Genomic DNA, 288,358 nt, shown 5'->3' with positions numbered 1-288,358 from the left:
TTAAGATCTGTTAACGCAAACCACCAATAGTTATTTAACTGACGTTGTTAAACAAATCAATTTCAGGATACTGTGCGTGTGAATGTTGTAACTTTTCTAAATAGGCTGAGACTAACTAATTGTCATGAGAATTCTGTTTTCTTTCAAATATGATTTAATTCCAATATTTGAATTAAAAATGTTAACTTTTATTATTTGTTTTATAATATAAAATTATTTAAATGCAATATCCTTCTATGGAGCAAGCTTATCCGCCTTCATATTATGTTACCATTTATATTTGAATGTTTAAATGTAAAAATACATTTTTGCTAAAACATTAAGAAAATACGCCTGTATAATTGTTTTTTCGTTAAGGTTTATTAAGTATTATAATGCATGTAAATTAACAGGCGTGACCATTTTTTCACTATTGTTATTAACTGCTAGCATTATTCTATTCAGAGAATGGTAGAAGCAGGCCATTCTCGCATTCTAGTTCCTCCATGGGTTTTCTTGGAGATCTTGACGAAAATGAATTGGAGTGTGACGACAATGAAATATTTCCGTTCATAGGCGTTTTGCCGAAAGAGTTAGAAGAAAACTGGAGGGTTAATATTTCGCCATTAGATGGCGAAATTTTTTATTTTAAATCGAAATAATAATAAGTTTGTTTGTTTTTGGAATTTCGCACAAAGCTACTCGAGGGCTATCTGTGCTAGCCGTCCCTAATTTAGCAGTGTAAGACCAGAGGGAAGGCAGCTAGTCATCACCACCCACCGCCAACACTTGGGCTACTCTTTTACCAACGAATAGTGGGATTGACCGTAATATTATAACGCCCCCACGGCTGGGAGGGCGAGCATGTTTGGCGCGACTCGGGCGCGAACCCGCGACCCTCAGATTACGAAGTGCACGACTTAACGCGCTAGGCCATGCCAGGCCGACAATAATAAGAAAGTTTCAAGCACTGTAGTTGTAGCATTCCCTACTGCTCTGAAAAAAAAGAAAAAGAATTTATATATTGAAATAGAAAAAATATTACAACCACCGGTTGCTGCTATAATTACGAGTTTCTTCTCATTCTACGCTTTTTCCCCGTAAAGTCGAGGTTAAATTCCCGTTTAAAAATTAAAGTTAATGATTCACAAAGAAAGAGAAGGTTCTTGGAACTAATTTCCAGCTAATTCGTAACCAGAGGTACATTTACCAGCATGTGATTACAGTATATACGTTTTACTGATAATGCCAATACGAATAAAGTACACTGTTTACGATAGTGTTAAGCTTTGATCACGTGCTCATCTATTATAATCATAGCAGGTGGCAGAGGCAAAAGTTTCCTTCTAGTGGACAGTAATATTACGTTTGGTCTTTCTGAAGCTGGTTTATACTCTCTTCAAAATTTAACAAGCATAATTCGTAAATCGTATATTTAAAATATATGATTGGCATATTTTAGGTAAGTGTTTAAGCTTTATTGTTTTAGGTAAGTAATTTTAGGAAATCGTAAAGGGGAAAGTATTTAGAAAACTTACATTTCCGATGTCATCGGGGTATTCGAATATGCGTCTCATTATTACAAAAGTTGAGTCGATTAACTTGAAAAATTAGGAAAATTTTAATTTTTTAGATTATAACTAAGGATATGCAGTTTGTTACTTATTATATTTTGGACGACTCTCCGATTTATTATTTTACGCATGTTAACGTATTATTATTTCAAATAACCGGAAATTTGAATTTGGAAGCTAATAAAATGTTAATATGTATCAAATTTATGTTATTTGTCAACAAGATTGACACACACAATAACCTTTTTAAACACAAATATATTTTAATATTCGAACATAAAAATAATATAATTTATAATAACAGTTATTAATAATAGCTATTAAAAATGATGGTTTATATACAATAATTTTAAAATATTACAGACAATACTGATCCTATATCTGGTATAGAACTAAATATGTTATCGATGATCCAAGTTCACGACAAGCAAAATTCTGAGTTGATATTGTTACGCCCCGCTTATGCTAGCTAGTTCGGTTGGCCTCACACTGGTTAAAGGTCGCTTCTGATCGTGGGAGAAATTTAATGCCCTTGTAACAATATTACTGTTCGAAGTTATTCACTGAAGTTGAATGTTTTTAGGATTTGAAATCTATAATTGTTCCTGGTTAAATTCTTTTGTTTTGTGATTAACAGGCGCCATCACAATTATAGCTTCCTAGGTCTATAGCGTACTGACTGAGACTGTCCAATAATCTTTTCTTGGTGCGTTATTTTTATACAAATCACGCCAGTTTCTAGAACCTTCGAGAATATCCTCGCGCACTTTCGTCAAACAAGTATTATTGATTTTCATTTTCAAGAATTATGTACAAATTTCGAGAACAGGTTAGTCTTGTGCAACACACAGTCAATAATATACGTCACATGCAAAAACGAAAACTATATAAAATCAGGTGTAGGTGATAATGTATACGTACAACGGTAAATATGTTACAAGTTCCAATATTCGAATCCCGTTATCGCAAAGAAGAAAACCACTTGGCCGCGTCTGGCAAAGTGTGTCTATTTGTGTTAAAATTTTGGTGAAAGTTAGGTAGCTGCCTTTTGTAAACTCATTGACCCATTAAAGGTATATTTTAGTGTAAAACGAATAACTATATGCCTTCCAGTAACATAGTGGCATGTCTCCAGACCTGAAACGCTAGGCAGGGCATTGTGTTGCTTTGTACTTATACTACAAACAAACAATCCACACTGGATAATATTAAAAAATCATATTTAATTGCTTCTAATCAGGAGTGTCTACTGATAAATCTGCTTTAGTTTGTAACAGTAGATGGACTAATAACGCAGAGACAAACTTGCAGTGGAGATGGGCAATGATCTTAATTTTCAGAGTAGATTGTAATGATGCACCTATTGAACGGTCAGTCATAGTCGTATGCCATTACAAAACTATTCTATTACATGATATAATGTCAGTATCACAAAACATTTTACAACAATTTTAATATTGTGTTTATCCAATTGTATTTCAATAGTTTTATGACAAACTTCTATTGTGTATTCTACAATAGTTTAGACAATAACTGGTTTACATTTACAAAAATATTCGGAGAGCCTATGGGGTCCCCTTTTCTCTAGATTATTTTAAAGCTCTGCACGTGAGGGTGGGAATAATCTCAAATGTTCTCCATGAAATACAGCTTCTGATACAGTAACTTTTGAACAACACAGATTCAGTAAGGGGCTCTTTTAACTAAGCAAGTTCTGAATATTTGATAATGGTCGTTTTTTAGTTTCTAACCAATGAAAAACGTTGTTGCTCCATGTTTTTGCCTTGCGGCTTTCTACGGTATTTCTATTTTTGACTTTCTATAAGATTGATGATCGTTAACCGACTGCATTATAACTGTTAAACTGACTTACAAGACGCTAGTAAAATTGACAAAACAGTACATTTTTTAACTCATTAAAATTTCTTCTTTTTTACATGAAATATGTACAACACAATGTTTATGTATAAATCTTTTTTTCCACTTAAAATTAATAATTTTTGTAACTTTTAAAAATACAGCAATATTTGCCATAAACAAAACTATGTATAAATTGAAATGCGAGTATTAATGTTAATCTACAATTTTGTTCAAGCACACAAAAATGTAATGTCAAATGTGAGCATATAACGGTGAAATATGGAATATAGAGGTGTTATTAACCTTATTATATTCGGAAGTGAGTTGTACAGAAGTTAGAGGTTTTTCGTTATCGCAATATATTAAAAAGTATATAAGAGCACTAATATTGTCCGTTAGTTAAAACTGAGCGTTACAACTTTAAAAAGTATCATTGTTGTGCTCTATGATTCACCTTGTGCAGAGAAATCTTCATTTGAAAATTATTTTTCACAAACTTTAACGCCAAGGTTTTGTTTAAAGTCCATTAGCCTTTTACAAAGCAATCTGCCTACAGAAGTTAGTGCATATGTAAGATTGGAAGGTGCGATATTTGCAATCACTTACGGTGGTATTTCTGTTGAAGTGATCAGAAAGAGATCATCCAAAAACTTTAGATTACACTTAAGAGAGTACATGAATTAAAGGAATAATAAGAACAAAACTGTTCAGTGAATGACACACTTTAACACTATTGATCAGACATCAACCAACGAAAGACGCTAGAAATAGTTGAAGAACAGTTATTGTTGTTTCTACCAAGTTCATGCACAATGTGTCCTAGATGTTATGAACATTTTGAAAACCATTCCTACAGTGCAAATCAAGACCAAAATGGAATGGTTTGGAAAATATTTTTTGATTAACACATAAACAAAACTTTGGTAATTTCATTGTGTTTTCTAAAGCAAGAGATAAAATTCTAAACTTGTGCAAAGTTTTATATGAGAAATCTAAATTACTACCAAAATACATCAGTTCTGTACAATCTACTCAAATTTATAGGGTTAAAATAAAATTAGGTTGAATTGTTAGTTGTTTCAGTGATTAAATACTTTGTTTAATATTTTGATAACATAATAAATACAGTGAATTCCTTTTAGTTATTCAGGAAACCCAACAGGTAATTAGTGCAATAGGTTTGCATTATTTCTTTATAATGCTAAGTAATAAGTTCAAATAATTAAATGTAATCATTTTGAAAATATTACTTTTCTTGGCTTATGAATAATACAGTTAGTTTATATTGTCATTACATGAAATAAAAGTTTCTCAATACATTTTTACAATGATTATTTTTATAAAGCTAATGAAATATAAATTACAGAGTGAAAATATGTGGGGTAGGTTGTAAGATATGAAAAAGTACTAAGTTAATAATTTATCCTGCAGCAAGGATAATGTGTTATATAATTGTTTAAACGTACATTCAACACTTTCAGACTTATATGGCATGCCAAACAGTTAAATATGATCAAGATATGGTTGAGAAGATTAAAAAAGATCTTAAAGAAAAAGCAGAAGAACTGAAGAGAAAATCAGAAACAATCACTGAATTAACAACTAAAGTAAGAAATTGAATATTATTTTGAGGATTGTTACATTACACTTAGTTGGTCAACTCAACAATTTAGCCTTATTTCCACTCAGTTTGAAGATGTCTAATGTACCAGTTGTCTTAATCAATAAAGTATCCGTTATCACTTTAATTATCAACCCTCTTCATACTAGATAGTGATATTTGTGTATTTGGCAAGCCCATCTAAAATTGTTTTCTTGATATGAATTTAGAACTTTTTGTTTCATCAAAATAAGAGACAAAATTCAACATAATTAGAATAATAAATGTAGAATAATAAATGGTAATTTTGAACAGTAACAGCCCTCATGAAATAAAAAAAGTCATTAATAATAGTCTGGATACTAATTTAAGAATGTGTAATATATTAACTGTTTGTTTTAAAAGATAACTGTTCAGGAAGCTGAGCTAGCTGCTTTGAAAGAAGAAAGAAACCAGCTCCTAGATGATGTTGGGAACACCAAAATAGCCAAAGATGAAGTAGTGAAAAAGGCATGGGAAGTTCGAGACAAAGCTATAGCCAGGTACAATTCTGTTAGGTTGGCATTTCTAAGGTTACTATTTCTCAATATAATGAGTAGGCAGGTTTTCTTGGAAGTTATATTTTTAGTTAAGTGTGTCAACAACTTGTATTACATGTCACAGTTAAATATTATTGTAAAATGTGTGTTAATGATAGTGAATGTCATTTCATTCTTTCTTTCCCTCTGCTGAACTACTTGGCAACACATATAGGGTTATTAAACAAGTACTAAACTTGTGCATAATCTTTATTTAGTTACTGACTGATAAGTTTTCTGGAAATGGATAAAATTATGTAATTCTGTATAGTGTCTGTCAAGATCTCTTTGAAACTCATCATGACAACAAATAAGAACTGTTCAAAGTTTTTGGTATTGTTAAGTGAGTTTTCTCATTTTTATATTCAGTTCTTATTAAGTTGAAAATAAAATTTATATTATTATGTAAAGATTTAAGCATGCCTTTTGTTTATGCTTAATTAAATAATGATTTTCCAGGAAAAAATTTGTAGAAATAGAGCTGGCTAAGACTAGAATAGACTTGATGCACATTAACAGCCAGTTAATAGAAGCAATCCAGCAGAAAGTTGAGCTGTCTCAGCAGCTTGATCAATGGCAGGTAAGGTCATTGAATTCACTTTAATGTTGTTGTGACTTAAACTGAACTATTTAAGTTCTGACACAGTGTAGTCCACAAGACATGATTAATGTGTATAACAAAGTTGGTTAAAATGCATAAACCATTGAACATTGTGACATTGGATGTGAGCTACTGCAAATGTGTGAATGACAAGTGGTGTGGATTTTGACAAAAATTATTCATGTGTTTACATGCTGTGTAAACAATTACTTATTCCATTAAATTTTAATACTTATAATGTTTGAAATAATTTGTGCCTAATGTTATGATTACACTTTTACCTACATGTCTTAAACTGACCAAACCTTGTGATATTTTAGTATTATTAGTGAGGATTGTTTTTTTGAAATTCACGCAAAGCTACACGAGGGTTATCTGTACGAGCTATCCCTAATTTAGCAGTGTAAGGCTAGAGGGAAAGCAGCTAGTCATCACTGCCCACCACCAATTCTTGAACTACTCTTTTACCAACGAATAGTGGGATTGACCATAATATTATAATGCCCCACGGCTGAAAGGGTGGGCATATTGGGTGTAACGGGGATTCGAACCAACGACTCTCAGATTATGAGTCAAACACCTTTACCCACCTGGCCTTATCAGTAAGGATTTTCAAATCATGATTCAATTCTGTCTGAAACTTTTATGGTTTCCAGTGTATTGGTTAATAATACAAAGTATTTGTAGACAGTATAGTGTATAGGAATCCTCTTCATTAGTGTATGCATTTATCTGTGTAGTTAGCTTACTTTTGATCAAATGTTCTTGATGGTATCCATTTTTCTTTTACCAGGTTGACATGCAAGCTTTACTCAATGAACAATTAAAATCCAAGCTTCATAATCAAGAACAAGAAGAGAATGAAAAACAACACATTCAGTCAAAAGTTTTAGGACAGCAAAAAAACAAGTTGTTTAGGCTGTGGAGGTGACACCTTGTTTTTATAAGGCAAAATATGTAATCATTTGGGTTTCCAGGTTAGCTGGAATGTAAATGTGTGTATATATTTTTAAGTCTATAGCCAGAAAATGTTAAGCAGAATAGCATCAATTTACAGAACTGAAGAAACATAACAGCAAACTGAAGTTTAATCATTTCATGGTTAGTTAGTTATTTGGAGATTTTTTAAATAACTCAATTATCCATGCTTAGATAAAGGCCTACACTACAGCACATCAGTTAGTTATTAGCAATGCAATTAATTATCTGGTTCATTTAATATCTATATACAGCTGTTCTTTAAATAAGCCTAAACTATGACAAAACTTCATGCTAAGGCTTGAACAAGTTAAATGTTTCACCAATGCAAGTATTTTGTGTACCATAAAATGTCTCGTATTGCATAAATATAACACTTTTCAGTTGCCATACATCCAGCCAAGGTTATGTGTTCTGGTACTGAATGAAGGGCCTCTCATGTACTGATACATTACTAAGTAGGAAGTATCAAGAATGTTAATTTCATACATACCTGATTACCAACAGACCCAGAAGCTTTTTTATTCTCATGTGGTTTTATACCTTGACATCAAATGAATGATGTGAATTAATGATATCTACAGTTAATTTATTTTTATATATACCTACTTATTAGAACTTTGTTAACAAAACAACTTATTTGATAGATCGTTTAGGCAGAGTATTCATGATGAAACTTTATAGAATGGACGGCAACTGCCTGTTATGGAGACACAAGTGTAGAGGATGTTTCGAAAGTCTTCTGCCTTTCTTCTTCGAGTAGAGGAAGACTTTCAAAATGTCGTCTTCTACACTTGTGTCTCCATAACAGGCAGTTGCTGTCCATTCTACAAAGTTTCATCAAGTACAGCTTCTAACCTGTTATATCTAAAATTGCAGACTTAAAGTGAGCATTAAACAGTATTTTGTGTTAAACTGCTGGTGTTATCTGTGAGGAATATGGCTGTTGTATAAAAGAAACACTGAAATAGTTTTAATTAATATTTAAGAATTGGTTTTATGTACAGTAATGATTCCAGGTTCAGCGTGCAATTATACTTATTATGTTAATGTAACCCAAACACTTTGTTATTGGAATAAATACATTGTGGTAGTCAACATGCTTAATAAGATGTTTCTTGTGTTGAGTTAAAAAACATGAATCAATAGCTTAACTTTTTGGCAGAAATGTTTTACACATTTAAGAAAAGTCACAACATGTTTTGATGGCTTACTTCGTGAAAAACATAATTTTCAAATATCAATTTTAGTACCTATAATATAAAACATACCTATATTTATAGAAGTAATGTTTGCAGAAGTTTCCAGTTACTTTGTGAAAAAGCTCACATTCTATTTACTATGAAGTAAAACATATCAAATTACAGTGATCATCCTAGCAAATAACCACTTAAAAATACAGCAATATGAATGAAAATTACACCAAAAATGCTTTAAAACACTCATTAAAATAACAAAACAAATATTTTCAGCAGTTTAATTGCAATTTAAATATTAGCATAAAATATTCATGCTTCCTTAAGGGGTTAAATGACACCATCATGATATACAGAAAGACCAGTGTACTGATCAAGTTTCTCCATTATCTACAATTACTTCAGTAGCTACCTCGAGGAAAGATCTGTATCCAGAAACAAAATGATTTTGTACTTTGTTCAGACATGTGAATAGAAATTTGCATTATTACCTTTCTACTTCCATGAAAAGGTGATTCAACAGTTTAGATCTGGCAAATTGAAATGAATGAAGGCTACTTTTAGCATTTGAATTGAACTGATGCATTGTCTATGTCTTGGTATTTAGCTGTACATTTTGAGTCAGCTGCTAGAAACCGGAGCATGGTTCTTCGGCAGGCATGAAGTTGAAACAAAGGAGATATATGCATGCAAGTGGACTTTCTCAGTCATACTGAGTGTGTAAATGGAGTCAATACTGACCCTATAAAAACTGTCCTCAACCTGTAAACACACAAAAAGTTTGCAGTTTCCTTTGTAGCCAACTTCTACAAGATTAACACAACATTATCTGTTCTCACTAAAGCTATTGTGCATCTTAGGTGGAACAAGGAAGTTATACCATGCAATGGTGTTATAAACATTGCACAGTTTATACTATCCACAGGAACAGCTGGCCTAGATATGAAAAACTGTAGTTGGTTTTCCTTTACAGAGAATAGTTTCCGATATCGCTAGTCCTTTCCCAGATAATTAATGAAGTATTCAATATATGCTGGTTGTTACTAACAGCTTCAATAAGTTGGTTGAACCATAACAATTGATGTGTGGGCAGAGTACTGGAGAGCCTAAAAAAATTCACTTGGGTTAAGGAGCTTATTTCAACAGCCAGTTATGAGTTGTGCCAAGTTTTTTTTGTATGGTGAAAGCATGCACTTTGTCTTATCATCCCAGTTTGATGGTTTAGCTTGAAAGAATTGACTGGTAGTTTTCTGACCATACTACTTATGTTTGATTAGGAAATACTGCTCTCTGTGGGTGATTTATGGTCCATCCTTAAGAGCAGATGTGTTATAGTGCCTGCAAAAATATGTAGAGCACTTAAGGTGTGTGTTGGTTTATGTGCACCAACAGAAAGAAAAGACCACTAAACAGCAGAAAAGATATTGTGATAACACAGTTGCAGAATAAATGTTACAGTGTCAAGATTGGGTGTGACTTTGGTACATTCCAGTGACATGGAAGTAGTTCAGATCTGGCTAAACAGGTCCTTACCTTATACTTCAAGAAATTGGTCCTTTAACAAGTGCATGAAAAGAAATCTTTTCTACACTAGTCATTCCAGGAATAAGAGACTGAGAGTGCTGTTTTGTTTCACCTTAATTCAGGTGATGAGGGTCTTCAGAAACTTTCTGAGCTATCAGGCAATTTTCTATGGGAAATATCACTCAACATTCTGCAAAAATCACTGAACCTCTTTAGCCAAGTAGTTTCAGAAGTTTTTTTTTTCACTGTTCTGCTATTTACAAAACTTTTATTATTATAAACAACATTATTCAAGACAGGTGATGTATTACTGTACTGTTTATAAATTAATATAAGTGTTTGTAATGTTGTCAAAAGAAGCTAAGAAATATTCTTGAAATTATTATTTTCGTTAACTTTCTACATCATTTATTATACAACAGAGGAAAGTCCAGTGTTCTTCTTTTCCACATAATCAACTGTAAAATAAAAGAAAAATTTGAAATTATCTTTGACAACAAAATCTTCAAAAAGTCCTTTGGTACAGACAGTATTATCTTTCATATACGTACTTATTTGTACACAAGTCATAATAACATATTCATTAGTATATTTCAACCTTTTATCTGTAATAATAAAGTAAAATGAATGAACTTCATTAATGAAATCAAGACATGGCATGAAGCTAAACACAGCTGTTCCATGATGTCAAAACATTCTTATTATGTTTTATTTTGCTATGCAGGAATTAGATAGTTAGGAACAGGTAGCAAAAGATGAATTATTGTTTCTCTTAACTGAGAACTGCTCCTAATATCTGCTTTATCTCATCACCATCTAGTGCTATGAAGACAAGGAACAAACAATGAAGCATTCCTAAAACACTGGTGCCCAAATATTAAAGAACAAACCATTTGTTAAGCACTAAAAATTTGTTCCTTAACTTTTAGACAACATTGTAAATGATCTTTTTAATATTATAAACTTTGTACAGATTCTCAAGGAGGCCACTATTACTTCAAAAATAAATAAATAAATTTAATTATTCTTGACTAGTCATCTGTGAGTCATACTAATTATTCTTGACTTTAGTCATATGAGTCATAAGTGTTACTCTTGAACCAAATATTATGGAACTGTTCATCCTGTCCATCTGATTATATTCTGGTTAACTTGTAGCAATCATTAGAAATCACAAGTACAAAACAGGAATGAGGAGTTAATATAAAAAGCTTGCTTGTATAAGCAAAGTGAATAGTATCAGCAGTATCAAGCTGATCCTGATAATTCAGGACAACAGATGGCATAAATCAATGACAGTGAAGCAAAATGTTTAAAGTGATTGCAAATTTCCTCTTATCAGTAATTAATGAATCCTGGAAGGTAACAGATATTTTAACCACCAGTTAATAAGTTCATGCACATGCATCTAAGGAATAAACAAATTCAACAGCAAACTGAAAAGTATGAATGTTTCACTCTATGAATAAGATCTTTTTTTTTTATTCATTCAACAAAACTGAACAAGAACATTACATGATGTAGGTAAAAACATTCACTTTTAATACATTGCACATGACTATAATATTTGTATTTTCTACAACAAACTTCTAAATACAGTTTTATTTACACTTCGAGAAGACGAGATAAAATGATTAATTGTATAGAGAAACCCAAAGTTTGATCTCAGGGTTAGTACTATAAATATCACACAAAAATGATACAAACAACTTGAATTATTAATTTTTTCAGTGCAAAAATCTAAGTTTTATCTTAAAATCTGTAGTTTTAGGAAAATAAACCTACTTAATGCTGTTGTTTGGATCCTCTTTTGTGTACTAATACTTTAATTCCTGTTTCCTCAACCATAATATATCATATGTATAAGAAATGCTACAAAAATAAGCTTTACTTGCTAAGAAAATCATGAAAATGTTTTTAAACATGTTTAAGGATGATTATTACAATTAAAGGTGTCAAGAGATCTGCCTCCTGTCATTAAACTTAGTACCTTACCAATAAGCTGCAATAATATATTACCCATAATTCTTTGAAAGACACTGATACCAATTTAAACTGCCAGGAAATAGTAGTTTATAGTGGTTATTAGTCATTGACTGAGTTTTATACAGTTCACGAGTCTTCTTGATCATTTAGAACTGGAAAATACTACAGTATGAAAAAGAATGCTCTCATACAATATCCATTTATTGTATGAAGCAGCCATTAAACTAATTACTTTCTGTTCAAAAACAAATTAGAAGTTTCAGAAAAAAAGAAATATGAACTTTAAAAGAAATGGATATTGTATGAGAGCATTATTTGGTTCCATGTCTGCAATCAGCATTTTTTCTCCAATAAATGTATCACTTTCTAAATGGTTTTAGATAGGATCTTTGTGAACTCAACAGCAATATGCAGTTTGAGCATGCTGTATAAGTAGGCTATGTTTGTAGAAAAGGTGATTGCAGGCATGGAACCAAATAATTTAATGTTAATGTTGTGGCTTTTCTCACTGTTACAACCTATATTTAAAACCAAGAGTAATAGATTTCTCAGTGGTTGTTAAGATATTTTTCTATAACACAGTGAAAAATGATCTTTTATTAATGACACATATCTTTTGTGCTAGGCAGGTTGTTTTTTGTCATTATTTCAATATTTTCTCAAATTTCAGCCGCACACAACTACTATTATTATATATTCTTCCAACAGTTAACAGCTAAGCACCTACATATTAAAATGTACCATTGGCAAAAACAAATTGCTTCTAAACAACTAAAACATCCAAATCTATACATACATAATGTTAATTTTTTTACATTCATTATAGAAATGATTTCATATAATTTACAACATTTTGTTAAATTTGCATAGTTTGTAATGATTGATAGTAAAAATAACATGTATACCACCAAATGAAACAAAAAATCAATCACATATAGACAAGCTAATCATCAACTAACTAGCCGAGTGCTTGAACTCCAGTGTTGTCTAACAAAGAACAGTAACCTTAATGTATCTACAATATTACAACTAATGAAGTTTTAAGATTTTACAAAATGAAACAAAATTCTCCTGATCTTCTATACTGAAACTTGAGAATGATATGGTTTAAAGAAAAAAAATCTATAACATAACTTAAGTAGTATATTATTAACCATATAAATGGTCTTATTGCACAGTACCATAATTTCAACTTAAAACAGAAATCCGATATTCTTAGTTGTACTAGTTAATTTACTTTTGAAGTTTACTGTGTCAAAAATTCATTGTAATACACTTATTTCACTAATTTTTATGTGCATTTTTTTCTCATAGAATTTTTCACATAAAGATAGTTCATAACATTGTATTCCTCACTTCTTTCATGACACACAAGTTCAGTTGAAGCTTTTAACACAAAATAGTTCAGACTTCATCGAATGAAAATCTCCCACGTTTCAGAAAATACCCTTTAGTGAAATTGAAGGTTATGAAATATGAGTTGTGTAATATGTATAACCATAACTTTAAAAATCAACAACTTAATTACATCTAAAAATTTAACTTATATTGACTGGTAATACACACATTTCACAACTGATGTTGAACTGAATAATCAGGTTGGTGAATGAGTGACAAGATGGATTTCTTGCATTTTCAAGTGTTTGCTATTTGTTAACTATACACTCTCATTTTTAGACAAATACATACACCTTACAAAACATACAGTTTGTGGATGTAACAAGAAACTTCTCACATAACTAACATTGGATTATGCATTTCATATACAATACTGCATTAGCAGTAATAAAACCAAAAGGTGATTTTAAAAGGTGTCATTGTATCCAAACAATGTTTCCAGCCTCAAAATAAATATATACTGTCACTTATTAAAAAGTGTAAATAACAAACAAATATGAAAGTAGTTAAAGTAATGCTACTATGAGCTGAGGAATAAAATTTACATTTAACATTTGAAGCTCCTACAACATCTTTTTTTGTTTGACAATTTTTTTAGCACAGCTAGAAATTATAAACAATTGCTTTTTCCTATGTAATATTTATGGTGCATCTTCTAACAAGAAGGTGCTAAATACAAAGATATTACATAATAGATTTAAAGTTTTAAATTTAATTATTTTATAAATAAAAATTCAATCAGTGCTAAAGGTTCTCACAAAAAACTTCAGTTTTATGTAAAATATTAAACTTTTCTCACCCTTATGTCAGTTTGTCTTAAATACTGTTCTCCCTGGGCTTTTCACTGCTATTTAACTACAAACATATAAAAAATTATTCTTCTATATTTGTGACTACACACCCACTGAAAACAATGCACTGGGAAGTCTGATTAGATTCTACTAGATTATTTTTGAAAACAATATCTAAAGCAACAAAATACACTGTTTATTGTCCATTGAAAGTGTGAAACAACTGGTTGTTGTGATGATACATTAACAATAAAAAATTACAACACAAGTTCAAATTCTGTGACTTGATCTCCAATGTAAAATTATGGCACTATTACACACCACTATCAATAATAAAAACATTCAACTAGAATCTATCAAACTAGGTAAATGTGAAGAAAAAAATTCTATGTGACTAGAGGTAATTCTGTGTGATTGAAATGTCAAATAAACACTACCTTAAAAATATGTATTTGATCCAGCTACTTGCCTTAAGTTCAAAATACTGTTTACACAAGGACAGTTGAAGGGCCAAGGTGGCTATGGTTGCTTAAAGACTCGAGCATTAAAGTGGCAAAACTGAAAAACGTCTTTATAACTTGAGTAAAACATTAATTAGGTATTGATTATTTATGCTACTAATGTAAAAACCCTTCTATGGATCAATCCAAATTCTAAAACACTACTTTTACCACATTTCACACACCTGATAACTACACATTCCATACTTATTTATAACAAAATTTACAAATGTCCTCATGGTCAACATGTATATCTTGTTTTCCTTCTAAACGAAAGCAGTTAATTAGATGTGGTATGTCACTACCAGTCATCAACAGTTTGTCACCACCAAAGTTCACAAGTACTGCAATGATAGCTAATGATTTTATCAAAAGTCACAACTTCAGAATGGTGGACTCAAAATATTGCCATATATCAAAGAATCATCATCATTGTTCAGGCAACTCTCCACAAACTCATCAGGAACTTGATGTCCATCACCTCCAACAGCACCTAAACAGTTCAACTGTTGTTAATACTGTTTAAACTAATCCAGTAATTTTATTTTAAAGACAATTAATTAATTTATAACTTTGCTTTGCCTATTCTGAAATCTCATTTAAGATAAACATTTACAATTCTAGCTTTGAGAATAAGTAAATAAATCTTGCAGATAGTGTATTCCCACCATCTTCAGTTTGTCCCTATGCAAAATATTATAAAATAAGGAAAGGCACAATAGATAAATGGTATCAAAAGTCACACAATTTACTTTTCAGCATATTAAAGTGTAAGATAAAGATTATTTTTTAAAAATACTTTCTTTTTATTATCAGATGAAAGGTTGTCTGCCTTTTTTTTATAGTAGTTGTTGTTCTCTAATCGTACTAAATATAAGATCATTGCATTAATGCATTGGATTAACATACAAGTTAGTTTGAAGTCAACACAAACTTATTTTATTATCTAAGAGCAGTGATTACATCAACTAATTAATTAAGTGTTATGAAAGTAACAAAATAACTGAAATTATTTTTTCCACTTATTACAACAACTGATAAACTGTCACAAAAATAAAATATCAAAATATTACTGTGTTTGTTATTACACAATAATAATGGGTGAATGGAGAGATCCTTGGTGACTTAAGAGTTTAGGGTTTGATTCCCATTGCTACTAAATTTATTCATCCTGCTTTTGTTACTGCAAAATTACTAAAAAACTGCTGTCTTGAGAAAAGGGAACTGGTTGTTAGCACCCATTACCAACCCTTTGGCTACTTAATTATCAAATAAAATGTAAATTTACTGGGGTTTTGCACAGTATTCTATTTCTAAGTTATAATAATGTAACTACATTATTTATCATTGTAAAAGGAGGCACAGATCTGAGGGAGGGGTTCAAGAAGTCCAGGTACCCATCCCTTTTTGTTCCAGAAATTATCAAGTGTTTTCTTTAATGTTGTATAAATAAGTAGATGCATATCTTGTGAAGGGGCCTAGGGGGCAAGCCAACACATAATTTTTCTTTCAGAAATTAATAACTATTATTATTTGATGTTGAAAAAGTGGACATGAATTTAGGAGGGGTCAAAGAAGGTTGAAACCTTACCTCAAACCATTCCACTTTTTTTTTGTACATTAATAATTGTATTATTTAATGTATAAGTAGGTTTTATCTCTGGTAGTTCAAAACCCCCTTCAGTTTCTTTATCACAAATTAATAATGAATTAGTCATATAGTGTTAAAAAGAAATGTTAGATGTTGATATTTTTGAATGGTATATTTATCATCATAAATTTTACAATTTTTCTGAAGTCAACAAAACTGGAATCTGCAGTAATCTGACGACAGCTTTAGTCAATAACAAATACGAACATAAATTGAACATTGCCATGGCAAATATATACTTCAGAACTTTTGCAGAACAATTAACTTTATCATAATAAGCATTCTTTACTGTGCATGCCACAGTTTTAATGACTTACATTCAAAATTTTGTTAATCTACTTTTAGTTTATTATTTCAATTAGTATAACATAAAATCTTAGCTAATAAACCATATTTTAATAGTATAGAAGTTTTAAGTCCTTAAATTTATAAGGCAATATTTAAAAAAATCCTAAATTTCTCCTAGTGAGACATTTTCTCTGTGCACCTTTTCTTCATATTTTATCACCCCCCCCCAAAATAAGTATGAAATTAAGCATAAGTTATTCAATATAAAATTATCATTGCTCAGACGAATCATAATGTTTATAACTTTCAATTCTATTTGGTCAGACAGCTGTTAAATAGAAAACCAGACCCCTCTTGCCACATCCTCTCTTTCAGGATTTGTTAATAGTTCTCTTTAAGCTTAATTCTGTATTACTTATAACAAATAAAAAGCCAAGGTTTTCATTTTTAAATGACATACTGTATAATGTTATTTTCTGAATGTATAATTGTAAATTTCACTGTCATTATAAGTATGACCATGACTTATGTTACCATGGGAAAGATAACGATTAGTTCTGATGAATTTGTAAAGGCTCTTGTTACACTGCAAGAAAGCCAGAAAAATTGTGAGAGTTAGAGAAATTTGTCTACTTTTTGTATGTTATTAGTCAATGTTTTTTGGTACAATATTTAATTAAATAAAGAATTATTTAGTGCACTGCTACAATTAGTATTAAAAAAGTAGAGTTAAGTGTATTCTTTGTTTATTATTATATAGGTAACTAACTTATAAAAATAAGAAGCTCTTTAGGTTTATTAAGATGAGATTAGATAATAGAAAAAAAATAAAATCAGAATTTTTCCAAAGGCATTTACACAAGCATCTCAGAGCAGTACATGGTTAATGTAATTCTTTAGCTTACATGTTGTACAGTTAGGGTAGAGAAAATAACAGATATAAAGGTTTAGTGAAAACAATAATTTGAAATGTTTAGGAGGTTTTAGAGAATACATAAACCAAATCTGAGATTTTTGAGATATTTAATCTGAACATGGAAATCACTGCACACAGACTATTCAAATCAAATATATATATATATATATATTAGGTTGAGGAATAATTCATGAGCGTTTTTAAATAATTTCATTCAAGCATTACATGCAAGACTATACAATACTTCAATGCATGAACACATTACACCCAAAACATTTATTATGATACTTTATTTCATGTAATACCTAGGTATATAGTATGCATTGTTTTAAACGAAATTGCAAGAAATTAAATGCGAAAAGCACATGATGTCGAAAATGCTCGATTTTATCCACTTTACATTCCATTTAATGAGCTGAAAATGAAAGCAAAAATTAAAGACATATGAAAATCAAACACACCATCTATTAGAGCAAAAAATTATCTACCAAATGACATGAAATATTTTGCGAAAGCGTTTCATTTATGAATATATTTTTTGAACTTAAAAAAATGCTCACGAATTATTCCTCAACCCAATATATATATTCATGAAAAAAATCTTTAGTGAATATTACTCAATTAATAAAACGATTTTTTTTTATGTGTACAAAATACATGTAATGTGTACTAAAAGTCTGACAAATCTGGTAAAGATACACACTGTATTAAAGGTTCTGGTATTAAAACTATATACAAGTAAAAATCAGTCCCTGGAACTAACCCCCATAAAGAGAGAGTTAAGAATGTAACTGATTAAGCAATTAACAACTACCACTAATCACCCAGCTTTACAATATTTATTATGGAAATGGACAGGAATAAGAAACTGAGTTTTTTTTACTTTTTGCTAAAAATACTCTAACTTTGAAATTGACCAATAGTACTAGGAATTTATAATATGTTACAGTTCCCATACTAAAACTGTAATATAGTACACATTTCTTCATAAAGTTTAGCACTGTCAGTAAATAATAAGGCTTTTGTACACAAATAATAATTTTTAGTAAATTTCTTTTAATGCAGATTTGACTGTGAATATACCAAGTAGTTTTGTATACAGGATTAAGTGCAAAGTGATTTTCATATTAAGATAAAAGATAATTTTCTTTATCTGAAAAATTTCACATTTCACTTGTGTAATTTCTAAAACCTCTTTTTTAATTATAAAACATTATTTTCAGTAAAACTTTATATTTTATCTGTTATTTTCTCTACCCTAACTCTATGTATGAAATTGGTCAGTTTGACCAACCTCAACTTACTATAAAAAAATATGGAATAAATATAAATTATGCTTTTTTATTTCTAGTATTGATTATAAATTGTAACATGAAACTATTTTTGTTTATAAATTTTATTGTTTTATTGACCTTTTAACCATGTATGAATTAATATTATTAGAATAAAATTTGTAAATCAATTGGCATATGTGGAGCTCATGTTACTCTACCCACTTGCATAATGTACAGGTCAGTCATGAACAACTAGTGATAACTTTTCTGTTATTATTATTATACCTTATCTAACCTAAAAGGTTTCTGATTTGTACATATGAGTTACTTTTATAATAATAAATAAGGAATCCAAGAGAAAACCAAGATGTATAGTATCTACTTGGATCTTTTTTTTTTTTTGCTGTTGATGAGACTTAACCTGACTTTTTTTTCTACATAATAATGGTACTACTGCACTAAATAATTTCATCATAAATTAGATAATGCACCAAAGAACACGGAATAATAATATGCACAAAGCAAATAATGTTCCCTAACTATGACAATTTTTCTGGCTTTGTAACTCCCTGACAACAGCTATTAAACATTCAGCTAAGCTCATCAATGCGATTCCTCTGAGGATAAGTTTTAAACTGAATAAAGAAACAGACAATGCCCTGTATATATATATCATTTATAGATTAAAGCTTTGGCTGCCCATTGATTATAAACAATAGTGTGTAAAGTATCTGAGAAAACTATTGAAAAATTGTGAAAAAGAGAATGTGACAGTAATATTCTTTGAAGTTTTTTGTTTGTTTTTTTAGAAAATTTACAAAGACACACAAGAATTACCCACATAAGTCACCTCTGCTTTTGAGCTGATAGACGACTATTACAGAAGGCAAGTAGTAAAAGCACCCATTGCCAATTCTTGGGCTACTCTAAATCCTATAATAGCAGTTGACTATAATTTTTATAGTGTATTATTGGCCCAGAGTTTGAAGCTAATTCTTACAGTAAAAAGTCACAAAACTACACAATCTCCCATTCAGTTTTGGTAAGTTAACCACTAGGCCAAACCTTGCTGCTTTCTTAAAAATTTCACAGTCAAATAAGTGATCTGTTGGAGCAGAAATTTAAGTGTTGACTGTTGAAACAAAAGTAATGTTCCAATTTTGTAAATTAAGTATTCAAAGGCTTCACAATATTTAAATTCTAAAAACAAATAATCAACTTACAAATCCAGTTAAACAAGTTAATAAGTAATTTAACAATCCACTTAAACTTTATACAGTACTGTACAAACGTGTTAGAATAAAGTCAAAAATTATATTAAAGGCTACTTTCTAAGAACAATGGAAGGTAAATCACAGGTGAAACAAACTTTTATTAATCTGGAAGTGCTTAAGTTCAGCAAAAGGTTAATATGTGCATCCCCCTTATTCTTTAATAACTGTAGATAGTCTTTCAGGTATTGTTGCAACATACTTAATCAAACTGTTCTTTGAGATTTTACTCCATATGTCTCTAATACTCTCCAATAAAACTTCCTTCAAAGTAACTTTTGAGTCGTAGAGTTTTTGATCTATCAAACCCCAGATCTGCTCAATTTGGTTGTGGTGGGAGCTCTGTTTGGGCCATTTAAATGACTCCAACAGCTTCTTTGTTAGCTAAGTAATTTCTACACAGGTTGGATAAATGTTTGAGGTCATTATCTTCTTGGCAGTAGAATCCTTTGCCAATAATATGCAAACCACTGGGTACACCATTGTAGATCAATATCTGATGATGCACTGATCCATTATTCCATTTCACCTTTCTTCCACTGGATGTACAACATATGCTTTATTCAGATATTTCAAACATTGCCTTATCTGTCCATAACACCCTTTTCCAATCAATAGTCCAGTTTTGTACTTTTTAGTGAATTTTAGTCTCTTTACAATATTTAGAGATCAAAGTAAAGGCTTTTTTAACTGCTACATGACCAGATATTTGATTCTAGCTGAGTGTTCTTGATACTGTAGATCTGGACACTTTTCTGTCATGTGGTACATGGTCATTTATTTCCTGCTTGAAATTAGTGGTAATCTTCTCTATGTCACAAAGGTTGCATAAACAAACATTCTTAATATCGGTAACATTGAGTTTAGGTGTTCTGTCTCTTCCTTTTCTAATTTCAAATTTACCTGTCTAGGTCTCACAGTCTTGAGTGTACTTAACAGTGTTTAGGAAGCATTTCAAGTCTGCAACAATTTCTCGGAAAGTAAAAACAACATCACAAAGTTTTTTGTGAACTCTCTGCTCTATTGATAATTCTCTACACTTTTTGGGCCATGGTATGACAAACAGAACTCAATATATAGTGCTAAATACTGTTTTTATCAATCATGGTTTGTTTGTGGAGTGCTCTTAACTTGGTTTCTTCCAGCATATGACAGTACAATATGAAGTGAAGACACTACATGGGGTACCATGACAGTTATTTCAGACCCTAAATCTGATCAATATGTTTATTCAAAAAGAACCCTTATGACATGCTCTGGATACAAGTATATGGGAATTCTAAAGAATGATAAGTATTCTCACCCTGGCTCATTCAACTGTCATAAGGAATCAGCAAAGTATTACCACAGTGTTGAAATTTACATTGTTATACTGTGTATGGATTAGCTCTATAAAATAGAAAGAATGACAAAATATTATCTCTTCCGAACACTTTTGCACAGTACTGTATAAAATATTGTTTTACAGGATGTGCCAAACTATGGGGAAAAAAACCAACAAAACCAAACCTTGTATCAAACATTGTATTTTAAGAAAAGTGGAAAATTAAAAGCAAAAATATTTGTAATAAGATTAAAAACTGGGTCAAGAGAAAGGTTTATTGTTAATAGTAACAAAAAAAAAACATGACCTAAAGCCATTCAAGTTTAATAAAGCTCTCTATTTATGCCAATATTTCCTTTACAAAATAAATATTTATAAAGAATTTCATCATATTCAGTATCAAGAAATTCCTCAACATGGCTTTGATCTAAAAAAGAGACAGTTTTTCCATTTAGAACAAACACTTGTACAATTAGGACAAAATAACTTTCATTAAAGCTGATAAAATAGTATGTCGAAAGACTACTCGAAATAATAACCATTAAAAGATCTATCAGAATAAAAACATTCTTAAACAAAAAAAGAGTATATTATCCATTAAAATAAAAAATTAAAATGAGTCAAAATCTAAGACATTGAACATTACAGATAAAACATAATTAGTAGCTTCCTTTTGCTTGTATTAAAGAAAAAAAATTATTGATGGATTCTATATACACTTATAACCATAACATTTTGCATCAATGTTAAATTACCAATATAAGGAACTGACTAACTAAGACTTATAGAAATAAGTCAGATATTCCTAGTTTTACATTAGTAACAATTAACTGAGATTTTTACACAAACTTCTTATTCCCAGTGTTACTTTACCAACAATATAAAGGGCTTCAATGATTAACCAAGACTTTCACAAACAAACCCAGTGCTACTTTATCAATAATAAATATAAAATATTTCACTGACTAAATAAGACTTTCACAAATGAGCTATCACCTCTGCCAACAATATAATGGAGAGTAAAGATTGACTAAGACTTTCACAGATGAACCCAGCCATTCCTCGTGTTTTATTACAAACAATATAAGACTTCAGATTCATTACAGATCAGTTTTAAAAGTAGTCAACTATAAATCTCCAGCATTACTTTATCAACAATATAAAGGATTGTAACGATCAACTATGACTTTCACAAATGAACCCAGTCATTATAAATGTTACTTTTTTGATATGTTTAGACACTTACCAAACCAATCAGCATGATTTGGTCGTAAATGGTCAGCACAGAGATTCAACCTAGATACTTCTAATATAGGGTTATCCAAATTTAACTTTTCAGGGACAACACTTGTACCTAGTGTAAAAATCAGAAGGCTCACAATGTAATAATATTATATATATTTCATTAATTAACAATTTTTTCTTTATAGCCTACATTAACAGTAAGTAAAGCATGAAAGTAGCAAGCTCTCATAGAATGTATTTTAAGAATTCTTATAAATAAATCATAACTATTCAGATGAGTCAGATACCCCTAATTTAGAACTGAATGAAAGTCTAGAGGGAAGACAGCTGGTCAACAGACCCAACAAATCTTGTGCTAGTCTAAGTGAAAAAAAGAGGGATTTTTCCAGCATTCTTATGAAATACCCAAAGCCCCCAAAACAGAGACAAACATAACCACAACATTGCACTGTTCAGGTGGCTACAATATGAAGTTATGCAAGTTGAGGTATTTTAAAAACTTTCTTTAGTACAGTTATTGTATAGTTCATAGTACCACTATTGTGTGTCATATTATTGATATATTTATTGCTATTTTACAGCTTATTGTGACAAAACCACACTTGATATTGTCAATACAGCTACTGCTTTACTATAACTGATAGTATCCAAACTGTACTTCATATAAACCTTTTAGCATGATAGTAAATAACCAAATTAAATTACTGGAAAATAAACCAGAAATTGTAAAACCAACACTTTAAAACTTACCTCCAACAGTAATAACCAGTTTTGAGCCCAACATTTTATCCTTAACAGCATCCAAGCCAGCCTGTACAGTATCATTTGATACAAGAATGCAACCACTTACATCCAAGCATTGAAGGCCAGGACACAATAAGATAAGACTTATAAATCCTGGAAATAAAATAACCAGTAATCTTCTCAAACATTTGTATATTTAGACATAATAGAACACTTACTCACACAATTACATGACTTTCACAAAACAACATACATTTTAATTATGTGTTTTAATCATTTCCACCCAAGACAAACAAAAACTTCTATTACTTAAAACCCACTTTAAATTTGATTATGAATTAGAAAATTCATTTTACCACTTTGATTACTCAGCAAATCATAATCACTTGTAGAATTTACAAAGAACCAGTTGTTGAAAGACCAAATTTAAGAATTTTTAATTAAATTTATTTCTAATAACTCTTATTATTTAACAAGATAAAGATGTTCCAATAAATCAGTGATTTAGTAAGCTGAATGACAATGAATTTCCACAGTTTTATGTTAAATTGCTACAGCTTCCCCCCTCTTCCTCCCATGGCTGTTTCAGGGAACGTTTTCTCTTTTTGCAGCTCCAATTACAAGTTTAACAATTAACTGAATGCTAAGCCTAAAATCTTAGATTAGAATCATTTGTTTTGATACATTCACCTCAGCATATTCCAAAGTTCAAGCCACAGTCAGTTTAAAATAGTATTTCAAAACTATACCTCTTATATGAGATCAGGAATGGATTAATGTAACAATCACAATTATTATAATTTTCACTGTTCATTCAGCTTCTACATTTTCTACTTTAATACTTACAAAACAATGGTTTACATTATTTGAAGCACATGAGAAACTAATATTATTATACAATTCTTATCTCATTGTGATAATGTACATGTAGTTTCTATTTTTATAAAAGCAGGTTTCTGAAAATTAATCAGCAATGGAAGTGGTTAAGCAACTAGTGCCAGCAATCATCCACATTTCCCACATGTTATAGCTTCCCTAATCTATTGTGAATCTTTTGATGACATTTAACTCATAACTATCACAATTTTTATGGCTTTCTATGTGATCAGAGCTGTTACAAATTCATCCAAGCAAGTGAATATTTTTCCCATGGAAATGAAGCTTATACTAAATAGAAACTGACAATTCTCAGTTCAGAAAACAACAATATATAATAATTCATGTGATAGATGAAAACCTGGGCTTTCTGTTGGTCATAAGTAATATAGTATTATATATAAGAGAGAACTATCAACAAATCCTGAAAGAGAGGATGTAGAAAGAGAAGTCTGGCTATCTATTTTATAGCTCTATAAACAAATAATGAGGGCTATAACAACTATGCTTTATGTGAGCAATGACAAACTCATAACAAGTAATTTATATTAATATTTGTTCTTATTGGAGGGGAATAGAGAATGCATACAGAAAAAAATTTTACATTTTTCACGCTAGGAGAAATTCAGGATTTTCAAAAAAATATTGTCTTAAAACTTATATAGTATGAAAGTATAAATTATTAGCTATGATTTTATGCTATACTAATTGGTATAACATAAACAAAAAGTACCTTAATTAAATTTTGAATTTAAGCCACTAAAAACTTTGTGGCATCTGTAATAAAGGAAGTCTGTGCAGAGAGGGATAAAGCTGGTGGTTAATGATGACTATCTAGCCACTTCTCAAGAGAATAGCACTGAGAACAGATTAAGAATCCCAGGTAGTGACATAAAAGGGTCAGGTGAGAATTCTAACCCTCTGTAACTCCCAGGAAACTCCAAGGCTACCTGCCAATTTGGTTGAGATTGGTCAAAAACAGTGAACATGAAAAAGAAAAACAAATGACACACCTGCTTTGTTTTAAGTATGTGTACACACACACACACACACACACACACACACACACATATATATAATTATAAACTGGTATGTCATTAATAAAGAGAGAGGTCTAAACTGATATATCATTAACAGAGAGATAGAGAAAATTACAAACTGATATATCATTAACTCTTTTGACCCTGATATCTTTTCCTGCATGACACAAAGTTTTAGTGCCTTAGAATCAAAATTTTACTAAACTGTTATTGTTTGAGTTGTACCAATTACTATGGCATAAGCGCCTAGTTAATAATCAATATTTTAATGGCATACAAGTTTTATTTTATGTTTATCAGGAAATATTTTTAAAATCATTAACTTCTTTCTAGTGGTAAACAGTAATGCATTTTCTCCAAGCATCTTCTCTTCTTTACCTTATCCACTACCTCTTCAAAATGTATGAAATTAAACATAAGTTGCTCAGACAAACTGTAACTTGAAAATCTTCAATTTTATATGGTTACAGAGCTATAAATAAAACGTCACATCCTTCCTGCCAAACCTACCAATCACACCCTCTCTTTAAGACTTCGTTAAAAGTTCTCTTTTGCATGTAACTATATAGTATCAATAACCAACAGAAAGTCAAGGTTTTCATCTATCAAATGGCATATTATATTACACTGTATTATGAACAGATAAATGTCAATTTCAATTGTAATACAACTTTAGTTCAAACAGGAATCAGAATGGTTAGCTCGAATGAATTTGTATCAGTTCTTGTTGCATAGTTAAAAATCCTGAAAAATTTTGAATGAGAATTAGGGGTATTTGTCTGCTTTTTGCATGTTATTAAGTCTATATTCCTTGGTACATTATTTAATTAAATAAAAATTATCTAATACACTACTACTATTAGCATATAATATGTAGGCTTAAATGTTCTTAACAATTGAAAGCAAGACAAAAATAAGATTAGGCAAGTAATTTATTTCTTGTTTTTCATGTTTATTCTTTACTTATTATAAAAGTAACCCAAATGTAAAAGTATGGATTTTTTTTAGATTAGTTGAGATTAGATTAGGTAAAACAAATAATACCAGTAACAATATAGTAAAAATGGTTCAGGTGGCATGCATGTGAGCAGCACATAGGTAATGAAATTTGACAGCATAACTTGAGTTGCACATGCCATGAGTGATTTAACTTGTGGTGCATATAGACATGATTTAAAGAGTAATGAAATAACAAAAGTTAATTATTAATACATGTATACTGTTATATGAGCTTAAAGCTACATAAGATAAACTAATGTAGTTTCATGTAACAATCTGAAGTAATTCTTAAATGAAAAAAAAGGGTATTTTAGATTAATTTCAATTTTTATTTTGGTGGTTATGAGGTTGATCAAATTAACCAATCCTTTTTTGATTTAGGGTAGATAAGTATAAAGTTTTACTAGAGAGAAAATGTTTGAAGCGTATTTTTGAGTTTATGCAGATAACAAAGAAAATTTGAGATTTTTGAGATAAGGAAAAGTATTTTTAATCTTAACAAGAAAATTACTTTTTAGAGACTACTCAAAATAAATAATCCATATATTCATTTAAGTTCATTAAAAATACTTCACTAAAATGAGTTTTTGTATGTTAAAGACCTATAATCCTAACTGAAAGACTGCCAAAGTTTGTGATGATATATACAACATACTGAAAGTTAGAAGCATTACATCTATAGACTTTAACTCTTTCAACACAGGCTTAGTCAATTTGACTCACCATGTGACCTATTTGTGCTTGTGACCATAAAAAAATCAAAATTACCATTTTTTCTTTCTAGAATGACTTCAAATTATAATTAGAAACTAAACTTATTTATCCTAATTAGCTCTAAGTTTGTAACAATATATATACATGTCTATATGTGTGTGTGTGTATATATATATATATATAGAGGCACACACACATACATCTATTTATAATTAAATGTTATTGTTTTATTGCCCTTGGGACTGTGTTTAACTACAATACACACAATTATAAGTTTTATATAGTATTCTAAATAATAAAATTATATATTATTATAAAAGCAACTGAAATGTAAAAATCAGAAACTTATTAGGCATTATTAGGTACGATAATGAAAAAATATGTATAAAAATCCTTCATTAGATATTACACAACTCATTACAGTAATCTGAACTACAAACTTGCCAAATGACTTACAACTTGTGTGTTAGAATAATTAATTAGATATGATTCAAAGAGCATTAAAACAATAAAATTAAGTATAAACAGATAAAACCATATATGTAAAAACAGCTGGTATGGGTAGAGAAAGCTCTATGTAGAGGAGCAAAAAACATTTTGGCCTTCTTTGGTCAATGTCAGGTTCACAAAGAAAGAAAGAGGTAACTGACCAATAGCTGACCACATGTTTGAAGGCAGTTGTGTAATTGAGTGTAGGAATTGTAGAGGGCATGCTTAAATGTTGTATTGTACTCATTAATATAGGTATAAAGGTGTTCCTTTGTATTGGTTTATTTTAGGCTTGAGTTGTGGTATAAGTAAGGTTTTTTTAATTTTGCGTTTGTTTATGTTTGTTTCTTTATTTAGTATTTGTTATATATACTGTTACAAATTATTTAGGATAAACAATTTGGGTTTCTTGTTACAAGTTACAATTATTCTAGAATGAAAAAGTAGTTTTGATATATTCTTAATTTTTTATGTTGATTAAAAGGTCAGTCAAATTGAGCAAATGGGTATAGACTTATGATGAAGAAAATAAGAGCTAAAATATAAAGCTTTTCTGAAATATAAAATGTGATACTTATTTAGGAAGTTTCAAAGATTGTGCAAATGAAATTTGAAAACTTTCAGATAAAGAAGAGTATTTTTAATACGAAAATCACTTTTTACTCAAAACAGTCAGCACTGATTCCATATTTTTATAGGAATATTTTTTAGTAAAAATACTTAAAAGTCTGATTTTTTAAACCTACAAAAGACTAATGTTTACTGAAACCTTATCAAATTTCATTAACACATAATTAAGTATTTTTTGAATTATAACATGTATATTTCATGGTTACAAGTTACTTAGATGATGGTTACAAATTTGTGTAAAATACACAAGCCCATTGCAAAAAAAGTTAATACAGCTTCAGAAATAACTATACCTGGTAATACAGCTACAAAGAAATTATAAAAAACTGGTATCTCATTAATAGAGAATTCTAAACTCATTTGTTATTAAGCACAGCTATATCCATATTATACTTTCCAATAATTTTATTAATGAAAGAAATCTTTTCAAAATTAGATATATCAATTGACAGAATGTATCAAACTATGATGTTATTTGAAGAGTACCATTTGAAAATTTCAGACTTTTTATAGTTATTAAATTTATTGCAATATCTTGGAATAAATTTTAATGGCTAGGACATTATTCAACCCTAGGGAAAAATAATGGAAATGCCAACTGTGTAGAAATCTATTAAATATACTTTGAACAAAGTATTTAACAGTTTTTAATAATCTATACAAACATAGACCCAAAATGTACCTGTATCTCCAAGCTGGGGACAACCTCGTGCTTGAACGTTTTCAAGACATTCCTGAGTAGCCAAGGCTGACAATCCAGAGTCAGTTATCTACACAGTAAAGAGTCCACCAATGTACACATAGCCAATCCCTCATGCATTAACAATAAAATTTGTCAATATACAACTCTCTACATATTAACAATAAAAATATGTCAATATATGACCTACTATCCATGTATTAACATTTTTAAAACTGTCAATATAAATCCAACTACTTTGGTTTAAAAAAAATTAATGTTCTACTAATCCTTTTGGTAGTTAAAAAAAAAAAAGTTGGCCATTACAGAACTGGTCACCATCAGTGATGTGAAAAATACACATTTTATACAGAACCAGTTTTTCTGTGTGTGTAAAAAGAAATACATTAGTCTAGAACCAAGCAATAAGGTATGGGAATAAAATATGTAATACAGAACAAGAGCCAATAAATTTCGGATTAACCCAATAGTTTGTAGTGTTGTTAACATAGAACCAGAACAAATAAATTAGGTTTAACATAATACTTTTATTTCAATTGTTAATACAAAACCAGACATGTGAAAAATACACATTTTGTACAGAACCAGTTTTTCTGTGTGTGTAAAAAGAAATATGTTAGTCTAGAACCGAGCAATAAGGTATGGGAATAAAATATGTAATACAGAACAAGAGCCAACAAATTTAGGATTAACCCATTAGTTTGTAGTGTTGTTGACATAGAACCAGAATAAATAAATTAGGTTTAACAAAATACTTTTATTTCAATTGTTAATACGAAACCAGACAAAAAAGTTAGGATTAATATAACAGTTTAAATTCTCTCACTTAATCTCTTTCAAGTCACACATAAAAACTGAAAGATTTGTACCTTTCCACAGTAGCTAATGTACAATGTCCTCAGCTGTGGGCTTGTAGAAAGAGACTCCAAAGATAAATCTGTTACTCCCTCATTACAACCAGAAATGTCCAAATATCTTCAGACATGAAGAAAATTATTCTATCTATGTAGTTGTAATATTTTAAAGTTAAATAAGATATTTTAATTAAATATGAATACTTGTGATAAGTACAGAAATAGTTCTAAAAGTGTAACAGATTACAGCTTATTACTGTTCTTTCAAAATACCTCACTATATTAAATGCTGTTCAACAGGTCATATTTGCATTATTCAAGTGTTTCAGTGCTACATGATAAAATTAAAAAAAATTAGCTGATTTAAATATGTTCTATACAAGTTTGTAGTAAATTATTATACACAATATTACATCATATTCCATTCGATGATCCTGATATTATAAAATTAACTTAAAACCATTAATTATGGTGACATGTGTGTTACAAGTCATTACACACCTATACTTACCTTAGCTTTTCACAACCATGGCAGACAGCATCAATAACATCATCATTTACAACAGCATTGTGGGATAGAAAGAGCTCCTCCTGAATAGTAAAGAAAAAAGAAAAACTAATGATTGCAAAAAGTTTATACATAACCTTAAAAACAATACACTTTTCTATATGAAAAGGTATCATGTATCGTTATACATTTTATAAAATGAACTTTGTGCTTTACATATTTTTTGTTAATTTAACAAAAATATTAATATTGCAAGATTTGTTTGTTTTAATTTAAGCACAGAGCTATACAATTGGCTACCTGTGCTCTTCCCACCATGGGTCTCTAGTTTCTAGTATTATAAGCCTGCAGTCATTCCTGTATGCCACTGGGGAGTGGTGGAGGGAGACAAGTTTGTAAGAAAAAAATACTACTCATTTTAAATGAGTACAGGATTACCTTTGTATTAGAGAAATTAATCTTTACTACAATTCCAGATGTATTTAGTGTATCTTCATGAAACTTGGCAAGTTTTCAGTAAACATTACAACTGTGTTGTGCAAATAAGAACTTTTAATAAGTATTTCTACTAAAGACTTTTCTCTAATTTTACTTAAGCCAGGTTAGTATGAATGCAAGATGATTTTCACATTAAGAATAAAGATACTTTATTTAATTATACAGTTTTCAAATTTCATTTGTATAACCCTTAAAGCCTTCTAAATGAATATCAAAATTTTTTTCGGTAAAACTTCATAATTCATTATTTTCTCTACTATAACACTACATGGATATAGTTTATTGTACTGACCTTGTAAACCACCACACAAAAATATGAAATAAATCCAAGCTACATATTTTTTCCTTTTGACATGACAACATTTTGTAACAGAAAATTACAATTATTTACTTTAAATAAAATAGCCTTAGATTTGAAATATGTACAGCTATTTTTATTTAATGTTATTGTTTTATTGCTCTTTTAACTGTGTAATTATCACAAATAAAAAAAAATTACTTAGCAAGAGCGCAGAGAGTCTAGGCCAAACAAAATTTCAGGATACACTACAAGACTAAATGTTTGTTTCTTGTGTATTTCTTGAAGGAAAAGTTTTTATTTATATTTAATTGTTTTAACCAACCTAATATATTGAATTTTTACATTTTAGTTGCTTTTATTATAAAATACATACATATATCAATAAAAAATACATGTAAGAAATAAGAAATTTAGTACTTCATAAGTGAGGCCTTTGGTTCTCAGAAGCTGATCTTCATTAACCTTCCATTTAAATTGACTGTTAAAAAAATTAATTCATGTAGCTTTCAAATATATATTTTAAAACATAAACAGTAATACAAATAGTAAAACAGAATTTCCTAAAATTACTATAATTTACTTGGCTTTCTAACTCCCTATAAACACAGTAAAAAAAATTATTTCAGATTTCAGTATCCAATACAATCTGTTTGGGAAATGATACCTTTTACTAAGTTAAATTAACATCATACTCATGTAGTTCAAAATATGACCTTTCTATTTGTTACAAACATGTACCACTAAAAAGTTAAAATGAGTAACTTCAAAAGCATGCCAATCTGAGAAGAGTTTTTTGTAGAAAATGTAAAATGAGGTTCTTATCTTAAATTCTGATCTGTCAATAGCTATAGTTTATATATTGAATTGGTGGAGATTCTGAAGCCTATACTAATAGAAGAAACAATAACTGAAACAGAGAATTTAGAGCAGAGACACAACATATGACACACACAAGTGAAAACTGAGTATTTCTTTAATTAGTTCCTTTTTAAATTAAAAATTAAAACTTAAATAATATTAAAATTGGCATTATAAACTATGTTTTAATGCCAAGTTTACTGGGATACATTTATAATCAAGCAGTTCAATTAAAGTTTACATGTACTTTTGTAAAGTTGTGACATTTGTACTTTGATCCTCACACATGCAAACAAGATTAAACAAAATAGACAGAATTTTGAAAATGCACCAATATTCAGAAAAAGTTAATATAATGCAGAGTATCTAAAAACCATAAAAATTATCCTAATATGGTCAAAAATGTTTAAATTAAGAAAATAAACTCACCAACTTTTGAAGCCTTCCAATATGACACAAACCAGAAGCTGACACTGTCAAAAAATGTATCAAATTTTTAATCTAATATTTTATTATCAGGATTTAAGTTTAACAAGTCCTATACAATACTTACATCTTAAAACGTCCGTAGAATCTAAGAATGTCAAGTTTTATAAATTTAGGTAACTTTTACCAGTTTCAGTCATCCACCTCTAGAAGTCTGTAATTACTATGTTTTTGTCATATCTAAACCTTTGTACAATGAATCTGTATTGACAACTTTTACTAGTTTAAAATGAATTATTATTTAACAAAACTGGTTTTAAATAATATATTTTCATTACTTGCAGAACATCACATCTAAACTTTAATTATGCAATGGAATGACATTTACTACTATTAGCATTTTCTGTTTTAATATTAAGAATTAGTATTATGGCCTCTATAATATGTGGTCATACTGTTATTTCGAAAAAGATTATTACTCACTATGGTATCACATTTATTCTTATACTAAATAGTTCATATTAACTATAATATATCAAATTCTGTAATAACAAGTTTTACCAACTCTCACAACATTTCCTCATTAAACATGCTTCTTATGATGCTAAACTTCATGGTCAACATGAAAGTATTCAAAAGTCATGGTTCACTTACATTGTCAAAACTTGTGTTACAAATTGTCACCAACCTATAAATAAAAACTATAAAACCCAAAATCATCTTTCTCAGCATAAAAAAGAAGTGGTTTAAAACAGGGGCTGATGTGATAAACTCACCACTTTCACCATGTGAATACAAGTAAAATCAACCAGGACTGATAATAAATAAAATGTCTAGTGTAGCATGTGATACAAGTAATCATCAAGCTCTAGCTCATAGTAAACAAGCTTTTCAGTGAAACACATTATTAACAACTTGGAACTGATATTAAACAAAATCTCCATTGCAGCACTTGTTACAAGTCATTATCAAGCTGGTGCTGATAGTATACAAAATCTCCACTGTAGTATGTGATACAAGTACCATAGTCCTGTATGTTGAATCCAAAAATGATATTCATTTTTTGCCATCATGTACAGACTTTTCACAAAACATACATGATACATAAATAATTTTCATTGAGGTTGGGTTACACCTTGTTATGCTTTAAATGTTGTCAACTACTGGCAACAGATTTCTCTAGATCAATCATGATATGAGAGTCTTATCGATCATTCTAAAACACTTAAGAAGCACACTGCTAGTATATAAATGGTTGATAGGCTGCATAATATGTCATTTCTGGATAGTATTTATTTGTGAGTGCATATTTTCTTTTCAATATTAACAAATAACATATTCTGTTATATTTGTTGTAAAGAAACAAAGGCAAAACATTAAAGAATTTGTTAAAAAACTGTATTATGCATATTTTGGAATAAAACCTGGGCACCAAGACAAATCACAGGCTCTGCACAAAGTTTGCACCATTTTTGTCTAATAGTTGAGATAATGGACTAAAGGTAAGAAAAAGTCTTTGACTTTTGGAATTCCAATTGTCTAGCATGAGCCTAGAAACCATGGAGATGACTGCTATTTCCCTTGTGTAATATGTAAGGCTAGAAAGAAAATTTCTTATGTGAACCTTCAATCTGCTATAAGGCCTATTTCTAATGAATCTAATGTATCTATACCCACTCCAATGGAGATTTCTGATAAAGTTTCATCTGATTCAAAGACTGATGTTAATAAAAATTATGATAAGGATTGTTTTCAACCTGAAATGTCTGATGAACCACAAGTTTTCATACATGGTGAACTTAAAGATTTTGGGCCTTCCAAAAGATTTTTTAGAGAATTTGGGCCCAGACTTCAGGCTAAAAACTTACTTTCTCCAGGAACATCATTTCAATGAAACAGAAATTATAAGAAAGAGTTTATATGCTACCTTTTTTTTTGAAGAATTTTCACTGGTTTATTACAACAGCATACCAATGCTAGGATCTGCAGTAAATGAACCAAATTGGTGTTAATTGTTCATTGATTCCTCCACAAGAAATCTAAAAGGTTGTCAGAAGTAATAGACTGTATAGTGTAATTAGCATTATTAAATGATTTACTCTGTGTTTGTAAATCACTCATGTTAAGGCTATCAAACTCTTAGTGCAATCCACTGGCATCGAGGTTACAGAGATATCTAAATGGTCTAAGTGATAGATATACCAATAACTGTGACCAGATGAGTGGAAACAGAGATTAAAAAAGTCATGAGAAAGAGAAAATCAATCAGGGAAGAATTAAACGTAAAGTTAACCAATCCATGACGATGAGAAAACCCACTTGTAGAGAAAAATATATATACATAAAAACAGCTGGTATGGATAGAGAAAACTCTATGTAGAGGAGTGGACAACGTTTCAACCTTCTTCTCTCCTCTACATAGAGTTTTTTCTACCCATACCACCTGTTTTTACATATATAAAGTTAACCAATGTGGGAGTGAAAGGCCTAATGTCTGATATGTGTTAAAGTGAGATTAACAATTTTGAAAGAGATAAAAATAAGTTGTCTCATCAATGGGTGTTCTAAAGTAGTCGGACCTACATAAGTGGACTATGACAAAAAAGCAGATGATTATTCAAAATACAGAGTACAACTGCAGTATCTCACATGACAGCATAAGTGAATTATATATGGATACTATTGTGACATATATATAAATATATATAAAACAAAAAATAGTTTGACTTGTCAACTAAATTCTAAAGCAACTGAATACATGCATGCTGTTTATTATTGAATTTATTGCTAACAATTCAGAGGTACTGACTGTAGAAGAATCCTCAGCTCAAAACATCCATATATTTAATATACACTGCTTAAGAAGTAAGTTTCTGACAAAAGTGTTCTCCTTTACAATGGAAACATGTATATACCTGTTCCTGTTGCTCATTCAGTTCACTTGAAGGTAACTTCCAAAAATTTCAAACTTCTTCTTAATAAGGTTAAATACAAAGAATGTTGCTCGTTACTTTGTGCAGACTTAATAGTTCTTTGCATAGTGTGGGGTGAACAATCCAGTTATATGTAGTTTCTATGTTTTTTGGATGAATGAGACAGCAGAGAACAAAATCAACACTGGATAAAGAAGCAATAACCATGCACATTCAGCCTGATACCAAGATTGAAAAACATTCACTGTGAAAATTCAGTTGACTCAAAGAAAGTTATACTACCTCCACTTCATATAAAACTGGGCTTGAAGAAGCCTTAGACAAAGGTGGCAACTGTTTCAAGTACCAATGTAGGGAATTCCCAACTCTTATAGAAGCAGAACTTAAAGAAAAGATTTTTGTTGGGCTGCAGATGAAGAGTTTAAAAGGACAATGAGCAAAGTTGAAAAAGAAGCATCTATTGTCTTTCAGGATGTTACTGAAAATTATTTAGGAAACAACAAATTATGAAAGTATTGTCATTAACATGCTTAATATCATCAAAGGGCTAGGTTGTAATATGAACTTGACAGTACATTTCTTACACTCATACTGACTATTTCCTTGAAAATCCCAGTGCTGTCAGCAAAGAACAAGGGAAAAGGTTTCATCAAGACATCACAATAACTGATTACTGCTGTTTATTGAAACAAGATGTTCCAGGTGCAATATAGAAAAGAAAGACCATAAAATGTAGTTTTGAAACTAAACAACGTACATTTCACACAAAAAAAATCAGGGTGAATGAAGATGCATGTTTATTTATCATCAATGTTTCCATTTTCTTCAGTTTCTTTGTATTTTTGTGAACAAATAATGATACTGTGGCAAACAAAATAATAATTTGTGAACCTGACAATGACTGAAGAAGGTCGAAATGCTGTTCGCTCCTCTACATAAAAAAAAAATCTCAACCCAAACCAGCCGAATTTATATATACATTTCTCTACAAGTGGGTTTTCTCGTCATCACTGAAAATAATAATTTGATCTAAGTAAGTTCTTTATTCTCAAATTTTAAAAAAATCCTTGTGATAGAAAAAATGAATATTATTTTCAAAATTTGCATAGCTAAATTATAGAAAATCCATTGTAAAAAAAACAAACAATTTTTATGAAGTTTAAATTCACAGGCTGATATAATTATCAACCTGCAACTGATAATAAACAAAATCTACAGTGTAGCATATGATAAATAGTTAATCTGAAGCTGACAGTAAAAAAAACCTTTAGTGTAGCATGTGACACAAGAAATTATCAATCCGGATCTGAAATTAAACAAAACCTCCATTGTAGCATGTGATACGTGTAATTTCGAAGTTTGAGCCAATATTAAACAAAATTTCCACCGTAGCATGTGACACAAGTAATTACCAGCCTGAAGCTATATTTTTTATATCTATGAAAATACAGTATTGTATTTTTTCAGCTAGCTTTAAAAAATAACTATAAAAACATATGCAACACCACAAGGAACCAATCCACAGCTAGTTTAAAACAAATCCTACTTACTTTAACAATCATAGAAAACAGCTTATAATATTAATAAAAATAAATTATTTGACCTTTTTCTTATATCTTAACACTGAAACAAGAATAAGTTATTGTTTTTCAATGATGAATAACTGATATTACAATACTAAAGTTACTTTGCCACTGAAACAAAAACTTTTCCCAATCTACGATGAGCTAATTTGAATTATATTCTTAAAAAAAATTGCTTACACTGTATAAGCACACCACCAAGATGTAAAATCTGTAGTTCTTGGAGATTCTACAGGAAAAATAAACAATCATAAATTTTTAACAAAGAGAATGATTTAGGCATAGAATTCCAACAGAAACAGCAAAAAAATTGTAAAATTTCTCTTTAATTAAAAAATGATCATTGGCAGAAATATATTCAGAAAAAATACTCAAGTTTAAACATGTATATATAAAAATGGCTGGTATGGATTAAGAAAATTCTATGTAAAGGAGCAAACAACATTTCGACCTTCTTCGGTCATCGCCAGGTTCACAAAGAAAGAAAGAGGTAACTGACTGATAGCTGACCACATGTTTGAAGGCAGTTGTGTAATTGAGTGTAGGAATGTAGAGGGCATGCTTAGATGTTTGATTATATTTATTAATAAGAGTGTAAAGGTGTTCCTTTGTATTGGTTTATTTTGGGCTTGAGTTGTTGTATAAGTGAGGCTTCTTTAATTTTGTGTTTGTTTATGTTTGTTTCTTTATTTAGTATTTGGGTGTATTTTATGGTTATGTTGTGCTTATTTGATTTGCAGTGTTCGGAAATGTGTGAAGGTGACTTTTTGTGTTCTTTGAATATGGTTTCCATTTTTCTACTTGTTTCTCCAATATGGAAGCTATGGCAGTTATCATATTGTATTTTATAAATAATGTTGGTATGGAGTTTGTCAGTGTAGTTTTTACATAGTATGGACCTCAATTTTGTGCCTGGTTTTTGAATAAATTTGGTATTAACTGGAATGTCATATTTTGTTACTAGATTTTGCCAAATGTTGGTTATTTTACTGCTGGTGTTGAGAATATATGGTACGAAGCAGTATATGGTTACGTGATTTTTTAATTCGTGGGGTATATTTACTTTTGTTACTTGATTTAACTTTTTGTCTGGGTGTGTGTGTATGTTTTCTATGATTTGTGGAGGAAATTTATTGATCTGGGACTCAGCACATGAAACAAAACAAAAATTCAACATACCAAGAAACCAAATAAACACAGCCATAAAACTATGCTCACCAGATAAAATTAACGACGAATTAGACAAAATAAAACAATACTTCATCAACATCAATAAGTTTCCTCCACAAACTGCAGAAAACATTATACACACACACCTAAACAAAAAGTTAAATCAACTAATAAAACTAAATATACCCCATGAATTAAAAAATCACGTAACCATATACTGCTTCGTACCATATATTCCCGACATCAGCAGAAAAATAACCAACATTTGGCAAAAACTAGTAACAAAATATGGCATTCCAGTTAATACCTAATTTATTTAAAAACCAGGCACAAAACTAAGATCTATACTACGTAAAAACTACACTGACAAACATCACACCAACATTATTTATAAAATACAATGTGATAACTGCCACAACTTCTATATTGGAGAAAAAAGTAGAAAAATAGAAACTGGATTCAAAGAACACAAAAAGTCACTTTCACATGTTTTCGAACACTGCAAACCAAATAAACACAACATAACCATAAAAAACACCCAAATACTAAATAAAGAAACAAATGTAAACAAATGCAAAATTAAAGAAGCCTTAATTATACAACAACTCAAGCCCAAAATAAACCAATAAAAAAGGAACACCTTTATATCAACATTAATAAATATAATCAAACATCTTCTTTCTTTCTTTGTGATCCTGACGATGACTGAAGAAGGTCGAAACGTTGTTCACTCATTTACATAGAATTTTCTCAACCTATATCAGCTGTTTTTACATATATATTTTTCTTTACAAGTGGGTTTTCTCTTCATCACAAGTTTAGACACACTTAGAGTAAAAACTTACTTTTGTTTTTATGTGATGAATAAAAAAACAGAAAGTAGCCTACATTTATTCTCTTTATTTCACTTTAATCAGTTAGACGACATGCAGCATAAACACAAAAAATACATTATTTACAAATAAAAAAGTATTATTTTGATCTGAGTCAGTTTTCATTCAAATGCATTTCCATATCCAAGCCACAAATTGACACAGAAAACAAATCCTAATGAACAAGAACAGCAGAAGCAAAGATTTAGTGCTAAAGGAAATGTGTTTTTACCTACAAGTTTATATTATTCTGACACACTTATGTATTCATTTATTATTTACTGACATTTCTTATTCTACGTACAGTGATCCAATTATAATAACACAGGAAGAAGCAGAGAAGACTATTCAGGCTTAATATAAAGGTAGAAATAAGAAACAATGATAAATTCTTAACACCAGCAGTAAAATCTCTTGTACCTTTATCTTATCTTACATACTATTTCAAATCCCTGGTCAGTGACTTGATACTCTATTGGTGTTGATATTTTCTTACATTACAACTGACTGATCACTAACTTTATACTCTCTTGGTGCAAATCGTACCTTATATTACAACTGATTTGTCAATGAACTGATACTCTCTTGATGTTAAAATTACATTAAATAAATGCCTGGTCAGTGAATTGATACACTCTTGATATTAATTGTACCTTAAATTATAACTTGCCCAGTCACTTACTTGATACTCTCCCTCCCTCTGTTAATCTTTCTTTACATTATAACTACCTAGTCACTGACTTGGTTGATACTCCCCTCTGTGTTCATCTTAACTACATTATAACTACCTAGTCATAACTTGATACACCCTCTCTGTTATTCTTACCTGACATTACTACTACTTACACACTGACTTGATACTCCTTATCTGTTCATCTTACAACTACTTACACACTGACTTGATACTCCTTATCTGTTCATCTTACCTTACAACTACTTACACACTGACTTGATACTCCTCATCTGTTCATCTTACCTTACAACTACTTACACACTAACGTGATAGTCCCTCTGTTCATCTTACCTTACAACTACTTACACACTGACTTGATAGTCCCTCTGTTCATCCTACCTTACAACTACTTACACACTAATGTGATAGTCCCTCTGTTCATCCTACCTTACAACTACTTACACACTAATGTGATAGTCCCTCTGTTCATCCTACCTTACAACTACTTACACACTAACGTGATAGTCCCTCTGTTCATCTTACCTTACAACTACTTACACACTAACATGATAGTCCCTCTGTTCATCCTACCTTACAACTACTTACACACTAATGTGATAGTCCCTCTGTTCATCCTACCTTACAACTACTTACACACTAATGTGATAGTCCCTCTGTTCATCTTACCTTACAACTACTTAGACAATGACTTCATACTCCCTCTCTATAAATATTACCTTCCATTATAACTACTTTGTCACAAACTTGATACTCCCTCTCTGTTAATCTTAACTCACATTATAATTACCTTGTTATTGACTTAATACTCCCTCTCTGTTAATCTTAACTAACATTATAACTGCCTAGTCACTGAATTGATACTCCCTCTGTTAATCTTACCTCATATTATAATCACCTAGACACTGACTTGACACTCCCTTTTTGTTAATCTTTCCTCACATTACAAGTCCCTAGTTACGGACTTGATACTTCTCTTTTTTAATATTATCTCACATTATAACTACCTAGACACTGACTTGATACCTTAAATTATAACTATCCAGTCACTGACTTGATACTCCCCTCTGTGTTCATCTTAACTTACATTATAACTACCTAGTCACTGATTTCATACTCCATCTCTGTTAATCTTACCATACATCATAAGTACCTTATCACTCATGTGATACACCCTCTCTGTTATTCTTACATGACTTAATACTCCTTATCTGTTCATTTTACCATACAACTACTTAGATAATGACTTCATACTCCCCCTCTCTAAATATTACCTTACATTACATCTACTGAGTCACTGACTTGACACTCCCCTCTCTGTTAATCTTACCTCACATTATAACTACCTAGTCATGGATTTGATACTCCCTCTGTTAATGTTAGTTACAGTATAACTACCTAGTCATGTACTTGATACTCCCTCTCTGTTAATTATATTTTAACTACCTAGATACTAGTTTCATACTCCCTCTGCTAATCTTACCTTATATCATAACTACTTAGACACTGACTTGATACTCCCTCTCTGTTAATATTACATTACATTATAACTATCCAGTCATGGACTTTATACTCCCTCTCTGTTAATCTTAACTTACAACTACTTAGACACTGACTTGATACTCCCTCTCTGTAAATACTACCATACACTATAACTATCTAGACACTGATTTCATACTCCTTTGTTAATCTTACTTTCCATTATAACTACCTTGTCACTGACTTGGTACTCCCTCTTCATTAATCTTACCTTACTTTATAACTACTTTGTGACTGACTTAATAATATCTCTCTGTTAACTCTTTCTGGATGTCACAAGGTTTTGTTGACTTATATTCAAAACTTAAATAAACTACTTCACAATCAGAAAATATGAAAAAATTTGACAATAAAACATAGTAATTAGTCAAATTTTACTAATATATTAGTTTTAGGTTTTTATTTTTAGAAGGTGATGTTTAAAAAAAAATCTAGAATTTCTCCTACTGTGAAAATTGTGACATTTGTTCTCAAGGCATCATTTTTTCTCTAATTAATTTACCACCCCTACAAAAAGTACAACATTTAATGTAAATTACTTATTATATCTTTATCATTATCAGGCAATGAATAATTTTTTATGGACTTCAATCTTATTTGGTTATAGAACCATGAAATAGACAACAACATACCTCTTGCCACACCAACCTGTCTCACTCTATATAGTCATTCAGTACTATATTATTTGTCACATATTTAGAAAGCCAGAAAAATGGCAACAGCTAAGGGACATTGTATTCTTTTTCACATTATTATTCTGCATTCTTTGCTGCATTATACAACTAAATAAAAAAGTATGTAATACAGTATTACCATAAATACAAGAAAGAAGGATTAAGTGTCATCAATAGCAAAAAATACAGGCAAGTACTTTTTTTTTTGTTTTTCATGCATATTCTTTATTTATTGTTATGAAAGCAACTAAAATGTAAAAATAGGAAACTTATGTTAGTTAAGGTTATAAAAGGTGAAGTAAATAATATTAATATAAAAAATTGTTTTATGCAATATGCTCACCTGTAATGTAATTTGATATCCTAATGGGAGCTACACATTCACACCACTATATGGTGTGAATATTATTTAGATAGGGTTAAAAAACAATAAAATTTAGGTAAATAGACGTACACTATTATGAATGTAAAATTATTTAGGATAAACAAATGCAAACAATTTGAAGTTCCAGAAAGCAAAAAGAGGCAATTTAAATTAACTTCAATTCTTTTGGTTGTTACAAGGTCAGTCAAAGTGACAGATAGAATACAAAGTTTTACTGGATAAAAACGTTTGAAATTTATATAAAAGGTTTTAAAAATTATACAAATAAAATTTGAGATTTTTTTAGAAGAAGAAAAGTATTTTCAAACTAAACACAAAAGTCACTTCCTACTCATATTGGTATATAAAAGTATTATCTATATTCATAGACACATCTCATGTAAAAATATTTAGTGAAAAAAAATCTTAATTTTTGTGTACAAAAACCTTGTAATGTTTACTAAAAGTCTACCAACGTTTGTGAAGATACACAGAATGCATTATAAATTATAGTATGAAAACTATAGCAAGAACAAAATGGTATGAGGTTGGTAAATTCAAACAACTTTGTAGCAAATAGTAACTAACTTTCTGTTACAATTTGAAATTATTCTACCAGTGGTGGCACCAAGGGGGCTCAAGCCCACCCCAAATGAGCCAAGCCCCCTCAGCTCCCCCAATATTGTTACCTACATATATTCATAAAATATGGAAAACACAATCGTCGTTGTTGCTTAACAATTAACATCAAAGAGAGACAGATCTGTAGAACTCAACTTCTTCATTAAGACGGAAGTATGTGTCATGTGTCCCATAGCAACGTACTGAATGCACTGAAACTTGTGCGTTGTATTGCTGCTCCCTGTGTAATGCCATTCTATCTTAAGCTTTGATGAAGATTAGACAACCATATTGTTTTTATTGTTTTGAAGTAATATTGACTATAAACACAACATGATGAAAGATAGTTAGCCTGATAGTGACCTTATATTTCCTCAGAGTGTATAAACTTCACATGGGATAATTTGTTTCTGCTATGTAAACTATGTCTTTATGTTATATTTCTTTTGATTTGTAGCTTTACTCTTAATGGTATATTAGAAGTTCAATCTAAGCTAATCTTGATTTTCTTTACTATTATGTATTACCTTGGGTGGAATTTAGGTGAGCTTCCTCTTTTACATATATGCATATTTTCATAAACAGATTATTTCTAATTTGTAATAATAAATTATTAATCAGAGTATGAGTTTCCAATGAAAACTGCATTTTCAATGCAGTTCAAAATAGCACACCTTTCTAAAATGTACCTTGGTATTTATATTATTATAATTTACCATCTATACTTCATATTGATGGCATTTTGAGAAGCCCCTCCACAGTTTACCTCAGCCCTCCCCCCCAATGAAAATATCCTGACACTGCCACTGTATTCTACGTAAAAAAAAAAAAGAAAGTAATATAGATTTATTTAATTTTTTTTTTGGTGTAGTTGAATTAGAGAAAATAACAGATGAAATACAAAATATTACTTTACAAAACATTTGCAATTAATTTATGCAGTTTTAGAGGTTATGCAATTGAAATTTAATAATTTTAAGGTGAAGAAAAATATTCTTGATGTTAACATGAAAACTTTTGTACACAGAAGACAACACTGACTTCATGTATTCATGGATAAAGTCTTAATAAAAATACTTCATTACATTTTCTGAACTTTTGTCTATAAAAGCCTTATAAATGTCATGAAGATACAAAAAACTTATTATAATTTAATATATGGTAACTTTAAAAGACAATTTAGGTGATAAATTTGATTGAATTGACTGAGTTCATATGGAGAAATTTAATCTTACCTTACACTGAAACCACCTGATTACCAACATTGTACTCTCTTGATGACAATCTTACCTTACATTGAGTGTTTTGTCAGTGACTTGATATTCTCTTGGTACTAATCTTACCTTACATAATGTTGTAACTGCCTGGTCAGTAATTTGAGAGCAGTCATTGAGGTATAAAGCTATTAAATTGGGACATTTGATAGCAATCTTTTCAACTCCTGCAGGACTTAACTGAAAGTATTCAAACCATAGAATCAGCTATTAAATTCTAATGCACAAAAACTGATAAAACAGACAAGACTACAAAACCTATACAAATATGTAAAAAAGAACATAGATGTATAGCATGAAAATAAAAAGGCAATTATTCATATGGAAGCAAAGAAAATTTTGAGAAATAGATGAATAAATACAGATATATAAATAAACACACAACAACAGAAAGAAAACAGAAAAAATACAAAAAGTAGGCATAATAAAGAAAACTCGAGTGGGTAAACACACAAAGTAACAGACAGGCAAACAGCTAAACACAGATCTATACAAACAATCAGAAACAACCAATTTCAAAACCATGAACATTTGCTCTTTCTAATAGGTTAGGTCCCAAAGCTACAAGACAAAACCTCACCTGTGAACAAGCATTTAGTACAACCCTCCTGAAGTGTGGGCCAGCAATATGGAAACACTGAAATGCAGAGCAAATCTAAATTTACATAAATAAACAATAAACATAAAAATCAATGAACGGGTTTCTTGTCAGCTCATATAGAAAACACTATTTCAAATCAAAATGCACTGAATATAAATTACTTCTATAAACTATCACAAATTCTGTTTTAATTACTTCACATGCTTAACACTTTCACAATGGTCTTGGTATAATATACATGAGTTTGTCTATACATTTGCGTATGTTAAGTATCTGCACTGTAACTTTTGATACATCATTTGTACAGAGTGTTTGGAAAGTCACTGTGCACTTATATATTTATTAACAGACAAAACTGCACAGTGACTTTCCAAACACCCTGTATCTTCAAAAAAATTGGATGACTTTTAGTAAAGATTACAAGTATTTTATATATAAAAAATCAGATTTTTTAATGAAATCTTTTACTAAAGATGTGTTTGTAAAATAGTCTGTTTCATTACTAGTCTGAGTGCAAAATTTCATGTTGTGATTTAAAAAACTATTCTTCATCCCAAATATCTCAAATAATATTTACATAATCTCTAAAACCTCTTAAATACAATTTGTTTTCAGTAAGACTTTATATTTCAAGTTATTTTCTATACTCTAACTATGTAGGGTCTGTCACTTAACCAACCTTGTAACCATCATAAAAAATTAGGAAATAAATATAAATTATGTTTTTTTCATGCTAGAATAACTACATATTATAACATAAAAATACAAATGTTTAATCTAAGTAGCTTATGTCTCATAACACTATACATGAACATTTACATTTATTATTTTTTTTATTATATTGAATTTCCAGTCATGTCTCCCTAACATTACATAACTTGCATTGACACAATGCACATGTACTCAGGTCACTTATGCAGTATAATTTCTATTTCTATATCTATTGCTACTCCTTTATTTTATTTTTTTTATGCAAGACTGGTTAATGGAGGTTAAGACTAACAGATGACGTATCTCCACCACAGTGTGGATCCTACTTCCACAGTCACCTCCTAAACCTAAGGTACATTTTATATCCCAAATTATAGCTTGTACCCTGGGATCTTTTCAACTAGTACTGCATTTTTTATTATTTTGGAATTTATTTTTGTTTCAGCTTGTTTTTAGGCTATAACAAACTAATATAATTAGTCAAAGGTTTGGATTTGCTGTTTTTAACAGTCCTTCCTTTTAATTTTGTTTACTTAACCTTATCAGTATTAAGTTTCTCTAACATATATTCAATGTATGTGATTTGTTGCTGACTATGTTGCACTTTTCCATTTCATTATTCAATCTTTGAAACTATAACTTAGCCTTGTGAGCTGATTATAGTAATTATATTGTTGCAAATGTTATAAAATGTAAAAGCAAAAAAAGTCTCACATGTCCTGTTTTAAATATTTTTCATCCTATTACTTACACGCAAATTCATTTTGTACAATAAAAATGTAATTTATTTATTAACATTTACTAAATGTAATATGGAATATGCAAGTCAAATTTCAAACTCATTGCATATACATACAAATTTGCAAAGGTCTCAAGTTAAAAACAATTTAATGCATTTTATAGAATTAAAACATTTCAAGATTCACCCTTTTACCTCTGTTAAGATAACTATATTAGAAATTGTCAATGAAGAAACCAACAGACTTCAACAAGAGAACTTCTACATTGTAAAACTAAGAACATTTTATCCTTATGGGTTAAATGAAGAGTTTAATAATTTTACTGCTCTGAATTTGAGTAATGATTAACTGTATTATTTGTTTGTTTTTTTTACAGACAACTTTTTTCATAAAAACAGGAAAACCAGAGGTAAAGAAAAACAATAAATTGAGTTGATTTTTCAGAATTTTGTAGTCATTTAGACAATACTTTGTATTCTAGTAACAGTGTATGAAAACTATTTTTCAAAAAAATTTATCAACTTACTCTTCCCCAAATAAGATGATTAATTAATGTAATAAAAAATTTTGATTTTTGTCACAATCATGCAAATGACTTACCTGTAGATATTATAAAAATTCAAGTAAAAGTCAATGATTTATCAAGTTTTGAAAAAGAGAAACTGCAAATCAAACCTTCATAATTCGTAGTTAATTTTAGACATAAAATATTCAATGATTTGAAGATTTCTAAAATTATTCATTAATCTGTAAAAAATTAAAGCCTACTGTCAATTATAAATACAAAGTTTCAATTGGTCCATTCCTATATAATTATAAATTTTTTTTAATTAATCTAAATGTAGATGAAGTTAATAACTTACCTTGTGAGTGTGAAAATAGTTTATATATTGACTATTTTCATAAAGATATTGTTACTGGTAACTTAAAAATTAAAAGATAAAATATTACATTAAATACTCAAAAAAGGATCTAAATAAAGAATAGCCATAAAATGTAATAAGAATAATATTCTAATCTATTGAAAATAATACTGATGAATATATTTTAAAACTCAACTATATTACATCTTATCAACCTAGATGGTTTCTGGAATGGAAGTTGTATGTACTTAAAAGAAGTAAAAATTAAATTATCCTGTATAAAATTAAAGCAATACCATACAAATTTATCATTTCATCAGTTAAAAAATAAGATTCAAGATTTTTAATAAGTGCAGCATTTTGTTTGTTATTTTTTAAATTTATTTTTGTTTCAGCTGGTTTTCAGGCTATAACAAACTAATATAATTAGCCAAAGGTTTGTTTTGCTGTTTTTAATGCTCTTCTCCCTTTTGATTTTGCTTACTTAACTTTATCAGTATTAATTTTCTCTAATACACATATATGTATTTAGATTATTACTATTCAGAAATAAGTTAATTAAACTTACTTTTCTTAAAATATAGAACAGTAAATCAAAAAGTAAAGCAAACAGTTATGTCTTCTCGCAACTATCTTTGATCTTGATACCTGTTGGACATAGGTTGCTAGGTCTTTTAAAATTTTGCATGTGGAGGATATTGAACAAAGCTTTTTTGGTTTAATATACATAGTTGACTAACCCCAAAAAAATCATAAATAACTACACTGATACCATAGAATTCTACTATATTTTATTAAGCTCAGTATCTAAGGTTTATTTAGATTTTAAATAATAAGAAACTTGGGGAGACTAAAAGCATCACTTACCTCACTGAAATCTTGGATTGAAAGAGCATTGTAATGTTTTCAAAGATCAAAATGGTGGGGAAAACTACTCATATCCTAAGCTGTTGAATGGTTATTCAGGTGTCATATATTGAAAAAAGTGTATATAAAAGACTGTTTCAAAAAAATGGAAAGAACTGAAAAGGACCACTGTGTATGATTCAGTATATAAGCCATATTTCAGAAAACTAAAAAGACACAATGTTCCAATTTTATATCCCAGCTTGATAACATTAGTAATTTGAGTTCTTAACTTGTATAAAACTTAGACTTAGTATTTTGGCATCACAAATATCTTATTTTAAACAGCTCTGCATCCAATATACCACATGACTCACTAAAATCTGTATTTAAATGTGTTCTTTTAATAGTTATTTTTAAATTGAGAAATTAACTCAAATATTAAAGTTGGAATTATAATCTACAATTTGGTTCAAAACTTACTGACAGAAATTCATAAAATAGTAGTTCAATACAATTTTGAATGCAAGTCAACAAATGTGATGACATGGCCTATGAAACCTGACCCACTGCAAAAAGGTTAAACAAACTGAAGAAAATATAATTATTAGATTTACCTCCATTAGTTTAAGTATAATTTGCCCAATGATAGTACACAGAATATGTTTTTGTTTATTCATATTCAAGGATACTGTTAAATTGTAACTATTTAAAATTCTATTTCACAATTCATTTAATGACAGATTACATTTTATCAAAACATCGTTACCTCATGTTTTGTCATAGAATGATATTCCTACAGCTTTCAAACAGATGTAATGTTACACAAAACACTATCAGGAATGAAAAAGTGCATCAGAAACTATATCTAGAAAAAAAAATATCTAAAGCCTCTAAGTAATTGGGAAGTATTCAAAAATATTGTTTTGTGGTTGCTTTGTTACTTTCACCAATTTCATATGTACATAAATGGTATGTAGCACTACTGGAATTGCCATTAACAGCACTAAGTAATAGCATTTGATGGTTATTACCTTTAGGTTCTACTCCTTTTGCAAAGCTAGAGCCAAAGTTTTTGTGAAACCTCTAAGCAGTGCAGTAAAAGTGAGTTAAACAAATAAATTTACAGTTGTTAAAACAAAAAGTATATCCAAATGAATTTTTTTTTAATTTATTGAGAAATAAAAATGAGCATAAAAATGAGCAAAGACTTCAGAAAACCAATAAGTATAATGTTTATGACTCGTACATGTAACGATACAATGGAAATAGACATTTGAGTCTTGGAATATTTACTTATGAAATAAGCTATACATTTATTATATAATGCTAAGATATTGATTCTGAAATATTTTTAATTACAAAACTGTTCAAACAGGATTCTGATTTTTTAAATTTAAATTTGATAGTTGATTTAAGTAGGTATATTTGGAATGACATGACAATCCACTGGCCATAAAATCATTAACAAGTGAATAATGTAATGTTCTAGATCATAAAGGCATTCATCTAATCAATTACAAAATATAATCTTGTATTTGTGACCCTCTAAACAATCGAAGAACATGACATTAGACACAACTCACCTGACCTGTTATTTTCTTACATCCTGAAAGATCCACATATTCCAGGTTTTTACAGAGGTTAAAAAGCCACCACACACTGACGAGGTCAACAATAAAAAAAAATTAAATTTAAAATACTTTGTCAAGGAAGTTTTTTTTTCTTACTGAATCAGCAAATTTGGTTTAAAATATCTTCTTCCTGTAGTTCAATAGTTCAATTAATTTATTTTTATAAGATAATGTATGTACAGTAAAACCTGTCTAAGACAAAAGCACACGGGACGGAGTAAAATTTCCAGCTCAAGCAGGTTTTCTGACTTAGACAGTGAACGTACACTTCCTTAATTATACATAATTTTTGAGCAGAAAGTTATACTTTCTTGAGTCAAGGGAAGTAAGAGGTTTGTGAATAAAGTTATTATACTGTTTATGCTATATTTATTAGAATAAGTACAAAAACAGACATTCAAAATACACAAGTACACAAAATCTTAAATTTATTTGAAGAAAGCATCCAATTTCAACTGTTTAATTTTTTTAATGGGCTTTCTCATAAGGTTAAAAGAAAACATCAATTTTATGACCTTTTCATGAAGTTAATTTTCCCCCCTCATTTTTGCATACAATTTGATAGTGTTGATATAACTAAATGCTTGTGATGAAGAAGGAATTTCTATTTCCTACTTTTTCCATTTTGTTCATCTTCCGAATCTCTCACACTGTTATCATCTTGTGATTCTATTATAGATTTTAAATCAATTTCATCAGTTTCTGTTAAACATTCTTGTCAACATTCACAGAATTATCTGCATCAATCTTCTTAGAGTTTAGATTTCACTAGAATCACCATGACAAACAACTTCTCCAGTCTCCGCCATTATCAAGAATAAATCCACAGTTTCAAAAGCACTTTATTATGTATTCATCTTTTATGCATTTGATTGAATGACTTAAAAATGCAATTGCATCTAACACGTCAATTTTCATGGTCATTTCAGATGCTCTCTTATAATCATTAATGTTTGCAATAATATGCTGAAGCATCAATTTTTCTGTATTTCAAATTTATACACTGTATAATTCCATTATATAGTGGCTGTAGAACTGATTTTGTACATGGAGGTAGAAAGACTAAATGAACATTTGAAAGTTGAATTTTTGGGTGAAAAGTTGCATTATCTAGGAAAAGTAGAATATTCCTATTTTCTTGTCCCATTCTTTTGTTTAATTTAACTGCAAAAATAATGATAGCAGGAAAAAAAAAAAAGAATATATTTAACCAATACTTACTGTAACAAAATGTCTGAGAATTTATTAATATTTAAAGAAATTATTAATTAAACAAGAACTTATTAATATTTAAAGAAATTATTTATTAAATAAAAATTAATATTCATTTTTTCCACCTTACTCAGGTTCTAATCCTACTTGTTGATAGATGAGATAGGTGAAAGATAGTTTTCTGTCCACATTACACAGGTTCTGCCATATAGAGGGCCTTTTATAAAAGAAGTCTTAAAATAATGTTGCAAAATTTTGATATTTCTGGCTTGTACAGATTTACGCTTTATACACTTTCTGGCTTATACAGGTTTTACTGTATGAAGTTTCTCAAAGTTTATAGTATCAGAAGAATCAGTCAATTATTTTAGTGTATGTTTCTGCTATCAGATGTTCGTAACATTGAATTGTCAAGAATAATACAACTACACTTACTACAGAGGCTGAGTACATTATATTAAAATGATATTGGACCCTCACCATATCATTACTTTGTTATCACATCCAGTCATACTCTATATGATAACCATTTACAACAGCTCTGGCATGTAGCTTCCATTGCAACAGGTTGCATCTTGAGGCTGAAATGTCTAAAAAAACCACTTATCTACACTACTTTCCTGAATACATTTTGTATATGAGAACAACAGTTTCCAGTATCAATTTCAATAATTTGGTCATACAAGTCCTCAGATGGTGAACTTGATAACTTTATTAGTTTGTTTTTTTTTTGCACTGAGCAGCATGAATACCCTTTTCCTTTTCCAGTTGATTGAGATATGCAATGGTTAAAAAGTTACTTTATGGAAGCAGTTGGGTATATGCAACTTGTGTTAGTTTTTCCAGATGGAGATCCTTCTTAATTATGTTTCATATTGTTTTCTGGGGCATGTGAACAGGTTTTGCTATTGAATTATGTGTTTGTGGTTCTTTTACCTATTACATGATGTTGCATGTTGTTTACCATGACATGGTTAAGAATCAATGCATGGACCTTATTTTTAGTGGTATCAAACTATCTACAAACAATGTCAAAATGTAGTCCTCATACATTTCATTCCATCATGACCTTATACTGACTATGGTTTTCAGATAGCTTGATGATTTGCCTATTAAAAAGTTTTATAATATAATGTACTCAACACTCTGTATTTAATCACTATACTCTCATAAAAGTTCTCATCTATGCTTTTCAAGCCTGATATGTTAGAAATACTATACCAAATGTAACATGCAAACAATAGTTAACAAAGAATAGTGAGCATACACAGCTTGTACTTAAAAAGACTGCCCTTGCTTAAATTTTAGTTAATACAAATAACACTAATATGCAAATAGAAAATACTAAATATGAACAGGTATTAGTTTAAAAAAATCAATGATCATACACAAATATTAGTTTTAAAACAAACTGATTATACACAAACAGCTGTTAAAAACACTGATCATGTAAAAAATAGCACCAATCAGTAGTCATAATAATTAGTCTTAACAAATGAAAAATGTCTTTCCACTTTAATACAAAGAATAAGGCAAAATATCTAATTTGTCATAAGAGAATATTTTTGTCTTAAATATTAATATTAAAATATTTTATACAATTGTTTAATTGTGAAATTTGTTTTTCTTGTAAATTTTACTATATACTATTTTATAAAGCAAGATATTCTGGTCTTTTTTTTAACAGATTAAAACAAAACATTTCTTGTATATGTTTGGATAAACATTCATATATCTTAATCATCTTTTAAAATCTTTAAACTAATTTAAACAGAGCACAATTACCCCTTTTCTCCAATGTTCAAGCATCTTTGTAGCACCACTGTCTAAGAAACAAAACAAAAAATTACTGATGTACTGAACCAATATTTTTTTATATTTGAGTTGCAGGATTTTATTTACATTTCTTGAACAATTATAGGTAAGTAAAAAAAATAAAAAAACAAGTTTTTAAAATACTACAACCTTTGATGATAAAATAAAGAATAATATAAGGAATATCCTAAGGATAAAAGTTGTAAATTTATTCAACTTGTCATATGATGGAAAAAACTAACACTCCAAAGAATAATGCCACATGCTATTGATACTACTATAAAAAGATTGGTCCATTCGTTTCAGCAATATGGCATATTTTGTAACAGGGGAGAAAATTATTTATTTCACATATCAGCTTTCAAAAACTCTTCATTCCATCCCATAAGTTCTTTTCCCATAATCATTTGAAGCACAATATATTTTGTGTTTTCAGATTTAATATTTATAGTATTTCTGAGATTTCAACTAACATGTTAACAGCTTCAAAATTCTACTTTCAGTTTAGAATAATTCTGAGATTTAAATTAACATGTCAACACTACAAAGCTTTATTTTGGTTTATAATAGCTCTCAGAGTTTAAATGGTAACTTCACCACTTCAAATATTTACTTTAAGAAAGAAACACAAAACTGATAAGTATGCCAAATGTTTTATTATCTAAGAGAGAGAGAGAGAGAACAGCATCATCTATGTTAGATCTACAATACCATAAAAATCATTCTTAAAACAACTAAACACTTTTACCTTGAGATTATGACATTTCTGGGACATATGTTGCAAGGACACACTGGTAAGATCAATACCTGTTAGATTTATTGATTCCAAATTTGGAGATAACTGGCCTATATCAAGATAAAAATATAAGCTTTAATAATGCCCTATTTTTAGAAGATAATTAGGAGTACTTAATGATTATGGTACTTACCATCACTATGAGGATATTTTATCAGCCTGATTGAGTTGTTACCTCAATGTACAGTTGTTTTTATACACACACACACACACACATACATAACACATAAAGACAAAAATGTCCTTCTCAACATTGTATGACACAAACCTCCTACCTACTTATGAGGACAAGGTACAACAGATAACTAAAAAAAACAAAACAGGAGTCTTCTGAATATTAATAAAATCATCATCATTCATAAATACATGTTCAGTTAACATGACTGAGATGTTGCAGTACTTTTACTAACTTTAAATAATAAAAGTTGACAATTTTTAAACATTTTATATATAAATTTACAAATATCAGTTTCTTTTAATATTTATGATATAATACACACCTTTGAACTGATAGTAATGAGACATTATTGAGCATGTTTTCATATTCAAACCTTGTAACTCATTCTGGTGTTACCACTAGACTTACATAAAGCTAAATAAGTAAAAATTACATGCAATGCCTACATATGAAGCTAAATAAAAATGTGCTGTCTATATTGGGCACTACAAGCTAAAGCAATACTTATATAATATTGTCAATTTGAAATCAGGTAAATGATAAAAAGTGGAAACAAAAATAAAATAAATATATATTACAAATCAAATACCAGTTAAAGCATTTCAGTTTAAAAAATCAAAATAGATTTAGATGTAACTCTAAAAAATGTGACCAATGATCACTAAAGTATTAAGAGTACAAGTACAGTAAATATGGTATTGGCAATTTCAAAAACAAACTGAAAACTTCCCATGTAATTTTTCTTTGTAAGAACTAAGTGGTGCAGACTGCTAATCAATGCTATTAAACTTTATATGAAGAAGAAATTACTAAAAAATCTAATTATTGGTGAGGTTTTAAAATAATATTTGTCAATTTCTCTTTTTGTGCATAAGATAATGGCAAATAACAGGTGTTAAGTTCAAGTGAAATGTCATTTTACTGACAGAAGAATTGTCTTTCTATTATACAAAATTACAAAAAACCATCAAAAACTAATCGTATCATTAATGGGATAATGTAAAAGAACTCGGGCCACACTAGCTTAACCCTGTGATTGCCAGCTAAGATCAATGCCCATAAGCTACATTGCTCATTACATTTTGTTCCAAAAACAAAAGTGGTTGAAAAAAATTATGTGAAAGTTTTGACAAAAGCTGTCCAAAAAGTATGTAGTTTTTAAAAGATAAAACATTTAATTTTGATTTTTTCTACTATTTCTCATAAAAATTCATTAATTATTGTACATATATTAACTTTCAAGTTGAATAGTTCACCCACAATGTAATTTTAATATTAAGTGTAAAATTATCATTTATTATCATAAAATTTTAACATTTCATTAACATAATCTCTAGAACCTCCAAAATGATTACCAAAAGTTTTGTTTCAGGTAAATGTATATACTTTATTTTCCATTTTCTCCACAAAATCATTAAACTTAGCTATTACTATGTACAGTGCAATGAAATATTTAAAATTAAAAAACTAAAATACATACATACCTTTTAACGTTTAGCTGAATAACTAGAAAATTTTATTTGGTCATATGCAATAGTTTATATAGGGTTAAAAGGTTACATTAAACTTTTTTCAGTAAAACTTTATAGCTTATCTGTTATTTTCTCTACCCTAACTCTAGGCAAATTCTGTTGATTTGAATGACTTTTTAACTACCACAAAATGCAAAATAAGTCTAAATTACCCTTCTTTCTTTCAGAGTAATTTCAAATTTTAAGAGGAAACTACATTGTTTATCCTAATTACCTTAAAACTCCTAACTCTTTATACTTGTTTAAGGTTAATTTTATTGTTTAATTAGTCATTGATGTATCTAAATAATAATCCCACCAAACAAGTTGTAAATTACTTGAACATATCATTCCCATGCATACCTCATGAAAATTTATTATTTTTCAGTTTCTTAACTAATCTAACTCTCCAAGTTTCTAATTTTTAAAATTTACCAACTTTCATAATATACAAATAATACACATGAAAAATGAGAAATATAGGACTTATCTGGGCCTTATTTTTTTTATGCTGTTGATAGTCCAAGAAACTTAACCCTACTTCTTTATACTGATGGCACAACTAAAGATTATTTAATTACATAATGCACTTAAGAACACAGAATAATAACATGTAAAAAGTAAACAATGTCCTATAACCATTATACGTTTTCTAGTTTTCTAACTATGAGATAAGATGTATTAGAAATTCAGCTAAGGTAGTCAATGTGATTTCCATAAGAAATCTGAAACTAAACCCAGAAACAGACAATTATCTGTAGAGAAAAAAAAAGTAATATAACAGATTTTTTGATAGGTTAAAACTTTAGTTTCTACTGATTATAAATGATATAGTATAAAATATCAGAGAGAACTATTATCACTTTGTAAAACTGAGGATGTGATAGGTGGTTATGGAAAGTAAAGTCTGATTTTCCAGTTTATGGCTCCATAAAATAATAAGCTTGAAGACTAAGAAAATTATGCTTTGCTTGAGTAATAACTATATAATAACAAGCAATTTATGTTAAATTCTGTACTTCTCAAAAGGGTGATAAATACGTTATAAAAGAGGGAAGTCCTAAAGAACGAATGTCAACAATTCTCATACTAGAGACAAAGGATTTTAAAAAAATATTTCCTTATATTATAAAAAAACTTAAAACTTGTATAATATTAAAATTTGATTTATTAAGTGTGCTTTGATGCCAAGTTTATTCATAAACAGTGATAACAAAATAGTTTAACTACATTTTGAATGTGACTTTTAGAAAAAGTCCTGACATGCACTCTTTGACCTACCTGTAACAAGAAATTTAACTGATAATAACTAACACATTTATGGATGATAAAATGAGTGAAGTATTTTTAATGTGAATTTACTATTGTAGAGCTCTACTTGCCAAATAACTGCTAAGCACAAATGTTTAGTACATCTACCATAAAAACTCACCAAGAATCCCTGTGACTTGAAAATCTAACTCATGGACAACAGTACTGAGGTCTAACGTTTTCAGCCATGAACCACAGCGTCTCAAAAGTGACTTCAAGATCTGAGTTGTTAGAGCTGTTACAGGAAAAACACATAGAAAATGTAATACTGAACTAATGATTACTTAGTAAGCCTAACATGAGTTAACTCATCAAGTTATCTACTAGATGCAGGCTCTGATTTAGAGCATTAAAAAGGATCATCAGCTTTAAACAGGTTTCAACTTGGTATTTTGCTATGTATTCATTAAGATGCAGTCATGTATGATGGACTTCAATTTCTATACTGGAAATTTTGCAACTCATCCAGGATTGTTACCTTACAGAGTACTACTGTTTGAAAGACAGTCAGCAGGTAGTGGAGTTGAAAGTTGTTAAAATGGATAGTTTGGTGAAGAGATGAAATTCTGACCCATTCCTATCATTGTACCAGAGAGGAGTCAAAACATCCCATAATCACCAGTTCATCAACAAGGTTGTTAATTTTAGTAACCTTGTAAAGTTGTAAAACCTTGATCAAAATTAAACTAGTCATAAAAATAATTTTTAAATTATGAATAAAATGAGAAACTAAACTACACCAGTATTTTACAACAATTTGCATATACAATATTTCTTGCAAATAACTAGCTGATATATGAATTAAAGATAAGTGAAAACGAAATTCATAATGTCAAATAACAAACATGTTTTACAACTTTGTGCACTGCAAACACCAAATAAGCATTTTTCACAGTTCCATTTTAGAAGCACATATTTAAAACTTTGTAAAAATAGCTGACAAATATAATGTTTACAAATTTTAAGAAAATTAAGACTTTCTATCACCAAGATGGAATTTAAATCAATTATAAACATGATTCACACACATTTGGGTTGCAGTGTTTCTGTACTTTACAAGACCACTAAGCAATTGTTCACACCCTTTTAAGCTTATCAGAAACTAAATTAAACACTTCATGTTTAACTATCACTTCTTTTTTGTCAGTCTTTTGTTAAATTACTAAACAGAAAAATGACTACAGCATGCAGTTCATGTTTATATTTGAATTTGTAAACAGCTATTTCATTTAAATAATTCCACACTTTCTCAAAACAATCTTCTGTTCTGTCCTTCAGTGACACCATTATAAATTAAAGTGAATTAGCCACCATAACCATAAATAACAAATAAAGTGAGTCCATTCTCTTCCTCAGTTTATAAAATCAATAAAATACAAAACAACTGTTTAAAAAAAAATTGAAAAAATGATATTACCAGGTGATGATATACTAGTGGTTCACAGCACCTTTTAAATTTTTTGCTCTGGGCCCAGTCATTTCAGGTTAGTTTCAAGCCCCAAACTGACTTTTAGTTTCCATACTTTTACTTCTAATATGTTTTGTGTACCTTCATTAAATTTTGCAACTTTCAGTAAACTTTATAAGTCTTTTGTAGGCAAATATAATATTTAATGAAGTATTTTGATTAAGAAGTTTTCCCTGGATACAAAAAGTTAAAATGTTGGTTGCTCCAAGTGCAAAATGATTTTCACTGTTAAAATTTAAAATACTTTTCTTCACCTGGAAACTGTCAAATTTCATTTACATAATTTTTAAAACCTTCTAACTAAATTTCAAACTTTTTTCTTAGTAAAACATTTATATTTTATGGTATTTTCTCAGCCCTAACTCTATACAGGATTAATAGATTTGACCAACCTCATAATCTACATGATAAAATGATATATATGTAAATTGCCTTTTTTTCTTTCTAGAACAACTTTCAACTGCACTAGGTAATTGTTTATATAATTTAATAATGCATTTAAAAACACAAAACAATGACATATGAAAAACAGAAAACATGCTGTAGCTATCATCATTTTTCTGGCTTTCTAAATGTATAATAAAAGCAGTTAGAAATTCAGCTAATCACATCAATATTTTTACTGTTGAAAAAAAGTTTGAATTAGAAACAAAATAGACAATACTCTGTAAAGACAGCAATGTAATATAGCATGTCATCTCTGACAAATTAAAATTTTGATTCTCTGTTGGTTACAAATGATATAGCATAATCATAAGAGAGGACTATTGCCTAAGTGTGGGAGAAAGGATGTAAGAGATGGGAGAAGCAAGAGATGTCTAATTTTCAAGTCTATAGGCTCTGTTAACCAAACAAGATTAAACGCTACAAAAATTATATTTTGCCCAAGTAACACCTATATTATAATGAGTAATTTCCTATAAATTCCATACTTCTCAGTAAATAAATTTGGAAAGAGCAAATGTCACTAAGTTTAAACTTTGATTTGTTGTTGTTTTGGATTAAGCACAAAGATACACAATGGGCTATCTGTGCTCTGCCCACCACGCATATTGAAACCCGGTTTTTAGTGTTGTAAGTCTGCAGACATACCGCTGAGCCACTGGGGGGCTTATACTTTGAAAGACTGGGGATTTAAAAAAAAAATTAAAACTTGTATGATATTAACATTTGATTTATTAACTACATTTTAATGCTAAGTTTATTCTTATACCATAATAGTAAAGCAACTTAATTAAATTTTGAATATAACTCAGTAAAACCTTGTGACATGCATAAAAGAGTACTTACTTGGAAAGAGTTAAAAACTAAATAAATAATTGCACTTTTCCGATAGCTCCAAAAAGATCAAGTAATAATGAGAATGTTCAGTAATGAAGGTTAACTATTGATGAAAAGTTCAAACCTATCAGAAACAGCAATAACTGAACAATGTCACAGAAAGGGTCTTTATTATAATAAAGCAAAGGCTCACAAAATCTCGCCTGGTTGTAGATAATAGCATTAATAAAGAAAAGTATCAATTATTAGTTACAAAACTTTCACCAGAACTCTATCCAGCAAATTCTAGAAACAAGCTGCTAGCACTTAATACATATACTTTTTTTTATTTGATCTTGTAAAAAGTAAGAGAATAAAGCCTACAAAAGCATTTTACATAAATCTCAATAAAATACAGACAAAGAAAAGGATAAACATTCAATGAAAATGATATTGATTACTAGTAGCAAAAATCATATTATATGCATTATAACATACACTGAATAATCCATTCAAATCACAGAAGTTACAAAAGCATTGAATCTGACCAGAATTTGAAAAAAAAAGATGTTAAAATAACTAATTTTATGCTAAGCACTAAAAAAAAAGTCTTTCCCTAAAAATGAACCAATTTTCTAGGTATTTATTAATTCAATCAGAACTAAAAAAGGAGCTTCACCAGGGAAGATGAAATTACAACAGATATTTAAAACATAGTTTCTCATTCATCCATTATCAATTACAAGGTACCACAATGTTTTAAGTTTGTTTTCTGGTTTCACAGCAAAATTACATATTCACAGACCTGTGAGAACCATGTACACATCTTTCTTTGCAAGCTATTTGTCATACTTAACATTATAAATATTGTAGACTCGTCAAAAAACAGATTGACAATTGTAAACAAAAAACAACTAATATTCAATTGGGAGAGAACACTTTTTCCTATGTCATTTCATGATACAAATTTTTCACACTTCATTCTTTCATACCATCAAAACTTCCTTGACCCAGCAATGCTGCTTTAATATTGAAGCATATGAAAGTAATTAGGGTTGTAAAAAGTATGTAATTACACTAAGGTCCAGCCTAATGGGGTGATGCTCCCATCTCAAAAAATTAAAAATTTAAAGACCTATTACAGGCCTTGCAATAGGACTTTGCATGGGGTTACAAGTTGACCAAAATTATGTGGAATAAATTTCTGTTTCACCGATTTTCAAAGAAAAAACTTTCATGTTACTACATACAGTGTATTTTAGTATAACAATGAATATGTTGATAATGCTGCACTTTTAGTTATAAAATAGTTTACTGATCATGTTTACCAAATTTATTATTTTTAATGTAAACCTACAAAAAATATCAAAAACAAATTATATAGCTTTAATGATAAAAAGACATAGGCCTTACCTGTAAGAACAGTTACATGGTTTAAAAAAAAGAAAAAAAAGAGTGAAATTGTACATGCATAGTGCTGTGCAAAAATGTTAGGACAAGAAATATTTTGTCATTCTTTCCATTTTCTAAGGCTAATTCCTTCATGCCATTACAAAAAGTAAATTTCAACACTATGTTAATAATTCACCAATTCCTGTTGAGAGTTGAATGAACCAGGGTGAGAATACTTATTTTTTAGAATTCCCATATACTTGTACCAAGAGCATGTAATAAGGATTGTGCTTGAATGAACATACTGATCAAATTTAGGGTCATAATACCCCATGCAGTGCCTTGACTATGTAGAAAGAAGTTAGCAAGGAGCTAGCATATGATATTGGTATATACTAGAATAAATCAATTTAATAGCATTCCACAAATAAACCTTGATAAAAGAGTGTTTAACACTATATATAAAATTTTGTTGTCACGCCATAGCCCAAAAAGTGTACAGAATTGTAAGTAGAGGAGAGAGTTCATATAAAAGTTTTATGTGATGCTGGTTGGACTGTCTGACAAGTTGCTGTAGACTTGAAATGCTCCCCAAACACTGTCAAGTACACCCTAGAATATTACATCAAGACAGATAAATCTGATATTAGGAAAGGAAGAGCCAGAACATCTAAACTCAATAATACTAATAATAAATTTGTTTGTTTATGCAGCCTTCAGGACAAAAGGAAGACTGCCACTGTTCTTAAGCATGAGACAAACAAATATGCAAACATGTACCAAATGGTAGAAAAGAGTTCAGAAGAATGAACAAGAATGGAATATTTGGTTAAGTAGCAGTTAAGAGCCTTTACTTCAATCTCAATACATTGTGAAAACTGAAATTTGCTGAGAAGTACAGAAAATGGATTGTTGATGATTGGAAAAGGATGTTATGGATGTATGAGTCCAAGTTTGAGATATCTGGTTCAAAGCGTAGGTTGTACACCTGATGGAAAAAGTGTGAAAGATAACTTAACACTCCTACGAAAAGTGGGGCCTAATAGGCCCCAGAGCAACTTGAAAGGTTATTAATATTAGGCTAATAAATTTGTATTTAAATGAAATTGCCATTTCATTTGATTTCATTTCATTAAATATCATTTAAATTTCATTTAAATACAAAATTATTAGCCTAATATTAATAACTTTTCAAGTTGCTCTGGGGCCTATTAGGCCCCACTTTTCGTAGGAGTGTTAATGCATAGCATATACCATGAAGAATGTATCTGCAAAATGCAGAGAAATTTAATGAACCAGCATAAATACCATCAGATACTAATCCTTCACAGGACAGTGGCTTGTGTATTATTGATAAAAGATTCTATGGCCAGGAAGATAATGACTCCAAACATTCTTCCAACCTATGCAGAAATTACTTAGCTATGGAAGAAGCTGTTGAAGTCAATCAAATGATGTAATGGCCTCCACAGAGCCTCCACCTCAACCCAATTGAACAGGACTGGGATTTGATAGATCAAATGATTGATTGATTGATTTCGTGTTTTATGGCACAAAGCAGATGAGGCTATCTGCGCCAGACATTCGGTAAAAATGTAAAAAAAAATAAATACATGTAGTAATAGACATAAATGGAAATGAAGGTAAAACAAAAAAGTATAAAACCAATGTTGACACCTAGTCTACAATGTTAAGATAGAAGGCAGAGTATAAGAAGTTGTAAGGTATTTACTCTAGCAAAAAGGTAATGACCATAACCCGCCAGGAAGACTAACAGGTAAGTTCAAGAACCACCGTCAGTCACCTGAAGTTGGTCTTTCCAGTCCTGGTTCCGGGTTATGTGTCATAGCAACCAGTATCAAAATGTAAAACAATAGAAGTTTTAAAAGATACATAGCAAAATTGTAATAATGAGTAGCCAAATGTCCAGTAAAAAGATAAAGTCAAGTAAATGGAGTAAAATTTGTAAAAGTAAATGAAGGTAAAAACAAAACAGCAATTAAAACAGAAAATGGTGTAAAAACCAATGGTGACATCCAGTCTTCAAAGTTGTAAAATATTTACTCTAGCAAAATGGTAATGATCATAACCCGCCAGGAAGACTAACAGGTAAGTTCAAGAACCACCGTCAATCACCTGAAGTTGGCCTTTCCAGTCCTGGTTCGGGTTATGTGTCATAGCAGCTATTATCAAAATGTAAAAGAAAAAAGTTTTAAAAGACTCTCCGCAAAATCGTAATAATGAGTAGCCAAATGTCCAGTAAAAATATAAAAGTCAAGTAAATGGAGTAAAATTTGTAAAAGTAATTGAAGATAAAAGCAAAACGGCAATTAAAACAGAAAATGGCATAAAAACCAATGTTGACATCCAGTCAACAAAGTTGTAAAGAACTACCTGTAGCAGAATGGTTATGATCATAACCCGCCAGGAAGACTAACAGGTAAGTATAAAAACCACCATCAGTCACCTGAAGTTGGTCTTTCCAGTCCTGGTTCCGGGTTATGAGTCAATATGGCCAGTATTAAAAAGTTAAGTAGTAAAAGTGTGAAATGATATGCAGCAAAAGTATAATAACAACTCGCCAGGACAACTAACGAGTAGTTCAAACGGATAGTTCAAACAGCAGTGTTAGTCATCTGAAGTTGGTCTTTCCAGTCCTGGTGTCGAGTTAGTTAATGTTCTGGCCATTGTCCAATGTCAAATTGAAGGAGAGAGATTAAAACTGTAAAAAAGGAACCACAATTAAAAAGATGTAATGAATATATATGCAACACTTAAATGAGATTAAAAAGATTAATGGCCATTAAAAAACTAAAAACATTATCAAGGTGGACAGAGTCACCATCACCAATAACTCTGTCCAATGTTACAGACTGATCCTGGGAAAAAATATGTTTTAAAATATTGCCGTCGTTGAGAATTGTAACGATGGCAAGAAAGTGAAACGTGGCTGATAGTGATTTGAGTGTTACACAAATTACACATTGCTGCATCAGTTACAGATAAAAGAAAATGATGAGTTAAAAAACTGTGACCAATGCGTAGCCTAGTGAGAACAACTTCCTCCTTCCAAACTTTACGGAAGCCAGATGGCCAATTTTGGGTTTGATTTGAAAAAGTTTGTTGTCATGTTGCTCACTCCAAGTGGACTGCCAACTGGCACGGAGCCGAGCCTTGAAGACAACACCATAGTCCATGTACGGAATAGGCATAGGAGTGATGGTGCTGAAGCAGACATATTTAGCTGCCATGTCTGCAAGCTCGTTCCCGCGAATACCAACATGGCCTGGTATCCAGAAAAACTGGATTGAAGTAGCTGCTAATGAGAAATGGGCCAGTCAGTTTTGAATATCAGCGAGAATAGGATGTGAGCTAACGTGTAGCGATTCCAAGGCAGGTATAGAACTAAGCGAATCAGTATAAATAGTGCAGTTGGAGTACTACTCAGCTGCAATATGATCCAGGGCAAGAGATATGGCATACAGTTCAGCAGTGAACACAGAAGCTGTAGAAGGGATTCTGCACGCAACTACTGACCCATAGCAAACCATAGCAGAGCCCACTGAATTACCTGATTTGGAACCCTCTGTATAAATGGGAACTGAATGATTGTTTGAAAGATATTCATTGAATAAAAGACGGAACTTCCAATCTGGAGTGTCTGCCTTTTTTAGGTGACTGAAAGAAAGGTCACATTTGGGGGCTGTAATAAGCCATGGTGGGATGGGCTGACCTGTGGAATCTGCAATGTTATCCAAAGATAGACCCAATTCATCCAATTGCGCCTGGATGCAAAGGCTAAACGGAGCAATGACAGATCGTCTGTTCTGAAAAAGTACTGCCCACCGAGGAAGGAAAACACATTTCCAGGTGGGATGCTTTGGTAAGGAATGAAGTTTCGAAGTATATTGTAAAGATAGTTGCAAACGGCAAAGGTGTAGAGAAGGTTCATGAGATTCAATGTATACACTTTGAACTGGAGAGGTACGGAAAGCCCCAGTGCAGAGTCGAAGTCCTTGTTGATGAATGGGGTCCAGCATCTTTAAGGCCGAGGGTCTGGCAGAGCCATAGACCATTGATCCATAATCGAGTTTCGATCTAATAAGAGCACAATATACCTTTAACATTGAACAGCGATCTGCCCCCCAACTGGTAGAAGAGAGAACACGAAGGATTTTCAGTGCTCTTGTGCATTTGACCCGAAGCTGCTTTAAGTGTGGTATAAAGGACAGTTTACGATCAAAGATAAGCCCCAAGAACTTGGTCTCCGGGACCACTGGCAGCAAAACTTCACCGATATGAAGTTCAGGATCAGGGTGAATACCCCGTCGACGGCAAAAGTGCATGCATACAGTTTTGGAGAGAAAGAAATTAAAGCCGTTCGCCAGAGTCCACTTCCGTACACAAATGATGGCGGTTTGTAGTTGCCGCTCAATATATCTCATGTTTGACGACTGACACGAGATGTGAAAGTCGTCAACATACAGCCCATTCGCAACAGTGAGAGGGAGTTGTTCAGTGATGGCATTAATTTTTATACTGAAGAGTGCAACACTCAATACACAGCCTTGAGGGACTCCAAGTTCCTGTACAAAAGAACGGAAAGTGTCGAACCCACACGAACTTGGAATCTCCTGTCCATTAAAAATTTTTAATAAACATGGATAGATGGCCACGTAACCCATATGTATGGAGGTCTCAAAAGCGCCATACCTCCATGTTGTGTCGTAAGCCTTCTCTATGTCAAAGAATATTGATACAGGATGTTGGCGGTTGAGAAAGGCTTCTCTGATAGATGTTTCAAGGCTAATTAGGTGGTCTGTGGTGGAGTGCTGTCGACGGAACCCACACTGGGTGGGCGAGAGGAGGTTGTTTGATTCAAGGAACCAAACAAGATGAGCATTAACCATCCTTTCTAATGTCTTACAGAGACAGCTCGTCAAAGCAATTGGACGGTAGTTTGAAGGAATCTTGGGATCTTTCCCTGGCTTAGAGAAAGGTAAAATAATAGCCTCGTGCCAGGCATCAGGAAAAACATTCTCCTGCCAGATCAGGTTGAAAACAATCAGAAGGACATCAAGAGAAGCAGGAGATAGATGGTGCAGCATGTCATAATGAATATCATCAGGTCCAACAGACGTACTGGCAGACCGATGAAGGGCCATTTTTAGTTCCACCAGGGTAAAGGGACAATTATAGTCAAAGAAACAGTCAGTTCGAAAGGAAAGAGGTGATCGCTCTGCCCGAGTCTTGATGGCCAGGAAGGTGGAGAAACAAGCAGAAGTGCTAGATACCCGGCAAAAGCTTTCACCTAGAGTGTTAGCGATGTTCGAACATCAGTCACCTCCTGACCATCAGAGAGTAGATCGAGAGGGGACAGAATTGTAGTGCCCATTAACCTTTCGAATCCTGTCCCATATGTTCTTGGAACTGGTGGTGGAAGATATGCTGGTTGTGAACTTAATCCAAGATTCCTTCTGGCTTTGACGTCTTACCCACCTAGCATGTGCACGGGCCCGTTGGAAAGCAACCCGGTTTGAAAGTGTGGGATATCTACGAAAAGTATCCTAGGCCCACTTTTAAGCCTTCTGTGCTAAGTGGCAAGCAGGATTCCACCACGGACGAGAATATCGTGGAAAACGTGTCGAGGTTTTAGGAATACACTGAGCAGCTGCATGTGTAATACAGTCAGTTACCGCTGCTACACAGTCGTCTATTGATGGCTGATTTATGATGGCAGGATCAAGTTCTGCGAGAGCAGTGAAAGTGGACCAGTCTGCCTGATCCAGCTTCCACGGGCACGCTGGTAGGGTGGCATCGACCACGCCAGTCTCTCTCAAAAGGCGGAAAATGATCACTGCCTAGTGGATTACTGTCAACCCTCCATGAAAAATGGGAGAATAATGAAGGGGAGCAAACTGAGAGATCAATAGCGGTAAAGGACTGACTAGGTGCATGAAAGTAAGTGGAAGAACCAGTATTGAAAAGAGAAAGATTTTGATCAGAGAGCATCCGCTCTACAGATCGGCCCCTCCCATCAATAATAGCACTTCCCCAGAGGGGATGTTCATTAAAATCCCCTAGAATTAGAAATGGAGATGGCAATTGTTCAACGAGAGCATCAAGATCTGATTTATCATATGTCTCTCCAGGGGACAGGTACAGAGAACAAACAGTGATGGTATGACCCAAGGAAACACGGATGGCTACAGCCTCCAAGGGTGTGTTGAGTGACAAAGACAGGGTGGGCACGTGTTGATCAACCAACAGTGCTACCCCTCCATGTACTCGACCATCACATAACCTGTCATTTCTGTACAGAAAAAATGCCGAATGGAGACAGTATCAACAGTTTTGAGAAATGTTTCTTGTAAAGAAAGACAAACAGGATGGTAGGAAGCAATCAGCGTTTTGATATCATCCAGATTAGAACGTAAACCTCAACAGTTCCATTGTATCAAGGTGGCCATTTTTAAGAACGGGTAGGTGAAGTGGCTGGAGAATCCTTCGGTTTACGACCACGTCTTTTTTCTTTACTGTTTTTAGTCGGAGGAGGTCTATCAACCTCCATGGATCCTGCTCTGGGTTGGGTGGGCAGGTTTTGTTATTGGAAGGGGAATCCAGTGACTGAGGACGCAAAACGAATAATTGTTTTGTCTCTTGTGGTGGGAGAAAAAGATGTATCAGAAGAAATGCCTGTATTTGAAACTGAAGGACGTGGATCTTGAGGTTTGTTGGAAGGTATGGGAGGAACAGAGATGGGTGTGGAAGTCGATTCATCAACCTTTTTAACCACGGAGGTCAAAAGGCTTTTCATTTGTTTTGAAAATGATTCACTTGGAGGCACAGAGAGATCTGTCTGCACTCCCACTGTAGTTGTGGAATGAAGTGCAGCAGCATATGTCCGAGATGGAGTTGTGGACAGCAATTTCCGAGCCTCAGGATAACTAATGTTATGTGTCGTTTTCAAATGCTGCACCTCTTTTTCCTCCAACCATTTTGGGCAAGAATGAAAGTAAGAGGGGTGAGAACCATTGCAGTTTACGCAATGTGGGTTCATGTCACAGTCATAGGCATCGTGGTCCTTGCCTCCACAACGAGCACATGTCAGGGAACCACGACAAGATGTCTTTGAGTGGCCGAATCTCTGACATTGGAAACATCGAAGAGGGTTTGGTATGTATGGCCGAACCCTGAAATGAGATAACCTGCCTTGATGGTGGCAGGTGCACGTGGTGAAGTAAATGTTAAAACGAGGGTATTTGTTGGCAGTGTAACTCCATCTTTTGCAGTGGAGATGCGCCTCACTGCAGAAACTCCTTGAGTGGAGAGACCAGCGAGAATCTCTGACTGGGGAACGTTCTTCAAATCCTTTCAACAATAACTCCTTGTGAAGAATTCAAGGTAGCATGGGATGTAACCTCAATAGGTATATCCCCAATTGCCTTTGAATTCAAGAGGAGTTCACTGTGTTGGGATGTGGATGTTTCAACCAATACGTCACCAGATCGAAGTTTCTTTACTGACTTTGGAGAACCAGCAAGTCCTTCTAGTCCCTTTTGAATAAAAAAAGGGGACATTTGCCCTAAAGGTTTTCCGAAGAGAATGTAATATAAGAAAATGAGGTGCGTGTGTTACTGATGTTGAAGATTGCTGTTCTGAGTATTCAAGACGTGGTCGCTACCCATTGACTGTTTTTTTACAATTTTATTTAAATTTTTTAGAGGATCCATAGGAAAAAGAAAAAATTTCGGTACCCACTGACCCCACCCACCATGGAGCCCTACAAGGGGACACACTACAAAGTCACGGAAGGACAATGCAGCAACGCCAGGGTTTCGTGAGCACTATACCCAAACATCAGCATCAGGCACAATGTCCACAACACCCGTTGAGAACTTCCAACACTGGTACTTGGTTGACTCTAGCCCAAGTGGACCAGCCGATTGACCCAAGGGGGGCCTCCCAAAGGCCGCCCGTCTACAGGAATTCGAGGCCAAAGTGGTGTGTTAGGGTTGGACCCCTCAACCACCAGGATCCTCTCCTCCCCTTCACAGGTCGCCACGCACAGCAAACACGTGGGTGGATGTTTAGATCCCAGAGAAGGTAACCAGATAGAACAGAACCTTCCCTGGGAGGTCCCCTCACCACATACAGGAATCCACACCGAGGGGTTGATAGATCAAAAACTTAAGAAATAAAGAGTTACTTCAAAAGAAACTTTACATTGTGTATTAGAGATATTTGGAGCTACATCCAAAAGGATACCTTGATTAAATATATTGCAACAACATCTGAAAGACTATTTGCAGTTATTAAAGCAAAAAGTGGACACAAAAATATTAATTGTTTGCTGAACTCAAGCACTTCTAATGAGTTTCTATTCTACTAAATATGAAAATTAATAAAATTTTGATGTTTAGCTATAATTTACCTTCCATTGTTCTTTAAAAGTAGCCTGAAATCTAATTTTTGATTTTGTTTTGACACCTTTGCACAGTACTGTTTATGCAGTAAGAGAGATTACATAACTTACGTGATCCTCTGAAGACTGAAAACATGTTATAAAAATTAAGTGTTTCTTGGGTGTGCCACACTTTGGAGAGCAGTATTTTCCATTTCTTACATACTGAAAATCAAAAATCACATTTTGAAATATATGAAATAATGTATACTGTATAGTAACTTGGATTATACAAAAATAAAATTTACCATGTTCGAACTTTATTGCAAAATCAGAGAAAAGCCATTATTCAAATTTAACTGTTGTTTTTAAAGTGGTTATATATATATTTTTTTTTACATAGATAGAATTCTAAATATCCAGAGTAAATTTTACAACTTTCACAACTCAGATAGTTAAAAGAGTAAAGATAAAACTAAACTTACAATCATACCATACAGGAATTGTATTATACCATAATGTTCAGTTCTTCACACAAAAATATTTGCACATATCACAAAATAACATCTACTTACAAAGGAAATTAAATTGAGAAAAAAGATTACATGAACAAACAATAACAATATATACATATGTACGTTTCTTGTCACCTTTATTATAACAGCATACTTTGTTTGTTGGATTTCTCACAAAGCTAATGAAGGCTACCTGCACTAGCTGTCTCTAATTTTGCTGTGATAGACTAACAGGAATGTAGGCAGTTATTTTTTTCACACCAAATAGTGAAATTTTGCCATCACTCTTATAATGTACTCAGAGTAAAGCTTGATTTCTTTTGTGGCAAAGGGATACAAATTCCACAGCTTTCAAACCACTGGTCTACCTTGACTATATTGTATGTTATATAACAAAACAGAAATACATTTTGTCTATTTGGTCTCAGCCAATGTAATATTTTTCCTACTTTTTTCATACTTCCTCACCCTGAATTTCAACACAAGGCAAATGCTCTATCAACTTGTCTGAAAGGTTAGCCCCCTTGCTCTTGCTAATACTATTCAAAATACACTTCCCCTTCACAAACAAGACCTATAGCTGAGTGTCAACATATTTTTTTAACAACATACTTCCTGGCCTTGGATTTGAACTGAACACCTCTCACACACTAAGTAAGAGTGAGCTTAAAAGCAATCCTTTTTAATATTGCTATCTAGTATCCTAGTAAATCATATTTTAACAATACGAGCTACTACACCAATTTCCATGCAAACACCCTTTACTATTTTTCTTGGTACATATATATATTTCAATTAAAGGTATTCTAATTGAAGAATTTATATTGTTCACCTATTTCGAATCTTATTCTGTCCTGAATCTCCAAGTAAGAGAAGATCATTAAGAGGATATCATCATTAAGATCATTGATGTTCTCACACAAGACAGGTACAGTTTTAGGGAAAGATTCTTTTATAGGCAGGCTGTCTTCATGTTCTTCAGAACTCTGTGTAATTTAGATATATGAAAATAATCAAAAACTTTGTATAAGATGGATTTAATGTTAAATCTGTATGATGCTACATATTCTAAGCTTAACATTTAAAATCAAAACAACTTTTTTTCCATTCTGGTAAAAATGATATTAAAATTGTATATATACATATATTTAATCAAAATTCTCAATCACAGCTGATTTTGAAATGATAATCTTTTACTCACACAAAAACGTTTTATCCTCAGTGTGAAAATCTACAATATCATCATGATTTTCACCTAAAAATGTCATGAAATTAGCAGGATTATTAACTGCGGATGTTTTGCTCAACAAAAAATGAAAAAGCATAAGATAAAGAATGACGTTAATTCTGGCAAAAAGAAAGTTAAACACTCTGTTTTGAAACTTAAAGCTGGTTTCAGCATTCACTTAGTAATTATTAGCAATGTCTACAATTAAGTTCTATATCTTGATCTTATTAAACAATACCTGAAAGGTATTAGTGTTCAACAATCATGTAAATTTCTATCCCATTCCACTCAAAACTTTGGAATAAACCTACTAAAGAGAAAATTTAGCAAAGAATTTTGATTCTTATCTATACAACAAACTTTCATATATTATATTTGTTGGAGATTAATGCAACCTCCTCTTTAACCATAAGCTCACAAGCTATTAACTAATAACATTTTTTTTTCATATGTAATTTCAGACTATGACACTTTTATTACACTGACAAAGGTTTTGTCATTATTGTTTGTTTGTTTTCAAATTTTTAATGCACAATACAAAATTATACATCAAGCTGTCTTTTACATTTCAATGCATATCAATATTGTATTTATCAAAACTTTAACTGGCTTCTTTTCATGTTTCTGATAAAACCCCACTTGAAAAATTCATGTCTGACATTTTCCATCTTATTTAAAGTAGGATATTAAACTTCTTTAAAGGAGTAGATTGGCTGGTTGGCTGGTGTTTAACAGTGCAAAGAAACAGAACAATCTGCATCAAAGAGTTGGTAAAAGAGTAAACCACCTTTATATAAAAAAAAGGAATTGTTTAATTTCATTTTGGAAGTAAAACAATTCTCTTAAAACATTAAAATGGTAAAGAAAACAATAAAAGCATGGCAACAAATATATAAAGTAAACAAAATAATAATAGGATTTGCTAAAATATTGGATTTCTGTTTTGTTTTACTGCATTTTTTAGTGTTGTTGTTGAAATCCCCCCCCAAAAAAGTAAAACCTAAATAGAATTAAAAAGGCCAATGGTCTGTAAAAAGCTAAATAGAAAGTGTCAACATCACTAATGACACCATCTAAAGTCAATGGTAAATTCTGAGTGTAAGCATGTCTAAAATGGTGCTGCAGCCCCTGGTCATAACAACAGCATAATAATAAAATATGGGCTACTGTGTCACGAGTGTTACAAAGGAAACACAACTGCGCATCAGCATCAGATTAAAAAAAAAACAGTAGGTTAAAAGGCTGTGACCAATATACAGCCTCATCAGGACAACTTCTCATTATGATCCCTGATGAAACTAGATGGCCAAAGAGCATTAAGTTTGATCTAGAAAAGTTTGTTGGAATGTTCTTCACCCAAGCTGACTGCCAACTGGCACAAAGCCAAGCCTCGATCATAGGATTGTAGTCCATATATGGAACAGACCTGGCCATAATGGTATTGGAGCAAAAACTGATACAAAGAGACGGCAAAGAAATTGTTCTGGGTGGTTAAAATGTCAAGTAGAACAATGTGACAAATTATGTGTTGTGATTCCAGGGCCTGTAGACAGCTAAGAAAGTCTGTGTAAACAGTATAGTCAAAGTACTGGTTAGCCACTGCATGATCCAAGACAAGACATATTGCATACAATTCAGCACTGAACACAGAAAGTGTAACGAGGCAGTCTGTACATAAACTCCAAGCATTGACAAACCATGGCATAGCCCACAGAGGCACTTGGCTTTGAGCCATCCATATAAATGGCTATGAAGGGATGGTTCAAGAGATGTTCAGCAAAGAGAAGGTGGTGTTTCCAGTCTGGAGTATCCTCCTTCTTCAGGTTAATCAGAGATAAGATCACGCTTGAGAAAAGTAACACACTATGGAGGAACAAGCTAGCAAGACTAGACTCAGAAATCTCACCCAATGCCAAACCCAAGTTGGTTGTACATCCACATATGGAGTCCAAAAGGTGAAATAATGAACCACCTTATATATGTAAAAACAGCTTGTTTGGGTTGAAAATTTTTTTGTAGAAGAACGAATAACGTTTCGACCTTCTTTGGTCATCGTCAGGTTTTTTTGTGAACCTGACGATGACCGCAAAAGGTCAAAATGTTGTTCGCTCCTCTACATAAAAAATTTTCTCAATCCAAACGAGCCGTTTTTATGTATATATTTTTTTCTACAAGTAGGTTTTCTCATCATCACTGATTAATGAACCACCTTTTACTGAATAAAACAGTCCACTGAGGGTGGGAAACACAATCTCAGGTTGGGTGCTGTGGCAAAGAAAGTAGTTTAACAGTATACTTCAAAGATATTGAGTTGGTTTATGGGACTCAGTGTACAAACTCTGGACCAGCAAAGTGTGGAATGCCCACCTGCAGAGCTGCAGCCCCTGATTGTGAAAAGAGTCCAGCATTATAAGTGCCAAATGCCTGGCTGAACCTTCTAGTCGAGTTTTTGATCTTATGAGGGTACAATTAACCTGTAGCATAGAACATCAATTGGTTCCCCAAGAGTTGAAAGAGAGGATATAGAGAATGTTTGATATCACGGTACACCTGAAATGAAGCTGCTTGATGTGTAGAATAAACATCAGTTTGCAATCAGAAACAAGTCCCAAGAACTTCATTTCTGGCACCAAGGGAAGAATATCACCATTGAACCAAAGTACGGGATAAGGACACAATCCCCACTTGTGATAAAACTGCATGCAAACAGTTTTTGAAGAAAAACCAAAACCATGTGTAACTGTCCAAATCACAAGATATTGAAGGTAGTCTGAAGCTGTAATTCATTGAATCTCATGTGTAACAACTGACAAAATGTGGAAGTCATCAACTTATAGACCATTAGCAACAGTCAGAGGAAGCTGATGAGTGATAACATCAATCTTAATACTGAAAAGTGTGACACTCAATACATGGCCCTAAGGGACTCCAAATTCCTGAGGAAACAAATGAAAAAGTGAACAACCCACATGGACCTCTGATTAACTACTGAATAAACAATTTTGAATAAAAATTGGCAAATGGTCACACGACCTGCAGGAGTAGAAATCACGTAAAATTCTATGCTTCTATGTCATGTCCTTCTGAATGGCTTCCCCAATTGATGTTTCAAGCCACATCATGTGGCCTATTTTAGAGTGTTGTCATCCAAACTCACACCGAGAAGCTTGTTTGACTCTAAGAACCAAAAGAGATGAGCATTGACCATCCTCTCCATGACTTTACACAGACAGCTCATCAAAGCAATAGGCTGATAGTTTTTTGGAATCTTGGGATTCTTCCCAGGCTTAGAAAAGGGTAGTACAATAGCTTAGAGCCAAACATCAGGAAAGACATTCTCCTGTTAAATCTAGTTGAAAATAACCAGAATGATAGATAGTGAGGCAGGATATAAATGACACAGCATCTCATAATGAATTTTGTCAGGTCAGACTGATATACCACCAGACAAATGAAAAGATATCTACAATTTCATCATGGTGAATTGCCAGTTGCAGTCAGAGAGACTCACCTCCTGAAAGTGGTGATCTCTCTGCTCAAATCTTGGTGGTCAAGAAGGCTGAGGCAGAGGCAGAAGAGCTGGACAGGTAAGAAAAACTCTTATCAAGGGGGGATAGTAATGTGGAAAATCTGTCAACTTTCTGGCCATCAGAGAGCAAGACTGAAAGGAGCTGGGAGATGTACAACCCACTGACCTTCTGAATCTTGTCCTACACAACTTTGGAGTAGGAGGAACTAGAGATGCTGGAGGTGAACTTAATCCAAGATTCCTTCTAGCTTTGATGCCTGACCTACCAAGCATGAGCACAGGCCTGCAGATAAATGACATGGTTAAAAAGAGAGGGATATTGTAGGAAGGGTTTTAAAATATCTGAATTCTGAGAAAATACTTAAACATATGCACTTGTCTTACATACAGCTTAAAAACGTAAGAAATAATTTAACAGATACTCAAAATTTTTGAAAGGGCATACAGACTACATGTTATTATCTGATCTTTTACTATTAAAATTAATAATTTTAGTGTCCCAGGCTTGACTTATTATTAAACAGATTTATTTTTCTCAAGAATTATTAACTTCTACAGTATTTCGTCTGATAATAAAATATGTTGATTATTTTGAAACTTACGAGTTTTTATTGGTTTATACAAAAGTGATGTGTTTCTACTGAGTTAGCTGATGTCTTTCAGTTCTTACTAAATATTTAAAATGGCCTTGATGGACCAAAAAGCCTTATGTTACATCAGTAGTTCTAATTTTTTAAACCTTTTATTTAATTTTATGAATGACTGTTTATGCAAATTTTCTATAAACTTTTAACTCCATGTGCATAGGTTGAGATCAAAGTGCATGTCATAACTTCGTGACTTTTGACAAAATAGCATTCAAAGTGGTATCTTGTATTTGTATCTTTCATCAACTACATGATTTACCCTACATTGCTAATTTAGCAATAGTTTATGGAAAAGGAGAGTAAACACCAAATACAATATAAGGGGATATTGAAATAATTGTAAATGTGCATTTCAGGGGTTTCAGAAGTTATGCAAGTGCAATAAATATGCAAACTGTGCAATGTACAAAGCATTTTTATTCTTTTTGTGAACATCACCTTGCACTCCAACTTGGCAGAATTTAAATAAGGCACTGTCAGTTTACAGACATATCTTGAGTACAGATACTTTTGTAACACAGTGTACTGTACATTTTACTAAATGCTTGCCACATTTCATGTAGATACAGTTAGTACATGCAACATTATTGCCAATATTCCTCCTATAATACTAGGTTGGTATAATGGCCCAACTCTGTGCATATCCAGTTAAGCTTTAAAAGACTTCGTTAATAGAATCAGGAAAGAAAAAAAATATTGATAACTTCAATATAATTGTAAATGTTTCATTTTTAAAATAACATGAAATATTTTATATTTTTAGTTGAAACACTGAATCCTCACAACTCAATTCACAACTAAATTTATTCCATTTTCCTGATTCCTTAGTGTCCAATGAATTCATGTGATAGTTTAAGAATTACTTCTTGTGACAGGTTTTTTCTTGCTTCCTTGTATAATTTTGCAGTCCTTTTTTCTTCAGCAGGAAACACACGAAGATCTCTGAAATAAAAATCATTAGCATGAAAAATAAAATAAAACTGAATACAGGAACAGAATACTTTATATACATTTTATTTTATTGGAACAGATTTTTAATCCATGACAGTTTTTGAAACAGTCTCAAACTAGGTATTAAACATGTGTAACAACGAGACCTGAATCATGATTAACCCTTTTGCAAAGGCTCAGTATGTATATACTTTGGCAAATTAAGTATTTATACTAAAGAGTTGTTTGTGAATATATCCACTCTGATTTGTTACTAGTCCAAGTTTATGATTAATTTAACTATTCTCTGTCCCATAAATATCAAATATCATTTGTGTAATCTCTAAATTCTCCTAAATACATTTAAAATATTTGTTTCAGTGAAATTTTATTTTATGTGCTATTTTCTTTACCCTAACTCTATACAGGGTCAGTAAATTACCATAAAAAATTAGGAAATAAATATAAATTATGCATTTTACATTCCAGAATGACAACAAATAATAGCATAAAAATGCAAATGTTTTGTCTGCAGAGCTTAAATCTCATAACATTATAGATTTACATATATTTATTATATTGAGCTTCCATCCATGCCTGGCTAACATTACAGAAGTAGCAATGACACAATACATGTGCACTCATGTTACCATATACAATGTGACCTGTCTTATCTGTGCATCAGTGGACTGGTATTTTGTAAAACTCAGTCAGAATTCAGTTATAATACATTATTACTATTCGCAAACAAGTTTTAAACTTAGTTTTATTAATATATAGAACAGTTAATCAAGAAATATGTTAATCAATTATCTCTTCTGGGCTTTGTACTCATTTGTTGCTTGCAGCAGGTTGTAAAGCCACATCAAATTTTTGATATGGAAGATGTGAAACAAAATAACATCTGTTAGGTTTTTTTTATACATATACATTTTTGAAATAACAAACATTCATGAGTTACTACTATATCAATTCCATATAATTCCATTACAATTTATCAAGCTTTGTAAGTAAGCTGTACTTGAGTCTAAAAAAATATGAAATTTCAAGCTCACTATGATCTTACAATACTGGTAGGTATCTAGTAAAAAATGTAGTTTATCACCTGAATACTTCAAAAGAGACTGAGAAAGCCGCCAAGAGGATATTATAAGCTTTTGACAAAATATTCACTCAAAGACAGATGTAGGTGTACATAAGCAAGTGTTTCTATAAATGGAAAATAGTGGGCAGGGCCACTGTGTTTGATTCAGTATAAGTAGCAAGATCTCAGCACAAAGAAAAGAGAGGAAGTTCTTATTTTGTATTCTTATTAATGCACTGATAAATATGAGATCATAATTCACAAGGAAGTATGAACTTTGTATGATATTTGACATCATACACATCTAATACAAACCAATGCTGTATTCAACATAACATGTGACACAAAAATAAATAGTTACAATTTTTTAATATTTAATTTTAAAAACTTAAATTAAATAATGTATAACACTAAACTTGAATTATCTACAATTTGATATCAAACTTACTGAAAACATTCATATAATAGGAATTCAATAAAATTTTGAATGAAGTCAACAAATGGAATGACATGGCATTTGACTTGTGGCCTGTGTAGATAGGGTTAACAAAAAAAAGTATCTACAGTAAAGGCAAGCATCTATGTTTTTAAGTTTTATTACTTTTTTTTGATATACAAGTAACTTTCAAATTACAAGTAAAGAAGAAAGTACAGTAAAACCTGTCTAAGGTGCAATTGCATGGGACCAAGTAAAATTTCTGGCTTAGACATAGTGAACATGCATTTCCTTAATTACATATAATCATTGAGCAGAACATTATACTTGCTTGACTCAAGGGAAGTAAAACATTTGTGAATAAAATTATTATACTGTTTACGCTATATTTATTAGAATAAGAACAAAAACAGGCATTCAAAATATACACAAGTACACAAAACCTTAATCAAATTTATTTGAAGAAAGTGTCCAATTTCAACTGTTTCGTTTTTTAATGGGCTTTCTCATGCAGTTAAAAGAGAACACCAGTTCTACAGCCTTTTTATGAAGTTCATTTTCCCCCTTCATTTTTGCATACAATTTTATAGCATTAATATAACTTAACACTTGTGATGAAGTAGGAATTTCTATTTCCTCACTATCTTTTCCATTTTGTTCATCTTCTGAATCTCTCACACTGTTACCATCTTGTGATTCTATTATAAATTTTAAATCAAATTCATCAGTTTCTGTTAAAACATACTTGTCAATGTTCACAAAACTTTCCAAGTTCACAGAATCATCTGCATCAATCTTCTCAATCACAGTTTGGATTTCACTAGAATAGTCATAACAAACAACTTCTCCACAATTTCTGCCATTATCAAGAATAAATCCACAATTTCAAAAGCACTTTATTACGCATTCATCTTTTATGCATTTGATTGAATGACTTAAAAATGCAACTGCATCTAACACGTAAGTTTTCATATTTATTTCAGATGCTCTCTTACAGTGTCCATATTTGCAATAATATGCTGAAACATCAATTTTCTGGATTTCACTTTTATACAATGTATAATTCCATTATCTAGTGGCTGTAGAACTGATGTTGTACATGGAGATAGAAAGACTAAATGAACATTTGAATGTTGAACTTTTGGGTGACAAGTTACATCATCTAGGAAAAGTAGGATATTCCTATTTTCTTGTTCCATTCTTTTGTTTAATTTGTTCAAAAATTCCTCGAATATAGCACTTGTCATCCACACTTTATTATTCGCTTTTCATTCCACAGGAAGTTGATTCTTCCTTAAATTTTTGAAACAGCACAGATTTTCACTTTTACCTATTACCCATGATAAAGTTTAAAATTAGGGAAGATAGGAATTTATTTTTTTCATGAGAATTATCTAAAGAGTAGAATTTTGTACTTAAAAGATAAATATATTTCTCCAAATCATGAATCTAATTTAACTGCAAAAATAATGATGGCAGAAAAAAGAACAAATATATTTAACCAATACTTACTGTAACAAAATGCCTGAGAATTTATTAGTATTTAAACAAATTATTAATTGAACAAGTATTAATATTTAAAGAAATTATTAATTCAATAAAAAATTAATATTTAATCAAAAACATTTTTTATGCCTTACTCAGGTTCTAACCTAACTTGTTGATAGATGAGGTCAGTGAAAGAAAGTTATCTGTCCATTTTACACAGGTTCCACCATTTAGATGGCTCTTTGTAAGAGAAATATTAAGACCATGCTGCAAAATTTTGATATTTCTGGCTTGTACAGATTTTTGCCCTATGCAGTTTCCAGCTTAGACAGGTTTTATTGTATATGCCACAAAATATTCAAAAATGGAAATAAAAGTATACACCTGGGGAAGATATCTGAATGAATAAAAAAAACTGTTTTGTTTATCCTGTTAATAAACCCAATGAATATGGAACACCTACCTACAGTCAAGATGCAATTGTTCTAGTGAAGCATTTTTTGCCCTTACTGCTTCTTCTGGTTTTGAAAATGTGATGAAACCATAACTAAAGAAGAGTACATAATGTTGGATATCACCTGATTTTTTACAACTTTTATAAATATCTAGTTTTTTGGGTTTTTTTATTACAGAGATTGTTTTGCATTTTCAGCTCAGTATACAAATTTAGAACTAACCTTTATCTCCTAATCTGGCAGGACCTATGGGTTTTTACTGGGTTTACATGTAAAAATATCAATAATATTGAAGATACCCAACTTATGAAATGATACATTCTAAACTTTATAACTGAGCATGCAAGATAAATGAATACACTCATAATTCACATAACTGGGTAGATTTTTAGTTTTGACTGATGTAGCTACTTGCTCTGAGTAAAACTTATAAATAAGCAAATTATTATCTAATTGTTTACAAATCAATCACCATAGTTCTACCACTGAAAGACAATAATCAGACTTAAAGAGTAAAATAATTTGACTGAATGATTGTTTGGAATTAAGCACAAAGCTACACAATGGGGTATCTTTGCTCTTCCCACCAGGGGTATAGAAACCCAGTTTCTAGCTATATAAGTCTGCAGATACACTGCTGTGCCACTGAAGGGTAAAATAATTTGAAACAACCACCGCAAACATCTAAATATATGATTTTTAGTGTAGCTATTTTCTGTACAAATTCAATTATCTTGCACTAAAATATTTTCACTTTAGTACTACTTACACTGTAATAAATAACCAGTTGTCATTATGTAACAAAATATTTATGAGGAACTTAAGATTGCAGACTTCGTTTATATTTTTATAAAACATTTTGCTGTTTAAAAACATTTTCCTTAAGAAATATTTACATTTAAAATTTCTATTACTTTACCTCACCTAAATGAGAAATTCTCTTTTAGGCATTAAAACCCAAACTGAAATACCAAATTTAAAATGCATCTAAGATAAATAACCTAGTTTCACACTTTTATAAATTTCTCATTTATGCACAAAAAAAAAAAATCATGAAAACAACATTATAGGAAAAATGATTAACAATAACATCAAATCAAGAGTAAGTTGTACAAAACATTTCCATAAATTTTCAATAAAATAAATGATTTAATAATAAACTAAATTTTTAAAATATTGTTGTATACAAGTTCCAAAACATATACAAATATACTGTAACTGAATAATTTTAACAACAATATGTAAAAAGAAAACTTGCACAGAAATTTTTTAACACAGGCATCTCCTCTGTTCAGAGTCATTATAAAGAGTGATGTCTATCACATACTAAAAAAAAAAATCAATATTTATCTGCCTTAGGTAAAACTTGTACAAAATGTATCATGCAATGACATGTAATGATTACAATTTACTGCTTCCACATCTGACAAAAACTGACCCAATTATGACTGACTGACCACATCAGCAGCAGAAACTCCACAGTTAATAACAATACTTGTTGTCTAACTGATGAATCTACTAGTTAAGCCTTCTTTTTCTTCATCCATCATTTCATCTACTTTTGAGACAATAGCCTAATAGATTTTTAAAAGATAATTCAAAGCCTTGCTGACTTGAACTCTGCTACTCTTCTGCCTGTCATTATCAATCACCATCATTTTCCTCGATTACCTCCGAGACGTTCAACTTGCAAATCTGAGTATCCACTGTGGATACTGTCAAAATTGTACCTTTCCAACAGCTCTTGTTGTCTATCATGGCCAAAGGTACTGTGAAGACACTCAAAAATAGGTTTGGTGTTGATAAATAATGATAGTAGCAGTACTAGCCTTCTCCTTGATCAGAAGATCAAAAACAAGGTCTCCAATCTCATACAGACAATAATTTGGTTTAAAAAAAAAAAAGAAAAAAAAGAGAGAGAATCAATTACTCTATGTGACCACTGCTGGTAAGGTGGTGTGGCTAACCTAAAACTTTGTTTCTTTGACTGTTCATTACTCATGACAGAAATAAACTATCATTATATGGATTACATTGTTAGCAAATTATAAAGACTTTTCAACAGTGCATGTAACATCTTAAAAAAACAATTACAATAATTTATTCTTTTTTAGTCTGCCATCCAGAATTGCTATTTTACTTCTGGGTAAGGGAGAGATGCTGTGCTAAACATAATTCATGAATTTTTGTTAGCCATTAAAGATATCTGTTATGCCAAAATAAAAAACTTTTATTAAACCAGTTATTTACAGAACAGAATGTCATCTCAATAACATCCTTTTCAAACTACCTTGCCCATAAATACTTAAAATTATTACAGTTTTTCTCCACAAGGAAAAAAAAAAAGCACCTACCCTTTTGGTCTTTTCTTGATATGATCTTGTACAATAACACACTGTACTACTGTTCCAAACTGACTGAAGTGATCTGTTAGTTCTTTCTTTGTTACCTATAAAATAGAACAAACTTTCAACTTCCTTCAATATGGAATCAAAAATCTATTATTAATAAAAACAAGGGGATACCTTGAAAATTTGAAGAGTAATATGCAAACATTACTGAGTAATAAGGAAAGCAAAATAAACCAGATCAGATTTAGCACACTTTGTATTTGTTAACTGTTCTATTCAAGATATGTCAGTAAATTTGCATCCATTTGTTTCACACTTTCAAAAAGTCAAAATGCAAGTTGATGTTCAGAGTAAGAAAATACATACTTTGCCCATCATACAGTTTGCATAATGAACTTGCATTTCCTCTAAAAGAGGGGTGGGCAACTCCATGGCCAGTTTATAGCACTATTTTGGAGAGCTCAAGATTGGGAATCAACTTCTTACATCATTTATTTTTTTTATCACAAATTTGATAATCAGCAACTGTACTGCCTCATGTCATTGCTAATGTCATGCATTTCATCACTGCCACAGACTCCACCCATTTTGTAATGTCAGTCTGGTTTAGATGTTTGTTATCAATTATGCATTGTTTTGCATGCACTTACAAACATATTCTTATTGTGCAACTTTCAAGTGTTTAAATATATTTTATTTTTAATCCCATAATATGGATAAGTGGACAATTCAAAAACTAAAGAATCTAGATGTTGGTGAACATTCAGAAAATAAAGAGAATTTAATTAATTCTGGCATTACTGCCAAAAAGATAATGGCATATAATGGAAAAAACATGAAACAAGAATTTAATGAAAGTTGGGAGCTGAAATTTGCAGTGATTGAAGCAAATAATAAGCCAATGTGTCTTTTGTGTAACAAAGGTTTTAGGAATAATAAAGTATACAACCTTAAGCAGCACATTAATAATTTTCAAAATAAATTTGATGTAAAATTTCCAGTTGATAGCAAAAATTGTATGAATGAAAGTAGCCATCTGAAAGCACAACTGCATGTACAAAAGGGAGGCCTAAAAAGATTTTTATCATCGATAGGACTAGTTACATTAGCTGGCTATAAAGTAGCTTGGATTCTAGTTCAAAAAAAGAAATCATGCTGAACTAATAAAAGAAATATTCATTGTGATCATTTAAACTCTGTTTGACAATTATAATTTCAAAAATAAAAGATGATATTCTTCAAAAGGTAAATAATTTGCAATTAAGTTGAAGATCTGTCCACAGAATGCTAGAGTTAGCAAAAGACAAAAATCAGTTGCTTGAACAACTAAAAGACTATGTACTTTCCTTTAGCACTAGATAAGTCAACAGATGTTAGTGACACTGCACAGTTGATATTTTGGGTTCGATATGTAACTTCAGATCTTGAAGTGAGGGACGAAATGCTTGGCCTTTGTGGATTATAAGATCAAACATGTGGAAACCAAAACATCTTTGAAAAATTTCTTGAAATGTCAAAAACATTCAATCTGAATTTTAAAAAACTGGTTTATGTCACAACAGACAGTGTTCCCGCCATGATTGGAGCGAAATTAGGATTGGTTTCTCTTTTGAAGCAGCATTTAATTGAAAATAATGTAAAGTCCACGATGCCATCTTTCCATTGCTTTTTGCGACAGGAACATTTATAAGCTTAGATATCTAAAATTGATGTATTGAAAAATTTGATGGTCATTGTTGCAAAAATTGTGAATTATATTAGAAGTGGAAGCTCTCTCATCCATTGACAGTTTGTTGAGTCTTTGAAGAAAAGCAGTGACTGTACTTTTGATGTTACTGATTTTGCAAATGTAAGCTGGTTAAAGTAGAGATTGGAATGATTTACTTCCTTATTTCTTCAATTAAAAAAAGTATCTTGCTGAAAAAGGTAAGATTGAAAACTTCCCTGAAACTGAAACTTTGTCATGGCAATGTGATTTACAATTTCCATGTGATGTGATGGCTCACTTGAATAATTTGAATACGAAGCTTCAGGGAAGAGGTAAAATAATAAGCAAGCAATCACAGTATATTCATGAATTCCAATTAAAGCTAATCCTCCTTGTGGATCAATTACAAAAGAATGATTTGACACATTTTGCTAAGTTAATTTTTATAGAAAATAATAATGACTATGATTTCTTTGATACTAAAGATAATCTCTATGTAAACTGGATCAAAAAATCTATCTCAAAAATTTGAATCAGGTTTCTCCGAATTTAAAAATTGGAAATTGATATTTGAATTGCATGATCCATTTCAATTTGACTTAGTTGAAGATGAGATGCTTATTCTGCAAAGTGTAGAACACATAATAGGTAAACAAAAATGTTCCATCAGAGAGATGTGGCTCACCACTCTGATAAATTAGAGTCTTCCAAGTTTAAAGATAGCAATTTCAAAATTATTTTCCATGTTTGGATCCACATGTGTGTGTAAGTCGACATTTTCTATGCAAGATTTTCTCAAGTCTAAATACAGATCTTAGCTTACTGACATAAATTTAGAGGCAGAGATAAGATACTCATTGAGCATAGATATTAAGCCAAATTTCACAAAACTTGTTGATGAAAATCCCCATCAATTTTCATAATGAAGGTTAGTTGAAATGCAATTATTTTGATTAAACTAACATCTACTAAAACTGACAACCATCCACCTGGGAATAAGTATCCATAGGAAATGGAAGAAGAAAAAACAACTTTACTCCCTTCTCAGTGAGTGGAAAATTGGTAAGTTAAAATTTTGCAATGCACTCAGGAGGAAGCCTCCATGGTCCACCTACCAACTGACTAGGAAGTGGTAAGGAATCTTTTTGTTTTGCTCCACTCTGAGAAAAAAAGAAAAGTAAATGCAATGGAGAGTCCAGAGGAATGTCACACTTGAGAAAGTGCAATGGGAGTTCATGAATTCCTATATTTTTAAAAGAAGACCATCCCTAATTTATTCAACCAAGGAGTTGGAAATAAATCTGAAAAGGGAAACGGTATAAGGAATATGTTCAAAAAGGTTCAAAGGGAGAACAAAAAAGGGCATAAAGGACCATCACTAAGATCTTAATCAAGCAAAATGAAGAAAAATGAAGGGCAAATGGCCTGAAATGAATGAAAAAAGGAAATAACAAGGGAAGACAAAACCTTACAAAATTTGGAGAAATGGAAGATGTTCGACAAGGACACCTGATAGCTACACACAGTCAAAATGGACAAACCTTTATCAGACAACTGTGTCGAATTGGGAAAGATAAGGAGCAAAAGACTGGGAAGGATGGAAACCACAATGAAGAGAACAAAGGTGGAAGGTAGACCACTGGCAAATGGACATGAAAGAAAGTATTATGGATCTGGAAAGAAAAGATGCAACACATAGAGTCAGTCCTGAAGCTGAGGTAATGGATCTAATGAAAGCTATGCATAATAGTAGAGTGGAGACACATGGACAAGCAATGTCCAACCAAGGTTAACAGAGTAGAAACTGAGACAGAGATAAGGGTAGAAGAGGCTATACAAGTACAGGTCAGAGCAATGAGAACAATAGTTGTGCTGGTCAATACAAAGTAACCAGGGGAACTAGACATGTAATGGTTTGGATTAGGGATAGAATTCTGGGGGAGATTCACCCTTTCACTACGAGCTCGTATAATATACACGAGCTCATCTACACACTTGGACACATTAAGTATTTATACATTAACTTTTGACACAGCATGTGTATCTTCATAAAATTTGGTAGACTTTTTGTAAAAATTACAAGTATTTTGTTCACAAAAAGTCAAATTTTTTAATGAAATATGTTTACTAAAGATTTATTTGTGAAAACAGAGTCTGTTTCATTACTAGTCTGAATGCAAAGTGATCTCATGTTATGATTGAAAAACTATCCTTCATCCCAAAAATCTCAAATATTTGTATAAACTCTAAAACCTTCTAAATACATTTCAGATGATGTTTTCAGTAAGACTATATTTTATATTATATTCTATACTCTAACTATGTGGAGTCTGTCACTAGCCTCATGACCATCATAAAAAAATTAGAATATAAATTATACTTTTTTCATGCTACTATGACTACATATTATAACAGGAAAATACAAAAGTTTAGCCTAAGTAGCTTAAGTCTCATAACACAATATATTTACATATATATTTATTATATTTTTCATACTGACCTTCCAGTCATGCCCACCTAACATTACACAGCTTGGATGTAGATTTACCAAGTCTTTTGAAATTTTGAATTTGGAGGATATCAAATTTTTTTTTGAGGGGATTTGTTGGAACGTATGGAAGAGACAGAGATGGGTGTTGAAGTTGATTCAACCTTTTTAACCATGGAGGTCAAAAGACTTTTCATTTGTTTGGAGAACGATTCTTTTGGAGGCACAGAGAGATCCACTGCACTCACACTGTGGTAGTGGAACGAAGTGCAGCAGCATATGTCCGAAATGAAGTGGTGGACAGCAACTTGGGAGCCTCAGGATAAGTAATGTTATGAATCGTTTTCAAACATTGCATCTCTTTTTCTTCCAACCATTAAGAGCATGAACAAAAGTAGGACGGGTGAGAACCATTGCAATTGATGCAATGAAGGTCCGTTTCACACTTGTAGGCAACATGGTCCTTGCCACTGCAACAAGCTCACATTAAGGAACCACGACATGACATCTTCGAGTGACCAAACCACTGACAATGGAAACATCAGAGAGGGTTTAGAATGTATGGCTGTACTCTGCAATTAAGATAACTGGCCTTGATGGAGGCAGGTGGATGTGGTGATGTAAATGTCAGAATGAGGACATTGGTCGGCATCATAATTCCATCTTTGCAGTGGATATACTCCTCACTGCAGAAACTCCTTGGGTGGAGAAACCAGTGAGAATGTTCTTCAAATCCCTCTAAACAATAACTCCTCCTGATGAATTCAAAGTAGCATGAGGTATAACTTCAATAGGTATATCCCCAATTGCCCTTGAATACAGGAGGAGTTCACTGTGTCGAGATGTAGATGTTTCCACCAATATGTCACCACATCGAAGCTTCTCTATTGACTTTGGAGAGCCAGCAAGTCCCTCTAGTCTCTTCTGAATGAAAAAGGGAGATATTTGGTCTAAAGGTTTGTCTGAAAGAGAATGTAGGATAAGAAAATGAGGTACAACAGGTGGTACAGATGTTGAACATTGCTGCTCAGAATCTTCAAAATGTGGTCGTATACCTATGGACTGTTTTTTTACTATTTTATTAAGATTTTTATTAGGAGGATCCATAGGAGAAAAAGAAAATTTAGGTGCCCACTGACCCCACCCACCATGGAGCCCTATGAGGGGATGCACTACAATGTCAAACAAGGACACTGCAGCAACATCAGGGTTTCATGAGCACTATACCCAAACACCAGCATCACATACAATGTCCACAACACCTGTTGAGAACATCCAACACTGAAACTTGGTTGACCCTAGCCAAAGTGGACCAGCCCACTGACCCAAGCGAGTCACCTCAAGGCTGCCTATCTACAGGAATTCAAGGCCAAAGAGGTGTGTTAGGGTTGGACCCCTCAAACACCAGGATCCTCTCCTCCCCTTCACGGGATGTTACTCATGGCAAACATGTGGGTGGATGTTTAGATCAAAGAGGAGGTAAACAGAAAAACAGAACATTCTCTTGGAGGTCCCTCACCACATACAAGAATCCACACTGAGGGGAAACTAGACATCTAAATAAAGCTGTGCCAATAAAGAAAGTGAGAATTGAGCAGAAACAGCAGAGGGTGCTAGCTACACTAAATATATGTGGCACAATAAGTTTATAAACCAGTGCAATGTGCTTATAAATATTTTAAGAAAGACAAAGAGGGCAGTAAGAAGATCAAATAGCTTTGTGTAAGTGAGGTAAAACAGTATCACAAATGAAAAAGTATTCCAAATACAGACTAACTACTAAACTGCACAAAGATATTATAGCCTCTTTAAAGTTGCATTCACTATTTCTATAGATACAAATCTAAAATCCTACTTGCTCTGGCACAAGCAATGGCTCATAGCTTAGAGATTTAAGAAACTGATAAATGAAAACAAGATATTTTCTTCCTTAACATTTCAATTCTTTTGGAATAGGCTCGGCCCAAGGAACATATTTATAACAATTTTGTTCTTCTTTTTGTTTTCATGCTATAACTTTTAAATTTGTAAGCTTATATTCACAGGTTATCAGCAAACATTACAAGATTTTTTTAAAGTAAGTTTTTCTCATGCCTTTTTTTTTTAATGTTGACTATCCAACACGTAAAGTATTTTTTATTTTAAGATTAAAAATAATTTCATGCATCAGAAAACTCAAATTTCACATGTGGAATATTTATAACCTCCAGAAAATTATCATTTTTTTTAAGAAAAGAAATTTGTATTTTATATCTTAGTTTTACTCTCAAATCTCTGTACAGGTTCAGTTAACTTGACCAATCTTATAATGAACAAAAGGAGTAGGAAATAAATAAAAATATGCTTTTTTGTTCTACAATGACTATAGGTTATAATATGAAAACATAAATGTTTAGTCTGAACAGCTTAAATCTCATAAAATTACACACTTATATATATTTATTATTTTTGTTATACTGACATTTTCAGCCAGACCTGGCTAACAGTACAAATGATGCAATGATGCAGTGCACATGCACTTATGTGTCCATATATTCACAAATATAAAACTGGCCTTTTACAAAATAGAAAGAGGCAGGTGTGGTCACTGTGTTTGAATCAGTAAATGAAGCAATATCTCAGCAAATATAGATAAAAGAGGTCTGTTTATAATCTGCAATATGATACCAAACTTACTAAGATATGTTCATAAAATAGCAGTGAAATAAAATTTTGAATGAAAGTCAACAAATGCAATGACATGGCCTTTGAACCATGACCTGTGTCAATAAGATTAAGGTTATTCCCATCAAAATTATACTCATATTTTAAATCATGGTAACCTACATGCATTACCTTGCATTTGCTACAATTAGAAACCATTTAATTCCTAAACTCACCAAGTAATCCAAATCCTTTTGCAAAACAGCAGCATCTTCCTTGCAGCAAATAATAACCAAAACTTCAATATTATCAGCATATTAAAATAATTTATTGACCATTCTTTCATCTACACCATTGATGCAAATAAAAAAGAACAAAGGTCTTAACATTTTTTCCAAGGTACCAATTTGCGACATTAATCCAACTTGATTGAACACCATTTAAAACAACCCCTTGCTTTAAATCATCCATTTAGAAAAAAAAAATCTTGCTTTTTATATCCAGTCAGTTTTCTATTCATTGAGTCAGCCTATCCTACACACACCTACAGAAATACTTTTTCTGACAACTCTTTTATGTGGCACCTAGTCAAATATTTTTTGAAAACTCATATATATACCAAATCCTCACTTGTACCTTCATCTACATAAGTGGTAACCTCTTCAAAATTCAAGTGACAAAACATTAGTTAGGCACGATTTTCCCCTAGCAAAACCATGATAACTGTTCAATAAAACCCTGTGCTTTGTTAAATGATTTGGCAAAGCATCTTTTATCAGGTTTTCAAAAACAGTTCCCACCACTTATGTAAAACCAGAAGGCTTATAATTACAGAGGCAATTTCTGTCACTTACAGTTATGACAGAAAGTGTTTGTATCCCTGCGTCCCGAGTAGTTTTTTGGTCATAACTTAAAAAAGTATCGTGATTAGGCTAATAGATGTATAATATATTATAAATATTGTACTAACACAAATCTACATAAATTTTTATGTAAATTAAATGACAAATAAACTGTTTATAAACAAATAACCAAAAATAGGAGGAGCAGAAAGAGTTCGTACATTTCAGAATGTGTGAAAAAACTGATATTCCCATAAAAATTGTGTTTTGTTTGGCAAATAAACTACATTATACCATTCCATTTCTGAAGGGCAGAGGGTGGATTTAAATTGTTATATTTCTCACTCAAACATGGGGAGCAAAGACAGCTTTGAAGTACAAAGTGGTCTTCAGGAATGAACCTTTATCATTGATATTAGGTCTGCTAATGCAAATAAAAAGTCCCAATTTATTTTACTTCTTAAGACTTGCTGAGTACCATTTCATAACAAGGCAAATTACCTTAAACCTATAAATCTAGTCCATACAAAATATTTTAATAAATATAGTAATAAGTTTCATATTGAAATTTCTATACATTAAAAGGCAAACATTTCCAGTGGCATAAGACTTTGTTATTTTTTATGGTGCTCATAAATAAAGTATTTCTTCTTTTTCTGAAATATGTAAATTATGACATTTTGCTGAACTAGAAGCAAATAAACCAAATATTATGTTCTATAAAATTGTTAAGATAAAAAAAAACAAAAAAACTATAACGCATTAAAGATTCACAAAAATTAGATTTTTTATATAAATGTTTTTGTATGGGGAACTATTAAAATAAATCAAATTTGCTCTTTCCTACTTTACTCAAGAACTAAAGTATTAGCATCAATTATCTATTCAACTGTTTATTATTTATAACACAATTATGGTAAAATATATTTGTATTATACAGGGTGTTTGGAAAGTCATTGTGCAGTTTTGTAATCATATTTTATTCAGTCTATTTCAAGCCAGCAACTGATAGCAGTGTTTAAAACAAAATAAGAAGGATCCAGGCCTGTATTGGTGATAACGGGGTCACTTTCAACATTGCTTATAATTGTTATTCATATTTATCTCCTGTATTCTATCTTGAAACATGTCTGTTAATAAATATATAAGTGCACAGTGACTTTCCAAACACTCTGTATAAACACAACATATACAAAACTCTTAAAAATTAGTAAAACAAAGATATGAAGAAATCTCTATCATACATACCCTGTAGCTTATATTTCCAACAAACACTCGTTTAGTTAAGCTCAAAGTAGTTGGTTGGTTCTCTTTAGTAGATTCTTGCCAAGTGCTTCGTTCATTGAACTCTTCACTATCAGAAAAATGGCCTGAACTATCAGTTATTTTATGTTTACTTTTATTTCTTGGATAAGCTTCTAATTTCTTCTGATGAATGGGACTAGTAACATGATCAACATGATCTCTTTTCAATGTCAAGTCTTGCCATTTGCTTTCAAGGTCATTTAACCCCACATCTGAATGACGAGGATTAAAAAATCTACATTTTCGTGGAGAAGGAGTCTTGCATAAACGTTCTCTTAGGGCTTCTTCAGAAAACTGAGGTCCATCATACAGAGGTGTAGACAAGGGTGTTGCAGGTAGACTTGATCGATACACAACACCAATAGGATTGGCATCAGGTAGGCATATTGCATTTAACCCTGAGAAAGATTCTAAGTGCTTCTTCTGAAGATGGCGGAAAACGATGGGCATACATGGTACCAGGTATAAAAGCCGAAAGCTTCCTGGAGCCATTTTGCATTGTCTTGGATACATTGTGTAGTTTCTTAAACTTGCCAAGGAAACTAAGGTGTATAATGATTAAGCATATTCCTAAACACAAATGTGAGGAATTGTAAAGGTAATAATACATATAAACCTATGACTTCTGTTTCTTAAATCACCTGTAACTTGTACACTTCTGCTGACACGAATTGTTACTGAAAAAATATAACGTTTTTTACCTATAGAACTTACGAAAAAGGGTAAATTCAAGCAAAATAATAAACTTAGCATGCCTAGAAATAGGACTTAAATCATCAGTAAATAATACAAGATTAATTAGCAATAACTGTAATGGTTTATGGCTAAGAGTAAAAATAAGACTCAAAATCGAATTAACTATATGTTATAGTTTTTTGAACCACTAATTAGTACTGCTAGTACCTAAAGTAAAACTAAAAATTGTAAAAAACGCTCCTTATTGAGCCTCGAAGTTAGAAAGAAGGTTTCGACGTATCCTTACAAAATTTAACTTCAATTAAAGTACAGTAAAACTAAGACTCAAGGATGTTACCAAATTAATTATAAACGACGCCAAATTTGGGTTAATCAAAATAATATATATACATATATGTATACATGCATACAAATACCAGAACAAGTGAATAAGAATATGATATACGTTTCCAGTTAAATAGAAAAAGTGCCAGTAATATCACTATTATATATACATACATCCATATTGCATGGCACTTCTGAAAATTATGATTAAACAATACCTTTCACCCCAGCGAAACCCTTACGCCGCCTAATGCAATATAGATTTTATTTTAATAGACCTAAAAAATTAAAAGTTTTACAAACACTAAAAAAAAATCGAACTACAAAAATGCTCTTTCCAAACTGTTACGAGGTTATAAGAGCACAAATAACAGAGAAGGACAATTTTCTTCAACACTTGTATCTCTTAATAAAGAGTAAAGTAGAAACACTTTTCAAAGCTATTATTTTTATATTGACAAAAACCTGTTTCAAATTAACTGGTTTGTAATTGTGAAAATACTATCCACAGTATGGTAATTGTTAAGCTCTTCAGTGGCTCACCAGTAAATCTGCAGTCTTAACAACGCTATACTTCAAGTTTTAACTCGTGTTGAGTTTGTTTGTTTTTTGTTTTTTGGAATTTCGCACAAAGCTACTCGAGGGCTATCTGTGCTAGCCGTCCCTAATTTAGCAGTGTAAGACTAGAAGGAAGGCAGCTAGTCATCACCACCCACCGCCAACTCTTGGGCTACTTTTTTACCAACGAATAGTGGGATTGACCGAAGCATTATAACGCCCTCACGGCTGAAAGGGCAATCATGTTTGGTGTAACAGAGATTCGAACCCGCGAATGCAGTTTGTGAATTTTTTTTATTCTGCTAACTATCTCAAGCGCTTTGGTGGCTTCTTAATTTGCAGTTGGCTTATTCACTACTTAACAGTGTGTGTAAAGTGCTTATAAAGTCTTGTTTACATTGTTGCATTGTGATTGATATTTTAATTTGCATTGCACGTGTTGCACGTCTGACCCATTCCTACTATAAGTAGTATCGTATTTATGATTCTCTTCGTAAATAACATTCCATTTTTGAAATTAACGTTTACATAGGTGAACGATATAGCTATGTGGAATATGTTGCCGCATCAATAACACAAAGTCCTTAATTCAGGTAACTTCATCATGCAATAAATGATGAGTATTATCCAATTCAAACAAAAACAAAAGTAATCATATTTCATAAAAATGATAAAAAGAAAAGGAACAATTCCTGGAGGTTAATCTTAAAATGCACGACATTTTTATATAGCCAAACGTTTTTGAATAACTTTAAAAGCCTCTTCCAGTGGTACAGCGATATGTTTGCGGACTAACACCGCTAGAAATTGGGTTTCGATACCCGTGGTGGGCAGAGCACAGGTAGCCCATTGTGTAGCTTTGTGCTTAATTCCAAATAATTAATCAATTAATCAATCCATATCACGTAGGCGTCGAGGATCAATCAGTTCCAGAAGAAGGCAATTCCTAAAAGAAATGGTCTAATGAAGGAAACATCTTTTATGCCCAAAAACTATCATCTTTCAGTATTTTTTCCACGTATATGCATAAGATATCCATATAACAAAGTCACAAAATTAACGTAACTGATCTAATTATTGTGAATTTTTTGAGTTGAATATCTTACCTAAAGTGTCAAGTATCAAACAAAGTTGTTCCAAGTTTTCATCACTTTCAAGTGGAGTGTAATGTTCAACTGTTTTGGGACACTTCACTTCTAGTACTTCATTATTTCTTACTAGTTCATTTGACAATGCATCAAGAAACACAGTGCTGAGATCAACAGATAAACCGCATTTGAACTAGTACTCCTGTTTTTTGTTCACAAACTTTTGTAGCAAGGTCTTTGTGGTTTTTACCTTACTAAGTCGTCTCTTTTATGAAACCAGGAAAGTAGAGGAAGAGTTTTACTGTGTTTTTACAGGAACTTCTTTCCCTCAATTTGCAAATTCTGATGCCATAAGTCATTTGTTTCTTTCCAAAATCTATAATTCACTGCCAGTATCATTATATATATATATATATATTCTGTTCTACCTCATTTCGTATTTCATTCGGTTTATTACAGTTTTATCAAAAACTAGTGACTAACGCTTTAAACTCCTCAGTATTTAAATCTGGTTGTCACCATAATATTAATCTCCTATAGACTTCGACCTTTCTTCAGTTTATCACTTCCTGGTGCCACTCTTGTCCATACCATTGCGATAATCCAGCTCCTTTACATCGGTGATGATAAGAGTCAAAAACGTAACAACTAAAGGCATGTAGTGTTTAACACAGTTTGTATTGTTGTCAGTAACTAGCTTATCTGCTTTTCTGAGTAGGTAATTTGAAGCATCCATAACTGGATGAGACCTTGTTACTAAAAATGTACACGAGGGTTTGATTATATCTTTGTTGATATAATTTGTAAATATAGCACTAAAACTTTTAAAACTTATTTTTTCAATAAAAAGTATTACTTTTAATATATGGCCCGGCATGGCCAAGTGTGTTAAGGCGTTCGACTCGTAATCCGAGGGTCGCGGGTTCAAATCCCAGTCGCACCAAACATGCTCGCCCTTTCAGCCGTGGGGGCGTTATAATGTTACGGTCAATCCCACTATTCGTTGGTAAAAGAGTAGCCCAAGAGTTGGTGGTGGGTGGTGATGACTATCTGCCTTCCATCTAGTCTTACACTGCTAAATTAGGGATGGCTAGCACAGATAGCCTTCGAGTAGCTTTGCGCGAAGTTCAAAACAAACAAACACTTTTAATGTATAAAAACATTACAGTTTATATCATCACAATTTGAACACATTTCCCGTGCAATGCTCCCAGAAAAATTCTTCTTTAGAAAAAGAGGTATGAATACTAGGTTTAGTAATTAATATCACAAAAAGCCGTCCCTAAGGCGGCGTTTCTGCTGGTTCAAACAATTTATATGATTTTTGATACTTCATCATCTCTAAAAAAATAATATATACATACGAACATATATGTAAATAAGTATACGAACTTTATTTAGGTTACATAACAAACCGTGAGCATTGAACACGTTAAAACGTGTAAAAAACAATTACTTAAAAGCTGTAACAGGAAATAGAACGTATTCAGCTAGCTCACTTTCACACTTAAAACTGGAGATACAAAATTTATTTTGTATAGGACGATCATTCTTATATACCAATAGAGAACTAGCGTTCACCATCAATTCCAACTTTTTAATAAAACTGCATCGTAGTACAGTTAAATGAGTAGAATATTCAAACACAATAATAACATGAACATATGTACAGACAACAAATTATCTGCGCGTTTATCGATAATACTATTTCAGGTGCACTGAAAAACATAAATATCAGTTCATTTGCCAATAAAGCATTGTATTCCAAAATTCATGATGATCAAAACAAGATATTTTTGAAACCGATTGATTGATTGTTTGGAATTAAGCACAAAGGCACTCAATGGGCTATTTGTGTTTTGCCAACTCGGTTTCTAGCTATGTGAGTCCGTAGACATACCGCCGTGTCACTGGGGGACGTTTTTAAACGAAATATAAAAATCTGGTAATGTATCAGCTCCATTACGTTATGATCTCAGATTTATTTACAAAGAAGATGCATGCCAAATATTACGACTGTAAGTCAAATTGTTTGGAACCTACAACAATAGAAATGCATTCATGATTTTTACAAACTTCAGGGGATCCCCTGGGCATTTGAGTTGTAATAACGTACATAAAAATTATCTTACTTTAAAGCAGGTAATGCTTTATCAAAATATATATGATATGTTACATATGATCCTTCATAACATTTACAAAACAGTTTTATTGGAGTCGACTTTCAAATAATGACACGGATTCGTACCTTTTATAATCTGAAGCCACAGATCTTCATCATGTTCAACATCTTCAGAAAAGAACAAAAAACAAACAAACAACAACAACATAAAATAAACTTTAATTCGCAGGTCAGTAATAATGAATGCTGAAAACAGATATTAAGTTTAAGGATATCTTATGTTTTAGACATACGTAGATGTGATCTTCTCCATAGTATTTAATATGTAAATACTCAAAGCACTGCCAGGTTTGAAATGTCGTTTGTTTTTATTTTTCTACATTCTAGTTGGTTAGTGGTGCATTCGTAGCTTTAACACTCCTCTTCATGCAATTTAATTAAAAAGAATACATAATAAATATGATATCTATATATGTCGAGGTAAATAAAATATTTCAGTAAATAAGCTGTAGAATCAATGTAATCAATGATGTATATTGGATAAAATTTATAAGGAAATAAACCTTCTAACTAATAAAACATAATTCAAAGTGATTTAAATAACATTCAAAGTACTTACAATAGTTTTTTTTTTATAAAATAACTTTCATAAAAATATATTTTGCCCATTATCAGATATCAAATTAGAAAATTAAAAAATAAAGTTTCTGCTTTGTATTTCTTACATGAAACTTGTATTTATTAATTTTAAATTATCTGTTTTGTAACATAACTTTCGGCCCGGCATGGCCCAGTGGTTAAGGCACTCGACTCGCAATTCGAGGGTCGCGGATTCGAATCCCCGGCACACCAAACATACGCGCCCTTTCAGCTGTGGGAACGTTATAATGTGACAGTCAATCCCGCTATTCGTTGGTAAAAGAGTAGTCCAAGAGTTGGTGGTGGGTGGTGATGACTAGCTGCCTTCCCTCTAGTCTTACTTTGCTAAATTAGTGATGGCCCTTGTATAGCTTTGCGCGAAATTCAAAACAAATCAAATAGCATAACTTTCATTATACAATTCATTCTATCATATTTCTATAGTTTTTAGAACTGCAGGAGAAATATTTTTACGTTTTAAACGTAATAGTTCCATTTATATTTCTGATACTACTATTAGTAAAAAGGCCTGGCATGGCCAGGTGGTTAAGACACTCGAATCGTAATCCGAGGGTCACGGGTTTAAATCCCCGTTACACCAAACATGTCCGCCCTTTCATCCGTTGGGGCGTTATAATGCGACAGTCAATCCCACTATTTGTTGGTAAAAGTGTCGCCCTAGAATTGGCGGTGGATGATGATCGACATTCAAATAAATATATCGTAGTAAATCTGTCACACATACCCTTCTTGGAGAACTAAATATTGGCGTTAGACAGTTTTTAACTATATTACACATATATATTGACAACAACATTTTAAATACAATACATTATCAAATAAGTATATAACTTCAATAATCATGATAGTATTTTACACGATACAAATAACCTTATGGTCATAATTACATAGCACGTAAAAATGCATCAGCTGAAATGCTATTTAGTAGAGGTCCAACAATCCACAATCACACGAATGAAGTTTTCTTCGAAAGCTATGATAATTTTAAAAGGAGTAACAGGATTTTTTTAGATAAGGTTTTCAGTTAATTGACAGGTGTGACAAGTTTTACAAAACTGAGAAATATTTTGCCTAATTTTTGGCGAAAAGAAATATCATAATTTTGTCACATGTTGACAGCTGAATGACCTCCCATGGGGAGTTAATGTTCAATATTTCAGAACGTTATAACCTAGTCCTTCGAAGCTGACACGTCTGATTATTTCTGTTTCCCCATAAACACACAATTTTTGAAAAATAACTATTTGGAACTTTTTTCATTTCTTCTTTTGGGAGTGTATGTTTAATTAGTGAAGAGACCCGTGAATATTTTTCTTGATTAGTGATCAGTTTACTTCTAGCAAACAGAAATTCACCAAGTGAACCAGATCCCTCATGTTCATCATTGTCATTCAGCAACGATGTTAGAAAGACAGTTATTTACAAGATCCTCGTCTTGAAGAAAAATGTCTAAGATAAATCTATAATATCGATCTCTGAGTATGTGCTTATCATTTGTTGTTGGCTTAATTTCTCGCCTGAACACGAGTCACATCACACAAAGGAAACACATTGGGATTCTCCTCAACAATAGCGCCATCCTTAGATGAAATGATGATCAACTCACAAATCATTTTGGGTTGGGCAACATCTCCCCCAGCTAAATCGTTTCACAACAATAATGATACATAATTTATTGGCGCAACCAGTCCCAAAACTAGGTCTGATATTAAATAAATATTATGAAGGGGCGTTAACAAAGCCACATTCAATACCCTGTTCTCCCGCTAGGACAGCATTAAGTATACGGACTTACAACGCTAAAATCAGGGATTCGATTCCTCTCAGTGGACACAGCAGATAGCCCTATGTGGCTTTGCTATAAGGAAAACACAAACGCAATACATATGAGTATGTGATTAGTAGTGTCATTCGTTAAAAAATGAACCAAGAGAAACAAAGATATAAATTTCTTCCCAAGTATATTAGCCTTTATATCAGTGGTGAAATCAAAAATATCGGATGATCTGGTGAATTCACGTCCATTTATGGACACGAACGCACTGTGTGTTACCTCCTTTTTCAAACACCAACAATTGGGATCAACCTGGCCAGGTGTTTTACAGAAATGGCAGACAGGTCTTTGATGAAGTTTTATCCTGACCGTGTGAAGATTTAGAACTAGAGAAGATGGATTTTTTAGAATCTTCAACAGACTGAACACACAGAGCTTTTTGTAAAAATGGTAGTAGTTTATTTTTATGAAAAATGGTTTTATGTATTAAAGTGTAATCAGTGGAAAGAGCATCTGCTTCTTGTAATGTTTCCACTATTTTTTTTTATGTAAGTAAGTTTTGAGGTCGTCATTCACTCAGTATTTAAGTTCTTCAATTAAACATAATTGTTTTAGTTTGTCTAAACTTTTGCCACTATGCATAGAATTATACCATCGAACAAAATAAGTCTTTTTTTCGTGAGCAAAATTCACATAAATTTGATTATCTTGTTTGTTATAACCTTGAAACTTTTGGCGATAAGATTGGTACTAACTCGCATGCTTTCAGAATAGCTGCTTTAATCTTATTATAATCCGTACAATCTTGTAGAGAGATTAACTTCTTGTGCTTTACGAGTTAAAACACTATGTAATAATAATGACCATTTTTTGGTGGGTCGTTCCATGGTTTGTGGAAATATTTATAAACTTTATTTTCATTAAATGGTGGTACTTTAACATATCGATTGAGTTTAAAGTTGTCATTTTGCTTTGGTCGATCGGAGATTAGTCTAATTTTATTTCTTGGCTTCGATAGGGCTTGTTCGGTCTCGAGACGATTTTCTCTTTCAGATGCGATGAGGACTTGTTCAAGCTCGATTTGTTTGAGTTTCAGATTAGTCTATAAATTTATCACTTAATCCTGATTAACTAGTGAGGATAATAAAGTATTTCTTTAATGCTTCCTCAGACAACAAACCATCATCAAATAGTATTTCAATAATACACTTTTTAGCTCATTGTTTCTCATTGATTTCTTAACTTCTAAAATTTTGGCAATTTCAAGTAGTTCACTTTTGTTATATCTTTCTATTTGTTCGAGGAAGGAATGATTAAAGAATAACTTGATAATCAGATCATGATAAATATAAATTGAACAGAGATTTCAATTTTAATTTACATTGAATTTTGTCCCTGATTCAGATCTCAGACGAACCTCCAATTTATTATGTTACGTATTACGATTTCAGATATTCTAAAACTGAGTAAAATTGATATACACGGTTTTCTTTCTTAATTCAAATATATTTCAACATACAAATAATAATACAATTTATAAATAATGGTTATTGCAAATAGTTATTACAAATAATGACATACATACAAAATTACAAACAATATTGAGTCTTCTATCTGATCCTGAACTTTCTTCGTTAACGAGCGAATTAATTCTTTGTTACTTAGAGAATTAATTTTGAGTTGATTAAGATACAAGTTACTTAACGCTGAGATAGATAACTATTCACACGTTGAAGTAATACAATGTCTTCGTAGAAATAATAACATTAAAAGTTAACCTTCCGAAGTTAAATTGTTTGTAAAGTACTAAATCTACAAACGTTCCTAATCAAATACTTGTTTCCCGATTAATAGGTATGAATCGAAATTGTATCTTTGAGATTTATCATACCAAATGTAGCAAACCAAACAATATACTATCTTTTTGGGTTGCGTTGGTTGCCCTTTATAAGGTTAACAAGATAGGTTTTAGAAATTTCAGCTAAGGAAACAATACTAGTATGTAACATACATATATAGAATGTTGATTCTTATGCTCGAGAATCTTCTACAAATGCGGTAAATAGGCAGGAATTTCAAAATATACATTTAACAGTACAAGTTGCATGCATTTTTAAATATATATTTAACTAAAACATCAATATTAAAATAAATATAATTGTAAACTTAATTGTAGTTTATGGTAAATACTCCAATTAAAAATCTTAATAAAATCGTGAAAAAACAGTCTATAGGTAAACGACCACGTCTTGAAGATTCTGAGCAGCAATCCTCACCACCTGTTGTACCTCATTTTCTTGTATTGTATTCACGTTCAGACAAACCTTTAGGGCAATTGTCTCCCTTTTTCATTCAGCACGTGCCTCACTAGAGGCACGTGCTGGCTCTACAGAGTCAGTAAAAAGCTTCGATCTGGTAACATATTGGTAGAAACATTCATATCTCAACACAATGAACTCCTCTTGCATTAAAAGGCGATTAGGGATATACCTATTGAGGTTATACCTCATGCTACTTTGAATTCATCACGAGGAGTTATCGTTGAGAGGGATTTGAAGAACATCCCTGAATCAGAGGTTCTCGCTGGTTTCTCCACTTAAGGAATTTCTGCAGTGAGGCGTGTCTCCACTCTCAAAGATGGAATTATGATGCCGACCAACGTTCTCATTCTGACATTTACATCACCACGTTTACCTGCCACCATCAAGATAGGTTATTTTAATTGCAGGGTATGGCCATAAATTACAAATCTGCTCAGATGTTTCCATTGTCAGCAGTTCGGTCACTTGAAGACGTCATGTCCTGGTTCCGTGACGTGTGCTCGTTCTGCTGACAAGGACCATGATGCATATGAGTGTGAAATGGACTCTTATTTCGTTCTTGCTCTAAATGGTTGCAAGAAAAAGAGGTGTAGCCTTTGAAAACGATTCATAACATTACTTACCATGAGGCTCGAAAGCTGCTGTCTACAACTTCATCTCGGATGTATGCTGCTGCACTTCGTTCCACAATCACAGTGGGAGTGCAGACGGATCTCTCCGTGCCTCCAAAATAATCATTCTCAAAACGAATGAAAAGTCTTTTGATCTCCATGGTTTAAAAAGTTGATTAATCAACTTCAACACCCATCTCTGTCCATCACACACATTCCAGTAAATCCAAAGGTCCACTTCCTTTGCTTCTTGGTATGGGCATTTCCTCGGGTACATCTTCTACATTAAGATGAAAAACGATCATTCCTTCACGTCCTCAGTCACTGGAATCCTCTTCAACAGCAAAAACCTGTCCAATCAAACAAGGGAAGGATCCATGGAGGATTGCAGACCTTCCACGAATAAAGTGAGTCGAGAAAAAGACGTGGTCGTAAACATAAGGGTTGTTCACCCAGTTCATCTACACGTAAATAAAAATGGTCGCCTTGATACAATGGAACTGTCGAGGTTTATGTTCTAATCTGAATGACATCAAAACACTGATTTATTCCTACCATCCTGTATTTCTTTCCTTACAGAAAACATTTCTGAAACCTGCCGATACAGTCACCTTTCGGCGGTTTCCTTTGTACAGAAGTAACAGTCTGTGTGGTTGATCAACATGTGCCCATCCTGTCTTTGCCACTCGACACACCCTTGGAGGCCATAGCCATCCGTGTTTCCCTCGGTCGTATCATCACTGTTTTTTCTCTCTACCTATTATCTGGAGAGACCTGTGATCAATCAGACCTTGATGCTCTCATTGAACAGTTGCCGTCTCTCCTTTTAATCCTGGGGGACTTTAATGGACACCGTTCCTTATGGGAAAGTGCTAGTATTAATAGGAGGGGTCACTCTATAGAGCGTATGTTCTCTGATCAAACCTTTCTCTTTTCAATACTGGTTTTTCACTTATTTTTTATGCACCTAGTTAGTCCTTTACTGCTATTGATCTCTCAGTTGGCTCCCCTTCACTATTCTCTCATTTTTAATGAATGGTTGACATTAATCTACGAGGCAGTGTGCCCCGGTAGAAGCTGGATCAAGCAAACTGGCCCTCTTTCACTGCTCTCGCAGAACTTGATCCTGCCATGTCTGTAAGTCATCAATAGACGACTGTGTGGCAACAGTAACTGACTGTATAAAACAAGCAGCTACTCAATGTATTCCTAAAACCTCGACACGTTTTCCAAGATATCCTCGTCTGTGGTGGAATTCTGTCTGCCATTTGGCACGGAAGGCTCAAAAACAGGCCTGGAACACTTTTCGTAGGTATCTCACACTCTCAAACCGCATCGCTTTCCAACAAACCCGTGCACATGCTCGGTGGAAAAAACATCAAAGCCAGAAGTTCACAAACAGCATATTTTCTACCACCAGTTCCAAAATCATCTGGGAGAAAATTCGAAAGGTCAGTGAGCAATATAACTCTGTACCAATCTCGATCTTGCTCTCTGATAGCCAAGAAGTAGCTGATACCCGAAGCATCGCCGATATTCTGGGTGAAAGCTTTTGCTGAGTATCTAGCACTTCTGGTTTTTTCTCCACCTTCTTAGCCATCAAGATTTAAACAGAGCAATTACCTCTTTCCTTTCAAGCTGATTGTCTCTAGGACTATAAACATTCCTTTACAATGGTGGAACGCAAACTAGCTCTTCATTGGTTTGGCAGTACATCAGTTGGACCTGATGATGTACATTATGAAATGCTGCGCCATCTATCTTCTGCTTGTTTTTAAATGAATCTGGCAGGAGAATGTTTTTCCTGATGCCTAGCGCCAGGCTATTGTCCTACCTTTCTCTAAGCCTGCGAAGGATCCCAAGATTCCTTCAAACTGCCGTCCAATTGTTTTGACGAGCTGTTTCTGTAAGACCTTAGAGAGGATGGTTAATGCTTGTCTTGTTTAGTTTCTCGAATCAAACAACCTTCTTTCGCCCATCCAGTGTGGGTTTCAATGAAAGCGCTCCACCATGGACCATCTGATCCGACTTGAAACGTCAATCAGAGAAGCCTTTCTCAAATGACAACATTTTGTAGCAATATTCTTTGACACTGAGAAGGCTTATAATACTACATGGAGGTATGGCATTTTGCAAAACCTCCGTATATATGGGTTACGTGGCCATTTGCCCATTTTGTTGAAATGTTTTTAATGGACAGGATATTCTAAGTTCGTGAGGGTTCGATACTTTCCCGTTCTTTTCTTCAGGAAGTTGGAGTCCCTCAGGGCTGTGTTTTGAGTGTCACACTTTTCAGTATAAAGATTGATGCAATCACTAAACAACGCCCTCTAACTATTGCAAATGGGCTCTATGTTGACGGCTTTCACATATCATGTCACTCATCAAATATGAGATATATTGAGCTGCATCTACAGACTGCCCTCAATTGTTTACTGAAGTGGACCACAGCAAATAGCTTTAACTTCTCTCTCTCTAAAACCGATTGCATGCACTTTTGCTGCCAACAGGGTATTCACCCTGATCCTGAACTCCATATCAGTGAAGTTGTGCTGCTTGTGGTCCCTGAGACAATGTATTTGGGACTTATCTTTGATCATAAGCTGACCTTTATACCACACATCAAACAGCTACGGGTGAAATGTACAAGAACACTGAACATCCTCCATGTCTTCTCTTCCACCACTTGGGGAGCAGATCGATGTTCAATGCTAAAGATATATCGTGCTCTTATTCGATTGAAACTCGACTATAGATCACTGATCTATGGCTGTACCAGGGCCTCGGCCTTAAAGATGCTGGACTCGGTTCGTCATCAAGGACTTCAGTCTGCACTGGGGCTTTCCACACTTCTCTAGTTCAGAGCTTATATACACAGAGTCTCATGAACCTTCTTTGCACCTCTGCCATTTGCAACTGTCTCTACTATATGCTTCAAAACTTCGTTCTCTACCAGAGCATCCCACCTGGGGTTGTGTTTTCCTTCCTTGGTGGGCCATACTTTTTCGGAACATATCCTTGCTGTATCCACTGGTCAGCCCATCCCTTCATGGCTTCTTGGAAATGTGACTCTATCTTTAAGTCATCTGAGGAAAGCAGACACTCCCGAATGGAAATACTGTCTGTTATTTGCCGATTATCTTACGAACCATCCTTCCATTCCTATTTATACAGATGGTTTGAAATCAGGTGACTGTGTCGGATCTGTCATAGTTTGTTGTAGTTCGGTGGTTGTGCACAGAATCCCCTCTACAGCTTCTGTGTTCACTGGTGAACTGTAGGCCATTTCTCTTGCCCTGGATCACATAGAAGCTAAGCAGTACTCAAATTGCGCTATTTATACTGACTCTCTTAGTTCTCTACTGACCCTGTAATCACTTGATATTCATTCTCACTCTCTTCTTGCCAATATTCAAAACCGACTGGCCCGTTTCTCTTTAACATCTACTTCTATCTAGTTTTTCTGGATACCAGGCCACATTGGTATTAACGGTAATGAGCTCGCTAACACCACAGATAAATCTGTCCGCTCTGGCACTGTCACTGCTGTGCCTGTTCTATACATGGACTATGGTCCTGTATTCAAGGCTCAGCTCTGTGCCAGTTGGTAGACGACTTGGATCAAGCAACATGAAAACAAGCTTTTCCAAATAAAACCCTATATTGACTTTGGCCGTCTTGCTTCCATAAAGATTGGAAAGAGGAAGTTGCTCTAACTAGACTACACGTTGGTTACAGTTTTTAGTTCATTGTTTTCTTTTATCTGGAACTGGTGCACCAATGTATAGTCTGTATAACACTCAGGTTACAATAAGCCACATTTTACTGCTTTCCCATCATTATGATTCTCAACGACGGCACCATTTTAAATATGTTCTGTCCCAAGGTTTATCCGTAACGTTATACAGTGTTGTTGGTGATGGTGACACTGTCCACTTTAGAAATGTGGACAAAATACTCGAAACCAGGACTGGAAAGGCCAACTTCAGGTGACTAATGCTGCTGTTTGAACTATCCCTTAGTCATCCTGGTGAGTTATTATTAAAATTTTGCTACAAGTCTTTTAAAATTTTTATTACTTTTTGTTTTGAAAATGGCCATAACGTTAAATAACTCTGAACCTGGACTGGAAAGGCCAATTTCAGGTGACTGATGGTGTTTTGTACTTACCTGTTAGTCTCCTAGGAAGTTATGATAATTACAGTTGTACTACAGAAAGTCCTTTACAACTTGTATTACTGTAGTTTTTCTCTTAACGTTGTAGACTAGATGTAAAAATTGGTTTTATGCTATTTATGCTTTTTTTATACTTTGTTTTGTTTTACCTTAATATACTTTTATGAATTTTACTAAATTTACTTTTAACGTTTTACCGGATGTTTTGCACAGATAGCCTAGCTGCTTTGTGCCATAAAACACCAAATCAACCAACTAATCAACCAACCACTTTTCCTTAGAAGTATAGAAAAGTATCAGTTGATAACCTGGAGTCCTGCTAATTAGACGATTAACTCCTATTTTAATTATTTTATTTGTATCACAGTCGTAAATTGTCTAACTAAATTATGAAGGTGTAGAATTGTTAATACTAAATAATAAAGATATGTCATTGTCCGTTCTAAATTACAAAGTGGCATTATTAATTCGGATAAATCATAATCGGATAAGTTGTAAGGTTTGTGCGTAGATGATCTCTGATACTTATGCAAACTGACAGAATCTCTGTATTCAAAAACCATACCAGCTAAAATACTTACCAAATCTGTCAACTTCTGGTAATGAAATTGTGTCAGCTTAAAAACAGAGAGAATATCTGTAATGCCCTTTTTAAATTTTAATTTTCCAGTATTATGCCAAATTTCTTTCCTTCTTTGTCTGGAAAACAAAACTTAAGAGTATAGAGCTCTTTGCCAATATGTAACTTATTTCTAGATATTAATTAATTCCTTTCTTAAATTGTTATCAGTAGTTATACCTTTTTTTTTCTACTTTGTTTTTAATGTTAATCTGTTGCTAGCTTCAGGGGGGCGTCCTGAGAAGGGGTGTATATAGTTGTAGGTGCTTGGAATTAAATCTGAATAACTCTTAAAAAAGGCAGGTATATTTTTTCAGGAAAAATATTCAGATCTTGTTGTTACTGGCTGAGTTTTCCACTTCACTGGAAGTAAGAGGATCCTTTTATCTTGTTTGTAGCTTTATACCACTTATTTTGTGATGTTTCATTCAATAGGTCAATATTAAAGATCTGTATGTTGTGCTCCTGAATTTTATTTTTGATGTTCTTACAGTGTATTGGAGTCCATTTGCACAACTAATGTTGTGTATATATATATATATATATACTGTTTTTTCCTTTTCATTTAACATTTAGACAGTTTGGTGTGTATTAACTCTATTTGGACTTGTGAATACTGTTTTGAACTTGTTCATATATCTTTTGGATGGGTATAAGGAGATATTGCTCCATTTTTATAATTTTCTTTTTTGTTATTCATTGTTATATTTTTCTTTTTCAAGTTTTTTTTAGTATCTGTTTTTGAGAAGGACTGCTATAATGTGTTTTTCTTCATTCTCCTGTTCTACAAGTCTTGTTCTTTACAGATAAGTCTCTCTGTGGTGCCTCTCTTTATACTTTTGTGGTGATTTGATTTATGGTTGAGGTACTTATCAGTGTATGTGGGTTTTCTTGTAAAATTCTACACTATATGAGGTATGTCTTGATATCCTAAAAATAGCAAATGCCAGACCTAGGATTTGGCTGAGATGTGTTAATGACAATTTTGTAATATATTCATGTACAGACAAGATTTCAGTGTTTGTGAAGCACTTCAGCAGTCTGCATTTAATCACGTTGGAAGTAAAAGAACATACAAAAGTTGTCAATTTTAGAAATTATTGTTTCAAAGATACAATCCACATATTACAGAAAGCCCAAGGATACTAGCAAATACCTTGATTGTAAGTCTAACAACTCTAATTACATTTGGAACTCATCTGCCTGAATAAAGAAAAGAAGCCAAAAAGGATGAAAACACATTATTACAACCCTCCTTGAAAATTGATATCTTGAATATTTGGTGAAGAAAAAAGTAAAGAAAACAAAATCCCACAAAATTTTCAACACACAATCATATCTCTATTTCCAAGATCTTTTTGAAAATATAAAAAGGATTTCTTAATAGCACAAAATTAGAAGAGTATTACACACAATATGATTTTAATTATTAACCACCCAGACCACCTAAGGATCCACTGAAGACCAAGAACATGAAATAAAACAGTTCTTGTGAATGTAATCTAAAATACATTGAAGAAGAAAAAAAAGGTGAATGTAAGTCACAATTCAGGAATAAAACAGACAAAACTGCATTACTGAAATAATGGGATGAAGAACAGCACAAAAAATGAAAGAATACTTTTACATCAGAATAACTAATAATACACCCAGTTAAAATAGTACAGAAGTCAACACAATCTGGATATTCCTCTCAAAAACCTTCTAATACTCAATGAAGTGAGAACTCAGATGAGTGAATATGCATCATATTCCTTTCTAGCCCCGGCTATTATTCATACACTGTTTCTGAAGACTCCTGAAGATGCAAGCAAGGTGGCAGACAAAGTGGAGAGAAAATAAATAAAACAATCTTTTAATTTTAACAATAGAACAGTTCACAATAAACAGATGTATGTAACCACAGCTTTCAGATATTATGTACATTTTGTTTCCTGTTGATGAGAGTGACTAGACACAGAAGTGAGGGAATGATGGGTATTTTTTTTCTAATATTACACTATATCTATAAAGGAGATGTTTAGACGAATATTTTACCTAACCTCCTTTTTACAGTTCTGCTCTATTACACTTAACTGGTATCACTGATCACTGACATTTATTTTTTTTTTTACTAGGGAGACTTGATACTCATTTGCAGAGATCTGCTGATAGAAGTAGTTGTGAAAATTGTCACAGCCAGCAACAAGAAGTCTTTAATGAAGTGGAAGAATCATGGTAGTGAGTATAACAGTACTTGTTTCTTATTGTTATTCATTCTCTAAAAAATGACTGACTGGAGTGGGATGCAGGAAACTGTTTTTTTTAAATGTAATTTTTATGAATACTCATTCATAACTAGATCTCTTTTTGAAAATACTTTTACCAGTAGTTCTTCAGTAGAAATTCAATAAACAGGCTGGGTATGCAGTTATTAATTTTGGTATTTTCAAACATAACACAGTTTGGAGACCTGTGTGGTGTTACATTGTGTGAGATTAAATAAATTTTGTTTCATTTTCGTAAGTATTTCGGTGGGTTCTTTGATATATTAAATTGAGCATCTTTTCAAATTTCTTAATTTAGATAAACAAATAAGAAAATTAAATTTTTGTGAACTTAAACTTTGTTTTACATGTATTAAAAATACTTCCTGTGGAATATTTCAGTATACCTTACTATCTAACGAATGACAAACAAGGAATTATAAACTTCTCAAGTGGAATAAAGCCTGCAATTTGTAGAAGAAAGGATGGGCATTTTGCTGTGGTTAGTGATGAGATAAAGATCTAATATTTTAATATATTAAAACTATGTTACAAATTATTTTAGACCTAATAAGTAATTCACGATTTTATCAGTTTCAACTTAATAATTTACATAATCCTTTTCAATCTCTGAAAGTTAAAAAGGTAATACTACTAAAACTATCAATATTTAAAGAAAATAAAGCTCACACTTTTAGAAGAAGAGAGTAGGTCAAGACTTACTCAAGATTATATTGTCAATTGCAAAACTGTCAAATTCTTAGCTGTATTTCATCCCAGCAGAACACTGTATTTTGGTCATCTGCTTTTACTGGAACATTATATACAGTCAATATAGAATAATTTCTGCCTAGTGATGGATCCAATATCTTTATTATGATAAGGAAAGCAAATATTCTGAACAGTGAATTAACAATTCTCCATAGGTGTACTGGTTTCAAGTAATAAATAAGTATGTAAAAAGACATATTTTAAAATACATTTAATTTGTATTTGTATTGTGTGGCTACTCTGCCAAACAAAATATCCCAAAACTTTACTTGTTTAATAACTATTTTTGTGTTTACTTTATTACATACAAAGCTTTTGCTTCTCATACCTTATACTTGCTCTTTATGGAATCATTAACCATACAAAACAACTTTCAGTGTATTAGACAAGAATTTGAATAGTATATTAGGCAATATGTACCTACAAGTACAAAGTTCTTTTGTTTTTTTTTAATATTGTAAGAGCAAAAGATTTTTAAATATTCACAGATTCAGTATCCAATTGCAATTGTACCTGCATTGTGTAGAGGCTTTTGTAATGACATTTATGTCTAGACAGCTAATCATCAGAGTTATATAATGTGTTAGCAAGATTGAAATGTGCATCAGGTTTAGCTTCTCACCTAACACATTGATGTTGAAACTATCAACCTTACTGAATGAGTAGAGCTTTGGTGAAATCCTATTTTGATGTGTAATAACAATAACTTTATGTTGGATAAAAGGTTTATTTAAGATAAAAATCATAAATTGTTATAATGGATTTATTTGTCTGTGGACTTACAACGCTAAAAACCGGGTTTTGATACCCATGGTGGGCAGAGCACAGATAGCCCATTGTGTAGCTTTGTGCTTAATTCAAAACAACAACAATAACAGATTGCTGTTTCCCCTTAAAGTCACGGCAAACTTTCAGAAAAATGCAAATTTTTGCACAAAACTAGCAAAATCACCAGAGGAATTCTGTTGAAGTTAACAATATGTGTGTGTGTATATATTTTACAATACAGTTACTTGTAATTCTCTGCAATGTTGTTTTTCTTTATATTTTAACTCCATAGATTTCAGTACAGTTGCTATTATTCACTTCTTGTAGCCACCCGCTAGTACAGCAGTATGTCTCCGGATTTACAACGCTAAAATCAGGGGTTCGATTCCCCTCGGTGGGCTGAGCAGATAGCCCTTTGTGGCTTTGCTATACGAAAAAACACACACACACACACTTCTTTTATTAATGCAAAAACAAAAGCATAAATAGGTTTGTTAGAGTTCAAAGGTTCACAGAATTAATTATGTTTACAAAAAACAACAAAAACATCTATGGAGGTATGTGGTATCGGCTATTTTTGGATGTGATTGTCATTTGATATCAGGTACTTAGATTCAGAGGCCTAAATTGTATAATTGAAACTTTAAATTCAAATATTTGCCAATTTCATTAGGTTTGATTTTTAAAAAAAAGCAATACTCAGATTTCAAAATAGAGAAGTCCACTCAGATATCTGATAACAAACATTTTGAACAAAATAACTTTAACTGAAGTTGTAATGAGTATTAATATTCATTAAAATAAAAATGTGTTATTCAGTTGTAACTTTGCAATGTTTAGATCTGCTGTCTATGTTATTTTGGATTGGTTGATCTGATTTGCAATTTAAATTGGTATGACCTACCAAATTGTTTTAGTTTTAATATTCACCAGTGATGTGTTCTTGTTTCATGCACTAGTAAAATCTGAGTAAATGTTTTCTTTGTAAAATTACATAAACAGATCACACTGGGACAAAAGCATTTTTAATTAACAGTACTTCAACAGGCCAAGCACTCGATGTATGGGAAGTATGGAAAACCGTAATGTATAACATCATTTTGGAATGAGATAAAACTCTATTTTTAGCATTTTCAGAATGAACTAAAGTTCATACAAAGTTTAATAAAAAATTAATCAATTTAGTGATACTGTTGCAAGTTTTTGACTCCCATAGTACACAATAGTTAGTAAACTTAGAAGATGTATGTGTTGTGTTGTTGACTTATCCACTTGGCTTTTTCCTGAGATCAAGCATAGTTTGTTGTGTTCGCTGCTACTTGTTCTTTGTTTTCAGAGTACATAGAAAGCCTTGAACTTGTTGTTAGTGGGAGAATTTTTACCTTGATCAATGGTACTTTCAGTGCATCTCAGTTACAATAATGCTGTAGGTTTTAGCTGAAACCCATACTTCAGTTGATGAAAGTGTCATCTTGCTGTTTTAAAGGCTTGTTCTCCAATCTTCAGTCTTTCTTCCACTTCTCTGAACATCATAGACTAACATAACAGTGATAGTATAACTTTTCTTTCAGTACATTTTTCTGGCAGAGTTTGTTGCACATCATTGGCAGGTGTGAATAGTTTTGTGTCATCAAATTTCGTACAAAAGTTGTCTCCATCTGGATCTTTTTGGAGTAACAAGGTGCACTAAATCCTTAATACAGTCATACAGAATGCGAACAATTAATAGTTCTTGTCAAGAGCATCAAAACTTGACGTCTTCTATCGAGCTTCTTTATTTGGAAGGTTTGTCACTGTGAATTTAATACCAAAGAACTGCCAAATTGAGAAGATGTAATTCCTCCACCCCATTGGATAACAGCAACAATGCTTTGAATGCCTTGCTTTCAAAACTTCAGATCTTGGATGATCTGCATCATTTCTTCAGTGTTAAAAAGTGTCTTAGAAGTATCACTAGACATTTCATCTTCATCATTCTCCAATTCTTCCTTTTTACTTTCTTCGTATCTTTAATTTTCTCTGTGACTGTTTCCACTTGCTTTTCATGCCATTTTGATATCTGAGTCTAAGTCGTTGTATCCACAAGTAACTTTGCACTTACAAGCTATTTTCCTGTATTAACATTGCTTTATCAATAAAAGATTAGTACACTTACTCACTGAATGCTATGTTTTGTCGCCATCCATGGATTCAGTTTTCACAAAAGGTGCAGCAATAACTTGCATTTTGTCCAATCAGGTTTTAGTAAAAGTGCTAGCCAATAAACAAATGATCTGGAATGACTTGAAAAATTATCTTCTCCAAAATCCTGGGTGCCCAGCCTGTGTAAGCACTGTTAAAAACAAGTAATATAACCTACATCTGAGCTGTTAAGACAGCAATAATACTGCTGCGTGAATTTGGAGGGTTTTATAGTATTAGATTATTTTGGTTGATTTTATCTTAACCAATTTGATCAGAACAATTTCCAAACATATTTGTTGTAATTGTATCGGATTCATGAAATTTCTTCTTGATGTGTCTTTTCATCAAACCTTTTCAAAAGCACAACTGGGGTAAAATGAGGATAAACAGAACAGAAGTGGGATAAGGGAAAGCAAACTTATCTTCCCATTATGAAACATAAGGTAAAAAATTAGAAAAATGTTTTCTTACCTCTACTCGCTTTTTATTTATTTGTTTATGTAAATATACTCATCAGTGATGATAGAAACATTCATCATTTTCTGCAGTATTCATATCAAGAATTATATTAAACAGTCATATCATATCTCTTCTGGTACATCCTCTGTTGTCATGTCACCTGAAAAACAGCTATGTGTGAATTAAACAGCATATTAAAGAAATATGTCAGGAATACAAAAAAGGACATGCATAAGTTCTTCATTCTTCTTCCTAAAGATAGTTTTACAACTGAATACACAAGAAGAGGTTCATAGCTGATCAATTTACTCACTATCTTTCTTCTGTGATGCACACAAATTGTTTTTTCTCTTGTCTAACTTCCATTTTCAATGCTAATATTTGCTGAAAAAACAAGTTTGAAGAAAGATGTTGGAAGAAAGGTTTGCAACTACTGAATACACACTTTAGTGCTGGTGAACCTCCCTGCTATATCCCATGATAAGTAAGATAAAGTTTATACTGAAAACAGAATAAACTCTAAGATTGTAGTAAATATAAACATGAACATACTCTAAGTTACATAAGTGCTAAGTGTCCAGTTTTATTGGAAAGTTTTTATTTATCTGTGATGTGTTTTACTTTTGGAATATTGAGAGTGTAAATTTGTGGAGCAATCATACAAGTATTTTACTGTTGTTTCTGTATTTGTTACTTCAAACAGATTAGGTGTCTTGCATTTGAAAAGACAAGAATTGGCACCTTAAGTTATTTTTTCTATCCTGTTGGGTTCTTGAAATTGTTTCTTCGCTTGATATATCTGTATCTTTTTCTCAAGTTTGTTTTTCTTTTCTATTTTTATAGTTTTATTCTATAAAACTCTTCACCCTTGTCATTTATTTCAACTCTCTTACTATTCTATTTTCATATTTCTCATATATGCATTATTGGGACCTGCTGTGAGACCTCTTTAGAGCTATTCAACAAATTTTGAAGCACAAGCATGGGGAAAACATTAATTATCTTGTTAATCAACTGGTTTCTGGTTGACCGTGTTAACAATACAATAGGAAGACCATAATGAATTATTTGGCAAGGTTAACAACTGCAAATAGAAAAATCAAAACTGTTCTCTACTGGACCATATTAACAATTGCACACAGAACTGTTTCTGTTTGACCAATTTAATGACTGTAAATAGCAAGATCCCAAAACTGGTTTTTTGTTGACCATGTTAAAACTGCAAACTGGAAATCCAAAACAAATTTCTGGTTTGCCATGTTAACATGCAAACAGGGGAACCAAAACAAGTTTCTGTTTTGTCAGGTTAACAACTGGAGATAGGAAAACAAGAACTGAATTATATTTTGCCAGGTAAATAACTGGTGATAGGAAAGGCCAGAAGTGGATTCTGTTTCATCAGCTTTACAACTGCAAATGAGAAAACTAACACCAGTTTGTTTTGTCAGGTCAACAACTAGAGATAAGAAGACCAGAAATGATTTATATTTGACCAAGTTAGCAACTAAAAACAGAAAGATCAAAATTGGCTTCTGTTTCAACATATTAACAACTATAAATAGTAAGACCAAAGTTATTCTCTTGTTAATCATGTTATCAACTGCAAACACAAAAACCTAAACATGTTTCTCATCCACAATGTTTATTGCAGATAGGAAAACTAAAACAAATTTCTGTTTTACTAGTTTAACAACTGGAATAGAAATGCCAGCTCTGATTTCTGTTTGACCAGGTTACCAACTACAAATATGAAGACCATAACTGATTTTTGTTTGAAATGGTTAGCAACTTCAAATGAGAAGAATAGAACTGGAACCTCTTTGACCATGTTTACAACTAGAAATAAGATCAAAACATTTTTCTCTGGACAGGTAAACAACTACAAACATAAAGCAAATCTTTGCTTCACTAACTTGAAAACTGAAATAGGAAGACCAGAACTGGTTTCTGTTTGACCAGGTTAAGAGCGACAAATAGGAAGATCAGAACTATTCTCTGTTTGACCATGCTTACAACTGAAAATATAAATACAACTGGTTTTTATTTGACCAGTTTTAACAACTACAAATAGGAAATACAGAACTTGTTTCTTTTTGTCTGTATTAAACACTGTTAATATTTAAACTGTGTAACTGGTTTCTGTCTGAACTGGTTAACAGCTACAAATAAGAATATCAAAACTGTTCTTTGTTTGGTCATGTTGACTTGAAATAGGAAGACCATAACTGATTTCTGGTTTACTATATTAACAACTACAAATAGGAACACCAGAACTGGATTCTTTTACTAAGTTAACTGTAAAAGAGGAAAATCAAACAGGTTTCTGTTTGACTAGGTTAACAACTGCAAATAGGAAGACCAAAAGAGGTTTCTCTTTGAACATGTTATAAACTATAAATAGGAAAGACCATAACTGGTTCCTGGTTTCCCATGTTATAACTACAAATAGAAAGACTAGAACTGGATTCTGTTTCAAGAAGCTCACAACTGCAAATGAGAAAGCCAATACAGTTCCTGCTTGATTAACAGCTACAAACAGAAAGACCAGAACTACTTCATTTTTATCAGAGTAATAACTAAAAATAGAAGATAATAATTCATTTATGGATAACCATGTGAATATAAAGTGTAAGACCAGAATTGTTCTTGTTTTGACCAGGTTAACAACTTCAAATATGAATAACAGAACTGGTTCCTATCTGATCAGGTTAACTGCAAATATGAAGTCAAAACTTATTCTCTGTTTGGCCAGATTAACAACTGCAAATATGAAGAGCAAGACAGGTTTCTATTTCACCAGGTTAACAAAAATAGGCAAACCAAAATGGATATCTGTTTGACCAGTTTAACAGTTACAAATAAAATCAAATGTATTCTCTCTATGGTAGGTTAACAATTCCAAAGAGAACCACCAAAACCAGTTTTTGTTTACTAGATCAATAGCTGGAAATAGGGTAAGCAATACTGTTCTCCATTTGAAATGATTAACAACTGCAAGTAGGAAGATGGAAACATTTCTTTGTTTGATTGGTTAACAACTGCAAATGGAAAGACCAAAACATTTCTGTTTTACAATATAACAACTTTAACAAATGTAAACAGAAATACTAAAACTGTTTGCATTTTGATCCAGTTTACAAATGAAAATAAGATGACCAAAACAGTTATGTATTTAACCATGTTAACACCTATAAATAAGAAGATGAGAAATGGTATTTGTTTTACTAGGGTAACCAACTGCAAATAGAAGAACAGAATTGATTTAAATTTGACTGTATTAAGATCCCACTAGGGAAGACCAAAAGAGCTGCAAATAAGATATCCAACACTATTAGTAGTTATTAACCTGGTCAAATAGATAGAACAAAACAGTTCTGTATTTGGCCAGATTAACAGTTGCAAATAGGAAGAACAGAACTGTTCTCTTTTTGATTTGTTAACAATTGCAAATATTAATATTGGAGTGTTTTTCTGGTTGACCATGTTAACAACCACAAATAAAAATATGAAAACTGGTTTATGTTTGACTAGGTTAACAAAGACAAATAGGAAAGTCGAGAACTGTTTTTTTTCTCACCAGGTTAACAGTTGCAAGTAAGAAGTCCAAAACTGCTCTGTTTTACCATGTTAACCATGTAGATAAAAAGATTAGAACCGTTTGGCCTGGTTAGCAACTGCAAGTAAGAACGACACAGCTGTTTTCTTGTCACCCCAGTTAATTGCCAGTAGGAAGACCAAAGCTGTTCTCTTTTAACCAAGTTAAAACTGCAAATAGACCAAGTTGTTTTATCCTTAACCAGATTATTAAATGCAAATAGGAATATCAAACTGTTCTCATTTTGACCCAGTTAAGTAAATGAAAATAAGAGGACCAAAATTGTTATGTTTTCCATCGACAAATAGGAAGACGAGAAGTGGTACATGTTTTGTCAGGTTAACAACTGCAAATAGAATAACAGAACTAGCTTCAATTTGATCAGATTAATAACTTGAAATAAGAAGGCCAAAACTTTTCCCTGTTTGATCATGTTAACAACTCCAGATAGAAAAACCAAATCAGGTTTCTGTTTGTCCTGGTTAACAACTGCAAATAGGAAGACAAACTGTTTTTATTGGAACACATTAACAACTTTAAATGGAAAAACATAACTCCTTTTATTTTGAACAGGTTAAGAGCTGCAAATAGGAATACCTGAACTTGTGTCTATTTCAACAAGTTAACAGTTGCAGATAGGAAACCAAAAAAGTTCTTGTTTCTCAGATTAACAATTCCAAATATGAAAACAATAACTGGTTTCTGATTGACCAGATTAACAATGACAAATAGGGAAACCAAATCAGGAATCTTTATTCTGGTTAATGTTTTTTTTTGTTTTTAGAATTTCGCACAAAGCAACTCAAGGGCTATCTGTGCTAGCCATCCCTAATTTAGCAGTGTAAGACTAGAGGGAAGGCAGCTAGTCATCACCACCCACTGCCAACTCTTGGGCTACTCTTTTACCAACGAATAGTGGGATTGACCGTCACATTATAACGCTCCCACCGCTGGGAGGGCGAGCATGTTTTGGTGCGACTCGGGCGCGAACCCGCGACCCTCAGATTACGAAGCGCACGCCTTAACGCGCTAGGCCATGCCTTCTGGTTAATAACTACAGATAGACCAGAACTGGTGTCTGATTGACTAGGTTAACAATGACAAATAAGAAAACCAAATTAGGATTCTATTTACTCTGGTTAGCAACTTTAAATAGGAAGACCAAAACTGTTTTGTCTTTGACCATATTAACATTTTCATAGAGGGAGATAATAACTGCTTTTTTTTTTTACCAAGTTAATAACTGCAAGTTAAAAACCAATACTGTTCTATTTTTGACTAGGTTAACAACTCCAAATAGGAAGACGAAAAGTCTGTTAAACCAGGTCAACAACTGCAAATAGAAAGATTAGAAGTTGTTTGTGTTTTACTCTATTAACAACTAAAAATAAGATCAAAACCTCTTTCTGTTTATCTAGATTGATAACTGCAAATAGGAAAATCAACACTGCTGTATGTTTGATCAAGTTAACAAATGCAAAGAGGAAGACCAGAATTGATTTCTCTTTGACCAGGTAAGCATCTGCAAATATGAAGACCAGAATTGATTTCTCTTTGACCAGGTAAGCATCTGCAAATATGAAGACCAGAACTGGTTTCTGTTTGACTAGGTAAACATCTGCAAATAGGAAGACGAACACTGTTTTCTATTTGGCCAGGTTAACAGTGCAGGAATTGGTATAATATTGTACGTGCAAAAAAGAAAAAAAAATAGGCAACTTATTTTTGTGTCTCCTCTAAAACAAAATATGACAGACGACGTGCAAGGCTATACGAGTAGTTGCAAACTCCCTTTGTTAGCCTGAAGATGACTTAAGAAGGTCGAAACGTTGTTCTGTACTTTATTTTAATATCCATACCAGCCGACTTGTGTCTATTATGTGTTGGAATAAGGGTTGTGGTGAAGAGAGTCAAGTTTCATAATGTAATTCTTGGTCATACATTTATTGCTTTATTATTTAATTTAACTGGTAACTTCCAAAAATGATTTTCTGTATAACAGTTGTTTTTTTGGTGTTTTTTTTCTTCAAAATACGTTTCGGAGTTTATGTTCATATATTGTATGGAGACAGTCATCGTTGATTACTTATTCGTGTTTTAAGTTTAGGCTACTGTGCTGTATTTTACGTACCTGATATTGTTTTAATGAATGTTTTACTAGATTTTTGTGAGTATAAAAAATATTTTGAAAGCACTTAACTATATCTGTTTACCTGTTCATGAAGAGCAAAGAGCTCACGAAAGGTTATATGCTCTCTGTTCACCATGAATAGACGAAGAACGATTTTAGTGTAAAAGCCAGAAACTTACCGCTGACCCACTTTAGCAGTTGAAGTAAAATTTATTAGTTTGTAAAATTAGTAATGTATAATTTTACAGAATTACAATATGTTTATCTCCTACAATCAGTACTTGTTGTAATCACATTTTATATGCAATACCATGAGATATTTTGAATTGTTTTCACTTTATTATGCAAACTATACAGAAAAATCCAATTGAATATATATAATGCTAAAATGCTGACAGTAGCTCCATAATAGTTTGAATAAAATGAGGATATAATATACCTTCAGTGTAGAACATCTACCCATTCCCCGATAAGTGGGAGAGAGAATGCATAGAATGTTCATACCCTTGTACACTTGACGTTAAGCACTTTATATGTGTATGTTATAAATTCTGATTTTATTTTCTCAATGTTGATTTTCATATCGTTGAATTTGTAAGTTTCTTCTCTAATAATATACAAAGTTTTATCACTTAAGTTCCCAAACGATCGACGTTCCCGAAGAAGAATCATAAACGATCCAATAGCGCTTGAGTTTTGGATTGCTTTATTTTTTAATTTATTGCGTATAGTATAATTGACGCGAAATTACTATTCTGTGGAATACTTATCAATTCACATTTCACCAGATTCCTCTCACACCGATGTCTCATCAAATACGAACTACAATAAAGAAAAAGTAAAACAAAGTTATTAAAATGCAACAAATCATCAGTTGGGAACTCACGCTATTATAAATTAATTTTAAAAACAATCTTATTAACGCAATACAACATATAATTAGTTATGTTTAACTTTTGTAAAACGTTAGTATTGCAAAATCTAATACTATTAACACAATACCACGGCGCTTAGCGTTTTTGTGTACTTCTAGTCAACGACAATGTTTCGTCTGATTTTTTGCTTGCTGCACGCTAAAAAGCATCTCTGAATACATGTATCAATGTCCACGCAAAGAATGTTCGACATTAAATGTTATTGCTGTGTATGCGCCATTTTGCACTCTCAGTGACACATTGGTATGCCTATGGACTTATACGACTATAAAACAGATTTAGATACCGTGGTGGGCAGAGCACACATAGCTCTTTGTTTAGCTTTGTGCTTCATAGCAACAACAATGCGCCATTTTAAATTTCCTACTCGTAACGTGACGAGCAACCTATGTTTAAAAAGTGACTCTTTTCTTCTCAAGAATTAACAAACAGCATTAAGTTAATTGAACTAACGCGTTTTCCAGCTGATCAGTAACGAACGCGCGCTTACTTGATCTTATGGCCATGCGCCTTTGAGCAAACATCTAAATTAAAAAAACAAAAATATTGTGTACAAAAATATTTTGATGTTTGCAGTAGCTGAGAAAAACTAGAAAATACCTCTAATCAGTTTTATGTTCTTGTTTTTTGTTTTTATACATAGATATTATATATTTTTATTTTTTATCGCTACTGAGTATAGTAAATCTCGAAAAGTGTTATGTTGAATTATGCTGCGAGCCAAAATCTTAAGGCCAATGAACATAAAGAAAAAATGTGCATTTTTCTTTGCTAGACTCTACCACTTATTTGACTAGAGCTTCGAAAGATAAAAATAAAATACTTTTTTAGCATTTAATAGAGCAAATGTGAACACTATGAAATTAACCTAAATACTAGCTGGTCAAAAGTTTAAGACCACACTGAAACGAAGCGTTAATCGCTAAATACGTAAGGAAATTTAGTCATTTGTGTTCAAACATTAGCGTTGTCAACATCTACTGACATCTCCTGTGTTACATTGGGTAAAAACATGGCAAAGGCTAAAAAGTTGACAGAGTTTGAACGTGGCAGAATTGTCGAGCTGCAAAATGAAGGTCTCTCTCAATGTGCCATCGCTGGTGAGATTGGGCGTAGTAAAACTACTGTTACAAATTTCTTAAAAGACCCTGAGCGGTACAGAACGAGAATTTCTAGTACTCGGCCCAAAAAGATTTCTCTAGCGTTGAGCAGGAGGATTCGACGGTTGTTCGGCAAGACACCAGCCGATCGTCGAACCACATTAAGGCCCTTACGGACGCAGAATGTAGATCAAGAACAATAAGACGGCATCTACGAAAGAAGAAAGGCTTTAAAAACCGTAAACGTCTTCAAAGGCCACGCCTCCTTCCATACCACGAAACAGCTAGGTTAAACTTTGCTGAGAAGAACCAAACATGGGACGTAGAAAAGTGGAAGAAGGTTTTGTTCTCTGTTGAGAAACGATTTAACCTGGATGGTCCAGATGGCTTCCAATGTTACTGGCACGATAAGGATATCCCATAGGAGACATTTTATACACGATACAGTGGAGGAGGTTCCATCATGATCTGGGGTGCTTTCTCCTTCCATAGAACAATGGAGCTTCAGGTTATACAGGGACGTCAAACAGCAGCTGACTACATTGGCATGTTGGAGAGAGCATCCTTATTGACTGAAGGCCCTCGCTTGTGTGGATAAGACTGGATCTTTCAGCAGAACAACGCTGCAATCCACAATGCCCGCAGGACAAAGGACTTTTTCATGGCGAATAACGTGATTCTTTTGGACCATCCAGCGTGTTCGCCCGAATTGAACCCCATTGAAAATGTTTGGGGGTGGATGGCAAGGGAAGTCTATAGAAATGGACGTCAATTCCAAACAGTGCATGATCTTCGTAAAGCCATCTTCACCACTTGGAATACCATTCCAGCCAGCCTTCTGCAAACGCTTATATCGACCATGCCAAAGCGAATGTTTGAAGTTATTCGCAATGACGGCCATGCAGCTTACTACTGAGACCTCTTGTTGGGCATTTCCTACTCTGTTAAAAACTTTTTTTTTGGTATAGTCTTAAAATTTTGACCAGCTAGTATTTAGTCTAATTTCATGGTGTTCACATTTTCCTTATTAAATGCTAAAACGTTTTTTATTTTTATTTTCCCTTTTCTTATTTTCATCTTTCAGTTCGACTCAAATAAGTAGTTGAGTCTAACAATGCAAAACGCATATTTTTTCTTGATGTTCATTAGCCTTAAGATTTTGGCCACCAGTGTATATTAATATACTTTATGTGGCTAGGGCTTCTTTTAAATAAGTTTTTATTGTATCAAGTAGGTCCGGCATGGCCAAGCGTGTTAAGGCGTGCGCTTCGTAATTCGCGGGTTCGCGCCCGAGTCGCGCCAAACATGTTCGCCCTCCCAGCCGTGGGGGCGTTATAATGTGACGGTCAATCCCACTTTTCGTTGGTAAAAGGGTAGCCCAAGAGTTGGCGGTGGGTGATGATAACTAGCTGCCTTCCCTCTAGTCTTACACTGCTAAATTAGGGACGGCTAGCACAGATAGCCCTCGAGTAGCTTTGTGCGAAATTCAAAACAAACAAACAAAACAAATTGTACAAGTTTTCACTAAACCATTGCCATTTGATACATGTTTTAAAATCTATTGCGCCATTTAATTTGTAAAACAAACAATAATAATAAACGAGTAAAATCGATTAAAAATTACCTTAATTCTTCCTCTCACATTCCTCTTTCATTTGGTTATTATGATTTATACGGCTGGTATAGGTCGAAACGTTGTTCTATACTTTATTTTAACTAAAGTTTTAGTATCCATACCAGCCGTCTTGAGAATACATTTTACTTCAAGTGATTTTCTCGTCATCTCGAACTTTTATAATTTCTGTTTATCAAGGAGTATTTAGCCCTAGATTTTAACGTTGTTATTCGTTAAACTAACCGGGAAGATAGTCTTTAATCCAATTGCGTATAAAATGTATGAATGTAACAAACATATCAAGTATGTTTTTCAGACATTGATTGCTTCTATGTGATCATCTTGTTTTGTTTTTCAAATTGGTTTACATTTTAATTTAAAACTTTATACTCAGTTGTTATTCTGAATCACTCTCTCATATATGTTTTACACACACGAAAAACAAGTTCTGAAAATTCACTCTCACTTGTTCTCGAACAATATCATTTTTGATGTCATTATGACAATTGTTCACATCACATTTTCTTAAATACCTTTATTACAGTTTCCACACTTTGGGAAGAAAAAAAAGGTTTAGTACTTTTAAACATTAAGGAAACAAATAAAAAAACAACAACTAATCGCTATAGGGAGGCATAAAATATTTGACCTGCGGTGTATAGAACATAGGGGTTTTGAGACCCCTTTTTAGAATAAAAGTGCGTCGTGTACAACCACATACCTTTTTTTTTCGGTGTATATATCCTTTGACAACTTTTAATGAATATATTAAATACCAACAGAGGGATCACTATATATAAACAAAAAAAGTACGTTTATCTGTTGTTGGTGTACCGTACGTTTGTGTTATTTTAAACTACGCATTTACAATAACTAATACATTGAACTTTAAGAGTTGTATTGTGAATTTTCTGCCCTAACTTTTTATACTGTTAGTATGAATATTTGAATCATTTATTTACTGTCTCTCATAGTGAATTTAATAATTTGGTTAAATCACAAGTTCTTCTTGCGTTAGGCATAGGGAAATTTGGACGTACGTACTAATCAAGCCTCTATAGGCTACAAAATTCATGGATTAGTTACCTTAGTATAATGCTTACATTTTCTTAAACTTTTTGTGGGAATACAGACGTAAGTTAATACATTTATTTACATTTGACACTGTTTTCAACGTAATGAACAATTATAAACTTTAATTTGTTTAATAATAGTAATTGTTAATATGCCAATATCGGCGATATTGATTCCAACTACTGTGAATATCTGTGGCAGCTATGTTGCTGGTGATGTCTGAATTTTAATTAGCTTAGGAAATGAATAAATTAATTTTATAAGTATTTTCATTATCGGCAAGTAGCTGGATGCATGGGCTATTGAAGAAAAATGTTATTACTATTACTTAGTATTAGTGCATCTTTAGTTTAAAAGTATGTAATATAAACTAATGTAATATGAATACTAATTTAAAATGACCAGATATATATGACAACTTGTGGATTCGTTTGTTTTGAATTTCACACAACGCTACACGAGGGCTATGTGCACTAGGCATCCCTACTTTTGCAGTGTAAAACTAAGAGGGAAGGCAGCTAGTCATCACCACCCACCATCAACTCTTGGGCTACTCAATTACCAATGAATAGTGGGATTGACCATTACATTATATTCCCCCCATGGCTGAAAGGGCGAGCATGTTTGGTGTGACGAGGATTCGAACCCGTAACCCTCAGATTACAAGTCGATTGCTTTAACCACCTGGCAATGCTTGGCCAACAAATTCTGGAATATTGTATGATTTGATTCCATAGTCACAACTTTGTAGATATACACTGCAAGTTCAATTACATAGTTGACAGTTGATGAAAAACAATAAAATACCATACTTGTAAATTGACATTTCAACCACTTGATTTTCCAATTAGAACAATGTTTGCAAAATGTTAGAGATTAATATAAAATTATTGCTTTACTTGGTAACTTGAGATTGCATGAAACCTGTGTCAAGAGAAAATAAAATGTAGTCCCAATAAAATATTTCAAGCTCACACATATGGATTGATATTATATGAATAAATGAAATGAAAATTGTTAGCATCCAAATATTTAAAATGAAATATAAGCTTACCTTATGTATCTATATAATTGTAGGGGAGACTTTTTTAATCTCATTGATTGTAAACATGAAATACTGTGATTGACAGATACTTACTGATAGTAAACTCTACTCCTTTTGTCATGTGAGAATGTTCATATCACTTTTATCACAGGTTTCTTGTAGCAGAAGTTCTTTTGTTCTCGCCACACCTGATGATATATGACATAGAGCAAATTGTTGTCAGGACAGCATATCATCTGTTTACACTTGATGATGTAACTAAACAAGTTGTTACCAGTTCAACTTATAGATTGTTTACAATCTCCATTCATTGTATTTTGACATGATGTTGGTTTGACATAGGCAGACATGTCTTTGTATCAATTTATGCATTACATAGTATGTACTACAGAATTTATTGTATGGTTTGTTTCTCCAAATACATTGGCTAAAAAGAAGTATAAATGTTTTTGAAGTTTTATATTTGTGTTTTCAAACAGTAAATGTTTCTGGATCCAGCAAAATTGGCCAAACCAAAGTAGTGCATGAAGTTAGCTATTGTTTCATGTATCACTGAACCATTTTAATCCAGCTAAAAAATTGAACCAACTCCCTGCTTTGATTTTAATATTTGCTCACTTCCAAATGGGGAGGAGAGAGAGTTTAGGATTTGTTACAATTTTTTGAAACTGATTTACAATTAGTGGGAGCATAGTTACCTTGAAATAAATCATGCAAACTCGGTGTGTAGTAGTATTGTAATGTTTTTCCTTTGTTGTTGGTATACAATAATTAGAATTTTGTTTGTGACAGATTTTTATATTCACAACTGTGATTTTGCATTGACATACTTCTGTGGCAGGCAATTATAATTTTCATGGACTCCTTAGTACTAGGTTTAGGACCACATTCTACTGGGAATTTTGTCAAACCCTTTAATCAGTTGAAAAAGTTCCATTATGGAGAGAATCTAACTCCAGATGTTTAATTTATACTTTGTACTCTTCAAAATATTTTAGTGATCTGTGTCTATGCCTTTAAGTAATTTTAATTAAACATTTCCTCTGTTTTTTGTTGTTGTTTTGTTTTAATATCAAAGTTTGTTTCCACTATAAAGAAATATTATCTAAGAGCCATGACTATGATTTTATAGTTTTAGAACTCTGCTTATTCTGAAATAATAAAGAAAAACTAGTTGTTTATCAGTATAATATAGATGTAAATTTATCAGTCTTTATCTAAACTTGTGTATCAGTGCATTGTCATGAGTTATCTTTTGTGAATTAATAGACTATTAGAGAGCTTTTGCTTCTTACCTTATGCAGGAAAAGTACTTCAAGATATAGAAGTAAACTGTTTGTTTTTATGTTTATTTAATAGACACATGTAATACTTTGTTTCTTGATTTCATAAATTTATTATTTTCACAGGATTTTGAGTGGTAAATTTATTCAAGGTATAATGTCCAAAGTATGAAGCCATTTATTGAGTAATGAAGCTTAATATTTAAAAGTTCTAAAGATATAGATGATGCTATGGCTGACGCTACTGTAGTATTATTCTCTTTTGGGAAAAATTATATGTCTTAATACAGTTTAATCTTACTCCAACAAATACTAGGAAGAGATCTATGGGTTTGACAAGGTGTGCTTCTTTTCCACGAGTTGTGGTCACAGGTCTGGGTATTGTCTGCCCACTTGGTGTTGGAGTGCATTATGTATGGGACCGACTATTACAAGGAGATTGTGGTATCACGGCAATATGTAACAGTAGGTATGATGACATACCTTGCAAGGTAGCAGGATATGTACCACATGGAACTGGATTAGGGCAACTGAATTTGGATAAAGAGTTTCTGAGATCAGATCTTAAGACACTGTCATTGGCCTCTTGCTATGGGTTAATAGCTGCTAAAGAAGCATTACAAGATGCTAAATGGAATCCTTCCTCTGAAAATGAGCAGCAAGAAACTGGTGTGGCAGTTGGAATGGGAATGGTTGATCTGTCTGATATTATTCTGACAGGAAAAACTTTGGAGGATCGTGGGTACCGATATGTAAGCCCATACTTTGTCCCTAGGATACTCACAAATATGGTTGCTGGCCAGATCAGTATCAGACATAAATTGCAAGGCCCAGTTCATGCAGTCTCAACAGCCTGTACCACAGGACTTCATGCTATTGGTGATGCTTACAATTTTATTCAAAGAGGAGATGCATCTGTAATGGTGTGTGGGGGCAGTGAAGCTGTAATTAGCCCATTGGCCATTGCAGCATTTGCATGAGAGCTTTGAGTACAAATTATAATGATAATCCATCTAAGGCCTCCGTCCATTTGACAAAAATAGAGAAGGGTTTGTTATGAGTGAAGGAGCTGGAATTTTAATTCTTGAATCCTTAGAACATGCAGAAAAAAGAAATGCAAAAATATATGCAGAAGTTTTAGGTTATGGCCTCTCAGGTGATGCCCACCATATCACAGCTCCAAGGGAGGATGGAGAGGGTGCCTTTTTGTGTATGAAATCAACCTTGAGTGATGCTGAGCTAGAACTATCCACAGTACAATATATAAATGCTCATGCTACTTCTACACCTTTGGGTGATGCTGCAGAAGTCAGAGCCATTAAACAACTATTTGGAAATCATGCTAAAGCAATTGCAATATCCTCTACAAAAGGAGCTGTTGGCCATCTACTGGGAGCTGCAGGCTCTGTAGAAACAATCTTCACTGTGTTAGCATGTTTTACTGGTAACATCCCTCCAACAGTAAACCTTGAGGAAACAGAAGAAGATTTAAACTTTGTGCCTGTTAGGTCTCAGAAATGGCCATTTTTAAGACAGGAAGAGAGAAGAGTTGCATTAACCAACTCCTTTGGCTTTGGTGGAACAAATGCTTCATTGGTTATAGGAAGTTTTAATAAATAACAGTTATAATTATCATAGAGTATGCTTGCTTCACTGTTAACTACATGAGAATAATATGAATTATCAAATTTTGTATGTGAAATGTTGTAAATTAAACATTCACTATTGAGTAAAAACTTTAGTGTGTTTATGTGTATTTTTTTTCTGATAATTGGTTAAACTAAAATAATTTTACTTTGTTGCAAAATCAAGTAACAAGATAATGGAAACTAAGTTTCAAATTTTCAGAGAAATGTTGATGTTTGTCATGTTTTATTTCTGCTAAAGATAACTTCCACCTTTGTTTACAAAAAGAAAAATGTATGTAAAATTCTGTCAGAAGTTGTCAAGAGGCAACGACACTTGTCAGATTTTGACCTTTTCTACATTTCTTTCCATAATAATTTGGACACCCTTAATTTGTTACATACATTTTTAATGGTCAGAAAATTTAGTGATGAAACAAATACTCATTATAGTGTTCATTATCTTGTGAGACTGACTGTAGAATTCCATGAAACTTGCAGTCATTTAGTATGAAATAAGTTTTTACTTGTGATCTGTTCCAGTATATAATCCTATAATTATTATAGGAATGCTGGCCTTGATTGTTTAATTGGTTCTAGTTTGCCTCTCAAGGTCTTCATATTTGTTCAGCTGGATTCAAATCTGTATTTTGTGATGGTTCAAGTAGTAGTTGCAATCTGTTTGGTACTTTCCAAGTTTTAATGGTTCTGGAGGTGTAGCTTCTTGTTTCATCTTGCAGAGTAGTGCATGTATGGCCTAGAAATCTTTAATTAAAAGGTTTTTTATGCAGATCAGATATCTGCATAGAATGAGTGTAATTTTGCTACTTTAAAGTTGCATATCCCAAACATAACTTCAAATCTCTGTACTTAACAGTTGGCTGTAAGCATAATGGGTCAAAAGTGTTTTCAAACTTTCACTGAATCAATGTACACCCAAAATAAATATATGGACTGATGGAAGATTGACTTATCTGAGAAGACTGCCAACCACTAGTGTGCAAGGGATTTTTCAATCAGCATCTTTCACCAATGAAAAAAAAAAAAAAAAAAGGTAGTGTTCACTGCTCTCATCAATAATGACTTCATTTAAGCAACCTGCTAAGTTATACCAAAGTTTCTACAAGAGCCTTTGTTCAGAGTGCTAGCTTAAAGATCACTTATGCAATTATTAACAAGATATTTTTGCCAGGTGCCCTGTGGCTTATGAATAGCAACTTGTTTTGTGCATAAGGTGAGAGTAAAGGTACTCTTAATGTGTTTATTTTTGTGCAACCAAATTGTCAGATTATACAGTGCATCATTTTTATTGAATTCTTGTTGCTAGAAGCAATTTAATGTGGCTGACCAGCTTTTGATTAGCCTATCACTTTACCGTAGGTGAATAAAAAAACAACAACTCAGCATTCAGTTGTTTTCAGCTTCTCTAATTATTAGAGGGCAGTGCTTAGACTTACTGCATTTTGATATTGGGTGTTCACCTAGGTTAAGTAAATGCATAGTTGAGTTAATTTTTTTATGGCTTGTTGAAATTATTATGGAAGAATTTCATTTTCTCCTTTGAAGCTTTTAAACAAACAATAGCAAACTAATAATTATGAGGGTAACTATAAGTGGTGTAATCAATAACTTTGTTTAGGTAACATAATTAAAATAATTGTTTTAGGTTGTAAATAACTTTCTTTATCTCTAACCTTACCTATTTCAACACAAGTATAAGCAATTATCATACAATACAGATTTAAAAGTATACATATTATCTATTAACTTTTCTTATTATCTTTCTAGTTTTAACAATTGATCACTTTTGGTTTGTTCTATTCATAAGCACCTTTCTAAGTCAGGCTGTTGAGCAGATTCACTTCAGCAAAGTCACTAAGTATATCAATGAATTAAAATAAAGAGAAATCCAGTTTCCCTTCCTTTTTAATCCTGTGGAATTTTAATGGAATAATCTCCTCTGGTGTGGTGTTCATATTGATAGGAGGGTCGTTCCATAGAGCATATGCTCTTGGATCACAACTATCTCTCTCCAGTGCTGGTTCCTGTACTTATTTTCATGCACCTAGCCAGTCTTTTACTGCTTTTGATCTTTCTATCTGCTTCCCTTTACTTTTCTTGCAGGGTTGACAGTAACCCACGGGCAGTGATCATTTTACTATAATTTTGAGAGAGACTGGACAGATCAAACTGCATGTACGAAATTATTTGGTCAAGTTTTGTTCTTTGTATCTTAAAATTTGTCACGTAGCAGAATTAGAGGTCGGCTCCCAATAACCAAGTTTACATGTAGAAGTTTTTACCACAATACCATATATGTAATATCATACTCAGAAAATGATGTAAGCTTCAGCTGATGTGGTATTACTAAAAAAGTAATTATTCATATTATATATATACACACGAACAGGATTTAAAATGATTTAAAAGATTCAATAAACCTAACTGAAAGTTACCACATCGTAGTAAGAATTAGACCATTTTAATTAAGCAAAGTTAAAAGAGAGAATGGTATTTAAGGGGAATGTTATCCGTCTTTACGAACAGAATTCGGTGAATCACATTTTATTAAATTAAAAAAATGTATATATATATTTAACAATATAGAGCAATAAACTTAACATGTACTTAAGATATTTTTAAGTAGTAAAAAATCATGATTTATGAAAACTATATCTACAGCTATAAGTGTTATGCGTTCTTAGCAAAGGTAAATTGCAGATATCATAAATGAGGGAATTACGGGTATTTTTAGTTTCAAAATAATACCCTAACTTTAAACATGAAAGATCTAAATGTGCGTATGTTTTCTTATAGCAAAGCCACATCAGGATATCTGCTGTGTCCACCGAAGGGAATCGAACCCCTGATATTAGCATTGTAGATCCGAAGACTTACCGCTGTCTTAGCGGGGGACAAGATCTGAAAGAAATGAACTCAAGTTTGTTTCACACTATTTCATATTATATAACTCCTTTGCCCTTTGATTTGTTCCGGATACTTGCGCAAACCTGCACGAAGTGCTATTGACTCTAGCCGTTTCTAATTTTGAAATGATAAATTGAAGGAAAGGTAAATTTGATAACGAAAAACCCAGTTTTTGAAAATGGTATTTGAAGACGGCTTTAACGGGTAATGAAAGAAATGTACTTTGTTACTTGTAATAATGTTTCTACACGTAAACTGTTAGCAGGGGCATAACTACTAAAAATGGCTACCCCGCATGAAAAGATAATCAGGCCCTCTACATTTACTTATTTATAGTTACAGTTATAATTCGGGGCTTTCCATACTTATGCCACTAACTACTGGCAGCTAATATTTTTGTTAAATTTTGTGTGAAAGTAAATGTTAAAGATGGCATATTAAGAAGTAGTCAGTCGGGTTTTTGGTTGTCGAGAATACCGCCAGTCAGTAAAGATGATAAACTTACAAAATTCAGGATCTGCGAATATTACTCTTGGCGCACATAAAGTACAAAGAAAACAAGTTTTTAGGGAAGGGGAAGTATTCATGTTTTACAGCAGTGATATAAGTGTCGATTATTTCCTTGAGAAACTTTGTTTGTTTTTGAATTTCGCACAAAGCTACTCGAGGGCTATCTGTGCTAGCCGTCCCTAATTTTGCAGTGTAAGACTAGAGGGAAAGCAGCTAGTCATCACCACCCACCGCCAACTCTTGGGCTACTCTTTTATCAACGAATAGTGGGATTGACTGTAACATTATAACGCTCCCACGGCTGAAAAGGCGAGCATGTTTGGCGCGACGGGGATGCGAACCCGCGACCCTCGGATTACGAGTCGCACGCCTTAACGCACTTGGCCATACCGGGCCTCCTTGAGAAAAGAGGATAATAAATTAATTTTGTGTAATAATCGCATTACTTCATGTTACTAAACCACCATCACTAGAATACTTAATGTAAATCGCCCTCATTTAACTTGTGACGTGATATTTAGAACACAATTGATGTAGCGACACAAAACTAAAACCCAGCCGTCTGTTTGTTTTATCTCGAGACATAATCACCACGTCAGTGTGATTTTAACAGCCATTTTTTGTTGTTGTTTTCTTAGCTTGATACGTAATTTCATTTGTATGCAGAATTTTCTGACTGTGAAACCGTTCATGCTGTAATATGTATTGTGGAGAAATGATAGGCAGTATCATTCAAACTGAGAGTGGGTAAACTCATTTTCCTGCGATTACTCTCAACAACACGATGACAATATCTATTTACTAACAATTAAATAATTAAAGTTTCAAATGTTCAAGTTTTGAACATTTAGATACAGGAAATGTCATTTAAAAATAAATAGATTTGGGCTTTCGTTGCATTTCATATTTCAATTTACTATTTTAAATTGACATTGAAAAATATGTTAACTGTATCTCTTACTTTAACAACGATTATTTGAAACATTTACTTATCAACAATTACCGCCGATATCAACAATATTTATTTACATATAGTTGCCAGACAACGCATTTTATGACAAGAAAACTTAATTGTTTCTTATAAATAGTTTGGTTGGAAAAAGTTGTTTTTCACATTGAACGTATTTATCAGTGATGACGAGAAAACCCACGCTCTACTTTAACTGAAGAAACACACAAAGCTACATCTGTAGGCCTACCAATACCTGAGGGATACAATGATGAAATTGAAATTAACGGTATCCACTTTTCAATATTATCAATAAGTAATTGAAATTGTAAGAACAGAAAAGTTTTCTTGAGTAATTCGTAAAAAAATATATAATTATTTTCGATATGAAATTCTTTTGTGCTCTAAATTCGACGTTACAAACTTTAGTATACATGGATGCAAAAACAAATCAAGTTTGGGAAGGCATATTGAAGACGAAAAAGGTTTGGTTTATTTTTAATTCCACACAAAGCGATCTTAGTATAACATCCCCACGTCTGAAAGACGGGCATGATGAGTAACACATATTTGAAAGAGCGCCCCTCAGATTTTGAATGGTGCACTCAATCACTAATGTATAGCAGTTCCAGAAAAGTAAACATTTATATATACATATTTCATACATTTTCTCGTGGAAATACTATTTTGAAAGATGATTATACAAGCAAGATACTTTCAACTAAATTAATGCAAATATAAACTTTTCACAAAAAATAACGTGCTAAAATCAGACATAAATGAAGGAATGGGGAGAAAGCATGAAAATAAACTTCTTGTCTGTTAACAGATTTTCATCACTGAGAGGGGAGATTTCACATACCTAAAAAACTGAACTTTTGAACTGTAATAGTAGTTTTCGATCCATCGAAAAGAGTAGCGTCACTTTTTTTTTCTAATATGGTAGATCCCCTTCCACCGATCACTGAATCGCAAGTCTGCCGGTTTCTAATGCAAAAAGTATTTGTTTTGATACCAATGGTAGACACGGAAGTAACAGCCCATTATGTAACTTTGTGCTTAATCACATAAAAGCAAAATATTTTAAGTAAATTCAGAATAATTCATGTTCAAAAGGTTGTTTTTTGCTTGTGTATTACAGAGCACCTATTTTATATCGGAGCTACTTAAAGGCTGCCTTGTGTACCAAGTGATGTTACCCATCCCCCTGCTGGTCCATTTTTATGTGAATGGTTCGTTCACAATGGTCAAAAACCATATAAAATATTAGATGTTGAAGATTATCTCAATTTTAGTAATGTGTCTGTAGAAGATGCTGGAAACTATAGTTGTCGTTTTACGGGGGAAACAATTAAGTTTCATAATAGAATAGTTTGTGTGTTATAGATAGTAATAACAGCAATATTCAACTAAATATATAAATAAATGTGCATTTATCGCTAGAAATAAATAAATCACGAGATACTGAGGCATCGTAACAAATGGGCCAAAAAATGTATGCTAGCTATCTTTTTGGTATATTTGCGTGTTGTTGTGTTGGTTTTTTTTTTGGGTTTTTTTACGTTCAATGCAAGCGGCACCTATTGTAATTTCTGAAAGTCTGATTCGATAGAAAAATTCGATGTAATCAGAGAAACTATATTTGGAGCGGAACTGAAACTGACATTTAACCAACTACATTTACTAAGGACAACAAGCACCCTGGAAACACCTCATATTTCATGCCATATTTCACCAGAGATTTGTATTCTGATTATTTATTAAGCTTGAACTTGTGGGAAACCCTAATATATACGCAAGATAGAAAGCTTACACTTATGTTTACATCAGGCGCTTTTCTTGATATTGTAAAAACGCGAATTTCTTTTTGGATTGTTTTTGAGTTACGTAAATTGCATTTTCCACATCCATTAAAGTCAATTTTTACAAGTATTTGTTATTATAGACAACTAAATATGAAGAATTATATGCATAGTTTATTAGCCCTTAATACATAACTTAGAGACAGAGTCAAACCAAACTATTCAACGTCGAAATGGGTAAAATTGTATTATGCATTCGATTCAAACACATCGATATTAAATCAAACATGAAATTCGTGGTCTTTTGTATTACTCAATTCATTGTTTTTGTATCTTGTACTATACGAGGGCTGTTTCACTGTGTCGGTATTTGGGTATTGATGTTAACTACCCAGGAGGGTCAGGTACATTTGACCTCTTCCTCCCTCCCGAACGATTATAGCGTCTGTCTTTAGGTTTTTTTTTTAAGCTTTGGGCCAGAGTAAAAGTATAACATCATACTCAGGCCCATTTCAGGGCTCAGTCCATGCATGGACGAACAAGAAGTTTTTTTGTTTTTTTTCCTTTTATTATTTCTCTTGTGTTTTTTTCTTCATTTTTTATTATTTTGTATTTTTTTGTATTTTCATATATATATATATATATTTTGTATTTTTCTCCTTTTTCTTGGTAGAGAGAATGCTACTACTACTTGTAGTTACACACACACACAAAAAAGGAAAGTAATAATAATAATTATTATTCAACACTTGAATAATAATTCAAAGAGAGAGAAAAAAATGATTAAAAAAGAAAATAATAATTATAATAATAAAAAAGAAACAAGGACTAAGTGTCTAGTGCATAGTGGCCAGCTTGTGTTACATTTCTTAAATATATGTTAAAAGGGGAGAGGTATTTAGGACTATTTACATCATGTACGTGATATCTGTCGAGATCACACATTAAGTCATTTTTATGCCAATTCTTATTGAAATATTTTAGAGAATTATGCAAGAGTCTTTCAGATATTGTGTCTATGTTTGCATACTTGTCCATGAATGTGGTTGAGGTGCTACGTGGTACTTTATATGCTGAAGTTAGTACTGAATTTTGTATACGTTGAAGTTTCCCTACATGTGTGGGTGCTATGTTAATCCAGGCAGGTGATGCATATTCTATTGTTGGTCTAATGTACGTTTTGTAGATTTTAAGTATGTTGTCTGGTGATGTTCCTTGGATTTTACCTGAAAGACTTCTTACATAGTTTGCTCTTTTCCAGATTCGTATCAGTATATTTTTAATATGTGGTAACCACGTTAATTTTGAATCATAGGTTAGACCTAGAAATTTAGCAGAAGTAGCAGTCAGTAAAAGTGATCCATTCATATAGAGTTTTGGTGAATCTTTTTTCAGCTTATTCAGTCTGCTGAATAATATGACTTGGGTTTTTGGAATATTGATTTTGATTCTGTATTTCTGGCAGTATTCTTCGATGTTATTTAGGACTGGTTGTAGGTTCGTTGCTGCTATTGACGGAGTGGGGGCACTTTTCCAGACTGCTACATCGTCAGCGAATTGTGATGCATAACCTAAATTTAGGTCCGACAGAGGCATATTACTCACGTACATGATAAATAATATAGAGCTAACAACCCCTCCCTGCGGGACTCCTGCTTCGGGTGAAAAGGACCCTGAGTGGGCCCCATTTACATTTACTTTACACATTCTGTTTTCCAGGAAGTTGGACAGCCAGCGAATAGTTTCCTGGGGTAATGCCATTTCAAGCAATCTATGACGTAAGCCATTATGCCACACTGTGTCAAAAGCTTTCTCAATGTCGAGAAAGCAAGCTACAGTGCATTCGTTTTTGTTGAAACTGTCGGTAATTGATTCTGTAAGTCGAATCAGGTGGTCTGTAGTTTGGCGGTTTTTTCGAAATCCGTTTTGAATTTCTGGTAATTTTGAATTTTCTTCTAAGTAAACTGACGGACGATTACTAATTATCCTCTCTAATACTTTGTCAATACAACTGGTTAAGCTAATCGGGGTTGTAGTTGTTTGGTTTATTCGCTGGCTTTCCTTCTTTCTGGAACATTAATATTATTGCTTCCTTCCAAGAAACGGGGATATATCCTGCTGATAGTGAGAGATTAAATAACGCTGTTAGGTGTTCATGTAATCTCTGAGTGCCTTGTTTTAGGAGGATAGCTTGAATACCATCTTCTCCAGGGGCTTTGTTTTTTGTGTTGTTAATAGCAGTTACGACTTCTGTTACAGTGATATGTTTTATCAGTTGATGAGTGCTCCAGTCTTTTGTTTTTTCTTGGTGTGTAATAGTGTTGACTGGAAATTTAGGTGTAAAATGGCTTCTGTTTTGATCAATAAAGTTGGTAACTGTATTATAAAAGTATCTGTTCATATCTGGTTCATGATGTGTCTTGAACGTGTTTCTAGGTGTTTTTTTAAATATCTCGGCTTTTACTGTTTCTCCATCCAGTTCCAGTGGTGGATATACTGTGTTTGTTGTTCCTGTATTTGTAAATCTTTTCAAGTGTGTCCAGAATTGTTTAGGATCAGTTTTGTGATTTAGATCGGAACAGAAGGTGTCCCAGTTTTCTTGTTTTTGTTGTCTGATTAAGTTTCGTATTTTATTCCTTATTGTGTTTATCTGTGTTTTAAGTGTGGGGTTGCGATTTTGAATGTACTGTCTGCGGAGTATACGTCTGTCTTTAATTAAGTGTATTATGTCTTTATGTGGTTGCCATGAATGAGTTGTTGTGAAGTGTTTTTGTTTCGGTATCGAACTGTTGGCTGCATGTTTTAGACACTCAGAGATGATATGACAGTATGCATCTATATCTGATGCGTCCGCGGCAATATGTAGTACTTCTGGAGGTAAGGTTTCATTTAATATAGTTTGAAAAACTGGCCAATTAGCTTTTTTGTAGTTCAGTTGGTCTTTAACTATGATTTTATTTAAGTGGGGGGTGAGATTGATGATACACCAAACTGGGAGGTGGTCACTATCCAAATCGTGACCAACATGAAAATTTACGAATTTGCGACTCATATTTGACGAACACAGTCATAGGTCCAGTATTTCATTGGTGCCGTGTGCGTACGAGATATGTGTCGGTGTTGCATCGTTTAATAAAGTCATGTTTGATTCATCTAAAAATTGAAAAAGTAAATTGCCATTTGCGTTTGTACTTCGACAGTTGAATGCTATATGTTTACTGTTTAGGTCGCCGATAATAATAAGATTAGAATTGCTATTATACAATATATTCAATAGATTTACATCTAACACTGTACTAGGCGAGCAGTAGATGCCCGCCACAGTAACGTCTGTATGATTTTGCGTTTTTTACATTAATAATTATAGATTCATTGCTGGAAGGGATACTAAGTTCCTGAACTATAAGTTCAGTCTTATACAATAATAAAATAACTCTGTTTGGATCTCTATTATCCTTCCTGTCATGTCTAATAATGGAGTAGCCGTTTAATTTAAATCGATGGTAGTTATATAGGAGAGTTTCACTAATTATAATTACATCAGGTTTTATGGAGCTTGTTGTATCTTCAATCTCATGTTTCTTGGAAGCAAGAGCACCCTGGATATTGATGTGTAAAATTGTGAAGTTATCCATGTTTAGTAGAGTTTATGATGGAGGTTAAAATTTGCGGCAGGAATTTGTGTATGTTTTTCAATATGATTTTAACTATTATGTCTGTGAGACTGTTGGTGTTTGTAGGGTTTGTATATTCTGCCATTATTTCCGAGAAAGTGGAAGTTATGGCAGATGTCAGTGTGGTTTCAATCGTTGTTGGTTGTGTGTTTTGAGGTGGTTTTGGTATTTCCTCTTCACATGGTGATGTTTTTCCTGTCGGGATGATGAAGTTTTAACCACTGCAGCGTAAGTGTTTGTTTGTGTAGTTGTGCTTTGTGGTGCTGGAGTGGTAGGTATGGGTTCCTTAATTGTTCGTGGTGGTGGCGGCTTGTTCGTGTTGGGATTTTTAATTTCGTACAAGTGTGTTTTAATGGATTTATATTTCTGACATCCTTTATAATTTGCCGTGTGTTCTTCCCCACAATTGCAGCATTTGGGTTTGGGGTTCTGTTTAGTACACTGTATAATGTGGTGATCTCCCCACAGCCCACACAACGCGCATTTGCTTGGCATGCTGCTACGAGGGCTGTTCAAAAAATACGCGGACTGTTTGAATTGCGCGGCTCCAGTTGGTTCCAGGGGAATCCGCTTGGTGTCGCTAGGTTCGCACAGATCAGCTGATTACGACGCCATTTCCCGATTGCAGATATCTTCATTTGTGTATTAGCTACGCGGTTTTAAGTAAAGTGCGATTTTTTCCTTTGGCGGATTTCAGAATGAATGACCTGAAGGAGCAACGGCTTGCTGTGAAATTTTGTGTTAAACTTGGAAAATCTGCGACTGAAACTTTTGCTATGCTTAACACGGCTTACGGTGATGTTGCTATGAAGCGTACGGCATGTTTCAAGTAACATGAACGTTTTAAGGATGGTCGACAGTCCATTAAAGATGATGAGCGTCCTGGACGTCCTTCCACGTCAACTGACGACCCACACGTCGACAAAATCAACACCCTGGTGCGGGCAAATCGACGTCTGACTGTCAGGGAGCTTGCTGAAGAGTGTGGTATATCAGTTGGATCTTGTTACGAGATTTTGACCGAAAAATTGAAGATGCACCGCGTTGCTGCGAAATTCAGCCCTCAGAACTCGTGAGTTTTTGGCCAAACACTCGATCACTGTTCTTTCCCCCCCCTACTCACCTGACCTTGCTCCTTACGATTTTTTCTTGTTCCCCAAACTCAAAAGACCCTTGAAATGAAGAAGATTTGAGACGATTCCCGAGATTAAGGCAAATGCGACGAAGGAGCTGGAGGACATTACAAAAGAAGCGTACCAGGACTGTTTCAACAAGTGGAAACACCGTTGGGATAAGTGTGTGCGTTGGGGAGGAGAGTACTTTGAAGGAGTCCCAGACCTGTAACTTTTAAATAAAGTACATTTTGTTTTATGACGTCAGTCCGCGTATTTTTTGAACAGCCCTCGTATAATACTCTGTTTTAAGTTGTATTTTATATAGTCTAAAATTAAAACATAGTAAAATAAAGAAATAACTAACTTTAACCATTCACATTAACTATAATTTTTATCTCCGCTTTCGTTTTAATTTGTCCATTGTAAATTAATTAATGGCATGTAAAAACAACATTTCAGATCCATTTTCTTTCTCCCATAACGTCCATAAGTCACTGCAGAGACCATTTATACAATACGAAAATTCGTCTGTTAGGTGTAGCTATGAGAAACAAAAAATTCTACGAAAGCTATTTATATTAACTTAGCGTTTTAAAGTGCTTCTTGTCTTTCATCCCCCGCCCAACTGGTGATTTATGGTATTGAACAGAATGATTAGGAAAAAAAATCATCTGCAGTTAACGTGATTTTTAAAACAATTTGTAAGCCTGTTGTTTGCTAATGCTTCCCCAGGTTTCAGCGTTTATAACCTTGGATTTAACCAATGTTCACCAGTATGTAAGTTGAACAATATTAAAGTTTATCGGATATAAAGACAAAAATAATTTACTTTCATTTTAAATTTATTGGTGTTAACGGAACAATGAAATACATTAATCCTAAAATGATAATAATATTATATAAGATTGTATTAAAACAATTTTAACCACAGCTTTTAGGCCTAACGAATATACAGTATTTCATACCAGTGTATTAAAAGAACACAGCTGCTGTACTGAATAAGAGCGTTTTATTGTATGTAGTAGTAGCCATTTTACAAAGACATTGTTTTCATTGCAATCATAGTGGCTCCATCTTCAGAGTGCAATATGGTATGCAATCAAGACAAAGTTGATGAATTTACAACAAAGGTAGAAAATACATTATTTAAAGGAGTATGGTGTGTGTTTTCTCATAGCAAAGCCACATCGGACTATCTGCTGAGCCCACCGAGGAGAATCGAACGCCTGATTTTAGCGCTGTAAATCCGTAAAGATACCGCTGTACTATGGCCCGGCATAGCCAAGCGTATTAAGGCGTGCACTCATAATCTGAGGGTCGTATCCCCGTCGCGCCAAACATGTTCTCCCTTTCAGCCGTGGGGGCGTTATAATATGACGGTCAATCCCACTATTTGTTGGTAAAAGAGTAGCCCAAGAGTTGGCGGTGGGTGGTGATGACTAGCTGCCCTCCCTCTAGTCTTACACTACTAATTTAGGGACGGCTAGCACAGATAGCCCTCGAGTAGCTTTGCGTGAATTCAAAAAACAAATCAAACTTAACCGTCTAGCCACCCACATTCGTAAAGAAAAAGTACAGATCAATAAAACTTTTATTATAACTATGTATCTTAATAAAATTGAAGACTCGCTAATACTTTGGAATATATTTTAGGATGTATACGGATAAACTGCTCTTTAGTTAAATAAACTTTTTGGTTGATTCTAGTACATCTTGTTTAAAACTTACAGTCATGAAATAGTTTTAAAAATATATAGTGGTTAGTATCTACGAGGGCAGTTAATCTCAGTTTTAATCTGCTCTTAAAAACAAGTGAAAATAAAAGCTGCTATGGTCTAACTGAAAACACGATGCAGATACGATAACTACTAGAGAGAAAATATTGCGAATATTTGTTTTTTTAAACAAATTTAAAGATAATCTGGTAATACACGTACCCAGAAAACAACAAGAAAAAATTCTTGTCAAATACTTGGCCATGACTTTTCAACAAGACTTGAGTTTTGAAGTAGGTGCCCTTCGCATTTGATTTGGTACTATCCTTAACTATAAAACGCTTTAGACACACTTCATGTACAGCAATTATTGTAGAAATTAATATTTATTGCTGTTTCATCTTACCATACATAAATACATCTGAACTCTGAATATCAAAGGACCTTGTGAACCAGGAACATTTCAAGAAGGCCAATCTTGTGAACCTTGTTTCGTAAACCAGTACAATAAAAAATAAACAAAAAACCGGTGCCCTTTATCCTGATGAAAAGTTCACAGAAGAGTTTGGGGCGACCTCTAAGGAATATTGACACGGTAAATCTTTCTTCTCTGTGTCGTTAAGCGTCGTCACTCATCAAGTGTTTGATAAAAATAAATGTACATAATTATTTTTACTCTTATCAACAGAGTAGTTATGTCCAGTGGCGGACTGGTTTCCTTTGGGGCAGAAACAAAGGCTTATTAGGGATACTACATAGGTGATCTAATAACTTGTGACAGCATATGAAATTGCACTGCATATTCTACGGATTTACAATGCTAGAATCCGGTTTTCTGTACCCTTGGTGTAGATTTGTGCTTAACTTCAAACAAAAACCTGTATATTCTGTTTACATATTACCAGACTACGACTGAGAAAGTCATAATTTGCAAAGTATAAACAATACTTTTGCCAGAATAATTTTGTGATTATAACCTTTAACTTGAATAGTAATAATAGTAAACTATTACGTTATTAAGATAGTCAGAGGTATACGAAACTCATATGTAAGAGTATATAGTTTTTCACAAAGATCTAGTGTGTGTAAAAGCGAAAATACATATGTACTTTATATATTAGTACGTTGGGTTATACGTGCATAACTCATACACAAAATAATGTCCTTGACAGTTTTGGTTTGGTTTGAATTTATATTCAAGTACTGACAATCTATTAATCTTGCAGCTGATGTGCAAAACTGTCCAGTTCAATCATTGCTGGCGAGATTCGCTAAACGTTAGCCTTTTTTTGTCCATTAATCCCAGTATAAAAGTTGCAAGTTTACTTTATTACAATGTATTATTATGCCGTTATACATCTTGAAGACTTGCAAATTTCACACAATACAGTGGAGCGCCGTTAAGCCGCGGTATTTGGGTGGTCAACCTGCTTAACCGCGGCTTAAGTGGTCCGCGGCTTAAATCTTTGTGACTGAAAAGCCGAAGTCGTCAACAGCTCCGCCGAGGAGCCTCTTCCGGGCCATTGCGTGATCATTATAATATTAATGTATAGACTATTCAGATACAATTGACAAGTGCCGTTTTAACACAAACGACCAATGCATCGCGATGGTTTGCTTTTCCCCTTTTTAATAAATAAAATATACAACACAATTTTGATTAAGATTTATTAATAATATAAAGGTTACAATAAAAATAAACCTTTTTCTTATAAAATTTCGTCTTCCCGTGTTACATGCGGGCCGCCATTTTAAATCTCGTGGTAGCGATATTGCGCAGTTGCATAAATTATTAAATTTTTAATACCGAGTTTATTAACTGGCAGTTAAACAATAAGAAAAAAGAAATAAAATACATTTCAAACCATTTTATTTCACATTTTTTAAAAACATAACAAATATAAACAAAAAGTTAGTTTCATGCTGAATTATTACATTTGAAATTCTTACGAATATATACGAAACCACATTAAATTTTTATCCACATTTTACGGTCGATTTCTGTTGTAATATATTTTATTTATTTCCCAAATTAAAGCAAATCCTGTTTAAATATCCCCTTGAAGTTATAAAGCCATGATTAAATTCGTAAGCCGCGTTTTTACACGTTCTTAAATTAGCGGTGAGCCGCGATAATCCTCGCTTATATCGCTCACAAGACTTGCTACAGCGGCTTAAGCGATTTCGCGGTTTACTGGTCCGTGGCTTAATGGCGCTCCACTGTACTAATCCTTGCAGCAATTGTAGCTAACAATTTTAATATATTCGTGTGAAATAAGTGTTCCCTTTTAAAGTAGGTCTATAATAAATATAAATATAAGCAAAAATAAAATACTGTTATTATTTCATAATTACAAAATAATAGTGTAATTAAAATGATATTAACACTGCTGGCCAAAATCTTGAGGCCAATGAACATAAAGAAAAAATATGCATTTTACGTTTTGAGTAGAGCTTCGAATGATGAAAATAAGAAAAAGGAAAAAAAACAAACTTTTTTAGCATTTAAGAGAGAAAATGTGAACACTATGAAATTAGCCTAACTACTAGCTGGTCAAAAGTTTAAGACCATACTAAAACGAAGCGTTAGTCGGTAAACACGTAACGAAATTTAGTCATTTGTGTTCAAGCATTAGCGTTGTCAACATCTCCCACTAACAGCTCCTGTGTTACATTGGGTAAAAACATGGCAAAGGCTAAAAAGGTGACAGAGATTGAACATCGCAGAATTGTCAAGGTGCAAAAGCAAGGTCTCTCTCAACGTGCCATTGCTGATGAGATTGGGCGTAGTAGATTTGCTGTTGCAAATTTCTTAAAAGACCCTGAGGGATACGTAACGAGAATTTCAAATGGTTCGCCCAAACAATTTCACTTGCGTTAAGCAGGAGGATTCGACGGGTTGTCCAGCAAGACACCAGCCGATCGTCGAACCACATTAAAGCCCTTACGGACGCAGAATGTAGCCCAAGAACAATAAGACGGCATCTACGAGAGAAGGGCTTTAAAAACCGTAAACGTCTTCAACAAAAGCCACGCCTCCTTCCACACCACGTAACAGCTTGGTTAAACTTTTCTGAGAAGCACCAAACATGGGACGTAGAAAAGTGGATGAAGGTTTTGTTCTCCAATATGAAAATATTTAACCTGGATGGTCCAGATGGCTTCCAACATTACTGGCACGATAAGGATATCCCACCGGAGACATTTTATACACGACACAGTGGAGGAGGTTCCATCATGATCTGAGGTGCTTTCTCCTTCCATGGAACAATGGAGCTTCAGGTTATAAAGGGGCGTCAAACAGCAGCTGACTACATTGGCATGTTGGAGAGAGCATCCTTATTGACTGAAGGCCCTCGCTTGTGTGGATAAGACTGGATCTTTTAGCAGGACAACGCTGCAATCCACAATGCCCGCAGGACAAAGGACTTTTTCATGGCGAATAACGTCATTCTTTTGGACCATCCAGCGTGTTCGTCCGAATTGAACCCCATTGAAAATGTTTGGGGGTGGATGGCAAGGGAAGTCTATAGAAATGGATGTCAATTCCAAACAGTGCATGATCTTCGTGAAGCCATCTTCACCACTTGGAATACCATTCCAGCCAGCCTTCTGCAAACGCTTATACCAACCATGCCAAAGCGAATGTTTGAAGTTATTTGCAATGGCGGCCGTGCAACTCACTACTGAGACCTCTTGTTGGGCATTTCCTACCCTGTTTAGGACTTATTTTTGGTATAGTCTTAAATTTTTGACCAGCTAGTATTTATGCTAATTTCATAGTGTTCACAGTTTCTCTATTAAATGCTAAAAAAAGGTTTTTATTTTCCCTTTTCTTATTTTCATCTTTCATAGTTCTACTCAAATAAGTGGTTGAGACTGACAACGCAACATGCATATTGTTTCTTTATGTTCACTGGTCTTAAGATTTTGGACAGCAGTGTATGTAAGCAAAACTCAGTGGCGTATTTGAAATTGTGTGGGCCCTACATCCCATGTAATTTTGCATAGAATAAAATCATCAGTGGGCTCTCAATAAGATCATGAGCCCTGGGTCTATGCCCTCTCTACCTCCTACCTAAATACGCTACTGGCAAAAGTAAACTTTTTACTAGTACAGTCTTTTACTTACCGATTTACTTCCCGAGGATTATTCATTATTTCTTAAGTAGGCACTTTATACGTCAAATGCTGATTCGATATTTCTAGTGACCTCTGCATATTTCTGCAACTTTCTAATTCTAAAATATTTGCGCTTTTAGAATCCACTGTCTTTCCTTTACTCCTACCCCCGACATTATTTATTCTTTTCACGAATGAAGACTACAGACTGTTACCAGCTATAAACAATAGTCCTAAGATTTGTTCAGACCATACAGACCTTTCTTGATATTTCTCAAATGTTTATATCAATGATATATTAAAGATAAAGTTGTAAGGTAATAGTCAGTACATCAAACGCGCCAGCGCAAGAATTAACTACTTTAAACATACAACTAGCACTAACAGGGGCTGTTGGCACTAACAGGAACTGCCAGCATTAACAGAGACTGTTCTGCCAAAACCATCTACAACAGGGACGGGCAATTTATTTTTTCATAGTGGCCATAAATGTGGCTAATAAAAACAATGTTGGCCACACTTAAAAAAACGAAAGATGTTAGTCTCATCAAAATAATTGCATTTCAACCAACCTTCAATGTAAAAATTGATGAGGGTTTTCATCAACAAGTTTTGTGAAATTTGGCTTAATATTTATGCTGAATGAGCGCCTTAGCTCTGACTCTAAAGTCGAGATCTGTATCTGTGTCAGTAAGCCGAGATCTGTATCTAGACTTGAGAAAATCTAGTGTAAAAATGTTTACTCACACACCCGTGTTGATCCAAACGTAGAAAATAATTTTGCAATTGCTATCTTTAAATTTGGAAGACTCATTTATCAGAATAGTGAGCCATATCTCTCTGATAGAACATTTTTGTTTACCTTTTATGTGTTCTACACTTTGCAGGGTAAGCATCTCGTCTTCAAATCCACACTTATCCAAAGACCAAAAGATGTATTTTCCGTACTGAAATTTTCTAAGTCAAATTGAAATAAATCTTGCAAAAATTCAAATATCAACTTAAAATTTTTAAATTCGGAGAAACGTGATTTAAATTTTTGAGACAGATTTTTGATCCAGTTTACATAGATATCATCTTTAGCATCAGAGAAATCATAGTCCTTATTATTTTCTTGAAAAATATTAAACTTTGCAAAATGTGTCAAATCAATTTTTTGTAATTGTTCCGCAAGGAGGTTTAGCTTTAATTGAAATTGATGAACAGACTGTGATTGCTTGCTTATTATCTTCCCTCTTCCCTGAAGCTTCGTATTCAAGTTATTCAAGTGAGCCATCATGTCGCACAGAAAGTGTAAATCACACTGCCATGACAAAGTTTCAAGTTCAGGGAAATTTTCAATCTTACCTTTTTCAACAAGATACTCTTTTATTCCAGGAAATAAGGAAATAAATCATTCCAAAACTTTTCCTCTACTTAATCATCTTACATTTGCAAAATCATTAACATCACCAAAAGTACAGTCACTGCTTGTCGTCAAAGACTCAACAAACTGTCGATGGATGAAAGAGCTTCTACTTCTAATATAATTCACAATTTTTACAACAATGACCATCAAATTTTCAATTGATCACTTTTAGATATCTGAGCTCATAAATTTTCCTGATGCAAAATGTAATGGAAAGATGGCAGCGTCGACTTCACATTATTTTCAATTAAATGCTGCTTCAAACGAGAAACAAATCCTAATTTCACTCCAGTCATGGCGGGAGCACCGTCTGTTGTGACAGAAACCAGGTTTTTAAAATCCAGATTGAATATTTTTGACACTTCAAGAAATTTTTCAAAGATGTTTTTTCCACATGTTCGATCTCGTAATCCACAAAGGCCAAGCATTTCTTCCCTCACTTCAAGATCTGAAGTTACATATCGAACTTAAAATATCAACTGTGCAGTGTCACTAACATCTGCTGGCTCATCTAGTGCTAAAGAAAAATACAAACAGTCTTTTAGTTGTTCAAGCAACTGATTTTCTATGTCTTTCGCTAACTCTAGCGTTCTTTGAACATATTCTTCTTCAACTTAATTGCAACTTATTTACCTTTTGAAGAATATCTTCTTTTATTTATGAATCATAATTGTCAAACAGAGTTTCAATTACCACAATGAATATTTCTTTTACTAATTCAGCATGATTTCTTTTTTGAGCTAGAATCCAAGCTACTTTATAGCTAGCTAATGTAACTAGTTCTATTGATGATAAAAATCGTTTTAGGCCTCCTTTCTGTTCAAGAAGTTGTGCTTACAGACGGCTAATTTCATTCATATGATTTTTGCTATCAATTGGACATTTTACATCATATTCGTTGTGAAAATTGTTAAATTGTTGCTTAAGGTTGTACACTTTACTATTCCTAAAATCTTTATAACACAAAAGACACACTGGCTCATTATTTGCTTCAATCACTGCAAATTTCAACTCCCAACTTTCATTAAATTCTCGTTTAACGTTTTTCCAGTCACGCGCCATTCTCTTTTCGGCCGGCAGTAATGCCAGAATCAATTAAATTGTCTTTATTTTCTGAGTGTTCACCATCATCTAGTTCCTTTCGTTTCTGAATTATCCTCTTATCCATATTATGAGATTAAAAACAAAATATATTTAAACACTTGAATGTTGCACAATAAAAATATGTTTGCAAGCGCATGCAAAACAACGTACATTCGATTACAAACATCTAAACCAGACTGACGTTACAAAATGGGCGGAGTCTGTAGCAATGATGAAGCGCGCGACATTAGCGATGACGTGAGGCAGTGCAGTTGCTGATTGTCGAATTTGCAATAAAAAATAAATAATGTAAAAAGTTGATTCCTAAACTCGAGCTGGCCACAACTGTGCTATCCACTAGCCATGGAGTTGCCCACCCCTGATCTACAAAGTCTGCATTCGATCTCTCTTCGAATACGATAATCCCGCTACTTGAAACATACCCTCCAATCTATACAAACAATTAAAACACCTACAGAACAGAACCATCAAAACTGCACATAGAGTACCGAATTTAAGTTACCTTAAATCACTAGCCCAACTTTTGATTCTAAACGAAAGTCTCGCCAAAATAATTACCCGTTATTTCAAACGCTCATGAACAAAAAACTTCAAAATTATTTTCCCTCGCGTCCACCCCTCGATACATATCCACCACCTCCCCAACATAATCTATAGCAGGGGTTCCCAAATGTTTTAGACCCGCGGAGCTTTACGTCAGAAAGAAAAAACATTCCGGAGCATTAATAGAAAAATACACTAAAAATAGAAACAATCGGTCACTAGCACCAGATAAAGTTTACTAAAAATATTAATATTTAAAGAAAAAATTTTACTTCTACTTACTTGTCAAATATTTCTGCTTGCAAAATTTATATCAGTAAAAGTACAGTGTACTTATTTATTTATGAGTGGCTCGGATTGGCTTGCTTTTGTTCACAATGTAGTTTAATATTTGGAGTTATGGTTGTTACCTACAAGTGCATATCATTTTCAATATTTAGCCTGTTTCTAAATTTGGTATTTGTAGCTGTATACAATGAAAATGTTTGCTCACAAAGATATATTCTTGAAAAACGCGTCAAAATTTTCAAAGCTCTGTTACTTATTTCAGGGTATTCCATGACCCCTTGAATCCAAAATTGTGTAATTTCTTCCTGCTGAGATTTTGTTTTCAGGGTGTAATTGGTTGAAATTTCTGTAAGCTATTCTTTCTCTTTCAAAGGCAACTCGTTGGTATTTGCAGAGTCAACAAAGGGATTTTGAATCCACAGTAATTTTTCAATGAGGGAAGTACTCCCCAGCAGTCATACACAAATCAGATATGCGCTGCAAGACTGAAACTCTTGCATTTTCACTTAAAGAAATTTCATTCATTAGTAAAAAAAATCACTGGGATTTTTGAAGCAATCAAGTTATTCCATAAGTATACATTCACCCCAAAGTTTTAGCTTGGGTTGAAGCACTTTCATTTTACTCTGAGCTTTGGAGTGCGTTGCCTTAGTACCCTGCATTGTATCATTCACTTCATTTAGATAGGCAAATACGTCTGAAAGGTAAGCCACTTTCGATATCCAGCACTTGTCCGTTAATTTGTATACAAATTCAAAATGGCGTTCAGATAAAATGAAACCTATCTCCTCACGCAGTTAGTAAATCCGGGCAAGCACTTTTTCCCGAGAAAGCCACCGGACTTCAGTATGAAATAGCAATTTTTTATGCAAACTTCTCATATCCTTACAGAGTAAACTGAAGATCCTCTCATTCATTAGGCTTGATTTTATAAAATTAACTATTTTTATGGCATCACCCAACACCTCTTTAAAGTCTGCTGGCATTCGTTTCATTGCAAGTACATGACGATGAAGACAGCAGTAGATACTCTCGATGTCCGGGTTTTTCTTTTTTATGCGTGCCACTGCGCCTGAAAATTTTCCAGTTATAGCTGCAGCCCTATCAGTGCAAATACTTGAGTAAAGCTGCTATTGGATCTCATGTTCTTCCATAAATAAATAGATCAGTTTAAATATTTCTTCGCCAATTGTTTGAGTAAGCAAAGATTTGCAAATTAGCATGTCTTCTTTAAAACTAACTTAATGAATATAGGAAACAAACACAAGCAACATTGCATAACCTGCGAAATCTCTTGATTCATCCAGCTTAAGCGAAAAAGTTAGACTCACTTTTACTCCTCTTATTAACTTCGTTAAGCAATTTGCTGGCATATCCTTGATTCTTCGAGAAATCGAGTTGTCAGAAAGAGGTACAGAGTTAATTTTAAAGAAATTCTTCATCAATCGTGCACTCTACTAAATCTTTTGCACTTGGTTTTATCAAATCTTCTGGAATTGTATAAACTTTACCTGCTTTTGCAATACGGTATGTAACATGATATGAAGCAATAATAGCACCTTTGTTGTCCTGATGGATGAACGAACAAAATGTAGTTTTTTTTTCATTTAATTGCAAACACTTTCTTTTGAAATACTCGGAAGTTGGATATTTTAAATGAGAGTGTTTGGTTTCTAGATGCCGTTTTAACTTTGCTGAATGCAAACTACTGTTACTCAACACGCAACCAACTAGGTCCATCTTCATTACTTGTCCATGTACAACCATATTCAATAAAACTTTCATCATACTTTCTTTTCTTTCTTGTTTCGGTACTTCTTATATCATCCTGAGTTGAAGTACCTGCACACAACGATAGCGCAGATGTATTCGTTAGACCTAGGTAGATTTTTACTCGTATCAGATTTATTACTGATATTCAGCCACTTATGCATTATAAGGGTGACAACTAATTATTAATTTGTCTAAAAACGTATTCTTATATCTTTGGCACTTCAAAAGTATTTTCACGGACACAAAATAGCTTCTTAATGAAAACTCGTTCAAGCACTTGAGTTTTATTATCATACAGACCTGAGATCAGTATTGCCATAACGAAGTCAGAAATAAAGATTTGTGGAAAAAAGGCTAGGCCGCTAGAAAAACATTTTTTTAAAGACTAACCCGCACTTACTCAGGCCTCTCTCAGGGCAATGTCCATACACTAGCTACACATACACGCAGTGCAAATTATAGTTCCATAATTATTTGCACTTCCATTAGATAGGTATTAACTATAAAATATTTACATAAAAAACCCTTTCAATATTTTTAATTAGCCCCTAAACTAATGTGGAGTCTAGTTTATAGATGGCCTTTTTTTTGAAAATATATATTTATTGGGGAAGGGTGTTTAAGATATCCTCATCATGTATGCATGTTCGCGTACTAGTTCATTTTTTCTCCAATTTATGTCAAACTAATTTATGGTACTATGTAGGAGTCTATCTGCTATTGTTTCTGTGTGCATATTTATGCATGAATTCTGATGATGTATTTTTCTGGGTACTTTATGAGCTGTTGTAAGTAGTGTATTTTGTTTTGTTTGTAGTAGTTTTTACTTACGTTATCCATGCAGGTGCTGCATAGTCAATGACGGATCTAATGTATATTTTATATATTTTTACGATGTTATCTGCCGTTGCTCCACTACTTTTAACAGTTAGCATCTTAGCATAGTTTGTTCTTCGCCAAATTTTTGTTCTAATATTATTCATGTGGTTTACCCATGTTAGGTTTGAGTCAAATGTTAGTCCTAAAAATTTTGCAAATGTAGCAGTTTGAAGGAGTGCTCCAGTCATATACATCTGAGGTTGTGCTTTTTTATGTTTAGTTAACTTTGTGAATACTATTAGTTGTGTTTATTTTGATTCTATATTTTTGACAATATTCACTTATTCTGTGTAATTGTACATTTGTGGCTGCTATTGCTGGTGTTTGTTTGCTTGTTTTGGAATTTTGCACAAAGCTGCTCGAGGGCTATCTGTGCTAGCCGTCCCTAATTTAGCAGTGTAAGACAAGAGGGAAGGCAGCTAGTCATCACCACCCACCACCAACTCTTGGGCTACTCTTTTTACCAACGAATAGTGGGATTGACCGTAACATCATACGCCCCCAAGGCTGGGAGGGCGAGCATGTTTGGCGCGACGCGGATGCGAATTCGCGACTCTCAGATTACGATTCGCACGCCTTAACACGCTTGGCCATGTCGGGCCCTATTGCTGGTGTTGGTGTGCTTTTCTAGACTGCCACATCGTCAGCGAACTGTGATAAGTATCCATTATTTGGATCTTTTTAGAGGCATATTATTCACGTACATAACGAATAGGATAGGGCTGACCACCCCTCCTTGAGGGTCGCCAGCTTCTGGAGTAAAACACTCTGAGAATGTCCCTTCAACATTAACTCTACAATGTTATGTTTTCCAGAAAGTTAGATTGCCAGCGAATAGTTCCCCGCGGTAGTCCCATTTCTTGCATTCGGAACCGGTGTAACGTTTTCAAATGGGTAGGACAAAATCGATTTGAGGTTATCCCCGGGGTAGTCTGAAATCGATTTCATCTTTCCCCCCTTGATTTCAAACTACCCCCTCCCCGATAGACTCGTTTTAACGGTTTGTTAAGATGCTAGACGTTTTTATCGCACTCAGTGTGTATAAATGAAATTAACACATTAATAATAATGTAAAAATTCGAATATTTTTCAGGTTCTATATCTCATGCTATCAATCACTCATTTTTATTTCAGTGCGCACAAAGAAATATAAAAAATTAATATGTATAAATTACAATATATTGAATGAAGATAGTATGTAGACCTTGTGGTCTGGCGAGCCCTTAAAATACCTTTTATCTTATATAAATCATCAATTTTAATAAAACAAATAATAGGCCTTTTGCCTATTATCATGTACTTGGATATGTATTCGACACGCACTACAAATATTAAAAGCAATCATTATGTTTGTCATTTTGGCGCCAGGAGAGGGGGTAATTTCAAATCGATTTCATGTTACTTCCCCGGTACTCTGAAAACTATTTCATATTACCGGGGGGTAACTTGAAATCGTTACACTGGAGACCGTTATGCCATACAATGTCGAAAGCCTTCTCAATATCGAGAAAACAAGCGACAGTGCATTCTCGTTTATTAAAACTACCAACTATTGTACCCCCCGCTTGTACAGCGGTACATCTCTGGATTTACAACGCTAAAAGCAGGGGTTGAATTCCTCTTGGTGAGCTCAGCAGATGGCTCAATGTGGCTTTGCTCTAAGAAAACAAACGGCTGAAAAGGCATGGTTGGTGTGACGGGGATTCGAACCCGCGACCCTCGGATTACGAGTCGAGTGCCTTAACTACCTGGCCATGCCGGGCTTCTTTTTTTATGGAACATTAATACATATTCTGTTAATCTAACTAAAGAGTGTAGTTTGTCTGAATTTTCTTAATCTGTTTTGTTCTTCTGGTGATTTTGATGTTAACTCCAAGAATGTAGAGACACTTCTTGATTATTCTCTCAGGCATTTATTCCTTCACAGGTGGTCAGGCTGATAAGTGGGTAGCTATTTGGGTTATTGGCTGGCTTTCTTTCTTCATGGTTTGGTTTTGGTTTGTTTGTTTGTTTTGAATTTCGCGCAAAGCTGCACGAGCGCTATCTGTGTTAGCTGTCCCTAATGTATCCACTCTAATAAAGCAGTTGTTAACCTGAAGAGGATCTAAGAAGGTCGAAACGTTGGTTCTCTGCTTTATTAGTAAAAGTGTTAATACCAATACCACCCATTTTGAGATACATTTGCCAACATAACTGATACATACAGTTTTGATTGTTAATACAAAATGTATTTTAATGTACAAACAATAATACAATTTATAATAATTGTTATTACAAATAATGATTAATGTAAAAAAGTTTTACAAACCTACAAACAATATTGAATTTTCTATTTGATTCGAAACTTCCTTGATATTCTATTGAGGGTTCACTGTGAGTGAATTAATTTCGAGTTGATATCGATACAATTTACTTCACGGGAAGCTTGCTAGCTGTGATCACTGTTCACATGAGTTTTTCACAGCTGAAGTTATTAAATATCTTCATAAAACTACTAACTTACAAACGTTCCCGGTAAAAAATATAAATTTTTGTTATTAATAAGCGTTAATCACGGTTATAGTTTATTAGTTTTTTTAGTATGCAAATTGTATCAAACCAATAATATATATATATATTGACTCTTAGCGCGTTGTGTCGGTTACGTTTTATATGGTTAAGGAAAATTTCTAGAAGCTTCAGCCTACACAACAATTACGACGATACGCTATTGTTTTCGTACATGCATATGTTGTTGATTCTTGCACTCGAGAATCTTCTAAACTTTTAGTGAAAATGGAAGAATTTTGCACTACACATTTAATAGTATAAGTTACGTGCATTTCTAAATACATATTTAACTGAGACGAACAGTGATATTAAAATTAATATACAATAGCAAATCTACCATACTTGTTAGCACGTTACATTTCGAAAATAGGGCAGGTAGGTATTATTAATATTTAGTTTGAGCTTGTTAGTCAAAACTCCTTTTATTAAACATTATTAGTCACGACGTAGCGGGTCAGTTTGTTTTTTCTTCAAATACAGACTTTTAGCTCATAGCTCCGTCATCACTTAACTGATTTGAGATAGTTAAATTAAAATATTTTTGATTGATGCATTTGACCTGTAACAAATTTACTATGTATTTACTTGTAAAGATGTCGACATGTAATAAAATCGAATTGGGTATACTCAATTGGGTAAAATACAGTTAATAAAAAAGGAGAAAAAGGTCTCTGATTAATTTACTCTCATTCTGCTCAAAATAATTTCAAATACTGTGGCTATTGAAGATTCCTCCCTTGTTGTTTTTTAACAAAATGTTTGCTGTATTAGGAAAATTGGTGTTACGGCTTTTGGAGTGTTTCATTATAATTACTAATAACAGAAACTATTACATTGTAAATATAATAACTAGTTACTCCTGATTAATAACTGTGTTCTTAACATAAGGTTCTTTATTGGTATATTTAAATAAGTATACGCTATTTTTATTTACAGATATCACTGACAGAAATATACTTTTGGATATTATAATTCTTGGCGGAATCTTATTTAGTATAACTTGTGTCATAGTTTGTATTCAAAGGTACGAGCTTGTTAGAATTATTTTCGATTGTAGCAGAGTCTTGCTATATACAATGCTACTGTTAGTTTCAGTTTGTATTTTAGTGAACGCTCCTGAAAAAGCTTTAAAGCGAAACGCTTAGTGTTTAATAAATTAAAAGCATTTTGGTGTACGAAGTAGTTTATTTCTAGTATTATTAATACCAGAATACGTATTCGAATACGTTTCAAATGTTGTTATTTCATGCCCTCAATCAGCTTCAAACGCCTTTCTGTAGGTGAGGATCTTTTTGTTTTAGTAAGTTCTCTGGTTATTGTCAAATTTCTTGTGCAAAATTCACAGTTTGGGCTTATTTAAGAAACAAATTCCACTTACAGTGTTTATCTTGACGTAATGGTTAAAACTCTGCCTCTTTATGCAAATAGTACTTGTCTCGTCTGGTTAAAAAAAAAAAAAATTCTCGCCAGTTGCAACATTCCTTTAAATTAAGTTAAACTTTATTATCTTGTAAGAAAAGTATACCATACAAATGCTTTCTTTCACCTTGAAAAAATGTTTTTTGGGATGTTTTATTTCGGCCTTAAGCTTTCATCAGATACAGCAGTTTTGTCAGATGTAGGCCTAATGCCGGAACGTAACATCAATTAAAATATATTTTATTAGAATAAAAGAATAATAATAAAAGTTATTAGAATAACCGTATTGTTACGGCATACCTTGTTAATGATGTCTGTAAACATTCTAAGAACAGCCTATGAATTTTTTTAACAATTATATTTTTCTTTTTCTGATCCTGAAACTGTTTACCTGATATGTTATTTATTTATTTCACTTATTACCAGAGTTAATTCAAAATTGTTTGTAGTAAATAAGCTGTAAACTCTTAAAAGCACATAAGAAGTATTTACTTTTCTTGCAAATTATTTCATTATTCAAAAAAGTTTAAAATCTTTAAAAAGGGAATTTTTAAACTTTTGAATTAAAATTCTAGTGACACGCATAGAATATTACCCAGTATGCAATCTAGGCTATATATATACTTTTATACGTGAATATATATTATCACTAACTTGTATATAAGGTACATTTCAAATGTACTTTTTACAAGTCAGTGATATAATATATTCACGTATAAAAGTATATATTAAAATGTACCTTATATACATATATATATTATACCACACATAGTATACAACTGGAGGGTAATTCTCGTGTCCAAACTCGCATCCGTCATAACGTAGTACTATTACCATCTCTCTATCATTGGAAATGTTATTGACGTAGTTAAACCTAAGACGTATGCTCGTTTGTCGATGTTATGTATTATAATTTATTTCTGACGAGTCTGATTTATTATGTTATGCACAATACATGTCACGATTTCAAATAGCCGAAAATTTTCATTTTAATTTAGAAGTTAATTGAATGTCAATATATATCAAATTTATATTTGCCAACAAGATTGATACACACAATTTTATTTCTTAACACAAAGATATTTTAATGTATAAACAACAATACAGTTGATAATAACAGTTATTACAAAATAATGGTTTATATACAAGAGTTTTACAAACTTACAAACAATACTAAGTTTTCTATCTGGTACAGAACTGAATCTTTTATTGACGGTTCATGGAGATCGAATTCTGTATTTATATTGTTACATTTCGTGTAATGGATAGCCTCACGCCATTTAAAAGCTGACTTTTCTCTGACGTGGATACGTAATACCCTCGTAGAAATGTACTAACGTCCGAAGTTAAACTGTTTGTAATGTTTGAAATCTACAGACATTCCTAGTTAAATATCTGTAGTTTCTCTATTAATAAGCGTTTATCACAACTATAGCTTCCATGGTTTATACTGTACTGACTGTGGCGACTCAAAAATATTGTACTGTCTTCCCGTGTGTTGACTGATAAACATTCTTGAATGTTCACTTAGCAACATTACTGACAATCACTAGTATCGCATGCACACACAGCGCATTTTGATTCTTTCACTCGAGAATCTTCTACAAATTTAGAGAAAAGGCGAGAATCTCACATACACATTTAACAATATAAGTTACATGTTTTTAAATAAATTTTTATTTACGGTCTTAAATGCCACAAGCTAACAATACAAATAACACTAGCCTGCAAAAGTTTTGCCTACTACTCTGCTCATAATTACTTCATTACGGATTCAACTTGTAGCAATGTGGAAATAGCGTTTAATATCTACCTTTTATTTGTTACATATCGTTGTTGTTTTAATATCATACATATGTGAATTATGTTGATAAATTTGTGACTCATTTTCCAACACAACTGTCCTGGTCTGGTATCGAATAAAATACCTTTTGGGCAACGATTCTTAAGTTTTGTTACTTTTTTTACACAACTTGTTTAATTAAAAACTATGATTAACAAATAAAGAGATAACTGAAAAATATTTGCAGTTAAGTAATTTTTATCACAAATATTAAGGTTATAGAATCTCAATTTATTGCCAACTTTTGGCGTTCAAAATGTAATTTAAGCCTTTACTTTTTTATTCAATCGAAATAGATCTAATTTTATTTTAATTCATTACACATAATGATTTGTGAATGTGAATATTGTAGACAAATATTAGTTACTTTGAGCCTCAGTTTCTAGCGTTGTAAGTTCACTAACATATTTCTGTGACACTTTGTAATTTAAATTTAGAAGTTAATTAAATGTAGAGATGTATTTAATTTATGATGTTTGGCAACAAGATTGATATATACAGTTTTGTTTGTTAATGCAAATATATTTTAGTTTACAAACAGTCACGCAATTTATAATAACGGTTATTAAAAATAGTTATTATAAATAAAGATTTATATACAAAAGCTTAACAAAATGATAAACAGTTTTGAGTATTCCATCCGATTCAGAACATCCTTGATATTTTTGAGGAGCGAATTAATTGTGAGTTGTTTTGGGAGAAATTCGCTTAACTGTAATAAATATATTACAGTTGAAACCTTATTATATCTAGGGCCTGGCATTGCCAAGCGTGTTAAGGCGTGTGACTCGTAATCTGAGGGTCGCGGATTCGCATCCCCGTCGCGCCAAACATGCTCACCTTTTCAGCCGTGGGGGCGTTATAATGTTATGGTCAATCCCACTATTCGTTGGTAAAAGAATAGACTAAGAGTTGGCGGTGGGTGGTGATAACTAGCTGCCTTACCTCTAGCCTCACACTGCTAAATTAGGGACGGCTAGCACAGATAGCCCTCGAGTAGTTTTGTGCGAAATTTAAAAAAAAAATTATTGTATTTAAAACCTAGTTATAAATACAACCTTCCTATGTCTATCGAAACACTGCATTAAAAAACAAGAAAAATCTATATAATGTCTGTAAAAATACTAACGTCCGATGTTAATTCGCTAAAGGTAAACGGTTTGTGGTTTGTAATATGCAAAATCTATATTTCTGGTCAATTATCTGGTTTACAGCATACAAACTGTAGTAAAGAAAAAATAAGTATATATAATTGGTCAATTTTATAAGCGCGGGGCGAGTTTCAAGAAAATTACGTTTACACGACAATAGTGACGATCAATTGTATTTATATACACATGTAGTATTAATTCTTACACTCGAGAATCTTCTACAACTTTGAATAGGCGGGCAATACAGATTTAACGGTATAAATTATGTATGTTGTTAAATATATATTTAACTGAAACAAAAATCGATATTAAAATAAATATCTAATAAATAAATATCCGTCACATAAATAAATTAAATAATATCGCCTATTCTATTTTCTTTCAGTTTACTTCAAGGATGGTTGAAGCCTTATAGAACTGTACAAAATACGTGTTTTCGTTACTACGAAACCTTTTATTGTAAAAAGGCAGAAGATGAAACAAAGAAAATCCCGTGCTGCTCGTAGATTATCGAGATGAAAGCTAAGAAAAAGAGAGGAGTAAAATGCACCATTAAAGTGTTCAGTTCCTTAACTTTATAAAAAAAAATATCCTTCAAATTAAGTTACATGGAAGATTGCACATTTTACAAATTAAAGATGCATTTTTAGATCTATTTTTCTAACATACTACGAATATGTTATTGTTGCGTAGAGCTTTTCTTCTTTACACTGTATCACGCAATCAGATAGAATAAAAATAACTATGGCAAATGAATAGCAAATATATTAACATTTCCCAATTTCAGTATGATTTAGGCTCGGCATGACCAGATGGTTAAGGCACTTGACTCGTAATCGTGTCGTGGGTTCGACACCCATCACACAAAACACGCTCGCCTTTTCAGCCGTGGAAGCGTTATAATGTGACGGTTAATCATCTGTGCGAAATTAAAAGCAAACAAACAGTATGATTTACGTGATTCACGAACGTATTAAAAGTGTATTTTCAGGTTAACAAAAAAAAAACACTGCATCAAGTTTTCTGTTACTGGTCGCATGTACCATAAGCTTCTCTTTCTTTGCCTATAAACACTCCCACAAGTAAACTTTTTAATCGTATTAAATCTTATTAGGCATTACTAAAATAGATTTAAATACTTTAGCAAATTCATAATTCTTTCTCCTTGTTGGCGAGTATAAAGCGTAACATAAATACTGTGAACTTTGAACTATTATAGTAGAATATAAAAGGCTAATAAATTTCTCTCTTTCATGATAATATAGTATATTTTGATTTGGTTTTGGTATTTCGCACAAAGCTGCTCGAGGGCTATCTATGCTAGCCGTCCCTAATTTAGTAGGGTAAGACTAGAGGGAAGCCGGCTAGTCATCACCACCCACCGTCTACTCTTTTACCAACGAATAGTGGGATTGACCGTAACATTATACACCCCCACGGCTGGGAGGGCGAGCATGTTTAGCACGACGCGGGCGCGAACCCGCGCCCCTCGGATTACGATTCGCACACCTTACGCGCTTGGCCATGCCGGGCCAGTATATTTTGAATTAGAAAACTCAGTATAAAGTTAGGCTCTATCAGTCAGGCTGTAGAGCTCACTGCCTATATAGGGATCGCTCGGTTTGTTCGTCAAAATGTTATTTTAAATATCTCCTCCATTAGATCATCTTAACTTTATAATACTATGCAGTGTTTCTTTTCATAACAATATCTATATAACGAATGAGCCACAAGTTTTGTGAATGTCTGTAAATATCATCGCAAAAACTTTGAATTTTTTGTTCAGTTATTAATGTAACTCAAAAACTAAAAGAAAGGTGTCACCCATCTTCACAGAGGTAACATGGCTTCAAACCGAGTACACGTTTTTTTATAGGTATTAATTGTTAGCATTAAAAATAAGTCATAATTTTAGTATAAACGACATTATCATTATGTCTTGAACTTAGCTTTCTCATAGACATCTCTTGTTCCTCAGGGCGAAACAGAAATTACCAGTCAAAAATAAATATATTACAGTTGAAATCTTATTGCATTTAAAACTTGGTTATAAATATAACCTTCCTATGTCTGTTGCAACATTGCATTAAAAACAGAAAAAATAACTTTTCAAAAAGAAAAGTAATTTTGGTATGGCTAATACCAATGTCGTCCCCCCAATTTTGTTTGCGTTTTTTTTAATATTGATATTAGTTATTTCTACATTTACTTCCTTTTTGAAAAGGATTTTTCACTTTTGTATGTAAGTACGACTTTCAAAAGACTGGTTCTTAGGAAACAAACTAGGCACAAGTTTCACACAAATGGCAACAAATTTAATGTCGAAATTGTAATTTACACAACATTTAAACAATAAACTACAAAACAATGGGCAAGGGATCTGGTGTACTTAAAAATAAAAGATATAGGAATGGTTAGAGCTACGCTTAAAACTTAATTAAAGAACTTACTCCGGCTAGTGCGTATTCTTACCACTGTAAATCATATTAGAATATAAAATACAAATACCAATTGAAAATATCTGTAAGTCACATCTAATAAAGTTACCATGAAGTAAAGTTTTAACAGGTATTTGAATTCTAAGTTATATTTGATTTTACTGGAACAACTTTACTCACCTAATGTTTCTAGTAACATAGGAGCAAATACTTCACCGACAATGCTTCACACTTTACATGAAGCAAACTCCGAAATTCGTTCGCGTTTGTATTTCTTTAAACATTGTGAAGTGTAATCAGTGTTTATAGATTTATAATCAAACTGTGCACTTCTAGGATTGGTGCAATCTACATCAGTGTGACTAGATTTGCAACAAAATTAGCATTTATTAACTTCGAGAAAGCTAAGTCAGTGTCACTAGATCTATAATCAGTTTCCATTTCTAGAATTAATGAAGTCTATGTTACTAGTAGTACATGTATATATAATCAGTCTGCAGCTCTGGAGTTCTTCAATTTAAATTTGTGTTGAAACCCTGGTCAGCATTATTACAATTATAATCATTTTTCTAGTTTTCGTGAGCTTTATGATAGTGTTACTTGTATTACCATAAAGGTTGGTATACCTGTTGAAACTTAGGCCAGTGTTTATAATCGATGTTTGAATTTCTGTACTTTATTAAGTCAAGGTCTGTGATGCTTACAGATTTGATGAAAAATATAGGTCAGTCTTACTAGTTTGACCGTCTAAAGCTCCATTGCTAGACTTTGTGGAGTGTAGATGATTGTTACTTGATTTATGTTTAAAGACTGCATTTTTAGACTTAGTAAAGTCCAGGTCAACACTACTAGTTTCACAATCAAACTGCATTTCTGGATCAGTGAGTTCTTGGTCAGTGTTACTTTATTTATAATTAAGGTCTGCATTTCTTGAAATAGTGAAGTCTACATCAGTTTTACTAGATTCACAGTCAAAGTCAGCATATCTGGATTTCTTCAATTCTATAGCAGTGTCACTATATTTACAATCAATGTCTGCATTTATAGATCTTGAGAAACACAGGTGTTACCATATTTATCATCAACTGCAGCATTTCTGTAGTGGATTAAGTCTAAATGAGGGTTGCTAGAGTTATAATCAAAATTTGCATTTCCAGTATTGAAGAAGTCTAGTTCAGTGTAAGTAGTTTTACGTCTGAAGTCTGCATTTCTAGTCTTGTTAAAATACAGGTCAGTAATACTAGTTTTGCAATAAATGTCTGCATCTCTATCTTTGGTGAAGTCTAAGTCATTGTTACTAGACATAATCCATGTCTCCATTTCTATAGTTAGTGAAGTTTAGGTCAATGTTAGTAGACTAATACTCAAAGTTGTTTGAGTTGCATCTCTTAACTTCTATAAGTTAGTGTTACACAATTTATAATCAAAGTTTTCATTTCTAGCATTAGTGAAGTCTGGATCAGTGTTATTAGTTTTATAATTAACCTTTCAACTTCTTAACATTGTGAAGTCTAACTAAGTGTTAAAAATTACTATTCATCATCTGTATTTCTAGAGTTGGCAAAGCCTAGGTCAGTGTTTATAGAATTACAATCAATGTCTGCATCTCTTAATGGATTAAGGCTTCTAAAGGTGATGTCGAGAAAACCCACTTGTAGAGTAATATATATGCAAAAACGGCTCGTTTGGGTTGGGAAAATATTTTACATAGAAGAGCGAACAACGTTTCGACCTTCTTCGGTCATCGTCAGGTTCACAAAGAAAGAGGTAACTGAGCGGAAGCTGACCACATGTTTGAAAGGGGTTGTGCAACTGAGTGTCGGAACGTAGAGGGCGGTGTTAGATGTTTGAATATATAATTTTATTTATTTTATTATATTAATATAGGTATAAAGGCGTTCCTTTATATTGGTTTATTTTGGGTTTAAGTTGTTGTATAAGTAAGGCTTTTTTAATTTTGCGTTTGTTTATGTTTGTTTCTTTATTTTTAAGTTTTTAAGCATATGTCCCCAGATGTACATAAAATCTATGCTCAAGGTACATTATTGCTTGTTTACCTTTCAAGAAAATTCAATAAAAACATTTAGTCGACAACATCCATTGCTGATATTAAACATTTTGACAACAGTAAGAAAAATGTTTTTTATTAGATTTCGTGAAACCAAAGTTGTGACCAGTAGAAAAATTTATCCCTAGTTAACCTAACAATTTTTGTTTAAAAGTTTGTATAAAAAAATCAATTCTATGTAAAACAATTCACAAACTAAAATGTCAAATTTTTTACTTTTATTCTTCTAAACTTGAACAACATTCATAATTGTTGATTATTCACCACTACTTTCACTGTATAAAGAACTTTACATTAAAACATAAAAAAATGTTTACATTCCGCCACTAAGAAAACGCCTAACTGTACTTTTTTTTTGCTCTCATAAGCAGCACTGATGAGCTGTGATTCAGTAAAACTGTAGTCTACATCAGAGAGAGTAGCAAATCTAAGAACAGAATATGCTTCTAAAGTTTCTTTCTCTTTTAACTAAAGTTAGCTTTTTCAAGAATAAAAGAAAACCTCGTGCATATGCTAATGTTAAGCTATTATTGTTTGTAATTAAAAGCAAGTTATATTTTTTGAAATTTGTGGTAAGTTTATTATACTCCAGAATACTAGTTGACAAAAGACAGGAAATGTTGCTCTCCAGTTTTCTTGATTTTTCCCAAACAAAGCTTAATAACAAAATTCTATATTAGTACCTCTCTATCACATAAAAAAGAAGTCAATTGCATTTATTAAAATCAGAATAACTTGTGCAACAATAAAAAGATGCACTTATAGAATGTGAGATGTTTTAAGATATGTAGACTTTCTACAAAATTTGCTTGCACTATTTGTCATTACTAAATATAGTAATTCTCGATAGAATAAGATGTGTATTTATCAATGAACAATCACTTGATTTTATGATATAACAAAAACTAATATCTGTTTGTTTCAACATTATTAACTACATGAATCTGTTTCCTATTAAAATGTTACTTCTACCTTATTAAGCTGTGCTTCTGAAATTCTTAGTTAGAATACAAAATTAGAAGTTGTGTCAGTCAAAGTACAAGATCATGTGAGTGGCACAAAAATATCATCTGAAAAGTTTTTGTACATTTCCAATAAGTTTCACAAAAACAACTGTCCGAAGTAAAAGCATGTTAACAGACCTTTTGTACTGACAACATTTTTTCTGAAACAGATATAAAATTATTATATTTGAGATTCAGAATGATTTATTTAAATAAAAGCTTTTGCACTTAATTCTTCCACAATATACATGTATTGATGAACCATTTCTTTAACTCAATTAAAACTAGCTTTCTTAGCTGTGTTTTCAAGAGCTAAAACAAAACCATATCAGACCTAAATAATGAAGTTTAAAACTGTTTTTTTCATGAGTGATTTAAGTATATAAGATGGCACCTTCAAACTAGACTCACTGATACTGCTTGGGGATGGGAGGAGGAACAAATGCTACCATAGACTTTCTTAAAAATATATATTGTTAGGTAACATTTCCTTATGTTAGAAGTCTGGATCGTGTAACTTTCAGATTTTAAGGGCCTATACATATAAACCCTTATGAAACTTTTAGAATGTTTAAAAAATGTGTTTATGATCAAAGACAGCCAGTAACATTATCAAAATACTTACTACTACATTCTAAGTTACTGAGGTTACTGATTGAGTAGACCTTTGATCAGAGGAAAACTGAATTTCAGATTTATATTAAAAATGGCCAACAAAATCCAAGATGGTCACCATAAATATACTAATCTCAAATGTTTTAATTAAAATCTTGAATAAATTTATTTGCTAAACTAAATGCTTCCTTACATCCATATTTTCATATGGGAACTTGGAAATGGGGTTAAAATGCTCACATTCAGCATGTCTGCCAAAAATTCAAAGTAGCAGCCAATAACTATATAGTGAATAAACAATATAATGCAATGGAACAGAAATTCACATTGACATAGATAAAAAGAATATTGTCTATAGTCTATCCACTAATATTTTCTTCTGAATAAACAATATATAAAATATCTATATAAAATATATATAGATAAAAAGAATATTGTCTATAGTCTATCCACTAATATTTTCTTCTAAGTGAATAAACAATATAATGCAATGGAACAGAAATTCACATTGCCATAGATAAAAAAAAAAAATATTGTCTATAGTCTATCCACTAATATTTTCTTCTAGATATAATTTTTTTTATTAATGTTTACCTATGACATCAATGTAATTATATCTAGATGGTGTGAAGTACATGCTCCTAGAGAAATTAAGAAAATTCAAGATGGCCACCACACACACGTAGAAAATTACGTCGTTATTTATGGAACTACATAGCATAAAAATGTTACTGGTGTGTCTTTTTATATATATTTTAACTATGTTAATATGGGAAATCAAAGAAAAAATACAAAGGAAAAAAGTAGCAGCCACAACCTGCCAAGCACGAGGAACAAATATACTTTAAATATCACAACCACACAAAATAATGTGAACAATACATTCAATAAAATATGACTATCTTTATGTTGTATTTAAATACATGAAATACACTACATAATGCCTAACATATCACTTTGTTCTTCTTCAGATATTAGTGCATGATCATTGTAGAAATAGTGATGGTTCTAGACACTGAAGTTGATGGTTTAGAGATAATTGTTATTATGGTTTCAAAACATTCTTAATGGTAATAGTACTCAAAAACACTTCATTTCATGATAGTGCTCTAAGATACTGAGATTTGATGATGATGTGAAATTAATATACCTACTACTATGGTTGTGGTGCTCAAAGACACTTTTGTTTCCTAATGGTGGTGTCCAAAGACATTTATGATTACAAAATAGTTGTTACAGTTTGTGTTGGATGCAGTGTAGTTGTGTTGTAACTTGTATATATCATAGCTATATTTATAAAACTACATGATTATGTGTGTACCATGTAGTACCATACAGTTTACCATTAGGAATGATGCTAATATCTAATCTCAGTTGTACTCATTGAATGTATATTAGATTTCATAATGCTGGCTCTATCAAAAAATGGATGAAAATATTAATACAACAAATAGCACAATCTTCCAGAAATGCATTATCCATCAAGACTTATCAAAAGGTATTTTCAACAGGTGCTTCACTTATCTCACAATATTAACTATTTTTATGTAGTGCTTCTTCTCTCTGTGTGGTACAAGCCATCCACCTTCCCTTACTGGAATCAAATTATTCCAACATATCTCTCATGTAAACCTTCATGTACCACTTCTCCACCAACAGAAGCATGACATGTACTCAAATGATGTGCATAACTTCATCTATATGGATCTATCAAACTATCACTTCTCTTTTGGCAGTGCTTGAACATGTTCCTTTTTATTTGTTTAAAGTTTTATGTTTGTCTTAAGTATATTCATGAAATGGTCTTCATTTACTTCACTTAAAGTTTACATTAAGACTATTTCCTAACTTCACTTTAATTCCAGTTTACTAAGGTCACGTTGTTATTTATACTTTTGATTACTGATCGACTTTTCCTCATTCTGAAGTTCATGTTACCACTTTGGGTGTCTCAAAAGCCTCAGGTATGAATTATCTGACAGGGGATTTACCCACGTTTATTTGCCAGGAGATTGAATGTTACATGGCTCAATCTCTGTCTCTGGCCCTCACACCTTGTACCACTTCCTCTAGAACAAGCTGTGCCTGTTCAGGTAGATGAGGACTATTTCCATCTCCTCCAATGTCCTGCTTGAGGAGTCAGTTAGGCCTGATATGGTCTTTTTTTGGATTTCATTTCTCAATATGTGATGTTTTATCCCTTCCTCTATTTCCTGCAAGCTGTGTCCTTCCTCACTATATGAACAATCTTCCTATAGCCCCATTTGGCATGAAATATAAGCATCAGAGGAAAGTGGGGAGGAAGGGCAAGAAGTGTTAGCAGAGAGAAGCATCCATCAGAAATACATTTTCAGTATAAGAAAATTGTACCTTCCAATACAGTATTTCCTTCCACTTTGCAGGACCATTGCTAAGGAGAGACAGATGTATCTCCCAAAAGCACCTGAAGGATATTGCTGGAATTGAGAGAGTCAAATCTAAAAAGCTGATGCACCACTTCTGAAGCAGGTATACTGTTTGCTCAACAGTGAAATGTGTAGTAAATAAGCACGTCCAAGTAGGAGAAAACTGGCAGGATAGTGATCTTAACCATATCAATATATATGTAACATAATCCCATAAAGTATAAAAGTAGGTAAAGCAATGAATGTGCTTCTAGGTGTATAGTGGCTAAAGCATGAAGTCAACTACATCCAAAACCCATGTTACTGGAATCTGATAACCACTCAAGGTAGAATGAGGATCATACCATCTTCACCTCAAGTTCAAAAGATCAGGGGGATCTAGAACTATCCCAACCCTTTAGCATGACAAGTGTTAAGCTTTGATCTATCTATCTGGGGACCAGGCGTTCAGTGTCGAAAGGATATCTATATAAAATAAATTACCCATAAACTAGCAAAACTGACTAGAACCATCAGAACAAGATACAAAAGGGATAGCAAAAAACACAGACTGGAAACAGTCATCTTTATCTCCACTGTGACCCAGAACACAGAAGGAGTTTGATCGAGGGACAAATATAGACAGCCATAAACATGTGTGAGGACCTATATTTCATATAGGTATTGTAACACTTTATCCAAGTTAGCAGATACAGTTAATTTCTCTCCAAAAAAAGTGCAATAAATTAGTAGATTTTTGGTGGCCAATTTGGATATAAATCTAAAATTCAGATTTTCTTTGATCAAAGGTCTATTAGGTTAGTATTCTCAGTAATTTTCAGGGTGATGGTAAATATGTTCACTATATTGCTGGCTGTGTTTGATTATAAACATTTTTTGAACATCACAAAGTTTCATGAAGTGTGATTCTACAAATGGGATCCTACTATCTGAAAGCTTATCAATCCAAACTGCTGCCATCCAAAAATGTTACATAGGGATATATATCTTTCAGGAAAACCATGATATCAATTGCCCTCCTAAGTGATATCACACACACACCACTAAATACACGAGTTCTGCTCTTGAAAATATACATCATAATCTTAAAATTTTGTAGAATCAAATCAACACAAAGAATGGTGGAATATTAATCTATTAATATTGAGATGTTACTAATTTTAATGACTTTATAAGATGGAATATTTGTAAAAACACTGTTTCTAACTTTAACTACTTCATAAGATGGCACTGTTCCTACTTTTCTTAAATTGAACTACAGGATAATATGGCATGGTTGAAGGCTATTTAACAATCTCAAACAGAAGTGTTTGTTTAATAAATAATGATAACTGTACTAACATAATCTACATTTTATGCAGCATAACAACTAATTCACACAAACTCAATAAATGAGAAATTTTATAACAGTTTTTGTAAGATTCATGAAAATATATTTGAATAATATCAGTTCATTTGTTTTATAACTAGTTATAAAACTTGCATTTACATCAGATCTCAAAAACACAAAAGCCAATATGTTTTTTCAGAGACCTGTGCAAAACATCAATAAAAGTTGTATAATTAACCCACTCAGTATGAAGAAAACACACACACATAAGTTCTCAATATGTCTAAGAATTCAAAATTAGTGGCCAATGGAGGATATGTTGACATCAAACTAGAGGCAGATACTTTGACTCTTTTAAGGCTTTATTCTAGAAAAATAAAAAAAATTAAGTAAAAAATTATGCACCACATCTTTTATGTTATAGGAATGAAGTGGTTAGTAAAATTAAGTAAGACTAAGGTTTTTACAGTTATTTAAACTTTTACTCATAATCGCATTAAAAAAATATTTTACAAACATTACCATACTACCAAGATAGGATCATTTTTCCATCATCAATGAACTAATGAAGGCTAAGTTAAAACACTTACATAATCTCAAATAGTTTTCACACATTATTACAGTCAACAAATATAGCTTTTAAACATCGTACATATAGCTTTTAAAAATATACTCAGGTATATAAGGGTAGCTTATAAATATTACTCAGGAAGAGTAAATTTTCAGAATCACTATACTTAGGAAAAGTAGCTTTTAAACATCATCTATACTTAGGTGGGGAGATTTTTGTAAACATTTCCCTGCTCACATGAAAAATATAATTTTCCCACAATGAAAATGTTTTTAAAATAGGTACCAACATCCTCTCACAAGATTAGCTATTCTTGTTTAGTGCTGCCCTCTACCTGCACACCTTTTTACTAATGCATGCCACAAGCCTTATCCTACCACTCTGTTGGAATTGGAATATTCCAATATGTTTCACAAGCAAACCATCATTCATCACTTATTAACCAACAGGAGCATGAAATGCTCATGTGATGTATGTTGCTCCCTCTAGATTCCCTGCTTAACCCTCACTTTGAGGTTTGGCAGAAGGAGTGAGCATTAGCAGTAATAGGAAGGAAGGGTGCAAAATATGAGTAGAGGTAAGTACCTATCAGAAGTACATTTTCAGTGTAGGAAAATTATAACTTCTGATACAGTACTTCCCTCTACTCATAAGATTACTTAGAATTCTACACTGAAATGGAGGAAAGACTGGTGCTTAGGGAGAAACAGAGATACTCCAGAAAGCATCTGAAGGATACTTCTAATCAAAAGAGAAAATTGGGGGGCATTGTAACACTTCTTTACCTTTGTGTAAAATTCAGGAAACACAAGATGTAATGTAATTAGGGCACATCAGATTGTATATGGCAGGTACACAGCATTCAATACCTCCTCTATGTGGAACTGACATCCCATGAGGCTAGGATGAGGACCATGCCTACTTCACCCAGGAACTGGGAATTAAAATCTGCACCAATTATGTGATATTTCTACTTGTGTAAGGTTTAAGTGGATTGGTTCACTGCAATCCAAAACCTCCTCTGCCTAGAACCAACATTTTGAGAGGGTAGGACGAAGACACTAAATTGAAGGGGTGAACTGTATGTTACAGTTTAACTCCTGGTGTTGCAAAAGTATAACTGTGTGTGATGTATTGGTTCACTCTAATCCAAAACCTCCTCTATGGGGAACTGATATCCAATGAGGGTGGGATGAAGACCCATTCCATAAGTGCAAATGAAGTATGGATTTAACTAGTGTAAAAAAAATATGGATTGGTTCATTCAATACAAAACCTACTCTGCAGGGAACCGACATCCCTCAAGGGTAGTGAGGACACCCACTCTGTACATGCAACACTAGTATTATGGTTTTCATCAGCAGAACACCACTGCCCTACTCTCAACTGAATGGTTACAGCCATCTGGGAGAGAACCTCCAAGGTTTCCCACTTCCATGTTTGGAAATGGAATGTGGCAAGAATTCCCACACTGCACTTGACAATGGAGGAAATAATGCTTTGGGAAGTTCAGAGGACTGTTGTTATGAGAGACATTGCAACGGATGACCACGAAACCCAATTCTGAAAAGCAAACCATACTGAGTTCTTCACTCAAGACATGATAGGGATGGGCAACTATTCCTGTCTACTTTATCTATGCCATCTATGGGTGATACAGTTTAGAGCAGACATAATTAGGAAGCAAATATTGGAAGGCTATTCACTTACAAGCACTCTTGTGGGACAACCCATCTCAACAATGACAATGCTGAGCCATGGGTGAGAGGGCATAGTCAACAATGTAAATTTAATAGAGAAAGAATACCTAATCAGGCACCACTCACCACAGAGTGAGATCTAAGAGACGAAAGTACATCAATGGTCTCTGTAGGAAAAGAAATCATTAAAAACTTACCCAGTGTCCATACTACACTGAAGTGTGAAATATAGCTGCAGGCAGTAGGCAACATTTAGAGGATACAGAAATTACAATGCAATAGAAATAATGGGAGTTGAACATTGGTATGGTAAAGGGAGAAAGATCCCAGGTGGAAAAGGGATGCCTGTGAATAAACTGCCAGGAATAGGAATCATTGAATGAATTATATAAATATGTTAATATAACAAGCAAGAACACATACCAGATATAAAAGTCCAAACAAATCTTGAAAAGAAGAAAGAAACTTACTAAAAAAAAGGAGTTAACCTCACATGTAATTAAAAAAAAGAATGAGGGAATGAACCAGAGATAGGAGACAACATGAACTGTGATACAATGTGCAAGGGATGTCTTAGCAAATATACAAGACTGATTCAGTTCACAGGTCAAAAGGGGAGGGAATACCCTTGAAGGGAAAGGGAAAATAAGGCACACAAGGAAGAAGGAGCAAAAGAGGTGAAGTAATGGAATGGAGTGCAACATGAACTTCCAATCCAGAAGCATTGAAACACAAAGGCAGACAATACATCCAAAAAGAACAGAAAGAAAATAAGAATAGGGGAAGGGCAGATGTTGTGGTGACAAAGAACAAGGAAAAAAGGAAAAAGAAATAACACCTGGCATGAGAACCAGAACACACAACCAGGGTTGGACCATAGTCACATGTGAAGATGAGGGATGGGAAGATTTGGATGTAGAATCAGCAACAGGAATCAAAGAAGGAAGAAGAGGAGAGGTAGGCAGGAATAACAAGAAACTGGAGTAAGAGAAGACCATACATGAATAGGCCGAAAAGGAACAATTTGAAGGACAAAGAAGAGAATGCAGACAAACGTACAAAGTAATCTGACAGGCATAAAAATAAAAGGGGATGTGTTTGACCAAATCCAGGCAAAGGCAGCCATATCCAAAACCTTATGATGGGAAACGAAAGACCAAACTAATTGATGAAAAGAGGAGGAGGTAAATGTACCAATATGAGGGACAAACCATTGAATGGCAAGTCAGTGAAATCAAGAAATGAAGTGATCATTCCAATTCCTACAGGGGGAAAGCATAAGGTTTGTAGGAGTCATTAGTAAAAAAGTTCACAATTAGAGGGCAGCACCACAGATAAATTGCTAATCTTGTGAACAGAGATAAGTACCATATAGGAAAAGGTTTCAAATCATTGAGATAGGAATAAATTTCCACAAAACTGTGATTCAGAATGAACAAGAAAATGGACTTACCATTATCATATTGAATTTCTTTTTAACTAAAGCCTCAAATTTAGTCTTATGATTTTCATACTCTTCACCAACTGGCTTTATAATTGATGGATGAAGGCTGTCCAATAAAAGCTCATTAACAGATGGTCCTAAATGCTGAGACTTTGCTGTAACATATTTCTCAGGTTGTGCAACAAGTTTCATGACTACTGTGTGATCCTCATGATTAAGAAAAACAGATACTTTTATAAATTTGGTACACATTTAAAATCACCAACTGAATACACACTTGCATGTTACTAAAGTGTAAGCACAGATAGCTCTTGAGTAGCTTTGCATGAAATTCAAAACAATCCAAATAAACTAAAGTGTAAAAAACTTAATATTTTCCTATTCTGAACATGTATTTATGACAGATACCCATACACAAATGCTGTTTGCCTCATGAATCTCCATATGAAACTAGTCTTGGACTAATTCCCATTTAAATTTACATGTTTAATATGAACAACACTGGTGCACAATGATACCATCATCAAACAATAGCTCTCCACCAATAAAAGGGTGACACAACATCCATGTGCAGTGACCATTCCTTTGTAACAATTGCTCTCTATCAGTAGGAATGTGACACAATTTCCATGTACTCTCCCTTTGCACTTGCACTTGTAATAACTTCATTTTTGGATGAGGCAAAAAAATTTATACCAGAAGTTCATGATTGGGAAAGAAAACATGAAGAGGTAAGCATCTGTCAGAAATACATTTTCAGAATAGGTAAATTTCAAATTCCAAAATTACAACTCACTTCTTTAGATAGAAGTGCTGGAATCCCATTATGAAATGGTTGAGGGGTTGGTTAAAATCTTAAATTTAGATGAGTTTCCTTGAATAAGCATCTGAAGAGAAATCTCATGAAGTGTGATGCACAATGACAGAGGCTCCATAGAAGCACAAGTGTGGGAGACCACATCTTGTCTCAGCCAGAGCATACTTTTCACTCAGTAAATAAAAAAGAAGAGGTAAGAAAGACTAGAGTGTTGTTGGGATGCTCAGAATGTGATCATGACTAACTGAGTACCTGTGCAAAAATGGTTGGTGAGCCAATGTGTATAGTATGGTTAGGGTGAGATAAGACCATACAATGTGTGCTTACCTCAACTCTACTTAACAGACTGTAGCAACAGGAGAAGAGCACATTAATTATGTTGCATATTTTTAAGGAGTGACCTGTACACCCATCTCATTTCTCACTGTATTGTGCTAATCTCAATTGATGAGGATTCTCCATGGTTCACAATCTTAACAGCTAGAAACTGGTAAGTGTTAAAGGTTTCTTATGCTAATCTTGAAGAAAAATGGTGAGAAATATAACAATGGAGAGACTCAGAGAAGTACCTGTATTCCCATCAGACCAACAGCTGGAAAAGTCTTTTATTGGAACTAGGTGACTGCAAAACTCTGTTTTTAAAAGCAAACAAGCATGAGCCAAATACATGAGCAAGTCATCCATGATGCTGGCTTTTTGCATAATAGTCCATGATGTTGGTACAGTCTGAATCAGAAAATATAGTAAATTTGTATACCATAAGGATACCTCAAATGTTCTTAAAAAAACACCCCATCTTGAAATAAGCACTGGCAGAGTTGGGGAGGATGGCTTGAAACACTTTCTGTTATCCTGGTTTTTGAGGCAGATTTTGGGAAATAAGTACACCTAGGGAGACGACACTAGCCACTTGGTAGGATCCTGATTGAATAAAAAAGGAAAGAAAGAAAAATACAGTTACCCATCATCTCAAAGATGGTGAGTCAACTAAAGAATTAGAACCAAAATATCCTGTGGAAGACAAAACAACCAGATGGTGAACCAATAATGCGGGGGGAGTCGTCTACATTCTTGCTTAGAAGATACATGTCCAGTGATAAATTTGATATGAAAGTTAAAACCATTTGCTGTGGTCCACTTCAGTAAATGGTTGAGAGCCATTTTAGCTGCTGCTCAATAAACCTCATGTGTGACAATTGACATGTGATGTGGGAGTTGTCAACATAGAGCCTGTTTACAAGAGTAAGAGGGAGTTGTCTAGTGATGGCATTAATCTTTATACTATAAAGTGTGACACTCAAGACACAGCCCTGAGGGACTTCAAGTTCCTGTAGGAAAGAAAAGGAAAGTGTTGAATCCACACAAACTGCCAATTGGAAAATTTTTAATAAAAATGGGTAAAATGGCCATGCAACCCGTATAAGTGTAAGCCTCGCAAAATTCTGTACCTTCATATCAGAGTAATATCATAAGCCTTCTCAAAATCAAATAATACTGACACAAGATGTTGCTTGAGAAAGCTTCTGTGATCTACATTTCAAATTGAATCAGGTGGTCCATAGTGAAGCGCTCTCATCAGAACCCACACTAGGTGGACAAGAGGATGTTTTTGATTTAAGGAACCAAACGAGATGAGCATTAACCATCCTCTCTAAGGTCTTACAAAGACAGCTTGTTAAAGCAACTAGATAGTAGTTTGACCCAAACTATATAGCAATCCAGTGCTATAAGGATTTCTAGGCTTAGAAAAAGGTAGGACAATAGCCTTGTGTCACGCATCAGGAAAAACATTCTCCTGCCAGATCTCGTTAAAAAGAACCAGAAGAATAGCAAAAGAAGCAGGAGAGAGATGGTGCAGAATCTAATGTTGTATATCATCAGATCCAACCGATGAACAGCTGGCTTGAGTTCCACCAGTGTAAAGGGGCGATTGTAGTCATAGAGCTGATCAGCTCGAAAGGACAGAGGTGATCGCTCTGCCTGAGTCTTGGTGGCTAAGAAGGTGGAGGATGAAGCTAAAATGCTAGATACTCAGCAAATGCTTTTGCCGAGAGTATAGGCGATGCTTTGGGCATCAGCAACTTCTTGGCCATCAGAAGGCAAAAATGAAAGTGGGACAGAATTATACTGCCCACTGATCTTCCAAACCTTACCCTTATGACTTTGGAACTGGTGGTAAGAGAGATGCTGGTTGTGAATTTAATCCAAGATTCCTTCTGGCTTTGATGTCTCACCTGCCCAGCTTGTGTACAGGCCCACTGAAAAGCAATGCAGTTCAAAAGTATGGGATACATCCAAAAGGTATTCCAGGCCAATTTTTGAGCCTTCGATGCCATGTGGCAGGCAGGATTTCACCATGGAGAAGGATAGCATGGAAAACATGTCGAAGTTTTAGGAATACACTGAGTATCTGCGTGGATACAGTCAGTCACCACTGCCATGAAATCATCTATCAATAGCTTACAGACAATGGCAGGATCAAGTTCTGCAAGAGTCAACTGGCTTGATCCATCTTCCACCAGGGCACGTGGGTCAGTGGCATTGACCACGGCCAGTCTCTCTAATAATGAAAGAAACATGATCACTGCCCCATGGGTTACTGTCAACCCTCCAAGAATAGTAAAGGGGAGCAGTCTGGGAGATCAATGGGAGTCAAAATGAAAAATTGACTAGGTTTATGAATATAAGTATAAGAACCACTATTCAAGAGATTAAGGTGTGATCTGAGAGCATATGCTCCATGTAGCGATCCCTCCCATCAATATCAACTCCTTCCCAGAGGGTACTATGTTCATTAAAGTTTCCCAGGATTAAAAAGGGAGACAGCAACTGTTCAATGAGAGCAGCAATGTCTGATTGATCATAGGTCTCTCCAAAAGACAGGTAGAGAGAACAAACAGTGATGGTAGAACCCAAGGAAACACTGATGGCTACAGCTTCCAAGGGTGTGTCGAGTGGCAAAGACAGGGTGGGCACATGCTAATCAACCAGCAGTGCCACCCCCACCATGCACTCATCCATCACACAATCTGTCATTTCTGTACAAAGCAAACTGCCAAAACGTGACTGTATTGGCAAGTTTCAGAAATGTTTCCTGTAAGGAAAGACATACAGGACAGTACGAATTAATCAGTGCTTTGATGTCATCCAGATTAGAATGTAAACCTTGACAGTTTCACTGTATCAAAGTGGCCATTTTTATTTATGTATAGGCAAATTGTGTGGAGAGCTCTTCTGTTTTCAACCACATTTTTTTCCTTTACTTTTTTTATTTGAAGGAAATCAACAAACCTCCATGGATTCTGCCCCAGGTCAATTAGGCATGTCTCTGTTATTGGAAGAAGATTCCAGGTATTGATGGTGTGAACAAATGATCATTCTTTTATATGCAAAAACGGCTCGTTTGGGTTGAGAAAATATTTTACATAGAAGAGCGAACAACGTTTCGACCTTCTTCGGTCATCGTCAGGTTCACAAAGAAAGAGGTAACTGACCGGAAGCTGACCACATGTTTGAAAGGGGTTGTGTAACTGAGTGTCGGAATGTAGAGGGCGGTGTTAGATGTTTGAATAACATTTTATTATATTAATATAGGTATAAAGGTGTTCCTTTATATTGGTTTATTTTGGGTTTAAGTTGTTGTATAAGTAAGGCTTCTTTAATTTTGCGTTTGTTTATGTTTGTTTCTTTATTTAGTATTTGAGTGTTTTCTATGGTTATGTTGTGTTTATTTGACTTGCAGTGTTTGAAAACGTGTGAAGGTGACTTTTTATGTTCTTTGAATCTGTGGGTTTAAGTTGTTGTATAAGTAAGGCTTATAAAATTATATATTCAAACATCTAACACCGCCCTCTACATTCCGACACTCAGTTACACAACCCCTTTCAAACATGTGGTCAGCTTCCGCTCAGTTACCTCTTTCTTTGTGAACCTGACGATGACCGAAGAAGGTCGAAACGTTGTTCGCTCTTCTATGTAAAATATTTTCTCAACCCAAACGAGCCGTTTTTGCATATAAATTTCTCAACAAGTGGGTTTCTCGACATCAAATGATCATTCTGCATCTCGAGGCCAGAAAAGAAGATGGACCAGAGGAAACACCCCATTCCCAGAACAAAAAGAAGTGGATCTGCCAGAAGGAATGGTAAGGACAGAGATGGGTGTTGATGTTGATTCATCAGCTTTCTTAATCATGGAAGTCAAAAAACTTCACATGGTTTGAAAACACTTAGTTTGGAGGCATGGAGAAATTCGCTTGCCATCCCACTGTAGCAGTGGAATGAAATGCAGTAATATATGTTCAAGATGGAGTGGTGGAAAGTAACTTTTGAGTCTTGGGGTAAAAAAATGTTGTGAACCATTTTAAAATGTTGCACATCTTTTTCTTCCACCCACCTAGGGCATGAAGGAAAGTAATATGTGTGAGAGCCACTACAATTAACACAATGAGGGTCTACTTCACACTTTTGGGCAACATGGTACTTGCCACAGTAATGAGCACATGTCAAGGAAACACACTATGATGTCTTCGAGTGACTAAACTGCTGACATTGGACACATCTGAGAGAGTTTGGAATACATGGCTATACTTTGCAATTACGACAACCAGCCTTGATAGTGACAGGTGGACATGGTGATGTAAACGTCAAAATTGGGACATTGGTCAGTATCATAATTCCATCTTTGTGAGTGGAGATGTGTCTCACCACAAGAACTCCTTGGGTGGAGAAACCAGCGAATATCTCTGACTAATGGATGTTCTTGAATTCCCTCCCAACAATAACTCCTCATGATGAATTCAAAGTAGTATGGGGAGTATCCTCAATTGGTATATCCTCAATGGCCTTTGAATGCAAGAGGAGTTCACTGTGTTTAGGAGTGGATGTTTCCATCAATAAGTCACCAGAAAGAAGCTTTTTGACTGACTTAAGAGAGCCAGCAAGCCCCTCTAGTTCCTTCTGTATAAAAAGGGAGACATTTGCCCTAAAGTTTTGTCTGAAAGAGAATGTAGTATCAGAAAATGAGGCACAGGTGTTGAAGAGGTTGAAGATTGCTGCTCTTCCAGCAGTGAGGAGAATGCTGAGATTTGATGAAAATACCAAGATTTAACAAATACTGGATTAGTGTTGGAAAAACTTTGGATATCTTAACAAGCTGTCCAAACCAAGCAGACGTGAAAATACGATATTTCTTAGGATGGGTTAATAGGAGAAATCATCCATGTAAAAGTGGAATCCCAAACCTAAATCATGAAAGTTGTACGAAAAGGTCATCTTCAAATGACTGAACACATAAGGGGCTAATCCAATGCTGACTGGAATAGCACTGGAGTGGAAGATACAATTTTAATGGTCAAATCACTGAATAAGGCAGGATGATTGTGTAATTGGAGTGTGAAGTTGCCTGAAACATCAAATTTAGTCATCCACAGCTTAGGTAAAAGGAACCAATGGAAAGAAAAGAAATTTTCCATTTGAAATCATGAAATGACCAGAAAGTGACTGAGAGATGAGAGGTCGATAACTGGATGCCAGATTTTTGTAATGTTGAGAACCCCAAAAAAAGAAACTGGAGTAAAAACCTGAAATATTGTCCTATACTTTGTTGATGGAATTCTTGCCCTGAAGAACTAATATAGTCTTCTCAAAATACTGAAAATATACAGTATCAATTGGAGGAGAAAAAGAAATGAAAAGAGGAGAAGTGGAAGAAAGTCTGTGGGTGAAAATATAAAGAACTCAACTGTTGGTAAAAAATTCGACCAAAGATTGGCAAACCAAGAGAGAAGGTGCTCACAGGGCAAGACTAAACAGGATAGTCACTGCTAAAATGTGTGGCAGACCTGATGGTGGGTGGTGGGAAAATGGAAGAGGAAGATGAGGGGTAAACTGACTAAGTCGAGAAACAGGAGTTGAAGAACAAGGTTGTGAAAGGCAAGAAACTGCAAAAAATAAAAAGGTGTTTGGCCATCTTGAGCCAAAGTCTCCAGTAAATTAGGTAAATCACCAAAGAAATCTGAATGAAGAAAGGGAGCTTACGGAAACTAAAGCAGATAAGAGGTAGACAGACATACATTAGTAATGAGAATATCCCTACATAACAAGTCCCAGTAGCAAAGGAACCAAATAAGCATGATATGGCAAAATAAGTATTGGTCATGCTACAGTGATAAAGAGAAGGGGAATTATCTTCCCATGTAAACTCTTCTGGAACACAATGAAGTGCCTCAAAGAGGATAGGTAACATGGGAAGGTTGTCAGAAGAAGACAAAGACACAAGGACTGGGCACTAATGAGCAAAATAGAGTACTAGAGGTCTGCTCCCCAAGCAGGTAAGAAAAATTCCAAAAATGAGGAAACCAGAAAGGGAAAGGAAAAATTTCTGTAAGCTAGTACATGAGCATCAATAACGTAAGGAGGATGATACATATGCGTATGAGATGAGTGCAAAGCTGTTCAAGAAAGGAATCAGTATGAGCCCGAATGTCAGGTGTTTTTTTTGCTTTGTTTTGTTTTTGAATTTTGCGCAAAGCTACTCGAGGGCTAGCTGCACTGGCCTTCCCTAATTTAACAGTGTAAGACTAGAGGAAAGGCAGCTAGTCATCACCACCCACCACCAACTCTTGGGCTACTCTTTAACCGACAAATAGTGGGATTGAGCGTCAAATTATAATGCACCCACAACTGAAAGGGCAAGCATGTTTGGTGCAATGGGGATTCGAACCTGCAACCCTCAGATTACAAGTTGAATGCCTTAACCCACTTGGCCATGCTGGGCCTATCAGGTGAGTCACAAAATACTAAATAATAATGAGGATTACTGTCATGGAGCAAATAATGGGAAGAATCATAACACAGGTGAAAGAAAAGGAAATGAACACATCTGAGAAATCAGGTACAGAAATAGTGTACAAATTTCTCAACTGGTAGGGAAGTAAATCCAAGTGTAGGGAACAAGCAATCAAATTAATTTTTCTCCTGATTATCTCAAACTGAAAGATAGAAATTGGCTGAAAGAATAGGAACAGAAGGCACAGTATGCGTGATGAATCCCACAACATGTTGTACAATGGCTTTAACATTCTCAATAGTCAATAAGCTTTCCAAAACCACAGTAGTGATAGGGCCTATGCATGTAACGTTATCACTTAGAAAGGAAAAAAATTCAGGAAAAAATTAAAGCTTTTCAAACAAAAATTAAAGTAACACAAAAACAAAAAGTTCTGTAAATGATATAAAATCTCAGCAAATTGAAGTTAGATGAGAAATTTGAAAATGTCCATTCATGCAATGTCAAGGAAAAGAACAAAGTTACCATGAGTACAAGTGCATAAGGGAGTTACTACCCATGGAGGTTGTGTCACCCTCCTACTGCTGGAAAGTTTTTGTTGCATGATGATGTAATTATGCTCCAGTGCAGTTGAAGTTAAATAAATGAATTAGGGAAGGGCATGCAACTTTCCTTAATAATGCAAAATATTCATCATTACATAGCCAGATCAGGGATTTAGAATTTCCAAGAAGGGAATATCCCTTACATTTAATGCCAACGGAAAACAAAGAAACATAAGTGAAGATGAGGCAGAAGGATAGTACAGAAAGAAACTTGCAAAAAGCAATACTCCAGCTGTGGTAAGTGGAGTGTCATATTTTCTGATAAGTGAGAATCCATGATTACAAGGGCCAGTGACAGAAACTATCCATGCATACCAGGCAATAATATACAACATAATAAAAAAGAATACTATTCTTGAAACAAGACCAACTGGATATGGGTTCACAAAGATAATGCTCCAGTCATACCTCTTATTTAATAACTGGATATCTCATGTAACTGGAACATTTAATAGATATCTATGCTTTTCATTTAAAAACATATTGGTCAAGTTGACAGACACAATCTGCTGATCATCAGAATATTGAAATAGACACTGAGGGGTCATCATATTCTTGCACTAGATGGCTTATGTAGAGTAAGCAGAAAGGACTAATGTATTTTGGACATGACCTTTTGCAATGGAAACTCCACTGGGGGGCTTTTGTTAAGATGCATGGTCATCAAACAGAGCTTGACTGAACATGGCAAAATTGACTACAACAAAATCTTTTTAAAATAACACACTCAACCCTTTCTACATAAGATAAATTTTTCAGTATTTGAGTATTTTAATTTTGATGAACAAAGTACTGTTCATCCAATTATAGATGTACTCATATTTTTAATTATGGCCTAAAACATTGTTAACAGTGAGTGCCTCCAATTCATTCTAAACTCTATAATCACAAACGTAATAATAGTTTATTTAATTAGTTATACTAACTGCCAGGTTGATTTTTAGTTTTGCTTTAAATACATAGCTTGCTCTGAAAGTAAACATTACTTCACATTGTACTTTTTTTAACAGTGCTTCCATGGACAAGACACACAGATATGTGGTAGAACTAAATATAAAACATCATTCTGGAATGAGCTAAAACTCTGTTTTTAGTGTTTCAGGTTAAACTAAAATTTGACACAAAGTTTTAGAAAAACTTCACAGATTTAGTGATGCTATTGCAAGTTTGACTCTCATAATACACAGTAGTAAACTTAGATGTACATGCACCTTGATCAATGGTACTCTACTGCTTTTAGTGCAACTTGCTTACAGTAATGCTGGACAGATTGTACTATAGGTTCTAACTGAAATTCACACTACAGTCAGAAAAGTGTTATCAGACTGTTTTGAAAGCTTGTTATACAGTCTTCAATCTTTCTTTCATTTCTTTGAATGCCATCGACTAACATAGTAGTGCAAGAATAACTTTTCTCTGGCAGAACTTGTTGCACATTGTTGGCAGATGAGAAAAGTTTTGTATCATCATATTTCTTACAAATGTCGTTTTCAATCACATTCACAAGACCACCTGGATTTCCTGTGAGTAGCATGGTGCATGGAATCCTGAATACAATCACACAGAACACAAACAATTAATTCTTCTTTGCAAGAGCACTGAAACAAGATGCTTTCTATCCAGCTTCCTCATTTGGAAAGTTTGATATCAGTGTTGATTCTATACCATACAACTGCTCTATGGCTGTTTCCCATCTGCTTTTTGTGCCATTTTGACCTTTGGATCTAAACTCTTGTATCGACACTGACATCAAGGGCATTTCCCAAAAGTACCGCATATATGCACTTTGAAGCCATTTTCTTCTTTTCCCATATTAACATTGCTTTATCAATACAAGATCAGTACACTTACTCACTGAATATTGAGTCCAGCTGTGGACCTGGTTTTCACAAAGGGAGGCAATCTCCTGCTTTTTGTCCAATCAGGTTTTGGTAAAAGTTTTAGCCAATAAACAAATGATCTGGAATGACTTGAAAAATTAGATTCTGTAAAATCCTGGGTACTTTATCTGTGGAAGCACTGTTAATATTTTTTTTCAATAACAAATGGTTTTTCATACAAATAGATTTACTTCTACAATTCAGTATCTTTCTCCAAAGATAAAAAATGGTGAAGGAGACTTCCTAAATAAAAATATCTTTGAAACAAACTAGATATATAAAATAAATAAATTATCCTCTCTGTGGGGTTAGGAGGATAAATCAAACATGAAATAGTCTTTTTGGGGAAGGGTAATTTAAAATGACAGTTTGTGGGATGAAAGAGAGGCCAAGCAAGCATGACAGTCTGTAAAGAAAAAATGATAAAGTAACACAATAGTCTATTGGGGGAAAAGGTAAAACAAGCACGACATAATCTGTGATGGAAGAGGTAAAGTAAATATGACATTGCCTGTACCTAAAGATGGGCTAAGTAGTATGTCACTCCCTATGCTGGAAGAACATAAAGTAAGCATAACATTTTTTGTTGATATTTTGTAATTTACAATAAAATTGAAGAAAGATCAGGTAATTATTAATGTAAGCATATCTTTTAATGCAAATGACAAACTTATCAAATATACATTATAAATACTCAACACTCACCGGCAGAGGTGGACATTCAGTTAAAAAACAAACAAACAAGCTTATTAAACAAGTTTTATATATACTCAACACTCACCGGCAAAGGTGGACATTCAGTTCCAGCAAAATGGCCATCCCATATGGTTACTTCAATGCTTGCCATGTCCTGCATTCAAACAGGGAAGGATAAAAATAAATTTGATTTAGGCTGTCATAACATATCAGGAACAAAATTTCTTTCAAGTTTTAAAGGAACATATGCAAAGCTACAGAAAATATAGCTCATATGAATAATTATTCCACTTGTTGATAGCATAAGCAAGTGTCATAAGCTAAATAACTGGTGCACTGAAATATTTTCATAAATCTCAGCCATAACAAACAAATATCATGTGCTCAGCAACTGGTTCGCTGAAACATTTTTACACATCTTGACTGTCATGGGCTAAGGTACTAGAACACAGAAAATTTCTTAATTTACTCAAACACTTCAGTAGACTTGCACCCATGACTTTAACACAACATGCCAAGAATAAACAATAACAATTAATCTAAATGCTGGGCTTGATTTAAATGTTTCATTAAACATGTTCATTTGTTTTTACATAATTGTTTGTTTAACATTATTATCATTGAAAGACAGACTTCAGACAAGTGATTAAACAGCAAACACCAGTTAATGCTTTGTTAATGATACCAAGAAACATGATTAAAATGAGAGAATCTGAAAACAAAAAATATGCAGCTTTCAAGAGCACTCAATTATAAGTTTAATTTCTAATAAGTCACAGACAAGTGTACATATTCACCAAATTCTATTTTATAGTATAAAATTGTATATTTTTTAATATTAAGGAAGGTAAAAATGCCTGGAAATACTGCTAAATGGGTATACAGGCCTTACAATTTTTATTAAAACTTATGCTAAGATGTTTTTGACAATTTTCTATAAACAAAAAAAGACTGGTAGGAGGAGTTTTTGCTTACAAAAAGCTTTGCTCCATCTTTCATCAGTTTCTTAAGGACAAAATCCCATGGTAGATATTCAAGTTTTGACACAGCACTCAGGTCAATATGTCCTTTAAACAGTGGAGCATGATGAGTCCCAGCTAAGACACAGCCACTAGAGATCAATGTTTCACAGATGGTAATAAACAACACACTCCAACTCAAGTCTCAGAGTCCCCCATATAAGAATATTTTTCAAACTTAACATAAAATTGTAAATATTTCTTCCCAACTTTTTCCATATATTTTATGCAAATTTAACAATAATACTTTCTCTATTGTTTGACTTTTATCCATAATTTTTGCAATGTTTCACCTTTAGAAAACATGTATAACTAAGCTAAATCTTAATTTTTCAAAACAATAAAAATTAAAGTTAAATGTTAATTTCAAACCAAGTAATGAAAATTCCATTTTAAATTTTATATTTTAAAACATTTCTTCGAAATCCAAAAGTCAATCTTACTTTTCATTTCAAGTAAAAAAAATTGGTAACTCTTACATTTCAAAACACTAAAGTAAATTCAAAGTTAAATCTTACTTTTCAAAGCAAGGTACTATTGTCCAGGCTAAAGAATTGTTTAACTTTAGGTCTGACTTTTCATGTTCACCTTCTAGCAATGTGCCAGAAGAACAATACTTGGGCTTTATACCAAAAAGGGATAGCAGAATTACTGTTCTCTCATCATATGCTGTGTAGACTCGCTGCAAATAAAAACAGGAATTATTTTCCCATTCATTTTAAGCACAAGTACTGATTGTATGACATGCATGCATTTGGTTATTCATTTTATAAATTTTAATAGAGAAATATATTAACTTAATACTGGGTTTATGACAAAGTTTATAAATATTGAAAAAAAAAAGATTTTTATCATCTGAAACTGAATGAATGGTATTTCCATAAAAACATGTTTTAATACATGCAAACAACTGTCACAAACCAGGTTTAAATGCTGTAAAACATCATAAACAAACCCAACTTAAATCTACCCTTTTACTTAAAGTAATCACTGCAAAAGTTTCAAGTGTAACAAAAAAGTATTTTATGACTTATTATTATTTAGTCTTCATAAGAAATTAAAAAGATTTTTCAAAATTTTCCTTAGCTCTATACTAAAATCTCTACAACCATTCACTGTCATTTACAGCTTATAAACATTTAAACATTAACTTTACAATCACTATTCCAAAAACTTTCAAAACAATAACACTAACAATACAATTGTTCATTGTTACATTTAAACAATAAACATTAACACATTATCATAGTACTTTCAATATTGCATCTGTAAAAAATACAATTGTTCATTGTTACATTAAGACAGATAACAATCACAAACTTATTATTTTCAGCACATTCAACACAGCATTTGTGATAACATAATTTTGTACATTCCTTCCAGCATTTCAAACACAGAATTTGTGAAAATACAACTGTTCATTATTACAATAAAATATGAATTTCTTATTAACTAAGAGCTACTGCTGTTGCAAAAAAACTTCACCGTTGAAGGGTCAAGCCAATCAGGAGATCTCTGTGGGCATTTAAAGTCCAAGGTTTGAGTAAGAAAGCTGACAACATTTGAACCTTCTTTTTGTGCATCAGTACCTGGTAGCAACTGAGCTAGACACTGGATATAGCGGCCAGAAAGATACACTAGGATTAAAATAAACCACAATTAAAGTATTTTCTTGTTTGACAAAACATAAAAATAAACATGCACAAAATTAAAAACTACAAAAAATAATATGGCAGGAAACATTTTCAGACATAACAAATTATACATTTAGTAGAACATCTTATGTTTCTCAAGTCATCCATAAGGAGATCTGATGTCTCTCTAAACACAAAACAAGAAGTTTAATATTTTACTTTATACTTAACAAGAAATATGATGTCTTGTTCCACAACAAAATGTAACGAAAAACATCTTAAGTGAGAAGAAAAGGTGTGACAATAAAATTAATGAGTGTGTGACTTACAGAAATATAATCAAAATTGGTAGCCAATCTGGTAGCTAAACTTATAGCATTGATCAGAATTTACAACTAATATTTATTCATTAATTAGCTAGGCCATGTTTTTTGTTCTATTTGGGGCCACATTGATTGTAAGTCAAAATATGTGGTCTAACTAACTAATGAACGAATATTTGCTGTAAAATTTGTATTGACACTACAAGTGTAGCTGCTAGTTTGAACACCAATTTCGAGTTCATCCCTTTAAGTCTCATGCTCAATACTTTTTTTTTGTTCACACATTTTTTTCACATATAAGGTATATGTTTCATCAGATATCATGACTTTTTTGTCGATATCACAACAACTAAGAAAGTGACACTCGACAATACCCTACATTAGCTTTAAGATTGTAACCATAATTTTAAAAGCAGGTTTTTATTTAGTGAATGAACCAGATCCTTTAAAATATATGGTGATTGCTTTAGAGAAGAAATTAAACTGTATTAATAGCTTCCTTTATAGTAACATCATGGAAATTACATTAACTGTTTCTTATCATTACCTGCATGTATATGGTATAGCTGTATAACACATTTTTATTTATGTAAATGCTTAAGCTAATCTTATGATGCTAAATGATCTTCAGTTAGAAAAATTTTATGAAATTTGGAAAATTTGTACTTAAAGGTTGACAATAATTAGTAAATAATAACCATCTATCATATGATTCTTTTAAAAACTTGAACTAGAAACTACATAAGTATTGGCCTAACTGATACTTTAGACCTTTGCTTCTCTAAATCAGCTGTCTTTAATCCAAATGACAAAAACTAACAACAATCTACCTTTACTCTTACCTAAAGCTGTAGTAAAAATTTAAGACCAATATCTCATCACATTACTTTTTGTGTAGGCATGTGAAAAAATTTTGGTAAAAAATACACAGTTTTTGTTGAATAACTTTTCAAATTTATATTTATATATTTATACCAAATTTGACATCTAACTGTAGATTCTAAAGGTCTACTAGTGTAGACATTTTGTGTGCTATTATTGTTTTAAAAAGGAATAAATTCAATCAAAGCTAGAAATTTTATATCTCATGTATTTCTTAATGAACTGCCTTGAAATTTAGTAAGTGAAGTAAAGGTCCAGTAGAGCACATTCATGGAAAATATGTAATAGTTTGCATTACTATAGTGTGAGCTACAGAAAGTGGAATACATGCTAAACTATCACTCCTTCTAATAACATACAGTGTGTCCTGCAATGTTTTTTTGGCCATACAACACGTTACCATGTAGTTTGATATGTAACATCTCACTAGACAAGAAATAAGCGATATGATGCCACACTAAACACATAACATTATTTTTAAAAAACTATTATACTGTCTTTACATGTTTTCACATAGCAAAGACTAACAAGGTTATGACATGGAAAATAAAACTGAAATGAATTTTCTCTCAACGAGAATAAAAAGCCATCAGAAAAAAAGGAAATTTCAGATAAAGTAGCATCTAAGTTTCCTGCATTTTAAAGAATACTGAAGAGAGAGATGCCTTGGAAAATACTTGGCAACAACATTTTTGTAATATATGAAGAGAATATGAGTGTAGTTAAAGCTTTGACACCATAATGCTACAGAAGCACAGTTTATCTGGAAAAACCTGCACGTACTTTCTTCACAGCTGTTACTTCTTTATAATATGAGTAGTGATGTCTTTAATAATAACATGATAAAGTGGTAAGCTCCACATATCTATTTGAATTTTTGCAAACTTTCAGCTACTAATCATAAGTTTAAATGATCTTGCAATAATACAAATTCAAACAATAACTGGAAGTCACTTTCATAAATCTTCAAAAATTCTACATAGTTACTAAACATACAAGTAATGATGAAAATATACAACTGTAGGGATTTTTTGCTAGTGTAAACATCATTAAAACTTACAATCAATTTGGTTTGGTGATAGATACAGCCCAGAAACTGAAATTCTGCAAAACATTAATAACTATAGGAAGTTTACCAGTTTATTGTGTATTTAATAAGCTTCTACACACTTTGAAAATCTATATAATAAAACTTTGGATGTTATTGTTGATACTAGAAATTAAGTATTACCAAGCTTTAGTTTTTCTATTCAAATACCCTTAACATAGAAATTATATGGATATTGAATACTTCCACAGTTTGCAGTTTTAGACACTTCTTTGGTAATCCTTATATATTTGTATTTTCAAAGATGTGCAAAAAAGTTACCAGGAAGTCCATGTGCTTGTTCTATTAGTATCATTATTCCAAATTCATTGTTGTAGTTAAGAAACCTTTCATAAGGCAGATCTGGAACCTTAACTCCATGTTTATGGATTAATTTCTTCTGAATAAACTTTCTGACGTTCTCATCTTCATCACTAACTACATTATAAACAATTGCAATAAATAACTTTAAACCACCATATTTGTTATAATATAAGACATCAGATCACAACTCACTGATATATATATACAAAACTTACAATATATAACCACACCAAAATTGTTGGCTACAATATAAAAGAAATTTTTCCCTAACTTACTAAACAACAAAACTTAAAACAAAATTATACCACTACTGTTTGCTATAATACATTCAAGTGTTGGATTCACTATGGTTCAAACGGTGCACACAAATCATCTCAAACATATATGAACTTAAATGTTTCTAATTAAAAAAAAAACATGTCTTATAATAATTATACATCTTAAAGACTTAAGTTTATTAACATAATGGATGAGAATAAGTAGAATATGAGCTATTGGGAATTATTTGTAAGTAATCAAAACCTATTCATAGATACTAAACATTAGCAAATTCTAAGTTTTCTTTTTTTTCTGTAGATTCTTTAAAGTAAATACTTTTTCATGTATATCAAATAATAATTGTTACCCTTGTGTCTAAGTTACACAAGTATTTGGTATTATTTATGAGTAAATCATCATCCTGATCTAAAGGAATGTAAGGTTCAGAGGAAGAAAGAGTTCTCAAAAGTGAAGTAACCTTTCACACAAAGTGTAAATGAGAAGGTAAAATCTTGGTGACTAGACATTCCATTACTTGCTAAGCCCATCTGAGAGGAGAGTTGATTAACATGCCCAGATGCACCAAATATTAAGTAGGCATGAGAAGTCTTGGAATGCTTGAAAAGTCAGCCCAGCCAAGTAGTGTGAGGAAAGGGGTCCTTCTAAGAAAAGGCAAAGAAAAGTATATTGTCCATGTAATAACTAAAATACAGCCTCAATTCATTAACATGGAAAGCAACAGCTTCATGACCCAATTGAAGACTTAATGAGCAGATACAATACCAAAATAAACAAAACTGTAAGGCTTTATGCAGATGAACAAAATGAAGAAAACGTCTGGATGATGGAATAATCTTAATGTACAAAAATGCATCCAATAATGTTGGTCTCAATCATCTAAAGACAGAATAAAAGAACCAATGGACAGGAATGACTAGGAACCAGTTAAGAAATATAACTGGATTCTAGTCTCCAGCCAGACTTCTTGGCAACCAAAAAGAAATGAGAGCAATAACCCTTAATATGGGTTTATAAACTTTATATGACATTCTTGGCCAACAGATCTGAGACCACTTCCTCAGAAAACTGAAAATAAATGGAACTTGAGGAAAAAGAAAATTAAATTGAAAAAGGGGAAAGGGGAGGATCAGAGAAGTAGAGAGATAGGTCATGGATGAGAACCTGAATAACCCGTCTTTTGGACAGAAATAGTAACCAGAGGCTGGCAAAGAAAGACAGATGGGTTCCCACTTAGCTAGACACTACAGGGTAGTTGCCAACTTACAAAAAACGTGAACATCTTGATGTCAAGGAGTGGGAAGATAGAAAGAGAAAAAGAAGATCAGGATGCTGGAATGTAAAGAAAAGATGTAGATTGTGCAGGTATAGCTGCAAGATCAGAAGAGTAAGATTGATAAAGTTGAGAAACCAAAGTAGAGAATGAAGAATGATGCTAAGCTGTTTAAACACAGGTCTCCAAGTGAGCCAGATACACTCCCAAAATCCACTCAGTAAAGAAAAGGAGCTCATCAAAGATCACAGAGATAAGAATGGGGTAAGAACATTAATTAGAAGAGCATCCTGTTCCTATAGGCTAATGAGGTAAAAAAAGAGAATGAACCTTTCCAGAAATAAGATGATGAGAGGTAATGCAGAGAGTGGTAAGAAAGAGATGTCAGAGAAATTGGTCACAAGAAAAAAACAGAACTTAAAAAAAACAGGTAAAAAAGATTCCAATGATTGAGAATTGAGGAATAGAAATGAAGAATTGATGTAAGCTAGGATGAAAGAGCCAAAGAAATGAAGAGGGTGAGATATGTTAGTACAACTGTGCAGCTGTTTGAGAAACAAGTCTGCATGGACCATAATATCAGCATATACTCTAATATTCGAGCATAAGATATCACTGCATGACAATAACACTATGAACTAGTGCAGTTCACATTAAACATGTATTTTTGAGGTAAGAGGTAACTCAAAGCTAGTGACATAAAAATCTAATTGGTAAAGATGCACATAGAAATCAAACTATTTTGAGGTAAGGCATTCTCTCAGAATTTATAAAATGTAGCTTTATACCAACATTACTTGCTATAAAATAATAATATCGAATCATTTCATAACAAAACTCACAATAACTAACTGTACCATTATAAATACCTATAATATAAAATATTAAGTCATTCTATGAATCACTAAGCAACTAAGCTCAATATGATTCTCCACAATTATCAATGACTATAATCTAAAACAACAAATCATTCCACAAGTTGCTAAAGGACTAAACTTACAATAATATAACTCTACACTTAGTGTTTTTTAGGTGTTGAGAAACTTCTTTGTTTATGTAGAAAAATAAAATATTAAGTTAAAAAATTGCAAGTCTAAATATAATAATGGAAAACTGTTTTGGAGATTACAGAAGAAAATGTAACATTAAAACTATTACTTAGTATATTAGCAGTTTTTAAACATAAAAAAATATTATTTCTTTCTTTTAAAGTTAAGGTATCTCACCATTTCCTTGTAGTTGTAAAGCAACTTGTTTCACTGTGAATCTGTAACTTTTTTCTTTCACATAGTAACCAAACACAAGTGACTCTGATGAGCTAGGACAAGCTTCCTTGGATCTGTAGTATTGAGTAGTGTAACCTGGAGCTGGGATGTAATCCTTAAAACATAAAACATCATAACTCTTCCATGATGATGAGAACACGCATTTGCAGAGAAAAATATATATCAATGACCAAAGAAGGTCAAAACATTGTTTGCTTCTCTACATAGACTTTTCTCTGCTCATACCAGCCATTTTTACATCATAACTCTTGTTACTTTCTTATTCTTAAACACTTTACTAAACTGAAGGAACAAGACAACTGGTTGAAATAATGTAATCACAAAATGTTTTAATATATCTTCACTGAGCAATTAAGTGGTAAGAATATTACCCCTTATCCTCTGTGTAGTATAGATTATTTATTAAAAGCACTTAAATTAACATTTTCCTACACTGAAAATATAATTCCTGAAAAATACTTCCTCTCAAATAATAACTTCCTCATTCAATGCTGCTATCTAGATGTGTCAATTGTTTTAAATGTCCATAACCTTGAAACTTCCACCTACCCCTCATTTTAACATAATTTCAGCTGTACTGTAGCACACAAATAAGCAAATGACAAACCAATAGGAAAGCGACACACTCTTTACTGTAGAACCCAATCTTCACTCTGAAATTAAGCAGAAAAGAAGCACCAAAGGTGTGAGAAAATATTAACTTCCAATACGATATTCTGCCTCCCTTAACAAACAGTTAGATTCTCACACTTACTTGGTGGAGGGACCAGTGCAAAATTTACAGAGATGAGCAATTTTCAGAAAAAGTCCAGAGAATATCTGTGGAGTACGTGAAAATATTAGTTGCTAAATTGGGTGGAAAACAGCACATCCATTATTGTAGATACACTGGTTGGTCAAGCTCCTTTCCACAACAACATTTTCCAGGAACCAACCTGCAGGAGATGGTTAGATGATGATTCCCCATTCGATTAGTGTAATAAATAAATGAATATGCCCCATAATGTAGAATGGCTAAGGATTGTCAGACTGTACTCAGTGCATCAACTTCAGTATAAAACCAGAAATAATCGGAATTTATTGTCTGTTGTGTGGTAGGAGGAAGCTCTTTATCGTTTTTGCCTAAAGATGAAGAAACAGAAAGAAAAGTGTTTCATTCTGTCTTTCTAGTCAAGGTATGTGTCCAGATCCACAAAATAAACCAGTAACACACGAACCTGACATATGAGCGACAGTAGAAAGGGAAGGCCAATATGGTGGTAAAATCTAATTCTACACTCAGAATATTTCCTGTGGCTTCTCCAGTTCCTTTCCAAGACCAGATCTGTTGGTATGTGACCAGCAGAAAGGAGTAGGGTGGGGTTCCCTAACCAATTAGAATATCTACTGGCTAGTCCAACTCCTTTCCAACACCAAACCTCCCAAAAACTGACCTGCAGGAACAGTAGGTTGGTTTGGCGTTTTATGGTGCAAAGCAACTAGGCTGTCTGCACCAAATATCTGATAAAAATTTAAAATTGAAATAAAATTATTAAAATTCGTAAAAAGCAAGCAAGGTAAAACAAAACAAAGTTTTATTTTTTAATTAAAAACGTAAATAGCATTAAATCCAATTTTTATATCTAGTTTACAGTACTAAGAGAGAAACTACAGTAATGCAACTTGTAAAAGACTTTCTGTAGCATAATTTTAATTATCATAACTCTCCATGATGACTAATGGGTAAATTCGAACATCAGCATTAGTCACCTGAAGTTGGCCTTTCCAGTCCTGGTTTCGAGTTATTTGATGTCAAGGCCATTTTCTAATTTCAAATAAAATTAGTTGTACTTTAATTATTAAAAGGAAATCACATTAAAAAAGGTCTAATTTATAAAGTAAAAACTTAAATAGCATTAAAAAGATTAATAGCCTTTAAAAAACTAAAAACATTTGTAAGTTTAACAGTGTCACCATTGCCAATGACACTGTCTAACGTTATGGATAAAACTTGGGACAATACATGTTTAAGATGGTGTCATTGTTCAGAGTTGTAATGATGGCAAGACAGTAAAATGTGACTTATTTTGACATGAATGTCACACAAACAACATACTGGTGCATCAGCCCCAGATAAAAGAAAACAATGAGTTAAAAAACTGTGACCAATGCATAGTCTAGTTTGGACAACTTCCTCTTTCCAATCCTTATGAAAACAAGATGGTCAAAGTCCAATAGAGAGTTTTATTTACAAGAGATTGTTTTCACGTTGCTCACTCAAAGTTGATTGCCAACTGGCAAGAAGCTGAGCCCTGAATACAGGACCATAGTCCATGTGAAAAACAGGAATAGGCAGTGATAGTGCCAGAGCAGACAGATTTAACTGTGGTGTCGGCGAGCTCATTTACATGAATAACAATGTGGCCTGGTATCGAGAAAAACTGGACAGAAGTAGATGTTAAAGAGAAATGGGCCAGTCAGTTTTGAATGTCGGTGAGAACGAATGTGAAGTGATTCCAGGGCTAGTAGAGCACTAAAGCAAGTCAGTATAAATAGTGTAATTTGAGTACTGCTTAGCTTCTATGTGATCAAGGGCAAATGAAATGGCATACAGTTCAGCAGTGAACACAGAAACTGTAGAAGGGATTTTGTGTGCAACCACCGAACATCACAACAAACCACGACAGAGCCCACAGAGTCACCTGATTTCAAACCATCCATATAAATAGGAAAGGAAAGATGAGTGGAAAGATATTCAGCAAATAACAGATGGTACTTCCAATCAGGAATATCTGCCTTTCTTAGAAGACTTAAAGAAAGGTCACATTTCGGGACTGTAATGAGCCACGGTGGGATGGGCTGCCCAGTGGATACAGCAATGTTATCCAAGAACAGACCCAATTCATCCAACTGTGCCTGGATAGGAAGGCCAAAAAAAACAATGACAGATCATCTGTTCTGAAAAAGCATGACCCACCAAGGAAGGAAAACACAAACCCAGGTGGGATGCTGGGGTAAGGATCAAAGTTTAGAAGCATATAGTAAAGACAGTTGCAAATGGCAAAGGTGTAGAGGAGGTTCATGAGACTCTGTGTAATAGTTCTGCACTGGGGAAGTGCCAAAAACTCCAGTGCAGAGCCAAAGTCCCTGATGATGAATGTGGACCGGTGACCCATAGTCTAGTTTTGATTAAATAAGAGCACAATATATCTTTAGCATAAAAAATCAATCTGCATCACAAATGATGGAAGAGAGGACACAGAGGATGTTCAGTGCTCTTGTACATTTGACTCATAGCTGCTTGATTTCTGGTATACTGGTCAGCTTATGGTCAAAGATAAGCCCCAAGAACTTTGTCTCAGGGACCACAGGTATCACAACATCACCAATATGGAGTTCAGGATCGAGGTGAATACCCTATTGGTGGCAAAAGTGTATGCAAACGGTTTTAGAGATAGAGAAGTTAAAACAGTCTGCTGCGGTCCACTTCAGTAAACGACTGAGGGCAGTCTGTAGCTGCCGCTCAATATACCTCATGTTCAACGACTGACATGAGACGTGAAAACCATTGGCACAGAGCCCGTTTGCAACAGTGATGGCATTAATCTTTATACTGAGAAGTGTGACACTCAAAACACAGACTTTAGGGAGTCCAAGTTCCTGTTGAAAAGAACAGGAAAGTGTTGAACCTAAACAAACTTGGAATTGCCTGTTTATTAAATATTTTTAATAAAAATGGGCAAATGACCACGTAAACCATATAAGTAGAAGTATCGCAAAATGCCATACCTCCATGTAGTATCATAAGCCTTCTCAAGGTTAAAGAATATTGATACAAGATGTTGTCTTTTGAGAAAACTTCTTTGATTGACGTTTCAAGTTGAATCAAGTGGTCCATGGTGGAGTGCTGTCATCAGAACACACACTACCTGGGCAAGAGGAGGTTGCTGATTCAAGGAACCAAACAAGACAAGAATTAATCATCCTCTCTAAGGTCATACAGAGAGAGCTTGTCAAAGCAATTGGATTGTAGTTTAAAGGAATCATGGAATCTTTCCTAGGCATCAGGAAAAACATTCTCCTGCCAGGTCTGCTTAAAAACAATAAGAATAGCAAACAACCAGGAGATAGATGGTGCAGCATCTTGTAGTGTACATCATCAGGTCTGACCGATGTACTGCCAGACTGATGAAGGGCCACTTTGAGTTCCACAAGTGTAAAGGGGCAATTATAGTTTAACATACAATCAGCTTGAAAGGAAAGTAGTGATCATTCTGCTTATGTGTTGATGACTAAGAAGGTGGAGGATGAGACAGAAGTGCTAGATACATGGTAAAAGCTTTCACCTTGAGTATTGGCAATGCTCCAGGTATCAGCTACTTCCTGGCTATCAAAAAGCAAGATTGAGAGGGGGGACAAAATTGTATTGCCCACTGGCCTTTCAAATATTGTCCTATATGATTTTGGAACTGGTGGTAGAAGATATGTTGGTTGTGAATGTAATCCAATATTCCTTCTCGCTTTGACATCTTACTCGTCGAGCTTGTGCACAGGCCTGCTGGAAAGTGATGCAGTTCGAGAGTGTGGGATACCTATGAAAAGTATCCCAGGCCCATTTTAGAGCCTTCCTTGCCATGTGGCAAGCAGGATTCCACCATGGATGAGGATACTGTGGAAAATGTGTTGAGGTTTTAGGAATACATTGAGCAGCTACCTGTATAATACAGTCAGTTATTGATGCAACACAGTCATCTATTATTGGCTTATAGACAATGGCAGGATCAAGTTCCATAAGAGCAGTGAAAGAAGGCCAGTTGGCTTGATCCTACTTCCACCGGGTCACATGAGTCAGGTGGAATTGACTATGGCCGGTCTCTCTTAAAATTATAGGAAAATGATCTCTTCCTTATGGGTTATTATTAACACTCCATGAAATGTGGTAGAATAATGAAAGGGAGCAAATTGAGAGATCAATAGCAGTAAGGGACTGACAAGGTGCATTAAAATATGTATAAAAACCAGTACTGAAAATAGATAGGTTATGATCTGAGAGCATACACTCTACAGAATGACTCCTCTCATCAATATAAATACCTCCCCAGAGGGGATTATGTCCATTAAAGCCCCCTAGGATTTAAAAGGGAGACGGCAACTGTTCAAAGAAAGCATCAAGGTCTTGTTGATCATAAGTCTCTTCAGGAGACAGGTAAAGAGAATAGTGATGGTACGGCCAAAGGAAACACAGATGGCTATGGCCTTCAAGGGTGTTTTGAGTGGCAAAGACAGGGTGGGCTCATGCTGATCAACCAACAGTGCCACTCCTCTATGGACTTGCCCATCACACAACCTGTCATTTCTGTATAAAGAAAACTCCCAAAAGGTGACTGTTTCAGCAGATTTCAAAAATGTTTCCTGTAAGGAAAGACAAACAGGATGGTAGGAAGCAATTAATGCTTTGATGCCATTCAGATTAGAATGTAAATCTCGACAGTTCCATTGTTTCAAAGTGGTCATTTTTATTTATGTGTAGGCGAATTGGGTGGAAAGTCCTTCTGTTTTCAACCAGTCTTTTTTTCTTTATTCCAGGAAGGTCTGTTAACCTACATGGATCCTGCCCTGGGTCAATTGGACAGATCTGTGTTATTGGAAGAGAATTCCAGCGACTCAGGATGTGAATGAATCTTTTGCATCTTGGAGTAGGAGAAGATGTTCCTGAGGAAATGCTGTACCCAAAACCAAAGGAAGTAGATCTTGGGGTTTACGGGGATGAATGTAAGGGACAGAGATGGGTGTTGACATTCATTCATCAACTTTTTTATCCATAGAGGTCAAAAGACTTTTCATATGATTTGAGAATGATTCTTTTGGAGGCACAGAAAGATCTGTCTGTACTCCCACTGTAGTAGTGGAATGAAGTGCAACAGCATATGTCAGAGATGAAGTGGTGGACAGTAACTTTCAAGCCTCAGGGTAAGTAATGTTTTGAATCATCTTCAAATGCTGCAACTCTTTTTCTTCCAACCACTTAGGGCAAGAACGAAAGTAGAATGGGTGAGAACCATTGCAATTAATATAATGAGGGTCTGTTTCACACTCATAGGCATTGTGATCCTTGCCACCACAATGAGCATATGTCAAGGACCCATGGCATGATGTCTGTGAGTGACTGAACTGCTGACCCTGGAAACATCTGAGAAGGTTTGGAATGTATGACAGTACACTGCAATTAAGATAACCTGCCTTGATGGTGGCAGGTGGATGCAATGATGTAAATGTTAAAATGATTACATTGGTCAACATCCTAATTCCATTTTGCTAGTGGAGATATGCCTCACTGCAGAAACTCCTTATGTGGAGAAACCAGCAAGAATCTAATGCATATGTGAAGACTTATGCTGGATGGTCCCAGCTCTTTTCCAACACCAAACCTCCTGAAAAACAACTTCTTGGAGTTGGTATGATGAAGGCTCTCTAGCTGGATGGATTAATTGCATTTTTATGGATCATCTTCAGCCTCTGATCAGGTGGGATCAGGTGTTTCTAAACCACAGTTGGAGAAGGGCTCGACACTTTCTACACTGACAGAACACCACAATCCTACTCTCAACTGAATGAGATAGTGTACATTCAAGAGAAAACCTCCATGGTCCACCACCCCAGTGACTGGGAACTGGTAAGGACTCCCATGCTTCACTTGTAGAAAGGTGGAAAACATGGTGGAGAATCCAGAAGATTCCTATGCTAGTGACTGTGCAATGGATGACCTCAAAACATTATGTTGAAAACCAGGCTGCTTCTTATTTATATCATCTAAGGAATAGAGAGATGAGCAGAAATCCCCTTCTGCTTTACTCATGATAGTTCATGAGTCAGTACATTCCAGGACAGGCATACTTATGACACAGTATACCACAAATTGAATGACTAGTAGTTTTGTGGAATATTCCATCTCCACAGTAGTCTTGTTATGCTAGTTTGTCCAGTTCCCAGCCAACAAAATATATTTTGACTGGTCTAGCGCCATTCCACATCAAATCTACCAGGGATCATCCTGCAGAAGATGGTATAATGGGGGTTCCCCAGTCAAACAGCATTGTGTGAAGGGCCATAAAATACAGATCTGTCAGCTAGTCCAGCTTCTTTCCAAAACCAGCTCTCCTGGGAACCAGCCCTACAGGAGATGGTAGAATGGTGTTTTCCCCACTAATAGGTATACATGGACATGCACCACTCATCACTAAGCAGAATACAATAGAGAAGAGGGTTGTAACCCTGTAAAGGAAAAGAAAGAATGAAATTTACCATGTCACTGTTAAATTGTTGTGTGTAGTTTGGCTATAGGTGTGATGTAATATCAAGATAAGGAAAAATAGTTACATTATGGAGACTAATAGGAAATGAAGGTGTTGTGTAAAGACCACATGATAACCTGAATCAGTTCTTCTAAGGAACAATGTATATGAGCAGCCAAAGAAAAGGTAAAGAAGCAAATCTGATGAGATAAGACCTGGAAAAACCACTAGGATTTCAGAAATAAGGATGAATAAGTCAACCTGTGAGAGTGATGAGTGAAATGTCTCCTTGAGATTAAGGGTTCCAAAGGATAAATAAATGGGAAAGGGAAACACAGAAGCAGGCCATTCAGATATTATAACATCTGAGACCACAAACAAGACATACAAGTCTATCTAGATTAGAACAAGAATACAAAGGGAAAATGAAAGGTGGGGAGCTTCCCAAACAGGAAAAAAAAAGTTACTACCAAAAACTGATTGATCAACACAAAAATGAATGTTCATTAAAACCCTGTTTGACTTATACAAAATGTTTGCATACATCTGACTTCCAGTGTACCAAATTAATAAGTGAAGAGTATTGGGTTCTACAGTAGACAGAAAGTCAACTGTGACAGAATAGTGTGTTGCTCTCCTATTGATAGAGGGTTGTCACATGCTCAAACCACATAAAAACATGGATTAGGTGGGAGTTTCAAAGCTAGTGACAAGTAAAACAAATGTATGCATATAGAGGGCAGCATTGAACAAAAATTATTAGGTGAACAAACATAAGATATCATATTGGTACACCATTCATTACTTTTAATATCAGTTAATTATTTAGATTTAACCTGGTCTAAAACTGCTGATGTGAAGTCATACTTCCTTGTCCTATACAATGATATAAATCGTCATATCCTACTGTCAACCAAAAACTGGTTTCAGCAAGATTGTGATAGGGAGGTAGTAAAAAAAAAAAAGATATAAATTTTGATAATTAAATTAACATATAATCTCTTATTTATAAATTTTACTTAAAATGTTAGTCATTTTGCAACCAGTTTTAGTGTTGAATGAAAAGTTAACATCACTGTAAAATTAAATGTGTCTATAATTCTAGCTACAAAGTTGTGTATAATGACCACAAACTAAACTTTTAAAATTGAAGGTATAAGAACTGTATTTTATAGCTATATAGCTCAACTGTGGGCAAGAGCTAGAGTGGAAATGACAGTGTTTAAGATAAACAAGTGATATTATTATTTTAAATCTCTGTTTTATATGATGTGAAATGCCAGCATCCACCACATAATACCTGAATAATACAGGTAGTTTATCACAGATTAGCATGTGATACACTTCATACAAAACAGAACCATCAACATGATGTAAATACAGACATAACAGTAATTGATAAAATTATTACTGTATGATAGAATAGTCTGCTTTAATTGTTTTATCACCTGAAACATGAAAGTATAGCTTCTACATAGACATAGTACAGGACAGTTTCATCTGCACTTGAGTGTTTGTGCTCCAGCCATTTCACTCTGATGGTATTGACAACACATTACACCTACCACTTCTCTAGAGATATAATACATGACAGTTGCTTCATCAAATGAAAATTTGCACTTCGACCTCATCCTGATAGGATCAACCACATATTACAGCTGCTGGTTATCCATAGATGTAGTAAAGGATAATCTAATGTGCACAACTGTTTGTAATCCAGCATCTTCCTGGCACCAACCAGGCCTGCTAATCTTGATAAACCTCAGTCAAACACGTATTTCTCAGTAAAGTTAGAGTAGTCAATGATTAATCAGTTTGGAATTATGACCAAAAATATCATTAACACTAAAGATATAAAACTAATGAAATAATCAATTATAACCCATAGAAGTAAGATTGTAAGAAAAGTATGTTTAAGTAGTATACACATTAGCAGGTTAAGTAGGTTGTTCTGATAGAAAATTAATATTAACAGTTAATTAATAAAGATTTTATTTCATACAGCTCCCTATAATCTTCCTTATCATTAACCCATTGTCTTAATATTTGTTTTTCAAAACTTGGACAATTTATGCAATTTTCATTTACAAATAATGAACAATTCAGAATACATACTACAAAATATTTTATATGTGATTGTAACACATTAAGCTCAAATAATGATTTATATATATTCAAATGTATTAGGAACAACTTTTAAATAGACTTAACAAGGTAAGGCAACGGGTTAAGATTGTTCATTTAAACTACATGATTAACAGATTTAAATCTATGTATTAAAAGAACTCTGATAGAAACTTGAATATATCTTTCCTCACTGTAACATAGTTACTACAGTATTGTGCATCTTTTATCTACAGTCACCAAGATATGTCATCCACAGTAACACACTGAAAACCACTATTCTCTTAATATGTTTCTGTTATACATTTTATACAACACTTCATACATCTATCTGCTTTCACAATAATAGTTGGTACAAGTATCTATCATTCATGTACTTCCTCATAGTTCTTCCTATAATAAATGGTTAAACTGGTTGTTAAACAAACTTGCTTCCCAAAATAGAATATGTACTTTCACACTCCAGGACAATGACTCTCTTATGGAATAAAGTAAGAAGCAGTCCATTTTAAATTTTAACACTACAGCAGAAAATATGCTTAAAATATTTTTAAAAAATGAAGCTATCAATAAACAAGCTATTTCTACTCTCCTGGTTACAGTTTTTGTACTATCCTTGAAGAAGCAGGAATGGTGAAATGTAGGGTGAAATTAAACATTTTTAAAAAATTATTTTGAGACTAAAAGTTGTTTTTTCTAACTATTATCAAAATATCTAGATCATTCCAGTATGTACTAAAATTAAGTAAAACAACAAAGCAATGCCCTTTCATGATAAGCTAGTATAACAATGGAGATGAAAACACAGTGTGTGATAAATGTATGGATTAAGATGAGTTTGTTTGTTGTCTGTCCTTTTCATAAGTAAGTTTGTGGTATTATTGTAGAAAATGTCTGAATTAACAGAAATACAATTCATAATTAAATGAAAATAAGTAAAGAGAGCAAAAAATTACATTTGACTGAAAGTTCAAAATGATGTACTTCAATTTTACATTTCAAAAACAGCTTTTTATACCTTCTGGTGGGGAAGAAGTCTGACTAGCACAGTCACTAAAGGTATAATGGGATTATTACTCATGTGAGTGTATTCAAGGCTTCTGAGACCAGCTGGAGCATTTGGAAGACCATGCCTAAGTCGAATCTGATGACCACCCACCCGCAACTTCAATGGCTGTAAATAGGTGCATTTTGTTAGAAAACTAAAATATATTCACTGTTATAAAAACAGCTTTAATTTTGTCACTCTTTAAAAACACACCTGTTTCATAAAAATAACATTTGTCACGGAAATCTATTATTTAAAATTTTGATCATATACGACCTCTCAAAACTTGAATTAATTTCACTGAATTCTTATCAACTAACAATCCCAATTAGAAAAACATGGCATTCAAACCAACAAATAATTCAACAAAACCTAACTAACTAATAACATATCTTAATCTATCCCAGAAACAACTTAACTAATTAACAGTCTATTAATCTTAAAATGCACAAAATAACTAATAACCATAATTCTATAAAATCTGACAACTAATAACCCAACTTAACCAATGAACAAACTAAGTTAATCTAATTCCACATAATGTGACCAACTAATAATAAAACATAACACAGCCAAAATCAACTTAACCAACTAATAACTAAAAGTACCTAATCCAACTTAATGTAACTATCTAACAACCCAACAAAACTTTAACAATGCAAGATTTGTAAATTTATGCTTTATACAATTAAGAAAATGATTTAGTAAGATGAGATATTAGAAATGTATTTTAAACTTATCACACACAACCTAACTTCATTGTGACAAAAATGATCAAATACAAATGGAAAGATGAATATTTTGAATCCTTCTAAACATTATATTACCAGAGGTATGCAAATAATGCTTTTGACATTAGTTTTAAATGTTTTAAGAAGAAACATACAAATTATTTTACTGTATAACATTAAGAAGAAAATTAACATGTTTTTGGAGATTTGGTATCATAACAGTAAATCAACTATAAAGTTTATAATTAGGAAACATTAACAGGACTTAAATTTATGAGTTTTATGCTATTAAGAGTGTAATTAAGATCTTAATACATCACATGCTTCAAACTAATGCACTTATAATCTTCTAAGGTTACCTAAAGAAAAAAAATGAATTTTCATGAGAAAAACAGTGTTAAGACATTATTTTCTAAAACAAGTAGAATTTAACAAAAGTCAAATAAATTAAAATAAGACATTTCAGAAATGCCTTCATTTGTAGTACTGTCTTATACTGAAAAATAACTATTCATGCTAAAAACAAATTGCACATACTTGTTCAAGGAGTTCAAAAAATTTTTCAAACCAGGATGTCATTTTAAGCAATTTTTTCAGATACAAAGAAGCAGTATTTTTGCCACTAACAATTTACATATTCTTATCACATACAATGTTAACTTGTTCCATAAACAAATGATTACAGACCTACATAAACAAATGATTACAGACCTACATAAACAAATGCTCAAACATCAAAACAATCTATCAAAGAATATCAAAATGTCTATCATATCAAGAATACTGGAACATGTTAAGTTAAGGTAGTATAGCTTTTCAATAAAATTGAATGACGAATGTGGTATAGTTTTCCAATTAACTTGTAGATTAGTAGATATAGTTGTCCAAACAAGTTCCACCAAGTTAAGCATAAGCTTATTCATCTGGATTTGTTTGGAGCAGTCCATTAATTCTAACTCTATTAAGCTTAGCATGGGCTTGCTTATTTGGTTTTATACCTACAAATTATGAAAAAAAACAGCTCAAAACTTACATAAGTTATCAAAAGAGTAGATCAGTCCGTTTACAAGATTAACCAACCAAAGAAAATCTGGGATGAGTGTCAATGACTATAATAATTCTTTGGAGTTTAAAATTCTGAATTTACACTCTACCAAGAATGTCTTGCAATTTGAATTTTAGAAAAATAGTATTAACTCTTCTATGATAAGTAATGAAGTCATTCCAAAATATTTACTAGTTCTATCTCAGTCAGTGAAAAATAAGATAGTTATCTCATTTGCCTGATGTTTTTCACTTACATTAAAAACAAACATAAGGAGCTTTGTTAGTAGAGATGTATTCATGTGCTGCAGTACCAATTTATGAATCACAACACAATAGGAAATGTTAGAAATGGACACAATATTATATCAAAAAATAAGTCAAAGGTTTAATCTGCTATCTAATCAGTTCAGATAGATGCCAGAAAATAAGCAGTACTATGTTTTAGGATAGAAAGAAATTTTACCTAACCAAGACTTTAACCCAAATCTCCTAGCTCTAGTGTTCCAAACAAATGTTTTTTTTTTACACTTGACACATTGAGATTTGTGCAACCAATTCCTCATTTTGATGGTCATAAAATTTACAAAAAGGAATGGCTAATTATGGAACTGAAACTCGAGTTAACAGGTTATTCACTGATTAATGAAGTTAATGACAGAAGAGAAGAAAAACACCTATTATTTAAAAAGCTCACCTTTCCAGCTTTATTTGTAAAGATTCCTATAAGACAAGACCCTAACACTACCACCTCTTGGGTATGTTTCTCCAGTGTATAAACTCTCAGCATTGCAAGAGCATCAGGATTAACCAAAAGTCCTTCTCTGTTTAGACACATTCGAAATTTAAACTTTGGACACTTAGCAGGAGAATCTAGTTCTGGATAGGCAACAATATCTAGATTTTGGTTAGTTCCATCTTGTAAGTACAGATTCAAAATTCTTCCATTTATCTAAAATACAATGAAATACATATGTATCAAACACTGTGAGATGCAATATAAATCATACTGATATGACATTTTCAAAGAAATCCTTGACAGTTTAAAAATTAACATTATTTTGATGAATAGCTAGAAAAGAAACTAGTGCTTCATGTATAAAACATTTTGGTTGTGATGTTTTGAATTTGAGTACATGAGGTTTTTTGAATGGAAAGGCAGTGTTGTGTATTTTAATATAATTATAAACAGTTAAGTGATCTACCTAGACTACTTATGCAAGAGGTTAGGTACATAGAGTTAGAAAGAAATCTGATGGCTATGCAAGGCATCTCAATAACAGTAAGGTTAAACCTAAATGGTTTGAACCTATTCTACAACATTGTTACCCTCTAAACACCTCTGGTATAAAGGATACTTTAAGCCAAATGGTGTGCTAAAAAATCACAAACAAATCTACTTAGTAAGATACACTAGATATAGTGATGTTTTTAAAACTTGGGTATTGAAGACAAGTATTAAAATGTAACAGAGTTATAGCACAGGTACTCTGAGTGTCATTAATCAAATGAAGAAATTCACAAACAAAACCTGTTGTCTGAGATGGGGCTCTGAGATAGGAGAGATTCATTCTCCAAATAACTTTCCCTTTGCAATGAATAGTAGTTCTACAACCACCTCTTCCTTGTGTATGTGGTGATATTGTCTTACTTTTAATTTCATTTTTTTTTATAGTTTAACTCATTCCACATGGACTTGGTCAAATCAACCAAGTTTATAATCATTTTGTACTCATTACAGTCTCCACACTATAACTTTTAATACAGTATACACACATACTCATACATCTTCACAAAATTTGGCTGACATTTAAACACTACTAACAGATTTTTCATTTAAGTACTTTTAATAAATATTTGTCTGTGAATATACTAAGTAGTTTTGTTTATTAGTCCAAAGTGCAAAGTGATTCTCATGTTGTCATGATATAAATGGCAGTTCAGTGTAAATGTTATTAATTAGTTTATTTTGTGTATGAATGTTGTATGACTGTTTAGTTTTTCATTATGAGTTAAAAGTAGATGATTATTGAAAATTGTGCTTGTAACTCAATAATGTTGAAAAAATAATGGGCACATGATTTAGAGTTTTCTACGAAGTTAACTATGGTAGAAGTGATAGGCCTAACATTTAATATATTAGAACAAGCCTAACAGTAGAAAAGTTGATAAGAATAATAATTTAATTCCATTAAAGTGTGGTTCTCAAGTAATTGAATCAGTCTGATTACGAGTCGAACGCCTTAACCCACATGGCCATGCCAGACCTAAGGGAAATGAGGACTATTTAAGATACTGGCTTATAGAACTAAACACTTAAAACATATATGTCAAATTTGGATTTTTATTTATGGTTTTTGGCCAAATTTATTCATATAGTCATGATAAAAAGTAGTTTAATTAAATATTGAATGTAACTCACTTTTAACACATGCACAAAATGATGCCTATTCTGAATGAGTTAAAGTTTAAAAACCTTCCTATGCACATATGATATTGTCATTTGCACTTTACTTGTCCTAATTTATTTTTTACATAGTTTACAAAACAACATTCAGGTCGAAGTAGGGAGGTTCCAGAGAATTATATTTCCTAGCCACATAAGGGTGTAGATATAGATACAAAATTACAGCTGTGAATATATAAAGCCTACATAAATGAAATACAAATGACTGTAGATCAAACAACAAATGGAAAACATCTACATTACTCATACATACTGAACTGGCATGATATATTTGAAGGCAACTGTCCTCTCACTAGTTTGAAGAAGCTTTAAAAACTAACATGACCATCACTAAAACCATTGCCTGCCATTTATTAGTGACCAGTAAGCAAATGTTAAAACCAAAATCAGCATGTCAGTTCAAATTGACTTGACAAGTAAGGAAGGTGATACATCAAACATTAGCTCTCTTCATGCTTTACTTTAGTATAGCCAATTTTATTGGGTCAAGTAGTATTTACTATATGAAAACACGTTCACATATAAAACTTTAAAATCATTAAAAAAATTCCATTTAGCCATTGAATAAACAGTATAGAATAAACTTGGTGTTACAGACTACATAATGCATAAGCCAACACAACAATACATCCACTCAAATTGAAATGACATGTCAAAAAATGATGAATGGAGATTGTAAACAGACTACTGGTTACCCTGGCAACATGTTGCTTCACCTCATACCATATATAAATCATAAGCAGATTATGTCTTCCTAGCAACTGTTTGCTTCATGTCATAACACAAGGTGTAGCTACAGTGAAAGAACATGTGCAGCAAAGGTAGTATGAACAATGACAGTCTCCTTTGTACATTAAACAAAAGTGTGATTTGTATATTTATTTTCAATAATTAGAAATCCCAACTCTAACTTAGAGAGTCATGCAATCAATATCTGTACTAAATGGAAATGAAACACCTCACAAAACTGAATACAGGTTATTAACCTTAAAAATTTCATACAACTTTAGTGTAGCAAGAACAATACAGACATGCTTTATGAATTAATATAATCATCATCAGTATACTATCCTAAAATTGAAACATGTCCATTCCATACAATGAAAGCAATACTGAATAACAAATGAAATGTTGGACTGTAGTGTTACCAAAATGCAATGGCTTTTCTACATATTAAAAGTTGTTAATCTAATTGACTTTTACCAATAACTATCCTATAATTGGGCCAATTTTCTTACTAATATTCTTTGAATAATACCATAGTACATTTGCACTTATTCCTAATTTCATAGAAAATTCATAAACAAATGCTTGTTTCCTTAGTCTATATATTATGATCACATATTAGGATAACTAATATCTTAAAGTAATTAATTATTAATTACATTACGACATGACATCAAACAGGTATTTGAAGTTTGCAGCCAATGTCATTATAAAATCACTCCTTTACTTTCATAAGGTAAGCTTATACTTCATTTTCAACATCTGGTTGTTGAAAATGTTCATTTCATTTATCCATATAAGAAGTATCAACATGTACAAATTTGTTATTGATCAATTTTCGTCGGACTATAGTTTCTCTTGCTTTGACATGAGCATCATGTAGTATCACGTCACTAGATAAAGTGATAAATCACTAACATTTTGTTAACATTATTCCAATGGGAAAGTAGCATGGAGCAAAAGGTTGATGAAAGCATCATGTAGTATCACGTCACTAGATAAAGTGATAAATCACTAACATTTTGTTAACATTATTCCAATGGGAAAGTAGCATGGAGCAAAAGGTTGATTTTCAAATATGATTTTAATTGTTTTTCAGTAATTATGAACTAAATAATTAAACTTGCAATGTAAATCTACTCATTTGTGTCTGTGGAATTCAACAGTGTGTGAAATGTTTTGTTATTTTCATTATTTAAAAATCACGGAAACCCCCTACTCAAACAACTCACAAACTTGGTGAAAATATGTGTTTAGCAATATTACAGTTCAAATCTCATTTAAATATAATAAATAATGAAATCTTAAATTGGCTACAGAAATTAAAAAAGGCATATGGGCAAAACAAATTATATTGCTATACAAATACAGTCTTTTAAATAGAAAAAAACAGACAAGTTAAATAAACAATTTACTTTTTCAATTAAAGGATCAATGGTTTAATGCTAATCAGAAATAATAACTGCTCACTTAAATTTCTACAAGCAATCAATAGCAATACACAAATTCATTAAGAAATACTAATAAATGAGAAAACTAATTGAAGAAATGCTGTAAATAGTATAGTTATACTGAAAAAAAAACTTAAATGGAGAGTAATTTTCTCTTATGGATTGTTTGTTTTGTAATTAAGCACAAAGTTACATAAAGGGCTATTTGTGCTCTGCCCATCACGAGTACTGAAACCCAGTTTCTAGCAGTGTGAGTGTGCAGACATATCCCTGTCCTACAGAGGGGTTTCTCCTATGGAAAACTTCACTTATTTGTTTCTCTTAGACAAAAGCTCCATGACAGGTTATCCATACTAACATGATCAAATCATAAATTTTTGAATATATACTCTCAAGCTTACTGCTAAACCATCAGAAAAAGTGGTAGAAGACCTGTTTGAGAGAGGATGTCTCTCTCTACATAAAATCTACATAAAAGAATAGCATTACAAGCAGATGTTACAAATTTATTCAGTACTTAATTCACTATTCCAGATAATTTAAACAAAAAATAAATTCTTTCAGATCCTTCCCATTTCTACATTAGCAAATTAATGAAAAAAGGAAAGAGTTATACCAAAGGTTTAAAAGTATTTCATTGCAATATGATAAACATAAGAAACCTTACCCACCTTAACAACTGTTGCATTGTCTGGAATAAATCTTACTCCATCAATGTATAGGTCAAAAGGAATATTCACTGTAGATTTTTTGGGAAGATTATGTTTAGTTTCTTTGTCATAAGGCACCCATAGTTCATGCAAGTCATTATTTCTTTCTTCAACAAGGGGTGACAATAACTGAGGAGGGTCTCGTTTTAGTTCTTCAACACTGAGAGAGGATAGCTCTGGTTCTGGAGCTGGAGTGCTGGAAAAAGCTAGAGAAGGCGAATTTATTACTTTTTGTGATGATACTAACTTACTCTTCTCTACTGGTTCGTAAGATTCTTCATCTTTCGATTGTCCTTGTTTGTAACTAATTTCTGGTTCATCAATCTGAGTAGATGGTTTTAGTACAGGTTCTGCCTTGGGAATGAGTGCAGGAACTGGTGCTGCCACAGTAATTGTTTCTTCTGGTTCTGACACATGTTTTGTTTCAGGAATGGGTGCAGGAACTGCTGCTGGTTTAGGGGGTGTTTCTTCTGGATCTGACCCAGATTCTGACACTGAAACTGGTAATGGTAAAGGAGGTAAAGATTCTGGCTCACATTTTGATGGTTCTGGCACTTTAAAATTTCTATTCATTGAAGAAATGTCCCTGAAAGCTCCCCCATCTTTAAGATACTTCCAAGCATTCCGAATATCTAAGGTGTATAGCTTACTTGGCTCTTCCAAAAACACCTAAATAAACAAGAAATACAATTTATACTCAAGTGTATGTAAAAAATAAGCTACTTTCTTGTAACATAATTAATAAATGTATATATCTGAGATATTAACTGCTAAAAAACTTAATCCACTACTTGCAGTACACAGTAATTAGCGTGTATTTCTGATACATACTTATCTTCTTTCATCCAATGCTGTCTTAATTCTGGACCAACTTCTAAGTACTGCAAATATTTTCTTCCAATAACACATTAATCTTATATATCCCTCAGTTTCTCATTATTTCAGAATGTGCTCATTATATGATTACCCTCCACCAGTCATATACTGCACCCTAGTACACTCATGAACCTAGCTCCCTCTACTATTCTAAAGTAATCTTCTCCTTTGGGAATTGGCAGACCCAAACCAGAATCAGTGGGAAAGAAGTGTGGAAAGTAGGTGAGTGAAGGTAAGTACCTATCAGAAATACATTTTCAGTATAAAAAAAAATAACTTCTGAAATGGCCTCACCTCCTCTTACTCAAATCTGGAATCCATCACTGCAAAGGTGGAGAGGCAGGTGAAGGTGCATCAATATCTAATAAAATGGAAAGTGACTGCACTGAAAGAACAAATGAGCAAGCATATAAAAAAAACATATCTGTAAGGTATAGCACTAATTCTGGAAGCAGTATGTTCTTTGTCAGGTAATTCACACAGGAACAAAAAGAGGATGGAATTTAAATTGACATGCACCAATGCCTTCAGAAAAGACATATAGCATTGAATCAGTGGAAAAGTGCTGTATAACCATGACTTAAAACATGAGTGACAGTTTTTTATATATGACTGCTGATACAAATACACACAACATATATACATCCATATATACCAGTGGCAAAGAGGTCAGTTTTCTTACAGAAACATCCCACCTCAACAATGAGCTTTATTAAAGAAATACACTGCTGGCCAATGAACATAAAGAAAAAATATGCATTTTGTATTGTTTGACTCAACCACTTATTTGAGTAGAGCTTTGAAAGATGAAAATAAGAAAAGGGAAAATAAAAATAAACTTTTTTAGAATTTAATAGGAAAAATGTGAACACTATGAAATTAGCAAAACCTCCAACCCAGGTTGAGTCCTGTAATATGATGTAAATCAGCTAGATAAAAAATAATAATATGTTTACTTACCCCAGCCAAATGTGAACAGGTATATGTAGAATTGCCACAGGGGAAAGATGACACCAGCTTGAAAAAGACACAACCCAACTGTGCAGATAAATTGTGACAAGTGTATTGGGAGTTATCCACATTCCAGCCTGAATAATATCCTCCGATATATAGTGGATTTGAGCAGCTAAAGACATAATTAGATTACACATTTGGTGCAAAAAGAACACTATGCAGATAGCAACCTTCCAGTGCTAAGTCAGAATATGCCAGTCATATAAGTTGATACATCCAACCAATGGGAGTAATAGGTAATAGATTATGGGCAAAAGAGCAATTCTATAGATCAAATAGAAAAGAACAAGAATGACAAAAGGAGGCAGTACAAGCCACATAACACTGTAGGAAATAAACTGGAAAAAGTAGATGATTCAGATCCAAATGGGAGTAAAGGAGGGAAATGGAAGGTAAGGAAATAGAAAAGGTCTCTTGGGAAGGAAGGTTTGATCTCAATAGAGGATAACATACAAGGAATAATGATAAAGGATGCAGGAAACATTAATGGCATAAATATCAGAATGATGATGATGACAACAATGACACCACAATCTGGAAAAACAAAAGGATGTGGTAGATGGGCAAGATGAAAGAATAAGAATCAACTGAGGGGAAGAAGGCTTTCCAGACAAGGAAAAAATGGGCATGATTGACAGGGCAGCCCTACAACTAGCAACAGTTACTATGGACAAACCCTGATCAAACAGAAATAGAGGATGGGATGGGCTAAAGCCACAGTGAATGGACCAAAGTCTGAAGAAAGATTAACACCTTCTGTACACAGACAAGGAGGAAGGTTGAAGTGTATGGTCGAGGAAAAATACTACATGAGCATTAAGTCCCTGGGCTGAGGCAAGGTACAAATGCCATGTATGAAGATGGAATTTTGTGATGTCAAGATGAAATACATCTGATCACAGTTGCCATAAGAGTAACCAGAACAGTGGTTAGGGGAAAGGCTGTTGCTCCAGTAAGAACCAGAGCAAAGGGAACCATGTCTGAGGCAACCAATACAGAGCTACATTGTGGAAAATGACAAAGAGTGGTCTGGATAAGGGAAATGACTCTTTAAGGGGAATCTAATTGGAGGGTAGGCTTATAGGTGAAGATTCCTCCAATTTTCAGAGCTGAGGGGTGTGGAATTGGAGATTAAAAGAAAGGAAGGCTGGTATTCCAGTGAGAAGCAAATGCATCTGTACATGGTGTATCCAGTTAAGAACACACCCATTAAAATACATGAAGATATAGGGACCTCTCTGTGGGAAAACCTGGGTGGGATGAGATGAGCAATTCACCACAAGATACATAATTCCAGGAACATGACATGCTAGGACCATAATTTTGTGGCTATTTGCACAGCACAGGAGATTCAGAGTATGAAAACACCAAAGATTTTGACTTGGTTCTCCTTTGTTTGGTGATACAGTTTATGACAATGGAACTGTCAGAATAAACTAGAATTTCCTACCTTTGCAAGAGCAGGAGAAGATGAAAAAGAACCTGATGAACTGCCAAAAATTCTAGAATGCTGATATGGAGGGTATCCTCCTCCGGGAAATTGATGAAGGCCCACCAACCCACCAAGGAAGCAGCTGTGAGACTTGGAACAAAGTGGAGAAGTGGGAACGTTCATTGTGATCAAGTCTCTGTCAAACGACCAAACAAGGACAGTCATGATCTTAAGATGAAGGATGATGAGATGGTCCAAGGGATCATGGGAGAAGTTCCACTGGTTGAGAAGTATGCACTGAAGGGAATATGTGTGCACCTCACTAAAGGGAATGAGAGCTTTCAAGGAAGCCAATATCCTCAAAAAGAGAAAGAATGTCTCACACAGATAGAGAAGAAAGTATGGCCATTCCATATCCCAGAGCTGAAGAAACTTTGTCTTGACTGAGATAGTAATTGAAGATAATCCTCAAATTTATAAGATGCTGCATGTGATAATAAAGGACTTTTCCAACATAATAAGAAAATCCCCCACAATAAGATTCCTAAAGAAATAGGAAAGCAAAATTAACTGATAGAGTATGGGAAGAGGCATGCAGAAACTAGTCATCCATGAAAAGGAGAGTCTGAAAATCCAGTGAGTGGAAATAGTGGTTAAATGAGTGTACCACACCACAAAACACACAGAACTAAAGAAGGCCCAAGTGGCAGCCCCTTTAACTGGAAAGTTCAGCCCTTGTAAATGAATCAAAGAAACTGGAGCAGTTGGAATATGAAGATAAGCATTGTTCCTGATGATTCAGTCACCCAAAGTCCTGAAAAAAAACCCTTGAAGTGAGAGGTAGTGTTTCATGGAGAAGAAAGGTGGCTCTAGATAAAAGTTGAACCAGGACAGGTGTATGACAAGTCCCCAATCTTCCATATTTTAAGGAACAACAGTTATATGGGTGTAAAACCCTGGTTGAGTGAGTACCATTCAACAGCCCTTGTTCATAGTAAGTCTTGGTCAGACTAGACAAGATGACTAGAAGAGACACAATCCAAAGGAGGAAAGAAAGAAACGTGGGAAGTGGGTGGGGAAGAGGAGGGCATAACTGAAGAAGACACGAACCTTGAGATAGAACCTATGGAACTGCCATAAAGTGTAACCAAAAAAGACACATCAACTAAATGAAAATAGAAAAAGTACACATTACCAATAAACTAACAAAACCTAGAAATATGTAGAGCCTAAAAAGTACATAACGATAATGAACTTACAAAATTATAAAACAATAAGCAACACCTAAAGTACAAAACCACTAGAGAAACAGAAGATAAAAAGACACATAATTAACAAAATTACAAGTCCACTCAAATAACTGATAAGATAAAGGACAAAAAATTAGACTAAAAATAATCTCCAATGAGCTGTGAGTAATAGTAAAGTAAAAGGAGCTGACAAAAAATGAATATAAGCAGTAAAAGGAACTATAAATAAGGAATGAATATACTTACAAAAACAAAGTAATAATCAAATTCTAAGTGCAAATTTAAACTAAAGTAACTTAGATGGTAAAAGAATTATATAAATCTAACTTACCAAATACTGATAAAACAAAACATAGAAGAACTAATTATCACGTGAAGGAAGTAGGTCAATCCCCATAAGGTCACATAAACTCACTAAACAGGATGTGAGGAATACGAGGGCTGTTCAAAAAATACGCGGACTGACGTCATAAAACAAAATGTACTTTATTTAGAAGTTACAGGTCTGGGACCCCTTTAAAGTACTCTCCTCCCCAATGCACACACTTATCCCAACGGTGTTTCCACTTGTTGAAACAGTCCTGGTATGCTTCTTTTGTAATGTCCTCCAGCTCCTTCGTCGCATTTGCCTTAATCTCGAAAATCGTCTCAAATCTTCATCCTTTTGAGGGTCTTTTGAGTTTGGGGAACAAGAAAAAATCGCAAGGAGCAAGGTCAGGTGAGTAGGGGGGGGGGAAGAACAATGATCGAGTGTTTGGCCAAAAACTCACGAGTTCTGAGGCACAAATTTCGCAGCAACGCGGTGCATCTTCAATTTTTTGGTCAAAATCTCGTAACAAGATCCAACTGATATCCCACACTCTTCAGCAAGCTCCCTGACAGTCAGACGTCGATTTGCCCGCACCAGGGTGTTGATTTTGTCGACGTGTGGGTCGTCAGTTGACGTGGAAGGACGTCCAGGACGCTCATCATCTTCAATGGACTGTCGACCATCCTTAAAACGTTCATGTTACTTGAAACATGCCGTACGCTTCATAACAACATCACCGTAAGCCGTGTTAAGCATAGCAAAAGTTTCAGTCACAGATTTTCTAAGTTTAACACAAAATTTCACAGCAAGTCGTTGCTCCTTCAGGTCATTCATTCTGAAATCCGCCAAATGAAAAAATCGCACTTCACTTACAACCGCGTAGCTAATACACAAATGAAGATATCTGCAATCGGGAAATGGCGTCGTAATCAGCTGATCTGTGCGAACCTAGCGACACCAAATGGATTCCCCTGGAGCCAACTGGAGCCGCACAATTCAAACAGTCCGCGTATTTTTTGAACAGACCTCGTATATGCTGGAAAAAAGAACACCACCTGACCCAGAATATTACATAGAGGTGTGGTAACAGGTGGAAAGTGCAGTAGAAAAAAATTTCATTGAGTAGTTATATCCCTCCTTATAAAATATTGCAATGTGAAAAGAGAAATCTTCAACTGAACATAAGATATTAATTTCCCACACAATGAAGCCTGTACTTTCCTCCAGACATTGTCACCCCTGAGATTTTGGGAGTCATGCAGATAGCTGTTTGACAATCATGGGAACTTCATCACTCACTCTATTAAATATCAAAATAAATTAAATCTCTTATGAACAAAGTAGAATTTAGAGAACAGAAATGTTTCTAAAACAAATCAGTAAAAACAATGGAAATCACACAAGGAGTCAAGTTGAAACTGCTATAAATTTGTGATCAAGCACAATCAAAATCTTGCAGTCACACAGAGGGGAAGATAAAACATGTCTACATACTAGAATGGCAATGGAGAAAGTGAGAATTACTCTAGAATAGTAAAGAGTGATAGCTGCACTAGTACTGAGGGTTGGTGGAGGGTAATTACATTCTAAAAACACACAAAACTAATGGGGTATAAAAGATTACTGCATTATTGGCTACAATTTTAGAAATGATTAGAAGGCAGCCCAGGATCAAGACAGCATGAGTGAGAGGTTGTAAGACCATTAAGGAAATCACTCATTACTTGAAGTACATAAAAATCATCCACAAAAGTGACCCAATATTTATAGTATACAGAAGTCAACCACTCTCTGTAACAGACAGAAGTCACCTTCTATCTGTATTACATAGAAGTCAATCAATGATTTAATTCAGAGAAGTCATCCAATATTTGCAATATATACAAGTCACTCACTATCTGCAATACACAGAAGTCATTTATTAATACAGAATGTCACTGCATATTCATCAGATATTTGTACTACACAAAAATCACCAACTATTTATAGTACAAAGAAGTTAATCGCTTTCTATAGTATACAGAAATCACCCACTATCTGTACTATGCAGAAATAAGCCACTATTTATAGTACAAATAAGCCAACAAGTTGTAGTAAAGAAATTACTCACTATTTCTAGCATTCAAAAGTCACTCAATATCTTTAGTACACTAAAGTCATCTACTGTATGTAACATACATAAATACTATCTATAATACACAGAAGTCAGTCACTGTTTGTAGTTCACAAAAGTCACTTGCTACTTGTAATACTTTGAAGTCACCCACAACTTTTAAAACCCAAAAATCACCCACTATTTCTACAAGCCAGAAGCCACCCACTGTTTGCAATACACAAAAATAACCAACTATTTGTTGAAAAGAATCATCTACTACGTAATACACAGTCACCCACATTTATAGTACAAAGAAGCCATCCACTACTTTTAGTACTAAAAATCATTTACTATCTGTAATAAACAAATATCACCCACCAAAAGTTACTGACCTAATACTTTCAATACACAGAATTCACCCACTGTTTCTATCATATAGAAATCATCCATTTTTGTATTACAAAGACATCACTCACTATTTGTAGAACACAGAAGTCATTCACTATTTGTAGTGCAAAGATATCATCCACTATCTATAGTGCACAGTTCTGCCACTATCTGAAATATACAGAAGTAACCCACTACTTGTAATACACAGAAGACACCTACTATACATAAGTCATCTACACCTTCTAGTACACAGGAGACATCCACTATATGTATTACATAGAGGTAACCCACTGTTTGTAATTACCAACCCTGTGTAATAAATGGAAGACACTCATTATTTGTACTACAGAGACATCAACCACTATTTGTGTGTGATACAGAAGTCACCAAATATCTGTAATAAACAAAAATCATCGATTTTCTGTGGTACATAAAAGTCACTCACTATCTGTAATACACAGAAGTCATTCACTATCTTAAATACACTGTCACTTCTCACATTATTTAATATACATAATCAACCCATTATATGTGGTACACAAAATTCATTCACTGTCTGTAATACACAGAAGTCATTCACTATTTCTAGTAAACAGATATCACCACAATTCGTAATATACAGAAAAAAATCTACCATTTTTATAATACACAGTAGTGATCCAGTATTTATGGCACCCATAAGGCATCTACTATTTACAATACACAGTAGTCACCCAATATTTTAGTACACAGCAGTCAACAACATTTTATAGCACACAAAAGTCATCCACTATTTGTAGTACCAAAAAATCATTGGCTATTTGTGGTAGATAGAAGTCACAGACTATTTGTAATACATGGAGATTATGCACTATCTGTACTACAGAGAAGGTAACCACAATCTGTAGTACACAGAAGTCAACTACTATATGCAATACATAGTGATGATCAATATTTGCAGTATGAACAAGTCACCCATTATTTCTAATACACACAAATCACACACTATCTGCTGAACAGAAGTCATCCACTATTTGTAATAAACAAAAGTTAACACTATTTATCTACAATACATGGATTTTGGCCACAATCTATAATAAACGTAAATCACTCACATTTATAGTATAGAGAAATTACCCACTATTTTTAATATATAGAGGTAACCTACTATCTATAGTACACAGAAATCACCCATTGTTTCTAGTAAACAGAAGTCATACACTATTTGTAATATGCAGAATACAGTTACCATTTTATGCTAAAAAGACATACAAAGATATTTTATAAAATATTAACTAGAAACATAACAAACCTTTTTAATATTTGAATAATCATGAGCTAACATGAACCATGGTTTTAAAAGACCCATTAAAGTTAGGCAAACACTGCAGAGAGCTTCAGAACTCCACTTCTGCATGAACAACTGATCCCAGATAAATAGTACTGCTGCTGGATGAAGAATACTCACAAAACCCTGAAAAGTAGGAAAATTCTGCATCATGCATGCTACTGACTTACCTCATATATAATGATAAAGGTTAAATGCTCAATTTATGTACAATATTTCTAAAAAAATTAATAGTTACATTTTCTGTATTTAGAGTTTGATTCAACTTGAAGGCAAAGCATAATTGCTTATCATTTTTTGCTAGGACCTAACTTGTTACAAAAATGCCAAGTTTATATTTGCAGTTGTTTATTTATTGACTCTCTCTCACACACACACACATTTATATATTGGTAGGATATCGCTTCAGGTTACAATGATGTTTTTTGTAATTTATTTAATTCAGAATCTCTCCTTCAACCATAGATGATGAAGTGTTTTCTGGTGGGAGAACAAAGAACACAAAAATCTGGTGGCTGTTTCTGCGAGGTGATGCATATACTACTGGAAAGTCCAGAACTTGTTATATCCAAATATGCAATCCACATGATGGAAATATATTTCAGTCTGAAATTATGAGCAGTCAAGAAAACACAGGTTTTAGGATGGCCACACCACCTTATTATCAATGACCACACATATGAATTATTTCTCCTTTGACAAGTATTAGGAGAAATATTTAAATAAAGTTATGTAGGGCTGGATACCAGACTTCAAAGAAGGAACCATACCAGATAGGAATGGAAGTGGACATAACAGCTAATCTGGCTATTGATCACATAGCAAACTAAGCTGTCTCAGCTTTACATGGAGAATTAAATCCCTATATTGCTGACTTCTTTACTTTTTCTATTTACAGCTTAGTATTTGAAGAGTCTCACCTTTCATCACTGTACTTTTTCCTTTAGCACACCACTTTTATGATTATTTTACAACAGAATAACATTTTATGTTTATAAATTCTGGTTCTATTTGTTTTGCCAGTGAGGAAACTAGTGATGTACATATGTTAATCTCTAAGTTAAGTGGAGACAACCTAGTTTGCTATGTGATCTCTCAGATCAAATAATGTGTTCACTTTTGTTGCTGTTTTGCATGGTTCCTTTTATCAATTTCAGTAATTAACCTTACATAGCCTTTTTTATTTAGCAATAAACTTTTTGCTAATACTTGTTTACTTTTTTTATAACATGGTACATGTGGGTTACTAGGTTATAGTATTTATAAGTTTTGTATAGAATAATAATAAAATAGGCAGTCAAAGACAATGAAAATTGTTTCGCTCTATCAAATGATAATAAAACTATAATTACTGCCAGAACTAGGTAGGTACTAGGCCTGTTGAAGAAAGATAATGATGATTTAAAATAATAAATCTTAGTTTTTGATTTTGGGATGCTCTGGATAGATGAAAAGTTGTACACACACCAGAAATAGAGAGACTATGTCATGTAGCTTTTTATATCAAGCTTTTGTTAACCTGTAGAGAAGAAGATCCAGAGGACTTTTGTATTACTGTACTATAGTTACCCATGTCATCCCTACAAAAAGGATGCTAACACACTTTCCAATTCTCAAATCAAATTATGCAACATTACTTCATTGTCTATTTCAGGTAGAAGACCTTGTTCTTGATCTTCTGACCTAGCAGAATGATATTACTACCATCACTACTATTCTTGTTAGCACTAAAATTTGTTAAAAAAGTTCATCATGCTTGCATCAACAGTGGATACACAGGTTGCAAATAAAAATCTCGGAACCTTACACATGCAGATAACTGAAGATGATATGCTGAAGAGGAACAAAATTCCAACCATAATCAGCAAGGACTGGAGTTATCTACTGAATACCCAATAAGCTTTGATCTCACCAATGGATACAATAATAAATGAAAAGAAAGATTTACTCTGTGGGCCCTTCCATTACACAACAAAAGTACTGTCAATTATTTGTTCGATTTGAAGTCATCACTCCCCATCGTATGCTACATCTTATATAATTTTTAACCAATACTGGATTATTCCAAGATTTATTTAAATTTGATCTTTGCTTCTAAAGCACTTCTTACTGGGAGTGATATTTTATGTTAAAAAGCATATTTTGATAACTATTTCATATATTAATGTAATAATTTTGACATTAACATTTATCATTATTTGCCAGAATAAGATGTGTTCCTAGGAAAATTACAATGGTCTTCATATGTGAAATACAACACTAATACTCTAAACAACCATTATCACTAATGTAAAAAAAATAAGTTACTCTTAGAACAGACCTCAACAATCCACTTGTGAAAAAACATTTCTGGATCCTGAAGAAGTTTGTTCTGTTGAGGGGAAAGACCTTTACGTTTACTTTTTTCTTTTACTGATTGACTTTTGTTTTTGCTCACATTCAAACTCTCAAAAGGGAACTCCTAATATAAATAAATATGAACTGATTATTAGTCTGATGTAACTATTTTAGAATAGTAATAATGTAATTAAACATTGACTACAGACACAGTTATGTGACTTTATACCAATTAATTATAGCTATGTGCTTACAACGTGATTAAACTCTGTTGAAACTTAAGGTAAATTAAAAGAAATTAGGTATGTTGTCATGTCTACAATCAAACTCATGTGATTAATTATTTCAACATGGGCTTGGTCAAGCTGTTATTTTATCTATTCTAACTTGAAATGGGATTGGTTTATTTGACACCTACTATAGAAGAATTGTAAGCCCAACAACACAGAATATTTTTTTACCAATAGAAGTACATTTTTTAGTAAAACTTTATATTTTATGTAATTTTCTCTACCCTACCTCTACACATAATGTCAGTCAATTTGAATGACATTTTAACCACCATAAAAAAACAAACTTAAATTTAAATGAAATTTCTGGAATGATTAAAATTGCAATATGAAACTACAATAGTTTATTCTAAGTAACTTTAAGCTCATAACAGTATACATCTATTTTTAATTAAATGTTATTGTTTTCTTGCCCATTTGATTGTCCTTTGAACTGTGTTTAACTAATATCCATGCCATAGTAAGTTTTAAATCACTTAGGGCATGCACGGCTCATGTTACACTATTGAATTACATTACCTATGTGCTGTTAACATGTGTCTTGTGAAATACTGTATTATTATTTATTTTACCTAACCTAAAATGATCCCTATTTTTACCTTAGTTTATCTTAGGTAGCTTTAATCTCATATAACAGTATACATATATTAATAATTAATTTTTTTATTTTATTACTCTTTAAATCATGTCAATATGCACCACAAGTTATAAATCACTCATGGCATGTGCAACTCAAGTTATGCTGCCAAATTTCATTACCTACGTGCTGCTTGCATGCATGCCTCCTGAACCATTTTTATTACATTGTTACTGGTATTATTTGTTTTATCTAATCTAATCTCAACTAATCTTAAAAGATCCATACTTTTACATTTGGGTTACTTTTATAATAAGTAAAAATTAAACATGAAAAACAAGGAATAAATTACTTACCCAATCCTTTTTTCGTGCTATAAATTGTCAATTATAACTAAGCCAACATATAGTGCTGGCCAAAATCTTAAGGCCAATAAACAAAGAAAAAATATCCATTTTGCATTGTTAGACTTTACCACTTATTTGAGTAGAGCTTCCAAAGATGAAAATAAGAAAAGGGGAAAAAAATATTTTTTTTTAGTATTTAATAGGGAAAATGTGAACACTATGAAATCAGCCTAAATATTTTCTTAAGGAATTAAGAACTCAAAACTTATATGCTATTAAAATATGGATTATTGGTTATGTGTTTATACCATATTAATTGGTATAACATAAACAAAGAAACAGGTTAATAAAATTTTGAATGTACAACACTAAAACTTTCTGCCACATATAGGAAAGGATACCTGAGGCGAAAGTGTTAAACATCATGCAGATATAGTATATTAACTAGAAATATACGTACATGATTAGACATTGTGCAGATATAGTAACATCACCACAAACATAGCCATGATTAAATGTTGTGTAGCTATGTTAAAATTACTAAAATCAAGGCAACAGTATTCAACCTTTTGTAAATTCTATACTACAAACAATCATGTAGTTAAAACTTAGCAAATATCACAACCAAGTAATTTAATATAAAAACACCAAACAAAAAACACAACAATAATACTGAACAGTATCTTCATTAACATGCCACACCAAACCATAAAAACAACACTTGAATAACAGAAATTTTGATAAACATAAAATCACCAAACAAAAGACACAATACGTATCTTGATAGACATAAAATAGTCTGAAAAACATTAATTTTAATTTGGAATTAATAAGTTTATTAAAATGCTATACCGAATTTTACTATTGAAATTTTTTTTAAAATTTCTTTTAGAATTTCAAATTCAATTTTCATACTAACCTGAAGATTACCAGTAACATTTTTTTCAATGATTTCATTCAAGTGATTAAATAATTCTTCATCTTCTTTTACCAAGGAATCTGAGATGCTACAGCCAAGAGCAAAGATCTGAGACTGTGTTGGCATACAGTGGCGTTGAAGTATGTCCAGGAACATTGCAACTTCAACAATTTCATCATCTGTAAAAATAAGAGGAAAAAACATTTTGAAATTAATGTGTAACATAGCAATTACATCTTATCAGATCACTTTTAAAAACTGCAAGTGATCTAGACAAATGTTACATTATTTAACCCTTTGACAACCATGTACTCTCTAAATTCCTTTCTCCATATGTCACTGAGCTGCATTCAAAATTTGATTTAACAACTTTACTCTCAATGTATTTTAATGAAATCAGCATTATAATGTGCATTATAATTAGAAGTTTTTTTATTATCTAAGTTTTAATTCCTTATTTCAAAAGAAATCTTTAAAAATTATTTAAAATTCAGTTTTGTTGTCACATGATGCAGAAGTGTTCACAGATCTTGACAGTTAACTTATTGTGCATGTGCAAAATCATTTTGCCAAAGACATGTATCTTTGACAAAAATACCATAATATGCCTCAAGGACACCCACTGATATGTGTTGAAATGAAAACTTCTAAAACATTAAAAATACATCTGTCAACTCTCATACATACTGTGTGAAACTTGTACGTGTTAAACACAGATTATACTCTCATGCCTACCTACTAAAATCTCAGAATTATTAGTGTTTAATTTCTTTTTCATCATTTGATATTAAACATATAATTCATTTTGGAAAATTGTTAGTAGTCTCAGTCCTTTTTTTCAAATGTATACAACAGGTAGTGAAGACAAAACCAGTCTAAAATAGATAGTGTAATATGTACGTGCAGCAACTAAGTGACTAGTTCTTTGATTTTGGTTGCCTAACAGTTAGTAAAATGAGCTATTACATACAATAAAGCTCATATTGGTTGTAGTCAATCCACTAAACAAGTTGAGTGAAAGTAGTTTGGTATCAACATCAAAGTAACTCAAACTAACAACATTTAAAGGTGCTGCAAAGTCTAATACTAAGTTCAATCCAGAATGGACACAAAAGTACTCATGCATTGTGACAGAAATGAATCATACAGTAAAAAATAATTTAAATTGTTCAGACAGCTGCAAGTACCAAAGACTGCATGATGTTGAAAGAATTTTGAATGACTTCTGAATGTGTGATTACAAGAAACTATCACAAGGGGAAAACATTTCTTGGAAATGCTTTTAGGTCTATTTGACATATTTAAAATGCATTCATTCTGAATTTCTGTGACCTTCATATGTTGAATGAACCTGTAATTGTAGAGGTGTAGTATGAATTTTTAACATTCCATTAAAATGATTCAAGTTGTTTTTGATAAAAAATACAAATATTTTATGTAAACAAGGCTTTTTTCATCTGTTTTAACAACATGCTAAAAAGCCACCAGATCTGTGGTTCTAAAATCCATATTTTTTGTGTGTATGTGGGTGTCCCATCACAACATGGATTTTTTTTTTACTTGTTCATGAGTATTAGAGGTTGACAGTTACATAAAAATAAGTTATAAGTGAAAAGGTAAAGACCTGAAATTATGAATATAACTGAAAGATATTTTAAGACTATTTGACAAAGAGGTAAAATGTTTGTACATATTTCTGTTTCTTAGTCTTAAACATTTCATTATACTGTATGTTGATGTTAATAGCTACAATTAGTGATATTACAGAGAAAATGAAAAATAAAATATAAACATTTGCATAGAGATTATGCAAATGAAATTGGAAAACTGAGAGATAAAAAAAGTATTCTTACTCTTAATATGAAAACACTTTGAACCTGAACTCTTCAGAGACTGAGAGCTAACAGTTGCAATAAGTAAAACAAATTTTAGTAGAAAAATATTAAAATTAAATGTCTTATTTTTCTAAAACTACACATTTTTATGAAAGCTCCTGCTCAGTGTTAAACAATTTTATCTGCTAGTTTTGTTTCTGAAATGAAATATGATGAGAGTTACATTAGTCCTTGCAATGTAAGGGCATAGTAATCAAGGGTTAAGAAGTTCACATTTTCTAATGCTGAAAATTTATTTCCAGTAGGTACTTACATACTCTCACAAAAAAGCTATTTGACTTTGATTTGCTATCTAAGCATTGCTAAATTTTTTTGTCAGTGCACCAATCTATACTTGTTTCTCTACTAGTAGAGAATTTAAATAATTATCTTTTCTTGAAAAAAGTGCCTACAGAGTAGTTCAGTTACTTTAGAACAAAAACAATTGACAAGATGAATTATTTTTATCTACTCTGTTTATCATTGCATAATCTATGATATATTCACTTACATTATCCTTTGGGTTACCAAAGTTTCATAGAGAGCTTTAAATCATTGTCTCCTTTTCACTACAGTACACACAGATGGGTTCAATCACTTTAGAACACTCTTAAACAAAACAAATTATTTTCCTTTATTTCTGTTAACCTGTGAAACCCATTTTAGATACCAACTGTTATTACTAAACTAACAATCACACAGTCTAGCTTCACTTTTACTAACTTCTTAAGCAGCTTCTTTAGAAATCACCCATCATGATTAAATTACCAATCACTCATTGTATATCTGTTATTCAACATCTTCTCTGTATGTTGACGTATTTATAACACACAAAGAGAAAAATGTGGAAGCTTCAAATAAGATGATGTCAACAATATTTCAAAAGCCTAGTACTATAATTAAATAGTACACATAATGCAGGACTTTCACCATGTACATAACAAAACTCGTCACAACCATTACTTTTAAAATAATTACCTTTCAATACTTCTTATGAAAACTGAAAAATAATTAAACATTAAATCACTAAATAACTCTTAAAATAAACATTCTTGTATATCCCATGAGATTAGATTAAAATTTCAGAAAATATTTACCTCTCAATTATTTCAAAACAACACATAAGAGCCAGTATAATTCCTACATCATTTCAAAATATAAGATGAAACAGCTAACACAAATTAACTTTTACACAATTTTAAATTTACATAATATGACAAAGTTACCACAAATTAACTTCTAAATAATTTTAAAAAGAGCACAACATAAAGCAGTGAGTACAAATTAACTGCTATATGATTTCAAAACAAACCAACATGAAACAGAAAATACAAGTTAACTCCTAAGTAATCTCAACACAACAAAACTGTGAATTCTATAATGAGCCAGAGAGTAATTCATCACTTCACACTTGACAACAGAATAATTTACATGCAGTTTCCAAGATATGGGTTTAGTATAGATGATATGAAAACAATGCCTACCATGGTCCACTTTTTTGTTCTTCAGATACACCTGCTGTAAACCATAAGCCCAGTACACCAAAAATGGTTGGAAGTTTTTACTATATACTTGTACCACATTTAACACTTGTGATGTTACAGTCAGCTGTTCATCTTTATCAAAATATTTCAAAGTAGATGTGAGTTTGTAGGCCTATACAGAACAAAAGTATTTGTGAGACATGCAAGTATTTTTTCCAAAAATGGTTACATTATTCTTAAGTACTGCTATAGTTAAAACCTGTACAAATAAACATTCTCATTTCAAAACAATTTTCTTACATGGACATCAATAATAATTAAAATTATCCAAGAAGGCTATGCATATGAAATGGCCTTTGAAACCAGTATTGCAAGGAAAAGGCTAAGCATATAGCATGGTAGTTTGAAGCCAGTAATGCAACAGGAAGGCTCAGAATATAGCAGAGACATTTGAAATCAGTACTTCAACAAGAAAGCTATATCTATAACATGGAACTTTGAAGCCAGTATAAAACAACATGACAGCTAGGCATATAACATGGTAGTTTGAAGTCACTGTTTCACACCATGAAAACTAGGTATAAACAAAGTAATTTGAAGCCAGTATGTTGCAATGTGACAGTCAAGAATACAGCATGGCAATATGAAACCTGTATTTCAACAGGACAGCTAAACATGTAACACAGCATTATGAAACTAGCAGTCACACAAAAAGGCTAACAACAATACAACAGCATGGAAACTGTATTCCAAAAGGAAGAATAGTTTGAAACCAGTACTTAATAACATGAATTAGAGAGCATTTCTTATTTCTGACTTTTGATGGCATATATAGAAAGCAATTATGTTTTTACCCACATCTTATTTAACATATACATACGTTAAGAACAACAAGGGAACTGTCAGTCTACCTACACCATCCCATCCACTATACTAAACTCAAAAACAAAAATAAAACACTCAAACATTTGTTTAACCTTTAAGTTATCTACAGCATCTGAAGACAACCTATTCCAAAGGTCCACTATCTTGTAAGAAAAATAAAATTGTTTCAGCTGAAGGTGACTCACACTCTGCTAAAATATGTAATTTTGTCCCCTAGTCTTACCATTCTTACAAATAATAAATTTCCTTAACAATTTTAAGCATCTTAATCAGATCCACTCTAACTCTTCTTTTTCAAGATAAAATAATTTCAGAAATCATAACCTATCCTTACATGACAACCTTTACATCCATCTTATTAGCTCTCCTTTGAATCCTTTCCAACAATTTAATGTCTTTTCTAAGGTAAGGAGCCCAAGGTTGAACACATTATTCTAAACATAGCCCATTCAAAGATAATACATAACAGCCATATGCAATATATTTGCCCAATTTAATGAATAATCTAAATCATTTGTAAAGCAGCAGAATTTTCTTTACAGCCAGTAATGCCATAAACTTTAATAACATCAACAAAATTAAATAACTTACTGACCATCTATGTCTGTGATGTAAATCAAATTCAGTAAAAGTCCTAACACTGAACCCTGAAGTACCCCATCTGCGACATTAATCCAGCTTGACTGAACTCCATTTAAAACAACTCTCTGCTTTCTTCAATTTAGCCAATTTTCTATCCAATGAGCTAACCTATTTCCCCCTGCCTACAGAGATAACTCTTTAAACAAGCCTTTTTATATGGGATTTGGTCAAATACTTTCTAAAATTCTATATATACCAAATCCACACCTGTACCCTCTTTTACATAAACAGCAAGGCCTCTTTTAATTATGCTTTCACAAGCTTCTCCCACCATTGATATAATACTAATAGGCTAAAATTACTGGAACAATTTTAACAAATCCCTTAAAAAGTCAAGTAACATTAGCCAGCTTCCAATCATCTGGCACCTGCCCACTATTCAAAGGACTGACATATCCAATCCTTATCCTCTTTCTCAAGATTTGAGTAAATATTATCTTTTTATAAACCTCCCAATTTTTATTAACATGCTCAAAATTAACATACTTATAGCAGTGTTTTTGAAAAAAGTTAGAAAGATAGAATGTTTATTTATAGTAAGATAACAGATACCATAATTAACTCATATTAAAGTGTTTAGTTACATTTATCACTGCTTGATCAATCTGCTTCCATTGGGAACTTTGAGTAGCACGCTCCACTCCTTGTTCTTTCACAGCCCTTGCTAGTTCTTTTCGAAAAAGTACTCTGATGTTCCATTTCCTACAAAACAGGATCATAAAAAAATCTGATAATTAAACACAGTACGTACAGAAGCTGATTCACGAAGCAAATTAAAACATTTACAAGTGAGTAAAATTAATCTTTTGTGAAAAGATGTTCAAATTATTTTTTTGTACATTTATTTGTTCCATTATAGTTAGAAATGTTATTTATTTCTTTGTTATGACATTCTGTGCAAAAAAACTTGATCAATACAAACGAGCCAAATCACTCATTTTCTGTGTAAAATATGCAAAAAATGCCAGCAGTAAATAACAGGATGAATCACAATATGAATGCCATTTTTGTTTACATTTTTGGTGTAGCTTATATGTTATTATTGATGCTGCAACTCAAAAAGACATGAACCCATGTCAATATTTCTTCCTTGGCCGAAACAAATTTTTTTATCTTATACACTTTTCCTGTTTAGTGTAGGCTGGGTAACTTTTTTCTGAACTTTAAAAACTGCTTAGATTACATTTTAGCAGTTTGCATTTCTGTGTAATAAATACAAAAAAATATGCATTTAATTATGAAACCTAAAAAAATTAAATGCACAATAATGTCAGACACACATTTCATTTTGCAACAATATTGAACAAATAGCTGAATAACTTTGCATAATATAAAAATATTATAAAAATAATTTTCCAATAATACTTAAACAGTGGTTAAATTCAATGCCTACCTTCCCTTTAGTTTTGAATTTTTCTCATTTTCCTTCTTCAACAAATACTCTGACCAATAAAGAGATCTAAGTGGTTTAGGCAGAAGGGCTGAATGTTCATTCATGGTAGCAATAATTGAATCCATTGGGGTCAGATCTTGAGACAGAACTAAGTTTATTGTTATATGGAAAATATCTTTCAGAGTGAGGGTATTTTCATCATTGTTTCTGTTTTTCTTCTTATTTTTCTTGTGGGCCTACATTTCACACACACACAGGTTTAAAACAACAGAATTAGTTAACTAACATTTGAGTCTCTCTCAAGTCGACTGACATACGCAAGTGTCTGTGGATCTGTAATCTCAATATATAATTTATATTAAAAATACATTTCATAAAAGTGTACATAACAATATTCAAATCAAGTAACAGAGCTTCACAATAAGTTTAAGAAACAATTTCATAAAGCATCTAATATACTCATTAAAATTACTCTTTACTTAAAAAAAAATACAGTATAAAATACCTCCTTATCAAGTTACCTACACAGATCAGAATTAACAAAATAACTTAGTAAATTTTGTGGCTAATATAATAAATCAATCTAGCTAAAAGTATACAATGTCATAAAACAAAAACATAGTAATTAAATTGTATTATTTTACTGGTAGGCTATCCTTGTTATCATCAACACTTTTAACCACATTCCTATTAACATATTATAAGATTCTGTTAGCTTAAGAAGCTTAAAATAGTTATGACATATAGATATTGTCTATGGTCATTCTACAAAGCTCATCTGTAAAATTACAAAAATATCCATATCCATTTCCTGTCAAAGAGATATCGTGAAAGATACACAGTATATTGACTTAAACTCTCAATAAATACAATAGGGAAAGTGCTGTACAAAGGCACAGCCCTTAAACTGGTTCATCAGACTAATTGCAATATAATATATTAATGCCATCAGCTGGTATAAATCAATAACAGTTGTCTCTAAAGGAAAACCTTAAGTTGCAATATGCTTCACCTGCTGATTATTTTGATCTGTTTCTGACTCTGCAATTACTAGATATCACGACCACAGAAACAATTCAATATGCAACAAGTGAAATTACAAACAGTGACTATTGCAGAGAGAATCACATCTAAAATGCTGGAAGAACACAAATGCAACAGAAAAGAAAACGTTTTTCTTGTTGATTTACATGGGTCCAAACAACCTTCCTCCCTTGTAGCACTTCTGGAGTATTGATATACTGTACAAGACATCATTTTTAAGTGGTGTTATGAGTTGCAGCTTCTTCCAAATGTTCTCACATTTTCTGTTATTTTGCAAACAATTTCCAATCTCATGACAACTGTTTGTATAAGATGCAACCTCTATTCAAGAAAGGATTTGTGCATCAGTGAGTCTATAGTACTTTGGCTTGGAAGGCTATTGTTTTGACAGTATAGTAAAAATAAATGTCACAACTATGCAATAAAACTCTTATGAATTCAAGGACTGGTACTAAACATTTGTATATACACTGGAACTGGCTTTGATTATGATACTGGCTTGGGAAAGGCTGTGGCTATTGTACTACCTGTTGTTGTAAGTGTGTCACAATTCATCTGTTAGGTAATACCATGGAGGATCTTCATAATCAGAGGCAATGTGCACCCCAATTCCACTGCCAACATTACAATGCATGTTTGCCACCAACAAAAAAGATAGAGAAGTCAACTACACTATATCATGTCTGTACAAAGCATAGTAATAGATTGGAAACCCAATACATTTGTGATGTCTACCCTGAAAAACCAGCCCTCTATAGAGTTAAATGCTTCAAGGAGCACCATGTGCCTCAAAAATGGATAAATAAACAAGATAAAGAGACATTTATACTCATTTACTGGATATAAAATTTGTCATTTGGTTATAAACATGAGAACCTGTTAATTCATGAAACATTGAAAGAATAAAGTCATAAAATTTGAAAATGTTTAAAGATTATCAAATGCTTATTGATTGAAATCTGATAAAACAATGTCATGGATCATGTAGAATTAGCTTATTTGAGTTATAATTATTCATTTTCATGTTGTAACTGTCTCTTCTTTAGTCTCAGTTGTGGTAAAGTGAGCTTTCAGGAGATATCATGTTCACATACTTTAGTGACTTTCAATAGCACAAATCATGTTACAGTACAGGTTTGATCATGATTATTAAAGATTTATATTTCTTAAATTACCAGAAGATTCTTTGTTGCATTATCTGGGATGCTAGGATTTTCTGTTTACTGTATAATAGTATAATCTTTCCTACAAGTATACTCCCTAAGGTAGAACCTAGTGCACCCAGCATTACAAGCATACTTAAGTCAGCAGTCAACATGTTAAATTGTGTATCTAGAGATTGAAAGATATTTCATATAATACCTTAACTTATTTAAGTTATGTATTCAATGACTGAAAGATGTTTTATATAATACTGTAGCCTATTTAACTTTAAATCCAGTATCTGAGAGGTGTTTTGCATAATATCTTAATCTGTTTAAGTTGTATATTCGGGTGATTGACAGAAAATTTTCACCTAAGACCTATACTTGTTTAAGTAGTGTATCCAGAAATTGAAAGATTATGTTTCATACAGTGCTTTAGTATATTTTAAATTATATATCTATTGGCTAAGAGAAAATGTTTCACAAGATATCTTAATATGATTCACTTATACATCTAGTTACTAAAAGATGTTTCATGCATTACTTTAGCTCGTTTAAGTTGTACGTCCAGTGATTGAGAGAAGATGTCTTCAACTTCTTGCATGTAAGCTGCCATATCTCCTCGAGCTTTACCTTTCTTAGTTTTTAAACACTTTTCCTGGAGAACAAATTCAGTCTGATTGTCTAACCAATTTTGCATCTCACTCATTACCTGTTCTTTTTTACCATGTGACATCTTTGGTGGTTCCTGAAAGATGAAAAAACGCAAAATCTTTACAAATTTGAAACTGAATATTACTTATAAAACAAAGAAACAGTACAGCAGTTATATTAAGTCTAAAGAAGGTTTACAGGGGATATGAGTCACAGAAAAGCTCTTTCCAGCTTCTTGTACCTAATTTGTCATATGTTCAAGATAAATTAACATTAAATAATTTGTTATTACCACAAGTATTATACAAAATGAAACAACTTTTTTCATCAATTTTGTTTCCTTGTTTAAAAAATGCTACAATGATGTAAAGAAAAAAATCTTCAAATTAAAAATGTTAGAACTGAGCTAATGAAATAACAAGAACCATAAAACTGGGTTTTTTTAGTTACATGTTCAGTTCACAATTTGTTTTTGAAATGCCCTCTTCTGAAATTCTTAAAAATACATAACTCATTATCTTCAACAAGACATAAAATAAACTTCTTGACTAGAATACAAGAAGCATTTCAAAAGAAAAAAAGGTTTAATATTAAGAAACTAATATTCTGTTTAATAAATCTGTTATTTTAGGCAGAACAAACTATTCATTATATTATACAATTAAGATTTCTGATGTTGTTTTCCAAAATTCTTAATAACTAACTCTTGGCACCTACCTAACCAGCAGAATTAATACTCACTGGAAGGAGAAAGGGTTTATACTATTTAGTCCTATTTAACTATAGATAAATTTTTTGTTGTATTATCTACAGTCTGTTTTATGCAGGTATTGAAAGCCCAATTTTAGCATTATAAGCTCACTGACTTACTGCTGAGCTCAGGGTGGCCTACAGAGAAGTTAAAATAAAATAGTAAAGATATTCATGTCATGTTGTTGGACTCTTTGGCAGTCTGTCATGAAGTATGTTACCAGAGAGAACTGTGGTGTTCCTGTAAGTAGTAGATGCTGTGATGATGGGATTCAGACAAAGCCCACTCCTGAGGGTAAAGATGGAAGATTAACTTGATTATCTATACATGATTAATGAAATTTATGGTTAAATTGATTACTGTCACAAAGTATTTAACTAATCAAAATTAATGTTTACAGTTATTACCACTTTGATTATTCAAACTATAAAAGTTTCATATGAAAATAACCAATTAATAAGCCCAATGATTAATTACTTAACAATTTCCACTAATCATCTACTTTTACCAGTAGGTCCCAGTTCTTGTGGTGTGATCCATAAAAGCAGGAAAGGGGAAACTTGTGTCAAAATAAACACAGGAATATCAAACATGAGGACTCTATATAGAAATGGAAGTTTAAATAATATATGTAAGAAGATAAAAACATTGATGTCTGATATTCTAGGGTTAAGTAAGATTAAGTGGAGTGATTCAGGGTACTGCTATGAACAGGGACTGTAAACTATTTGAAAATATCCTAAACTACCAACCACGCAAGATGTAAACCACCCGTAACCCATCACTGTATTCAGACTGAGATTAGCTTCACAAAGAACTTATGTCTAGTAATAAAACTAGAATTAAGACTTCTGATTTATTTCACGTAGGGTAATGTTAGTTAGGTTTTGAGTAACTCTAATTAATTTAGCTATCATCCAAGTCTGTATGCCTACAACTGATAATAAAGAAGAGGAAATTGAAAACTTTTACCAAGAATTGAAAATGCCAAGCAGGCAGTAAAGTCAAAAGAATATCTGATAGTTATGAGTGGTTGTAATATAGAGGTAGATGGTAGCAGAAATGGTTTACTTGTTGGACCACACAGTCCTGAAGCATTGAATGACAGAGATAACAGATTAATACAGTTTTTGATGAGAAAGCCCTTAGTGATAAACAACACCTAGAATGGTGAAAGAACTAAGATATCACACAAACTACAATATATATTTAATGAACATTTCAGAAACTTTTAATTACACTTGTTAGAACTCAACCAGAAGCAGACTGTCACTCTGACTGCAAGCTAATGAAAAAACATACAAATAAAACTAAAGAAGGTGAATAAACTGGCCTTCTGTGAGGCCATTTATATGATTCACAAATAAACATAGCCAAGAACTTTGTGATAGAGAAAAAAACTAGGTTGAAATACTAATTAAATAAAAATATGTAAACAGGAATGATGAGAGTAGGTGGGTTGAGTTCAAAGAGGTATCACAGAAAGAAGGAGAGAAGACTGAGAAATAGAAAAAGTAAGGGTAGAAACAAAATTCTAATGGGAACACAAGATTATAAAAGGATGGATTAAAGATGATGGTTGTCAAGGAAGTATATAAAAACATTAGGTGTTCATAGAGAGAAGTAAAGAATGAGTATAAAACAAAAAATGTGCAGAAACTGAGGAATAAGAGCAACACACAATAATAAAAGTTCAATAGGAAATCAACACTGTATTCCAATGGAACCATCAAATTAAGGATGACTGCAATTTCTAACTGATTTTTTGCAAAGAAACAATGAAAAGAAAACTTTAAATGGTCTACTTTTTGTAATTTCCAAAAAACCTTAGGTACAGAATGTGGCAAGTACAGAACTATCAATATAATCAATAACTCCAAAAAAAGTATTGGTGAAAGTAATCCTTAATGTACTCGAACAGAAGGTTGAAATGAACAGTGAGAAGAGTAAAATGGTTTTAAAAGAGGCCAGGGCATGTGTGAGAGCAATAAAAAAATTAATTTTGTCTCACCTTAAACTTTGAATTACTGGATAACTTATTAATGGAACTTCCAAATTTGGTCCATAGTGAGTTCCTTTAACTTGGCTACCCTTGTTTGTACATCATTTGTTTAATGATGATAACTAAGCCATTTGTATATGTAGCCATTCCACTTTCAGTTTTGAATCGGATGGCTGTAAAGTTTAATAACACGAGATTTGTCAAATGGTTGATTAACAGTCTACACCTTGTTTTTGTAATGATAAGATTCATGCTGCTAAAGCCTCATTCACATTCAGAAGAACTACATGTGATAACTTTTGAACACCCAATTAAAGAATTCAGATGTGATGGAATATAGTGCCCACAGTTGTCTAGAATGTTTCTGTATACTGTGACTGTTTTTGAAAATGGCAATCTAAAATGTTAGCAAAGGAACTATTTTCTCTTCTTTAAAGCCTCGATTTGGACTGCTGACCACTCATTGACTTCTAAGATATAAAGCTCAAAAATCATGGCCTAGAACTAGTTGTTTCATGAGAATAAGTTGTAAATAACTATCACTTCAACTACTGGTTAAAAATTGACCATGATTAATTGATTGAAACAATATTGTTGTTATCTGTTGGTGTTACTGATGCAAACTTCATTTCCTTAATGGTATTCTCTGCTTCTAAGACATTTTTTTATCTTTGCATCCCTTCAATGCTTCTAAACATAGTATGCTACAACAAATTAACTTGTCTGCATAAACTGTAGTAATATCCCTTTTCTGCACGGCTTCAGAAAGAGGGGACAGTCTAATAATACATGGTGCACAAGTGCCAGATCAAGAAATTGTTGTGATGAAGTGCATTTATAAAGCATCCTGAAAGTGCAATGGTCAAATTTTGATCCATTTTTATCAGTGCCACTACTAACAAACTTGATATAACACAGAAATGTATAACTTTTCCAAATAGCTGAAATAGTTCTGAATGAATTTCTATGCTGTTTAATTCTTGCAAATGCAACAGATCAAAATGGTCAGAATGTGATTTATAACTTTTGGTTATATAATTTGCAGTTCTACGAATTTGCATGTAGCTTGTACTTCAGATTTATTTAAACAATCTACAATAGTTTGAAGAATTTTTTACAGTATTGCTGTGTGATTGCATCTTCAAATGTAGTAGATTTTTTTCTCTCAGGGATGTTGCAATGATCATGTGTTGTGGCTGAAAGAATTTGAAACTGGATTCTATTCTTTGGAGAAAAAAAAATAGCACCCTGTGATTTAAATGGACCTAGATTTGACACACTAGAGAATGCTGCACATCTGATTGTCCTGGAATCACTCATTTACCACAAGTAAGCCTTTTTCTTATATTCCACATTTCAGTAGTCCAAAGTGCAGGCCACACAGACTTGGATTCATCATTATTGCATTCAGTTGTATGTTGTTCTGTCAGTGTCATTTCACTGAAATTTGATGTATAACTAGAAACAGATTGTGGAATTACGTTTATGCATTCAATACCACTTATGTAATAACTTGCACAAGTTGTATTTTCTTCCATTTTTTCTGTTAAGTGTTGTTTTCTTTGGTGTAAATCATTGTATGAATGTTTGTTTATGTTATTCACCCATTTTTAAGGCTATGATGTATTCCTCTTTGTAGATAAAAGAAAGTCTGTGATTAGCAAGAAGGCTAAGTTAGAAATGCTAGCTAAACCAAAATGGCTACATTTATATTACTGTAAACTAAGCATTTATTGCATAAGTATTGTAAAATAGGAAAACAAATGATGTTCATAAGCTTTTACATACTTTTACACTTATAGTGATAAATCCCAATCTACCTGGGAGGATAACTAACATTCAAATACCTAATAAATTTATTGTATCTTACCAGACTTTGAACAGAGCCATGTCATAAACATTTTCTCTTTTTTTCATATAATACCTTAAACAATCACTGTACTACAAACAAGTTAATAAACCCTACACTGTGTTTTTAAGCCAGGAAAATTTTGGGAAAATTGCTGTTGATGGTCTCAAGTCACAGTATCACATAAACAGTCTAATGCCATCAGTGGCAATTCATTGCTTTCTTTTAAAAGATTTTTAGTTCACTTGGTAACAGTAAAATAAACTTAGGAAATGGATATGAAAAGATAAGAATTAGAAATTCTAGGAGATGTCTTTCAGAATTCCGTGGTCTATAGTGAAAAAGTCTCAACAGTACTATTCATTTTGTTTAACCAAGTTTCTAAATCAGTTGGTAACAATAGAATAACTACAGAAAATAAGTGTAAAATAGTGAATGTATTAATTCTGACCATAAGTTGTCTGGAACTTTGTGATTAATACTAACTGAATTAAACATTTTATTTTGCATTTTGCAATATTTCCTTTCATTATACTTGTCTACAACCTGGATGAAAGAGTTAATTATTTATCTTTTTTTTCTTCTAATGGTTGGCAAAACTTCACAAAGTTAGAGATTTGTAAGGTTGTATTTGTTTGAAATTGTGCGAGAACAGCAATCCTCTAACATACAAAATAAGGGAACGTTATTCCCACACCACTGTAGGTATGTTAAAATTGGCTTTCCTCAATTTCATAGAATCTATCAGGAGAAATGTCAAACTAGAAATGATGAGGAGACTACTGGAACAGTGTGCTTAAAAATGATCACATCAGTTATCAAACCATTATACCTGTTTTAAAAGTATTTTTCCTAACTGTAAAAGCTGTAACTAGCAATAAAATAATACTAATATGTCATGCAAAGTCAGTCTTATTTTATAGAGTGGAAGTATGACTGTTTGCTGAAATAAAACTACAGTTTGAAACATTTGAATTGTGGTGTTATGAACAACTGATAACAGCTACATAATAAGAAAAACTGATGAGGAAGTAATGGAACAAACAAAGAGATAAAAATACACTTGTTGGATACATGTGGGAAATGGAAAATGAATTACTTTGGGCATATAATTGCATCTGAGGAATAGTTGCCAAAACATCTGATGAATAAAACTAAAGGAAGAAAAACATTAGGCAAATAAAAGAGTCACTTGGCTTAAAGATCAGATGTTTGAATTATAAAAGTTATAACTGTCAACCCTCAGAACTTGATAGGTGACATTGATGGATTTATATTATACTGATATTAAAACAAGCTATGTAATTTCTTGAAGAACATTTTTGAATGGTAAAATAGTATTTTTAAAATTAATTTCTGAATTATAACACTATTAATCATTTTTGTATTTAAATTTTTATTCTTCTTTTCTTTTTGATCTGCTTTTTGTATTTAACTCTGGAAAGTTCTCAAAATTATTATTACAATACACTTACCAGAATACTAGGATCAGTAACACTATTAGAAAAGTACTTCTTAACAAAATCATCTCCCAAGAGAGTAAAAAGTGCTTGTCTGTGGCTAGGAATCCATAAATGTCCTTTAATCTTCTTTGCCAATCCTGATCCAACTTTTTCTAATAACTATAACCAGAAAAATATAAAGGCTCCTGCTAAACTATCTGATGAAAAACTTTATTCACATAGTAGAACCTTTATTCAATACCAGAATTAATCAGTTAGGCTAGATGCATGACAATTAATGGAATTAGTAAGATAAAAATAAATATCTACTGTTTGAAATTAAAAACTTACTTTTTTCATGCATGTTGAGTTCAAATCCCACATTGGACTCATTAATAAAACCATGATAAAAAATATAAGCAGTCTGATTTGATATTTCACTACTTTTTTTTTAGACCTACATAAATTTCATGCATGACCTGCTTAGGTATTTAACACTATTACACCTATTCCTTTATAAGTAGTCCACTGATTACTTATATAATTGACTAAAAGTAAGAAAGTGTCACTATGAAATTAACAAAATTGACTAGACATTTAGTCTTAGTGAGTTCCTAAAACATAAAAAAAAGTTTTATTTCATGATAAACAGTTACTAAGTGTTTCCTACAAAAAAATCAATCCAAGACTATAAAAAATATTTTCTTTTTAGTAGTAAAATTTTTAAGAAGAAAATTAGTGTATATTCAGTACCATTCTAAATAACTTAAAATTGTTGTTTTTATAAAGTTTACTACAGGTGGGGTCCACATTTACATTATATTTAATAACTTTTCAATTCCTTTATAACCAAAATTAATTTCAAACCTACAAAAGACTAAAATTCTTTCCTTTTGAGTTGCTCTCATGCTGTTAATAACAACTCAATTTCAAATTCTGAATGTAATTGATGGAATACAATTCATATTAACTTGTACAAAATTCTCCATTCTCCCACGTCCATGATATATTCCACAGGTCTGAGGAGAATCTATATAAGCACTTTTTTCTGACATGAATCAGATTTCTTTGCTCACACTCATTATGATATAATCCTTTTGGTTTGAGGAGGTGAGTAAAAATGAATTTAAGAGGCAAGTACATATTTGAAATTTAATATTTATAAGAAAATGTAAAATTCAAATAATATAAAATCAACTCTAAAATAATGAAACCATAACAGCCTTACTAGTACAAAGAAGGGAACCAGAGAATATTGTGAGGAACACAGATTCCACATAAGTAAAACTATTAGGCACAAAGGTAACAGCCTAGACTATGACAAACAAATTAAGTAGCCAAGCAGTACTTACGTGGTATCTAAAATCAAAGTAAAGATCTATGTAAACAATTCATAGAAGAACCAAATGCAGTGGACAAAAGAGAGAGAACACCCAGAAAGGCATTTTATTCAGCTGGGTACCTCTTCACTATGCATACCCATTAATAAGTATATTTATATAAATGAGTGTCAGAAAATAATAGTAGAATTGTGCTTGTTGTAGAAGATTTTCAAAAGAAGAGACCAGTAATAACCAGTAATCCTACAATGAAAGGTTAAGTCAAGTCACGAAACTAGTCCAATCAGTGGACAACCAGCAAAAGTCAAAAAGACCAAAGAAAAATCCAAGACAGTCTTGACAACTCTAAGACAAAGGAGCTAGTTCCCCCATAAGAAAATAAGAAAAGAAAGTGGCTAAGCTGGTCATAGTTTAGCAATGAATAAAACTTGGCATAACTGATTAAGGCAAGCACTTGAGGAAGAAAGTGAAGAGAACAGTAGGCATAAAGAAGAGTTCCCACAAGACTAACTGAGAGCTTCCACAACCAGGGAATTCAATTTTGAAACTGAAGACCAATATGGTAGAAGGAATTAGTTGTTTGATGTTGCAAATTCTTTGATAATTAAACAAACCAAAACCAAAGTGTGGAGATTTTACTTCATGGGCAACAATACCAAGAAATAAAATCTGTTAAATTATTATCATATTACAAACATTTAAAACTTAAAAGTGAAAATACTGAGAATGAAGCTAAAGAAACAAAGAAAGTGCAGCAAAACAAAGGTTGCAAGAATGAAAACCACACTAATTGTTGATCTAAGCTACCACCATAAAACTGTGTGTGAACTAACAGAGATCAGTGATGTGGGAGGCAAAGAAGTCAAGGAAAGCATGTTAAACTGCAGAAAGTTCTAAAACACTGATGTTAGCTGTTTCCTTAAGAATCTAAGTCAGAACAATGTTGATTTCCCAATACAGAATCTGATATGAGAAGGGCACATCTGTGAGAAGATGAAGATCTAAAGATGGAGAAAGAAGAGAAGATCATGTTAACACAAGATCTTAGCTTAATCACAACAAGATAAACCCAACAATAATGGAAGAAAAAAAGCATGCTACATGACAATGGATCTGAAGACAGATACCTCTGATATGCAAAGTTCCATTGGAGATGTCACATATGAGCACACTACAACAATATGACAACACAAAAAGAACAGAAAGAATGTATCTAGTAGTATGAGACTCACAGACTTATAATGGTATAGAAAACCAGCATTTCCTTATACTGTGTTGATTCTAAACCCCAGATGTATCATACACTATGCTGGTAATAAAAGAGAAATGGGGTTAAGAATCATTCACCAGAGAGGTAGCCAGCAAGGTTGTTAAATTAATCTGTGTAACAGACTAAATTGATGACATGGTTAAAATATGGTAACTGTCCATGTAAAAGTCAATGTTGATTGAAAATAAACACCAGTAAAATTAGACTACTCAATAGAAAATGTATAGAGCCAAATGAAGATGGAAGCTCAGTGAGTTGATAAACAACAAAAAATATAGGAAGTCAAACAGAAGGGTAGTGAAATGGTAAACAGCACCCCTATCAATCCAACATTACAAAAGCTGACAACATCTGCTCCAACTATATCATGAAATCCTCTTATTTATCAAGCCCCACCCCAATGAAAAATAATGAGCAAAAAAGTGAAAGTGGTGAATGATCATAAAATTAGTTAAGATTTTATGTTACACAAACTCAAATGCATGAAGTAGTTTTATTCTTGGAAGTTAAAAGTGTTACTTATCATTGAAAGTATTACAAACAACTTACAAAACCTACAACACTCATTCACTTTATAGACACAAGTTGCTTGAAATATGCAATTCAAATGAGTGGACTAAAGACTTGACGAGGTTAGTGACAAAAAATTTTTTCCGTGTCTAACATTAAGTGTTCATTTACAATAATTGCACTTTAAGTTAAAGACATAAACCAAAAGCAACAGAAAAGGAGTTTGTAGGATATCTAAAAGGCTCACCTTTTCAAGGCTTGGACAACCAGTTAAAGATTGAGATTTGCAACCATCCATCCACTCCATTCCCAATATACTTTCACTGCTAGCTGTCATATTTGTAACATTTCCTTATATTCTAATATTTTAATGAACTATAACTGCACAATGCAATTGCTTGACAATTAGTTTGAATTATACTGATGTGAGGAAATGAATGTGCCAATTCTCGTATTCTCCATTTTTAATTACAGATGAGAATCAACTTTATATCTATGGATATAAGTATAAGTACAAATGTCTTTCTTTATAACTATTATTTAATTATGGACTAGAAAATGATGCATGTAGAGTTTAAATTATTAGCTGTTTTCTACATGCTAGTGTGATGGATAGCAGGTGGAAATCTTCCATAACATTATTTAGCCTTTCAATCCCAAAGAGTTTTTGCACTGCACACTCTGTTAAAAAAAATGCATATAATCAATAGTTAAAAAAATACAACTCTTATAAAGCACATAAAGCTCATTTATTTTCAAAGTACTAGTTATAATTGGATAACTGTGAGAAGCCAGTTAAACAAAAATATAATTAATTAATCTTTATTTAGTGGACACTGAGTCAAAGCAAAAGAACCACAAGTAGGCAAATATACTTAAAAAACAAGTTACAATAAACTACATTTGTTTCGTATATACTTAATTACAGAAATAATGTTCAGTGTGACTTGGCTGTTTCTTAGATAATATTCCTGTTGTTAGAAGAATATTAACAGCTACACCATTCAAAACAGTTTTGTTTACCTTTTTGGACACAATGTTTCACTTCTTTGACTTAAAATGTAAAATTTTAAAATCATGTAAAAAGTATTTAAGTATAATTATTATACTTTAAATCATAAAATTATAGCCTATTATTCTATACATGTAATTTAACAACATAATACATCCAACCTGTTAATTACATTTTAAACTTCATTACAAAATCCAGTTTGTTGTTTTAGCATTATGCTATACCAAAAGATATGTTACCCTTGAAATATTGTTGGTGAGCGAAGCTTCCTTATTCGTACTCTATTAAAAAATATCACAAAAGCCCATCAGTTTTATATTTTAATACCACATTAAATTGTCCAATCAAATAACTATGTTTCAGGTTTCAAAAACATAGTAATATCAAAAGAAAATATCTTTTGTACAGGTGTTTCAGGATTTCCTTAAGTTCCATCATCATAAATAATATTCATCCAAAACAATTAATTCATGATATTCAAATTACAAAATATAACATTAGGATTGAGCAACTTTTTGTATTCAACTGGAAGTTGAGAAAGAACAGATTTCAATGGTAACAATATAATGGAATGTACAATAAAGCATGTGGCATATAAGTTTAATAAACAACATTCTTAAGAAAAATTATTATATAGAAATCCTTAAATATCAGTATCAACACTGTATCTTTAAAATAATAATAAATATCAAATAAAAATACTGAGAATCTGGAATTGATTACATTAATTTCGAAAAGTAAGGAGCTGATGTTATTACTGAGTGTTGGGCGATTATTGAAAATGGAAAGGTTTTTTTTTAAAGAGTTCCTAACCTGTGGTTCAGGAATGAAGAATTTTTAAAGTTTTCTGGAAGTATGGGGTGGTTGCCATTCTCATTATGCAATCAGATACAAGATACTCAGCTTATATTCACTTGCTAAAATTTCCATATTTTGTGTGCACATATTTGTAGGTGACATGTAGTTTTATCAATATAAGTAGCATAAGTATATTTATATATGACACATAAGTGCATAGGAAAGGTAGAATGTCTTTAGTTATAAAAATATTTTTAATTTTAAATGTTGACATAACTAACAAAAATAGCTTAATTTGTGGGTAACATATTTGGATTATTTTCTATTTTTATATTTGAGTTTAAAACTATTTGACAATGAAAGAAATGATAAGAATTACTGAATATTTTTAAACAGTGTATTACTTTTTGGTTGATTCTATTTTATTTGTTTACAATTTTCATGTGATAATAAATTAAGAGGATAACTATTATTTGGTAATATGTTATGAATTTTTGAAATTTCTGAGTGAAGATGGAAGTAGTAAGAACAGATATTATATACTCTGTTTAGAAGATTTAGAACAAGGTCATGTTTGAAAGAGTCTGGTATGAAACTGTGAAAACAAGTATATAAGACAGTAAATATTTTCTTATGATAAGTAGATGTGGCAATGATATTGTGTATTTTGTTTACTTGAACATCTGAAAAATGAAAGTTTTCTTCTATCTTACATATAAAGTTTATATATGGATGTTGTGAGTTTAGGTATTATAAAACCTTTTTGGCATGAACAATATTGTGAAAGAGTAGAAAACTATCATCACCAGTATTATATGCTATATAATACTAGTTGTAATAAAGGGGGTAATTATCCTGCCATTGACATTTGTAATAACATGTGAAAATATTTGCAATGGCCAGACCAAGAGGTGATTCCCATGGCCACTCTGTTTATCTGGTAATAAACATTATCATTAAAAATAAAGTTATTGACCTTCAGGGTTGATTTAAAAAGGTTTTTTTAAATTTTTGTTGGTTAAAATTACAGCACAGAGCATTTTTAGTAGGGAATAACTGTTCAATAATTATTTTGTTTCCTAGAGTGGGTTGTTAGTGAATATGGACTGAATATTGAAGCTGGCCATAACAAATTGATCTGCATTAGAAATTTTAGATATCTCTTGAACATAGGAAAAAGAATCTTTAACAATAAATTTGTTCTTAGTTAGTAAGCTTAATGCAGGTACAAGATATTTAGCAAGTTTTTAGGAATGGGAACCAGGAGTGGATAGAATAGGTCTGACAGGTTAATAATTTTGAGTACTTTTGGTAATTTGTACATAAACCAGGGTGGAAAGCTGCAGGATAAATCTCTGCAAAAGTAGTGTCAGAGATGAGTTTACAATTTTTAAAATATCTTAAAGCCTGTTGAAGCTTTTCCTAGCACTTGGAAGTAGGCTTAATCCAATCATAGTTGATGGGTTAAATAACTTTGTTCTGTCATTTAAAATGTCTTTCATTTTGGATATGTAATCAGATCTGTTAAAAATGACTACACCTCTACCTTTATCTGGCTAGATAACAACAACAATTCTGTTACTGGCAAGTTCGTTTAAAGTAGAAAACTCAAACTATGTAATAGAAGGTTGTTTTTTTAAGGGATTGAGATTCTAGAAGAAAGACAATACCATATTTTAAAATTTAGTTTTAATAAGTCTCTCTCTCTCTTTTTTATATATATGCTCTGTAAATACATTCAACTTGAAAAAGTAACTTGAGAAGCTAACTTAGTTTACAAGTAGGTAGACAAAAATTTAAACTTTTCATAGAGCATTTTGACACTGTTCACTTACGGTAAGATAACTAAAATTGAAAATAACATTATCAGAACTTATATTCCTAGATTTTCTCGCTAGAATTAGTTTTGTAAGCTTCACATTATGATTCTGTTAGAGTCTGGTGATGATTTCAGGTTCAGAGTTTTAATCAGATTGGCGAGACCATGAAAATCAATCCACAAACTTTTCTTCTTAACTTCAAAACTGGCTGCAGTATGTTGGTTAGCTTGACAGTTTGCCTTTGTTTTTTTGCTGTTTTTTTTTTGGGGGGGCAATATTAAGAAATTTTAAATTCTTATATCAATAGCTTTCTTTGACAGCAATGATAAGCAGAAAAGCCCTAAAATTTCAGTTAGTCATCTTGATTTTCAGAAATTTTTGAGTAACTTCACATATGGTTATAAAACAAATATGAATTGAGACTTTCCAAAGTCTGAAATTAAAGAGTACAAAATAAGCATAACACATCATATCCATACCACAGAGTCAGAGTATTTACAACTGATTCATCAGGTGGAAAACGAAGTTTTATAATCAATACTGAAAACATGGCAATGTCAAAAAATAAAAATCTTTAATAAAGACGTTTGGAATTTCTATAAAATCCATCATCAGTGATAATATCTCAAAAAGAAATTAGTCTATAATATTCAAGTTACAAAAAACAACATTAGGATTGAGCATTTTCACATTCAATCAGAAGTTTAAAAAGAACAGATTTGGATAGTAACAATAACAAAATGTACGTAAAATTAAATTTGGACTTTAATCCACGTGAAAATATTTTTAATGTCTCTCTTGACCCTTCAGTAAGCAAAAATGTACTGAGTGGTAAAAATTCATTAAAGTGTGGAACACTTCCTTAAAATAATTATCTAGACAATAGTTATAATGGTAATTGACATTTGGTATTAAAATTGTTAAACATTTAAAATTATGATGAATCTATATAAATATAATGGTACTGTTCTATGTCCATGTAACTAGTATAGAGTTCTGAATAAAAGTAGAATCCTGAATAATAGTACATGGTGAAGAAAGGAGGTTTTTTTACTCTGTATTTAACATGCATTAATTTTATGTTCTCTTGCTGGCAGTATTGATACTACCACATTTATTTGTATAAAGTACAAAATCTGGCTCGGTATAGCCAGATGGTTAAGGCACTTGACTTATAATCTCAGGGTCAAGGGTTCAAATCCCAGTCACAAATATAATGCTCGCCCTTTCAACCCTGGGGGCATTATAATGTTACGGCCAATCCCACTATTTATTGGTAAAAGAGTAGCCCAAGAGTTGGCTTCCCTCTAGTCTTACACTGCTAAATTAGGGACAGTTAGTGCAGATAGCCCTCATGTAGCTTTGTGTGAAATTAATAAAACAAACAAAAGGAAATGGAAGTGACATTTTCTTTAAACAACTTTATTTGAAGCATTTTGGGCTAAAAGGCCAAATGAGTGGTATGAGTGGTAACCATGATTGAAAAACAAAAGTAAATAAGAGTGAGATCCTATGTGTAGCAACAAAGTAGTGGAAGAAAGAAAATCAATCATCTGTATGCTCTCTTTCAAACAAACTGTAAGCTCCAACACTTAATGTGTATCCGGAGCAACAACTAATTTCTCTCGTTCAGTCAACACCACAGCATATTATGTTCTAAATAGTCATGGATACACTAAAAGTTTAAAACAAGGAAAACACTACACATATAAGTACTTGAATTCTTTGGAAAATAACAGACATGCTTTGAAAGTCCCAAAGACTTTAGTAAATAAAGTTATAAAATACTTTTCTGGAGCCTGCTGGAAAGGGTGCAAGATCTCTCAAGATTTTATTTACATCTCCTCTCATGACATGAAAAATGTTGTCACTAGCTTGGTATTCATTTGCATGACCTGGCAGTGACTCAAAGTATCTAACTGTTAAAGGTTCCTCTTGAACCAGACATGCTCTTTCAATTAGGACATATGAGCCACCTGTAATTTTCATTTATCCCATTTCTATACCTGACATATGCATGTTCTTCTTCTGAAGCAATAGGTTGGTGCTGAGATTGCTCACTGAACTTTTCCATGATAAGATTTGATGCAATCCTGTTTTTCCAGCTGCCTTCTTCCTTTGGCATGTGTGCCCTTGATATGACACAGAAACAGTAAAAACTGTTTTGATTGTTTATCTTTTTTCTGATTGTTTCTTTGATTCTTGCCTTTTATCTATTCCCTTTTCACCATCATCTTCTTCTTCCAGAATCTCATCCTCAGTAGTGTTCCCAATTATCTCCTCCCCATCACAGCCTAACATAACAATTATTATTCTGTCCTTTTATAGTCACACCTATAGGCAGTGTGATGGTCTTCAGTAAATTCTTGAAAGTTGGTGGTGCTTGTGATTGAAGGAGCTCCTTTCTGAATTCTTTCATTTTGACTCCAACAAGATCTATCAGTTTGCCTGACATAAGAAAATCTTCTGAACTATCAATATTGTTCAGTATGAAACTGTTTTCAGGGCTCTCACTGGGTAGATTTTGACTGCGTTCTGCTGTTATTCAACATTCTCATCATGTCATCCCTTGAAAGAGATGGAATCTTTATTGGGTTAGCCTGCAGTTGGTCAAGCATGAGATGGCTCTCCATTTCCAGGTACTTTGTCTTTAAGAGATAATGAAGATGAGTGTTGTTGATCTGCACATCATTGGTTACTACTCCACCTCTTTTTAAGTTTCTTTCTCACTTTCTGACTGCTGTGAACTGCAAGTATGAATGTGGCAAAGTCCTTATTTGTGAATATATTACATCTATTCTTCAGATGTTTAATGGTTTCAACACTGTTTTGAGTCTGTATGGCCCCATGGGAGACCACTGTACACATACAAAAAATGGAGGATTCAGGGTTGTTCAAAATTATTTGCCTTTGAAGACAAATTCAGGGGCAGGCACACTGTTCTCATCAGAAAACAGCTATGTAAAGACAGTTGCATGCTTTTCAGAAAGCATATAGTTTTCTTTCACAAATGTGAGAATTCCCTTTAGGGTAATAGTTGACATATTCACACACTAATATTGATGCAGTAGCATCTAATCTCCATTTATCATAACTGATTCCTTCTTGAAGTGCTGTTTGAAGCAATGTTACATTCTGTGTATGTTCTTAAAGAACACAATAATTCATTACTTTCTTTAGTTTTAGGGATTGCACACCTTTTATTTGGTTTACTCAGACTAGCAGAAACAGCTATTCTTTGTCAGTGTAATACTTTTGTGTATTCAACCATTTCTGGCACAATTCGTTGTACTTTGCCTTGAATACTTTCACTGGCTTTCCCTCTTTTAACATGTCCCTAACATTAATAAACCAGGCAAAATGCTTGCCTTACTTCCACAGCCTTCTGCTTCCTCACAAAATGTTTTCTTTGCTGACACACCCTCACTTTCACTGTTGCCCTTTCTCTTCTCATGACACCTTCTTGCTACTTATAATGCTTTCTTGAACCATTATCTTCTGCTTAAATATTCTGTAATGAGAGTTGAATTCACATACTGCCCTTGAAAGAAGGCCCTCTGATGAAGTCTTTTTGGCCATTTTTTTTCCTCTTTAGGTTCCACTGTGCCAGTGCCATAACGACTTCCTGATAGTACTGTTCATTGCATTTCTCCCACTGTTTGGGCAGCTCACCTTTTTTTTCACATTTTTCACACAATTTCAAAAACCAGTCTCTGCACTGTTGTTTCTTTCGAGAAACAACAGTGATAATAATAAATCAAGAAAAATGAATGAACTGAGAGTGATGAATGAGTTGTGAGTAAACAACACCCATTTCTGCCAAGAAGGTAAGCCAGCAGACGATTCCAAGAATTGCTTAGATTTGGGTCAATCAGAAGCTAAGCAAATGTCGTTATGGTTGGCTATCAAAAAGGCAAGGAAATAGAAAATGTGTACACAATTTTTAAAATTGAATCTAAGCTGATAATAAAATAATGTTAATTTCATCAACAATTAAGCAACCTGGCTTGTTACAGACTGGTAAACTGCAAATTTCCTTTACATTCAATGGAAATGTTTCTACTTTGAGTTTCAAATAGGCCAGAGCCAATACAGTGCTTTATGATGTGGCCCTCGACAGGTCATAGAGCAGTTATAATTAAATGGCCTGGTCCACATTTGCTTGACTCATAATGACTAAGTAAGGAATACTCACAGAATCAAGGTGGCCAAGATTTCTTTGAAGTAAGTAATACCAGTAACTTTTTCTGCCTTGCTGGCCGAGATTTAATAATCATACAGTTTCAAATGAGCATCATACAGGGTAAAAAGGTGCCTGAAAATAAATAATTGTATAAGTGCAGTTATTTGGATCTTTATAGTACTTTGCAAGGTGTGGAAGGATCTTCACCAAAATTAATATGTGGAAAAAGTACAAGTTTTCATTTTAGTGTTTATGTTTTTATGGGCATTTTTGTATTTTGTACCACCTCACCACTTATAGATGGATCTTCCACAAATATGATATGAATGTTTATTGGGTCTATGGGGAGATACATTTCCTGTTTCTTGCTGGTTTTAAGTGATTTCTTGTAGTTATGGTGAGATATCCAAAGTGTTGCTTCTTGGTATCAAAACTGAGGAGTTTAGTTAGGCATAACATAACAACATAAGATTAACATGATAAAAAATTGGACATTAGGCACAAAGAACATAAAATTGTACAAACAAATCTCAATTACTGCTGTAGTTTAACTAATAATTTCATTTTCGTTTACTTACTGATAAAGTATTACAATTTTTGATAATCAATATAAAATTTCATTACAATAAATTTAATTATAAGTTTGAAAACTTAAAATAAAATTCCATCATAGTTTTATCATTGAAATATGCTCTTTCTATACTTCCAACCGAATATAAAAACTCTGTTAATACTAACCTTGTTTCCTTAGATAAAATATTATTAATGAATTTTTCTTAGTTTTCGGAAGGAGGATATTAATGCTGTTGATGGAATTTAAGGAAATTCCCAAATGTTCATATTAAAAGATTTTTTATATTACCCTGTTTTTAATATCTTTATATATAAAAACATTTTACTACTTTCTGAAACAATTGGTTTTTTATGGTAATAACTATTAAAAATTTGAAGTTTTATATAAAATGTATGATTTATTTTATCTTATTCATTAAATAAATAAAATGAAAATGTAAATTCAGGAATTTGCATGTCTTCATGAATAAATGGAGATTAATTGCTTTATCTGACATAAGACAACAAAAAGGATCAACAACTATCTTATCCAATATAAAATTTAAAAAAACAAACTACTTTAGCTGATTGCAGACAGCACAAAAGATTAAAACACTAACTTATGTGGCTGGTTTAAGACAGATAGAAAAGAACTTAATGATTATCTTACCTGATTTAAGGCAGCAGTTTATGCAGTTCTGAAAAAATGATGCAACAGCAGTTCTTTTGGTAGATATCACAACAATATTTTTCTGTGTCAGGAGTGTTTACACCTATTCTGCAAGACATTCTGATGCTGGCACATAAAGCCTAAAGATGATAACGTTAAACCTGCACTTCATAATATATAATATAATATAATGAGAAGTGTCAAGAACATTAATTTGACCATTAAAACTTCTAAAAATAGTTTTGTAGACAGTAACAGACAGACACAGATCAAAGCATTCATTTGGCCCCCAGAACATAAATGCCAAACAGTAATTTATAAACAAATTATAGTTCCTTTTTTTACTAAGTGGTGTCATAATAAAACAATTAAATTGATCAAAAAGTAAAATAATACACACAGAATTAAATTATACAAAATATCAACTTTGTAATTAAAATCATTTGCTAATTTCTTACAGTTACCATGTACAACATTTATACCTATTTAACTTTAAAGGTTCATCTAATGACCAATGTTTATGGGCCTAAGCCATCGGACATGAAACTACAAAACTGTTTATTTTTGTATAGGCTCAAACAACAAACTGACAGGAACAAGCATTGCATGTGATAACACAGTGTAAAAAATAAGTAAAGAAACAGACATTTTATCCTAAATGGAATTTCAAAATAAAATATTTGAAAGTATTAAAAATCAGTTGGGTTCATTGCCAGTATTATCTTCATGAAAACCTGTTATGTTGGTTTGATGAACGTTTTGATGTATTTAGACTAACCCATACCAGTAACCATAGTAACTTAGATATCAATGATAACCCATACCAGTAACCATAGTAACTTAGATATCAATGATAACCGTTGTATACATAATCATCTAAAATTTCTAAATTAAATAAATCAATATCACTTGTTACCTTTACATATATGCTTGTTTGGTTTACTTTGAATTTCCCGCAAAACTACATGTCCCTAATTTACCTCATAATTACTGCTGAAGTTCAATTGCATCTTCACATTTAAATTATCATGCAACAACCCTCTATAAATATGAAGGGTGACACTCTCCTGAAGCATATTACTTCCTCAATTAGATTCTGCTCGAACATGACTTTCAGATTAGGTAAAAGTTAAGTATAAGTAATGAGGAAAAAGGATGGGAAGTCAGAGCAGAAATAAGTACATATTGGAAATATATTTTCAGTGTAGGAAAATTACTGATATGGTGCTTTACCATTTCTCACATAGTAACTTGAATTCCACATAGAAAAGGTGGAGGGATAAGTATGAGGAATATAGAAAAGTATCCTTCAAAAGCATCCAAAGAACACTCATGGAGTGTGAACTTCCACTGGAAGAAAAACACAAATAGCATACTGCACCAGTTCAATACCAGTTATTCTCTTTGCTCAGTGTGGTAGTAAATATTGCATAAACAGGTGGAAATTGTGAGGAGCACATCCAAGAAATTGATAAAAATCTGAGGTGAAATTTCTGGAGTCACAGTCCAGGAGAAAAAAGGATTGGGGTTCCAAGCCACAGATTGGATGGTGGAGAAAGCTAAAATAGATGGGATACAATGGATATGGTGCGACAGAATGCACTTACTTCGACACCAGACAGCATCTGGCATACATCATCTAACTTATGGTAAGAGGAGAGTTTGTAGAAGCTTCATCTCAAGTGGAAGAAAGTGGAAATAGAAAATTCCATACTGGTTGATTTAACATGGCACATGGGCATAAATCCAGGAACTCAAAATCTGAACAAGCCATTGTGGCAGTTCACTTCAAATCCAAAACCAACTGGATATGTTCTATTCTGCAGAACATCATCCTCTGAGAGAGAACCTCACTGAGATGTGGTGCCAGAGTAACTACATTTAACCTGTAAAATATTATCCTACAGACTGGGCTGCACAAAAGCTGGAGTGCATTGATGATTAGCCATTTGCCTGAACAACCATAGACCTGGAGAGATTTGAGACAGATCTTCACAACATCAACCTCTGGGATTAACCACACAGATGTAAAACGCATGAAACAAAATCCTGATTTGTTCAGCATTAACCAAAATTGCTAGTTGGAAACTAACATCCAGTCTATGAAAGGATGAGCAATCCCAACCAGAAGAGTGAACTGCAAAGTGATGGATCTACTCTATTTCAGTATATGACTGTGATGCACAAAGAGAATCCACACCATTTACACTGGCAGAACACCACCAACCTACCCTCAACCGAACAGAACTTTACACATTTAGGAGGTTGCCTCTATGGTCCACCACCCCAGTAGTTAGGATCTGGTGAATGGTAAAAGTAAGAAGAACTTCCATATTCCACTAGAAAAAAAGGGGAACATGGTGACCAGTCTAGAAGAATGCCTGCACTGGAGGCAGTGCAATGGGTGCCATAAAATCCCTATTTTGAATAGCAGACCACAATCAAAGGAATAAGACGGATAGGCATCAATCTCTTTCTGATTTACCCATGAGTTAGTATGGTCTGGAAGAGGGGAAATACCACAAGGAAAACCTCCTACCAGTCTTACGGAACACATACTCTTCTTATTGTGCTTTATTGGCCATGAGTAGGCATAAGATTGATGAAATAAACCTCCATTTGAAGAAAATTTAGGTGTGATGTCAAATGCATTCCTCACCATGTCAGCCAGTACAGTATTATCAGGCCCAACTCCATTGAATTGAAGCATCTGGAGTAGCAGGGTGTAATCCATTCAATACTGTCCTCCAAGTAGGACTACATGAATCACCAATTAACATCAACAGCAACCACAGAATCCAGAAAAAGTAGAGCTGGAACTGCACAATATCAGCCTCTGGCACCCACTGCATGAAGGTGAAGATACAAAGTTCAGGATCAGGGTGAATACCTCATTGGTGGAAAAAGTGCATGCAAACGGTTTTAGAGAGAGAGAAGTTAAAACTGTTTGCTGTGACCTACTCCAGTAAATGGTTGAAAGCAGTTTGTAGCTGTCACTCAATAAACATCATGTTCAATGACCAACAACTGGCAACTGTTCAACAAGAGCACCAAGGTCTAATTGATCATAGGTCTCTTCAGGTGACAGGCAGAGAGAAAAACAGTGATGATATGACCAATGGAAACATGGATGACTATGGCCTCCGAGGGTGTGTTGAGTGGCAAAGACAGGGTGAGCACATGCTGATAGACCAACAGTGCCACCCCTCCATGCACTCGTCCATCACACAACCTACCATTTCTGTACAAAGAAAACTGCAGGTTTCAGAAAGGTTTCCTGTAAGGAAAAACATACAGGATGGTAATAAGCAATCAGGTCTTTGATGTCATCCAGAGTACAATGTAAAACCTCGACAATTCCATTGCATCAAAGTGGCCATTTTTATTTATGTGTTGGCGAATTGGGTGGAGAGCGCTTCTGTTTTCAACCACGTCTTTTTTTATGAATGATCGTTTTGCATCTTGGGGCCAGAGAAGAAGATGTACCCAAGGAAATGGCCATACCCAAAACCAGAGGAAGTGGATCTAGGGGTTTGTTGGAATGAATGGTAGGGACAGAGATGGGTGCTGAGTCATAACAAAAAGTGTATGGATCAAAGAATGTACTAGGCCTCAACATCACAGATTAAATTTTACCTTTCTTGAATTATGAGCTTATAACTAATTATACAGACTAGCAGAAAACCTAGTGATAACAAATGTCATTACTAATATCTGAATCGTACAGTTACAGCACTATGCATTGAATGAATCGTTGTTTGGTCGTGTTCAGCACGACCTAGGGAAGTCAGATACTATCCATACCTCTATATGGCCCAGCATGGCCAGGGTGGTTAAGGCGTTTGACTTGTAATCTGAGGGTCACGGGTTCGAATCCTCGTTATTCAAAACATGTTCGCCCTTTCAGCCGTGGTGACGTTATAATGTAACAATCAATCCCACTATTCGTTGGTAAAAGAGTATCCCAAGATTTGGCAGTGGGTGATGATAACTAGCTGTCTTCCCTCTAGTCTTATAATGCTAAATTACGGACAGTTAGTGCAGATAGCCCTCATGTAGCTTTGTGTGAAATTAATAAAACAAACAAAGAAACAAACCATACCTCTATCCACTATGTACTGAAATCTGTCTAGGTTAGTATTTGGTTACTGAGCGTCACCTGGGAGGACCACTAGATACCGAATACGTTTATGAAAGACAAAAACAAATTTAGTACTTCTAATTCAGATAATAGAATTATATAACTATATATGTTGCTTTTTCATTTTGTAAATTACTGCAACTCATAGCTTGTCAAATATTCTTATATTTTAATATTCATATTTAATTAAACTAATTCACTTTCACAATCTTGTAGGTAGCCAAAGAGTATTGTGACATATTTTAGTAAAAATGGGCTATATTCTTTACTTCAACACGCAATAAACTTATTAATGATAAAATTAAAATTGTTAAATACTGTGTAACAATATAAACAATTTCCTCTTTATATATTCTTCTGGTCAACGTGACTGACCTAACTCCCACTTTGTGCATTGTCTAATCTGGATACCTGTCAACTCTCATGCATATTACGTGAAAATCGTGCATTTTGAATACATAGAATGCTCTCACGCTTGGCTGCTAAATAATCACAGTTATTAGTGTTTAATATCTTTCCTTTTTCATCATATGCTATTAAACATGTAATTCTCTTCACAAAACTGTTAGGTCCTAGCCCTTTACTTTAAATGCGTGCAATGGGTAGTGAGGATAGAACCAGTCTAAAATAGTTGTTGCACGTATATATTGCATCCAGTGATTGGTTTTCCGTTCACTTGATAACCAACGAAGTGAACTATCACATACAATCAAGTGTCGTTATCTGCATGATTATTGAAATAATATTGAATGACTTCTAAATGAATAACTATGGGAAACCATAACAAATGAAAATATTATTGTAAATATTTATTGTAAGTCAAATACGTTCCCTGAGAATGTTCTAATTTTAAACTTGACATTCTAGCATCATTTTGAATATTTGTGCCTTTCATATGTTGAATGAACCTATAAGTGTAGAGGTCTACTATGAATTTTTCACATTGTGTAAAATGATTCAAGTTGTTTTATGTAAAAGAAAATTTAAGTATTTTGTGTGAAAAAGTCTTCTTTCGTTTCTGTTTTAACAACATGTTGAACAGCTACCAAAGCCCTCCATTTAGATTTCAAAAATGCGAAATTTGTGTTGGGAAAGTTTCACCTAGTGGTTCCTCACAGGAATTCAACCTAGATCTCAGAGTTTTCATTTTCTCACTAACTCACTCATAAGTATTAGAGATTGGCAGATATAAGTCACGGAATTTGTGTGATATTACATTTGTGAAGAAAATAATTAATATACGTGTGCACACACACATATATGAGGGTGTATGTAAAAATCCTAAAAATATTAAAGTAATAATTCCCTGTTAAATTTATACATATTTTTTGCTAATTTTATTAGACTCGTTCTTTCTCGACTTTCATACAAACTTGGTTGGCCTCAAGACATTTATTTTATTTCTCACTTACAATACGAGATTGTTCAAGCTCTATTTGTTTGAGTTTTAGCTGGATTTCTAACTTATCTTTATCACTCAACTCTGACTGGCTAAGGGAGACACTAGAGTATTCTTCTGATGTGCTACCTCAGAAAATAAATCATTATCGACTAGTATTTCATTAATACATTTCTCTAGTTCATTTTATATCGTTGATTTCTTAACCTCTAATTCTAAAACTATGGCAATTTCGAGTAATTCATTTTTGTTATGTCACACTAGTTGTTTGAGGGAGAGCCATTCAAGAAAATCTTGACAATCAGACACGATCAGATCTTGTTGGCAATGAAAAGTATAAATTGAATTACGATTTGAGCTTTAATTTATAACCAATTTTGCCTTTGTTTTAGATCTCAAACATGAGTCCACAATTTATTATATTCCGCGTTTTTCGTATTATAATTTTATATAGCGTAAAACTGAGTTAAACTATAGTTTAGTTTTAGAAGTTAATTAAATGTCTATATGTACAGTATCTGCCAACAAGATTGATACACACAGTTTTCTTTCTTAACACGGCCAGGCATGGCCAGGTGATTAAGGCATCTAACTCGTAATCTTATCACAAATATTTCTTAATATACAAACAACAATTTATAATAACGATTATTATAAATCATGATTTATGTACAAAACTTTAACAGATTTAGGAATAATACTGAGTTTTCTATCTGTTTTAGAACTGAATATTTTATTGATGCTTCATGATGAGATATTAAATTCGAGTTGATATCCATACATTTCACTTGGCTAAATTTTTCACAAGAAACTTTTTCACCTTGGAGTTATCTAATGTTTTCTTAAAAATACTAAACAGTTTGTAAAAATCTATAAACGTTTCTGGTCAAATATCTGTAGTTTCCCGATTAATAAACATTAATCATAGTTATAGCTTCTGAAATTTATATTATACTAACTGTAACGAACCGACAATATGAAACTGGTTGTTTCACTGCGCTAGCTGTCCCTAATTTAGTAGTGTAAAACTGTAGGGAAGGCAGCTACTCATCACCACTAACTCTTTGGATACTCTTTTACCAACAAATAGTGGGATTGACCGTCACATATAACGCCCCCACGACTGAAAGGCGAGCATGTTTGGTGCGACCGGGATTTGAACCCGCGACCCTCAGATTGCGAGTCGCACGCCTTAACACGCTCGGCCATGCCGGGCCACCAAGGAACTATGATATACGATAATTTCTTTGCATTTTTACAGTCACATATCGTTTTAACTTTTTTAAAGGTATGAGACATTGTTTAAAAAACAAATTACCCGTTCATCCCTTTATTTGCGTGATAAGCTCTTTGTTTCCTTTATTCGGTTCCGCGTAATGCCACACGAGGGTAGTTTGCGCTAGGCTGTCCCTAATTTTGAAGTAATAGACTAAAGAGAGAAGCAATCAACACTTCTTAGACCTGAATGGCGAAAATTGTGTTATTCATATAATACACCCATTGCTTCATAATGTGGAGCAGGTTTGTTATTCTTCCTTTAAAAAAAAAAAAAATCAGCCACTGTGATGAGCTACCATAGTATACACAAGTATTTAATAAATTATTATTTTAAATTACTTTTGGGATGTTTTGAATATATGATACGGTCTGTTTAGTTTGTTTTTTTCTTTAATTTCGCGCAAAGCTACTCGAAGACTCTCTGCGCTAGCCATCCCTAATTTAGCAGGGTAAGACTAGAGGGAAAGCAGCTAGTCATCACCACCCACCGCCAACTCTTTGGATACTCTTTTACCAACGAATTTATGATTGACCGTTAAATTATAACGCCCCCACGGCTGAAAGGGCGAGCATGTTTGATGCGACCGGGATTTCAACCCGCGACCCTCAGATTACAAGTCGAACGCCTTAACACACCTGACCATGCCGGACCAGGTCTGTTTAGTACCCCGAAAAATGACATAAGAACAAAAAATAATTCAGTGAGTTCTGAAAAATGCAGACATTGCCGATTAAATGACACTTAAAAAACAAACATCTTTACACTTCCGACATTTTTCTAAGCGAGGACCCTTTTTTACTAGAATCACAGGAATACGAAATATAGTATAATGTAAAAACTACTACCAAGAAATATACTAATCCGAATTGACACAATATAGCAATTACCTAAAGCAAAATAATACGAATTTTCACGTAATGAGATAACAGTTATCCTACGCTTAATAAACTGAAAGTAAAGTTATGACAAGTTTTACATGTATTGTTTGTTTGTTTGTTTTTTGGAATTTCGCACAAAGCTACTCGAGGGCTATCTGTGCTAGCCGTCCCTAATTTAGCAGTGTAAGACTAGAGGGAAGGCAGCTAGTCATCACCACCCACCGCCAACTCTTGGGCTACTCTTTTACCAACGAAAAGTGGGATTGACCGTCACATTATAACGCCCCCACGGCTGGGAGGGCGAGCATGTTTAGCGCGACGCGGGCGCGAACCCGCGACCCTCGGATTACGAGTCGCGCGCTTTACGCGCTTGGCCATGCCGGGCCTTTACATGTATAACACAGAAGACAAAATACCCCAGTTTGCATCACGATTTGAGAATCAAAACCACGGCTACGGTCGCTTTCCTCTTTGCTTAGTATAACGCGCGTTCTTTTCTCTTATACGTTGTTTTCCAACAATACAGTAAAAGTGCCGTAACGTAGCTAATGTTAATATCTCGGAAATTCGTGCCAAAAGGAACAAAGTATTTTCACACCATGTCAAGCGACATACTTTTTAGTATTCTGTTCCTAATGTTTAGAATGCGCCCGTTCAGCGATCGTAGCCTACTCACCTAGACAATACGTCTTATGTATATTTAGTATTGAGTCAATTACGTGACCATTTTTATTTGGAAACTGTTTTAATACTATAAATTTTAAAACAGCTTGTGTATATTCAAAATTTGGCAGACTTTTAGTTAGCCTTACAAGTCGTTTGTACACAAAAAATCTATTTTAATGAAGTATTCTTAGTAAAGATTTGTGCGTGTAAGTATAGTACTGATCAGTTTGAGTGCAAAAGTATTTTTATCTAAAGATTAAAAGTGGTTCTCTTCATCTCAAAAATCTCAAAGGTCATTTACGTAATTTCAAAAACCTAAATACATTTCAAACATTTTATTGTTGTTGTTTTGTTTTTATAGTTAAACTTTATGCATTATCTGCTATTGTCTTCATGTTGATTCTGTACGAGGTTGTTCAATGTCACCGTCCTGGTTAACCACTGGAAGAGTGTATTTGTGTTTTTCTTATAGCAAAGCCACATCGGGCTATCTGCTCAGCCCACCGAGGGGAATCAAACCCCTGATTTTAGCGCTGTAAATCCGGAGACATACCGCTGTACTAGCCGGGGGTCAAGAGGAAGAGAGAGAAAAAAGAAATCGAAATAATTTAAATCATCCTTTATTTCTTTCTAGAATGACTTCAAATGATGGCATAACTACATTTGTCTATCCAAAGTAATGGATTAGTATATTGCACCCAAACCTTTTGTTCAAAACTAAATAAGGTACTTCAAAGATCGTAAGGGAATTTAAAATCGATTGTTTCTTCTATATTTTACATAAACCAAAAACATTATAATTATAGCATAAACGATGTTATTGTTACCCTCTGAAATCAGATCTCATACAAATGTCTATTGTTTCTTTGAAAACTTAAGTGCAAAATGAGGGCTTACCAGCAAACAATAGATGAACATTACATAACTGTGACATGTAGATACATACTTTGTATACTACACAATGAGTGTTTTAAGATAGCAATTTCCTATATTATGTATGAAGTGGAGAAGTAAAAAAAAAATCAATTAACATAACATTAATTGTTGCGTTAGTTTTTTTTGTGATCCCTACTTGTCGGTTTTTAAATTTCCAATTTTTATTTATTTTGTGCGCTGGTTTTTTTTTTTTTGTATTCTCAACTATGGACAAAGGATTACTTCATATGATAGTTCACTTTATACATTGTAAGGATAATAAAAATAGCACATAGCTAGGTAATTCATTCATAATAGCTACCGACTATTTAATCATATTACTTTAAGGTGTAAAATGTTAAACTGTAGCTGGGGATTGTCCTGGAGACTTGTTTGAAAATATAGTAAGCATATATAGTTTCCATGTACCTAAATTCTCCACTTATACAACGCATAGTATAGGCATTTACTTCTCCAATGCTAAGACATTAAGTACGTATAAAATTTTACGCAAAAAGTTATCTTTTCAAATAAAACTTATACTTAGAAAACAATTTTAAATAAACCTTCGTAATTATTATACAAATGTGTCTGATGATATTTAATATTATGTGTATAATTTTTTTTATTCCTTCACATCATACTTTATTTTAAATGTTGGCTTCATAATGACATGAATCATATATAAAGCACTGTATAAAGCATTGAGTTACATTCATCTAATGTTCATCTATTATTAACTGTTTCACCCTTTACTTAAGCTTTTTAAAGGAACACCAGATATATGCAAAAAAGCTGACTTCAAGGGATAATAATAACACTGTTTACACTAGAACTACGATATGTTTTAACTTATTTAAAATATAGAAGAAAAATCGATTTTTGAATGCATTCACGGTACCTTATTTAGTACTGTACAAAAGCTTTAAGTGCAATATACCAAGCTCTTTTTTGTTGTAGGCTGGCAAGAGTATAATAACAAAAAAGAAGGGCAGTTTTTAGCTTTTTTTCATGTGTATAGCCTTAGCAATTAATAGTAAACGGTCTTAAAGTGTTGTTTGAACTGATACTTTAACTTTTTAAGATGTCTTTCACCCGAACATTCTATTAAGTTTTCTGCAATTCTTTGAGATCCCTTTTATGAACCACTATTGTGTTTCATGATTACAGCGTATAAGTTAGCTACCATATCATGTAACCCTTTGCCTAAAGTTGATCATATAAAAGTCAGCAAACACGGTAAATAAAAAAATTAGAAACTTAGAAACATGCAAACAAAGATCATAAAAAAGTAAGAAAACAAAGCTATAGGTGCTGTGGATATATCTCAGAACGGCTGGTAGGGAGGGGTATTACCACTTTTATTGATAAGCAGAGAACAACGTTTCGACCTTCCTAGGTCATCTTCAGGTTAGGAATGAGAGACTTTTAATGTGTCCGTTTGCGTAAATAATGTGTATAGCATCTCCAGCTTTGCTTCCTTACTGTTTTTAGAACCCTATTTGCAGGTTTTTAAATTCTCACGCACACGTTTTAAACAAGATTGAAACAAATTAAGTCTAACTTCAAAACGGAAAACAAGTCTTTCACCGGAAATTGGTTTAAACGTCAATTATGTAAAATACAAATAAATAAATGTGTAACACTTATAAAATTACGCTTGGTGATACAATAGATAAAGAATTTAATTTATGAAATAAGATAGTCCAATCTTGGAAACTTATAATTTCACCGTATGCCAAAACTACTCACCTTGGTAACATGCTTTGATTCGTGTTCGCTGTATTAAATATCTATAGTTTCACATTTATGGAGAAAACAATACACGTACCAGTACATCACATCCTAAAACACAATTACTGGAACATCTGACACGCAATAACAGTCTTAGTGTTACATCTAGAAGTTAATTATAACACAAGTAAAAACCACAAGCTATTTACAAGAATCCACCAAACAAACCCTACATAAATGTAAATACGAATTCGTGACGTTGAATTAACAAATATATTATTCTCTCTCTCTCTGTATTTATTTAAACAAACACGGTAATATAAGGGTTATAAAATGAGAAATTTGTTACACTATGTGGTCTGATATCACGGGCGCTATGGCAACATGGATTGATTCGACAAACTATTTAGGTAGCAACCACAACAAACGTTGACGGCTATCCCTTGTCAGATACGCAATACAGAAATGAAGGTCTCGTGTTTTTTTTATATTAATTGAGAAGTGCTTAACTACGTTATTCGTTTATTTTTTTCCTTTCATTACATTTGCAGTGTTTGAAAATAACTCTTGTAATATATTCAGTTTAACTGAAAAGCTCTCTATTCATCAAGCTAACATACACAAGAAATTAAACAAAAACCAATAGAAACTCAGTTTTTTTCAAATGTACATGTTAATTTTCATACGTAAAGAAAACGTATAAATAAAAGGCGCATAAACAAAAATATCACATGCAACAGACGTTAAAAAAACTGAAAACATAATTTTATTTAAAAACTTTTCCAATTAATAAACATGTTTCGTAGCTAATAATTGTTCTTGTGTGCAAATATTTGCAGTGCTGAGAGCAGAGATCAAACCTTCAATTTCACTACTACTGAACTCCCAGGAAAGCTTTAGTAAACGAATTTATGGTCTTAGATTCTTTTTACATTTTTTTTTCCAATGCACACACACATACACACACACAAACGTTATAACAGCTTCCAATATTTGAATACTTGTACGTAAGGTAACCTTGCATATCAGAAATTTCCACATTAATTTTACAAACTCATCACAATATATGTAGCTTTATACATTAATTAGCAATTTTTCTTCTTTCACTAACCTTTCTGAATTAAGACTCACATATATTAACAAAAGACATTCTCATGTTAATAGCAATAAGACATGCATTTGAATCTGCATCCAATGCAGTTTATGGTTGTGACCATACCAAATGGCATAACAAGCTAAGATGTTGACCCACTGAAGTTTCTACAATGCACACACAAATGTTAAACATCTTAATACCATTACTAATTAATTTTTGCTTTGTACTTGCATTTCCATTTCATTCTTCCACTTGACCTAAACAAAGATACTTTATTTTTCAATTCAGTTTTGTGCACGCCATTGTTGAATACTCACCATCATTGAATATGTACAGTAAAAGAATAACTCACGTGATCTCCATAAGGAGTTACGAGAAAAGCGAACCTTTGGCAGTGTTACACTACTTCATATTTATTGAGGCTGTGTCACATGTTAATCATATACTGTTATGCACGCATGTTTTGAAAATTAACTCCTTGTGTGGTAAAAAGAGTTCCCAAAGCAAAGCTTATGAGGAACAATTGAACTTTTCAATAGTCAATGAATCATATTTTGGTTGATTGGGTGGTTTGGTGTTTTATGGCACAAAGGAACTAGGTTATTTGCGCCAAACATCCGGTAAAAAAATAAAATTAAAGTAAAATTAGTAAAATCTATAAAAGAAATTAAGGTAAAACAAAAATATTAATTTTTAAGTTAAAAACATAAATAGAATTAAATCCAATTTTTACATCTTGCCTACAGCAGCAAGAGAAAAACTACGGTAATACAAGTTGTAAAGGACTTTCTGTAGCATAATTACAATCGTCATAACTCGCCAGAAAGACTAACAGGTAAGTTCAAACACTACCGTTAGTTACCTGCAGTTGACCTTTCCAATCCTGGTTTCAAGTTATTTGACGTTATGGACATTTTCAGAAAGTAAAGTAAAAGTTTTAAAACACTTGCAGCAAAATTTTAATTATTATAACTCGCCAGAATGACCAACGGGTAGTTCACCTAAAGCTGGCCTTTCCAGTCCTGGTTTCAGGTTATTTGACGTTACGGCCATTTTCCAATTTCATTTCGAACTAGATGTTCTTTGATTCTTAAAAAGGAATCACATTAAAAAAGGTCTAATGTATAAATTGAAAAAAAAACAACTTAAATAGCATTAAAACGATTAATAACCTTTACAAAACTGAAAACATTTCTGAAGTGGACAATGTCACCATTGCCAATAACACTGTTTAACATTACGGATAAACCTTGGGACAGAACATGTTTAAAATGGTGCCGTCGTTGAGAGTCATAACAGAAGACAGTAAAATGTGGCTTATTGTAACCCCAGTGTTACACAGACAATACATTGGTGCATCAGTCCCAAATAAAAGAAAATGATGAGTTACAAAACTGTTACCTAGTTAGTCTAGTTAGAACAACTTCCTCTTTCCAATTCTTACGGAAGCAAGATGGCTAAAGACTAATAGAGGGGCCCCGACGTGGCCAGGTGGGTTAAGGCGTTCAACTCGTAATCTGAGGGTCATGGGTTCGAATCCCCATCGCACCAAACATGCTCACCCTTTCAGCTGTGGGGGCATTATAATGTAATAGTCAAACCCACTATTCGTTGGTAATAGAGTAGCCCAAGAGTTGGCGGTGGGTGTTGATGACTAGCTGCCTTCCCTATAGTCTTACACTGGTAAATTAGGAACGGCTAACGCGGATAGCTCTTGAGTAGCTATGCGCGAAATTAAAAAACAAACAAACCAATATAGAGTTTTATTTGGAAAAGCTTGTTTTCACGTTGCTCACTCCAAGTCAACAGCCAAAAGGCACGGAGTCGATCCTTGGATACAGGACCATAGTCCATGTATGGAACAGGTACAGCAGTGATAGTGCCAGAGCAGACAGATTTAGCTGTGGTGTCGGCGAGCTCGTTCCCATGAATACTAACGTAGCCTGGTATCCAGAAAAAACTGATAGAAGTAGATGTTAAAGAGAAAAGGGCCAGTCGATTTTGAATATTGGCTAGAACAGAGTGTAAATTAATGTAAAGCGACTCCAGACTCTAGAACAGTGCAATTTGAGTACTACTTAGCTTCTAAGTGATCCAGGGCAAGAGAAATGGCCTACAGTTCACCAGTGAACACAGAAGCTGTAGAGGGGATTCTGTGCACAACCACCGAACTACAACAAACTATGACAGATCCGACACAGTCACCTGATTTCAAACCATCTGTATAAATAGGAATGGAAGGATGGTTCGTAAGATAATCAGCAAATAACAGACAGTATTTCCATTCGGGAGTGTCTGCTTTCCTCAGATGACTTAAAGATAGAGTCACATTTCCAAGAAGCCATGAAGGGATGGGCTGACCAGTGGATACAGCAAGGATATGTTCCGAAAAAGTATGGCCCACCAAGGAAGGAAAACACAACCCCAGGTGGGATGCTCTGGTAGAGAACGAAGTTTTGAAGCATATAGTAGAGACAGTTGCAAATGGCAGAGGTGCAAAGAAGGTTCATGAGACTCTGTGTATATAAGCTCTGAACTAGAGAAGTGTGGAAAGCCCCAGTGCAAAGCCAAAGTACTTGATGATAAACTGGGTCTAGCAACTTGAAAGCCAGGGTCTTGGCAGAGCATTAGACCAGTGATCCATACTCTAGTTTCGATTGAATAAGAGCAAGATATATCTTTAGCACAGAACATCGATCTGCTCCCCAATTAGTGGAAGAGAGGAATTGGAGGAGGTTCAGTGCTCTTGTACATTTCACTCATAGCTGATTGATGTGTGGTATAAAGGTCAGCTTATGGTCAAAGATAAACCATAGGAACTTTGTCTCAGGGACCATAGGCAGCACGACTTCACTGATATGTAGTTCAGGATCAGGGTGCAAATGTGCATACAAAGGGTTTTAGAGAGAGAAAAGTTAAAGCCATTTACTTTGGTCCACTTCAGCAAACGATTGAGGGCAGCCTGTAGCTGCCGCTCATTATAAACGATGTTCGACAACTGATATGAGATGTGAAAGTCTTTGCCATAGAGCCCATTTGCAACAGTAAGAGGGAGTTGTTCAGTGAAGAGATTAATCTTTATACTAAAAAATGTGACACTCATAATACAACCTGGGGAACTCCAAGTTCCTGTAGAAAAGAACAGAAAACTGTCAAATCCACACGAACTTGGAATCTCCTGTCCGTTAAAATTTTTTAAATAAAAATAGGCAAATGGCCACGTAGCCCACATATATGGAGGTCTTGCAAAATGCCATACGTCCATGTTGTATCATAAGCTTTCTCAATGTCAAAGAATATTGATACAATATGTTGTCGTTTGAGCAAGACTTCTCTGACTGACGTTTCAAGTCTAATCAGGTGGTCAATGGTGGAGCACTGTCGTCGGAATCCACACTAACTAGACGAGAGGAGGTTCTTTGATTCGAGGGACCAAACAAGACGAGCATTAACCATCCTCTCTAAGGTCTTACAGAGACAGTTTGACAAAGCAATTGGATGGTAGTTTGAAAGGATCTTGGGATCCTTCCTATGCTTAGAGAAAGGTAGGATACACAAGGTAACAATTTTTATTTATATGCAGGTGAATTGGGTGAAGAGTCCTTCTGTTAATGACCACGTCTTTTTTCTTTAGCCTTTATTTCAGGGACGTCTGTTGACCTCCATGGATTCTGCCCTAGGTCAATTGGGCAGGTTTTTGCTGTTGAAAGAGGATTCCAGTGACTGAGGACGTGAACGAATGATAGTTTTTTCATTATAGGATGGGAGGAGAAGAAAATGTATCCAAAGAAATGCCTGTACCCAAAAGCAAAGAATTGTTGGAATGTATGAAAGGGGCAGAGGTGGGTGTTGAAGTTGATTCATCAACCTTCTTAATCATGGAGGTCAAAAGACTTTTCATTTGTTTTGAAAACGATTCTTTTGAAGGCACAGAGAGATCTGTCTGCATTCCTACTGTTGTAGTGGAACAAAGTGCAGCAGCATATGTCCAAGATGAAGTGGTGGACAGCAACTTGTGAGCCTCAGGATAAGTAATGTTATGAATCATTTTCAAACGTTGCATCTCTTTTTCTTCCAACCATTTAGGGCAAGAATGAAAGAAGGATGGGTGAGAGCCATTGCAATTGATGCAATGATGGTCTATTTCACACTTGCAGGCATCATGGTCCTTGCCACCACAATAAGTGCATGTCAAGGAACCATTATATGATATCTTTAAGTGACTGAACGGCTTACACTGGAACATCTGAGAGTTTGTAATGTATGGCTGTACCTTGCAATTAAGATAACCTGTTTCGATGGTGAAAGGTGGGTGTGGTGATATAAATGTCAGAATGAGGACATTGGTTATCCTTATAATTCCAGCTTTGCAAGTGAAGATATGCCTCTCTGCAGAAACTCCTCAGGTGGAGAAACCAGTGAGGATCTCTGACTCATGGATGTATTAAATTCCTCTCAACAATAACTCCTCATGAGGAATTCAAAGTAGCATGGGAAGTAACCTCAATGGGTATATCCCTAATGGCCTTTGAATGCAAAAGGAGTTCATTATGTTTAAGAATTGATGTTTCCACCAATATCTCACCAGAAATGAAGCTTTTTGACTGACTTAGAGAGCCAGCAAGCCTCTCTAGTTCCTTCTGAATAAAAAGGGAGACATTTGCCCTAAAGTTTTGTCTGAAAGAGACTGTAGTATAAGAAAATGAGGTACAGGTGTTACAGATGTTGAAGATTTACTTAAGGACTATTTTTTCACTATTTTATTTAAGTTTTATTTGAAAATCCATAATAAAAAAAAGAATATTTTGGTACCCACTGACCCCATCCACCATGGAGCCCTATGAGTGGACTCAATACAATGTCAAATGAGGACTCTGCAGAAATTCCAAGGTTTCGTGAGCACTATATCCAAACACCAGTATCAGGTACAATGTCCACAACACCTGTTCAGAACATCCAACACCGGTACTTAGTTGACCCTACCCCAAGTGGACCAGCCAATTGATCCAAGGGGGGTCACCCCAAGACTGCCTATCTACAGGAATTCAAGGCCAAAGTGGTGTGTTAGGGTTGGACCCTTCAACCACTAAGATCCTCTCCTCATCTTCACTGGTTGCCACACATGGCAAACATGAAGGTGGATGTTTAAATCCCAGAGGAGGTAAACTGAAAGAACAGAACCTTCCCTGGGATGTTCCTTCATCATGTACAGAAATCCACACTGAGGGGAATCATAATTTGAGAATGTACTGAAAACATAACAAACACTACTCAGATTTCAGTAAAAGCAATAAGTCATTTCCTTAATCACAAGATGTTATTCATAATTATACTTATCCATCAATTTAGTATGGTATCTTATAGTGCTGACCATCTGTTTAACTCTGTTTGGTTTCATACATTTGAGTGCTGAGAATCTTTTTATCAAGCAAAATACAGCACGGTACCATTGTGTGCTGATTGTCTGTTTATCACTTAACATAGTTTTGTATGGTTAAGTGACCACTATCAATTCATCTCTCAACATAATTTGGTCTCATTCAGTGATGAAATTCTAAATACAAAAGGCAAGAATTAACAAATCAAGCACTTGATATACCTTCAAACACAGTAAAACATTGTAGCTTGTAATATTTCTTATTACAGGTACAATACTTGTATAACTAATAGCAACAGTTGGTAACACAAGATCAGCAATACAGGCTCAGTTACTTGTGGATCATAAATTCATCCATATAGCTTTGACAGTAAATTTGAAGAACTCATTTACAATGTGTTAAGTGAACAAGTTGAAACAGTAACATGGCATGATTGAGCAAGTAATAGACACATACAAAGCAGTTTTATGGATAACATCCAATCACAAATGCTCTACTAGAGTTAAGATTCAAACAACCAGAAAGTTCAGTGTTCAATGGCTTGAAAAATATGGATTTTTTGTTCAAACCACTAACACATTCATATTATCACTCTACTTTTCATTCAGTTCTTATCCCCACATATATATAAAAATCACAAATATTTCATTAATATAATTATTTTCACAAATCTCATGCATATGGTCTTACAGTATGTTTTCAGTGAATCATCATCTTTCTTGCTTCAGTTTTACCTTATTTTCTTGCAGTAGTGCAAATGATTAATCAACTTTTTCTTTATATTTTACTGCAATTCCTCTATCAGAATTTTGTCTATACATGTATCTAAAGTTTTAAGATATCAATATCTTGGCTTAAAATATTGTAGCATTTTTTTTCTTTGTTTAAGGCTCTTTCTTGTTTATCTTAAAGTACTTACCTTTGTTATCTATTATCAAAATTTTGCCTTGAACAGTTTTGGCAAACAAATTTTTCTCTTCTATTTCTATAATAATCAATATCAACATGCTACTGAAAAGATCTTCTTGTAAGATGTACTTGTTATCTATCAATTTCATCTGTTGCTACCCTATTACCTTATAAGTTATTTGTAAACAAACACTTTAAATCCCCATAAATCTGTACAAAGCAAAAAATACATCAAGTTCTTGCTACACATGAAGGAGTTGGTTACTTAAATATACATCTATGGCACTTCCAGATTTCAAACATAAAAAAAAAAAGTCATTACATAACCAATTGTGTGAACTGATTTCTGACTAGGGTAGCAATCACGGAAAGTCTGGGGAAAAAAAAGTTTTAAATTATGATAATTTTCAAAATAATGAAAGGATGACACATTAATGATATTTATCACTTTGGAAAAAAAATTATTTGAGAATGATACACAAGAGTGTCTATTAAATTAAATATTCTTACTTTGGCTGTCTGTATACTGTACTCGTACACTAAGTCCCCAGCAAAACATCTGCCATCTACCTGTTTTTACACACTTTCAGATAACATATTTATGCTAACCTGTCAAAGGTAATATCAGAGTTGATAACCTTTAGCTGTTATAATGTGTTTTTTCTTCAGCACACATTGTCAATAAAGTTTATTAACAACTATTCACACAAAACAGCTTTTTTAAAAAAGGTAACTAAAATATTAAAAGAAGATACTGGCAAGGCTAGTAACATGGAAAAGTCATCATCAACATTCAGAGGGAATGGAACTATTGTAAACAAAATACCATTTGGGATAGGTGGAAAAAAAAAAGAGAATAAAAAAAACAATATACAGCTAGGCCATCACTGGTAATATGGAGTGATTCAAATACATGTGTTAATACTTGTACAGACAGGATTTTTCCAGGAGATAGATTAGAAAATGTGGTGATCTCAGATGGCCTGCCCATTCACCAGATTCAACACTGTAATTTTTGGTTATGGGTAACAAACATGTATGCAACAAAAATCACAGGATGTACATGATGTCTGAAAAAGGATTACAGATGCCATACAATAAATACCATCTGAGATGTGCACTAAAGCTCTGCATACTACAGTTGACTACTGTCAGATATTTGTGGACAGCAAGTTGAGATGAATGAAACATAGAAAATAAAAAAATATATACGTATACAAGTATTAACATTTTTTTTAATCACCCTGTATAAGTAGAGGCCCTCTCTTCTACCTCCTTTGAGGCAGCAAACCTCCACCTGAGGGGTCAATGGTTGTTAGCACAACCCCTGGGATCCTCATTTAACACTTAACTCATGGCTTAAATCATGCTGTTCTATCTTTGAGTAAGCCACTTTACTACAGTTATTTCAGCTGTTAGCTGGGCATTAATCTACAATGGACTGGCATTCCATTCAGAGGAATAGGTCACCATTCTTATCTGTGTGTGCCACTTGTAATTAAAGTTTGAAAGCATTGGTCCTATGTACTTAGCAAGAGCATTACAAGGATTTATCTTCACTTTAACTAACTCAGTTCAACCAGTTCTTCTATAGTATTTTAACTGTTGATAACTTATGCTTTTTATACTTGATTCTTACTTTACATCTATGTTAATTTAGCTGATATTCATTGGATATGTGTTTATTAATATACTGTATATATCTATGTACATACAACACACACATAAATTAATTTATTGGAGTATTAATCTACTACATGAGTCCAAAATTCTTCTCTGTATCACTCAAACAAGTTACAACCTCTCAATATACCACAACTATTTAAGCTAAGAACTACTATGCATACTAGTCAAGAAGATGACTTATCACAAGTGAACAGGCTCATAAAGGATACATGTTGGAGATTATTCTATTTAGGCACTGATGAGTATGATAAAGTGATAAGTATTGGAGACAATATAGTAAGCAAAAGCTGAATATAGACATTATCTAAGTACAATTATTTCTGTTAAGATTTTTAGTTAGCAGAAGAGTATATCCCACAATGCTCTGTGTGTCTGCTAATCATTTCGAGTCTTTATTAAATAGATACAAGGCTGTAAAATATTAAACTTGATGGGTTAAGGGCAGCTTTAATTTTTAAGATGTTGGTGACCATATTTTTTTTTCTTCTCTGATGCAGTAAGTTCCCGAATGCAAACTAAAAATAAAACACAACAATTTAAAATGAAACATTAAGAATTTTCATTTACAGCAAACTTGATATTGAACCATTACGCTCATAATTTCACAGAGCCACTTATTCATAATTATTATTACAACATTGATTTACTAATACAAATATCTTTAGTCTGAATTTTATCTCCTCTACAGGTTCATTTTCTTCACAGTTAGGCAAGTGGTCATCTTTACTTTCATGATGAAAATACTTGGGAATTGTTTTTTTTGCAGGCAGTTGTGGCAGAAGATTCCTATTATTTGCAACCAGTTTAGTTTCATTAACAATTGAGTTATAATGTTCATGCAGTGTTTTTCTATCACCATGACATGGATACATATTTCAGAATAAAATTTATATATTCTTGATGAAACGAATCGGGTGTTGCATCTATCATGATAGCAAAGTATTTTGCTGTAGGTATTCCTCTAAAATAATGTGACGAAACTAGTTGCTACGAATTAATTCTTGGACTTACCTGACAAGTAGTTGGCTTGAAAAGTAAACTGCTCGCTGATATTATGCAACTCTCCTTACATGCCCCCCTTAGAAATGAATCATGATAATTGAGCAGCTCAACTATTTTTAAAGATTACTGTTATCAGGGGCACGAATCCTTAATGGTGATCTGCGAAAGGCTAAACCCTTCTTCCCAAAGAAAAAGACAACATCTACAATCCTCTTTAGGATATTCTTTGATTTGGCTTCTCTTAAAATAATATATTTTCTTAAGCTGCAAATCCCAAACATCTCTCAAGCTCATGCCACTCAGGATAGCATTTCTTAAGAGGAACACTTCTCTCATGCTATGAAAGTTTATCATAAAGATTTTTCCAGCCTGTTGTTAGCAGCCAACGTTTTGCAACTGTAACTGTAGAGCATAATTTAGCAGTGTAAGACTAGAGGGAAGGCAGCTAGTCATCACCACCCACCGCCAACTCTTGGGCTACTCTTTTACCAACGAAAAGTGGGATTGACCGTAACATTATAACGCACCCACGGCTGGGAGGGCGAGCATGTTTGACGCGACGGGGATGCGAACCCGTGACTCTCAGATTACGAAGCGCACGCCTTAACGCGCTAGGCCATGCCAGGGCCGGTATTAAATACATCTCATATAAGTTGTCTGACAAAAAGACATCTTGAGGAAAGAAAATCATTTTATCAATTCACAAATACAGTGAAATTGACCATCTTGTGACCACAAAGCGTAAAGTTTTTGTCGTTATGATGAATACTTTTTCAAGTCTGCAACTCCAGGTATCTAGTTCAGCTACTTAATGTTAGTCACGGTTTTTTTTATACCAAGAAAATAAGGTTTTTTAGTATGTTTGAAGCCATGTTTAGGTTTGAGGGATCAGATTTTGTGTGTGTATACTGTTACTTATATTTTACATTATACTCTATCCTAGACGAATCTCCTATTTAATGTTACAAACATCACGTATTACAATTTTAAATAGTTGGAAATTTAAATTTAGAAGTTAATTAAATGTTGATAATTATTAAATTTATGACATCTGCCAACAAGATTGATACATACAATTTTCTTTCTTAACACAAATATATTTTAATATACAAATAATAATATAATTGATATTAACGGTTATTACTAATAGTTATTAAAAACATTGGTTTATTTTATTCTGTTTTGTTTCATATGAGCTCACAAAGATTTTTTGTAGTATAGCCATTTGCGACTTTTATTTTTATTTGTGTAAATACTGGTAATGTTCTATCTGGTATTTCAACCTAGATAAACAGTATAGGTTCGCTTTTCGGTTTAGCGATGTGTTTAAAGTAAACATTTTTTAAAGCAAAGTTATTATTGGTGAAGCCAAAATTAACCTTTGAGTGTGTGTGTGTGTGTGTGTGTGTGTGTGTGTTTTTCGTATAGCAAAGCCACAAAGGGCTATCTGCTCAGCCCACCGAGGGGAATCGAACCCCTGATTTTAGCGTTGTAAATCCGGAGACATACCGCTGTACTAGCGGGGGACATTAACCTTTGAATTTCAGTGTTTTGTTTAGACTTTATCGAATAATGCTGATTTATGTCAACGTTGGGTTATTTTCCCTTCTTCATCAGAATTTGATTTGCAGGGGAAGTACATGCACTAGCAGGTTCTTATATTGGTCTTTGTATAGCTCTTGCTAACTGTGCACTTTTTAGTTTAACAAACACACAGGTCACTTGCGCATTTATATTATTGTTGTAGTATTTTGTTTTGTATATTGTGAGTGTTACTAAGTTTGTTTTTTTTAATTTTCCGGAGGTTTGTCTCATTCCCCCAGACATCTTCACAATTGCAACACAAAGGAAGTACGCCTTAAAGCCCCAGATTCTAGAACGATTCTTTCCTCGCGATACCACAGTACTTGTATACATTTCTACTTGGTACCCTTTCAGAATTGGGGGAATAGCTTTCTCAACAGCAAAGTACGAGTTAAGTAATATTCCAACAGTATCATGTGTGGTCAACTTCTGAAATAGTTCGTGCTACTTACGAATGATGTTAAAATTAACAGATTTTGAAGCACAAATTAACTAAGACTAAATTTACAAAAACCTTGCAGTGAATTACTAATTGCGATGTCACATACGCTGTTTTTAACCATATACATAGGGAGAGGCTTTTGAGGCAATCGCCTTGGGCTCCACGCCCTCCTAAAGCAAGCCCTAAGTATGGAATCGATTCGCGATAAGCAGGTAATGAGTTGTGTAAATTTGTTAATTTATTTTAAACTATTTTTTTCTACATGATTTGTACCTAAAGAAAGAGGCTGTTAATGGTAGTATCAGTAACATGAATATTTATAAACTATAAATATTTATAAACTAAGCATCTACTTACCCTTATAAAAGTTAACTTAATATAAAACTTAGGATCATTTATGTTCAACAACTTTAATGTGGAGTAACTGAGTTTTAGGTGAAAACTTTCTGGATGTTTTACAGTAATCCAGTTTCACGATATTTTTCAATACTTGTTGTTTTAATCTATAATCAACTTTAAATCTCCCAAGTGGACAATGCAGAGAACTGATGGAATATTTGCTTGCTTTTATAGTTGTGATACAGAATTTTCACTTCTCACTGTTTAAAATCTACGATTATCTAGACATTTTACGTCAATCTAGAAGTGATGCCACATAATGAATTGTGTGTGAAACTGCGAAGGCAAGGTAACCACAGTACCCATGTTGTCCCAGCATTTAGTTATTAAAGCTGTTTGAGTAGTATGTAAAATATATATTGGGAAAACATATAATTCACGAAGTCCATTGAAATGAATGGGAAATTGACTTTAAGCATGATTAAAAAAGTCCACACAGACAGGTTTACTTACTTTAGAACTCTCTTTTGCAAGATAAACATTTTATTTCTTTTAACACCTTAGTCTCACTCTAATATACAAGAACCGTTAGTCCTTTTTTCTCTGTCCACAAGTTTTTTTTTAAGCGACTTTACTTTGTTACTGTTCTTGGTTCTTTCCGCTATATATTTCCTACATCAATAAGTTTCACGTGATGTTCATAATTTCCACACAGAGTTACAAAAACAACGTAAACTCATATATATAATTTTCTATGCGTAATTAAAAAGAGTAGCTAGCGGGTGTGCGATCGCAGAAAGCCTTCTACAATACTTTAAAATATGCACAAATAAAATTTGGAGTTGAAAAATACAGACAACGTCAACATTTGCGTAGGGTAGTAGATAATTGTGCGCGTTGCGAAAGGAAAGTCGTCCTTACCTTCGAAAGCCCATATCAGACAGTAGTGTTTGTGTTAAGCTTCTGAGCGCGAATTCCTTTATTTATATGCACTTAAGGAGTATCGGCACCGTTACTGGGGTGAATTTAAATACTTGGGCCCAAGTTTTGAAAATGTTGCATGATTTGGTATCTTACTAGTTACCAGTATTTTATTATTTTATTTGATCACACTATTCAGATTAATGTCTTTCTTATTAGAGGTTTTTGGTGGGTACCACGAGTTGCGAAGTAGATTTGACCTTCAGACACCAATATGCCTCACACAGCCATCACATTAATTCGGAACTTTTCGTTGGAGACTAGTCTTGGCAGCTCTTTAAAAATGTTTGTTACTTAAGGTAAGTCGAACTTTACTTATTTGTAAAACACTTTATTAAAATAAAAGTTGTGCTTTCACATACAAAATACCACAGTAAAAAATTCCTCCGTTTTTTACTATTGTTAATTCCTCTTTCCACTTTTTTTATTTACGAAAAAAACAAACAAACATACTTATACTACTATTTTCATCTTATATACTATTTTAACACTACTATTTAACAATATGTACTTTGAGGGCTAGTATGCAAGTAGTTTTGAAATGTTCAAAATTACAAAATATTTTAAAAGTGAATAGTGAATTAGCCAATGAATTAAAATTTTTGCTTTAAATGAGACCTTGCAGCACGGAAGTTGAATTCCTTGCTGTATCCAGAGCACAAAGTAACTAACAAACTTTTAGCCAAGAGTTTAAATGTTACAATAATTTTACTACTTAAAAACACTCTTGGACATTTATGTTTAAAGCAATTTACCAAATATCTCTGAAAAATATTTTAAGATGTACTGAAAAATATTTAAAATTGTACAAAATTCATATATAATTTTGTTCAAGTAAATTACCAGTTAGCGTTTTATATCTAGTAGAGTATGTTAAAGAGTTTGATTTTATGAAAGTCTCTAGGTGAGTCACAAGTAATCAAAATGCACTCAATATGCATGTGTGAGAACAAAATTAGACTTCTCACATGCAAGGCTCTGTACTGCACCTGCTGTGTACATCCCTTGACAAGCTAATCAATTAGTCTGATAAAAAGTTGAATATAGGATTACTTGGCACAAGAAATCAAATGCACTCGCTAGGAGAGTCAAATTTGAGTTCCCACGTTTAAAATGCTAAAATTCAAGACTATTTCCCACTGTGGATATAACTAGTAGCCTTTTGTGGGGTCATGCAATAAAAGCTACTAACAGTTCAAAGAAGCTGGCTTTTAAAAATCATTCCCATCTTTATTTCTGCAATTAATAGGGGGCTATTCTACAGAGGGAAAAAAAAAAAATGTTGTTTAAGACAAAATTAATGGATAACTTTATTCTGAATAGTGTAACAAGCTTGAAATACCCATGATAGTTAAGACAATATCAAGCTGCTGACACATGCAAGGACTTTGTGCACGGATACTTTCAAACTACTATAAATAGACGAAGCTCATTACATTAAATGAATGACAAAACACTGTACACATAAATGCAAAAAAAAAAAAACAATTACAGGTTCTTTATTTCAAAAGTCATTTCACATCACCTACAAAGTATCATCAAGGTTATGTTATTTCCACCATATGAAAGCAGAAGTTATTTTGAAAATAACTAATACTTTTGAGCAAATTATATTTGGAATTTTATTTTATAAAACTTTAGTCAAAATATTCCCATAAAGAAAAAAACACATTCCAACAGAGTTCAGAAATACTAGAACTGGATGCTAAATACTTCCATTTTTATTCTCCTGCATGTTCCTTGTTGGCACAAGTAATCAAATGCACTCAATATGCATGTGTGGGAACAAAATTAGACTTCTCAGATGCAAGGCTCTGTACTGCACCTGCTGTGTACAGACCTTGACAAGCTAATCCATTAGCCTGATAAAAAGATGAAGATAGGATTAAATAAGTTATAACAATGACAACAACAAAAAAAAAAAAATCACTTAAGAAAATGGTTTGTATGGGCAAAGATTGACACTTAATACTTTCTACTATGCTTCTCAACTGCTGTAACAGCTTTTAACCAACAGACAGTTTGATTAACAATCATTAATTGTGCTCCCATGTTTGAAAGGACAAGGACATGTGGTGTGTTGGGGATATCAAACCCATGACCCTCAGATTACGAGTAAAGCACCCTAACCCATTGTCAGACCAACTATGATGGACTTATGAAAAGTTTAAATCAGAAAGGTGAGGAGATTCTTCAAGTCCTTATTCTTCTTAATCACAATATTATTTTTTACTTAGAAAAAAGGAAGTTAACACCTGTTATTGTTTAAGCATTAAAAAGAATCCAACAAAAACAACTTGACTGATAGATCATATTTAACAAATTGGGTGTACAATATGCACAACCTCAAAGTTCTTACAGAATTATTATTTCAGTTATACAACTTTAAGCTGGTTTTGACAGAGGTAACCTTTTTTCTATGGAACTTTTACATACCTTTGCTCTTTTCATGAATTCCTCTTGGGCAGCCTTTAAGTTATCAGTTTTCCCCAGCCAGGCTTTCAGAGCACTTGCCTGAAGAGCTCGGCCATAGCTAAATGTTAATGCCCATGGCTTCTTGCCAGGGAACTTGTTGATAGCATTTAGATTAACAGTAGCTTCTTCTTCAGATTGTCCACCAGAAAGGAATGTTATCCCTAAATAAAGTTAAAACAAAAGTTACATCACCACTTTGATATTTTATATTTCATCCAAGCAAAATTCATCACATCTTGATCTTCTAATTGCTTTTGTTACATGAAGTGAATGAAAATCAAAATGCTTTTCTTTTTTTTTCTTTTTTTTCTCTCTCTTTGAAATTTCCATTTAAAATTTTTAACTGTAGAAATTGTTTGGATAAATTAATAAACGTAAGTGGGCAGTTTTGCTCCAATTATCAGTTTGAATGTTATAGTTCAATTTAATTTTGTAACCTCCAATAAAGTGAACATCAGTACTGACAAGGGAAAGGAGTGTGCAAAATCAACAACTCCGAAATATTAACAAATAACTTTTCTGAAGCCATAAAAGTCACTTGATATTTCATTTTGAAAGCCAAATAAGTAAAACAACAACAACAAAAAAGAAACTAATTATAAGTATGAATAAAACTTAGAAAGCAACATTTGTTCTTTACCCAGTGTTTTTGGTTTTGTATAAGAAATTACTTTACCTGGAACTGCTGAAGGAACTGTCCTCTGAAGAGCTGTAACTGTTGCCTTGGCAACATCTTCAGGTGTATATTTGGTAGGGAAGCTTTGACCTGCTGTAACCATGTTGGGTTTCAACAGAGTACCCTCTAGATAAACATGGTGGTCATTAAGAGCTTTGTAGACTGCAGCTAATACCTTTTCAGTAACTTTCTGAGCACACTCCAAGTCATGAGTACCATCTGGTAAAACCTCAGGCTCAACAATCGGTACAAGGCCAGCCTTAAACAAACTTACTATTAGAAAAAGAGACACATGCATAGTTCCTCATAACAGTACAAGTTCCATAGTAAATACATTATGTCTGTAAAAAAGTAATGTTAAATGCACAAGATATTACAGTCACAAATAAAGTGAAAAATTTATACATGGAGACCTTTTTTCAAGTTTCATATAGTTATATTTCACAGGCAAAACAAAAATCTAAGTTACAAAAGCAATGGAAGATTCTAACAAAACATTTTGCATCTTAAGTGTTTAAATTCTACACAAGAAAAATTTTAGTTTTATTCTTTTCCCTTTAATTTCAGTCTTCTCGCTAATTTTTAGTTTCTAAACTTTGCAGTATGAGGGAAAAGTCATTTAAAGGATGGCATTAATTTCAGATACACATTTAATACAGAAGATAAGATAATGGATGCAACTAACAGTTTAGTATAATTACAGGCTTATCTAACCTGCTGACAGCACGAAGCAAAACGAGCTAGGACATTAGCATTTTCTGCAATTGCCAGTGGAGAAGGACAATGGTCACCAATCTTCAGCACACATCGCCACTTAGTGAAGAGGGCACCCCGTTTCTTGTATTCTTGACATCTTTTTGTAAGGTCATCCAAACCTATAAGTGGCAGATGATGTACAATAAGAAATTTTATTTTGCACAAAAATATCATTAACTAACCAGTAGGGATGATTGCAGGAAGGATATCATATTCATAACTGTTTTGCTATAAAAAGGTGAGAAACATGGATCCTGAAAATGTACAAACATCACATAAATAATTGAAGTGCAATAATTTATGAGCATTTAAGTGACAAAATGCGTTGTTGATTTTATTAGTTAACTGTGAAAGCATAAATTGTTACAATTTTATTTGCCGTTAAGAATTATACAAGTGCTAACAATTATTGCACATATATTAGTCTTTCCATTTCTTTCAGTTGGGTTAGGAATGGAAATTCAAGAGATCAGTTTTTGTAATAAATCAATGAACAAAATGACAACAGGATCATAAGTTGCCCAACTCAATAAAACTAAGTATATTATATATGGGAACTTTTATGGATTCAAAACAAGGCTAAGTAAGAAATGTTCAAAGGGTTTTTTTTACATGGGTGAAATGACAAGTACATGCACATACCTTGTGTTGTTGACTCATTGTTTGAACCCATCAAATTAACAACTCCCTTGTCTACTTTGATTCCTGGAATTATTCCTTTGTTCTTAATGAGCTGAACAAATGGAGTACCATCATCTGCATTTTGGTAGAGCGTTTCATGAAACATAATAACTCCGCCTATGCTCTCTCCCATCATTTGGTCACAGGTAAAAAGAAGTTGACGAAACTGTCTACGATTTTCCTCAGTATTTTCAACCCCAATACCAGCCAATCTTTTGCCCATGGTAGCTGAAAAATTAATCAAAAGTGTAAAAAATAAAAATAAAATACACACACACACACACAAAGTAAATGTCCTTCCCATAAAAACAACAAAAAGTTCAATACTTCAGGAAATACAGAAAAGGCATGAAGCTTTCAAGTCAAGAGTGGAAAAACAAACACTTAGATACTCACACAACAAATACTACAGGTTATAAACATGTGGCATATACTTACAGGTACTCTCATCAGCTGCCAAGATCCCTTTGCCACGAGCCACAATAGCTTCAGCTACTTCATGTAGCCGAGTTTGTTCTTCTTCACTTAAGTAACTGAAGTGAGCCATGACTGCTATTCAAGAATGAAAAAAAGAGAGTGGATGTTAAATACGAATTTAATAACCTACAAATTATACTGGGTAACAATTTTCTGCCACAGAAATAAACTCAGCTGTGAATAGTTTGACCACGATTATTTTAAAAATCATGTTGAAAACACCTCTAGCTAGAGTTAAGTAGAATATTCCTGCATTTTCTGAAAATACACTTAACTATACATTCTTAAATACAATTTTAAAATGTAAATACTTTTATACATTTCATGTTCACATCATATGCAACAGTTTATGGTTTTCAATGTGCAAAGTACAACTTATACACTAACATTAGACAAGCTGATGCAACATCTCCATTCTTGAGAAGGGTATTCAGTACTCAATTCTGTAATTAAAGTATTAACATTTGTTCAGAAACACAAAGCATCTTCAATGCTGTAGTAAGAAAAAACTGACTGCAAATTTAGTATGCTGAAAATTTTGGTTTTAGAGCTAATAAATTCTATTACTGAATGAGAGATAAGTTCCCCATGCTGCTATGATAAGTCACAAATCAAGTCATTTAGATCTTACTGTGTGATCATCACCATAAAGCAATTTATGTTAAGGGGTCACAGGAACAGAATTACTAGACCAAGAAAATGATGATTCATTGCTCCTCCCAATAGTTTTTTTTTTTTTTTTTTATTTGTAGGATAACTTTCTTTTCCCAATTCATTAGTGAATATGGAACTGGAAGACAATCCCCATGATGTATTGGTTTCGTTGCATATGCAATATCATATTTAAAATGTACTGCTTAGTTTCCCTGGATGTCCAGAAACATTAGTCATGCAGTCTGATGGTTTTTGGGCTCATGTCATATTATGAAAACTACAAATAGAATACAGTAGATGTCTGGGTGTTTTGTTTTGTTCTCTACCCCCTTCCCAAATATGTTGCAAGGAAGACTGGACTTTGGTTTGTACTACACAGTGAAGTTTGTTTGGTTTGAATTTTGCACAAAAGCTACACAAGGGCTACCTGTACTAGCTGTCCCTAATTTATCAGTGCAAGACTAGAAGAAAGGCAGCTAGTCATTACCACCCACCACCAACTCTTTGCCTACTTTTATACACAAATAGCAGGATTGACTATCATATTATAATACTTCCACGACTGAAAGAGCAAGTATGTTTGGTGCAATGGGGATTCAAACCTACAACCCTCAGATTATGAGCTGAGGGCCTTAACCACATGGCTATGCCTCAGAGTGAAGTGACCATCTGAGTAAGCAAGAAAGATTTCATTCTATCCCTTTTATGATTGCTTGAAAAACTAACTGAATATTTCAGTAAATGGAGTAAGAGATTTGAAGTTCTAGATGAGAGCAGGCAAGCATGGGAGTGAAACAAAAGTGGTGCAATTTTGTACAGTTGTCTAGTAAAAATAGCATACATGAACAATGTGCTTGGAATATATACATGCTACTTCCTCAAGAGCACAGGCCAGACAAATTTTTAAGCAGTTGTAGACCACACCACAAGAAGCAACAGTGTGTGTGTGTGTGTGTGTGTGTGTGTGTGTGTGTGTGTGTGTGTGTGTGTGCGCTACTTTATCTTATTAAATTTAAAGACAATACTAAATAAAATCCTTAATTCCACATAATTTTCAGCCTTGTGATTGCCCAAGAAGTCACAAACCACTGCGACAAAGCTGCCCCAAGCCAGTTTCACCTTTGTCTCAGACAGCTTAGAAAAGAATACCAGGCAAAATGCCTGAATAATGGTGCATGGAATAACAGAATATGCCAGTTTTCCCTCAGTGCCCTTGATTGAGTGTTTTGGGTGGCCAGCAAGTTTACATGCCCTGAAAAGGGCTGGAGTACTGTGGGATACTCTGGCCCAAAAGCACTACAAAAACAAATTCTTACTAGTAGCTGACATAAAAGCTAGGGATGGAGGAAGAGGTCTTGTGCACCTGACCCTCCTGGATATTTAAATAAATAAAAATATACCCAAATACCCACAAAGAAGAAGCAAAGCAAACTATGATCATTCGCAGCACAGAGGTCGAAGAGTGTAGTTCTACGTACGTGTAATATTATAATATAGCACTGAAGAAACTAAATTATGGCTCGCATGAAACAAATGGCAAGAAAATCCACGGGCAAGAAAGCACCAAGAAAACAACTGGCCACTAAAGCTGCTCGAAAGAGCACTCCAGCCACAGGAGATGTAGAGAAAGAAGTATCGAAGATACTTGAAGGCTGCAGACTCCTTATCAAGAGCTGTGAGAAATTGTTTCATAAGACCCAATTTTATGTGCAATGGTGGGAACAACACCTTCTGGAGGTCCACTAGTGGCTTGTACTTGACATTGTGCCTCCCCACAGAGAACTGTCCATTGTGACAAGTGCTTCCTGTCGTAGTGCACTGTAGTGTCCCTGCTGTCCTGAAGACAAAGATAACAGGGAAACTTGGTAAAGCCTCATTGGAGACCCATCAGGAATGCCACCATTTTGAGATTTCCAATAACCTCCCAGCCAAATTCATCATACATCAAGGTTTCTAGCAAGGTACTGATGCTGTTGTATTCCTCTTTGAGGTGCACAGAATGAGCAAGGGGAAGAAACTGATACTTATTACCGTTATGAAGCAGCACAGTTTTGAGACTTTTGAATGAGCTATCAATGAAGAGGTGCCACTTGTTCAGGTTACAGGCAATTCCAATTGCTTCGCACAGACCGAATACATTGCAGCAGAAGCACAGCCCATCTCAAAAATGTGTAAAATTTGAAAATTTCATTACCCAGGTCACAAAAGCAAAGTTTGAAGAGAAAAGTAGGTCTTTCCCATTTACTTTGGGCATAAATAATTGTGAAACAACACTTTCTGCCCAGGAACAAGAAAACGTAAAAATGTTGTTACACAGTAATATCACGCCCTAACAGTTTTAGCAGCAATACACTATAGATAAGTACCTATATTCAACAGAGGTTGGTATTACGTTACAAACTCGCATGAGAAGCCTTGATGTTAATAACGTTTTATTCCCAAGGCCATACATGCAGCGCCAGTTATCAGGGGAAGTAATAAACAACCCTAGAGATAAGGAGTCCAAGGCCTTACTAACATGATCTTATCTCCCAAACCTTGACCAATAATGTCCGAGGAAAAAAAATCACACACACACACACACACACACACACACATATATATGCATGTATCTGTATGATGAAATATAATTTTGACTTCGTGAACCTCTGTTGTTGACTGCACGATATGAGCGCGAGTATTTCAATAACGTAATTACTTGATGGTGCTTACATGATGGGGATAAAGTCTCTCCACAATATTTTTATTTTAGATATGACCTACTTTTTTCCAAAAATAGTAATGAAAAATAAAGAAATCTTGAAAGTTTGTTAGCTTGCAACTTTAGGTTTGTTTTCAAACGAGAATCCAAATAAGTGAGTAAGTAATTTGGTAATTGTAGCTTGCGTTTTTTAAGGTAATAAAATACACAGTTGAAAAAAAAAAGAAATCAGCACTTTGTTGCATAAAATTAGGATCTTATTAGAGAGAAATGGTTTCAGTGGGATAAAACAACTGTCAAAGATTTTTCAGTCGAATACAAGTCTAGAAATTTTTTTAAAATTATTGGAAAATACAAAAGACGCAAGAAAAAAAAAATGGCTGAAAACACACACACACACACACACACAACGATTCAATTTATGTAACGAAAAACTTAAAAGGGTTTGTTCACAACTGAAACATCGTTTATAAGAACCCTTTGAATATGTTACTTAAAACAAAGAAACTTTGATGGTCGACTATTTGATTATGGCATTCAAGTGTTATAAGTATAAAATTTTCAAAGTATGCATCATATGCTATATCAAAGTAACGCTAAATTTTCGCAAAAATCTGTATTTATGAATAAGAACACAACATTAAAATGTTGGTTTGTTATTAAGCGAGTCTCGGCATCGAGGAGATAATTTGTACTGGATCTGGTGGTTACATTTCCCGCGACATGGTAAACGTAATTTTTGAACACGCAATGTTTACTTGTTATTTCAATGAACAAGAACATTAAATAAACAATAAGCTCATTCAATTAGCTTTATACACTTCCCCGCATTCTTAAATGCCTTCCCTCACAGAGAAATTATTACAAAGTTTTTCTAAAAACAATCCTACCCATCAGATAGGAAAAGGAAGGAAAAAAAAATCACTGCTACATAATAAAAGTATTATTAAATGACAACTAACTATTAGTCGGACAACATTTTTGAAAACCACATTACACTATTAACTTCAAGTTATCGCTTAAATTATAAGGAAATAAATCAATATCATCTAATACAATATAAAACATATACGCTTATGTTCATAAAAAACAACACCTTCCTCCTCTTTTCCCCATTTATTGTAGTCTTTTTTTTCCTATAACTTACCATGGAAAGTGTACACCACCAAGTGAAATCAGGAACAACTACTCTCTCCACGTGGACGATAAAGTAAAACGAAACATGTGAAGGTGACCTTATGAATAGCAGTAAAACAACTATGAGCTCATTTTTCATTCTGATTGGATATAAGTTAACCAATCACAGTAAGCCTTTCTTTTATGCGCCCTGCTACATCTGCACATTAGCAAATGCTGTTGGTTGTACATCAACTTTATTAAGTCGGCTAACGTTACTATTTGAAAATATAAAAATAAACGTTTGGCATTGGTTTTACATTACTCATTTTCTATCAGATTTGTTTTACTCTTACGCATGAAACTACAATTTACACATTTTATGACAAACATACACAACATGATGTAATACTTAAATATAAAAACAATTAACTTTTATAATTTATTATGAATTCATATGTGTGTGCGCGTGTTGTTCCATATTTTTTGTCTTCTGGAGGGGGGCTGAGGTAAACTGTGGAGGGGCTTCCCTAAATGCCATCAATATGAAGTATAGATGATAAATTATAATAATGTAAATACCAAGGTACATTTGAGAAAGGTGTGCTATTTTAAACTGTGTTTTCAATGCAGTTTCATTGAAACTCATACTCTGATTAATAATTCATTATTACAAATTAGAAATAATCTGTTTATGAAAATATGCGTATATGTAAAAGAGGAAGATCATCTAAATTCCACCCAAGATGATACATAATAATAAAAAAAATCAAGATTAGCTTAGATTGAACATTTAATATACCATTAAGAGTAAAGCTGCAAATCAAAAGAAATATAACATAAAGACATAGTTTACATAGCAGAAACGAATTATCCCATGTGAAGATAATACACTCTAAGGAAAAGCAAGGTCACTATCAGGCTAACCATCTTTCATCATGTTGTGTTTATAGTCAATATTACTTCAAAACAATGCGCCTGTTCTGGTGATTGGCAGCAAATACGTCTTTTACATTATCAATATAACAGTCTATAACAGTATCAGTTGTTACCACTGCTGTTACGAAAGTATGTCTTGAGAAGCTTCAGACATGAGAAGCTTCTCTCACAGGCAGCTGAAGTGACAGGCAGGGTTACAGTGATGCATAAAAGTTTGTGGAATTCCATGAATGCATCCTTGTATGGCTCCAGCATGGTTGCAAACTCCAATGGTGTGGATACTTCCTGCCCCTTGTATTTCTTCCTGGCAATTAGCAGGTTCAACTGGTGGACCTCCATTGCAAGGTCATCCTCTGTCACACCATAGTTTGCTGCCATTCCTAAGAGTGCTTGCTTGTCCAGAAATGTGGAGTGTTTGGTTCAATGCAGTTGCACCCATCAGAACACAGCAGGCATCAGAGGATAATCTTATATTCAGCTCATTGAGCATCCTGTCTATGATGGCCAGTACTAGATGAGATTATGAATTTGTTCAGGTGTCTGGGGGCAGATTGCTGTTCACCTTGATGCACCATTTCAGTGTGTATTCCCACTTTTTTACATATATCTTCAGCAGACTCTTCCAAGTCTTTCCATGCTGCTTCAGTTCTCATTTCTGAGAGACCAGAGATGACAGATTGTACTAGGTCCTCTGCAGGGGCCAGCTGTAGGTCAGGTGACTGGAGGTGGTCTGATAGCTGTTTTGTCATCAGCAGTAGTTTTTCTATGGCCACTAGACTGGTAACGAACTGCTGATCTAGGAGGATGCACAGGCCCTTTGATTCAATGACTCTGTAGACATTGCCCCCTCCACAAGACGCTTTAGGGTTGTTATAATGGCAGGGAGGGTTCTTTTCACAGCCAGACAAGCAGCATGTTGGTAGGCCCATCTTGTGTCTGACAGTCGCTTCAACTCTGGTTCACGGGTTCAAGTTTCTTTTGTACCTTCAGAAATTCTTCATGCACAACTGATGTAGAGAAGAATTTGTATGGCTTCTAAGTTGTCACAAAGAACTCTGCTGCAGCCTGGACGCTGTGCACACAATCAACTAGCACAAGGTTGAGCCTGTGTGCATAGCAGTGGACATACACAGCCTGAGACACCTCTCTCCTGAACCTCTCCTGTACGCCACTGATGTGCCCTGACATGACTGCAGCTCCGTCATAGCACTGGCCAATGCAAGCATTATGGTCAATACCACATTTAGCCAGAGTCTCCATGATTTTCTTGAGCAATGAATCTGCATCCAGACCCTCAGCAGCTGTGAAGTCCAGGAACTCCTGAAGACTCTGTTGGTGGAGGTACCTTACCACAATGGACAGCTGTTCTTGTTTGCTCACATCCTTTGTTTCATTCACCATTAGAGCAAAATGCTCAGCTTCCATGACCTCTTTGCTGATATCCTTTCTGATCATTCCAGCTATGATGTCAAGTAGTTTGTTTTGGATATCATGGTGCATGTACTTGGCATTGTCAGGACTACTCAGCTTGTTCTTCACGATTTCATCATACCTAGAAATCATGTCAAGAAGTTCCAGGAAATTGCCCCTGTTATCTGACTGACTATCTTCCCTGTAACCTCTATGGGGTTCATTCTGCCAGGCTGTGTAGAGCAGTGCATCTATCACGGCTCTTATGTGATGTCGGGTTTCCTCCACAGTTTTAGCATGGCATGCATCGAGAGCATGTTGGATCCTTGCACCCTTTGTTTTCTGCAATTTAAACTCTGCCCAAGCTTGCATGGCAAATTTGTGTCCTGCAGGGTTATCTTCTTTCAGTTTTTGAAGCCTTCATGATTGAAGGACTTCTCAGTTTTACTGAAGTGTGTGTGACTGAAAAGACGACATGCAAAGCAGAATACAGCATCTTGGGTCACAGAGTACTCCAATCACGAGTGCTGATCACGCCAATTCTTGTTGAATGACCTTGACTGGCCGCTGTATTCTGTGGCCGGGTATCTCTTCAAGTCTAGACAGGTAGGACCACCATCTGGAAGCTGGCTCAGGTCCTTGGTTCCTGGTGGTAGTTTTTCATCCTGGGTGTGAGTGGTCCCCTCTTGCAGCTGGGGTCCCGCACTAGTCGTGTCCACATTCTCACCATCACGATCACCACTGTCCTCCCCATTTGCACCACATGTGTTTGTAGGACCATCTACTCGCTGCCTCTTCTTGGATAGCAGGTAGTGTTGCATAATCAACCCTATGTGTAGTATGACCAATTTATGTTTTGGTGGGTGATGTCTGACTCTTGTCTTGTGTGTTGGTGTCCTTGTCTGAAAACGAGTCGCTGATTTTGATTTCCTTTTATTAATCCAAACTGAGTGTGTGTTTCAGTGTGAGGCCGAATACCAGAGAGAGTGAGAGCCACGTAAACAAACATAACTCCCTTTTATACAGAGCGCGCGAACGTCAAAGTTACCCCCGAGTCGGCTGACTGCTAGTATCACTTCTTACTTCCAAATTGTGTTAGTTTATATGAAACGAATGGGAATTTCTCTCCTTACATTGGCATTAGGACTTACAAAGGATATTCATTTTAAACATCGAAATATAAGGAAAAAAGATACAACATACATATTATTGGATCATTTCATGAATAAGGTTTGTTTGTTTTATTTTGGAATTTCGCACAAAGCTACTCGAGGGCTATCTGTGCTAGCCGTCCCTAATTTAGCAGTGTAAGACTAGAGGGAAGGCAGTTAGTCATCACCACCCACCGTCAACTCTTGGGCTACCCTTTTACCAACGAAAAGTGGGATTGACCGTCACATTATAACACCCCGACGGCTGGGAGGGCGAGCATGTTTGGCGCGACTCGGGCGCGAACCCGCGACCCTCAGATTACGAAGCTCACGCCTTAACGCGCTAGGCCATGCCAGGCCCCATGAATAAGGAACAAATAACAATTAAATATAGTTCAACATTACGAACAACTGCTCTGCGGCATTTAAATCACCAAATTATATTAATAGCACATGAAAATCCAGAGCATATCCGTGAAATACTGTTAGAGAAAGTGTTTATCTTTAACCATATAGCACAAGTACTTAATTAGAGAGTAGTGATAATGTAAAATTACAGGGCTAATTAGGGAACACAAACACAGCTTTGATAGGGCATGTTTTAAAGCTGTGGGCAGCTAATGGGAGTGAGCGGGGTGTGTGTGTGGTGTGTGGCGTGTGGCTGGCATCTGGATCTCGATTGGGCTGAGTCGATCGTTAGCCATACGCAGAGTGTACACCATGGTCAGTGGCTCGGTGATCATATGCTTAAGACGTTCGAGGCGGGAATCGCGTGCTCGAACAAAGCAAACCCGCGGCCTGGATATTGAATGGTCATAGTAGCACCAAAACAAAATGTCTAAATTGCAGTTGGCCTTCACAGAATGGCTGGTTTCTTCATAAGTTCACATTATTCATACAGGCCAAACTGTGATTGTTATATTGTTCTTATTATCATGTGTGTGACAAGCACTTGTTACAATAATGTAACTACTACATTACATTAAATTAGGCTTTTCTAAATAGCCCAATGGCAATTTCAAAATTAATTCTAGAATTGTTTAGAAATATTATTTGGTCAGTTAACATAATCATAAGTATAACATTAATTCAATTGTAAGTCACAATTTTAAGTGTATATCACAATCATCAGTACAATTTTGGATGACTGATACACAATGCAAAATGATCTCACAGAGGACAAAATACCAGCTAAATTCTTCATAGTTTTGACCTATACACAATACACTCATACATGCATGCTATGTTTTACTTTTCAATAAAAGATAAATAAAATTAATGGGTAAATACCTGTGAAACCTTTGGTTTATCAAGTAAAATACCTGATGATCTGTTGTAACTTGAAATCAGCGTGGTTGTCTAATCTTTGTCAAAGCTCAAGATAGAATGGCATTACACAGGGAGCAGCAATATAGTACATGAGTTTAAGTGCATTCAGTACATTGCTATGGGACGCATGACACATACTTCCGTCTTAATGAAGACGTTGAGTTCTACAGACCTATGTTTCTTTGATGTTAATTGTTAAGCAACAACGACGAATGTATTTTCCATATTTTATGAATATATGTAGGTAACAATATTGGGGGCTGAGGGGGCTTGGCTCAATCCCCCCAAGTCCCCCTTGGCGCCGCCACTGATGGCCACTTTTTAATGGCATTTACAGCTACAATTTGTATATGAAAACTTGCTTATTTTAATTCGATACATTATATTGCATTTATATAGTATTTGTGGTTAAAATGGTTCATGATTCAATTTCATAGCAATAATTTTCAAAACTTTTTTTGGGTGCATGCCTTCAGTCCCACTAGAAATGGAAATGGTTTGACCACTCCCAAACTGCTTCTTATGGCAATGATTACACCAAAAGTGTAAAGAACTTGTTTAAATTATTGAGTACACATCTTTTTAACTACATTTCACATTTTCGAAAAGTGCAGTTATACCATTTTAGCATTACAATTATAAATACCCTTAGCTAAACGTTAACTTATTTCTTATCTAACCCTAGAAAACTGCCACAGGCCAAATTTCTTGAAAATTACCTAAGAAGGTCGAAACGTTGTACTCTACTTTATTAGTAAGTATTAATACCCATACCAGAAGTCCTGAGAAACTTTTATCTTGTTTATTGTATCGCATATACGTTTATTTGTTCAGAACTTCAAAACTGTTACAGCGATATAGTTAATAAAATTGTATTGCCAAATGATTGTTGTCCTTTACATAACAGAAATCATTACTAGCCTGGAATTTGTGTGGTTTAATTGTATGAGTTAAACACATTTCGTGACAAAAACACACGCATTTTTTACTGAACTTTGAAACAACTATTAACAATTACGTTGAGTATTTCTTATAATAATGTGAATAAACTGTGCGTGCATGAAATGGAAGAAATTCAACAATCCTGAAAAAAACAAAAAAGCATGATGTATGGGCTGAACAAAACATTAATCACAAATAATCTTCTCCTTTGAGTCATTTGTAAAAAATAATGTTCAGTATTAGGGACTTGGAAAGCAGTAAGGCCTTGTACTTACCATATTTTCATGGCATTTATAGCTACAATTTGTATATTAAAACTCCATGTTTAAATACTTTGCTTGACTGATCACGTTTTTTTCTCTACATCCTAGTTCTCTCACTAGAGTGCTGTTAACCACTTTGATGCAGAATTTGTTTTGAGTTCTCTTTCAAAAATGTGATAAAACTGTGGCTTCTTAGTTTGGTAAGTATGTTAGTAGTCGATAAACCTATTGTAATATTCATGAGTATTAACTAGATATTTAGTATATGGTTATAATGGCATCAATAATAACGCTAAGTGGGTACATTATGGATTCCGTAGAAACCATTATAATACTGTTATGCTCTTATGGCCAAGCGTGTTGAGGCGTTCGACTCGTAATCTGAGGATCGCGGGTTCGCATCCCAGTCGCACCAAACATGCTCGCCCTTTCAGTCGTGGGGGCGTTATAATATTACGGTCAATCCCACTATTCGTTGGTAAAAGAGCAGCCCAAAAGTTGGCGGTGGGTGGTGATGACTAGCTGCCTTCCCTCTAGTTTTACACTGCTAAATTAGGGACGGCTAGCGCAGATAACCCTCGAGTAGCTTGCGCAAAATTCAAACAAACTGTAATAATTTATTTATCATTATATATTTCCTTCTGGGAAGGTTACCTTCTGGGTCAGTGATAACTTTATGGAGATACAACACTAAAACTGGGGAAGAAAAGGTGTCATTTTTATAAACAGTGAGTTCCCGTTATACGTTTTATTGTTCGGAATCGTTTTATTCTTAGATCATTCATTAATTACAACCCAAGTATCAATTAATTTTGCCTTGTTTCAGTATTAGTGTTAATTATCATAATGAAAATGATTAGTACAAATGGTGAAAAGATCAAGGCGAGTGATCAGAAATGCTAAACCGTTAAGTGCTGGAAAGATTGGTCATTCAAGAAGTATAGTGAGGGAAAACATGAAGTGGCTACTGTCAGCGTGGGTTGATGATTAGTGCCACTCAGTTTGATGATGATAAAGAGAAAAGCAAGGAGTTTGTACGACGAGTTGAAATATAAGATGAAAACAAAAAAGAGGGAAATTGTCACAAGAGAGACACTTATTGCTAACCGTGGGTGGTTTCATCGTTTTCAGCACCACCTCAATTACCAGAACATCAAGGTGACTGGCGAGGCTGCTAGTGCAGGTAAAGTTGGAGCTGAAATGTTCTCTGCTCAGCTGGGGAATATGTCTATACTCCTAAACAAGTATTTAATGTTGTTGAAACCAGCTTCTTCTGGAAATGCATTTAATTTCATTTTATTTTAATATTTCAGTTATACACAAGAAACTACAATTCCCTAAAAGACAGCTGGTAATGTTATTAGCACTTTGATTAAAATAAAGTATAGAACAACGTTACGATCTCCTTCGGTCATTTTCAGGTTAACAACAAAAAATTACAGAGAATTACAACTCCCTAGGATTTAAGAATGAGTGCTGAAAATTAGCAATGTGTTGTATAAGGCTTTGAAAAATCTTTGAAACAGCCAGATATCAACATTTCCACACATGTAAAGTGTAAGCGCTATCATGGTTGTGAATAGACGTCGCAAACAGGGGAAGGCATGTTTTCCCAGTAATTATTTAAATTGGGATCCGAATATCATTGTTCCCCCTCCAATATTTTGTTGACACGCATTTTTATTATTTTTTTACTATGCAGTCGGCATGTACAAAACTTATTTCGAAATGCGTCCCATATCAAATATGCAAAACAAAGTCAACATATGTGAAATAACGATTTTGTAGTGTACAGCAGACAATTTACTTTATAATTTATGTGACTTTGTATATATGATACAGAACTTGTCATTGGGTGAAATTATTAAATAATATTGCAAAACAATTTTATTGATTGTCAAACAATTTTTTATTCCCTCCAATATGTTGTACATTCAGATGTGCCTGTTTCGGTCTCATTTTCGATATCTTTGTTTAATTTTTAGCCGTGACATAACGGCT

The 288,358-nt window shown here is 33.2% G+C and overlaps 5 protein-coding genes and 1 long non-coding RNA gene across 22 annotated transcripts; 3 read left to right on the top strand and 3 right to left on the bottom strand.

Moving 5' to 3' along the window:
• Positions 1-1,273: 1,273 nt before the first annotated feature.
• On the top strand, positions 1,274-8,268 carry LOC143244513 (bicaudal D-related protein homolog). Its single transcript, XM_076489338.1, has 5 exons — positions 1,274-1,441; positions 4,895-5,020; positions 5,419-5,555; positions 6,051-6,171; positions 6,986-8,268. The coding sequence occupies exons 2-5, from the start codon at positions 4,901-4,903 to the stop codon at positions 7,121-7,123; spliced, it is 516 nt and encodes a 171-aa protein (XP_076345453.1). The 5' UTR covers positions 1,274-1,441; positions 4,895-4,900; the 3' UTR covers positions 7,124-8,268.
• Positions 8,269-11,347: 3,079 nt separating this feature from the next.
• Positions 11,348-91,880, bottom strand: LOC143244514 (putative RNA-binding protein EEED8.10). 6 transcript variants are annotated; one of them, XM_076489339.1, is made up of 20 exons: positions 90,227-91,880; positions 81,301-81,395; positions 78,955-79,038; positions 75,417-75,495; positions 69,982-70,135; positions 68,767-68,859; positions 56,232-56,345; positions 53,063-53,160; positions 52,285-52,325; positions 49,240-49,315; positions 44,473-44,547; positions 43,962-44,072; positions 36,868-36,916; positions 32,175-32,218; positions 30,092-30,171; positions 29,596-29,701; positions 28,709-28,796; positions 23,285-23,431; positions 22,536-22,643; positions 11,348-15,058 (listed from the first exon to the last, which is right to left on the bottom strand). In XM_076489339.1, the coding sequence occupies exons 1-20, from the start codon at positions 90,794-90,796 to the stop codon at positions 14,949-14,951; spliced, it is 2,322 nt and encodes a 773-aa protein (XP_076345454.1). In that variant the 5' UTR covers positions 90,797-91,880; the 3' UTR covers positions 11,348-14,948. The 6 variants fall into 6 exon arrangements, with proteins under 6 accessions (XP_076345454.1, XP_076345455.1, XP_076345458.1 ...); XM_076489340.1 differs by having other exon boundaries at positions 44,473-44,529; XM_076489343.1 differs by lacking the exon at positions 22,536-22,643.
• Positions 91,881-105,469: 13,589 nt separating this feature from the next.
• LOC143244512 (uncharacterized) lies at positions 105,470-156,491 on the top strand. The gene is made up of 6 exons (XR_013025127.1): positions 105,470-105,601; positions 107,350-107,452; positions 107,881-107,980; positions 116,674-116,769; positions 128,881-129,004; positions 156,222-156,491. It is a non-coding gene; the product is annotated as an uncharacterized LOC143244512 (long non-coding RNA).
• On the top strand, positions 116,767-126,174 carry LOC143244511 (3-oxoacyl-[acyl-carrier-protein] synthase, mitochondrial-like). The gene is given in 4 exon segments (XM_076489337.1): positions 116,767-116,817; positions 124,755-125,413; positions 125,416-125,457; positions 125,460-126,174. Coding segments are annotated over 4 exon segments (1,332 nt in total). The 5' UTR covers positions 116,767-116,785; the 3' UTR covers positions 126,059-126,174.
• A 9,285-nt stretch (positions 156,492-165,776) lies between the features above and the next one.
• LOC143244510 (uncharacterized) lies at positions 165,777-267,857 on the bottom strand. 7 transcript variants are annotated; one of them, XM_076489330.1, is made up of 22 exons: positions 267,451-267,857; positions 246,359-246,498; positions 237,571-238,004; positions 234,237-234,383; positions 228,050-228,253; positions 225,317-225,552; positions 224,508-224,625; positions 222,397-222,568; positions 219,039-219,217; positions 216,889-217,029; positions 214,533-214,694; positions 205,836-206,543; positions 201,218-201,472; positions 198,716-198,871; positions 188,243-188,396; positions 185,426-185,581; positions 182,703-182,854; positions 181,736-181,899; positions 181,174-181,309; positions 180,284-180,352; positions 169,421-169,618; positions 165,777-166,063 (listed from the first exon to the last, which is right to left on the bottom strand). In XM_076489330.1, the coding sequence occupies exons 3-22, from the start codon at positions 237,658-237,660 to the stop codon at positions 166,022-166,024; spliced, it is 3,639 nt and encodes a 1,212-aa protein (XP_076345445.1). In that variant the 5' UTR covers positions 237,661-238,004; positions 246,359-246,498; positions 267,451-267,857; the 3' UTR covers positions 165,777-166,021. The 7 variants fall into 7 exon arrangements, with proteins under 7 accessions (XP_076345445.1, XP_076345444.1, XP_076345447.1 ...); XM_076489329.1 differs by lacking the exon at positions 267,451-267,857 and adding an exon at positions 257,389-258,435; XM_076489332.1 differs by lacking the exon at positions 267,451-267,857 and adding an exon at positions 250,461-250,583.
• Positions 267,858-272,256: 4,399 nt separating this feature from the next.
• LOC143244509 (fructose-bisphosphate aldolase A-like) lies at positions 272,257-280,489 on the bottom strand. Of its 6 annotated transcripts, none has more exons than XM_076489324.1 (7): positions 280,355-280,489; positions 275,814-275,924; positions 275,337-275,603; positions 274,653-274,813; positions 273,939-274,197; positions 273,224-273,423; positions 272,257-272,649 (listed from the first exon to the last, which is right to left on the bottom strand). In XM_076489324.1, exons 2-7 carry the CDS (start codon positions 275,920-275,922, stop codon positions 272,554-272,556), a joined length of 1,092 nt encoding a protein of 363 aa, XP_076345439.1. In that variant the 5' UTR covers positions 275,923-275,924; positions 280,355-280,489; the 3' UTR covers positions 272,257-272,553. The 6 variants fall into 6 exon arrangements, with proteins under 6 accessions (XP_076345439.1, XP_076345438.1, XP_076345443.1 ...); XM_076489323.1 differs by having other exon boundaries at positions 275,814-275,927; positions 280,355-280,488; XM_076489328.1 differs by lacking the exon at positions 280,355-280,489 and adding an exon at positions 278,873-278,928.
• Positions 280,490-288,358: the final 7,869 nt, after the last annotated feature.

This window comes from Tachypleus tridentatus, chromosome 2 (genome assembly GCF_004210375.1).
Source record: "Tachypleus tridentatus isolate NWPU-2018 chromosome 2, ASM421037v1, whole genome shotgun sequence".
Lineage (NCBI taxonomy): Eukaryota > Metazoa > Arthropoda > Merostomata > Xiphosura > Limulidae > Tachypleus > Tachypleus tridentatus.
This window is presented reverse-complemented; position numbering and strand designations above follow the sequence as displayed.

Excerpts from the sequence above, each read along its gene's own strand:
- LOC143244513 (XM_076489338.1), top strand. The coding sequence starts at position 4,901 with ATGGCATGCCAAACAGTTAAATATGATCAAGATATGGTTGAGAAGATT. Across the intron at positions 5,021-5,418 it reads TCACTGAATTAACAACTAAA|ATAACTGTTCAGGAAGCTGA; the intron begins GTAAGAAATTGA and ends TTGTTTTAAAAG. Across the intron at positions 6,172-6,985 it reads AGCAGCTTGATCAATGGCAG|GTTGACATGCAAGCTTTACT; the intron begins GTAAGGTCATTG and ends TTCTTTTACCAG.
- LOC143244510 (XM_076489330.1), bottom strand. The coding sequence starts at position 237,660 with ATGACAGCTAGCAGTGAAAGTATATTGGGAATGGAGTGGATGGATGGT. Across the intron at positions 188,397-198,715 it reads GACTTCTTCCCCACCAGAAG|GATTACATCCCAGCTCCAGG; the intron begins GTATAAAAAGCT and ends TTATGTTTTAAG. Across the intron at positions 166,064-169,420 it reads AGAAATTCAATATGATAATG|AATAAAGCCTTAAAAGAGTC; the intron begins GTAAGTCCATTT and ends TTATTTTTCTAG.
- LOC143244514 (XM_076489339.1), bottom strand. The coding sequence starts at position 90,796 with ATGTATCCAAGACAATGCAAAATGGCTCCAGGAAGCTTTCGGCTTTTA. Across the intron at positions 52,326-53,062 it reads AGAAATGTCATAATCTCAAG|ACAGTGGTGCTACAAAGATG; the intron begins GTAAAAGTGTTT and ends TTTGTTTCTTAG. Across the intron at positions 36,917-43,961 it reads CAGTTACAACATTATGTAAG|AATCTCCAAGAACTACAGAT; the intron begins GTAAGATTAGTA and ends TTTTTCCTGTAG.
- LOC143244509 (XM_076489324.1), bottom strand. The coding sequence starts at position 275,922 with ATGGCTCACTTCAGTTACTTAAGTGAAGAAGAACAAACTCGGCTACAT. Across the intron at positions 275,604-275,813 it reads GGCAGCTGATGAGAGTACCT|CTACCATGGGCAAAAGATTG; the intron begins GTAAGTATATGC and ends TTAATTTTTCAG. Across the intron at positions 274,198-274,652 it reads TTGCTTCGTGCTGTCAGCAG|GCTGGCCTTGTACCGATTGT; the intron begins GTTAGATAAGCC and ends AGTTTGTTTAAG.